The sequence below is a fragment of the Hermetia illucens genome, chromosome 3, assembly GCF_905115235.1.
Source record: "Hermetia illucens chromosome 3, iHerIll2.2.curated.20191125, whole genome shotgun sequence".
NCBI classification, from domain to species: domain Eukaryota; kingdom Metazoa; phylum Arthropoda; class Insecta; order Diptera; family Stratiomyidae; genus Hermetia; species Hermetia illucens.
The window spans coordinates 110,679,144-110,967,501 of record NC_051851.1 but is presented as its reverse complement, the minus strand read 5'-3'; the positions used below and the strand labels follow the sequence as shown (position 1 = coordinate 110,967,501).

The 288,358-nt window shown below is 43.4% G+C and overlaps 3 protein-coding genes across 3 annotated transcripts; 2 read left to right on the top strand and 1 right to left on the bottom strand.

Moving 5' to 3' along the window:
• Window positions 1-9,746: 9,746 nt before the first annotated feature.
• Window positions 9,747-21,983, bottom strand: LOC119652102 (voltage-dependent calcium channel subunit alpha-2/delta-3-like). Its single transcript, XM_038056039.1, has 4 exons — window positions 21,855-21,983; window positions 10,175-10,801; window positions 9,940-10,037; window positions 9,747-9,882 (listed from the first exon to the last, which is right to left on the bottom strand). Exons 1-4 carry the CDS (start codon window positions 21,981-21,983, stop codon window positions 9,747-9,749), a joined length of 990 nt encoding a protein of 329 aa, XP_037911967.1.
• A 25,473-nt stretch (window positions 21,984-47,456) lies between these two features.
• Window positions 47,457-232,236, top strand: LOC119652100 (voltage-dependent calcium channel subunit alpha-2/delta-3-like). Its single transcript, XM_038056038.1, has 13 exons — window positions 47,457-47,546; window positions 58,606-59,232; window positions 59,370-59,467; window positions 59,525-59,640; window positions 95,548-95,753; window positions 95,809-96,011; window positions 96,470-96,502; window positions 118,924-119,028; window positions 119,080-119,341; window positions 188,685-189,161; window positions 189,237-189,392; window positions 231,720-231,876; window positions 231,934-232,236. Exons 1-13 carry the CDS (start codon window positions 47,457-47,459, stop codon window positions 232,119-232,121), a joined length of 2,718 nt encoding a protein of 905 aa, XP_037911966.1. The 3' UTR covers window positions 232,122-232,236.
• A 52,316-nt stretch (window positions 232,237-284,552) lies between these two features.
• Window positions 284,553-285,925, top strand: LOC119652387 (protein ALP1-like). The gene is made up of 2 exons (XM_038056488.1): window positions 284,553-285,060; window positions 285,148-285,925. Exons 1-2 carry the CDS (start codon window positions 284,818-284,820, stop codon window positions 285,595-285,597), a joined length of 693 nt encoding a protein of 230 aa, XP_037912416.1. The 5' UTR covers window positions 284,553-284,817; the 3' UTR covers window positions 285,598-285,925.
• Window positions 285,926-288,358: the final 2,433 nt, after the last annotated feature.

The following is a 288,358-nucleotide window of genomic DNA, read 5'->3' as shown; positions in this document are numbered from 1 at the left end:
GACGCATAGGGTCAATTTCCAACATTAGGGTGTTGCTTGAGCGAAAACATGGGGAGATCAACTACCACATTACCCAGTTTCTCACGGGACACGGTGGTTGCTACAGGCAGTACTGCACCCGCTTTTGGCTGGATGATTCTCCAAATGGTGCCAGATGCGATGGCATACCGGAGGATCCAGAGCATGTGATGTTTGTCACTGCCCACGATTTGCAATGGGCAAAAGGAGCTTAAACCAAGTGCTGGGCAGGAACGTGATCCCGGAGAGCTTGGTTGCGGAGATGCCTAGAGTCCGAGGAGAAGTGGCTTACGGCTTGCTCCGCAATCATCCAACTGCAGGAGGATTGCTGAAGGAACAAAGAAGGAGGAAACCCGCAAATAGGAAATGGACGAGTGCCTAAGGGCAAACCTACCCCCCCGAAGTAATGCCCTCAATGGTGGTCCCGCGGGGCTGGGGCTGGAAAGACCGCTGTAGTTTCCGGCGATCGGGCGGCGGAACTGGGGCGGACGTGTCCTTTCTAAGATTTTCCACCTTCGTGTACGCACAAAAAAAGATATATATATGCGGACTTAGGACCCCATCATTCTCAAAACGAATATATTTAAAAAGCCCACGGACCCTCTTCCCGCCCAACCGGACCGAGGGGCGACCAACCTAAGGATGGGCTGAAAGCAACATCCAAAGGCCCGCATCACAGCGATGATGCGTTTTTAACGCAAAGTGCGAAAATGTATTACTACATCCCGATTGTCGCAAACACTTCTGCCAATGACGCGGAGGTTCTACACTACAGAGACATGGTTCTTATATCGAAGACAGTTGCGGATCAAGACTGAAACCCATTAGGTCAGATTGTTACTGGACAGGACTCTTCGGACTATAGCACAGATTGCAAGGATAACCGCTTTTTGCATCTCCATGTATAGTCCTAGCCCTAAGATCGAGTGTTTTCAGCGCTTTATGTAGTTCTGTGGGACTAATCCCGTCGCTGAAATTACTACTGGGACTTACCTTCGATCTTTTGTAGTCTCCAAGTCTGCTTCATATTGTCTGCCAAGGGACCGTTGTTTCCGGATTTTTTCGTGCTGTTTTTCAACAGTGTTCCGGTCCCAACGGTACGACTACATCGATTATAAAGCACGCTCGTTCTTCCTTCAGAACCAGAACTAGATCGGGTCTGTTATGATTAACACTGTGGTCAGTGGCAATAGTGTGATCCCACAGTAGTTTATGACCTCCATGAATGGGTTTCTCTTTCCACATGTCGATCTTTCTGTTGGACTGAAGTAACATTCGACATGGGATCCCATTCTCTGCTTCTCAAGTTCAAAGGAGATAATTTATTATCTGCCATGACGGTAGCCTGATGTATTCGGCTAGAGGATTGTTTCTCATAGAAGAACTCACGAAGAGGAATGCACTTGATTGTAGTGCAAACGTTTTTAAATCAAGTACCCCCCTTCTCCCTGATGACATGGGATAGTGATCCTCAATTTTTCGCAGCTCTATTGTGCATGTTGTTGTTTGCAAGAACTACCCTTACCCGTCTATTGACAGATTCTAAATCCGTATTACTCCACTGTATCACACCGAAAGTGCGTAGAAGGACGGGAATGGCGAAGGTGTTGATTGCCATGATTTTATTTTTCCCGTACAGCTCAGTTTTAAGGACAAGATCCAGACGCAGTTCAAATTTCCCCCAGCAACTTAGATTTCATATTGCCACAGCGGGTGTTGTTGCTTACAATATGCCGAGGTATTTATAGACGTCGTCCGAATCCATATCCTCAATTCGGATGTTATTTTTGGCTGTATCCTTCGTATGTCGGTGTGTTTTCCCCGAACAATTGTTTTTATGCGACATTTTTTCCAAACCCAACTGCATGCCGATATCCCTGCTGAACTGAATGGTGATGTCCAGCAAGGAACGAAGTTGGTTCTCGTCTTTGGCATACAATTTAATGTCGTCAATGTACATCAAATGATTTAATTTACATTTCGACAATATGCCATGCTTGACCCGGATTTGCTTTCATGCAAAAGATGGGATTAGCGGATTCAAAGCCAAACAAAACCACAGTGGGCTTAAAAAGTCGCCTTGGAAAATGTCACGCCTGATTGGTATCTCCCCTGATGTTTGTGAGCTTCGTGCTCCAATTCTTCATTACTGTTCTCAGAAGAAGAACGACATTCGGGTTGATTTTCTACAAGCGTAACACTTGTAGTAACCACGAATGTGATATGGAGTCAAAGGTTGATTTATAATCGATGTAGGCTGTCGAGATATTTCGTTTCTGATGGACAGCCTGCTTTACAGCTACCGTATCGATTATAAGCTGTTCTTTGCAGTCTCGGGAGTCTTTTGCGTATCCTTTTTGCTCCTCAGCTATCAATTTATGAACATCAACATCACGTTTTGAGATGTTCGCCCACAAAACTGAGGTGAAGACCTTGTAGATGGTAGGAAGACAAGTAATTGGTCGACATTTTTGAAGGGCAAGAGACACCCTGTTTCCTTGGGGATGAGGAAAGTTATCCCCTTGGTGAAAAATGATGGAACTAAATCAGGATCGGCAATCATCTGATTAAATTGATTTGCCAATATCCTGTGAGTGCTCTTGAACCGCTTCAGCCGGAAGTTGGGAATCTTGTCACTCCGGGCGCCTTCCAGTTACCTGCCTTGTCAAGGGCTGCTTCAACGTTGACTTCAGTTACGTCAGGCAATGGTCATTTCGGGCCTCGCATGAACGCATAAGGTGTGGGAACCACGCTGCTTCTAAAATGCAAACGGCTGATTCGCTCCAAACACTTCTCCAGAAGTCTACTGCCTGATCCAGATCGGGGTTACTTTCCCTATCTGAGTTGGTGAGATTTTTGTAGAATCCCCGTTGGTTCTGGAAGAACAAGGTGTTGTCTGTCCTTCGCTGAAAAGCTTTTCTGATACCTACGGATGCGATTGGAGCATACCGCAAGTTTCTGCTTCAGCATGTTTTTCGTTGCATGGTAAGTTACATTCGCCGTTCTGCTCCTTTCTACTAAATTTCGTATCAATAGCAGTAACCGTTAGTGAGGGAGCGGGTGGCGTAGACAGACAGGCAGACTGATGTACATACAGACAGGGAGGGGCTTTGAACCACACCTTAAAAAGAAATCAAAATATTCACCTTCATTTATTTTTCCCACTACCTAGGGTGGGATGTTAAAAATACAATTAGAACCGTGATTTGCCTATTAGTCTTTTCATTATGTCCAAAGTCGTATTCTGCGCTGGTCGATTTTTCAATATTGTTATGCTTTTTCTCGGGAAAGTCGAGAAGTTAAGCTTATAATAGTTATTTGCGAGGTTTGTAGTGTGCTGAACTATGTATGTGAGTAAAAACATTGATTTTCATTTTGCATACACATCTTCGTTTTTTAATAATGGCAAATAAACAGGAAATGGGCAAAAAGGAGATATTGAGGTAAAATAAAGGATGTGTGGCGCAGCGTGGTGTAAACAGCTTTTTTTTTTATAATTTGTTTCGAATGTTGTTTAATTCTACTGACGGATGCCACCACCGGTGTTCTCTGTAGCGGAATAGGAGTTGATTTTCAAAATGAAAAATAATTGAATTTATGAAATGAATAGTGACAATTGATTTCTCAATTAAGTAAAGAGAGAGTTAAAATTTGTGAAGTTTTCGTTAGCTTTATATTTTAAATTATGAAATTAAAATAAAGTTTTTAAGATCGACTTTTCGCCAAATGGTAAACATTGGATTTCATGCAGTGAAGACGACCAAATTGTTATTTACAATTGCGAGAAAGGGACTCAGTCGCGAACAGTGATTTCGAAGAATACAGGGTTGACTTCATTTCACGCACGGCAACAACACTAGTTGTTGACGGTCCGAGCTGTCAAAGTGCGACCGGCAGACATTTTCGTTGCCCCCTGCTGGTGCTGATGTGTCTGCAATTTTTGGAGAAGCCTACTACCTTCCCGGTGACATTTGGATTTTTGTTTTTCCGTCCAATTCGTGCGTCAATCTGGTGTGTCGACAGTGGCGACGAGAGCATGAACTAGGTGCGGCTGTCCGTTGTCGGCATCATATAATTTCATAGCAAATTGACTGCAGCCAGTTCGGCAAGACCAACTCAACAACCAACTGACTTCAACGACGTCGCCGCAGGGAGCCGGAGCCGCTGTCAAGGATCAATCACATGCTTATGAGCCCAACCTCAAGAAAGAAAAAGCTGCCACTGCAAGGCACCGAAGGAAAAATTAAAGTTTTCTGTATTTATTATTATTATCCTAGTTATTAGTATTACTTCATTTTTTTATAAAAATAATTGTAAACCGCCGCAAGAGACATCATCTACACGCTTCTAGAAATTCATCGGTTGAGTTCCGCTCTTGTGGCGAGTATCTTTTCATTTTGGTCTGCGCATCCGCTTCGGGGTGCATCGTTGGTGTCTTCATTTCGCTCGTGCGGACATTGGTGGGTACGGCTTGATGATGAAGTAACATCCAGCGAAGAAATCTTCACTACCTTGAAACAACAATTCAAGTGGGAGGAATTCGGGAAAGAATATATCCTAAGATATGAGTCCAAGAAAAGTTTACGGTGGTTCTCGAACGGCACAACGCGACTGACAGTGGAATCAACGCTGAAGTTGGCCGTAGGAAAAGTTCGGATTGCATGTGTTGTTTACCAGCTAAGAGAACAGATCTCTCCAAAGAGGAGTTTCAAATGCCTGGTGGTATGGACAAGCGACATCGACCGGTCCGATCGATGTCGAAGGTGTGGGGAGAAAGAACATATTGCGAAGAAGTGTAATAGGGAGCCCAAATACATTTCGTGCGAAGAAAACGAAGAATCGGATAACCGGCATATTGTCGGAAGTGGTAAATCCCCGGAATTTAGGAAGGCGTTAATTACAGTGAAAAAATGAGGATAATAGAAATAAACCTTAATCGTTGCAACGTCGGACAGGATTTGCATGTGCAGACCACTTACGAATCTGCGATGGAGATTGCCATCATAAGCGAACCGTACAGTTAAGTCCTTGAGGGTTTTACCTGAGCACCTGTCTCGAAGACTTAATCCCACGGTCTTCTTAGGACACGGATTGATTTTGTGACCACAATCAGAGCCCCGCTGTGACAAGCAACAACGGTACCAGTCTATACCAAGTGCATGGCTTAGCATTCACACTGGTGGATGCAAGACCTACCTAAATCTCTACCGAACTAAGGAGTACAGCACCTGTGGTGAAACGCAACACCACGACGAGGCCCGAAGGTCTCTTCTCGCTTGAGCATAGCCAACAACCTCCATGAAGCTCCCACTAGGGGGCCAACCGCAAATAACCGAGCTGTACTCACATACAACGGGAGTTCACCCGAAGTATGAGAGTCCAGGAGCTATTTCGGTTCCCATGGTACCAGTACACCCCTGGTGAGGTTTCGTGAACAATTTGCCACTTCAGATGAGTCCCCGTGCAGACTCGGGTCCGATCGCCCTGATTAGGCTTTTGGAGCATTCGCCTACTGCATCACGGCCGGCAAGCCAAAGTACGGCGTCTCCCGGTGCCATCACTATAGAGGTTCTCCTCGGCCACTTGGTTTTGGTTTGGCCGACAGGTTGTACAGCAGAGTGTTCAAATTATCATCCAATACGATCGCTGTTCCATTACATGAAGATTTTTGAATACATTCTCGACAACCGTATTCGCGAAATCGTTCAAATAACTGTGAATCAAGACGGGTTTTTTCAAGAACTGCTACCCATGGGAAAACACTGTAAGAAAAATTGTCCTTCTTATATTGCTTTTTCTGGAGCTTGAGAAAGCGTTTGACCGTGTGTCACATGAACTCATCTGGTATGATCAGCGGCAACAACTAGTACCGCTTCGTGTCTCAGTCGGAGTTCATCAAAGAAGTGCCCTTTGACCACTCTTCTTTGTTCCCGATATGAACATTGCCACACGGGACACCTAACGTCCAGCACCCTATTATGCAGATGTTCTCTTAACATCTAATAGTAGTAGGGTAACTTGTTCCAAAATGGAATGATCACCTTAAGCAATACGATATCATATTAACTGAATTTTTGACTACCGACCCGAGTAAAACAGGTAACCACTGTGAGTGGCGTCACCTGCCCCGAACTGAGCGATTTAAATATATCGAGTCAATACTATCAGCCAATGGAGAACTGTTTTATAAAATTGCTTCACGCTGTGGCGCAGCGGGGTTAACTACATTCGAAATTTATTTCGAATGTTGTTAATCCGAGCGGATAGATGACGCCGCCGGCGCTCTCCGTGGTATTTTAGAATCACGAGAGGGGAGAGCCAGCGGTGAAAAAGTTCCGTTGGTTAGAGACAAAGGGACCGCATGGAAAACCAACCGGTTTCTTCTGCTCCAGCCGTCGTGCAGAGTGCACGTGTCGTGATTCAACTGATTTCGACTAAGAAAAAAAAATAATAAAGTGAAGTTTATTCGAAGATGATACCGATAAGTATAAATTATTCTGAGCAAGCATTTACACGTATTTTCGGGTGCGATAGTGTCGTCCCAGTAAGATCTACAATTGTTCAAAACAAGGTCTCGTTAGAGCTAATTGCAACAATTGGTACTTCTGCGTTACTCGTCGCTGGACCCTTCGAATTCTTAGAGGGAAGACGCACGGCACAACATAACAAATCAGCGAGGAAAAGCTGCACCCACGGCCCGAGCTGTCAAAATGCCACCGGCCGACATTTTCATTGCCCCTTCCTCGAATTCGTGGCCCTACCTAACGGCCTTGCACGCTGGTGTGTGATATTTGCATATTCTTTCTCCACAAATCCGGAGTGTCGTTGGCGGCGACGAAAGAACGAGATAGGAGCATCATATAATTTCACAGCAAACTGACTTCAGCCGGTTCGGCCAGACAAACTCAACAACCAGCTGACATCGACGACGTCACCGCAGGGAGCCAGAGCCGCCGTCAAGGATCCATCGTATGTTTAAAAGAAAAATTCAAGTTTTAAGTATCTATTGTTATTATTTGAATTATTATTTTTCCGAGTTATTATTTTGTTTACATACAATAGAATAAAAGTTAAACCGCTGCAAGAGACGGCATCGACATTGTTTGTGGAATTTTTCATTGGTGGATTTCCGCTCTTGTGGCGAGTTATTTTGTTTTTGTTCTTTTCGGTCTGCGTATCAAGCGTCCGCTTGGGGGTGAGTCTTGGCTTGCGTAGGACGTTTTCATGGCAATCCATCCTGGCAGATGTCAGCTTCCCCATATTAGGCGCAGACTTCTTGTGTCAATAAGGGTTGCTGGTGGACTTGCAAAACAAGTCTCCTATAGATTTCACGGCCAACCTTAATTCGTCGAGCCAAATGGCATCTCACCCAAGTAACAATCTTTCCGTTCTTTTAGAAGATGTTATCGACTCTCGTGTTCGGGCACTTCTCCAAAAGTTCAGCCAGATTACTACCGAATGTAGTCTCTCCAAACCAGTGAAGCACAATGTGCAGCACCACATTATCACTACTGGTTCCCCGATCTTCTCGACGGTGCGTCCTCTACCACCCCTGAAACTGGCTATTGCACGGAAAGAATTTGAGCAATTTGTTCAACAGGGAATCTGTAGATTTTCAAACAGGTGGTCTTCCCCACTTTATATGGTCCCTAAGCCAAACGGTGATTGGCCCCCGGTGCGGATTACAGAAGGCTAAATGCACAGACTGTTCCTGACCGATATCCAATTCCGCTCATCCAAGACTTTGCGCATCATTTCGCAAACTGCCGCATCTTTTCGACCTTGGATGTAATCAAGGCCTGCAGAAGACATTGCAAAGACGGCAATATGCACACAAAGGTGAAATTTTGCGGCCACTTCATTTCCCCTGACGGAATACACCCCGACCCAGACAAGCTGCAAACGATTCAAGCTTCCCGCGTCCGAAAACCGTGAAGGATTTGCGGAGGTTATTGGGCATGCTACACTTCTATCGTCGTTTCCTCCCCAAGGCCGCCCAACACCAGTCCGTTTTGAACGCGTACTTGTCTGGACCCAAAACAAAGGACACACGAGAGATTGTGTGGTCTGAAGATAAATCCCGACAGCAACTGGCTGATGTTACACTCTTGGCATTTTCCCGACAAGATGCACCCCTAGCCGTTTTTCTTGAGGCCTCTGACATCGCAGGGGGGGCTCCCAACTGTTCCGGTCTTCGACAAGAGATCGGGTCTCACAGAGTGGGGATTGCTATGTCTGCTGAGGGACAATCTTCGACGCATCAAAGCCACACCTGCCACCCGACACTCGTCCGCACCAGCCTGTGCGCCCAGGGCACTGAACACGTGCACGCACGTCCTAGTCAGGACGGATGCCGTCCGCAAGCCGCTGCAGCCTCCATATGAAGGCCCGTACCGTGTTCTCGAGCGGGGAGAGCATTTCTTCCAGCTCGAGATCGGAGGGCACAAAAAGGCGGCCTTCTTATCTAGGCTGAAGCCCGTGTGCGCCTCAAAGCAACGTCGCGTTCGCTTCGCGGACTGATGGGGAACGTAGTTCCGGGTTCAGTCGCTGAAACCCCTAGGTTTCATCTGCGGGCGGGGTGATGTGGCGCAGCGGGGTTAACAACAATCGGAATTTATTTCGAATGTTGTTAATCCGAGCGAATAGATGACGCCGCCGGCGCTCTCCGCGGTTTTTTAGGACTCGCCACGAGAGGGGAGAGCCAGCGGTGAAAAATTCCGTTGATTGGAGACAAAGGGACCGCAACCGGTCTCTTCTACTTCTGCCGTCGTGGAGAGTGCACGTGTCGTGGTTTAACAGATTTCGACTAAGAAAAAAAATTATAAAGTGAATTTTATTCGAGGATAATCCCGATAAGTAGAAATCTTTCTGAGCAAGCATTTACACCTACTTTTGAGTGCGATAGTGTCGTCCCAGTAAGATCTACAATTGTTCAAAACAAGGTTTCATTAGAGTTGATTGCGACAATTGGTACTTCCGCGTTACTCATCGCTGAACCCTTCGAATTCTTAGAGGAAAGATGCACGACAACAACACAACAAATCACAGTTTGATTTAAACGTATTAGCATAACCTGGATGAAGTAGCGTTCCACAGCTAGTATTCTTTGTGATCGATGTATCAACGAATGCCTCATATCGAAAGTTTACCGCAGTGTCGTCCGTCCTGTCGCCCCTTATGGCTCTAAGTGTTGTTAGCCGACTACAAAAGACAATGAAAGGGGTCTCGCGGTAATGGAGTCGAAGTGCGTTGGACGAGTGTCGTAACATGACATGATCACATCAGAAATGAGAATATTCGAAATCGAGGGTTGCACCCATTGTGAAAAAATTGGGACAGAGGTGTCTTCGATGGTATGGTCATGTAACCCGTTGCAACAAGAATTCACTTATCAAGATTGGTCTGAACATCGAAGTCGATGGAAAACAACTAAAAGGCCAGCGAAACAACGGCGGCTTGATACGATGGATGGGAATTTGAAAGTCTCGCGACTGCATCCAGATCAGGCGTTTGACAGAGAAAATCGCGCAACCGATTAACGGTTGTTAACGGGACAAAGAAAAAGTCACGTGATATCTAGTCTCGTTGCCCTTGATTCTTTGGTACTTTGCATATATGTAGATACATATATTAGCATTACAGCTACAATTCTTCGATCATGTACATTTACGAAAAGGAGCACTGAGAATCAGGTATGATATTAGAAGCACTTAAGCTAAGTGCTTTGTTTATTGATTAAAGAGCTTACCATTACTTCTCGAGTGACGAATCTCTTGATGTGAGACTAATTCATGACTACCATATTTGTCAGGAAGCGCAAGAGCCAGAGCAAATGGAGTACCCTCTATAGGACCATAAAAGTATCTATAAACGAAAGAGATTAGATAAAATATAATATTAGAAGCATTTTTTCCAACTCACTTTAACGTTCTACTCGCTACTCTTTTCATGCTGTCGAAGTGAGTTAAAACCCTGAGTTCGGTTTCTCCCCTATGTTGTTGAATCATTTCATAACGCATCTGAAAAATATTTGGTAAGTTAGTAAATATTTCCATTAAATTTATGGATAACCTCTATCATAGATTAACATATTAAATTGAGAACTGTGAGTGTATGTTAGTAGAAAATCATATTTTGTCATAGTTGACGCACTTACGTCATGCAACAGGTTTTTGTTCTCTTCCAGTAAATCGGGATCATCCTGAAATTCAGTGTCTGGTAGTTCTATCTCGGTGATGTCTCCTGACGAATACTTTGGTTTCAATTGATCAATATACTGTCCATTATCACTTAATGGTCTTAAATCAGGATGATAAAGAACTCTTCCATTATTGTCTATTATGAAAGAATATCCATTTACTCCTAATTTGTATTGAGGTATCATTTTCTGAATTTCCTCAATCGGCACATCGGTTCCAACCACACCTAATATGTTTGCGACACGAATTGAATAATTCCTCCGATCAAAAACGGGCGTTGAAACTGTTGTAACAAGACGTCTCTTATTATTATTTTCTTGCCCTAATCCGCTAGACATCCCGGCCATAAAAACAGGGCTCCAGTGAATAGGATGGTCTTGTTGGTACATGACCATAGGACGAGCCATTACGAGCGCATACTCGATAACTTTCTCTCGAGCGTCTTCAAGGGAGTTGATTTGGACAAAGTAGCCTTTGTTTGTACAAGCCATATCATAAAGATTGCTTTTACTGCTGGAGTCTCGTCCAATAAGATATGTAAAAATTCGAACCGGTCTGTGAGGCCAGTTGTAGTGTTTAATGACCTGAAAGATGCAAGATTGTTCTATATGATATATGAATTTGCATTTAGGTGGGAATCGAGGAAATATTCACATGCGTCAATTACGTCTTTCTAACTATAAAAATTACAAGATGGCCTAAACTCTTAATGCGCCGTAAAACGACGGAAAAGCTGATCGAAATTGCATTAGCATAATAGATAGATGATAGATTTAATTTAATAAGGACCAAGTATCGGACCGAGAGAAGTATGGACATTTTCCGAACGCTACCGAAAGCACCAGAAGTTAATGAGGAAGAAGAAAACTATCTGTTATTAAAATATGTTGAAAGTTAATACTAACTGCCGTTAGCAATACGTACATAAACTTCCGGTTAATTATAAAAATAGGTGGCTAATAGAGATCTAGTTATACACGTGCAGGTTCATAAATATCGGAGACGTCTTCAATTAGTTGGTTTTCTCTTATGTTGAAAGGGAGGAAAACTCACATAGACGGAAGGTAGTCATTTGAAGTAAAATGGCTTCGGAGCTGTCTACAGGGATACTTTGAATACTTTACTATTGCTTCTAGACGACAGAGTCTTTGCGTAAGCATTTTTAGACAATTTGTTTATAGTAATTATTACCAACAGCATGAGCACACTACACAGCACGGCACCACTATGAAGATACCAAAGTGGACTTTATCGACACACCAACCACTGTTTAAGACTGCCCTGTAAGGCGAAGTCACTAAGATTTATGCCGTCGAATAGACAAGTTTCAACTCATACTGGCTTGCGCAAATTTTGTGAAAAAAAGACCTGACACGACTAAAGCGACATTTTTGCTGCTCTTTAAGAATGTTGACACAAAATCGTGGTATTTTCAACTATAGTAACGAATGTGAGGAAAAAGAAATAACTTTGCAGTTCAGGAAGTTGTCTGGCTATCGAATGAAGATATTTCAGATAAAATCTTATTCAACGAAGAATCGGTACACTCTCTGCTTGTGGGGTGATGTTCTTCTATTCGTAAAAAAAAAAGCAAAAATCTGTGGCGTGACAGACCTTGTCTAACGTTTGTTCAAGCCTTTTCAACTTTTGATTACTTTTATTATAGTTTGGTATAATTTTCTCGTCGATTATTTTATTTTGTTTGCCTTATTTTTTATTGACGATTGTAATCCGCCATTTGCTTTGAATGAAATCCTTTTTAAGGTTTTGTGTGAAACAGAACCTTATTAGAATCGATTCGGTATCTGTCTGTCTGACTGTAACACCCGATTTATTCAGAAACGACAGCACCGACTGTCACGAAAATTGGTAAGAGTGTATATTCCCCTTACATACAGCAAGTGGCGCCATTTTGTGTTAAGTTTAGGGGGAGGTTCCCCATAGATGTGAATGGAGGGTGCAACATTTTTTTTTCATATAATGTAGCCATGTGGGGTATCAAATGAAAGGGCTCAATTACTTTTCGAAACTGGTTCCACATTTCATATTGGGTGAAACATAGGGGAGTGAGCGCTCAAAATATGACCCTCAAAAAGTCGAACAGGTCTCGTTCTCAGAACCTATCCAACCGACACATTTAGAAATTTACCCGGCAACCCCCACAGAAGTGCAAGTGCAAGTCCCTCACAGAAGTACAAAATTTGGCGCGGCTGTAAGGGATAACATAATGCGTAATTTGGTCATTTGAAGGATTTGAAGAAAATCCAACTATTATTAACAAAGTTATAGGGGGTGAAACATTGTTTTGTGAATTTCGTGCATTCTACAACCTGTATGACGTCATCATCACATATCAATTCATCAACATCACAACGAAATGAGTTCTTATGAATGGGTTCGCAAAGAATTATTTTGTTTTTAGTTTTTTAGTCATTTGTATATGAATATCAATTATTCCAAACAGACATGTGTATATGTAGGTATATAGTATATGCGCGCTAATGAAGTTTGCGGGTAGTGTCTAATTCAGATAGATATATTTGTACATTAAACCGACCGCATTTTTTTTTTTTTTTTTGTGCGTACACGGAGGTGGAAAATCTTAGAAAGACACGTCCGCCGCAGCTCCGCCGACCGAACGGCGGAACAACAGCGGGCGCGTGTGGGATTCACACCCACTAAAAACCACCCCCGGTCTCTCCAGCCGCAGCCCGCGGGACCACCATTGAGGTATTACTTCGCGGGGTAGGTTTGCCCTTAGGCACTCATCCTTCTCCTATTTGCAGCTTTCCTCCTTCTTTTGTTCTTTCAGCGACTCCTCCTGCATTTGGATGATTGCAGAGCTAACCGCAAGCCACTTCTCCTCGGACTCCAGCATCTCAGTAACCAAGCTCTCCGGGGTCCCGCTCCTGCCCAGCACCTGGTTTTAAGCTCCTTCTCTCCATCGCAAATCGTGGGCAGTGAAACATCACATGCTCTGGATCCTCCGGTATGCCATCGCATCTGGGACAGTTCGGAAAATCATCCCAACCCAAAGCGTTGCAGATACTGCCTGTAGCAACCACCGTGTCCCGTGAGGAACTGGGTAATGTGGTAGTTGGTCTCCCATGTTTTCGCTCAAGCCACACCCTAATGTTGGGAATGAGCCTGTGCGTCCACCGACCTTTCGCAGACTCGTCCCATCTGCGTTGCCAGAGATCAAGCGGCTCTGACCTTGCCGCATTTCTACGCTGTGCATGCCTCTCCATATGTCTTGCATTGTCCAGGACACCCATTTCTTTGGCCAGAATGTCAACCGGGATCATGCCTGCCACCACCAATACTGCCTCATCTGATGTGGTTCTAAAAGCACTGCAAACCCTCAAAGCCATCCGCCGGTAAACCGAGTTCACCTGCTTCCGTCTCTGGGAGCCTGCAAGCGCCTCTGCTCACACAGGCGACGAGTAGAGCAGGATGGAGCGCACCACTTCGGCTAGCACCAACCTCCGGCAATGTTTCGGCCCACCAATATTTGGCAACATTTTTGCAAGTGCCGTGGTGGCACTGGCTGTCTTTTGGCATGCATACTCTAGGTGCTCCCTAAAACTCAATTTGGTGTAAATTATTACCCCCAGGTATTTGATAGCCCGCTTTGATACGACCGTATGTCCACCGACTTCCACTTTTACAGTATTATTTTTCCTGCGTTTCGTTATCAAGACCGCTTCCGTTTTCGCGTTCGCCAAGGTCAGCCCGGCCTTTTCTAGCCAGGACTTTACCGCTCTCGCTGCTTCCGTTGCGTAAACCTCGACATCTTCTGGGTGTTTTGCTGCAACAACCACAGCTAGGTCATCAGCAAAGCCGACAATCGTAGTCCCCTCTGGGACGGGAAGAGCAAGCACCCCATTATACATGATATTCCACAACAGGGGACCAAGTACCGATCCCTGTGGTACCCCGGCTGTGACAATGTACTCTTTGAGGCCCTCATCCGTCCCGTACCAGAGAGTCCTCTCTGAGAGGTAGTTTTCCACCAAATTCGCTAAGTATCCGGGGACACCTATGTCAGCCAACGCCCCTTTCTATTCCAGTTGGCCGAGTTGAATGCGTTTTTGACATCCAATGCCACCACGGCACAGCAGCCGCCAGAAATCAGTGCACCTTTTGCCAGGTTTACCACCATGCCAATTGCGTCCACCGTAGAGTGGGCGCGTCGGAAACCAAACTGGCGTTCCGACAAACCATTGCTGGCTTCGACGATGGGCAGGAGTCTGTTGTAGATGACTCTCTCCATCATCTTCCTCATTGTATCCAACAGGCAGATAGGACAATACGACGCTGGGTTTCCAGGTTGCTTGCCAGGCTTCGGAAGTAACACCAACTTTTGCTTTTTCCACTGGGCAGGGAATATTCCTTCTTTTAGGCACGCCTCGAAGGTGTTGGCGAAAAGGTCGGGCCTAGTCTTCACTGCCAGTTTCAAAGCTCGGTTGGGGATGCCATCCAAACCTGGGGCCTTGTTGTCACCGAACCTACCACATATTTCCCGCAGCTCCTCCACAGTTACAGGCGGTATTATGCCGTCATTTGGCTGGACAAAAACTTGCCTTCCCCTATTTTCATGGTGAGGGAACAGAGTGGTAACAATATGTTTCAGGAGGCGCGGACAGGTCACCTGGGGTGATTTCCGCAGCCTTTTCATCACCACTCTGTAAGCCTCGCCCCAAGGGTTTATGTCAGCATGGTCGCACAGCTGTTTGAAGCAGTTCTTTTTGCTCCTCCGAATGGCTTCCTTTAGGCGGCCACGCAATTGCTTGTGTGCCTCCTCTCGACCGTCGCCACCGGGTTTTCCCCTGAGCCTCTGGCAAAGCCTCCTTGCCCGAAAACATGCGGCTCGCAAACTTGCGATTTCATTGTTCCACCAGTAGTTGGATTGCCTACTGGGGAGCAATCGCCTTCTGGGCATAGTAGCATCGCATGCTTCCGTCACCCATCGAGTGATCTGGGTGGCTTTCTCTCCAGCCGTACCATTCAGGGATATGTCGGATTTGAGCACCGCGGAAAACGTGTCCTCCTCGAACGCTTTCACTGTCCAGCCAAGCATACCACCCGGCATTTTGCGAAAACTCTTTTTCGAGCTCGATCCGCCCTTGATCTCTATGCAGATTGCCTGGTGGTCGCTGTGAGTATAGTCCTCACTGACATGCCAAGCGATTCTACTGGCTAAAGTGGCACTCACGTATGTCAGGTCCACTATAGACCCCAGGCCCCTTCCCCGGAAACAGAAGACAGAAGACCCAAGATTCGCCAGTACCACGTCCAGCTCCGCGAATGCTTCGAGGAGAACACGTCCCCTCACAGTAGTTATCCGGCTGCCCCATTCAAGAGCCCACGCATTGAAATCGCCTCCTATTATGACCGGCCAACGTCCTCTTACATCCAAAACAAGAGCAGCAAGCATCCGCTCATACTCGACGAGTGTAGCGCTGGGTGGAGCATAGCAGCTGTAGATGTGGATGCTCTTCACCTTCGCTCTGATGAAGCCCTCCTCCGGGTGCTCCATTATTTCCTGGAAGGCTTGTTCTCCACAAGTCCACAGCGCTGCTTGGCCCGTTTGGTCCCTGACCCAAACGCTACCACCGTGGTTTCGGTATGGTTCACTTAGTATGGCCACATCGATGTTTTTCTCGCGGATGGTTTGCGCGAGTAGACCCTCTGCCGCCTCGCAGTGGTTGAGGTTGATTTGTATTAACCTCATCTGCGATTTGTGCTAAGAGCACTCCTGAATTCCGGGCACCTGCTGCTGCCTGCAATGTGCCGATGGTCCACACCCTCCCTTTCCTTTGCATAGTAGACAATTTGGGTCAGCTCCGCAGTCCTTGCTGATGTGGCCTTCCACTCCGCATCTCCTGCATTGCTTTGACCTGTCATTTGGGTTAGTGCATGACTTCGCAATGTGACCAAAGCCAAGGCATCTAAAGCACCGTTTTAACGCCACCTGTTCGTGCGTTCTCCACTGGTAGGCTGATGATGGCGGTTTGTGTTCCCCCATAGGCTTTCCTTAGCGTTTTCACCGCTGACTCTTGTAGTCCGGCAAGATCGAACTGTTTCTCCAACGCTTCGCGAACCTCCTCCTTCGTCGTAATTTCATCTATATCTTTGCAGATTATAGTGATCTCCGGCCTGCTAGCTCTTATGTCGGCTTCCTGCCTTAAAGTCTTCCCGATTTGGCTTAAGAATTTGTCCGCGGTTACACCCTTGGATTTCTTAAGTTCCAACATAAGATCTCCCTTCTGCGACCGTCTAATACGGCTGACGTTGTCTCCCAAATTGGTGAGTTCGGGGTCTGCCTTCACTTTCCTGAGAATGTCGGCGTATGACCCTTCGCCTCGTTTGGAAATGAAAAATCACCTCCGGTCTAATCTTCCTCCGATAATTTCTTTTCCGCGGTTCTACCTTCCTCCAAGCTTCCGCATCCGCCTTTGAAGGTTCGATCCCTTTTCTCGAGGTAGCCACTGCAGTATTTTCTCTGGTAGCTTCAGACGTACTTTTCATGAACTCCGCCTTTTTGGGAGTTGAGTCCTTTCTTCTTTTCGGGGTTTGCTGGACTATTGAGTCATTCAGCTTCTCGCGCAGCCTCTTCCCCGGTTTCTCCCCTTTTGTGCTTTGAACCGGCGTTACTTGAGTTGCCTGGTTCACTTTTCCAATCGGCGACTTCTCTACTCCGTACGTCAAACGGATGCCTCTTATCATGACCCTTATATTTTGGTGAATGTTCCTGCGCTCCTTTATAAACTCACACAGCTCCATGATCTTTTTACCGAGGGCAGTAAAGGCAGCTCCAGACTAATTATTGCCCAAAACATCGCTCGAGTGAATTGGCGTCAGCGATTCTTCCTCATCGAAGACTCCCGCTATACGCTTCCCACTGGGAGTAGCGTTCGTGGGGGCTTGTGTCCGTGTGGGAGGGGATCTGCGAAAAATCGAGCTCCTTCTGAACGGATCCATCACTGGAGCCAGTTCAAGTTCCTCCCGTACGCTTGTAACATTAGATGCCACAGTAGCCAAGGTTTCCACTACTGAGGCACTGCGATCGTTGGATATCGACGGCCGGGAGCCCGCTTGCTCACTCCCAAAAACCGCCGGCACTGGGTTTCCGAAGCCCTGCACCGTAACTTCATTCTTCTTCTGCTCCTCCATGTTTGGTTTTATTTCTGGGTATCCTTCCCATAGCCAATTTTTATCCACGGGTGGGCGTTTACTTCCCACCTACCCGGCCTGCGCATAAACATGCCCATACACGCACATCTCCGGATGCGTGCATGTGCATGGCCATGACACATTCGCCGAGCATTCCCTTATCCGCACGAAGGGACGCGCCTGATGGGAGATTTGGCAACTCCACACAGGCCAACTCCACACCGACCGTATTTAATATGCGTACTATATATGTACATATGTATGCTTTTGTGCACGAAGTAGATCGGAAATATGGGTATTGAATTTGTATACATACATATATGTATACAATATTCGGAAATAAGCAGTTTGTGTGTTTAGGGTGAGCATAATGCCTATATCTGTAATATGTACGTACATCTTGTAGTTTGGAAAAATATGAAGGAATATGTTAGATTTGTAGCCATATACGGATAGAAAAATGTGTGTTGATGTTTTTTACATAAGATGATCACAAAATCGTTATACTCGAAACACGAGCTTCGGTATTCTGACTTGTTTCTTTCTTTTCGTAGATAGGCGTGCATTTATTGTATTCTGATGAGTTTGCACATAATCCTTGTCTAATTTTCTGTATAACACCCGGCAGGACTTTTCAGTAACAGACATGTTATTCATGGTTAAGTAGATGCTGAGATAGGTGCGAGTCTAAAGCCCGCGCCGAATGAAACCTTATGTTTATGGGAGTATTGGGAAGAGGTACAATTCGTTACAATTTTCCCTTTTTAAACGCGCCAGCAAATTTTCCCCTCAACCCATGCGGTTGAAACATCTAATTTTTATTAAGGTAATATATAAAACAAAATTCTTTTAAAAGCAATTCAATGTTTGTCTGCTCGTCTTGCCGTCCGTTTGTTTGCTCGTCTGCCCCCCCCCCCCTGCCCCTCGTCTGTCTGTCCATCAGTCACTAGCAATTTACTTGGAAACGGCTGAAATTATAGTCATAAATTTGGTGAGAATGTTTGCTCTATGGTTCACAAAGAGTAACTTACTTTTGTATTAAGTTTAAGGGAGGAAAGCGAAAGGAGGTAAACATTTTTTTCAATTATTTCTATTAAAAATGTTAGACACCAACTTGACGTAAGAAAGTTCTCGTTCTCTGAATCTGCCCAAACGGATAATCGGAGAAAAGTCACAAAGATTCCGATTTGTTCCAATAAAATAAATAATGGTATATTACTATAGTTTAGAAATTTATCGAAAAGACTCCCTTAAATTTATTCCCAAGTATACGAACAGTATAAAAGTAATAGTGCTGGGAAATATCACTCTTTTTCGGAGAGTCAACTCATTTCGACTCACTCATGTTGTGAAGTCGACTCAAAAGGGTGCCACAAAAGAGTCAGCGTTATTTTTCATTTGCCCTGTAGCACTATGAGCAAAATCTCGCATTGAAAACTATAACAAGTCGGGAAACCGGAAGCTGGACGCTTAAGATATGAACGGTTTTCTGTATTTCTTTTATGAAGGTATTTGAGTGTGCATTTGTCCCATTAGAACCTAGTCCGTAATATACGCATTTATTATGTAGGCGACTTTCTATTGATATTGACATTCAAAGTCTTGAATTTGAACGACAACTTTGAACTATTATAACTTTGTTAGTAATAGTGTGATTTTCCATCAAACTCGATAGGATCATGCTCTATATTATTATAGAGCTCTACAGCTCTATATTATTATACTAATTATTAACTGTATTTTCAACTAGATATTGGTATGTAGGGTATTTCTTAGCCTAGGCTCTCAGCCTCTTGCTTTTTTTTTCAGACTTTTCGGTTGGGCTGCGTTAGAGAAATGATCACTTTTCAACCACCGTACTGCCCACCCATCCAACAAAGAAACTAAGACCGACTTCAAAAAGTATTAGCCGAGACCTTTCATTTTGATACCCCACATGACTATATTTGGTGAAAAAAATTACACCCCCTTTTGACATGTATGGGATGAGCGTTTTGTGAGTCTTCCCACCAAACTTGGTATCAATCGCTACAACAGTCTCCGAGAAAAAATGCGTGTAACGGACAGACAGATAGGTCGCGGAAAAATTGCAGCGGGCATGCGATGACTCTATGTTTCAGTGAAGCGCTTTTGTGAGACGAAATCCCAATTTCTGGTGGAATTCAGATATTAAGGAAATATCGGAAAACTGCCTCTGAGCAATAAGATGCTCTCAGCGCAGAAGAAATCAAACTGAATTCGTTGAGCTAGACATGCAATACAAAATCAGGAGGAAAAAATTGCAAGTAGCTATCAAGAAGAGCAAATCCGAACATTTCAAGCGGATGTGTACTGAAGTTGATGTTGATCAATGGGGTGGGCGCCTGCAGGTCGGTAATGTCATCACTGAAAGGGCAGATCAACCGTCGATACAATCAATATGGTAGCTAATCTGGCTCGCGCTACAATACAAGATGACAAATGCTGCGCAGTGGTGGCACTCGATGTAAAAATGCGTTCAACACGGCAAAGTGGACGAAAATCGTAGAGGTTCGAACCAAACTAAAGACTCCGAAGTACATTGTACGCATCGTTGTTGCATTTCTTCTAGGAAGAAGATTATACTGCGATCCGGACGAGGGACTAAAATTATTTCCCGATGACGTGCGGGGTACCACAGGGGTCTGTCTTAGTTCTGTTACTGTGGTTAATTATTGTAAGGTGTGACAACGGGCGCGCAAATGAAGCGATACTGGGAGATCAATTCCTGTTTGAAAAGGTCCGATCTATCACTTGTTGAAAATAAAACGAAACTAGTGCTATATCAGCAAAAGAAGGAAAGACACCAACCGTGAAAATTAAAGTTGGTGGACAAACAATTTACTTCCAAGACTCTAGCTTAAGTACTTGAGAGTAATGATTGACAAAAGACTCAACTTTAAAAACACATTGGATGCGCTGCAACTAAAGCATCTTCCATCGCTGTAACGATCTCGAGGATACTACCGAACATTGGTGTACCAAGACAAAGTCGACTATCATCTTATTTCAAGGGTATGTTAGTTTCGTGATACTCTACGCAGTTCCAGTGTGGGCAACTGTTCTGGAACACAAATCAAACTGCGGAAAACTAGGAATGGCCGTTACCGATTAAGTGCAGTCTTCGATATCCACTTGACCGCAGTGCATCGGTGGTGGACAACTTGGCCACCTTATTTAAGCGAAGTATCACCTTACCGGATCGACCGGAGCGATCCGGATAGCTCAGTGGTTAGAGCACTGGGTTGTCATACGGAAGGCCGCGGTTCAAATCTCGCTGGGGGCAGTGGGATTTGTATCGTGACTTGACGTCGGATACCAGTCGACTCAGCTGTGAATGAGTACCTGAGTCAAACCAGGGTAATAATCTCGGGCGAGCGCAATGTTGACCACATTGCCTCCTACAGTGTTCTGTAGTGTACCGTTACGGTCTTGAATGAAGTGCTCTAAGCACACTTCAAGGCCCTGATCCAATATGGATTGTTGCGCCAACGATTATTATTATTATTATTATCTCCTTACCGAGAACACCAGAAACCATCCAAAAATTAACTGAAGGCAGAACTTTGGACGACAAAACCCGTGATTACACCCACCGCATATGTTCAAGGTGCGTGACAGCAGGAGGTGCTCCAGCACCAAAAAAGGGACCCATTCAAAAGAAGCTCGTCAACTATTGTGATCTACACTAATGCCAAAAACGATAAAGATAAGGTACAGGCGTACAGGAGCGTATAAAAGGAGTAACCGTGTCGGGGGCTTATAGAGAGCAGAATCCCGATCCGGAGGAAATACCCTTCACCCAGCCTGAGGTAAAAATATTTGAGCTGTCCGAGTTTATCAAGGATAAGTACAACGCTGCACCAAGCTATAAAGAATATGGTGAGGGTTATTAGAGTCCTCTATAATAAATCGCAGATAGAGGAAAAGAATACTAAGGATACGTCGAACCCCTGCTGTGCGAACAGGTCACAAGTCGTACAACCGTACTACAATCGAATCACGGCGACATAAATGACTACGTGAAAAAGAGGGGGATTCTCTAAATAAGAAGAGTGCCTAAGAGAAAAAAAGGCGGACAGGAATAATCTGAAAACCAGCACCAATAGTTCAGAAGGATGAAAGCATACAGCGAATGTAGGAAAGTTGACCAGCGTTGCAAGCTGAAGAAGCGAGCGAAAACGAAGGATGGACTTACCAGGCAAAAATGCGAAAGGAAAAGCAAAAGTGCGGAACATCGTCCAGATGCGAATTGTTGTCTCCATTGAGGGCAATCTGTCCTACTCGGAGATACTCAGAAAAGTCAAAGCTAATTCCGACCTAAAAGATCTGAGTGAAAATGTGAACAGAATCCGAAGAACCAGAAAGGGGATCTCATGTTCGAGCTGAAAAGATCCAGCGCAGACAAAACTGAAAAATTTCGCACTCAGATGAAAAACTCACTTGGGGAGAATGCGTGCCACAAACATGAGAACTAATACAATGTAATGGATCTCGATGAAGTGACATCAAAAGGAGAAAGTATGCACCAGCAGCATTGATCGATGCAGAAGGTGTTAGGAAAATAGCCATATTGCCAGAAAGTGTAATGCAATGTCTATTGTGCGAGGTGAGAGCGGGTATTGCTGGAAATGGTAAATGTCCGGAATTTAGGAGGCGCTCACTGCAATGAGAAAATTGAGGTTTATTCAAAATAAACCTCAATCATTGCAGAGTCGCTCAGGATTTACTTGAGGCAGACCACGTTCGAATCTGAGGTGGAATTTCCATCATAAGTGAACCGTATAGACACCGTTCACGGTGGCATATGGGTCACAGATTCGACTGGTTGAGCTGTAGGCTTGCGGTCGACAGGCCATACAATGTAGTGCAAGTCAAGCAGCCAGTTGGTGGTGTGGTGGTAAGTGGCTATATATGTATACAGCTGCTATGCCCCACCAAGCCTGACACTGTCTGAATTCGAGGAACTGCCTGATTAATCTTGTTCTCGACACAGGAACGAAGTGCATAGACATAGTTTTGACTAAAGAAGGTGTTGTGAACACTTTTCAGAAAGGGGGTTCAGGTTCGGTTGTAGACCTGACCTTTGTCAGCCCTGCGCTGGCACGTGATATGTCCTGGTGCGTCAGCGAACGCTACACCCACAGCAATCAACAGGCGATCTTCTTTGAAACATGTGTCCAACCACTGGACAAAGACCCATCATGCTCGAAACGGAGAAAGATTTCAGACTGGTCTCAAAAACTTTGAATGAGCCGACCTTCATAGAGGTTGTGGTTATATCAACCTGATAACGCAGGCGCCTCTACGGAAAGAGCCGTCCCTGTAGCCCAATGCTTGTAACGCGTCCATGCCTAAGAGGTGCTCATTCCCCAGTAGAAAAACAAACTAATATATTAGTCTACATACGGAATATTAACTAGTCATTTTTTGAGTTTTTTCTTTTGTTTCTCGCCCTCAGCAAGGGTTTTTTTATTCTTTTTCGTTCATTCTTTTTGCACTATATCCAACAGACCGTACCTAACGTTCTTAAAAGGAACGAAACGCAACAACTCCTTTTACCCCCTTCCTATATTTACATTTTTATTTGAGATTTCGCAGAATTCTTCAGCATCTCAAGGAATCGACAATGATACAGAGATTGTATATATTGATTGAACGATAGCAATGACGGGAGATACCTGTATATAATGATAGTCTTAGTTAATTTGCACCTTAGCACTTTTTTTACATAAGAAATTAAAATTGGAGGATCACAAAAAAAAATAATCCTTGGAATTTAGAATTGGGCTCCCTAAGAAATTCAATGAGCTACACATATTATTATTCCAAAATAGGAAAAGTATAAATACAGACATTTATTTTTAAAAGTTATATGATGAGCTGGAATGCCGCTTCTTGTGGAAAACTATTAATTTGCACTGCAAGAGCCGGTAATTTGCATACATATATTTCTAAGTATCCAACTTTACCTTTAATTTATCTCTGCAGTGTATTACAATCTGCTCGTGAAACTAACTATTATATTATGCGTTTCCATATTTTTCTATTAATTCCATACTTCCTCATATGAAACAACACCACATAAATTTATTCTGCAAAATGAACCTTTACTATTTCACCGTGAATGTTCTCAACGAACTAGTTTATTGATATTTTCTCGGATGAAAGTGTTCACTCAGGAGGAATATCAACAAATATTCTGTACTCATGACAAGAATTCTTCTGACACACAGTTTTATAACTTTACTCCCTTTTAACATTCGACAGACGACTTTATTATGAAATATATTACGTATGTAGGTTGCTCTGGGATATATTATCTTTAATGTGGCGGCGGCTTCATTGACCCATTAGACGTCATGCAACTCTATATTTCGCATAAAATGATCGCTTCGATAAACAAACGTGCACGATATAAGGTTGCCCTGTAAATATACCTACCTAAACCCTACTTTATTACTAATAGTTTTTGTAGGTCAAATTTTTGTTTTTCCTGTGAATTTTACAGCATTCCAAGAAATCATACAGAAAAATATATTTTATATCTTAGATGATATGCCAATGACTGAGATGCGAAGAGCCCATATGTACACATGTTGGGGATAAAAGAAATGTCGTATTTGTGATCGAAATTTTGACGCTTTATTTAACATACTAGAATTATCCGATTTTAAATCAAATATGCGCCATTTTGTTCGCAAAACGTGTTGCCATTTAGAAGGCAACCTTCATTACTTCCTCCCTTATAACCCGCCCCCCTCCTTATTTTGCAAAAAACTCAGACAACCAGACTGAACAAATGGAGAAATACCATTTCTGGACATCAAAAATAATTAGAAACGGAGAAGTCTTTCGAGTTCGGTTTATTCAGAAAGCCCACAGCCATCTATCGGGCCATTCCTTGCAGCTATTTCCATTTATACTAGCATAAATTCGCGGTTTTCTATAGCATGATACATAGAATCGCTAACATCCCCCTAAACATATCAAGATATATTAAAAGAACTGGCTTTATATAACGGATACAGCACCGACAATATAGACGAAATAATAGGAAAGAAATAAGGTATCAATAAGGAAACAATTGAGGTTGTAGCTTAGCATCAACGACAAGACAACAACGAGATCGAGCATTACATGCACCTCGTTGTGGCCCACAGTCAGTAATACACTTAAAGAATTTAAAATAGAGGCTGTCCCAATAAGCAGACATACGCAACTTAAAACTCGGTTTAGAAGCGTAAAGGATCCGAAATCTAAGGAGGAAGAGAGCGGGATCTATAATATCAGCTGCCCGGAATGCATCAGTATATATAGGCCAGACGAAGCGGTTGGTAAAAATACAATTCCAAGAACATACCAAAGAAGCGGACCAACGGCAAAAAACCCATTACGGCATATCAAGTCTGCAGTCGCAAACCTACGCCAGGTTGTACACCGACATGGCCAAATGTTCATCTAGCTTATTCCAAAAACGGTGCTAATAGCATAGTTGCCTAAAACTGGGACATTGTTTGCACCATCAAAAGGTGCAAGGGAATCAATAGTGGTGCGCGCAGCATCACATTACCTGTTGAAAAAAGTGATATTACAAAGAATATAACCTTTCATTACCCTAACCGTATATATGATGTAATATCATCAACATTAAATACTAACACTAGGTAGCCGACTAGACGAGCTAGAGTGATTTACCCTGCATTTATAACATTTACAATGCACGGCAGCGCCAAATAGGTTTCAATGAACAACCTTTCATGCACCTTTACGAACGACCATTAGTAATAATAATAAGCGTTGACGCAACAATCCATATTGGATCAAGGGCTTGAAGTGTGTTAGAGCACTTCATTCAAGGTCGTACGGTACGTAACGGTACACAGTACAATGTAGGAGGCAATGTGGTGAGCATTGCGCTCGCCCGAGATTATTACGCTGAATTGAATTAGGTACTCATTCACAACTGAGTCGACTGGTATCCGCCGTCAAATCACGATACAAATCCCACCAACGGTGCCAGCGAGATTTGAACCGCACCCTTCCATACGATAGCCTTGTGCTCTAACCACTCAGCTATCCGGACAACGACCATAACTCCACTTAAAATTTATCTTTCCTTTGCATAATTAAAAGTTTGTCTACCACGCATAAAATCCACACAACCGATAGTCGACATCGGCAAACGATAGGCGTCTCGGCCACTTGTGCTAATGCGATGTTAGGTAATGCAATGATTCAGGTAAAGTGGTGATGATAATGCGATGTTGTTAGATGTAATGTTTGGATTGCGTTCAGTGATGGTAATGTTATATTACACTTTAATGTGACACCATTTTTGTTATATTACATACATCATCAACCCAATCATGCATACATTTAATTATATCAGTGGGATATTTCCTGAGAATAAGATCTGTTTTACTGTGAAGTTAATACATTCTGTACTGTTCTGTGCACACACCCATAAACAAGTCGGGAAACCGGAAGCTGGGCGCTTCAGGTATGAAAGTTTTTGTTTGTTTCTTGTGTAAGTATATTTGAGTGTAGAACTATCCCATTTGTACGTAGCCCGTTAAGAACATGCATTTAGCATATCAGATTTAGTACTTCGGGCTGAAAATTTACACGGTAAGGCAAATTTGAGCTACTGTAACTTTGTTACTAATAGTATGATTTTGATCAAACTTAGAGATGATATGCTTCATATTATATAATATGCTACATATTATATTACTACCAACTTTTATAACTCAGACATAAACTTAAGGGGGGTTTTACTCAATTTTCCCAACAATACGGTAATGTACTATTATTAACTTAATTTGAACAGATATCGATATGGGAAGTAGAGGGCTGGGTACTGTACAGAGGCAGCTTCATGATTTTTTTTCAGATTTTTCGATTGAGTAGTTTCTGAGAATGGCTCCGTTAAAGAAATCATCACTTTGAACCTCTCCCATTCCCCGCCTTTTTGACAAATATCAAAACTAAGACCGGCTTCGAAAAGTACTAATCGAGACTTTCATTTAATACCCCACATGACTATATTTGGTGAAAAAAAATTTCATACCCCCTTTTACATGTGTGGGGACCCCCCTAAATCTCAACCTAGGAGGATATTACTCACTGCATGTCTGGAGGTCCACAGTTCCCACCTTCTCACCAAATTTCGTCGGTATAGCCGTTTCTGAGAAAAGTGCCTGTGACAGACAGACAAACAGACAGACAGACAGACATTGAACCGATTTTAATAAGGTTTTGTTCTACAAACAAAATGTTAAAAATGGTTTTGCTCATGGCCGAATAGTGGAATATCACAAATTTGAATCTCAAATTCTTTAAGTAAGAAACAGAAATAACAATGAAACCTAATTACTTCCTATATGGGCCTGTAACAGTCTATGTCAGACTATTACTTTAAATATAATGTCAGTATCACATTTCTACGTCCTAGCATATAGCAAATTCAAATGACCTACTTTAAATTAGTTAATAATAGTGGGGCGCTAACTAAATTTTCTAGTATTATGTATTGCTATATTATTTCTTTTACTGCTGCAGTTTTTCTTTCTTCTGGAATGAACATGGGCGTCCCGGCCAGCTTAGAAAAATCTAGTGATATATATACACAATGGAATGTATTATAATTGTAATGTTGTGTAGTTGGTGAAAATGAGCCCTCTTTAGCTATAAGTTTAAGCAAGCTAGAAATCACTGATTTAAATATTGTTAAGTATTGTGATACTCAATTTGATTAGGCTCCAGTTTTAGACAAAATTAAGTCTGTTATAAGAGGTTTTGTGATTCTCTTAAATGAAGTAATACTGTTTCATTTTACTATATTATTACTGACAATTCATGATTTATTAAAATTACATGGAAAATTTATAAGTTTCTCAATTATAGTGCGATTTGCACCTCAACTCTCGTTTAAGGCCAACATTAAATGGAACCATTAACAATAGACTAGAACTCCCATAGTTTGTATGATCAAAATCACAACTTGGTACATAATATATCGATATTATTAATTATCGGGAATGTAAAATACAGAAAAGTAACTCTGGGGACCGGCAAATTTGTACGAATTAGCTGGAAATATGAATAATCGATATACGAATTTTCAGGATTCCATATGTAAGCGAGTAAAATTGAAATCCGGACACGTCGTATGAAATGCATAAGTGTTTAAAAAGGGACTAAAATGATTGCATTTTTACTTTCCAATGCAAAGAAATTTGAAGAGAAAGAATAAAATAAAACCTTTGTGAAGGAAGACGCCGCTGGGATTGACGGTCTCTTCGCAGACCTATTTATTGCTGCAACTGCAGTCACTGCAAATCTGGTACTACCACCCTTACGGAAATCTCGGGAATACAAGAATTTCCCAGCGAGTGGAAGAAGGAGATGATCGTCAAGATTCCAAAGAAGAGGACTCGCTTTGAGTGTGACAATTGGAGGCGTCTCTGCGTACTCCTTGCCGTTGCAAAGCTAATAGCTAAAATGATTCTGGAACGCATCAAAGAACATCTCGAAAACGTCATCGACAGAGAGCAGGCTGGTTTCCGCTCCAGATCTTCCTGCATTGACCATATCAGGAACCAACGGATAATTTTGGAACAGTGGGCGAAATTTGGATCTTCGCCGCGTTTGCTCTTCATCGATTTCAAGAAAGCTTTCAATTGCGTGAAGAGGGAGTATATCTGGAGTGTTCTACGCATGAGGGGCATTCCGTAGAAACTAATAACTATTATCAGAGCGACACATGATGGCGCAAAATATCACGTGTTGCATCGAGGCGAAATCTGGGAGGATTTTGAGATACTAAGCGGATTCCGCCAAGGTTGCATCCCGTCACCGATATTATTTCTTCTTGTTACCGGTGACATTCATCATGATGCCTTTTCCCCTCCGGAAAAATTCAATGAACGATGAAATCTTTCCTCAAACACCTAACGTGCCATGGACCTTGACCAAATGACTCTACATATGGAAAGAGAGGCAAGTAGAGATGGACTGAAAATAAACACCAATAAAACCAAGGTCCTCAGTATGACGGATCATCGCAGTCTTCCTATCTGCATTTATGGGCAATTTGTATATCTAGCGCGTGATTTCTGCCGACGCTGGCACCGAACTAGATGTTGCCCGACGCATTAACAGCACTAGATCCGCTTTGGCGGCCCTATGTAAAATCTGGAAATGCGGTTATCTAAACACTAAAGTCAAGTTGAGACTGTCCTGCGCTAGTGTATTTTCTGTGTTACATGGAAAGTGAACTCCACTGCTACTCAAAAACTCCAAAGTTTTCGTCAATACCTGTCGGACGATTGGTATACCCGGTACTGCTCAACATCCTGCACGCAGATAATATGCGCTGGATGGTCTCCTCTTTACAGTTGCATAACTTACGACTCGAGTCAAGGATGTACCGTTTGCAATTTTTTGCTGGGAGCGAAGCATTCTGAATTGAAGTTAGGAATGCTTCAGTCTCATAGAAAACTATACCATTAGTCAACCATTTGTTGGAAGTTCCGATGTCAATGCACGCCAGCAACACATTTTTTATATGGCCTCCGTGAGTGGGTTCTCTTTCCACATGTCGATCTTCTGTTGGACTGTAGTAACATTCGACATGGGAATCCATTCTCTGCTTCTCAAGTCCAAAGGAGATAATTTATTATCTGCCATGACGGTAGCCTGATGTATTTGGCAACAGGATTGTTTCTCATAGAAAAACTCATGGAGAGAATGCACTCGATTATAGTGCAATGTTTTTAAATCAAGTATCCCCTTCCTCCCTGGTGACGTGGGATGGTGATCTTCAATTTCTCGGCAGCTCTACTGTGCATATTGTTGTTTGCAAGAACTACCCTTACCGTCTATTGACAGATTCTAAATCCGTATTACTCCACTGTATCACACCAAAAGTATATAGAAGGAGGGGAATAGCGCAGGTGTTGATTACCATGATTTTATTTTTCCGAACAGCTCAGTTTTCAGGACAAGATCCAGACGCCGTTCAAATTCCCACAGCAACGTAGATTTCATTATTGCTACAGCAGGTGTAGTTGTTTGCAATATGCCAAGGTAATTTGTACACGCCATCGAATCCATACCCACAATTTGGATGTTATTTTGGTTGCATCCTTCGATGTCTCCAATCCCAACTGCATGCCAATATCCCTGCTGAACTGGGTGGTGATGTCCAGCACCCTCCTTCACCCACTCCTTTCTCTATTTTTCGACCCTTTTGTTGAGTCGAAATACCCAGAACGGTAAATTGTGTATGCTGTGCATACCTCTGTTATTCGTTCCAAGTTGTTGATTATGGAGACGAATAATAGTGGAGCGGCAACAGAGACCAGGCTATGAGCATCTGTCGCAATAATCTCGCTAGCCAAAGGATCAGCCAAAATTCTCCAGACGGTGGGCCAAAGATCCCAAAATTAAAGTTTACTTCGGCAACTACTAAAATCACTGCTGCCGTTGATAGACTTTAGGTTGATGGTTTGGCTAGCGAGATTACTACTACAGAAGTCCACAATCTGATCTACGTTGCAGCTACCACGGTTATTCGCCTCCACAGTCGACATCTTGGAGCGGATAAAGCTAAAATGATTCTGGGGGATGCGCAGGAGGACTTTACCGTTCTGGGTATTTTGGTTCAATAAAAGAATCCAAAAGTTGAGAAAGGAAATTTGTCCTGTCACGCAACCACTTCTAGGAAATCCATCACCTAGAGTGCACAGATTGCGAACAATCTCTCCGATAGTGTGTCAATCGAAGAAATCCTCGAGGTACTGAAGCAGAGACTTGCGGTATGCTCCAATCGCATCCGTAGACTTCAATGCCTGGGCCCGTGATTGGGGTAGTCAAAGGATAAACGAGAGAGGACGTATACTGCTCAGGCATTTGCCGAGTTGGATGTTGCAGTGTATCGAGCACCGCATTGGCAAGGGGAACTACTTGGTATGTCAGTGAGCATTACACCGACAGCGACCACCAGGCAATCTTTATTAAAGTCGCAGGTGGGCTAAGTGGCGGGTTGAATGCTCGCAGAAAGCGAATAGAGGTGCCGGGCTGGACGACGAGGGCATTCGAGCAAGGTACGTTATCTGAAGCTCTGGCGGATCATGACGACCTGAATGGCACGGCGACCGAAATCGCATCGAGAATCACGCGATGGGTGACCAATGCATGCGACGCTGCTATGCCCCGGAGGCGAGAGTTTGAAAGCAAACAGTCAAAGTATTGCTGGAATAGTGAAATCGTGGAGCTAAGATCAACATGCCATCCAGCAAGGAGACAGTTCCAGCGATCCAGGGGAAGACCCGATCACGAGAAGCACGAACGGGATTATAGGAAGTTGCGTAGCAGAATATCGAAGGCCATTCGTAGAAGCAAAAAAAATGCTTTAGGCGACTCTATGTGGATGCGAGCATAAACCTCTGTGTTATGGCCTACAGGCTAATTATGAAGAAGTTGCAGGGGCAAAGGTCGCCTCAGGTGACCTGTCCACGGCTTCTACGAAAAATTGTAACCACGCTCTTTCCTTACCATACGGGGAGCAAGTATCAAACGGAGACCCAATTCCAGGTGCAGGTAATACCTCGAGTTACCGAGGAGGAACTTCGGGAGGTCTGCGGGAGGATCAGCGATGGTAAAGCTCCAGGTTTAGATAGCATCCCTAATAAAGCACTGAAGCCGGCGGTCGGGACCAGACCTGAGAGGCATGCATGGCGGAAGGCGTATTTCCTCCACAATGGAAAGGCAAAAACTGGTATTGTTGCCCAAACCCGGCAAGCCACCGGTGGACCCAGCATCCTATCGGCCTATCTGTTTGTTGGACACTATGGGGAAAATCTATAATAGGTTGCTCTCTATCGTGGAAGACAGGAATGGTCTTGCGGATGAACAATATGGGTTCCGGAAAGCTCGCTCTACTGTTGGCGCGGTAGGAAGAGTGGTGGACTTGGCTCGAGAAGCAATGCTTTCTGGCAAGTGCTATGCCGTGGTGACGGTGTATATAAAAAATGCATTCAACTCCGCCAACCGGGTCACATTAAGGGGGTCATCCCGTGTGTCGGGTTGGAGAAATCGATTTTTTTTTGCATGAATTGTTTCTATATATAGTGGAGAATATGTGGGCAAGGGAATTTTCCGATATTCCGAGTCGTTCAGGAATTACAGTGTTAAACAAGTAAGGAGTTTGCAGCCGTGGCTAGAATACTCGATGAGAAAGAGCACCGAATTTTTTTTACCTGTTAGTTTTTTACCTGAGCCTTATAAATTCGAACATAGGTAAAATAAAAAGATGGAAAACCAATCAATCGTCTAAACTTATTTGCTGTTTGGAATAAAAAGGATAATCCAGTCTACAGTGAGCACTGAAAGGCTTTCAAGTTATACTCAATTTATTTTGTTGTAAGTATTGTGCTGTTTTTGTGTTCAGTGATTTTTTTAAATAGATCATACGAAGGGATATCGCTTTAACGTTCAACGTCATGCTCGCACTAAAAAAACGAGTATTTCATGGGAATCGATACTTATCAGAGGAGAAAAAGGACTTCGCATCAAAATCAGCAAAGAAGCTTTTAGCAAGCATGAACATGGATGTTCCAATTGCGACAAGTTTTGTATATCGTATATTGGATTTTGCTGGAGTTTTCTCCGGTATTTCTGCAAATTTCTGTGAATAATAAAATATACGTAGTAGCAGAAAAGGGGCTGGAAAACTTACTGATAAGGACCTCACTACATTTTCTGGGCTAGCTATTCGTTGACACGCAAATTCGATAGAAGGAATGAAGCAAGAAATTTGGGAAACTTTCTTCCATAAATGTTCTACAGACGAAAATCGTCAGCATCAAAATTGTCCAGCAGGCGAGGACAGTTGGTGCCAAATGGCGCAAAGCTAAAGGAGAACTGGATAGTTTCCATCACGAGAAGGCACCTTTGACTGAAGAAGTTCAAACAGTCATCAAACCAATCTACGAAGATTTGTCACGAGATGATTTCTTGAACAGATGTTTAGGAGCAGAGACCCAGAATAACAATGAGTCGTTAAATGCATTGATTTGGACTTTCGCTCCTAAGCACCCTCATTCTGGGGCCAAGGATGTAGGAATAGTCACTTTTCTGGCTGTAATTATTTTCAATGAAGGATTCAATGCCATTCTCAAAATCCTAGTGACAATGGGATGTCAATTTGGTCACATATGTTAGGTTTATGCCGACCGCCTAAATGAAGCGAGAATTTGGCGGTCCGAACGACGATCGACTGACCTCTCTAAAAAGCCAGAGAGCAATAATCGGCCTTAAGAGACTTTTTTGAAGAAACGGAGGGTGCTCTCTATGGACCAGGTATTGCAGATTAATGTGAGTTAAAATTTTACTGTTGATAATCACATTTAAATTTTCAAATGCGTTTTTCTCGAAACTGCATCTTGAAAATCGGCTGCCACTATAGCTCAAAATCTATCCAACCAAATTCTTTGAAATTTTCGCCACTTCTTTAATACATATTTCTACGGTCCGCAAACTAAGATAATTGCAATCGGACGGATAGTAGCACCAAAATCCAAAAAATTAAGTTTAAAAGCCCACCAAAAATTTACCTTTTAATATTTTCTAATTATCCTAGTTTGCGGACCGTGGAATATTGTCTACATTAAAATGCCGTTTAGTTTTTTTTCTTCAGATGAACACAGCGCCCTCTAGCGTGGCAGCAGAAAAACACCTTTTTTTGGAGATCAAGCTGAGATATCAATAAACATAGGGTGAAAAAATCACGTTTCTATCTTTATCCAGTCCTCCAAAATAATTTTTCAAAAAGGCAAAAAAACGGCCTTCACACGGGATGACCCCCTTAAGGAGTTATTGGCCAAAATTAATGCACCCGGTTACTTAGCTAAGCTAATCGAGAGTTACCTGTCGGACAGAGCTCTCTGGTACGGGACGGATGACGGGCCCAATGAATACATCATTACAGCGGGGGTACCACAAGTTAGGTATTAGGCCCTCTGTTCTGGAACATGATGTATAATGAGGTGCTCCTGCTTCCCATAGCAGAGGAGGCCACGTTGGTCGGTTTTGTAGATGACCTGGCCATAGTGATCGTTGCAAAACTCCCGGAGGATGTGGAAGTTTATCCCACTGAGTCGGTCACGGCTTGAGGGGGCCAAATTGAGCCTGGAGGAAAAGACGGTGGCAATCCTCATTACAAATTGCCGGAAAAGAAATACGATCAGTCTGCATGTTAGAAACCAGATGATCGCCTCAAAGCCTGTGTTCATCACAGAAGTACACAATGACATGCGTGCAATGAAGAACATAATACACAATTTTGCCAAGTTTGAAGAAAATCCAATTATTATTAACAAAGTTATAGGGGGTGAAACATTGTTTTGTGAATTTCGTGCATTCTACAACCTGTATGACGTCATCATCACATATCAATTCATCAATATCACAACGAAATGAGTTCTTATGAATTTCGCAAAGAATTATTTTGTTTTAGTTTTTTAGTCATTTGTATATGAATATCAATTATTCCAAACAGACATGTGTATATGTAGGTATATAGTATATGCGTGCTAATGAAATTTGCGGGTAGTGCCTAATTCAGATAGATATAAGAAGTAAATCGGAAAGATGGGTACGATCAATTTATATACGTGCATATATGTGTACAGTATTCGGAACTAGGTAGTTTGTTTGTTTAGGGTGAGCGTAATATCTATGGCTGTAATATGTACGTATGTCTCGTAGTTTGGAAAAATATGAAGGAATATGTTGGATTTGTAGCTATATACGGATAGAAAAATGTGCCTTGAAATTTCTTACATAAGATGAACACAAAACCTTTATACCCGAAGTACGAGCTTCCGGTATTCGACTTGTTAATATCTGATGTAGATTAACTTCTTCGCATTTGCTAATAATATTAAACTCAGAGGGTGAAGCGTATGAGGTTGACTATTATCAATACAGGGCTTTCAACAAAAATGATTTATTTAAATTGCTTTTTAAAAAATAAGTGGCATGGAATTTTTATTCGTTTTGAGAATGATGGGGTCCTAAGTCCGCATCAACTTAATGCTGAACCGGACCAAATGGGGAGCAACTTACTCCCTCTTTCCTGGTCCACGGACCCCTCGCTTAGGGCTTGCACCCAAACTTTTAAAAAAAGTCAAGCGACGACGGCTTTACGGTTTCTTACCAGGGCAGAGGCAAATCGTCAGACGCTGCCTCACCTCTGCCCTGGGAGAGCGTGCCGTAGCGCTCAATATAATTCGTAGGCATGTCATGTTCTGAATTATATAAAGGAGCATTCAACATCTGCGAGCGCTACGGTCACGCTACTCCAGACAGAGGTGAGGCAGCGTCTGACGATTTGCCTCTGCCCTGGTAAGAAACCGTAAAGCCGTCGTCGCTTGACTTTTTTTAAAAGTTTGGGTGCAAGCCCTAAGCGAGGGGTCCGTGGACCAGGAAAGAGGGAGTAAGTTGCTCCCCATTTGGTCCGGTTCAGCATTAAGTTGATGCGGACTTAGGACCCCATCATTCTCAAAACGAATAAAAATTCCATTGCCACTTATTTTTTAAAAAGCAATTTAAAATAATATCATTGTTGGAAAGCCCTGTATTGATAATAGTCAACCTCATACGCTTCACCCTCTGAGTTTAATATTATTAGCAAATGCGAAGAAGTTAATCTACATCAGATATTAACAAGTCGGAATACCGGAAGCTCGTACTTCGGGTATAAAGGTTTTGTGTTCATCTTATGTAAGAAATTTCAAGGCACATTTTTCTATCCGTATATAGCTACAAATCCAACATATTCCTTCATATTTTTCCAAACTACGAGACATACGTACATATTACAGCCATAGATATTACGCTCACCCTAAACAAACAAACTACCTAGTTCCGAATACTGTACACATATATGCACGTATATAAATTGATCGTACCCATCTTTCCGATTTACTTCTTATATCTATCTGAATTAGGCACTACCCGCAAATTTCATTAGCACGCATATACTATATACCTACATATACACATGTCTGTTTGGAATAATTGATATTCATATACAAATGACTAAAAAACTAAAACAAAATATTCTTTGCGAAATTCATAAGAACTCATTTCGTTGTGATATTGATGAATTGATATGTGATGATGACGTCATACAGGTTGTAGAATGCACGAAATTCACAAAACAATGTTTCACCCCTATAACTTTGTTAATAATAATTGGATTTTTCTTCAAACTTGGCAAAATTGTGTATTATGTTCTTCATTGCACGCATGTCATTGTGTACTTCTGTGATGAACACAGGCTTTGAGGCGATCATCTGGTTTCTAACATGCAGACTGATCGTATTTCTTTTCCGGCAATTTGTAATGAGGATTGCCACCGTCTTTTCCTCCAGGCTCAATTTGGCCCCTCAAGCCGTGACCGACTCAGTGGGATAAACTTCCACATCCTCTCGGGAGTTTTGCAACGATCACTATGGCCAGGTCATCTACAAAACCGACCAACGTGGCCTCCTCTGCTATGGGAAGCAGGAGCACCTCATTATACATCATGTTCCAGAACAGAGGGCCTAATACCTAACTTGTGGTACCCCCGCTGTAATGATGTATTCATTGGGCCCGTCATCCGTCCCGTACCAGAGAGCTCTGTCCGACAGGTAACTCTCGATTAGCTTAGCTAAGTAACCGGGTGCATTAATTTTGGCCAATAACTCCTTAAGGGGGTCATCCCGTGTGAAGGCCGTTTTTTTGCCTTTTTGAAAATTATTTTGGAGGACTGGATAAAGATAGAAACGTGATTTTTTCACCCTATGTTTATTGATATCTCAGCTTGATCTCCAAAAAAAGGTGTTTTTCTGCTGCCACGCTAGAGGGCGCTGTGTTCATCTGAAGAAAAAAAACTAAACGGCATTTTAATGTAGCAATATTCCACGGTCCGCAAACTAGGATAATTAGAAAATATTAAAAGGTAAATTTTTGGTGGGCTTTTAAACTTAATTTTTTGGATTTTGGTGCTACTATCCGTCCGATTGCAATTATCTTAGTTTGCGGACCGTTAGAAATATGTATTAAAGAAGTGGCGAAAATTTCAAAGAATTTGGTTGGATAGATTTTGAGCTATAGTGGCAGCCGATTTTCAAGATGCAGTTTCGAGAAAAAACGCATTTGAAAATTTAAATGTGATTATCAACAGTAAAATTTTAACTCAGCATTAATCTGCAATACCTGGTCCATAGAGAGCACCCTCCGTTTCTTCAAAAAAGTCTCTTAAGGCCGATTATTGCTCTCTGGCTTTTTTAGAGAGGTCAGTCGATCGTCGTTCGGACCGCCAAATTCTCGCTTCATTTAGGCGGTCGGCATAAACCTAACATATGTGACCAAATTGACATCCCATTGTCACTAGGATTTTGAGAATGGCATTGAATCCTTCATTGAAAATAATTACAGCCAGAAAAGTGACTATTCCTACATCCTTGGCCCCAGAATGAGGGTGCTTAGGAGCGAAAGTCCAAATAATGCATTTAACGACTCATTGTTATTCTGGGTCTCTGCTTCTAAACATCTGTTCAAGAAATCATCTCGTGACAAATCTTCGTAGATTGGTTTGATGACTGTTTGAACTTCTTCAGTCAAAGGTGCCTTCTCGTGATGGAAACTATCCAGTTCTCCTTTAGCTTTGCGCCATTTGCACCAACTGTCCTCGCCTGCTGGACAATTTTGATGCTGAGATTTTCGTCTGTAGAACATTTATGGAAGAAAGTTTCCCAAATTTCTTGCTTCATTCCTTCTATCGAATTTGCGTGTCAACGAATAGCTAGCCCAGAAAATGTAGTGAGGTCCTTATCAGTAAGTTTTCCAGCCCCTTTTCTGCTACTACGTATATTTTATTATTCACAGAAATTTGCAGAAATACCGGAGAAAACTCCAGCAAAATCCAATATACGATATACAAAACTTGTCGCAATTGGAACATCCATGTTCATGCTTGCTAAAAGCTTCTTTGCTGATTTTGATGCGAAGTCCTTTTTCTCCTCTGATAAGTATCGATTCCCATGAAATACTCGTTTTTTTAGTGCGAGCATGACGTTGAACGTTAAAGCGATATCCCTTCGTATGATCTATTTAAAAAAATCACTGAACACAAAAACAGCACAATACTTACAACAAATATAATTGAGTATAACTTGAAAGCCTTTCAGTGCTCACTGTAGACTGGATTATCCTTTTTATTCCAAACAGCAAATAAGTTTAGACGATTGATTGGTTTTCCATCTTTTTATATTTATACCTATGTTCGAATTTATAAGGCTCAGGTAAAAAACTAACAGGTAAAAAAAATTCGGTGCTCTTTCTCATCGAGTATTCTAGCCACGGCTGCAAACTCCTTACTTGTTTAACACTGTAATTCCTGAACGACTCGGAATATCGGAAAATTCCCTTGCCCACATATTCTCCACTATATATAGAAACAATTCATGCAAAAAAAAATCGATTTCTCCAACCCGACACACGGGATGACCCCCTTAATGTGACCCGGTTGGCGGAGTTGAATGCATTTTTTATATACACCGTCACCACGGCATAGCACTTGCCAGAAAGCATTGCTTCTCGAGCCAAGTCCACCACTCTTCCTACCGCGCCAACAGTAGAGCGAGCTTTCCGGAACCCATATTGTTCATCCGCAAGACCATTCCTGTCTTCCACGATAGAGAGCAACCTATTATAGATTTTCCCCATAGTGTCCAACAAACAGATAGGCCGATAGGATGCTGGGTCCACCGGTGGCTTGCCGGGTTTGGGCAACAATACCAGTTTTTGCCTTTCCATTGTGGAGGAAATACGCCTTCCGCCATGCATGCCTCTCAGGTCTGGTCCCGACCGCCGGCTTCAGTGCTTTATTAGGGATGCTATCTAAACCTGGAGCTTTACCATCGCTGATCCTCCCCAGACCTCCCGAAGTTCCTCCTCGGTAACTCGAGGTATTACCTGCACCTGGAATTGGGTCTCCGTTTGATACTTGCTCCCCGTATGGTAAGGAAAGAGCGTGGTTACAATTTTTCGTAGAAGCCGTGGACAGGTCACCTGAGGCGACCTTTGCCCCTGCAACTTCTTCATAATTAGCCTGTAGGCCATAACACAGAGGTTTATGCTCGCATCCACATAGAGTCGCCTAAAGCATTTTTTTTGCTTCTACGAATGGCCTTCGATATTCTGCTACGCAACTTCCTATAATCCCGTTCGTGCTTCTCGTGATCGGGTCTTCCCCTGGATCGCTGGAACTGTCTCCTTGCTGGATGGCATGTTGATCTTAGCTCCACGATTTCACTATTCCAGCAATACTTTGACTGTTTGCTTTCAAACTCTCGCCTCCGGGGCATAGCAGCGTCGCATGCATTGGTCACCCATCGCGTGATTCTCGATGCGATTTCGGTCGCCGTGCCATTCAGGTCGTCATGATCCGCCAGAGCTTCAGATAACGTACCTTGCTCGAATGCCCTCGTCGTCCAGCCCGGCACCTCTATTCGCTTTCTGCGAGCATTCAACCCGCCACTTAGCCCACCTGCGACTTTAATAAAGATTGCCTGGTGGTCGCTGTCGGTGTAATGCTCACTGACATACCAAGTAGTTCCCCTTGCCAATGCGGTGCTCGATACACTGCAACATCCAACTCGGCAAATGCCTGAGCAGTATACGTCCTCTCTCGTTTATCCTTTGACTACCCCAATCACGGGCCCAGGCATTGAAGTCTACGGATGCGATTGGAGCATACCGCAAGTCTCTGCTTCAGTACCTCGAGGATTTCTTCGATTGACACACTATCGGAGAGATTGTTCGCAATCTGTGCACTCTAGGTGATGGATTTCCTAGAAGTGGTTGCGTGACAGGACAAATTTCCTTTCTCAACTTTTGGATTCTTTTATTGAACCAAAATACCCAGAACGGTAAAGTCCTCCTGCGCATCCCCCAGAATCATTTTAGCTGTTATCCGCTCCAAGATGTCGACTGTGGAGGCGAATAACCGTGGTAGCTGCAACGTAGATCAGATTGTGGACTTCTGTAGTAGTAATCTCGCTAGCCAAACCATCAACCTAAAGTCTATCAACGGCAGCAGTGATTTTAGTAGTTGCCGAAGTAAACTTTAATTTTGGGATCTTTGGCCCACCGTCTGGGAATTTTGGCTGATCCTTTGGCTAGCGAGATTATTGCGACAGATGCTCATAGCCTGGTCTCTGTTGCCGCTCCACTATTATTCGTCTCCATAATCAACAACTTGGAACGAATAACAGAGGTATGCACAGCATACACAATTTACCGTTCTGGGTATTTCGACTCAACAAAAGGGTCGAAAAATAGAGAAAGGAGTGGGTGAAGGAGGGTGCTGGACATCACCACCCAGTTCAGCAGGGATATTGGCATGCAGTTGGGATTGGAGACATCGAAGGATGCAACCAAAATAACATCCAAATTGTGGGTATGGATTCGATGGCGTGTACAAATTACCTTGGCATATTGCAAACAACTACACCTGCTGTAGCAATAATGAAATCTACGTTGCTGTGGGAATTTGAACGGCGTCTGGATCTTGTCCTGAAAACTGAGCTGTTCGGAAAAATAAAATCATGGTAATCAACACCTGCGCTATTCCCCTCCTTCTATATACTTTTGGTGTGATACAGTGGAGTAATACGGATTTAGAATCTGTCAATAGACGGGTAAGGGTAGTTCTTGCAAACAACAATATGCACAGTAGAGCTGCCGAGAAATTGAAGATCACCATCCCACGTCACCAGGGAGGAAGGGGATACTTGATTTAAAAACATTGCACTATAATCGAGTGCATTCTCTCCATGAGTTTTTCTATGAGAAACAATCCTGTTGCCAAATACATCAGGCTACCGTCATGGCAGATAATAAATTATCTCCTTTGGACTTGAGAAGCAGAGAATGGATTCCCATGTCGAATGTTACTACAGTCCAACAGAAGATCGACATGTGGAAAGAGAACCCACTCACGGAGGCCATATAAAAAATGTGTTGCTGGCGTGCATTGACATCGGAACTTCCAACAAATGGTTGACTAATGGTATAGTTTCTATGAGACTGAAGCATTCCTAACTTCAATTCAGAATGCTTCGCTCCCAGCAAAAAATTGCAAACGGTACATCCTTGACTCGAGTCGTAAGTTATGCAACTGTAAAGAGGAGACCATCCAGCGCATATTATCTGCGTGCAGGATGTTGAGCAGTACCGGGTATACCAATCGTCCGACAGGTATTGACGAAAACTTTGGAGTTTTTGAGTAGCAGTGGAGTTCACTTTCCATGTAACACAGAAAATACACTAGCGCAGGACAGTCTCAACTTGACTTTAGTGTTTAGATAACCGCATTTCCAGATTTTACATAGGGCCGCCAAAGCGGATCTAGTGCTGTTAATGCGTCGGGCAACATCTAGTTCGGTGCCAGCGTCGGCAGAAATCACGCGCTAGATATACAAATTGCCCATAAATGCAGATAGGAAGACTGCGATGATCCGTCATACTGAGGACCTTGGTTTTATTGGTGTTTATTTTCAGTCCATCTCTACTTGCCTCTCTTTCCATATGTAGAGTCATTTGGTCAAGGTCCATGGCACGTTAGGTGTTTGAGGAAAGATTTCATCGTTCATTGAATTTTTCCGGAGGGGAAAAGGCATCATGATGAATGTCACCGGTAACAAGAAGAAATAATATCGGTGACGGGATGCAACCTTGGCGGAATCCGCTTAGTATCTCAAAATCCTCCCAGATTTCGCCTCGATGCAACACGTGATATTTTGCGCCATCATGTGTCGCTCTGATAATAGTTATTAGTTTCTACGGAATGCCCCTCATGCGTAGAACACTCCAGATATACTCCCTCTTCACGCAATTGAAAGCTTTCTTGAAATCGATGAAGAGCAAACGCGGCGAAGATCCAAATTTCGCCCACTGTTCCAAAATTATCCGTTGGTTCCTGATATGGTCAATGCAGGAAGATCTGGAGCGGAAACCAGCCTGCTCTCTGTCGATGACGTTTTCGAGATGTTCTTTGATGCGTTCCAGAATCATTTTAGCTATTAGCTTTGCAACGGCAAGGAGTACGCAGAGACGCCTCCAATTGTCACACTCAAAGCGAGTCCTCTTCTTTGGAATCTTGACGATCATCTCCTTCTTCCACTCGCTGGGAAATTCTTGTATTCCCGAGATTTCCGTAAGGGTGGTAGTACCAGATTTGCAGTGACTGCAGTTGCAGCAATAAATAGGTCTGCGAAGAGACCGTCAATCCCAGCGGCGTCTTCCTTCACAAAGGTTTTATTTTATTCTTTCTCTTCAAATTTCTTTGCATTGGAAAGTAAAAATGCAATCATTTTAGTCCCTTTTTAAACACTTATGCATTTCATACGACGTGTCCGGATTTCAATTTTACTCGCTTACATATGGAATCCTGAAAATTCGTATATCGATTATTCATATTTCCAGCTAATTCGTACAAATTTGCCGGTCCCCAGAGTTACTTTTCTGTATTTTACATTCCCGATAATTAATAATATCGATATATTATGTACCAAGTTGTGATTTTGATCATACAAACTATGGAGTTCTAGTCTATTGTTAATGGTTCCATTTAATGTTGGCCTTAAACGAGAGTTGAGGTGCAAATCGCACTATAATTGAGAAACTTATAAATTTTCCATGTAATTTTAATAAATCATGAATTGTCAGTAATAATATAGTAAAATGAAACAGTATTACTTCATTTAAGAGAATCACAAAACCTCTTATAACAGACTTAATTTTGTCTAAAACTGGAGCCTAATCAAATTGAGTATCACAATACTTAACAATATTTAAATCAGTGATTTCTAGCTTGCTTAAACTTATAGCTAAAGAGGGCTCATTTTCACCAACTACACAACATTACAATTATAATACATTCCATTGTGTATATATATCACTAGATTTTTCTAAGCTGGCCGGGACGCCCATGTTCATTCCAGAAGAAAGAAAAACTGCAGCAGTAAAAGAAATAATATAGCAATACATAATACTAGAAAATTTAGTTAGCGCCCCACTATTATTAACTAATTTAAAGTAGGTCATTTGAATTTGCTATATGCTAGGACGTAGAAATGTGATACTGACATTATATTTAAAGTAATAGTCTGACATAGACTGTTACAGGCCCATATAGGAAGTAATTAGGTTTCATTGTTATTTCTGTTTCTTACTTAAAGAATTTGAGATTCAAATTTGTGATATTCCACTATTCGGCCATGAGCAAAACCATTTTTAACATTTTGTTTGTAGAACAAAACCTTATTAAAATCGGTTCAATGTCTGTCTGTCTGTCTGTTTGTCTGTCTGTCACAGGCACTTTTCTCAGAAACGGCTATACCGACGAAATTTGGTGAGAAGGTGGGAACTGTGGACCTCCAGACATGCAGTGAGTAATATCCTCCTAGGTTGAGATTTAGGGGGGGTCCCCACACATGTAAAAGGGGGGTATGAAATTTTTTTTCACCAAATATAGTCATGTGGGGTATTAAATGAAAGTCTCGATTAGTACTTTTCGAAGCCGGTCTTAGTTTTGATATTTGTCAAAAAGGCGGGGAATGGGAGAGGTTCAAAGTGATGATTTCTTTAACGGAGCCATTCTCAGAAACTACTCAATCGAAAAATCTGAAAAAAAATCATGAAGCTGCCTCTGTACAGTACCCAGCCCTCTACTTCCCATATCGATATCTGTTCAAATTAAGTTAATAATAGTACATTACCGTATTGTTGGGAAAATTGAGTAAAACCCCCCTTAAGTTTATGTCTGAGTTATAAAAGTTGGTAGTAATATAATATGTAGCATATTATATAATATGAAGCATATCATCTCTAAGTTTGATCAAAATCATACTATTAGTAACAAAGTTACAGTAGCTCAAATTTGCCTTACCGTGTAAATTTTCAGCCCGAAGTACTAAATCTGATATGCTAAATGCATGTTCTTAACGGGCTACGTACAAATGGGATAGTTCTACACTCAAATATACTTACACAAGAAACAAACAAAAACTTTCATACCTGAAGCGCCCAGCTTCCGGTTTCCCGACTTGTTTATGGGTGTGTGCACAGAACAGTACAGAATGTATTAACTTCACAGTAAAACAGATCTTATTCTCAGGAAATATCCACTGATATAATTAAATGTATGCATGATTGGGTTGATGATGTATGTAATATAACAAAAATGTGTCACATTAAAGTGTAATATAACATTACCATCACTGAACGCAATCCAAACATTACATCTAACAACATCGCATTATCATCACCACTTTACCTGAATCATTGCATTACCTAACATCGCATTAGCACAAGTGGCCGAGACGCCTATCGTTTGCCGATGTCGACTATCGGTTGTGTGGATTTTATGCGTGGTAGACAAACTTTTAATTATGCAAAGGAAAGATAAATTTTAAGTGGAGTTATGGTCGTTGTCCGGATAGCTGAGTGGTTAGAGCACAAGGCTATCGTATGGAAGGGTGCGGTTCAAATCTCGCTGGCACCGTTGGTGGGATTTGTATCGTGATTTGACGGCGGATACCAGTCGACTCAGTTGTGAATGAGTACCTAATTCAATTCAGCGTAATAATCTCGGGCGAGCGCAATGCTCACCACATTGCCTCCTACATTGTACTGTAGTGTACCGTTACGACCTTGAATGAAGTGCTCTAACACACTTCAAGCCCTTGATCCAATATGGATTGTTGCGTCAACGCTTATTATTATTACTAATGGTCGTTCGTAAAGGTGCATGAAAGGTTGTTCATTGAAACCTATTTGGCGCTGCCGTGCATTGTAAATGTTATAAATGCAGGGTAAATCACTCTAGCTCGTCTAGTCGGCTACCTAGTGTTAGTATTTAATGTTGATGATATTACATCATATATACGGTTAGGGTAATGAAAGGTTATATTCTTTGTAATATCACTTTTTTCAACAGGTAATGTGATGCTGCGCGCACCTCTATTGATTCCCTTGCACCTTTTGATGGTGCAAACAATGTCCCAGTTTTAGGCAACTATGCTATTAGCACCGTTTTTGGAATAAGCTAGATGAACATTTGGCCATGTCGGTGTACAACCTGGCGTAGGTTTGCGACTGCAGACTTGATATGCCGTAATGGGTTTTTTGCCGTTGGTTCCGCTTCTTTGGTATGTTCTTGGAATTGTATTTTTACCAACCGCTTCGTCTGGCCTATATATACTGATGCATTCCGGGCAGCTGATATTATAGATCCCGCTCTCTTCCTCCTTAGATTTCGGATCCTTTACGCTTCTAAACCGAGTTTTAAGTTGCGTATGTCTGCTTATTGGGACAGCCTCTATTTTAAATTCTTTAAGTGTATTACTGACTGTGGGCCACAACGAGGTGCATGTAATGCTCGATCTCGTTGTTGTCTTGTCGTTGATGCTAAGCTACAACCTCAATTGTTTCTTTTGATACCTTATTTCTTTCTTATTATTTCGTCTATATTGTCGGTGCTGTATCCGTTATATAAGCCAGTTCTTTAATATATCTTGATATGTTTAGGGGGATGTTAGCATTCTATGTATCATGCTATAGAAAACCGCGAATTTATGCTAGTATAAATGGAAATAGCTGCAAGGAATGGCCCGATAGATGGCTGTGGGCTTTCTGAATAAACCGAACTCGAAGACTTCTCCGTTTCTAATTATTTTGATGTCCAGAAATGGTATTTCTCCCATTTGTTCAGTCTGGTTGTCTGAGTTTTTTGCAAATAAGGAGGGGGGCGGGGGTTATAAGGGAGGAATAATGAAGTTGCCTTCTAAATGGCAACACGTTTGCGAACAAAATGGCGCATATTTGATTTAAAATCGGATAATTCTAAGTATGTTAAATAAAGCGTCAAATTTCGATCACAAATACGACATTTCTTTTTCCCCAACATGTGTACATATGGGCTCTTCGCATCTCAGGCATTGGCATATCATTAAAGATATAAAAATATTTTCTGTATGATTTCTTGGAATGCTGTAAATTCACAGGAAAAACAAAAATTTGACCTACAAAAACTATTAGTAATAAAGTAGGGTTTAGGTAGGTATATTTACAGGGCAACCTTATATCGTGCACGTTTGTTTATCGAAGCGATCATTTTATGCGAAATATAGAGTTGCATGACGTCTAATGGGTCAATGAAGCCGCCGCCACATTAAAGATAATAATCCCAGAGCAACCTACATACGTAATATATTCATAATAAAGTCGTCTGTCGAATGTTAAAAGGGAGTAAAGTTATAAAACTGTGTGTCAGAAGAATTCTTGTCATGAGTACAGAATATTTGTTGATATTCCTCCCTGAGTGAACACTTTCATCCGAGAAAATATCCAATAAACTAGTTCGTTGAGAACATTCACGGTGAAATAGTAAAGGTTCATTTTGCAGAATAAATTTATGTGGTGTTGTTTCATATGAGGAAGTATGGAATTAATAGAAAAATATGGAAACGCATAATATAATAGTTTAGTTTCACGAGCAGATTGTAATACACTGCAGAGATAAATTAAAGGTAAAGTGGATACTTAGAAATATATGTATGCAAATTACCGGCTCTTGCAGTGCAAATTAATAGTTTTCCACAAGAAGCGGCATTCCAGCTCATCATATAACTTTTAAAAATAAATGTCTGTATTTATACTTTTCCTATTTTGGAATTAATAATATGTGTAGCTCATTGAATTTCTTAGGGACCCAATTCTAAATTCCAAGGATTATTTTTTTTTGTGATCCGCCAATTTTAATTTCTTATGTAAAAAAGTTCTAAGGTGCAAATAACTAAGACTATCATTATATACAGGTTTCTCCCGTCATTGCTATCGTTCAATCAATATATACAATCTCTGTATCATTGTCATTCCCTTGAGATGCTGAAGAATTCTGCGAAATCTCAAATAAAATGTAAATAGGAAGGGGTAAAAGGAGTTGTTGCGTTTCGTTCCTTTTAAGAACGTTAGGTACGGTCTGTTGGATATAGTGCAAAAAGAATGAACGAAAAAGAATAAAAAAACCCTTGCTGAGGGCGAGAAACAAAAGAAAAAACTCAAAAAATGACTAGTTAATATTCCGTATGTAGACTAATATATTAGTTTGTTTTTCTACTGGGGAATGAGCACCTCTTAGGCATGGACGCGTTACAAGCATTGGGCTACAGGGACGGCTCTTTCCGTAGAGGCGCCTGCGTTATCAGGTTGATATAACCACAACCTCTATGAAGGTCGGCTCATTCAAAGTTTTTGAGACCAGTCTGAAATCCTTTCTCCGTTTCGAGCATGATGGGTCTTTGTCCAGTGGTTGGACACATGTTTCAAAGAAGATCGCCTGTTGATTGCTGTGGGTGTAGCGTTCGCTGACGCACCAGGACATATCACGTGCCAGCGCAGGGCTGACAAAGGTCAGGTCTACAACCGAACCTGAACCCCCTTTCTGAAAAGTGTTCACAACACCTTCTTTAGTCAAAACTATGTCTATGCACTTCGTTTCCTTGTGTCGAGAACAAGATTATCAGGCAGTTCCTCGAATTCAGACAGTGTCAGGCTTGGTGGGGCATAGCAGCTGTATACATATATACCACTTACCACCACACCACCACTGGCTGCTTGACTTGCACTACATTGTATGGCCTGTCGACCGCAAGCCTACAGCTCAACCAGTCGAATCTGTGACCCATATGCCACCGTGACGGTTTCTATACGGTTCACTTATGATGGAAATTCCCACCTCAGATTCGAACGTGGTCTGCTCAAGTAAATCCTGAGCGACTCTGCAATGATTGAGGTTTATTTGAATAAACCTCATTTTCTCATTGCAGTGAGCGCCTCCTAAATTCCGGACATTTACCATTTCCAGCAATACCCGCTCTCACCTCGCACAATAGACATTGCATTACACTTTCTGGCAATATGGCTATTTTCCTAACACCTTCTGCATCGATCAATGCTGCTGGTGCATACTTTCTCCTTTTGATGTCACTTCATCGAGATCCTTACATTGTATGTAGTTCTCATGTTTGTGGGCACGCATTCTCCCCAAGTGAGTTTTTCATCTGAGTGCGAAATTTTTCAGTTTTGTCTGCGCTGGATCTTTTCAGCTCGAACATGAGATCCCCTTTCTGGGTTCTTCGGATTCTGTTCACATTTTCACTCAGATCTTTTAGGTCGGAATTAGCTTTGACTTTTCTGAGTATCTCCGAGTAGGACAGATTGCCCTCAATGGAGACAACAATCGCATCTGGACGAGTTCGCACTTTTGCTTTTCCTTTCGCATTTTTGCTGGTAAGTCCATCCTTCGTTTTCGCTCTTCTTCAGCTTTGCAACGCTGGTCAACTTTCCTACATTCGCTGTATGCTTTCATCCTTCTGAACTATTGGTGCTGGTTTTCAGATTATCCTGTCCGCCTTTTTTTCTCTTAGGCACTCTTCTTATTTAGAGAATCCCCCTCTTTTTCACGTAGTCATTTATGTCGCCGTGATTCGATTGTAGTACGGTTGTACGACTTGTGACCTGTTCGCACAGCAGGGGTTCGACGTATCCTTAGTATTCTTTTCCTCTATCTGCGATTTATTATAGAGGACTCTAATAACCCTCACCATATTCTTTATAGCTTGGTGCACGTTGTACTTATCCTTGATAAACTCGGACAGCTCAAATATTTTTACCTCAGGCTGGGTGAAGGGTAATTCCTCCGGATCGGGATTCTGCTCTCTATAAGCCCCGACACGGTTACTCCTTTTATACGCTCCTGTACGCCTGTACCTTATCTTTTATCGTTTTTGGCATTAGTGTAGATCACATAGTTGACGAGCTTCTTTTGAATGGATCCCTTTTTTGGTGCTGGAGCACCTCCTGCTGTCGCGCACCTTGAACATATGCGGTGGGTGTAATCACGGGTTTTGTCGTCCAAAGTTCTGCCTTCAGTTAATTTTTGGATGGTTTCTGGTGTTCTCGGTAAGGAGATAATAATAATAATAATAATCGTTGGCGCAACAATCCATATTGGATCAGGGCCTTGAAGTGTGTTAGAGCACTTCATTCAAGACCGTAACGGTACACTACAGAACACTGTAGGAGGCAATGTGGTCAACATTGCGCTCGCCCGAGATTATTACCCTGGTTTGACTCAGGTACTCATTCACAGCTGAGTCGACTGGTATCCGACGTCAAGTCACGATACAAATCCCACTGCCCCCAGCGAGATTTGAACCGCGGCCTTCCGTATGACAACCCAGTGCTCTAACCACTGAGCTATCCGGATCGCTCCGGTCGATCCGGTAAGGTGATACTTCGCTTAAATAAGGTGGCCAAGTTGTCCACCACCGATGCACTGCGGTCAAGGGATATCGAAGACTGCACTTAATCGGTACGCCATTCCTAGTTTTCCGCAGTTTGATTTGTGTTCCAGAACAGTTGCCCACACTGGAACTGCGTAGAGTATCACGAAACTAACTACCCTTGAAATAAGATGATGTCGACTTTGTCTTGGTACACCAATGTTCGGTAGTATCCTCGAGATCGTTACAGCGATGGAAGATGCTTTAGTTGCAGCGCATCCAATGTGTTTTTTAAAGTTGAGTCTTTTGTCAATCATTACTCTCAAGTATTTAAGCGAGTCTTGGAAGTAAATTGTTTGTCCACCAACTTTAATTTTCACGGTTGTGTCTTTCCTTCTTTTGCTGATTAGCACTAGTTTCGTTTTATTTTCAACAAGTGATAGATCGGACCTTTTCAAACAGGAATTGATCTCCCATATCGCTTCATTTGCGCGCCCGTTGTCACACCTTACATAATTAACCACAGTAACAGAACTAAGACAGACCCCTGTGGTACCCCGCACGTCATCGGGAATAATTTTAGTCCCTCGTCCGGATCGCAGTATAATCTTCTTCCTAGAAGAAATGCAACAACGATGCGTACAATGTACTTCGGAGTCTTTAGTTTGGTTCGAACCTCTACGATTTTCGTCCACTTTGCCGTGTTGAACGCATTTTTTACATCGAGTGCCACCACTGCGCAGCATTTGTCATCTTGTATTGTAGCGCGAGCCAGATTAGCTACCATATTGATTGTATCGACGGTTGATCTGCCTTTCAGTGATGACATTACCGACCTGCAGGCGCCACCCCATTGATCAACATCAACTTCAGTACACATCCGCTTGAAATGTTCGGATTTGCTCTTCTTGATAGCTACTTGCAATTTTTTCCTCCTGATTTTGTATTGCATGTCTAGCTCAACGAATTCAGTTTGATTTCTTCTGCGCTGAGAGCATCTTTTTGCTCAGAGGCAGTTTTCCGATATTTCTTAATATCTGAATTCCACCAGAAATTGGGATTTCGTCTCACAAAGCGCTTCACTGAAACATAGAGTCATCGCATGCCCGCTGCAATTTTTCCGCGACCTATCTGTCTGTCCGTTACACGCATTTTTCTCGGAGACTGTTGTAGCGATTGATACCAAGTTTGGTGGGAAGACTCACAAACGCTCATCCCATACATGTCAAAAGGGGGTGTAATTTTTTTTCACCAAATATAGTCATGTGGGGTATCAAATGAAAGGTCTCGGCTAATACTTTTTGAAGTCGGTCTTAGTTTCTTTGTTGGATGGGTGGGCAGTACGGGTGGTTGAAAGTGATCATTTCTCTAACGCACCCAACCGAAAAGTCTGAAAAAAAAGCAAGAGGCTGGATGCCTAGGCTAAGAAATACCCTACATACCAATATCTGTTGAAATACAGTTAATAATAGTATAATAATATAGAGCTGTAGAGCTCTATAATAATATAGAGCATGATCCTATCGAGTTTGATGGAAATCACACTATTACTAACAAAGTTATAATAGGTCAAAGTTGTCGTTCAAATTCAAGACTTTGAATGTCAATATCAATAGAAAGTCGCCTACATAATAAATGCGTATATTACGGACTAGGTTCTAATGGGACAAATGCACACTCAAATACCTTCATAAAAGAAATACAGAAAACCGTTCATATCTTAAGCGTCCAGCTTCCGGTTTCCCGACTTGTTATAGTTTTCAATGCGAGATTTTGCTCATAGTGCTACAGGGCAAATGAAAATAACGCTGACTCTTTTGTGGCACCCTTTTGAGTCGACTTCACAACATGAGTGAGTCGAAATGAGTTGACTCTCCGAAAAGAGTGATATTTCCCAGCACTATTACTTTTTATACTGTTCGTATACTTGGGAATAAATTTAAGGGAGTCTTTTCGATAAATTTCTAAACTATAGTAATATACCATTATTTATTTTATTGGAACAAATCGGAATCTTTGTGACTTTTCTCCGATTATCCGTTTGGGCAGATTCAGAGAACGAGAACTTTCTTACGTCAAGTTGGTGTCTAACATTTTTAATAGAAATAATTGAAAAAAATGTTTACCTCCTTTCGCTTTCCTCCCCTTAAACTTAATACAAAAGTAAGTTACTCTTTGTGAACCATAGAGCAAACATTCTCACCAAATTTTATGACTATAATTTCAGCCGTTTCCAAGTAAATTGCTAGTGACTGATGGACAGACAGACGAGGGGCAGGGGGGGGGGGCAGACGAGCAAACAAACGGACGGCAAGACGAGCAGACAAACATTGAATTGCTTTTAAAAGAATTTTGTTTTATATATTACCTTAATAAAAATTAGATGTTTCAACCGCATGGGTTGAGGGGAAAATTTGCTGGCGCGTTTAAAAAGGGAAAATTGTAACGAATTGTACCTCTTCCCAATACTCCCATAAACATAAGGTTTCATTCGGCGCGGGCTTTAGACTCGCACCTATCTCAGCATCTACTTAACCATGAATAACATGTCTGTTACTGAAAAGTCCTGCCGGGTGTTATACAGAAAATTAGACAAGGATTATGTGCAAACTCATCAGAATACAATAAATGCACGCCTATCTACGAAAAGAAAGAAACAAGTCAGAATACCGAAGCTCGTGTTTCGAGTATAACGATTTTGTGATCATCTTATGTAAAAAACATCAACACACATTTTTCTATCCGTATATGGCTACAAATCTAACATATTCCTTCATATTTTTCCAAACTACAAGATGTACGTACATATTACAGATATAGGCATTATGCTCACCCTAAACACACAAACTGCTTATTTCCGAATATTGTATACATATATGTATGTATACAAATTCATACCCATATTTCCGATCTACTTCGTGCACAAAAGCATACATATGTACATATATAGTACGCATATTAAATACGGTCGGTGTGGAGTTGGCCTGTGTGGAGTTGCCAAATCTCCCATCAGGCGCGTCCCTTCGTGCGGATAAGGGAATGCTCGGCGAATGTGTCATGGCCATGCACATGCACGCATCCGGAGATGTGCGTGTATGGGCATGTTTATGCGCAGGCCGGGTAGGTGGGAAGTAAACGCCCACCCGTGGATAAAAATTGGCTATGGGAAGGATACCCAGAAATAAAACCAAACATGGAGGAGCAGAAGAAGAATGAAGTTACGGTGCAGGGCTTCGGAAACCCAGTGCCGGCGGTTTTTGGGAGTGAGCAAGCGGGCTCCCGGCCGTCGATATCCAACGATCGCAGTGCCTCAGTGTGGAAACCTTGGCTACTGTGGCATCTAATGTTACAAGCGTACGGGAGGAACTTGAACTGGCTCCAGTGATGGATCCGTTCAGAAGGAGCTCGATTTTTCGCAGATCCCCTCCCACACGGACACAAGCCCCCACGAACGCTACTCCCAGTGGGAAGCGTATAGCGGGAGTCTTCGATGAGGAAGAATCGCTGACGCCAATTCACTCGAGCGATGTTTTGGGCAATAATTAGTCTGGAGCTGCCTTTACTGCCCTCGGTAAAAAGATCATGGAGCTGTGTGAGTTTATAAAGGAGCGCAGGAACATTCACCAAAATATAAGGGTCATGATAAGAGGCATTCGTTTGACGTACGGAGTAGAGAAGTCGCCGATTGGAAAAGTGAACCAGGCAACTCAAGTAACGCCGGTTCAAAGCACAAAAGGGGAGAAACCGGGGAAGAGGCTGCGCGAGAAGCTGAATGACTCAATAGTCCAGCAAACCCCGAAAAGAAGAAAGGACTCAACTCCCAAAAAGGCGGAGTTCATGAAAAGTACGTCTGAAGCTACCAGAGAAAATACTGCAGTGGCTACCTCGAGAAAAGGGATCGAACCTTCAAAGGCGGATGCGGAAGCTTGGAGGAAGGTAGAACCGCGGAAAAGAAATTATCGGAGGAAGATTAGACCGGAGGTGATTTTCATTTCCAAACGAGGCGAAGGGTCATACGCCGACATTCTCAGGAAAGTGAAGGCAGACCCCGAACTCACCAATTTGGGAGACAACGTCAGCCGTATTAGACGGTCGCAGAAGGGAGATCTTATGTTGGAACTTAAGAAATCCAAGGGTGTAACCGCGGACAAATTCTTAAGCCAAATCGGGAAGACTTTAAGGCAGGAAGCCGACATAAGAGCTAGCAGGCCGGAGATCACTATAATCTGCAAAGATATAGATGAAATTACGACGAAGGAGGAGGTTCGCGAAGCGTTGGAGAAACAGTTCGATCTTGCCGGACTACAAGAGTCAGCGGTGAAAACGCTAAGGAAAGCCTATGGGGGAACACAAACCGCCATCATCAGCCTACCAGTGGAGAACGCACGAACAGGTGGCGTTAAAACGGTGCTTTAGATGCCTTGGCTTTGGTCACATTGCGAAGTCATGCACTAACCCAAATGACAGGTCAAAGCAATGCAGGAGATGCGGAGTGGAAGGCCACATCAGCAAGGACTGCGGAGCTGACCCAAATTGTCTACTATGCAAAGGAAAGGAGGGTGTGGACCATCGGCACATTGCAGGCAGCAGCAGGTGCCCGGAATTCAGGAGTGCTCTTAGCACAAATCGCAGATGAGGTTAATACAAATCAACCTCAACCACTGCGAGGCGGCAGAGGGTCTACTCGCGCAAACCATCCGCGAGAAAAACATCGATGTGGCCATACTAAGTGAACCATACCGAAACCACGGTGGTAGCGTTTGGGTCAGGGACCAAACGGGCCAAGCAGCGCTGTGGACTTGTGGAGAACAAGCCTTCCAGGAAATAATGGAGCACCCGGAGGAGGGCTTCATCAGAGCGAAGGTGAAGAGCATCCACATCTACAGCTGCTATGCTCCACCCAGCGCTACATTCGTCGAGTATGAGCGGATGCTTGCTGCTCTTGTTTTGGATGTAAGAGGACGTTGGCCGGTCATAATAGGAGGCGATTTCAATGCGTGGGCTCTTGAATGGGGCAGCCGGATAACTAATGTGAGGGGACGTGTTCTCCTCGAAGCATTCGCGGAGCTGGACGTGGTACTGGCGAATCTTGGGTCTTCTGTCTTCTGTTTCCGGGGAAGGGGCCTGGGGTCTATAGTGGACCTGACATACGTGAGTGCCACTTTAGCCAGTAGAATCGCTTGGCATGTCAGTGAGGACTATACTCACAGCGACCACCAGGCAATCTGCATAGAGATCAAGGGCGGATCGAGCTCGAAAAAGAGTTTTCGCAAAATGCCGGGTGGTATGCTTGGCTGGACAGTGAAAGCGTTCGAGGGGACACGTTTTCCGCGGTGCTCAAATCCGACATATCCCTGAATGGTACGGCTGGAGAGAAAGCCACCCAGATCACTCGATGGGTGACGGAAGCATGCGATGCTACTATGCCCAGAAGGCGATTGCTCCCCAGTAGGCAATCCAACTACTGGTGGAACAATGAAATCGCAAGTTTGCGAGCCGCATGTTTTCGGGCAAGGAGGCTTTGCCAGAGGCTCAGGGGAAAACCCGGTGGCGACGGTCGAGAGGAGGCACACAAGCAATTGCGTGGCCGCCTAAAGGAAGCCATTCGGAGGAGCAAAAAGAACTGCTTCAAACAGCTGTGCGACCATGCTGACATAAAACCCTTGGGGCGAGGCTTACAGAGTGGTGATGAAAAGGCTGCGGAAATCACCCCAGGTGACCTGTCCGCGCCTCCTGAAACATATTGTTACCACGTCTGTTCCCCTCACCATGAAAATAGGGGAAGGCAAGTTTTTCGTCCCAGCCAAATGACGGCATAATACCGCCTGTAACTGTGGAGGAGCTGCGGGAAATATGTGGTAGGTTCGGTGACAACAAGGCCCCAGGTTTGGATGGCATCCCAACCGAGCTTTGAAACTGGCAGTGAAGACTAGGCCCGACCTTTTTCGCCAACACCTTCGAGGCGTGCCTAAAAGAATGAATATTCCCTGCCCAGTGGAAAAAGCAAAAGTTGGTGTTACTTCCGAAGCCTGGCAAGCAACCTGGAAACCCAGCGTCGTATTGTCCTATCTGCCTGTTGGATCAATGAGGAAGATGATGGAGAGAGTCATCTACAACAGACTCCTGCCCATCGTCGAAGCCAGCAATGGTTTGTCGGAACGCCAGTTTGGTTTCCCGACGCGCCCACTCTACGGTGGACGCAATTGGCCATGGTGGTAAACCTGGCAAAAGGTGCACTGATTTCTGGCGGGCTGCTGTGCCGTGGTGGCATTGGATGTCAAAAACGCATTCAACTCGGCCAACTGGAATAGAAGGGGCGTTGGCTGACATAGGTGTCCCCGGATACTTAGCGAATTTGGTGGAAAACTACCTCTCAGGAGGACTCTCTGGTACGGGACGGATGAGGGCCTCAAAGAGTACATGTCACAGCCGGGGTACCACAGGGATCGGTACTTGGTCCCCTGTTGTGGAATATCATGTATAATGGGGTGCTTGCTCTTCCCGTCCCAGAGGGACTCGATGTCGGCTTTGCTGATGACCTAGCTGTGTGTGTTGCAGCAAAAGCACACCCAGAAGATGTCGAGGTTTACGCAACGGAAGCAGCGAGAGCGGTAAAGTCCTGGCTAGAAAAGGCCGGGCTGACCTTGGCGAACGCGAAAACGGAAGCGGTCTTGATAACGAAACGCAGGAAAAATAATACTGTAAAAGTGGGAAGTCGGTGGACATACGGTCGTATCAAAGCGGGCTATCAAATACCTGGGGTAATAATTTACACCAAATTGAGTTTTAGGGAGCACCTAGAGTATGCATGCCAAAAGACAGCCAGTGCCACCACGGCACTTGCAAAAATGTTGCCAAATATTGGTGGGCCGAAAACATTGCCGGAGGTTGGTGCTAGCCGAAGTGGTGCGCTCCATCCTGCTCTACTCGTCGCCTGTGTGAGCAGAGGCGCTTGCAGGCTCCCAGAGACGGAAGCAGGTGAACTCGGTTTACCCGGCGGATGGCTTGAGGGTTTGCAGTGCTTTTAGAACCACTCAGATGAGGCAGTATTGGTGGTGGCAGGCATGATCCCGGTTGACATTCTGGCCAAAGAAATGGGTGTCCTGGACAATGCAAGACAATGGAGAGGCATGCACAGCGTAGAAATGCGGCAAGGTCAGAGCCGCTTGATCTCTTGGCAACGCAGATGGGACGAGTCTGCGAAAGGTCGGTGGACGCACAGGCTCATTCCCAACATTAGGGTGTGGCTTGAGCGAAAACAATGGGGAGACCAAACTACCACATTACCCAGTTCCTCACGGGACACGGTGGTTGCTACAGGCAGTATCTGCAACGCTTTGGGTTGGATGATTTTCCGAACTGTCCCAGATGCGATGGCATACCGGAGGATCCAGAGCATGTGATGTTTCAACTGCCCCACGATTTGCGATGGAGAGAAGGAGCTTAAACAGGTGCTGGGCAGGAGCGGGACCCCGGAGAGCTTGGTTACTGAGATGCTGGAGTCCGAGGAGAAGTGGCTTGCGGTTAGCTCCTGCAATCATCCAAATGCAGGAGGAGTCGCTGAAAGAACAAAGAAGGAGGAAAGCTGCAAATAGGAGAAGGATGAGTGCCTAAGGGCAAACCTACCCCGCGAAGTAATACCTCAATGGTGGTCCCGCGGGGCTGCGGCTGGATGAGACCGGGGGTGGTTTTTAGTGGGTGTGAATCCCACACGCGCCCGCTGTTGTTCCGCCGTTCGGTCGGCGGAGCTGCGGCGGACGTGTCTTTCTAAGATTTTCCACCTCCGTGTACGCACAAAAAAAAAAAAAAAATGCGGTCGGTTTAATGTACAAATATATCTATCTGAATTAGACACTACCCGCAAACTTCATTAGCGCGCATATACTATATACCTACATATACACATGTCTGTTTGGAATAATTGATATTCATATACAAATGACTAAAAAACTAAAACAAAATAATTCTTTGCGAACCCATTCATAAGAACTCATTTCGTTGTGATGTTGATGAATTGATATGTGATGATGACGTCATACAGGTTGTAGAATGCACGAAATTCACAAAACAATGTTTCACCCCCTATAACTTTGTTAATAATAGTTGGATTTTCTTCAAATCCTTCAAATGACCAAATTACGCATTATGTTATCCCTTACAGCCGCGCCAAATTTTGTACTTCTGTGAGGGACTTGCACTTGCACTTCTGTGGGGGTTGCCGGGTAAATTTCTAAATGTGTCGGTTGGATAGGTTCTGAGAACGAGACCTGTTCGACTTTTTGAGGGTCATATTTTGAGCGCTCACTCCCCTATGTTTCACCCAATATGAAATGTGGAACCAGTTTCGAAAAGTAATTGAGCCCTTTCATTTGATACCCCACATGGCTACATTATATGAAAAAAAATGTTGCACCCTCCATTCACATCTATGGGGAACCTCCCCCTAAACTTAACACAAAATGGCGCCACTTGCTGTATGTAAGGGGAATATACACTCTTACCAATTTTCGTGACAGTCGGTGCTGTCGTTTCTGAATAAATCGGGTGTTACAGTCAGACAGACAGATACCGAATCGATTCTAATAAGGTTCTGTTTCACACAAAACCTTAAAAAGGATTTCATTCAAAGCAAATGGCGGATTACAATCGTCAATAAAAAATAAGGCAAACAAAATAAAATAATCGACGAGAAAATTATACCAAACTATAATAAAAGTAATCAAAAGTTGAAAAGGCTTGAACAAACGTTAGACAAGGTCTGTCACGCCACAGATTTTTGCTTTTTTTTTACGAATAGAAGAACATCACCCACAAGCAGAGAGTGTACCGATTCTTCGTTGAATAAGATTTTTCTGAAATATCTTCATTCGAAGCCAGACAACTTCCTGAACTGCAAAGTTATTTCTTTTTCTCACATTCGTTACATATAGTTGAAAATACCACGATTTTGTGTCAACATTCTTAAAGAGCAGCAAAAATGTCGCTTTAGTCGTGTCAGGTCTTTTTTCACAAAAATTTGCGCAAGCCAGTATGAGTTGAAACTTGTCTATTCGACGGCATAAATCTTAGTGACTTCGCCTTTCAGGGCAGTCTTAACAGTGGTTGGTGTGTCGATAAAAGTCCACTTTGGTATCTTCATAGTGGTGCCGTGCTGTGTATGTGCTCATGCTGTTGGTAATAATTACTATAAACAAATTGTCTAAAAATGCTTACGCAAAGACTCTGTCGTCTAGAAGCAATAGTAAAGTATTCAAAGTATCCCTGTAGACAGCTCCGAAGCCATTTTACCTCAAATGACTACCTTCCGTCTATGTGAGTTTTCCTCCCTTTCAACATAAGAGAAAACCAACTAATTGAAGACGTCTCCGATATTTATGAACCTGCACGTGTATAACTAGATCTCTATTAGCCACCTATTTTTATAATTAACCGGAAGTTTATGTACGTATTGCTAACGGCAGTTAGTATTAACTTTCAACATATTTTAATAACAGATAGTTTTTCTTCTTCCTCATTAACTTCTGGTGCTTTCGGTAGCGTTCGGAAAATGTCCATACTTCTCTCGGTCCGATACTTGGTCCTTATTAAATTAAATCTATCATCTATCTATTATGCTAATGCAATTTCGATCAGCTTTTCCGTCGTTTTACGGCGCATTAAGAGTTTAGGCCATCTTGTAATTTTTATAGTTAGAAAGACGTAATTGACGCATGTGAATATTTCCTCGATTCCCACCTAAATGCAAATTCATATATCATATAGAACAATCTTGCATCTTTCAGGTCATTAAACACTACAACTGGCCTCACAGACCGGTTCGAATTTTTACATATCTTATTGGACGAGACTCCAGCAGTAAAAGCAATCTTTATGATATGGCTTGTACAAACAAAGGCTACTTTGTCCAAATCAACTCCCTTGAAGACGCTCGAGAGAAAGTTATCGAGTATGCGCTCGTAATGGCTCGTCCTATGGTCATGTACCAACAAGACCATCCTATTCACTGGAGCCCTGTTTTTATGGCCGGGATGTCTAGCGGATTAGGGCAAGAAAATAATAATAAGAGACGTCTTGTTACAACAGTTTCAACGCCCGTTTTTGATCGGAGGAATTATTCAATTCGTGTCGCAAACATATTAGGTGTGGTTGGAACCGATGTGCCGATTGAGGAAATTCAGAAAATGATACCTCAATACAAATTAGGAGTAAATGGATATTCTTTCATAATAGACAATAATGGAAGAGTTCTTTATCATCCTGATTTAAGACCATTAAGTGATAATGGACAGTATATTGATCAATTGAAACCAAAGTATTCGTCAGGAGACATCACCGAGATAGAACTACCAGACACTGAATTTCAGGATGATCCCGATTTACTGGAAGAGAACAAAAACCTGTTGCATGACGTAAGTGCGTCAACTATGACAAAATATGATTTTCTACTAACATACACTCACAGTTCTCAATTTAATATGTTAATCTATGATAGAGGTTATCCATAAATTTAATGGAAATATTTACTAACTTACCAAATATTTTTCAGATGCGTTATGAAATGATTCAACAACATAGGGGAGAAACCGAACTCAGGGTTTTAACTCACTTCGACAGCATGAAAAGAGTAGCGAGTAGAACGTTAAAGTGAGTTGGAAAAAATGCTTCTAATATTATATTTTATCTAATCTCTTTCGTTTATAGATACTTTTATGGTCCTATAGAGGGTACTCCATTTGCTCTGGCTCTTGCGCTTCCTGACAAATATGGTAGTCATGAATTAGTCTCACATCAAGAGATTCGTCACTCGAGAAGTAATGGTAAGCTCTTTAATCAATAAACAAAGCACTTAGCTTAAGTGCTTCTAATATCATACCTGATTCTCAGTGCTCCTTTTCGTAAATGTACATGATCGAAGAATTGTAGCTGTAATGCTAATATATGTATCTACATATATGCAAAGTACCAAAGAATCAAGGGCAACGAGACTAGATATCACGTGACTTTTTCTTTGTCCCGTTAACAACCGTTAATCGGTTGCGCGATTTTCTCTGTCAAACGCCTGATCTGGATGCAGTCGCGAGACTTTCAAATTCCCATCCATCGTATCAAGGCGCCGTTGTTTCGCTGGCCTTTTAGTTGTTTTCCATCGACTTCGATGTTCAGACCAATCTTGATAAGTGAATTCTTGTTGCAACGGGTTACATGACCATACCATCGAAGACACCTCTGTCCCAATTTTTTCACAATGGGTGCAACCCTCGATTTCGAATATTCTCATTTCTGATGTGATCATGTCATGTTACGACACTCGTCCAACGCACTTCGACTCCATTACCGCGAGACCCCTTTCATTGTCTTTTGTAGTCGGCTAACAACACTTAGAGCCATAAGGGGCGACAGGACGGACGACACTGCGGTAAACTTTCGATATGAGGCATTCGTTGATACATCGATCACAAAGAATACTAGCTGTGGAACGCTACTTCATCCAGGTTATGCTAATACGTTTAAATCAAACTGTGATTTGTTGTGTTGTTGTCGTGCATCTTTCCTCTAAGAATTCGAAGGGTTCAGCGATGAGTAACGCGGAAGTACCAATTGTCGCAATCAACTCTAATGAAACCTTGTTTTGAACAATTGTAGATCTTACTGGGACGACACTATCGCACTCAAAAGTAGGTGTAAATGCTTGCTCAGAAAGATTTCTACTTATCGGGATTATCCTCGAATAAAATTCACTTTATAATTTTTTTTCTTAGTCGAAATCTGTTAAACCACGACACGTGCACTCTCCACGACGGCAGAAGTAGAAGAGACCGGTTGCGGTCCCTTTGTCTCCAATCAACGGAATTTTTCACCGCTGGCTCTCCCCTCTCGTGGCGAGTCCTAAAAAACCGCGGAGAGCGCCGGCGGCGTCATCTATTCGCTCGGATTAACAACATTCGAAATAAATTCCGATTGTTGTTAACCCCGCTGCGCCACATCACCCCGCCCGCAGATGAAACCTAGGGGTTTCAGCGACTGAACCCGGAACTACGTTCCCCATCAGTCCGCGAAGCGAACGCGACGTTGCTTTGAGGCGCACACGGGCTTCAGCCTAGATAAGAAGGCCGCCTTTTTGTGCCCTCCGATCTCGAGCTGGAAGAAATGCTCTCCCCGCTCGAGAACACGGTACGGGCCTTCATATGGAGGCTGCAGCGGCTTGCGGACGGCATCCGTCCTGACTAGGACGTGCGTGCACGTGTTCAGTGCCCTGGGCGCACAGGCTGGTGCGGACGAGTGTCGGGTGGCAGGTGTCGCTTTGATGCGTCGAAGATTGTCCCTCAGCAGACATAGCAATCCCCACTCTGTGAGACCCGATCTCTTGTCGAAGACCGGAACAGTTGGGAGCCCCCCCTGCGATGTCAGAGGCCTCAAGAAAAACGGCTAGGGGTGCATCTTGTCGGGAAAATGCCAAGAGTGTAACATCAGCCAGTTGCTGTCGGGATTTATCTTCAGACCACACAATCTCTCGTGTGTCCTTTGTTTTGGGTCCAGACAAGTACGCGTTCAAAACGGACTGGTGTTGGGCGGCCTTGGGGAGGAAACGACGATAGAAGTGTAGCATGCCCAATAACCTCCGCAAATCCTTCACGGTTTTCGGACGCGGGAAGCTTGAATCGTTTGCAGCTTGTCTGGGTCGGGGTGTATTCCGTCAGGGGAAATGAAGTGGCCGCAAAATTTCACCTTTGTGTGCATATTGCCGTCTTTGCAATGTCTTCTGCAGGCCTTGATTACATCCAAGGTCGAAAAGATGCGGCAGTTTGCGAAATGATGCGCAAAGTCTTGGATGAGCGGAATTGGATATCGGTCAGGAACAGTCTGTGCATTTAGCCTTCTGTAATCCGCACCGGGGGCCAATCACCGTTTGGCTTAGGGACCATATAAAGTGGGGAAGACCACCTGTTTGAAAATCTACAGATTCCCTGTTGAACAAATTGCTCAAATTCTTTCCGTGCAATAGCCAGTTTCAGGGGTGGTAGAGGACGCACCGTCGAGAAGATCGGGGAACCAGTAGTGATAATGTGGTGCTGCACATTGTGCTTCACTGGTTTGGAGAGACTACATTCGGTAGTAATCTGGCTGAACTTTTGGAGAAGTGCCCGAACACGAGAGTCGATAACGTCTTCTAAAAGAACGGAAAGATTGTTACTTGGGTGAGATGCCATTTGGCTCGACGAATTAAGGTTGGCCGTGAAATCTATAGGAGACTTGTTTTGCAAGTCCACCAGCAACCCTTATTGACACAAGAAGTCTGCGCCTAATATGGGGAAGCTGACATCTGCCAGGATGGATTGCCATGAAAACGTCCTACGCAAGCCAAGACTCACCCCCAAGCGGACGCTTGATACGCAGACCGAAAAGAACAAAAACAAAATAACTCGCCACAAGAGCGGAAATCCACCAATGAAAAATTCCACAAACAATGTCGATGCCGTCTCTTGCAGCGGTTTAACTTTTATTCTATTGTATGTAAACAAAATAATAACTCGGAAAAATAATAATTCAAATAATAACAATAGATACTTAAAACTTGAATTTTTCTTTTAAACATACGATGGATCCTTGACGGCGGCTCTGGCTCCCTGCGGTGACGTCGTCGATGTCAGCTGGTTGTTGAGTTTGTCTGGCCGAACCGGCTGAAGTCAGTTTGCTGTGAAATTATATGATGCTCCTATCTCGTTCTTTCGTCGCCGCCAACGACACTCCGGATTTGTGGAGAAAGAATATGCAAATATCACACACCAGCGTGCAAGGCCGTTAGGTAGGGCCACGAATTCGAGGAAGGGGCAATGAAAATGTCGGCCGGTGGCATTTTGACAGCTCGGGCCGTGGGTGCAGCTTTTCCTCGCTGATTTGTTATGTTGTGCCGTGCGTCTTCCCTCTAAGAATTCGAAGGGTCCAGCGACGAGTAACGCAGAAGTACCAATTGTTGCAATTAGCTCTAACGAGACCTTGTTTTGAACAATTGTAGATCTTACTGGGACGACACTATCGCACCCGAAAATACGTGTAAATGCTTGCTCAGAATAATTTATACTTATCGGTATCATCTTCGAATAAACTTCACTTTATTATTTTTTTTTCTTAGTCGAAATCAGTTGAATCACGACACGTGCACTCTGCACGACGGCTGGAGCAGAAGAAACCGGTTGGTTTTCCATGCGGTCCCTTTGTCTCTAACCAACGGAACTTTTTCACCGCTGGCTCTCCCCTCTCGTGATTCTAAAATACCACGGAGAGCGCCGGCGGCGTCATCTATCCGCTCGGATTAACAACATTCGAAATAAATTTCGAATGTAGTTAACCCCGCTGCGCCACAGCGTGAAGCAATTTTATAAAACAGTTCTCCATTGGCTGATAGTATTGACTCGATATATTTAAATCGCTCAGTTCGGGGCAGGTGACGCCACTCACAGTGGTTACCTGTTTTACTCGGGTCGGTAGTCAAAAATTCAGTTAATATGATATCGTATTGCTTAAGGTGATCATTCCATTTTGGAACAAGTTACCCTACTACTATTAGATGTTAAGAGAACATCTGCATAATAGGGTGCTGGACGTTAGGTGTCCCGTGTGGCAATGTTCATATCGGGAACAAAGAAGAGTGGTCAAAGGGCACTTCTTTGATGAACTCCGACTGAGACACGAAGCGGTACTAGTTGTTGCCGCTGATCATACCAGATGAGTTCATGTGACACACGGTCAAACGCTTTCTCAAGCTCCAGAAAAAGCAATATAAGAAGGACAATGTTTCTTACAGTGTTTTCCCATGGGTAGCAGTTCTTGAAAAAACCCGTCTTGATTCACAGTTATTTGAACGATTTCGCGAATACGGTTGTCGAGAATGTATTCAAAAATCTTCATGTAATGGAACAGCGATCGTATTGGATGATAATTTGAACACTCTGCTGTACAACCTGTCGGCCAAACCAAAACCAAGTGGCCGAGGAGAACCTCTATAGTGATGGCACCGGGAGACGCCGTACTTTGGCTTGCCGGCCGTGATGCAGTAGGCGAATGCTCCAAAAGCCTAATCAGGGCGATCGGACCCGAGTCTGCACGGGGACTCATCTGAAGTGGCAAATTGTTCACGAAACCTCACCAGGGGTGTACTGGTACCATGGGAACCGAAATAGCTCCTGGACTCTCATACTTCGGGTGAACTCCCGTTGTATGTGAGTACAGCTCGGTTATTTGCGGTTGGCCCCCTAGTGGGAGCTTCATGGAGGTTGTTGGCTATGCTCAAGCGAGAAGAGACCTTCGGGCCTCGTCGTGGTGTTGCGTTTCACCACAGGTGCTGTACTCCTTAGTTCGGTAGAGATTTAGGTAGGTCTTGCATCCACCAGTGTGAATGCTAAGCCATGCACTTGGTATAGACTGGTACCGTTGTTGCTTGTCACAGCGGGGCTCTGATTGTGGTCACAAAATCAATCCGTGTCCTAAGAAGACCGTGGGATTAAGTCTTCGAGACAAGTGCTCAGGTAAAACCCTCAAGGACTTAACTGTACGGTTCGCTTATGATGGCAATCTCCATCGCAGATTCGTAAGTGGTCTGCACATGCAAATCCTGTCCGACGTTGCAACGATTAAGGTTTATTTCTATTATCCTCATTTTTTCACTGTAATTAACGCCTTCCTAAATTCCGGGGATTTACCACTTCCGACAATATGCCGGTTATCCGATTCTTCGTTTTCTTCGCACGAAATGTATTTGGGCTCCCTATTACACTTCTTCGCAATATGTTCTTTCTCCCCACACCTTCGACATCGATCGGACCGGTCGATGTCGCTTGTCCATACCACCAGGCATTTGAAACTCCTCTTTGGAGAGATCTGTTCTCTTAGCTGGTAAACAACACATGCAATCCGAACTTTTCCTACGGCCAACTTCAGCGTTGATTCCACTGTCAGTCGCGTTGTGCTGTTCGAGAACCACCGTAAACTTTTCTTGGACTCATATCTTAGGATATATTCTTTCCCGAATTCCTCCCACTTGAATTGTTGTTTCAAGGTAGTGAAGATTTCTTCGCTGGATGTTACTTCATCATCAAGCCGTACCCACCAATGTCCGCACGAGCGAAATGAAGACACCAACGATGCACCCCGAAGCGGATGCGCAGACCAAAATGAAAAGATACTCGCCACAAGAGCGGAACTCAACCGATGAATTTCTAGAAGCGTGTAGATGATGTCTCTTGCGGCGGTTTACAATTATTTTTATAAAAAAATGAAGTAATACTAATAACTAGGATAATAATAATAAATACAGAAAACTTTAATTTTTCCTTCGGTGCCTTGCAGTGGCAGCTTTTTCTTTCTTGAGGTTGGGGCTCATAAGCATGTGATTGATCCTTGACAGCGGCTCCGGCTCCCTGCGGCGACGTCGTTGAAGTCAGTTGGTTGTTGAGTTGGTCTTGCCGAACTGGCTGCAGTCAATTTGCTATGAAATTATATGATGCCGACAACCGGACAGCCGCACCTAGTTCATGCTCTCGTCGCCACTGTCGACACACCAGATTTGACGCACGAATTGGACGGAAAACAAAAATCCAAATGTCACCGGGAAGGTAGTAGGCTTCTCCAAAAATTGCAGACACATCAGCACCAGCAGGGGCAACGAAAATGTCTGCCGGTCGCACTTTGACAGCTCGGACCGTCAACAACTGTGTTGTTGCCGTGCGTGAAATGAAGTCAACCCTGTATTTCTTCGAAATCACTGTTCGCGACTGAGTCCCTTTCTCGCAATTGTAAATAACAATTTGGTCGTCTTCACTGCATGAAATCCAATGTTTACCATTTGGCGAAAAGTCGATCTTAAAAACTTTATTTTAATTTCATAATTTAAAATATAAAGCTAACGAAAACTTCACAAATTTTTAACTCTCTCTTTACTTAATTGAGAAATCAATTGTCACTATTCATTTCATAAATTCAATTATTTTTCATTTTGAAAATCAACTCCTATTCCGCTACAGAGAACACCGGTGGTGGCATCCGTCAGTAGAATTAACAACATTCGAAACAAATTTATAAAAAAAAAAGCTGTTTACCACGCTGCGCCACACATCCTTTATTTTACCTCAATATCTCCTTTTTGCCCATTTCCTGTTTATTTGCCATTATTAAGAAACGAAGATGTGTATGCAAAATGAAATCAATGTTTTTACTCACATACATAGTTCAGCACACTACAAACCTCGCAAATAACTATTATAAGCTTAACTTCTCGACTTTCCCGAGAAAAAGCATAACAATATTGAAAAATCGACCAGCGCAGAATACGACTTTGGACATAATGAAAAGACTAATAGGCAAATCACGGTTCTAATTGTATTTTAACATCCCACCCTAGGTAGTGGAAAAATAAATGAAGGTGAATATTTTGATTTCTTTTTAAGGTGTGGTTCAAAACCCCTCCCTGTCTGTATGTACATCAGTCTGCCTGTCTGTCTACGCCACCCGCTCCCTCACTAACGGTTACTGCTATTGATACGAAATTTAGTAGAAAGGAGCAAACTGCGAATGTACTACCATGCAACGAAAAACATGCTGAAGCAGAAACTTGCGGTATGCTCCAATCGCATCCGTAGGTATCAGAAAAGCTTTCAGCGAAGGACAGACAACACCTTGTTCTTCCAGAACCAACGGGGATTCTACAAAAATCTCACCAACTCAGATAGGGAAAGTAACCCCGATCTGGATCAGGCAGTAGACTTCTGGAGAAGTGTTTGGAGCGAATCCAGCCGTTGCATTTTAGAAGCAGCGTGGTTCCCACACCTTATGCGTTCATGCGAGGCCCTCCCCGAAATGACCATGCCTGACGTAACTGAAGTCAACGTTGAAGCAGCCCTTGACAAGGCAGGTAACTGGAAGGCGCCCGGAGTTGACAAGATTCCCAACTTCTGGCTGAAGCGGTTCAAGAGCACTCACAGGATATTGGCAAATCAATTTAATCAGATGATTGCCGATCCTGATTTAGTTCCATCATTTTTCACCAAGGGGATAACTTTCCTCATCCCCAAGGAACAGGGTGTCTCTTGCCCTTCAAAATGTCGACCAATTACTTGTCTTCCTACCATCTACAAGGTCTTCACCTCAGTTTTGTGGGCGAACATCTCAAAACGTGATGTTGATGTTCATAAATTGATAGCTGAGGAGCAAAAAGGATACGCAAAAGACTCCCGAGACTGCAAAGAACAGCTTATAATCGATACGGTAGCTGTAAAGCAGGCTGTCCATCAGAAACGAAATATCTCGACAGCCTACATCGATTATAAATCAACCTTTGACTCCATATCACATTCGTGGTTACTACAAGTGTTACGCTTGTATAAAATCAACCCGAATGTCGTTCTCCTCCTCAGAACAGTGATGAAGAATTGGAGCACGAAGCTCACAAACATCAGGGGAGATACCAATCAGGCGTGACATTTTCCAAGGCGACTTTTTAAGCCCACTGTGGTTTTGTTTGGCTTTGAATCCGCTATCCCATCTTTTGCATGAAAGCAAATCCGGGTCAAGCATGGCATATTGTCGAAATGTAAATTAAATCATTTGATGTACATTGACGACATTAAATTGTATGCCAAAGACGAGAACCAACTTCGTTCCTTGCTGGACATCACCATTCAGTTCAGCAGGGATATCGGCATGCAGTTGGGTTTGGAAAAAATGTCGCATAAAAACAATTGTTCGGGGAAAACACACCGACAACGAAGGATACAGCCAAAATAACATCCGAATTGAGGGTATGGATTCGGACGACGTCTATAAATACCTCGGCATATTGTAAGCAACAACACCCGCTGTGGCAATTATGAAATCTAAGTTGCTGGGGGAATTTGAACTGCGTCTGGATCTTGTCCTTAAAACTGAGCTGTACGGGAAAAATAAAATCATGGCAATCAACACCTTCGCCATTCCCGTCCTTCTACGCACTTTCGGTGTGATACAGTGGAGTAATACGGATTTAGAATCTGTCAATAGACGGGTAAGGGTAGTTCTTGCAAACAACAACATGCACAATAGAGCTGCCGAAAAATTGAGGATCACTATCCCATGTCATCAGGGAGGAAGGGGGGTACTTGATTTAAAAACGTTGCACTACAATCAAGTGCATTCTCTTCGTGAGTTCTTCTATGAGAAACAATCCTCTAGCCGAATACATCAGGCTACCGTCATGGCAGATAATAAATTATCTCCTTTGAACTTGAGAAGCAGAGAATGGGATCCCATGTCGAATGTTACTTCAGTCCAACAGAAGATCGACATGTGGAAAGAGAAACCCATTCATGGAGGTCATAAACTACTGTGGGATCACACTATTGCCACTGACCACAGTGTTAATCATAACAGACCCGATCTAGTTCTGGTTCTGAAGGAAGAACGAGCGTGCTTTATAATCGATGTAGTCGTACCGTTGGACCGGAACACTGTTGAAAAACAGCACGAAAAAATCCGGAACAACGGTCCCTTGGCAGACAATATGAAGCAGACTTGGAGACTACAAAAGATCGAAGTAGTCCCAGTAGTAATTTCAGCGACGGGATTAGTCCCACAGAACTTACATAAAGCGCTGAAAACACTCGATCTTAGGGCTGGACTATACATGGAGATGCAAAAAGCGGTTATCCTTGCAATCTGTGCTATAGTCCGAAGAGTCCTGTCCAGTAACAATCTGACCTAATGGGTTTCAGTCTTGATCCGCACTGTCTTCGATATAAGATCCATGTCTCTGTAGTGTAGAACCTCCGCGTCATTGGCAGAAGTGTTTGCGACAATCGGGATGTAGTAATACATTTTCGCACTTTGCGTTAAAACGCATCATCGCTGTGATGCGGGCCTTTGGATGTTGCTTTCAGCCCATCCTTAGGTTGGTCGCCCCTCGGTCCGGTTGGGCGGGAAGAGGGTCCGTGGGCTTTTTAAATATATTCGTTTTGAGAATGATGGGGTCCTAAGTCCGCATATATATATCTTTTTTTTGTGCGTACACGAAGGTGGAAAATCTTAGAAAGACACGTCCGCCCCAGTTCCGCCGCCCGATCGCCGGAACTACAGCGGTCTTTCCAGCCCCAGCCCCGCGGGACCACCATTGAGGCATTACTTCGGGGGGTAGGTTTGCCCTTAGGCACTCGTCCATTTCCTATTTGCGGGTTTCCTCCTTCTTTGTTCCTTCAGCAATCCTCCTGCAGTTGGATGATTGCGGAGCAAGCCGTAAGCCACTTCTCCTCGGACTCTAGCATCTCCGCAACCAAGCTCTCCGGGATCACGTTCCTGCCCAGCACTTGGTTTAAGCTCCTTTTGCCCATTGCAAATCGTGGGCAGTGAAACATCACATGCTCTGGATCCTCCGGTATGCCATCGCATCTGGCACCATTTGGAGAATCATCCAGCCAAAAGCGGTGCAGATACTGCCTGTAGCAACCACCGTGTCCCGTGAGAAACTGGGTAATGTGGTAGTTGATCTCCCCATGTTTTCGCTCAAGCAACACCCTAATGTTGGAATTGACCCTATGCGTCCCCCGACCTTTCGTAGACTCGTCCCATCTACGTTGCCAGAGATCATGCGAATCTGACCTTGCCGCATTTCTACGCTTTGCATGCCCTTCCATACGTTTCGCATGGTACAGGACACTCATTTCTTTAGCGAGAATGTCAACAGGGATCATGCCTACCACCACCAATACTGCCTCATCTGATGTGGTCCTAAAAGCACTGCAAACCCTCAAAGCCATCAGCGGATAAACCGAGTTCATCTGCTTTCGTCTCTGAGAGTTTGCAAGTGCCTCCACAATGTTTCGGCTCACCATTATTTGGCAACATTTTTGCAAGTGCCGTGGTGGCACTGGCTGCATTTTGGTATGCATACTCTAGGTATTCCCTAAAACTCAATTTGGTGTAAATTATTACCCCCAGGTATTTGATAGCCGGCTTTGATACGACCGTATGTCCACCGACCTCCACTTTCACAGTGTTACTTACTTTTCCTGCGGTTCGTTATTAAAAATATTTCCGTTTTCGCGTCCGCCAAGATCAGCCCGGCCTTTTCTAGCCAGGACTTTACCGCTCTCACTGCTTCCGTTGCGTAAACCTCGACATCTTCTGGGTGTTTTGCTGCAACAACCACAATTAGGTCATCAGCAAAGCCGACAATCGTAGTCCCCTCTGGGACGGGAAGAGCAAGCACCCCATTATACATGATATTCCACAACAGGGGACCAAGTACCGATCCCTGTGGTACCCTGGCTGTGACAATGTACTCTTTGGGGCCCTCATCCGTCCCATACCAGAGAGTCCTCTCGGAGAGGTAGTTTTCTTGCAAATTCGCTAAATATCCGAGGACACCTATGTCAGCCAACGCCTCTTTAATTTTGTTCTAGTTGACCGAGTTGAATGCATTTTTGACATCCAGCGCCACCACGGCACAGTAGTCGCCAGAAATCAGTGCACCTTTTGCCAGGTTTACCACCATGTTAATTGGGTTCCCCGTAGAGTGGGCGCGTCGGAAACCAAACTGGCTTTCGGGCCTAGTCTTCACTGCCAGTTTCAAAGCTCGGTTGGGGATGCCATCCAAACCTGGGGCCTTGTTGTCACCGAACCTACCACATATTTCCCGCAGCTCCTCCACAGTTACAGGAGGTACTATGCCGTCATTTAGCTGGACAACCATTTGCCTCCTCCTACCTTCGGGATAAGGGAACCGAGTGGCAACAATCTGTTTCAGAAGGCGTGGACAGGTCACCTGGGGTGATTTCTGCAGCCTTTCCATTGCCACTCTGTACGCCTCGCCCCAAGGGTTTATGTCGGCATGATCACACAGTTGTTTGAAGCAGCTCTTCTTGCTCCTCCGAATAGCTTCCTTTAGGCGGCCATGCAATAGTCTGTGTGCCCCCTCTCGACCGTCGCCATCGGGTTTTCCCCTTATCCTCTGGCAAAGCCTCCTTGCCCGGCAACACGCAGCTCGCAAACTTGCGATTTCGTTGTTCCACCAGTACTTGGGTTGCCTACTGGGGAGCAATCGCCTTCTGGGTATAGTAGCCTCGCATGCTTCCGTCACCCGTCGGGTGATTTGGGTGTCAGGGATTTGTCGGATTTGAGCACCACGGAAAACGTGTCCCCCTCGAAAGCTTTCGCTGTCCGAGTGGCACTCACGTATGTCAGGTCCACTGTAGACCACAGGCCCCTTCCCCGGAAGGTGCACGAAGACCCAACATTCGCCAGTACCACGTGGAGCTCCGCGAATGCTTCGAGGAGAACGCGTCCCCTAACATTAGTTACCCGGCTGCCCCATTCAAGAGCCCACGCATTGAAATCGCCTGCTATTATGATCGGCCAACGTCCTCTTACATCCAAAAAAAAAGCGGCAGTATCTGCTCATACTCGACGATTGTAGCGCTGGGTGGAGAATTGCAGCTATAGATGTGGACGCCCTTCACCCTTTGCTCTGATGCAGCCCTCCTCCGGGTGCTCCATTATTACATATATTATTACATATACACTCGCTAGAAAAAATGTGCGTACACTAAGCAGTTCCTGGTTATTCGTTAGTAAAACACACGAATAAATTAGTTTTTTAAAAACATTTTATTGTTTGCATATTGCTTGTGGTCTTGTTGCTTTGATAAGGCCACTTTTACGAAATTAGAATTCAAGGAAACTGAAATAAAAAAAGGGAAATAAGAAAAGTCACAAATGTTCAGTAGAAAAAGTCTGCGTACAGCCACATAATTATGTAGGTGATTCCCCGAAATATAAATCCTTGCCATTTGGAGTAAATTGATTGTGAGTTATTGGTTTATGGCTGTGTTTGAAGTGTGAAAAATAAGGACGTTTTTTCGTTATTTTGTGTGTATAATTGTTATTATGGAATTGAAGCGAAAAGAGATTTGTGTAAGTGAAAGAAAAGTTATAATAAAATTATGGGAAGAAGGAAAAAGTTTCCGCGAAATAGCCAGGATAGTAGGAAGGCGACATTCATCTGTTCAAAGGGTAGTTAACAACTTTAAATCGACGGGAATAATAACATCGAAGCCACGATCTGGTCGCCCATCGAAGTTGTCGATTAGGGAAAGACGAAGTATTATAGGTTCGGTGAAAAAGAATCCACGAATAACTGCACCACAAATCGCGAAAGATATTGAACTTAAGTTCAACAAAAAAATTTGTGCTGATACTGCACGGAAAATACTCAAGAGAGCTGGTTACCATGGGCGAGTTGCACGTAAGAAACCATTTATTTCATTAACTAATAGGCGAAAACGAATAAAATTTGCGAATAAGTACGTAAACCAATCAAATGAATTCTGGGAAAATGTGCTTTTCTCAGATGAAAGTAAATACTGCATTTTTGGAATTAAAGGAAGAAAAATAGTATGGAGAAAAGCATGTACAGCATTGAATAAAGAAAATTTGATGCCAACGGTAAAGCATGGTGGTGGCGGAATAATGATTTGGGGGTGTATGGCAAGTGGTGGCGTAGGAAATCTGCAATTTATAGAGTCTACCATGGACAAATATGACTACCTAAATATTTTAAAACGTAATTTAAAACAAAGTGCTGAAAATTTACGCCTGGGTGACGAATTTTATTTTATGAATGACAACGACCCTAAGCATACGGCTGAGGTTAATAAGCTATGGCTATTATATAATGTTCCCAAACAGTTACATACACCCCCACAATCGCCAGATTTAAATCCCATAGAACATCTGTGGGATTTATTAGAACGCAGAATTCGCCAATACGATATAACTTCAAAGGATATGCTGAAAAATGTATTATGATACAAGAAGAATGGAATAAAATAAGTGTTGAAGAAACATCTAAACTTGTATCTTCTATGCCGAAAAGATTAAAAGAGGTCATAAAAAGAAAAGGGTATCCTACAAGCTACTGATTTGCTTTTCATATTTACTCAAATATAATTTTTTTTAAATATTTGTTTACTGTACGCAGACTTTTTCTACTGAATTATTGCGATTCTTTTAATTTTTGGCTTTATAACCTGGTTTTTGTAAGACTTATAACATAGTGAATTAAATACACTAAAACTACGGAACTATTTGTAATGTTTGGATAATAAATTCGCCACAAAAATTAGCTTAATTTTTTTGTTTTACTATGGAAAAGTATCATACTACTGAGTGTACGCACACTTTTTCTGCCTAGTGTATATGGCGTACCAGGTTTATCCTCATCTGAGTTGCAAACGCGGAGCTGCATGCGACCAGGCACGTGTCATGGGTTGCGGATAATGACGTGACCCACCGGGTCATCTACGAATATCGCAAGTTAATTTTGTAAATAAGTAGCCGCGGACAAGCAGAATGTTTCCCTTTGTGTTCGTCCTCCCTTACCGATTCTTCCCGTTCAGGGGGAGTAAACCTCCTTAACAAATCCGTAATCCGGGGTGAAGGAATCGACGCGCCTATCGAATGAATTGCAGTGACGTTACACTGCATTTCAGCGGCTCCCCTCCAAATACCCTCCCTACCTTTGGAGGTAACCATGGGGCATTGCAACATTGGGGCTCTGTTGCAGGGTTGACTGCCTCCCCAACACTCGTGGGAACAAAATTGCGGAAAATAATTCAAATTCTTTTGATGGGACCCGAGGGACACGAAGACAGTATCCAACATGGTTAAGAGTCGCTCAACAACATCAGAGCGGCTCTTCGCCCTTGGATGTTTTGGTGGTTATGCCGTCAACGACCAGGGAGGGGAGACCTAGGCGTTGTATGGTTTGGACAAACCAACTCAACGAATTTATCGTCCGCGCCTATTACCGTGTCACGGATTTGGAACGGAATCCATCTGGATACAGACATCGACTACATGACGCGTTCATAACCCGATTTCCGGAGCTAAGTCATGTTCCGGCACAGAACGTCGTCAACCAGTACCGGGTGATAGTGAATAACAACCGAGTTACCTTACCAACTAGGCAACAAATTTTCCAAGAGGTTTCACTTAAGCTCGGGCTGGAGTCATAAAAGTAACCGGACTAGTCAAAGGAGTAACACAACTACTCCACCTGTAAGGCACTCCATGAATCCAGTAGTCAGGAGAAGCTTAGTAACTGGGGATGTCGACCCGATTTATAATAAGGCTTTGACCGCATTCCAGGTCGCATTCACAGAGTATGCTGAGATTCTCCCAGACGCTAGGCCAAAGATCCCAAAACTGAAGTTTACTTCGGCAACTACTAACATCATTGCTGCCATTGACAGAATTTTGGCTGATCGTTTGGCTAGCGAGATTACTGCTACAGAGGTTCACAGCCTGATCTACGTTGCAGCTGCCACGGTTATTCGTCTCCATAATCAACATCTTAGAACGAATAACAGAGGTATGCGCAGAGGGAATTTACCGTTCTGGGTGTTTCAACTCAACTAAAGAGTCGAAAAGTTGAGAAAGGAAATTGGTTGTGTCACGCAAGCACTCCTTGGAAATCCATCACCAAGAGTGCACAGATGCGTTGCAAACATCATTGGAAACTACCATCTGTCCAATGATATGTGAATCGAAGAAATCTTCAACTTTACCGTTCTGGGTGTTTCAACTCAACAAAAGAGTCGAAAAGTTGAGAAAGGAGATTGGTCGTGTGACGCAAGCACTCCTTGGAAATCCATCACCAAGAGTGCACAGATGTGTTGCGAACATCATTGGAAACTACCATCTGTCCAATGATATGCGAATCGAAGAAATCCTCGAGGTGCTGAAGCAGAAACTTGCGGTATGCTCCAATCGCATCCGTAGGTATCAAAAAAGCTTTCAGCGAAGGACGGACGACACCTTGTTCTGCTAGAACCAACGGGGATTCTACAAAAATCTCGGCAACTCAGATAGGGGAAGTAACCTCGATCTGCTACAGCAGGTGTTGTTGCTTGCAATATGCCGAAGTATTTGTAGACGTCGTCCGAATCCATACCCTTAATTCGGATGTTATTTTGGCTGTATCCTTCGCTGTCGGTGTGTTTTCCCCGAATAATTGTTTTTATGCGACATTTTTCCAAACCCAACTGCATCCCGATGTGCCTGCTGAACTGGATGGTGATGTCCAGCAAGGAACGAAGTTGGTTCTCGTCTTTGGCATACAATTTGACGTCGTCAATGTACATTAAATGGCTTAATGTACATTTCGAAAATATGCAATGCTTGAATAGGGACCCATAATTGCTTTCATGCAAAAGACGGGATAGTGGATTCAAAGCCAAACAAAACCACAGGGACTTAGAGAGTCGCCTTGGAAAATGCCACTCCTGATTGGTATCTCTCCTAATGTTTGTGAGGATACCGATAGCTTCGTGCTCCAATTCTTCATCACTGTTCTGAGGAGGAGAACGACATTCGGGTTGATTTTATACAAGCCTACGTTGCAGCTGCTACGGTTGTTCGTCCCCATAATCAACATCTTAGAGCGAATAACAGAGGTATGCGCAGAAAAACTTTACCGTTCTGGGTGTTTCGACTCAACAAAAGAATCGAAAAGTTGAGAAAGGAAATTGGTCGTGTGACGTAAGCACTCCTTGGAAATCCATCACCAAGAGTGCGTTGGGGATGCGTTGCGAACATCATTGGTAACTACCATCTGTCCAATGATATGCGAATCGAAGAAATCCTCGAGGTGCTGAAACAGAAACTTGCGGTGTGCTCCAATCGCATCCGTAGGTATCAAAAAAGCTTTTAGCGAACCAGGACAACAGTTTGTTCTTCCAGAACCAACGGGGATTCTACAAAAATCTCACCAACTCAGATAGGGAAACTAACCTCGATCTGGATCAGACAGTAGAAATTTGTTGTTGTCAGGCATTGACATCGAAGCCTCCAACAAATGGTTGACAAATGGTGTACTTTTCTATGAAACCAAAGCATTCCTAACTTCAATTCAGGATGCTTCGCTCCCAACAAAAAATTATAAACGGTACATTCTTCACGACTCCTCAATCACCAACTTCAGTTGTAGGCTATGCAACTGTGAAGGAGAGACCATCCAGCACATAACATCTGCGTGCAGGATGTTGAGCAGTACACCAATCGTCATAACTCCGTCTGCAAGATTCTCCATGAAAACCTTGCGTTGAATTATAACTTAGTGGCAACCTAGCATCCTTACTATAAGTATACTCCACAGAGAATCTTGGAAAGTGATCGGGTCAAACTACTGTGGGATCACACTATTGCCACTGACCACAGTGTTAATCATAACAGACCCGATCTAGTTCTGGTTCTGAAGGAAGAACGAGCGTGCTTTATAATCGATGTAGCCGTACCGTTGGACCGGAACACTGTTGAAAAACAGCACGAAAAATTCCGGTACTACGGCCCCTTTTTTTTTTTTTTTTTTTTTTTTTTTTTTTTTGGGAGTAGGGTAGGTGAATGCGTTTACGCACAGAGTGTTGGACTCCCGCAACAGCACGCTGGCGGACTACCAACTAAACACCTCCCCGTCATCAGAGAACTAGCCTGGAACCGTTTGACACATTACTTCGGGCTAGCCCTCCCGCTCTCCCGGCTTTGGGAGCCTTCAAGTCAGGGAATTCCTTTCACCAACGGGAGGGGAGGGGAGGAAGGGAGTTGTTAGTTCAGGGAACCCCTTACCGTCCGATCCCTCTGCCGGTCGAGTTCAATCTTCTTCGTAGTAAGAAGAGCCCGAACATAATGCGCAATACGATTCCAGCTGCCAGCGCTCTTCAGCATCTCTCTGACAATGTTGTCTGGAGAGAGCTCCCCTGTGTCTGCATAAAGCTGCTGGCGGAGGCCGTCCCACCTCTCGCAAGAGAAAAAGGTGTGTTCAGCGTCATCCGCCACTCTATTGCAGAACACACAGTCAGGAGATCGCGCCTTCCCAACCCTGTGCAGGTAAGACTGAAAACCTCCATGCCCACTTAGAAGTTGGGTAAGGAAGTAATCAATCTCACCGTGCTTTCTGTTCAACCACGGGTCTAATTTGTCGATGAGCCGCGCAGTCCACTTGCCCCTTGGCTCATTTTGCCAAGAAAGTTGCCACTCGTTAAGGGTGCGTTGACGTTCTTCACGGGCAACCACTTCTCTTAAGTTTTCGCCCTTACGGCGATAGATAGCTTTGCGCTCCTTGGCAAGGAGGGCAACGGGGATCACTCCCGCAATCACCATCACAGCCGGTTCGGAGACAGTGCGATAAGCAGACGCCACTCGCAAAGCTCCCCGCCTCTGCACTTGAGCGAGGCGTTTACGATGCACCTCCTTGTCAAGGGCATCAGCCCATACCTCCGCACCATAGAGAAGGACGGACTGCGTTGCTCCCATGAGGAGACGTCTCCTAGTTGATATAGGGCCGCCGACATTCGCCATTAGCCGACTCAAGGCCGCGACTCCTGCTGCAGCCCTGTCCGCGGCTGCTTTGATTTGCTCGAAGAAGCTCATCTTCGAGTCGAGCATTAAACCAAGGTATTTAACCGTTGGTTTTGACTCTATAGTCAACTCGCCGATCGATATGGGACGCAAGGTCGGGATTCTTCTTCTGGTCAGGATGACTACTTCGGTTTTTTCCAGCGCAAGGTTGAAACCGTGAGCAGTCATCCATCCGCTTACCCGTCGCATCAATATGCCAAGTCTGCTTTGCGCCTGTTCAACAGTGCGTCCGGCAACAAGTGCCGCAACGTCGTCTGCATAACCGACCAGGCGCGACTCTTCAGGCATATCGAGTCTCAGCAGACTATCGTAGGAAGCGTTCCAGAGGTCCGGCCCTAGGATGGATCCCTGCGCTACTCCCGACGTGATTTCCATCCTCCTCTGGCCCTCTAGCGTCTCATAGAACAGGGAGCGGTCTTTCAGATAATCCCTCAATATCCGCAAGAGATAGCTTGGCACGTGAAAGGAGTTCTCTAGTGTGCCCAGCATATCTGTCCATCTCACGGAGTTGAAGGCATTTCTGACATCAAGCGTTATGAGGAGCACTATCCGTCGAGATCGGCGGCTGTGTGCCCCGGCTCGATTAAACGAATCTACGACCTCCATAACAGCATCCACTGTAGATTTCCCTGTTCTAAACCCGAACTGCCTTGCGGATAAGTCCCCGGCAGCACGGATCGCTTCAGCGAGTCTACCCCTGATGAGCTTCTCGAGCACTTTTCCGGCCGTGTCAAGCATACACAGCGGTCGGTATGCAGACGGGAGCTCCGGATCTCCTTTACCCTTACGGATCAACGCGAGTCTGGCCACTTTCCAGCGAGAAGGAAAAATGCCCTCCTTCAAGCACGCGTTGAACGCTTCGAGCAGCAATTCTGGCCGTTGGCGGAACACCAGTTTGTAAACTTCCGCCGGGATGCCATCAGGACCTGGCGCCTTCCTGTTTTTCATAGTGAGAACCGCTTCTTCGAGTTCTCCCATTGTGAAAAGGGGGCAATCCACGACGCTTTCCGCGCTGTTTACATCAAGCCGTACAGGGTGTCTGGGGAACAATGCCCGCACAATGCGGTCCATCTGGTCGGTGCCCAGTATGCAGGGCTTCCGCAGAGCCCCGATTTTCCGAGTGACAAGCTTATAGCCAAGTCCCCACGGGTCATCATTCACCTCATTAATAAGATTTTGCCAGCCGCGAGCTTTGCTTTTATTTATAGCGCTGCGGAGTCTCCTTTTTGCTGATCTATATTGTGCCTTTATGGCACATGCCTCCTCGTTGGCGTACAGACGTTGTGCCAAACGGCGGAGCTTATGACACTCCTTCCGTAGGTCGGCAATTTCCGCCGTCCACCAGTACATAGAAGGCTTGTCGCGCCTGGGGCCTCTCCGGGGCATGGAAGCCTCACACGCCGTCGTTATCAGATTCATCACTGAATTTACGACGGTGTCAGCTGCGACACCACCACCCCCCGGAGTGCCCCCCAGCGCGGCCCTACCTGCTCCAAGAGCTTCGACGAACCTTCCGATGTTCACCTTCGCGACATTCCACACGCAGGGGGAACGTCGTGTTGGTGCTCGCCGGCAAGTAGCGTCAAACACTTCGAACGCAATGTACTGATGATCACTTGCCGAGAAGTCTTCTAGGACTCGCCACCCGTCCACCGATGATGCCAGAGATTCCGACGCAAAAGTTATGTCGGGAATGCTTCCTTCACAACCTGAGCGCCGAAACGTTGGCGTGGATCCGGTGTTTAAAATTACGAGCCCGGTTCTCGCCGCCATTTCCAGAATCCGTTTCCCTCTGGAGTCTGATTCAGGCATGCCCCATTCAAGAGCCCTGGCATTAAAATCACCGCCAACCAGGATTCGTCCTTCCGTGTTCGAAACGGCGTCCTCCAGAGCATCAAGCCGGCGTTGAAAGTCCGGAATCGACTCATTCGGCGTCAGGTAAACGCTAAAAAACGTTATCCCTAAACACCGGATCCAGGCAAATCCGTCCCCCCGGCCTTCGGCAAGAACACGAAGTCGAACGTCGTCCCGAACCCAGATGGCAGCGGTGCCCGATAAGTCGAGATACCATGAGGACGGGTCCTTGTTTCGGTATTGCTCGCTAATCAGCACTAGATCAGCATTTACTTCCGCAGCGAACTGCGCTAGCAACTGGTGAGCGGTTGCACTCCGGTGCATGTTAATTTGCAAAATGCGGATCATGGCGTTCGCACCCTAGCCCTCTCCAATTCCGCCCTGAAGATCGGACACCGTCCCGAGCCCGCAGTGTGTGCGACGCTTTCGCCAGATGCGCCACGATCCCTGCAGAGAACACAACTCTCGCTTTCCTTGCAAGTCTTCGCTTGATGACCCGCTTGGCCGCATCTCCGGCATGCTGTCCTCCTGTCCGGACCCTTGCAAGCTGCTGATGTGTGTCCATAGTCCAGACACCTGTAGCACTTGGTGGGGACTATCCGCATTCGTACCCTGCATACTACCCATCCGATTTTGATTCTCCCGCTGTTAAGGAGTTTCCTCGCATATTGCTCGGGGACATCCACCACGGCCCCTTGGCAAACGATATGAAGCAGACTTGGAGACTACAAAAGATCGAAGTAGTCCCAGTAGTAATTTCAGCGACGGGATTAGTCCCACAGAACTTACATAAAGCGCTGAAAACACTCGATCTTAGGGCTGGGGGGTTTCAGTCTTGATCCGCACTGTCTTCGATATAAGATCCATGTCTCTGTAGTGTAGAACCTCCGCGTCCTTAGCTGAAGTGGTTGCGACAATCGGGATGTAGTAATACATTTCATGGTCGCACACACTTTACGTTAAAACGCATCATCGCTGTGATGCGGGCCTTTGGATGTTGCCTTCAGCCCATCCTTTGGTTGGTCGCCCCTCGGTCCGGTTGGGCGGGAAGAGGGTCCGTGGACTTTTTTAACTATATAAATATATGTGGTTAAAAATATATAAAGGTAAAAAAGCCCCCGTGATGAGTAGCCTGCGACTGTACTTTGGCCCTCCCTCGTTAGCCAGCATCCTTTCAAGGGCTGAAGGCAACCCAACGATGATGCGTTTTAACGCAAGCTGTGTGTGATCATGCGAAAATGTATTGCTGCATCCTGATTGCCGCAAACACTTCCAGCCTGTCCCAGATATGATATCAAAGTCATGCTTGGGAATTTTAAGAGCCAAGTAGGGAAGGAGCCCGTATTCAGGCGATACGCTGGCTCCCATAGCTTACACCAAAATACAAATGATAACGGACTGCGGATAATTCAATTAGCAGAGTCACACGAAATGGTTGTTGGCAGTATCTGGTTTGCGCGGAAAGCGGTCCACCAACATACATGGACATCTCCAGACGGGACCACTTTCAACCAAATTGACCACGTGTTCATTGAACGCCGCAACCTTTCAGCCTTGATGAATGTCAGAACATATAGGGGGGCCAATATAGACTCGTATCGCTATCTCGTTGGCATGGTGATCCGAGCTCGACTAATAACACCACCCAGAATCCCCTCTGACAATCAGGTGAGAATTAACACTCAAGTCATTTACAACACAACCCCCCGCAACACCTATAAGAGGGAAATGTATACCGCCATAATTGCAGTCAATAGAGGACCTGGAGATAAAGCATCAACAAATGATCTTCACTACCACCTGAAGAACGTTATCATAAATACGGCCACAAACATACTTGTCCCCAGCTGCCAAAGAAGTCCGAACGACTGGTTTGACGATGAATTTAAGCTAGCAGCCGAACGGAAGAATGCCGCATACCGAGTAATGTTGTATTCTCAAAGAACGCGGGCACGCGCAGAGATTTATCACGAACTGCGTCGAGCGGAGAAGCGACTTCACAGACGGAAAAAGGAATCCTGGGAGAACTATCAAGTCTGTAAACTAGAAAAATACAGGGAGCAACCGCACCAGGTGCGGAAATTTTAAAAACAAATCAGCAGGATGAAACCTTATACACCTCGATGCTCATCCTGCCGAGACAAAGAGGGAAATCTGATTTCCGACAGAATAAGCATATTGGAGCGATAATTTGAGTACTTTCTTAAACTACTGAACAACCAGAACATCGGCGAGTTGGAGGTCCCGCCAACTGAAGACGACGGACAAACACTGCCCCCACCAAGTTTAGGAGAAACAATCCGTGCAATTCATCGGCTAAAAAATCATAAGTCGCCAGGATCCGATGGAATTGCAGCCGAATTAGTTAAATATGTAGGCGACCAGTTACACCAAGTGGTTCATCAGCTTGTGCTCAAGGTATGGGACAGCGAATCAATGCCTGACGATTGGCAACGAGGCATTATCTGTCTCATACATTGTTTTTTTGTGTTTTTTTTTTGTGCGTACACGGAGGTGGAAAATGTTAGAAAGTCACGGCCGCCGCAGCTCCGCCGCCTGAACGCCGGAACTACAGCGGGCGCGTGTGGGATCCACACCCATTAAAAACCACCCCCAGTCCCGCGGGACCAACATTGAGGTATTACTTCGCGGGGTAGGTTTGTTCTTAGACACACATTCTTCTCCTATTTACGGCTTTCCTCCTTCTTTGTTCCTTCAGCAACTCCTCCTGCATTTGGATGATTGCGGAGCCAACCGCAAGCCACTTCTCCTCGGACTCCAGCATCTCAGTAACCAACCTCTCCGGGGTCCCGCTCCTGCCCAGTACCTGGTTTAAGCTCCTTCTTTCCATCGCAAATCGTGGGCAGTGGAACATCACATGCTCTGGATCTTCCGGTATGCCATCGCATCTGGGACAGTTCGGAGAATCATCCAACCCAAAGCGGTGCAGATACTGCCTGTAGCAACCACCGTGTCCTGTGAGAAACTGGGTAATGTGGTAGTTGTTTTCGCTCAAGCCACACCCTAATGTTGGGAATGAACCTATGCGTCCACCGACCTTTCGTAGACTCGTCCTATCTGCGTCGCCAGAGATCATGCGACTCTAAACTTGCCGCATTTCTACGCTGTGCATGCCCCTCCATACGTCTTATCTGTCTCATACATAAAAAGAGAGATATCACACAATGCTGCAATTATAGAGGTATCACGTTACTCAGTACCATCTATAAGATATTCTGCGCTATCTTGCTAGGCCGGATAGCCCCATACGCCCAGAACATTATTGGCCCATACCAAAGAGGCTTCACTTTAGGCAAATCAGCAACAGATCAGATTTTCTCTGTAGGGCAAACGATGGAAAAACTGTTGGAATATGGATGGACCACAGTTGCACCACCTATTCATCGCCTTTAAAGCCGCCTATGATAGCATAGCTAAGGTAAAACTGTACACGGCCATGAGAAAATTCGGTATTCCGACGAAATTAATAAGACTGATTAAGCTGGCCCTGACCAATGTGCGATGATAAATAAAAGCAGCAGGATCACTCTCAAAACCATTCGACATCAACAACGGTCTACGACAAGGGGATGCCCTATCATGCGTCCTCTTTAACCTGGCCCTCGAGAAAGGGATCCGTGATACTGAGGTAAATGCAAGAGGTACGATCCTCTTTAAGTCGACCCAACTACTGGCCTATGCTGACGATATTGACATCATGAGAAGAACCATCCGAGACCTACAAACTGCCTTCATCCAGAGGCGACGCGAGATCTTGGGCTGCATATCAATGAAGGCGAGACAAAATATATGGTGGCAACGTCAGCAACCTCAACAACATCAAACCGCAATGATCAAACGGGAAGAATAAAGATAGGAGAATACAGTTTTGATACCGTTGACAATTTCTCCTATCTAGGGTTGAAAATCACAACCGATAGCAGCTACAATAATGAAATCCGCGCACCGTTATTGTCAGCCAACAGAATCTATTTCAGCTTACAAAAACTGCTCCGCTCGAAACGTCTCACCATAGGGTCAAAGCTGTTATTGTACAAGACTATGATCTTGCCAGTCCTCATGTATTCCTGGGAAACTTGGGTTCTTAGCAAGAGAAACTGCGAACTCTTGGCAAGAATTTTTGGCCCCCTACATGAGGATGGACGATTCCGTAGGCTACATAACGACGAAATCTATGACCGGTACCATGACCGTCAGATTGTGGATAAAATCCGGCTCAATAGGTTGCGGTAGGCGGGTCAATTAATCCGTATGGAAGAGGATTATCCAGCCGAAGCCTGTAAAGGTAATATCTATGGTAGAAAAAGAAGACGAGGTAAACCCTGCCTAAGATGGAGCGATGGCGTAGGCCAGGACGCCAGACAGCTTTTAGGCATATCGAATTGGTGGACGTCGGCACAAAACCGGGATGTCTGGTGTTCCTTATTAAGGCAGGCCTAGACCCGATACCGGTTGTTGCGTCGTTGATGATGATGATGTATTGTCCAGCCCTAAGATCGAGCGTTTTCCGAGATTCTGTGCGGAGTTGTTGTTGTTTGCAAGAACTACCGTTGCCCGTCTATTGACAGACTCTAAATCCCTATTACCCAAAACTATATAGAAGGACGGGGAAGAACAAAGTGTTGATCACCATGACTTTATTTTTTCCAAACGGCTCAGTTTTCAGGACGAGATCCAGACGCCGTTCAAACTCCCGCAGCAACTTATATTCAATTATTGCCACAGTAGGTGTTGTTGCTTGCAATATGCCGAGGTATTTGTAGACGTCCAAATCCATACTCTCAATTTCGATGTTATTTTGGCTGTATCCTTCGCTGTCGGTAAGTTTTCCCCGAACAATTGTTTTTATGCGACATTTCTCCAATCTCAACTGCATGCCAATATCCCTGCTGAACTGGATGGTGATGTTCAGGACGAAGCGAAGTTGGATCTCATCTTTGGCATACAATTTGATGTCGTCAATATACATTAAATGACTGTCCATTTCAATAATATGCCATTTTAGGAGCTTGTATTCTTTTCCAAGTTGAACCGATGTTTATCCCTTCACTTTAATGAAAACTTATTAATGTCTAGAAAATTCGTCCGGAATTCCAGGTAAAATTAATAAACCAGGTACGTTTGAAATAGTTTTCTGGCATGTTTTTTGTATTTTACAAAGTTCTCTATTTAACAAAGTTCAATACACAATTTCAAAAAAGTACTCCTATTATAAATCCGGGATATTAGAAATTATACTGATTTCCGTCCGTAACTATTTTCTTTCCCTACAAAACTTGTTCTTTTCACAATGACTGCCAACTGTCTTTTTTTACTTATTATTAATATTTTTTTCATCTGACGTTTCTCGTCACCTACTCTGTTCTTCACTCTTGTAGCGAGGTCTGAACTGAGTGGAGCGCCGATGACGTCATCTGTCCGCTGGTATTCGCGACATTCGAAATTTATTTGCCGCGTCACACCATGTTTGACTTGGAACCCGTATTTGCTTTCATGCAGAAGATGGGATAGTGGATTCAAAGCCAAATCATAGATGATAGTTTCCAATGATGTTCGCAACGCATCTGTGCACTGATGGTGGTAGATTTGCAAAAAGTGCCAGCGTAGCACGACCAACCTCCTTTTCAACTTTTCGACTCTTTTGTTGAGTCGAAACACCGAGAATGGTAAAATCCTCCTGCGCATACCTCTATTATTCGCTCTAAGATGTTCAAACCATACGACGCCTAGGTCTCCCGTCCCTGGTCGTTGACGGCATAACCACCAAAACATCCAAGGCCGAAGAGCCGCTCTGATGTTGTTGAGCGACTCTTAACCATGTTGGGCACTGTCTTCGTGTCCCTGGGGTCCCATCAAAAGAATTTGAATTACTTTCCCCAATTTTGTTCCCACGAGTGTTGGGGAGGCAGTCAACCCTGCAAGAGAGCCCCAATGTTGCAATGCCCCATGGTTACCTCCAAAGGTACGGAAGGTATTTGGAGCCCCTATTTGAGTTGGTGGGATTTTTGTAGAATTCCCGTTGGTTCTGGAAGAACAAGGTGTTGTCTTTCCTTCGCTGAAAGCTTTTTTGATACCTACGATGCGATTGGAGCATACCGCAAGTTTCTGCTTCAGCACATCGAGGATTTCTTCGATTGGCATATCATTGGACAGATGGTAGTTTCCAATGATGTTCGCAACGCATCTGTGCACTCTTGGTGATGGATTTCCAAGGAGTACTTGCGTGACACAACCAATTTCCTTTCTCAACTTTTCGACTCTTTTGTTGAGTCGAAACACCCAGAACGGTAAAGTCCCTCTGCGCATACCTCTGTTATTCGTTCTAAGATGTTGAATATAAAGACGAATAACCGTGGCAGCTGCAACATATTATAGATCAGGTTGTGAACCTCTGTAGCAGTAATCTCGCTAGCCAAACAATCAACCAAAATTCTGTCAACAGCAGCAATGATGTTAGTAGTTGCCGAAGTAAACTTCAGTTTTGGGGTCTCTGACGTAGTGTCTGGGAGAATCTTAGCATACTCTGTGAATGTGACCTGGAATGTGGTCAAAGCCTCATTATAAATTTGGTCGACATCCCCAGTTACTAAGCTTCTCCTGACTACTGGATTCATGGATTGCCTTACAGGTGGAGTAGTTGTGTCACTCCTTTGACTAGTCCGGTAATTTTTATGACTCCAGACCGAGTCCAAGTGAAACCTCTTGGAAGATTTGTTGCTTAGGTGGTAAGACAACTCGGTTGTTATTCACCATCACCCGGTACTTGTTGACGACGTTCTTTTCCAGAACATGACTTAGCTCCGGAAATCGGGTTATGAACGCGTCATGTAGTCGATGTCTGTACCCAGATGGATTCTGTTCCAAATCCGTGACACGGTAATAGGCGCGGACGATAAATTCGTTGAGTTGGTTTGTCCAAACCATACGACGCCCTGTCGTAGACTGTTGTTGATGTTGAATGGTCTTTAGAGTGGTCCTGCTGCTTTTATCTGGCCTTGCTCAATGGTCAGGGTCAGCTTAGTCAGCTTATGAATCTCGTCGGGGTACCGAATTCTCTCTTGGCCGTGTACAGTTTTACCCTGGCTAAGCTACCATAGGCGGCTTTAAAGTCGACGAAAAGATGGTGCAACTGATGTGTATTTTCCAACAGTTTTTCCATTGCTTGCCGCAGGAAGAAAATCTAGTCTGTTGCTGATTTGCCTAAAGTGAAGCCTCTTTGGTATGGGCAAATGATGTTCTGAGCGTATGGGGCTATCCGGCCTAGCAAGATAGCAGATAATATCTTATAGATGGTACTGAGTAACGTGATACCTCTATAATTGCAGCATTGTGTGATATCTCCCTTTTTATGTATGAGACAGATAATGCCTCGTTGCCAATCGTCAGGCATTGATTCGCTGTCCTATACCTTGAGTACAAGTTGATGAACCACTTGGTGTAATTGGTCGCCTCCATAACTAATTTGGCTGTAATTCCATCGGCTCCTGCCGACTTCTATACTTGATTGTGGCAGTATTAGTCCATCGTCTTCCGTCGGCGGGTCCTCCAACTCGCCGATGTTCTGGTTGTTCAGTAGCTCATCAAAGTACTCAACCCATCGCTCCAATATGCCCATTCTGTCGGAAATCAGATTTCCCTCTTTGTCTCGGCAGGATGAACATCGAGGTGTGTAACGCTTCATCCTGCTGATTTGTTGGTAAAGCTTCCGCATCTGGTGCGGTTGCTCCCTGTACTATTCGACTTCACAGATCTGTTGGTTTTCTCAGGCTTCCTTTTTCCGTCAGCGAAGTCGCTTGACTGCGGTTATTGCGGCATCCAGTTCCCTCTTATAGGTGTTGCAGAAGGCTGTGCTGCGTGGATGGCTTCAGTGTTAACTCTCACCTGATTGTCAGAGGGGATTCTGGGTGGTGTTGTTATTCGAGCTCGGAACACCATGCCAACGAGGTAGTGATCCGAGTCTATATTGGCCCCCCTATATGTTCTGACATTCATCAAGGCTGAGAGGTGGCGGCGTTCGTTCAGTACGTGTTCAATTTGGTTGAAAGTAGTCTCGTCTGGAGATGCCCACGTATGTTTGTGGACCGCTTTCCGCGCAAACCAGTACTTCCAACAACAATTTCGTGTGGAACTGCAAATTGACTAATCCGCAGTCCGTTATCATTTGTATTTTGATGTAAGCTATGAGAGCCAACGTATCGCCTGAATACGGGCTCGGTCCTTACTTGGCAGTTAAAATCCCCAAATTTGAATTTGATATCATATCTGGGGTAGACTACGAGGGTTCATTCTACTGACTCGTAGAAGGTATCCTTCTCCGACACTGCAGTCTCCTCTGTAGGGGCATGAACGTTAATGCGGTTTATATTTCTAAATTTGCCTCGCAAGCGCCAGAGTGCATAGCCGTTCGCTCAAATGATTGTTGATCCTAAATTAATTCCAGAGTTTTTCACAAAAGGTGTAACTTCCATCATCTCCAAGGAACAGGGTGCCTCTTGTCCTTCAAAATGTCGACCAATTACTTGTGTTTCTACCATCGGCAAGGCCTTTACTGTAGTTCTTGGCGAACATCTCAAAACGTCTGGATGTTCATAAATTGATAACTGAGGAGAAAAAGGGATCCGCAAAAGGCTCCCGAGGCTGTAAGGAACAGCTTATAATCGATACGGTTGCTGTAAAGCAGTTTGTCCATCAAAAACGAAATATTTCGACAGCCTACATCGATTATAAATCAACCTTTGGCTCCATATCACATTCGTGGTTACTACAAGTGTTACGCTTGTATAAAATCAACCCGAATGTCGTTCTCCTCCTCAGAACAGTGATGAAGAATTGGAGCACGAAGCTATCGATATCCTCACAAACATCAGGAGAGATACCAATCAGGCGTGGCATTTTCCAAGGCGACTCTCTAAGCCCCTGTGGTTTTGTTTGGCTTTGAATCCTTGATCCCATATTCTGCATGAAAATGAATACGGGTTCCAAGTCAAACATGGCATATTCTCGAAAAGTCCATGAAGTTATTTAATGTATATTGACGACATCAAATTGTATGCCAAAGACGAGAACCAACTTCGCTCCTTGCTAGACATCACCATGCAGTTCAACAGGGATATCGGCATGCAGTTGGGTTTGGAGAAATGTCGCATAAAAACAATTGCTCGGGGGAAACATACCGACAACGAAGGATACAGCCATAACAATATCCGAATTGAGGGTATGGATTCGGGAGACGTCTACAAATAACTCGGATATTGCAAGCAACAACACCTGCTGTGGCAATAATTAAATTTTAGTTGCTGGAGGAATTATGATAGAACGGACGATATGAATCAGTCTTGGAAACTACATAAGATCGAAGTAGTCCCAGTGGTAATTTCAGAGACGGGATTAGTCCCGGAAAATTTACATAAAACGCTGGAAACGCTCGATCTAAGGGCTAGACTATACTTGGAGATGCTAGAAGCGGTTATCCTTGCAACCTGTGCTATAGTCTGAAGAGTCCTGTCCAGTAACAATCTGACCTAGTGGGCTTCAGTGTTGATTCGTACTGTCTTCCATTTAAGATCTATGTCTCTGTAGTGAAGAACCACCGCGTCATTGCTTGAAGTTTTTGCGACAATCGGGATGTAGCAATACATTTGTTGATTTATTTACGGCTCTTGTATTCATCATAAATACAAATTAGCATTAAATGTGGTCAGAATCTCAGCGGTAGGTCACATGACGTGTATATGACTCGATTTGCGCATTTTCCCTGTTTCTGTCAAAATCTTATCGATAATTGTCAATAGGAAAAATCTGCTATAATGTTTGGCCAATGTATAATATAATAATGGCCCAATGTCTTTCGTCCAATTCAGCAGACCTAATCAATATATATCTATCGAGACAGTAAAAAAACTAAAGAATGAAAATCAATGCGGTAGTTCTTTCGCAGCCATAGGAAAAGCAAATAGGTAAGGAACATAGTTCCCATTTCATGGAAAAAAAGGCCTATGTTCTAAGATATACAAGAATAATTTATTATAGTAAACTAAAAAATTTCTCACTCAAAATAATCAAGTCTTTACATTTATCGTTCGTGGGATTTTATTATTCACGTGGTCGACATTGTCGCCGACATAGTGCTGTCCGGATAGCTGAGGGTTAGAGCACAAGGCTTTCATACGGAAGGTCGCGGTTCAAATCTCACTGGTGGTGTGGCATTTATACCGTGATTTGATGTCGGATACCAGTCGAGTCAGCTGTGAATGAGTACCTGATTCAAATCAGGGTAATAATCTCGGGCGAGCGCAATACTGAACACATTGCCTCCTACAGTGTACTGTAGTGCCGTTACGGTCTTGAATAAAGTACTCTAACACACTTCAAAATCTTTTTCCAATATGGACTGTTGCGCCGATTATTATTATAGTGCTTTCACTCTTGAAAGTGATTGAAGTAGCGATGGATTCGCTGCACGATATCCTCATCCTGCACAACTACTGCCTCTTTAATGCTCATCACAAGCGAACAAGATGCTACTGTGGTACACATCGAACTCTGCGGCACAACTCTGGGGTTCTAAGTCCGCATCCACTTGGATGACGGACCGGATCAAATGGCGGGCAACTTACTCCCTCTTTTTATAGTTCACGGACCTCTCGTTTAGAGCTTAGCACCCTAACTTTCAAAATGTTATGCGAGGACGACTTTACGGTTTCTTACCAGGGCAGAGGCGAATCGTCAGACGCTGCCTCACCTCATCTGGTAAGAAAATGTGATCTGTGGGGTATCAAATGAAAGGACTCAATTAGTACTTTTCAAAAATGATGTTATTTCTGATATTGGGTGAAAGATAGAGGAGAGAGAGAGTTCAAAATGTGTGCCCCAATAAGTGAAATAGGTCCCATTCTCAGAATCTATCCAACCAAAAAATGCGAAAAAAATCACAGTAATGTATCTCTACGAAATCTAGGCCGGAAAATACATCCGGTTCTGATATCTGCATAAATAATGTTATTAATAGTATATTTCCATACTTTAACATAGTATGATATTAACATAGTATGCTGGTCCCAAGCCCAGGTAAAGGAGGAGGGTTTGAGGCAACGTACTTTGTGTACTATCTTGAGTAAAACAAAAATAAAAAACTGAGATCAGGGAAATAGATAAACGAAGTATGGTTGGAGTTATTCCACTATGCTGAATCCTACTGATCTCTCTTGGTGACAGGTCCCGCGACAGGTCGCTCAATGTCGTTAGAAACAATATGATCGGATTGAGTCACAAGCCTCGGAAAAATACTAGGGCGTCCACCTCAATCGACGCGGCAGGATGGGCCCCAGTGCTGTCGAGAAATGGGCAAGGGTTCTTGACGCATGGACGGTGTCAGGACGCAAGCAAGTTAGTCCGAATAAAACGAGGAAAACCAATACGTGTCTGCACGCTCAATGTTGGCACCCTAACTGGAGAGACCATTTTGCTTTAGTTTCTAAGGCTTTGTGTAAAACAAAACCTTATTGAAGTCGGTTTACTGTCTGCCTGTCCATCCGTCACACGCATTTTCTCGGAAATGCTTGTAGCAATTCACACCAAATTTGGTAGAAAGATGAGAACTGTGAATGTTCACGCATATAGAGAGTTACATAATTCTACACCGAAATGAAGGGAGGGGGGCCCCTTACATGCAAAGATGGGGTTTAATTTTTTTTCATCAAATATGGTCATGTGGGATATCAATTGAAAGGTCTTAGTTAGTACTTTCTAAAGCTGGTCTTGGTTTTGACATTTGTTAGAAAGGTGGGGAAGTGTGGCGGGTCGCAAATGATCATTTTGTTAACGGACCGGACAATTTTAAAGAAATCAGGGGGCTGCCACTATATGGTGCCTAAGCTCCGAAATACCCTCCATGTCGATATCTGTTCAAATAAAATTAATAATAGTATATTACTATAATTTTTAGTAATTGACTGCAGAGCCCCACTTAAGATCATCCTAGCACCAGGAAGTTTTGCAGCAATGTACGCCATAACATAGAGCATGATCCAAGTCTGGTGCAAATCGCGCTATTGGTAACAAAGTTATAATAGATCAAAATTACCGCTTCTTTGCGAATTTAACATTGAATGGAGATATTCTCATATAATGTATTCATATATTATTGGTACGTACTAATGGGCAAATATAAACTCAAATGATATATTTTTATAAAAGAAATACACAAAACCTTTCATACCTGAAACGTCCAGCTTCCGGTTCCCCGACTAGTTTAGCCATTTTTATAGCAATATCAATTACCCCAGATACACATATGTATGTATGTAGGTATACACGGCTGCGCTTTTATGAGGACTACCCCTTAAGTCCGCACGAAATCATGTGTTTCGCCGTATGCGTGAGATTTCATAGTCCACATGTGCTCACCAAATTCCACTTTATTAGTTGTCATTTTTTTACAAAACCTTAATAAAATGAAGTATAGAATTTCCACCGAAACTTAGCGATGTTTCAGGTGAAATTAATAATTTTTCAAATCAAAGCAACTACTTTCTAAATAAAATTAATTAATTATTGGATAAAATCAAAATTTTTGAAGATGAAATTTACATTCTTCGGAAACAAACTAATGATTTTCCAAAGCTGTCTGGCGTCCTGACCTACGCCATCGCTCCATCTCAGGCGGGGTCTGCCTCGTCTTCTTTTTCTACCATAGATATTGCCCTTATAGACTTTCCAGACTGGATCATCCTCATCCATTGGGATTAAGTGGCCCGCCCACCGTAACCTATTGAGCCGGATTTTATTCACAATCGGATGGTCATGGTATCGGAATCGCCTATCCTCCCTATCCCCCTCGCCTATGTAGGAGACCAAAAATTCTTCGAAGGATTCTTCTCTCGAAGGCCGCCAAGAGTTCGCAATTCTTCTTGCTAAGAACCCAAGTTACCGAGGAATACATGAGGACTGGCAAGATCATAGTCTTGTACAGTAAGAGCTTTAACTCTATGGTGAGACGTTTCGAGCGGAATAGTTGCTGCTCTGTTGGCTGACAACAAGGGTGCGCGGATTTCCTCATCGTAGCTGTTATCGGTTGTGATTTTCGATCCTAGATAGGAGAAATTATCAACGGTATCAAAGTTGTATTCTCCTATCCTTATTCTTCCTGTTTGACCAGTGCGGTTTGAAGTTGTTGGTTGGTTGGTTTTTGGTGCTGACGTTGCCACCATATACTTTGTCTTGCCTTCATTGATATGTAGCCCAAGATCTCGCGCCGCCTGCTCGATCTGGATGAAGGCAGTTTGTACGTCTCGGATGGTTCTTCTCATGATGTCGATATCGTCAGCATAGGCCAGTAGTTGGGTGGACTTGAAGAGGATCGTACCTCTTGCATTCACCTCAGCATCACGGATCACTTTCTCTAGGGACAGGGTAAAGAGGACACATGATAGGGTATCCCCTTGTCGTAGACCGTTGTTGATGTCGAATGGTCTTGAGAGTGATCCTGCTGCTTTTATCTGGCCTCGCACATTGGTCAGGGTCAGCTAAGTCAGTCTCATTAATTTCGTCGGGATTCCGAATTCTCCCAGGCCGTGTACATCTCCCAGGCTATGCTATCATAGGCGGCTTTAAAGTCGATGAATAGATGGTGCAACTGATGTCCATATTCCAACAGTTTTTCCATCGCTTGCTGCACAGAGAAAATCTAATTTGCTGCTGATTTGCCTGGAGTGAGCCTCTTTGGTATGGGCCAATGATGTTCTGGGCGTATGGAGCTATCCGGCCTAGCAAGATAGTGGAGAATATCTTATAGATGGTACTCAGCAACGTGATACCTCTATAATTGCAGCACTGTGTGATATCCTCCCCCAGATAATGCCTCGTTGCCAATCGTCAGGCATTGATTCGCTGTCCCATACCTTGAGCACAAATTGATGAACCACTCGGTGTAACTGGTCGCCTCTATATTTAACCAATTCGGCTGTAATTCCATCGGCTCCTGGCGACTTATGATTTTTAAGTCGATGAATTGCACGGACTGTTTCTCCTAAACTTGGTGGTGGCAGTGTTTGTCCGTCGTCTTCAGTTGGCGGGACCTCCAACTCGCCGATGTTCTGGTTGTTCAGTAGTTCAACAAAGTACTCAAACTATCGCTCCAATATGCCCATTGTGTCGGAAATCAGATTTCTCTCTTTGTCTCGGCAGAATGAGCATCGAGGTGTATAAGGCTTCATCCTGCTGACTTGTTGGTAAAACTTCCGCACCTGGTGCGGTTGCTCCCTGTATTTTTCTAGTTCACAGACTTGATGCTTCTCCCAGGCTTCCTTTTCCCGTCTGTGAAGTCGCTTCTCCGCTCGACGCAGTTCGTGTCTCTGCGCGTGCCCGCGTTCTTTGAGAATACAACATTACTCGGTATGCGGCATTCTTCCGTTTCGTTGGTAGCTTAAATTCATCGTCAAACCCGTCGTTCGGACTTCTTTTACTGCTGTGTGTGGCCGTATCAATGATAACGTTCTTCAGGTGGTTGTGAAGATTATTTGTTGATGCTTTATCTCCAGGTCCTCTATTGACTACAATTATTGCGGCATCCATTTCCCTCTTATAGGTGCCGCGGGGGGTTGTGTTGTGGATGACTTCAGTGTCAATTCTCACCTGATTGTCAGAGGGGTGCTCCCAGGGCAGAGGTGAGGCAGCGTCTGACGATTTGCCTCTGCCCTGGTAAGAAACCGTAAAGCGGCCATCGCTTCACTTTTTTGAAAAGTTTGAGTGCAAGCCCTAAGCGAGGGGTCCGTGGACCAGGAAAGAGGGAGTAAGTTGCTTTCCATTTTTTTGTTGATGCGTTATCATTTGTATTTTGGTGTAAGCTATGGGAGCCAGCGTATCGCCTGAATACGGGCTCCTTCCCTACTTCGCTCTTAAAATTCCCAAGTATGATTTTGATATCATATCTGGGACAGGCTTCGAGGGTTCGTTCTACTGCTTCGTAGAAGGTATCCTTCTCCGACCCTGCAGTTTCCTCTGGTGGGGCGTGAACGTTAATGAAGTTTATATTTCTAAATTTGCCTCGCAAGCGCAGAGTGCATAGCCGTTCGCTTATGTTTTCAAAGCCGTTAACAGCAGGTTTCATTTTTTGGCTGACTAAGAAACCTACTCCGAGCACATGGTTTACTATGGCCACTATAATATATGGTGTAGCAGTTCTTCTCCAGAAAACCGGTCCCTGTCCAACGCATCTCCTGTAACGCTATTACATCAGCCCTATATTGGGACAGGGTATCGGCTAGCTGCTCATCAGCTTCATCTCTATACAGGGAGCGCACGTTCCATGAGAAAATGCGCAAATCATTATTCTTTTGTCGTTGCCGGGTTCGTCGTTGTGTAATCCGTCCAGTTCGATTTTCCTGTTGTGGCTTCGTAACAAGTTGTTTTCCGTGCAGGGTTGTCAACCCTACCCAACCCCCAACCTGGAGGACCAGTTTCCTTTCACCTTTCACCACTAAACTGAATTACGAGATCGAATTATAATCCAAAAGGAAACTGGAAGCTTGGTGCTTCAGGTATGAAAGTTTTCGTAGAATTTGTGTAAGAATATTTGATTATTGGGCTATTCACTCCAATGGGATATTGAGATTTTATACTAAGAGTGTGGTAATTTCGCACGTAAAACGCAAAATTTAACTTTTTATAATATCATAGACGGAGAGTTCAGCGTTAACATCCTTAACCGGAAATGGAACCACATGCAAGTCTTTCGTGATGCGACATGCGGTAGCGAAATCATTATTATTTGTGTCAGTTTCTGCGTCCCTGATCAGCACAATAATAAATTCTCCTTTGTTACAGCGCACAAAACGCAGCATTTGCCGAGATTGGCCGCGGTATGGGAGCTCAAGTGCATTACCTTCACTCTCACTCTTGGTGCCAGTAACCTTCAGTTCATTACATTCGTTGATAAATTCCTGAAGAGCAAAAGGTTGCAACAGAAATATTGTAAATACAATTCGAGATTGCAAGTGAGTCTTTTAGTCGTCTTTTACGACGGGCAAACCCCGAACCAGACAGTGAAGTCACTACCCAGCGCTGCAGCGGGGCTAGGCTTTCTTTACTTATTCAGTCTGTCAAACAAAGTTTTTGTTTTGATATAAATCGAATCGTTGCTTATTCTGATGAATAAAAATCATAGTTAAAACAATAAAGGAAAACGTCTACTATGGCCACGCCTCGGAACGAACGAATATAATCATGTCAGGTTATAAGCCCTCTGGAGTACAATAGTTGACTCTAATTAATTAAGTTGCGAAGCACGCATAAAAAAAGGTGAAAAAGTTCTCACGTAACAAAGAACTTTCATTCAGCAGTTAAGAGCACTGTTCAAATAAATAAGCTTGACTTTATTTCAAAACCATGTTAATGTTGTTATTTTATTTCTATTTCAGTGACCGAGTACTTTAAGGGAGATAATTGGAGAGTCCATCCTGACTGGGTATACTGTGAATACAACAGCATTAGCGATTTAGAAAAGGAACGTGAAAGTTCCGGTGAGATACTCTCCCGCGATCAAGAGCCAAGCTTTTCAACTCCTGAAGAACAGGTGTTGCACTTCTTAGCTCGCGCTGGTAGGCCAGGGTGGAAATGGATGTCGGTAAGTGTCTGAATAATTTCATATGATTTGTGAAGAAAGTCATTTAATTTTATAGGTTCGTCCTCGATCACCTCAACCACATCACGGCCACGGAGCTAGTCCACTAGGACACTTCGCCCAGCATGTGAGCGGGCAAGGTTCGCGGAAGGCTGAACCTTACTTTTGTGATCGAACACTAATTCAATCACTAGTTAGAGATGCCATGATAACTGATGGATTGGATAAACCCTCTACTCAAAATACTCATAAGGAAGTTCAGTAAGTAATACTACCTAACGAACGCTACAGATTTCACGGTTGACTTGGGATAAGATAAAACTCGCGGAGAGGTTTGCGAATCAACAAAACATTTAAAAAAAGATTTCGACACTTAACCGCATCCACAGTCAGACATAAATACTTGCAGCTGTGAAATATGTAAGCTAAACTAAAGTATTACCTACATAATGTGAGGCCTCAGGTCGTTGAATAAGAATGTATGCACATTGATAAAAACACAAGTTTGTGCTTCATAAAGCTAGTTCATAAGCCCACGTCAACCATGGAATTGATCTCAAAACGAACTTTCAGCACGAATTACTGCCTACGCTAGAAACCCATTTTTCTGTTACTCCTGAATAAGACAAAAATATTTAATTTCATTATTTTGCCTTTTTCACTAATTTAGAACATCGCACTTTTCTCTTTCTCTTTTTTATCACATTTTCTTTATTTAGCCCAATCGCCACATTGATGGCTCTACTAGCAAGGTAAAATAAACAAATAATTACTATATCTTTTTTTCATAGGAATTATGCTGAGCATAGTAGTTAAACTATAGCCATAAAATAACACTCCGCAAGCACAGTGTTTATAATATGTATAAAAACACAAGTAAATTGTATAAAGTTATTGTCTACTATTTTATATATGAGCCCACCACTTATATGGTTGGCACTAACCCCTACGTGGGGCATGGCGGGTGAACCGCAATTGCCGGCTTCTATTCTGTTGAGGACTTCCGAAGAAACCTACATTGTTCATCTGCTTGTATTTTAACGCAATGAAAGGAATTGAAAAGATTCCCATCCATATGCAAACACATACATATGTGTTATATACATATATGGAAAATGAAGATGGAAATGTGAAGTAATACGATAAAAGTCAATGGTCCCCAGAAATAGTCTTCTTTTTTTACCTTTGTCTCCCTCACAAATGGGGTTGGCTCGTCTTGATCGCTTGCAGTATTTTGTTCTATCAAAGGCCTGGTCACGATAAGGTATCAAGCGAGCGTTGTTTCGGTTTGCCTTTTGGTCGCTTACCATCTATTTCGCTGTTCAGATCAATCTAGCTGAGTGAATTTTTGTTAGCGCGAATTAAATGACCATACTATCCAAGAAGTTTCTCTCGCAATTTTTCCACGATCGCCGCAACTCCATATCGTTCGTCGATATTTTCATTTCGGAAGTTATCACCACAATACCACCGTAACATCTTCGTCTCTATTACCGCAAGACGTCATTCATTGCCTCTTATAGTCGGCTAACACTCAGAAACATAGAGGGCAACAGGGCGGACGACATTACAGTATATTTTAGATTTGCGACGCTCATTCGTTTACACGTTGATGACAAAAAACACCAGATGTGGAATACCACTTCATCCAGGTTGCGTTAATGTGTGAAGCAATTTCATAGCGCAGTTCTTCATGGGCTAATAGCATTGACTCGAGATATTTAGATCTCGCAGTTCTGATTAGGTAACTGCTACTGACAGTGATTGTGCCTCTTTCATGGGGATCGGCCGACAAAAATTAAGCTTTATTGAGATTCAATTTGAAACCGTGTTGGATGAGGCGATCATTCCATTTCTGGACAAGTTGCTCGAGATGTTTTTGCTATTAAACGCTAGGAAAACATTATTTGCATAAAACAGTGTATAGGGTGCTGAACATTGGATGTCCCGTGTGACGGTGTCCATAACAAGAACAAAGGGAAGTAGTGAGAGGGCGCTTGAAGAACACCGACAAAGACACGAAGCGGTTTTGATACACCCGCCACACTTCGAACTTTACTTTTCGGATCGTAGTAGAGCAATTGAACCCAGCGCACGAGTTCTTCTGGTACTAAGTGTTGCAAACGATTTCGCGAATGGGGTTGTCTTCATGGTATGGGAAAGTAACCGGATAGAACGGTAATTTGAACATTCTGCTGGATACCGGAAACGGCTGAACAGATTACCACGAAATTTGGTGAGAAGATGTGGTCTGTGTACCTTTACATACAGCGAGTGGCAACATTTTGTGTTGAGTTTGAAGCGGGGCTCCCTATATATGCGAAAGATGGGGGTAACATTTTTTTACAGAATATGATCATGTCGGGGATTAAATGACTCGAACTGGTCGCATTTCTGATATTGGGTGAAACATTGGGAAGATAGGGCTCGAAATGTGTGCTCCAAAAAGTGAAACACTTCTCGTTCTCAGAACGTATCCATCTGGAAAAAATCGCAACTGTATGAAATCTGGGCCTCAAAATACATTCCACTCCAATATCTGCACAAATAAAGTTAATAATGGTATAGTACCATGTATTTGAAATTTACCGGAAAACCTCCCTTAAGTTCATTTCAGAAGTACGGGATCAGCATAGGCGATAATATAGGACGTAATTCTGATAAGTTTGAAAGCAATCCGACTATTATTAAAAATAAACGGAGGTTTTCCATTTCAGATAGATTTGTGGCACCGTAAGATGTGTATGGCGTTATCATCATATAAAGTGAACTTATATGAACAGCGGTGCCCATGGGGAGACTTTGGTTTCCCTTTTTGGACTTTTTTTTTAGTTGTTTACATATCAGTGTCAATTATTTTAGACAGACATGTGTATGTATATGTAAGTACTAATAAAGCTGGCGGGTAGTAATTAATATAATAGACGTGTGTGCACCTGGTTACCAGCGGTTTTTAATTTATGTGCATACCATATATATGTATCTTTCTGTGCACGTCATCAGCAGGCATGTTGCGGGTCTTTGTATCGGGAAATTGCTAGAAAGCATCCTTCTCGAAATCAGATCTACATGTCTGTGGTGTGTATGCGGTGAATGGTGCGATCAGCTGAGATAATGGTGAACTTCATAAACTGGCCATCAAATTGTTCTACTTCTTTAATGGCATCACGAAAATCTTCAGCGGTGGTGAGTGTGTGGACTACAGGAATAGAGAAGTTCATAGCCATTTTTACCGCGTTCGCGTGCAAAGTCGGTGCGACTTTGCACCAGACCATCGGGTTTCCTGCAAAGCGCGGATATCAATGCATCTATTTCGAAGGACTCTTGCGAGTTCCTCGGTCTTTCCAGTTGAAGTGTCAATATTTAGCGTGCAGACGTCTGTCTGCCTGTTATCTGATACAAACTGTTAGATATCTGAGACATGCTCAGATATTTGTTTGATACAGAAACAAGCATTTGTTGAGTAGGCGCAGCCATTTATCTGATACAGAAGCAGACTTTGTCTGAAACAGACATTTATCTGATGCATATATTTATCTGGCTGTTCTCCTGGCAAAACCTGACAAAAGCGCACGAGAGGAAGAATATGTTTTTGCTTTCACGTGCTTTCTCTTCACAAAATAATTCTTCAGGATTGACAATATCTTACCGGTTTATATGTGCATAGCTTTTTAGTCTACACTTGCAACGCCTTTTAATTTTCTTATTACATATTAAGTCCGACGTCACAATATATAAGCATACCACGATCAGATCATTAAAGCACTAATATTCCCTAACCAGGCGATTACTAACATTTCAATACAAAAACAAGTCGGGAAACCGGAAGCTTGACGATTCAGGTATAAAAGGTTTTGTGTTTCCCTATGTGAGAAGCATCACGCAGTTCTCCATTGGCTGACAGCATTAACACAATATATTTAAATTGTTCAGTGCTGTCAGCTGCAGTAACCTGCTCAGAACTGAGCGAATTAAATACTTCGGGTCAATGCTATCAGCCAAGGGAGAACTGCGTAATGTCGTCCGTCTGCCGCTCTCTATAATTCTGAGTGTCGGTCGACTATAAAAGACAATGAACGGCGTCTTGCGGGAATGGAGACGACGGTGTTACATTGGACTGGTGGCGTGGCATGTTTTGATTACATCCGAAATGAGGATATCCGCGATCGATATGGGGTTGCACCGATCGTGGAAAAGCTGCGAGAGAGGCGTTTTCGATGGCATTCGCGCTAGCGAGAATTAACTTGCTAATATTGGTCTGAACATCGAAGTCAACGGTAAGCCACCAAAAGTCCGGCGGAAACGATGGCGGCTTGATACGCTGGATAGAGATTTAAAAGCCCTATGATTACATCCAGATCAGGCGTTTGACGAAATAGAATGGCGAAGCCGATCACGATGAGCGACCCTATTTGTGAACGCGACATAGGCTGAAGAAAAAGAAGAAGATGTGGGGAGCGACGTGTGCACGGCAGCCCTGTATTGATAACAATCAACCTCATACGCTTCACACTCTGAGTTTAATATTATTAACAAATGCGGAGAATTTAACCTACATCAAATATAAACAAGTCGAGAAACCGGAAGCTGGACGCTTCCGGTACGAAAGGTTTTGTGTATTTCTTAGTACGTAGCACGTAATATATCCATATATTATGAAAGTATCCACTTTCGGGTGACATTGACGTTGATATTCTTCAATTTTCAAAGAAGCGACAACTTTGACGTATTATAACTTTGTTAGTAATAGTGCGATTTCCACCAAACCTGGCTAGTTCATGCTCCATAATATAGCCTACATCACAGCAAAATGTGGTGCTAGAATGAATTTAAAGGGGGCTTCCTGCCAATTACAAACAATTATAATAATATTAACTTTATTTGAATAGATATCGGTATGGCAGGTATTTCGGAGCCCAGGTACCATATAGCGGCAGCCTCCTGATTTTTTTCGCATTTTTCAGTTTGGTAGTGGCCCCCTTAAAGAAATGATCACTTTCAACCCCCGCACTCCCAACCTTTAATTTGATACCCCACATGACTATATTCGGTGAAAAAAATGTTAACCCCCTTTTGCATGTATGGGGTCCCCCCCCCTTAAATTTGACTTAAAGGGATGTAACTCCCTGTATTTGTGAGCGTTCACAGTTCCGTCTCCAAGAAAAATGCGTGTGACCGACAGACAGACAGACGGTAAACAAATTTTAATAAGGTTCTGTGTTGACACAAAGCCTTAAAAAGGGCTGGGGAGAAGTAGATTCTTCATGACTGCAATTTTAATATTTCACTCGAATGTCAATTATGATGTCAGTATCTTATTTATATGGTTTAGGATGCTCTTAATTCGTAGGAATTTGATAAGTTTGAACTGCTATAACGTTGACACTAATAGTTGGATTTTCATGAAACTTGACACGAGACATGCACGATACTGCTCCCTATGCCGGTGCAAAATTTAGTACTTCGAGGATGAACTGAAGGGGAGCTTTTCAGTAAATTTTTAAAAGTTGCTTATATACTATTAGTAAGTTTATTTGAGCAGATATCGGAGTGGGACATATCTCGAGGCTTAGAGTTCACATAAGTGTTTTACACAAAACCTTAGAAAGGGCTGGGGAGAAGTAGATTCTTTATAAATGCGACTTTAATATTTCAGGCGAATGTCAATTATTCTCGATCATTATGGCGTCAGCATCTTATTTGCATGGATTTGGAAGCAATAAATGCGCGCCACATTGAACTGCTGTAACTTTGGCGTTAATAGCCAGATTGCCATTAATGTGGTGCATGAATACAAAATGTTGTTCTCTATTCTGGTGGCCCTAGAAGGAATTAAAGAGGGGTTTTTTAGTCAATTTCTAAAAGTTGGTAATATACTATTAATAAGTTTATTTAAGCAGATTTCGGAATGGGACATATTTTGAGGCCTAGATTTCATCTAAGCGCACTTTCCTGATTTTTCTCGGATTTCTGGGTTGGGTAGTTTCCGAAAATGGGTCCTGTCTCACTTTAAGTGCATACAGTTTGACTCCTTACCCACGCACTTTGCAATTCACGGCAAAACTAATCCCAGTTTCGGAGAGTATTGATCGAGACCTTTTATTTGATACACGACTATACCCGGTGAGCATTTTTTTGAATCCCCTCTTCGCATGTATGGGGAGCCCCCCTTTAAGCTCCACCTAAATGTATACCACTCACTGTATGCGTGGGATTTCATAGTTCCCATCTGTCCACCAAATTTCATTCGGATCGGTTTAGCTGTTTTGGAGAAAAGTGCGTGTGACAGACAGACAGACAGTGAGTCAATTTTAATAAAGTTTTGTTTTACACAAAACCTTAAAAATAGTATTGGCAGTTGGAAATAATAACACAACAGAATTTGTGTTCATACTCAGAAATACGAATACGATTGTACGCATTTTTCTCTGAAACGGCTATACCGATCGACACGAAATTTGGTGAGAAGGTGGGAACTGTGAACATCCAGTCATGCAGTAGGTGATATCCTTCTACGTTGAGATTAAGGGGGGGGGGGCGCCGCCATACATGCAAAAAGGGAGTGCAATTTTTTTTTCAACTGAATATAGTCATGTTGGGTATCAAATGAAAAGTCTCGATTACTTTTCTAAGCCGGCTTTAATTTTGATCTTTGTTAAAAATGCGGGGAATGAGAGGGGTGGAAAGTAATGAAAGTAACGAAAAATTAAAAAAAAAGTGTCCAGGCCTCTCCATACTCTCCATATCGATATCTGCTCACATTAAGTTAATATACTACCATATTTTTGGAAGAATTGAATAAAAACCCCCATAACGTTTATCCCAGAGTTATAAGGGTTTGTAGTAGTGTAGAATATAATATGAAGCAAGTTATCCCCAAGTTTGATCAAAATCATACTATTACTAACAAAGTTACAGTAGCTTAAATTTGACTTTACCGTGTAAATTTACTGCAACTAAATATCAATATCACACTAAAGTGAGTAGTCTGACATTCTCAATGCATATACATACCGGCTACGTACAAATGGGATAGTTCTGCACTCAAATTTACTCAAAAAAGAAGCAAACAAAACCTTTCATACCTAAAGCACCGTGCTTCCGGTATCCCGACTTGTTTTTAATTGGTTCAAATGGTCATTTTGGATCCCCGATACCAGGAAAATAATGTCGATACCAGTTAAGGGTTGGCGGGGGTGAAAGAGCCATTTACAAACCACAGAATGAACATTGATTGCGAATAAAACAAGCAGCAATAAAAACTCCTTGCGTCAAAGCGTCGAAATATTTGGCATCGAGGGGTGCTTTGTCCAAACAAAAGTTATTCAAACGTTCGAGTTGAAACGATATGCTTTGACTGCCAAGATCCAGTTTTCGACTTGTGGCCTCACCTGTCCAAATTATCGTTAAATTTAATTTAATTCTGTATATTTGCTTACAATTTTGTTTTATTTTCTGAGTTGCCACAGTCTCGCCACATGCCGGATGTTACCTACCACTGGCGGTAAGTGTCATGCAATTAGGCTCAGCATTATCCGTCTCACACATAAAAAGGGAGATATCACACAGTGCAACAATTATAGAGGTATCACGTTGCTGAGTACCATCTATAAGATATTCTCCGCTATCTTGCTAGGCCGGATAGCTCCATACTCCCAGAACATCATTGGCCCATACCAAAGAGGCTCACTCCAGGCAAATCAGCAGCAGATTAAATTTTCTCTGTGCGGCAAGCGCTGGAAAAACTGTTGGAATATGGACATCAGTTGCACCATCTATTCATCGGCTTTAAAGACGCCTATGACAGCATAGGCTGGGAGATGTACACGGCCTGTGAGAATTCGGTATCCCAAAGAAATTGATAAGACTGACTAAGCTGACCCTGACCAATGTGCAAGGCCAGATAAAAACAGCAGGATCACTCTCAAGACCATTCGATATAAACAACGATCTACGACAAAGGGATGCCCTATCATGCGTCTTCTTTAACCTGGACCTCGAGAAAGTGAACCGTGATGCTGAGGTAAATGCAAGGGTCCGATCTTCTTTAAGTCCACCCAATTACTGGCCTATGCTGACGATATCGACATCATGAGAAGAACCATCCGAGACGTACAAACTGCCTTCATCCAGATCGAGCAGGCGACGCGAGATCTTGGGCTGCACATCAATGAAGGCAAGACAAAATATATGGTGGCAACGTCAGCACCAAAAACCAACCAACCAACAATAACACACTGGTCAAACAGGAAGCATGAAGATAGGAAAACACAACTTTGATACCGTTGACAATTTCTCCTATCTAGGGTCGAAAATCACAACCGATAACAGCTACGATGATGAAATCTGCGCACGGTTGTTGGTGGCCAACAGAGCCTATTTCAGCTTACAAGAGCTGTTCCAGTCGAAACGTCTCATTGATATGCAGCCCAAGATCGCCGAGCTTCTGGCTTTCGACGCTCAAAAGCATCCTCACTTCTGATGTGATCAAAGCGTGTCATGCAATTAGTCAATCGCAAGATGCAAGACGCTGTTCATTGTCTTTTATTGTCGACCAACACTCAGAACCATAGAGGGCAGACTACATTGCGGTAAATGTTAGATTTGAGACCTTCGTTGCTACGTCGATCTCAAAGAACACCAGTTGTGGAATGCCACTTTAGCCACGTTGCGTTATTGCGTGAAGCAATTTCATAACGCAGTTCTCCATTGACTGATAGCATTGTCCCGAGATATATAAATTGATCTGTTCTGGGCAGGTCACTGCTGCTGGCAGTGATTGCGCCTATTTCATGGGGATCGAACGTCAGAAATTCAGTTTTATTCAGATTCAGTCTGAGACCGTATTGCATGAGGAGATCATTCCATTTTTGTTGCTCAAGATAATTTTTGTTATTAGACGATAGGAAAACATCATCTGCATAAAACAGTGTATAGGGTACTGGACGTTGGATGTCTTGTGTGACAGTGTCCATAACAAGAACAAAGAGGTGAGAGGGATCTTCCTTAATGAACATCAACAGAGACACGAAGCGTTTTTGATACATCCGCTACACTTCGAACTTTACTTTTCGGATCGTGGGAGAGCAATTGAACCCAGCTCTTTTTAGGAGTAGGATAGGTGAATGCATTTACGCATAGAGTGTTGCACTCCCGCAACAGTACGCTGTGGGACTACCCACTAAATACCTCCCTGTCATCAGAGAACTAGCCTGGAACCGTTTAACACATTACTTCTGGTTAGTCCTCCCGCTCTCTCGGCTTGGGATCCTTCACGTCAAGGAATTTCTTTCACCAACGGGAGGGGAAGGGAGGAAGGGAGTTGTCGGTTCAGGGAACCCCTTACCGTCCGATCCCTCCGCCGTCGAGTTCAATCTTCTTCGCAATAAGAAGAGCCCGAACATAATGCGCAATACGATTCCAGCAGTCAGCTCTCTTCAGCATCTCTCTGACAATGTTGTCTGGAGAGAGCTCCACTGTGTCTGCATAAAGCTGCTGATGAAAGCCGTCCCACCTCTCGCAAGAGGAAAAGGTGTGTTCCGCGTCGTCCGGCACTCCATTTCAACGGGGATCACTCCCGCGATCACCATCACAGCCGGTTCGGAGACGGTGCGATAAGCAAACACTACTCGCAAAGCTCCCCGCCTCTGCACTTGAGCAAGGCGCTTATAGGGCCCCAACATTCGCCATTAGCCGACTCAAGGCCGCGACTCCAGCTGTAGCCCTGTCCGCTGCTGCTTTGATTTGCTCGAAGAAGCTCATCCTCGAGTGGAGCATTAAACCAAGCTATGTGCGCGGAATTGAAGGCATTTCTGACATCAAGCGTCATGAGGAGCACTATCCGTTGAGATCGGCGGCTGTGTGATTCGGCTCGATCAGCCGCATCTACTGTGGATCTCCCTGTTCTGAATCCGAACTGCCTGGATAAATCCCCGGCAGCGGGGATCGCTTCAGCGAGTCTCCTCCTTCTCGAGTACTTTCCCGGCCGTGTCAACCATACACAGCGGTCAGTATGCAGATGGGCGCTCTGGGTCTTCTATACTTTTGGTGATCAGCGCGAGTATGGTCACTTTCCAGCGACAAGGAAAAGTGTCCTCCTTCAAGGAAGCGTTGAACGCCTCAAGCAGCAATTCTGGCCGTTGGCGGAATACCAGTTTGTAAACTTCCGCCGAGATGCCATCATGGAAGCCTCACACGCCATCGTTATCAGGTTCATCACTGAATTTACGACAGCTGTGACACTACCACCTCCCGGAGCGCCCATCAACGCGGCCCTGCCTGCTCCGAGAGCTTCGACAAACTTCCCGATGTTCAGCCGCGCGACTTTCCACAAGCAGGGGGAGCGTCGCGTTGGTGCTTGCTGGCAAGAAGCGTCAACCACTTCGAACGCGATGTACTGGTGATCACTTGCCGAGAAGTCTTCTAGGACTCGCCATCCGTCCACCGATGATGCCAGAGATTCCGAGGCAAAAGTTATGACAGGAATGCTTCCTTCATAGTCTGGGCGCCGAAACGATGGCGTGGATCTGGTGACCGGTTCTCGTCGCCATTTCCAGAATCCGTTTCCCTCTGGAGTCTGACCGAGGCATGCTCCATTCAAGGGCCCTGGCATTTACATTACCGCCTATCAGGATTCGTCCCTCCGTGCTCGAAACGGCGTCCTCCAGAGCATTAGGTCGGCGCCGAAACTCCGGCATCGTCTCGTTCGGCGTCAGGTAAACGCTAAAAAAAAGTTATCCATAAACACCGGATCCAGACAAACCCGTTCCCCCGGTCTGCGGCAAGAACACGAAGTTGAACATCGCCCCGAACCCAGACGCAGATCAGCGGTGCCCGATAAGTCTAGATGCCATGGGGACGAGTCCTTTTTTCGGTATTGCTCGCTAATTAGCACCAGATCAGCATTTACTTCCGCAGCGAACTGCAACTGGTGAGCGGTGGTGGTGGTGCATGTTAATTTGTAAAATGCAGATCATGCCATTCGCACCGTAGCCCTCTCCAATTCCGCCCTAAAGATTGGACACCGTCCCGAGCCCGCAGTGTGTGCGACGCTCTCAACAGAGGCACCACGATCTCTGCAGAAAACGTAACTCTCGCTTTCATTGCAGGTCTTCGCTTGATGACCCACTTGGCTGCGTTTCCGGCATACTGTCCTCCTGTCCGGGCTCTTGCAAGCTGCCTGCATACTACCCATCCAATTTTGATTCCCGCTGCTAAGGAGTTTCCTCGCATATTGCTCGGGGACTTCCACCACGGCGAGTTTTTGGCCTCGAGCATTTAAAGAGGTGATACCTACCCGGGAATTGGTTAACTCTGGATGTTCACGCTTTATCGCCTATTGTGGTCCTGGCTTTTGGTTGACAGCCTCCTTGTCTTCGGACAGATGTGTCTCTGGCGGCGTAGTCAGTTATTTCCTTTTTTCCTTTTTCGCCTTCTTTTTTGGGCCCTGGAAACTACCTCTTTCTCTTTCCGCTTTTTTCCCAGTTCGCTTTGCAGTGGGCTATTTGCGGTCCGTTTGCCGCAAGCAGCGTTCTTAGCGGGAAGCGCGGCTCTTTCTGCTCTCCAATCATTTTCCGCTGTTCTCCAAGTTCGCCTATAGAAGGAGATGCGGTACTATAGTTCCTCCAGTTCCATTAGTCCGTTTTCGATGCCTTTGCTGACGTTCCTCTGATGGAACGTTGTCGACCGCATACGCTTCACCACTGCTGCGAATTTTCCAATGAGCCGTTCCTCTTCGGATCTAGCTAGGTTTATGTCCGAATCCATCTGCTCAGGACTAGCGATTCTGACTGAGTTTTCTTTCGAAACAGGGGCAGTACAAAGTATTGGAATTGCCATCTCCGCACGGTCAGTCGCACCACTTGATAAGGCTTCCTCTTTATTTAGGCGCCCCGGTGTCACATTGGATATGTCAGTCCTCGCTGCATCTTTCGCTGATCGCTGCGGTGAACGACGCATTTTTGTGCTCCGCCCAAACTCAGCTCTTCCTCCTTCCCTGTTGTTTCGTCGATTTTTTTTTAAATTTATGTGTATTCTCCATGAAAAACTAACCAGCGCATCGTGTGCAAGGGAGCGCGCCGCAATAGTCAGGAACATTTGTACCCTCGGGGACACAGCTCCTACCCCAGTTCTCTGAGACCTGACCCACGGTTAGCTGATCCCGGAATTCACGTACGAATCAGCGCCCGCTCGGGGCAACGCGGTCTACTAACACCGGTTCAATGCACACTATCCGACCAGGGGGCTGACTCCTGATGCACGTCACAACTACCACCTTGGCAGAGCTAGGCTCACATCACCCCGTCGACGTCAACAGAGAGTTGTCGACGACTACGGATACTCCCAGTGTATTTGTTTTTTGGACCAACTTATTTACGTCCCGACGCCGTCCATGCGTCTAGAACCCTTGCCTATTAGTCGATAGGACCGGGGTGCGTCCGGCCGCGTCGTCTGAGGTGGACATCATAGCATTTCTTCTAGGCTTGTAACTTAATATGATCATTTTGTTTTTAACAACATTGGATGCCGGTACCAAAAGAGATCAGGTAGGGTTTAGCATAGTTGAATAGCTCCAACTGAACTTTACTTATCTCTTAGTACTACTACAAAGTACATTTCCTCAAACGCTCCTCCTTTACGTCGGCATGGGACCAGCATACTATGTAAATAACATGGCAGATTCCCATTTTGCCTTAGGAGCATGTGCTTTGATACGCCGGATTTAGAAAAAATCTTGGCTTGAACCGAGCCGACCCTTTTATCGAATGGCTAAAGAGGAAGGAGTGTCCGGATAGCTCAGTGGTTAGAGCACAAGTCTGTTGTACAAAAGATCGCGGTTAAAATCTTACAGGTGGCAGTAGAATTTGTATCGTGATTTGATGTCGATTACCAGTCGACTTAACTGTGAATGAGTACCTGAGTCAAATCAGGGTAATAATCTCGGGCGAGGGCAACGCTGACTATATTGTCTCCTACAGGGTACTGTAACCCTGTAGTGTAACGTTACGGTCTTGAATGAAGTGCTCTAACGCACTTCAAGGCCCTGATCTAATTGGATTGTTGCGCCAACGATTATTATTATTAAAGCAAAAGGAGCATATGTGGCTTGATAGGTTGTAGTGTACTGTACTACAAGCTATCGCAATGATATTACCGTGCCCTGTAAGCTATCAAATCATAAACATTCATTCCAACCCGCGTCATCATCAAAACAATAAATTATGTAATCGAGTAAACAAAACTTTACAAGATATCATTCCAAGGTACTTGAACTCGATACGACCTAGAAATATATATTCTAAAAAACGCCAGTGTGAATAAATCATATGCATTGCATTTCTTGCATGCATTTCTAGCTCGAACAAAATGTGTGCATATGGATATGAGTAATGCATATGCACACGGAATGAAATGTGAGATTTGGGAGCACGCGCCTCATGAGAATTAATAGTAAGTGCAGTGTTCGAAGTAATTTGGTGTTGAATTACTTTCGAACCAATTAGGTCAAATATTGTTGTTGGTAGATTTAGAGTTATTTTAGGTTTAAGAAATTGTATAAAAGAAAATGGAAAGAAGAAATAAATGTTCTTATTGATTCTGACTTTATGCGGTTTATTTCTGCATGCCGTATCCTCGCGGCATAAGTAAAAGATCATAAGTTCCAAAAGTAGCAACCACGGCAAGTGTTCAGGGATGAACATATTGCCATCTTATCTGCGGTCCCACCGCTTCGCTAGGTAAGGAATTTTGATTCTTTGTGTTCCCTTCTGACTGTTTGAATTTTTTCGCTAGCTCCTTGCCGTCATCTGAGAATAACTCAGACGGCTCCATCAACAGCTTTACTACCCTGCCAGCTTCAAAATTACATGGCGATCCAGCCATCCAACCTTTAATATTACATGACGAGCCTTTAACTTTACATGGCGATCCTGCAACTGTCGAACCTCGGAGCTGCGTTCTTCCAACTATCGCCCCTGCGACTCATGATTCTGTAACTGTCGAACCTCGGAACTGCGTTCTTCCAACTATCGGCCCTGCGACTCATGTTCCTGCAACTGTCGAACCTCGGAACTGCGTTCTTCCAACTATCGGCCCTACGACTCATGTTCCTGCAACGGTGAACTGCGATCCCGCAACTTGCGATCCGGAACTCACCCCAACCGACACCAAAACGGACGAACTGAGGATTTTTAGTCCAGAGGACATCGAAAGGATCGATGCACTTTTCCATAGGTTCGAGGAATACATACCCCAGGCAGCAACCGCGAAAAAACCACCCGTATACATACCCATGAAAATCCGCACTCACGGCCCTAGAGGACCAAAGCCGAGGGATATTGGAAAATATATAGCCAAGTACAACCAAACAAAAGAAGACGTATTGGCAGTCAATACTTCCATAACGAAGAAGAGAAAGTCCAGAGGCGGTAGAAAGACTCGTCTCAAAAGGGAACGAGCAGAATTACATCGACTACTGAGAATCTCAGTCGGTGAACAAATTCAAATCTAATTTACTAGCATTCAAATTTTTTGGTTCCACTTGTTTTCCCATCTTCTCGTCAAAAAGGGTTATAAGGTTAACACTTTCACTGTATGGATCTTTTGGAGGAATTAATAAGTTAAAATAGCAAAGTCCTAAGTAATTTACAAAAAAAAAGTTCAAGAGCTCTATATACTTTTGAGACATTGCTCATTAAATTGAATGAACTGAAATTAAGAAAACAAAAATTCAACCAAATTTTGAAAGGTATAACTGTAGAGGATTCGAAGTTACTAGACTTAAAACTCAAATTTAAAACTGAAACTGCAATTCTTGAAGGACACATTTGGCTACAGCTAGGTAAACAAGGATATTCAGTGGAATATATCCAACAAGACGGTATAACCGAAGAGTTAAAAACCAGTTTGCCAAGTTTACAAGAAAATTTCATCATGGCTGATTTCAACTTAGAAACAGCAATAAAGATAATTCCAATCTTTGATGGAAAGTATAAGGAACTAGAACCATTCCTTACAATTGTCGAACTACTATATACGACACTAGCAACAACAGGGAAAACTACACTGATAAACTTCGTCACTAATGTGAAACTCAGTGCCACTGTTAGATTATCGTTATGTAACGCCTCCATAACTGATTTCAACTCCTTCAACCTTTTCTGATGCTGCATCTTTAGCGCAAGAATTGGAGAATGTAGAGCTACAGGCCACATCCATCATGTTGCACATTAAAGGCAACTGGAGAGGTAAAAGAAAAAATCAAAAACCAAACGATAATTATAAAAATGATTATAATAAAAATAATAAACAACAAAATAACCGTAGCAATGGTAGAAACAATAACTACAGCTACAATAACAATAACCGTAATAATAATGGGAATAATAACCATAGAAACAGTAATAGAAGCCATAGGAACAGAAACAACTATAATGATAGACGGAACGTACACATTACCACGAACCAGGGAAACGTAATAGGTTCCGGAGAGGATACACAGAACATCCCGGAAATAAATATGTAAATAATATTTTCAATATTAGTGGTAACTGTACTAATTTCATTAAAATATACAGTTACGATGCAAAGAGGCATCTATCGTTCCTAATAGACACAGGTGCAGACGTGTCTACATGTAAAAATAATGTTAGTAGGAACTTAGAATATAGAATAGATAGTGAGAATAGCATTAAACTCACTTGTATAACACAAGAAGTCACTACATCGTTAGGAACTTCTTGTCTAGATCTATTAATTGGGAATCAACAAATCAGGGAATCATTCCACATTGTGGACAGTAACTTCCCGATAAATACAGATGGTATTATCGGTAGAGATTTGATGGTCAGTTTTATGTGCAAAATTGATTATGAAACATTTACAATTACCTTCAATGTAAACAATGTGTTACCTATGGACACAAAAAAGTACGATCATTCAGAGGTCAACATATCTGCTAGAACCGAAATGATAGTTCCAGTCAATATAAATGTGAATGAAGACAGTATAGTGTTGAACACAGAAATACAAAAAGGTGTTTTTATTGCAAATACAATCATACCTGTAAAAGGTATCCAACACATAAAATTTCTCAACACCACCGACGAAGATGTTGTTATCAAACACTTTAATGTTAAAACCGAACCATTAGAAAACTATAACATCTTCAGAGGAGAGAAACAAACATACAATGAAACTAGATACAAAAAAATTTTAGAACTAATAAATAAAGACAGTTTAGATCAACCCGCAATGATTAGCTTGCTAGAGATAATTAGAGAATATCAAGATGTATTTCACATGGAAGGAGAGAAACTTTCCACAAATAATTTTTATAAACAAAGCCTAAGGACTATAGACAACAACCCAGTCTACATAAAAAATTATAGACTACCTCAAGCCCAAAACACCGAAATCTTACAAGTAAAAGACTTGGAAACAAGTGACATTATTGAACCATCTATAAGTCCATATAATTCACCACTGTTAGTTGTACCAAAAGAAAGTACAGATGGCAAGTCAAAATGGCGACTTGTAGTAGATTTTCGGAGACTGAACGACAAAATTGTCAATGACAAATTTCCCTTGACAAGACTAGAAGACGTTCTAGATAAGCTTGGTAGAGTAAAGTATTTCTCAACTTTGGACATGACCAGCTCTTTCCACCAAATTGAACTTCAGAAAGAGTCTAGGCCATTAACAGCATTTTCACGGATCGACAAACCGACGGATATCATCCAATAGCTTTCAGCGTATGCTTCTATAGCTTTAAGTGGCTTAAGTCATGAAGCATTTCTATATGTAGATGACATTATTGTCTTTGGATGCAGTACCAACCTCTACAAAGTATTACAAAGACTACGACGGCACAATTTGAAATTAAACCCGAGTAAATGTCAATTTTTGAAATCGGAAGTTGTAGATCTCGGTCATCTAATAACCGATGAGGGAATCAAGACCGACCCATCAAAGTACAAAACAATTAAAAACTATCCAATTCCAAAAAATGCCGATGAAGTACGTAGATTTGTAGCATTCTGCAACTACTATAGGCGTTTTATTCCGAATTTTGCCGAAATCGCTAAAAGCTTAAATTCATTATTAAAAAAAAAAATGTTACTTTTAATTGGAGAGACCAATGTCAAAAGGCATACGAAACATTAAAAAACAAATTGATAGAACCACCAATTCTCCAATACCCAGACTTTGATAAACCATTTATCTTAACTACGGATGCATTAAACTACGCTCTAGGCGCAGTACTATCTCAAGGCGAAATTGGCAACGATTTACCCATTTCATACGCAAGCAAATTACTAGCTAAACACGATATCAACAAACCTGTTATCGAAAAAGAACTTTTAGCTATACACTGGGGAATAAATTTTTTTAGACCGTTTCTATATGAACGAAAATTCATAGTCGTGACAGATCACAGACCATTAGTTTCTTTATTCACCCATAAAAATCCTTCATCCAAACTTACTCGAATTAGAGTCGACCTATCCGATTATGATTTCACGATCGTATACAAAAAAGGCAGCATGAATACGAATGCTGATGCCTTGTCAAGAATCGAACTAGATTCTGACTCCTTAAAAGCAATGATACCTCCAGAACGAGACATTAATGCGAAACGCAAGTTATTAGCAATTACGAGGGGAATGGCAAAAAATCAAAAGGATAACAAACCAGAAGTCTGTAATAAGGACACCCACACAAAAATAGAATCTGATCAACTCTATTGTTGGGATTGCACCAGCTTATCCGACATCACCGGCGTAACAAAATTAAAATTTATCCTGCGCAGTGAAAACAATAAAAATCATGAAAATGATAAAATTAATATCGTACGTATAAATAAAATGGTAGTAGTACATTATAGCGATAAATCTGATGAGAAATCCGTTTCCATCAATGATAAGCGACCAATGGAAAATAATACCAGATATGGCACAAATAATGAGAAGAATAGTGATAATTCACATTCAAAGTACGTTTTGATTATGGAGAAACTATTAAAATTCGAGAAACATAATATAACAAATAACATATCTGAACTCTCATTATCTGATAAAGATGTCATATTTAAGTCTATAGACAAACAAATATTTAAAAGAATATTTAATAAGTTGCAACAAAAAGAAAGTACGCGTACAAAATGGAAGATAATAATATACAAGCCATCCACAATAATAACTAATGCAAATGAACAAACAAAGCTAATAGAGGAATATCATAACTCACCCCACGGAGGACATTTAGGGATTCGGAAAACTTTATTGAAGTTAAAACAACGATATTGTTGGAAAACAATGATTAAATCCCACATAAGAAATTGCCAGATAAACAAACAAGTTAGGCATACTAAAGAAAAAATGATTAAAACTGACACTCCATCAACAAGTTTCGAAACTGTACAAATCGATGCAGTAGGTCCATTAAAAATCTCGAATGGATACAGATACATATTAACCCTGCAATGTGAATTAACAAAATTTGTTGTAGCATTCCCAATAGAGAATAAAGAAGCAAATACTATAGCTTTAGGCATAATTAATGAATTTATATTAAAGTATGGACATTTTAAAACACTTAAATCGGATCTAGAGACTGAATTTACCAATAAGCTAATGAGCGACATATGTGCATTGCTCAGAATAAAACAAATATTTTCTACCCCGTATCATCACCAAACTTTGGGAACAGTTGAAAGAAACCACCGAGTACTAAATGAATACATGTGTTCTTTCGCAGATGATCACCAATGGGATAAATGGGTACCATATTATACATAACATAACACCACCCCAAATATAGATACTAACTACACTCCATATGAATTGATTTTCGGAAAACTACCATACCTTCCAAATGACATATTGGAAGATAACAGTCCAATATATAATTTAGACAATTATGCCAACGACCTAAAAGTTAGGTTGAAAATGTCAATAACTAAAGCGCGTAAAATTATTAAAAATGTCAAAATAATAAGGACAAGCAAACAAAATTATATAAATCCCTTGAACATAAAAATCGGAGATCAAGTATTAGTCAAAAATGGAAGTAGGAAAAAACATCAACCCCTTACAAAGGTCCATACACTGTAGTAGAAGTTGACAAATGCAACACTTTAATTGATATATCAGGAAATTTGAAATCCATACATAAGGATAGACTCAAATTATATAATAAAAAATAAAGTATAAATTTGGAACATAACATATACCTACATAAGGATAGATTAAAATTATACAGGGTGCGACAGCATTACTTCCTTTTTTCAAAACTCAATAAAAACTATTGTATGCATCGGAAAATATTTATTTATTTTTTATAATGTAGGTACATGTCTAAAGTTTTTATTTATATTGTTTTAAAGATCAAATCTGTTAGGTGATGTCCCCCATTCTCCATACATTGCGTAAACCGATTTCTGGCGTTTGTCATGACTCTTGCTAGCATAACAGGTGTTATGTTGGCAATTTCTTCTTGGATGTTGGTCTTCAAATCTTGTAGGGTTCTTGGACGGTTCACATAAACACGGGATTTCAAAAAACCCCACAGAAAAAAATCACAAGGGGACTGATCGGGAGAACGTGCCGGCCATTTCCAAATCGCCTCTAATTGAGATAAGGCGCTCTGGAAAGTGTTTCCTCAAAACAGCCATCGATGCTCTTGAAGTGTGTGCTGTTGCACCGTCTTGTTGGAACCAAGTGTCCCCCAAATCCAAATTTTCTAGCCGTGGGAAAAAAAATTCTGTAGCATGTTTACATACCGTTCCGAATTCACTGTCACTGTAACCTCATTTTCCTCAAAAAACCAGGGACCAATAATTCCAGCTGAGGAAATTGCACACCACACTGTGACTTTGGGTGAATGCAAAGGCTTTTGATGCAATTCTCGAGGGTTGGTGTCAGCCCAGTAGCGCATGTTTTGTTTGTTAACCGACCCACACAAATGAAAATGGGCTTCATCGCTAAAAAAAACAATAGCACCCTCGGGAACGACATCAAGAAGAAAGTCACACGCGTTCATCCGAGAATTGAAGTCACATTCTGAAAGTTCCTGCACTATCACCATCTTATAGGGATGAAAATGAAGATCATCACGAAGAATTCTTCTCACAGAATGATCGGATAGTCCAAGGGCAGATGCGTGTTTGCGCGCAGAACGCCGTGGCGATCGCAACACTTGCCGCTCTCACTGCTTCAATGTTCTCAGGTGATCTAACGGGCCGAGAGACTCCAGTTCTTCCTTTTGTCGCACTTGCAGTTTGTCTGAATGTAGTGACCCATCTAACAATTGATTTGCGGTCTGGGACGGGAGCCAGCGGGGCTAAATTAAAGCGACTCCAAAATGCACGCTGTGTTGCAATAACCGAACATCCGCTTGAAAAGTAAACCTGAACGGCAAAGGCACGCTCCTCACTATTCCAACGCATGATGGCGACTGAACCGTGTCGGGACAAAACTTTACAGTATCCCCTCTTTAACGAGACCACTAGCGCTCCGCTATGACATCAACTAACTGAGTGGCGCGCATTTTAAAAAAGGAAGTTATGCTGCCGCACCCTGTATGTATATAACATAAATTTTACACATAAGATATTCATATATGAAATGTATTTCATGATTCGTTTTAAATGCAACACATATAAACCGAATCAAAAAAGGCTAGAGGTGTAGTGTACTGTACTACAAGCTATCGCAATAATATTACCGTGGACTGTAAGCTATCAAATCATAAACATTCATTCCAACCCGCGTCATCATCAAAACAATAAATTATGAAATCGAGTAAACAAAACTTTACAAGATATCATTCCAAGGTACTTGAACTCGATACGACCTAGAAATATATATTCTAAAAAACGCCAGTGTGAATAAATCATATGCATTGCATTTCTTGCATGCATTTCTAGCTCGAACAAAATGTGTGCATATGGATATGAGTAATGCATATGCACACGGAATGAAATGTGAGATTTGGGAGCACGCGCCTCATGAGAATTAATAGTAAGTGCAGTGTTCGAAGTAATTTGGTGTTGAATTACTTTCGAACCAATTAGGTCAAATATTGTTGTTGGTAGATTTAGAATTATTTTAGGTTTAAGAAATTGTATAAAAGAAAATGAAAAGAAGAAATAAAGTGATTCTGACTTTATGCGGTTTATTTCTGCATGCCGTATCCTCGCGGCATAAGTAAAAGATCATAAGTTCCAAAAGTAGCAACCACGGCAAGTGTTCAGGGATGAACATATTGCCATCTTATCTGCGGTCCCACCGCTTCGCTAGGTAAGGAATTTTGATTCTTTGTGTTCCCTTCTGACTGTTTGAATTTTTTCGCTAGCTCCTTGCCGTCATCTGAGGATAACTCAGACGGCTCCATTAACAGCTTTACTACCCTGCCAGCTTTAACATTACATGGCGATCCGGCCATCCAACCTTTAATATTACATGGCGATCCTGGAACTTTACAAGGTTAATCCAATTTAAAAGTAAAGTGGCTCACTGTTCCTCATAATTCCCTTGCTTGAATTCCGATGATACCCATTTTGAATTGTATGACTAGATCAGAGAGTCCTCACTGCTCGCGTTTTACATACATTTTGTTTTTGTTACTTCAGATGATACTATTGCTAGATGTTATGTCCGCCGCAATACAGCTATTACTGAATCTTCGGAGGCACCACGCCTCCGAAGATTCACTGCAACTCGTTCAATTTACAATATTTTGCAATAGCAATTTCGGAAAATATTCTTCAAATCTTTCATGATTGTATGGAAATCGGCTAAATAAATTGACATTACTTTTACCCGTAAAGATTTTTAAAGCATGCCATTTTTTCAACGAGTTAACCACATACCTCAGAAAAAAAATTCGACCCACAAAAAGCGGAAACGCAAAAGTGAGAGTGTAAGTTGTTTGAATTTTTATTATCGTCGAAAAACTGGGTAATTAAGATAATATAGTTACATTAAAATTGTCTGTATACCCCAAGAAGTCATGCCAATGTCCCGTCACACCAATGTTTGGCCAAGCTCGACACTTTCCGGAGGATTTTTAGAGATGTTTAAACTTTCCAATTTTGTAATCGATTTTCGCGGATAAAAAGTGATTTGAAATAATTAAGACTTGCCTTTTCTTTTCGCTAATAAGGTAATAAATAACCTTGCAAATGCCGATATTTCGAGAATCACTTGTTCCTTTCATCAATGCTACAAGTCCTTCTAATTATTTCAAACAATTTAATCACTGCAAACACCACGAGAAAAAGTGATTGTAAAAAAATAGCGTAATCACTAGGAACTTATAATCGATTGATTCAATAGAAAAAAATATAAGTTCCCAAATGAAGCTTTCTTTATTTGGAGAAATCTACTACTTAGTGAATTTTTGTCCTTAAATACCTAAATCTAGGCCTGAATTGCTAGTTAATTTAATTATTTACCTAATTAACCCAAACAGTCAACTGGTAATGTTTCCTAAATTATCGTTAATCCTTTTATCGTCCCGTATCGTGTGGATAATGAAACTTTCTATTGCGTCCAATTTACAGAAGTCATTACCAGTCGACTCAGCTGTGAATGAGTACCTGAGTGAAATCAGAGTAATAATCTCGGGCGAGCGCAATGCTGACCACATTGCCTCCTACAGTGTACTGTAGTGTACCGTTACGATCTTGAATGAAGTGCTCTAACACATTTCAAGGCCCTGATCCAATATGGATTGTTGCGCCAACAATTATTATTATTATTGTATGTTATTCCTTAATGATGTGTCTGGCTACCAGCAATTTGACGGCATATGTTGTTGTGGTCTGGTCTGGCAATAGGGTTTTTTGAGGCCCCGTGTTTATAGAAAAGGCACGGCTTTTGGAGTTGGAAGTGGAAAAATTAGAGATTGGCTTTTTCATCTACTAATACGGACTAGTCGCCAAGAACAATCAAATTAGTAAATAAAACTGGCAATCTTTAAATTTATTATGTTGATTAACGTCTAAAGAATATTTAGAATTTTCAATTAATTTTCTGTGTGTTGCATTCGTGGAATAAGGTAAAACGAACTTAACTTTAAGTTTGTATTATTAATTAAAGGATTATGTTAAAATTTCAATTAAGCATACTATGTTTTTATTGTTACTACAAAAAGTCGATTTATTTTTCAGGCAGGGCATATCAATGTTTAATGTTACAACAACATTTGTTGCCACACGATCAGGACTTTTACGATGGGTGGATCATATGGAACATCCTTCCGATTCGAGCGAACCGTAATACTGACCTCATTTGATTTTTACAAAATTTGACAATTTGTTTTTTAGACATTTCAGCGAAATCAATGCACGTGCGATGGATATGAGTTGGTATAGAAGAGCAGTCGACCAATATGCAGTAGAACCTGACAGCTTTGTATATAGCGTTCCTTTTGATTCAGGATACACGGACAATAGCAACGCAACTTTGGTCACTGCGACACATGCGATATTCATTGACCATCGAGGGCACAAAGCACCCGCTGCAGTTGTTGGTCTATTATTTCGTCATGACTCACTAGCGAGACATTTCGTTAACATTACATCAGCAGTAAGATTACATGCATACATACGTTTAATTCTTCAATTTTTGATTCAATTAAATTTATTTATATTTGGCCATATTCCTACTTTTATACGCCGGTAAAAATTAGGAGGTGAAGGGGTCAAATGTGGGTCTCTTCAAATACCAAACCATTTGCAAGGTACAAAGCAAAAGTTATGCATATATGATATATTCCAACAATCCTGAAGCAAATTGCAAACCTAATACGAGTTTGTTTTCCTTTCAAGAGAAGGACGGAAATGTTGAATTTCGACCAAATAATCCCTGGACGTTGATCTTATGAGGTTTCATCATTTCGCGTTTCAATGAACCACAACACAATTACGTCAGTGCTTGAAATGATTTTAGGATTAACGAGTACATCTGCCCCACTACTCAAGCCTGCATTTGTTGATAAAAGTTTTGAGGTATTGAAAGTAATCAAAAGACTATCATTTTCATATTCCGAATTTTCCGAATATTCCGAAAAAAGTTGTTGAGGATTACTTTCAGTAATCAAAAGACTATCACTTTCATATTCCGAATTTTAGTTCTGCTTTCACAATTGACAAACTTTTCCACGTTTCGCAATGGTTGGTAATCGCGTAAGTGAGATCATTTCGTCTTTCTGCTCACGAAATGGCCACTATTTAATGCGCGGCGGGCCAGTGCGTTCCTCACGCTGTGGCTTCCCAAGACGCCAATGAACGGCCGATGTTAAGGTCCAATGGTCTCATAAGGAACGGCTTTGCAATCAGTGACAGTGGTAAAATATCGGCATTTTATGAGAATATAGTCGATTGGCGTTTTACTATTTCCACTATAAAATGTCGGAAGATGAGACAATCGTTTGATGAACCATGTATTCATAAGTACAAGGTCATACAAGGTCCCATGACACCTGTTATCGTCTGCCTTTTCACCCACGTGATCATTAAGATCGCCGGCAATGATGATATAATCGTCAGCAAGCACGTGACAAGCCTTTTCATCCAGAAGTTGCCAGAAGGCATCTTTCTCAGCATCAGGTCGACCTGTCTGTAGTGCATACGCGGTGAAAAAGTGAATAGTGTGATCAGCTGATATAATAGTGAGCCGATCATCAAATCGTTCGATTTCTTTAATGGCATCACGGAAATCCTCTGAGAAGGCAATGTCAACGCCATATTGAATGTGCGGGTTACCAAAATAGAGAGGTTTGTAGCCATTTTTAGCGCGTTAGCTTTCAATGTCGCAGCTTTTGGGACCAGACCATCGGGTTTCTTGCAGAGCGCAGATATCAATGCGCCTTTTCCAAAGAGCTAGCGGGTTCACGTATATCAGGTCTACTAACGGCTCCAGGTCCCTTCCTCTAAATCCCTTGATTTGTATCAACTTCGTCTATGATTTGCGTTGAGAGTTCTTCTGCATTGCGGGCACTTGCTGCTACCTGCAATGTATTGATGGTCCCTTTGCACAGTGTACAAATTGGGCAAACTTCACAGTCCACGGTGGGTTTTAACAAAATTGATATCAAAAAAAGTGTAAACCCCACAACTAACAACGGGATATTGTTTCTGATGAATTCAGAATAAAAGTTGAGAAAAAATCGTAATATTAGCCGTTTTTTAAGGGTTTGTTAAAAGAAAACCTTATTAAAATTGGTTTATTGTTTGTCTGTCTGTCACACGCACTTTTCAAGAAATGATTACACTGACACCAGCTGTCATGAAATTGGAAGGGTGATAGCCGTGCAGGGCTACGCATGCAATGAGCGACATATTTTATGTTGAATTAAAGGGGGAGTGCAAAAGAGGGATGTACATTTTTCCCACCGTTTATAATCGCGTGGGGTATCAAACGAAAGATCTCGGTTAAGACTTTCCGAATCAGATATTAGTTTTGAAGCGGTTGCGAAACGAGGGAGTGTGTGGCCATAAAGGAGTAACTTAAATAAAGGGGCCATTCTCAGAACCCTAGTCCCGAAAATACCTTCCATACCGACATCAATTAAATTAAAGTTAATAATAATATATCAACCTATTTTCAAAATTTATTGCGAACAAAAATTACATAAAAGATCAACAAAACCTACCTCATACCTGAAGGTCCGAGCTTCCGCTTTCTGACTTGTAAAGGAAACTATTTTTCTTCTTAAATTTTCGTAAAAAATGCTACTATGGAGTAAAGTAATGTTTTAGTGTTTTTTGGCTGTCCGAATACACAGGACAGGTGTTGTTTAGACACAGATGCCGTTTTCAATTGTTTGGGGTTAGGTTATGTTGTATGTTATTATTAACCCCGACACTTGGTTATATTAAGTAAATATTTAAACAGAATCGTTAATGACTACTACTAAAGTACCGCGAGCAATAATTTGAGCCATATTACTTAAGAAAGGTCAGTAGTGTGTTGTATTAATTTCCCACTGTTTGGTGTGTCCGAAATGTTACTGCAAACTGGTCTATTCACAGCGAGGCTTACAATACAACTCTACATCCATTATGAAAATGGGTATAAGGTTCATTAAGAGTTGTAATTATTGACCTTTAAATATTCTTACCAGCCTTATAAATGCGCTTCTCTACATATCTATCGTTCATATCGACTATAAAATGACATACTGATGCGACTTTTTTTAAATCTAATTAAATATAATAGTAGTAGCAGTAGGCGGAAAAAAATGTAGATATTATACCCAAAGATATACTTTTTATAAATCTAGGGATTTTTTTTTGAATATGATGATTGCATACTTATCCAATCATACAAGTTATTTATATAATAAGAATAAAATTTGGAGGTATAAAACAGTGTAATGACATATTACATTTAAGGGGGAAACCACATTACGGTTGTTTTCACGTATATTTTTGGGAGTTTATTTATTGGGAAAAATTGATTGCAATTCAATCAAATTTGTACATTATATTATTCATATTTAGAACAACTTTTGATTCTTTTGAAAATTTTAAGCCAAAAATAACATAGTTTCTGATGGATATTGTAACTAGAGTTCTTTAACTGCGGGACGTGTAGCAACTCTAATTTTTATCTGAGGCCAAAAAGCTCTTAATTTTACTTTATTAACTTATTTTCTAGGAATATTGCTGGTGAAAACAATCATAGCCAAAAATTTTGCAATTGAGGAAAAAAAGTTTTTAATTTTCATCACTTTCAGCCTTAAGAATACGATATTATCCCAAATATTGATTCACACTCTTAGCAATTGTATAAAGAATCATACCTCAAAATTTCATAACGATCATTTCATCACTTTTCGAATTAGAATTTCCCCAAATGCGAAAATAGCAATAGAAAAATGTGTGAAGTCACCTTTCGGATATGAAGAGGTTTCTCGGTCTTAATTACAAACAAAATACAGTTACAACAAATGCACTTGTACAAGGAACTAATACCAAGTGTTTATAAATACACGATTTACATACCATCCCCTCCCCCCCTCCGTCGACGTGCCCATACCATAACATGTTTAACTTAAATCATATTCTTTGGGTCTAGTTCTGCATTCGGTTTTTCTCTAATTATAGCCTGCCATTATGACCAAAGATGTTGAATATGCTTTCATTCGAAAACAATACTTTATCTCAAAACCGTTTTCCTCACCAATATGCATTTTGGCAAACTCTAATCGCTGTTTTCTGTATTCGGTATTCGGTGGTATTGGGTTTTTACACCCGGTTTTAATATAACTCTACCAACAGTCGTGCCATCCGTGACTTTCCTCTCGAGGCTTGAAAACCTCTGGTTGACCAATACGATGCAAAGAACTGATGGAATTGTCCCGAGCAAAATTTCTAAGAATCGTTTGAATTGTATGATAGATCGGTTGTTTTAAACGGTAATTTTGCTCGACAGTTCCGCGTGTACATAACTAAAAGTTCTATTGCCCTCTATTTTTTAGAAAGCGATTTAAATAAATGGAAATCATGGAAACCACTAAACCGCTATATTGATAATAATCAATCTCATACGCTTCACAATCGGAGTCACAGTTAGATACTAGACAGCTACCACACTCCCCCTTGCCCCTCAAGGGGGAAATCAGTGCGAGAACACACGATTTCAAATTGTTTTGCCCTTGAGAATGAGCGAGATGTAACGAAAATCCGGTCAGCTGTGTTTGACATACCGCCCGGACTTGCCAATGGATTGGTGAGATTGGCAAGTTTTTGCTAATGGATAAGTGAATACGTGAAACAACTTTTTGCTATATGGGTGAGCATGCCGTAGTACCAGAATAGCAAAAGCTCACCGATCTCTCTCTTACCAATACGATTTGACGAAGATTATGCCTTTTCCTTGTTTAGCCTCTGATGTGTATAGATAAGCTTCTGCAAGCACATTCGCAAGTGAGGTCATATTAGTAAGGGTACTGCCTATAGTAGATCTACTGTGCTCGGAGTTCAATATTATTAGCAAATATGAAGAATATGTAGGTTATTACTACAGATACAAACAAGTCGGGAAACCGGAAGCCGAACGCTTCAGGTATGAAAGGTTTTGTGTATTTCTTTTATAAAGACTGTGACTGTGCATTAGTCCTATTACTACGTAACACATAATATATGCATATATTATGTGAGAATATCCATTTTCAAGTAATATTGATACTCAAAGTGTTGAATTTGCAAAGAAGTGACAATTTTGACCTGTAATAACCTAAGAGTGCGATTTCCAAGCTTGGTAGAATCATGCTCTATATCATAGTCTAAATTGCAAGTTGCTGGTGCTAGGATGAACTGAAGGGGGTCTTCTCGCCACTTACTGAAAATTATAGTAATATACAGCCCCTAGCCAATTAAATGATTGATAATTGCATATGTTGCACTGGATTATATGCGATATGATTTGCATTTAACCTTACATATAATTATTTTTGTTTGAGAAATATATAATAGACTGTTATTTAATATTTTTTTAGGTGTCGCATTACAGTGTTACCATTTTGGCTCAAGAGCCCAAATAAGTATATATTTGTTTTAGTTGCATTCTGGACTGCTATAGGCACAGACGGTGTTTTTTGTGGTTTTATACGGTGTGTTAATTTATTTCGCAGTTTTATACTACGCAACTATTTGTTTATTGTGTGTGCTAGATTTCTTCTAAGTACATCACTTTGATTTTTTTCGAATTTTTGGGTTTGGTAGTTTCCTAAAATGAGTCCTGTCTCGCTTTGAGTGTGTACATTTTGACTTCTTGCTCGAGGACTTTACAGTTCACGTCAAAATTAGTATCAGATTCGGAAAGTACTAATTGAGACCTTTCATTTAATACCCCACACGGGTTACGGTTAAAAAAAATTTTAAATCGTCCCTTTGAGTGCATGGGCAGCTTAAAGTGAGCTGCCCCTGCTCCACCTAAATTTATGTCACTCACTGCATGCGGGATTTCATAGTTCCCATCTGCCCACCAAATTTCGTTCGGATCGGATTAGCCGTTTTGGAGAAAAGTGCGTCTGACAAACAGACAGACAGTGAAACGATTTTAATTAGGTTTTGTTTTACACAAAACCTTAAAAACACGAAAATCACACGATTGGTATTGTTCAGCTAAACTGTGCACCCGGTTGATTACAATCAACGAATAGATAGGACTTAAAATTATACGTGGAAATGACGAAGTTGATAGTGTATGTAGATTTTTGTTCTCTGAATTTTTCGTACATAGCAATATTACCGTTAACTTTATCCCTTTGTTGGAAACATTTGACAGAAAAATGTACGACTTGGAAACGCTGTTCAAATTGCTGACGTAAAGAAGTTGAAGTTCATTCATAACTTCCGTTGAAAATCATTTTGCTATAAAGTTTTTTCCTGGTTGTATGTAGACTTTTGCCCACAGCCGTAGATACAACAATTCGGGAAAACGAAAGCTGGACGCCTGAGGTATGAAACGTTTTGTGTATTTTTTTTATAAAGACGTTTGAGTGTGAATGTGCGCATTAGTACGTATCCACTTTCGGGTGATATTGACATTCAAAATCCTGAATTTCCAAAGAAGTGACAACTTCGATCTATTATAACTTTTAGTAATAACGCGATTTCCACCAAACTTGGTAGAATCAGGCTCAATATTATAGTCTACATTGCTGCATTTCGTGGTGCTAGGATGAACTTAAGGAGGGTTCTGCTGCCAATTACTGGAATTATAGTAATATATTATTATTAATTTTATTTGAAGGAACATCGGCATGGAAGGTATTTTGGAGCTTAGCCACCATATTGTGGCAGCCTCTTGATTTTTTCAGATTATAAGTTGCGCAGTTTCTTAGAATGGCCCGTTAAATAAATGATCACTTTCGACCCCTCGAACTCCCCGCTTTTCCAACGAATGTCAGAACTAAGACCAGCCACTGTACTGACCGAGTCCTTTCATTTGATACCCCACATGACTATATTTAACGAAAAGAAAATGTACACCCCCCTTAAATTCTAAATAAAGCGTTCACAGTTTCCACCTCTCCACTAAATTTGGTGTCAAACGCTGCTATAGTCTCCGAGAAAAATAAGTGTGGCGGACAGACAGACAGTAAACCGATTTTAATAAGGTTTTGTTTTACACAAAACCTTAAAAAATGAAAGGAAGGAAAGTGTTCATTTATTTATTTCCCCCTTCGGATTAACACGTCCACTGGTATATCACTGGTATGCCTATGAAGTTCCTCATTTGTTATTTTGATATGAATTGATAAAAGTTTGGAACTTTTGAATAACATTCGCGTACTTTTCCTACATGCCACTCCCATGGACAATAGTAACAATGGCCTGGAACAATGATGTTGATGTTGCTAATGCATTGGGTAATAAGGAGTTTTGTGCTATCCTCAGTAGAAACAACACTAAGAGATAAACAAATCAATTGACACCCCCGATGTTCTGCCCTTGAGAGCAAATAGAAAGAGTACTATGACTCACCAGACTGAGAACTTTGGCTTTGCTAGTGCTTATCCCCAGTTCGGGTTCGATTGTCTCTTTCTTCAAATTCGGAGCAACTTCTCCAAAGTCGATGATCCGGTGAGCGACTAAGGAGATTCATCAGCGCAGTTAGAACACAATACACTCAAGATTGCATAGTCCATTGAAACCCTCCATGTTCTCTGGACAAGAATATATGAAGAACACCACCGACGACAAGAAGACCTCATTTATTTGTACGACATTCTTAACGTTTTCTATAACTCAGATGCTGTTGCTTTCCCCCATTTCATTCGTTTTATTGCTCCCTGGACTTCAGCTGCGCTGACACGTGGAATTGTTCCAAATGTCGGCTATGCTTGTAGAAATGGAGGATGAACAAATTCTTCTGTTGAAAACTGTTCGAAATATTCTCGTTGCCTCTGCGTCGCGGCTCGACGGCCTATAAGCCAAATACTGTTCTTGTCAAGTCCACACAGATGTCTCTCGCCATCCCGAGTGGCCAGTTTATCGTAAACATATTTGTAATTGACCCCTCGGGTAACAGCAATCGCTTCTTTGCTTCCCAGTTCCTTATAAATTTGCCATATAGCCAGCGTTCATTGCCGACAAACTTATGGTACAGGCATTTTTTTGCGAACATTTATTTTAACATCGTCATGTCAACACCAACTATCTCGGTTGATGAACCGCTTATCTGGCTTGGTAACTCCGAGGGTTGCATAGGCCGCTTTGTGGATCGTATTTTTAACTTGATGTGATGGTCATACAGGCACTGGTTTTGCAGTCAGTGACGGTGCTAAAATGTCGGTGCCTCAACAGGAGTGGGCAGTGATTGCAGGACTCTTCGGACTATAGCACAGGTTGCAAGGATAAGCGCTTTTTGCATCCCCATGTATTATTATTATTCTGTTAAGGGAAACTCGCACCGCGTCCTTAAAGAACTATTGCGCCCCTTTTACTGGTTATAGTGTACCTATTGATGAAGCAGGTCTATAACCGTCAGGAACTTTAGTATGTTCCCTACTTCCAGATCTTTCAGCTTTGCATGTGGTATTAAGTGTTCTCCCAGATGCCTGGACCTACTTTACACAAGTGGCGGACACTGTCCCAGGACGTGTATAAAGGTTTCATCTTACTCCTCACAAATCCTGTAGGCAGTGTCTGTAGATATCCCTAGCTTCCCTAGGTGATAGTTCAGCCGACAGTGACCAGTGAGAATTCCCACTATGATTCGGAGGTTCTTTTTGATGAGGTTTAAGCAATCCTTTGGGCGCGTGGGTTCATATCCCCCAATAAGCACCCTGGACTGCTCCATCCCTGGTAGGCCCGGACAGTATAGTTCCCTCAACCGTTCGTCATCATTTCTTAGAGTCATAGCCATGAAACCGCTTCCGAGTCCATAGAAGGGTTCTGGCCCGTGTAAAGGCGTCCCTGCTCCCTTCTTAGCTAGTTCGTCCCCTGCCTCTTTGCCTTCCAACCCAGCATGGCCTGGAACCCAAAGTACCTAGACCTTGTAGGACGAGCCGGGTGTATTCAGTCTCTCAAGGCATTCCCACACGAGTTTAGAGTTCACCTGGTTGGACCTAAGTGCCTTGGTCGCTACTTAGCTATCGGTGAGAAAAGCTATGTTCTGCCCCCTGTAGTTCCTTCGCAGATTGAAGGAGGCGCATCTGTCTATGGCGTATATTTCCGCCTGGAATATGCTACTGTACCTGCCCATTGGCTCAAAGTACATTTTCCTTGGACCATTGACATCGGCACTCGCTCCCTCTGCTGTGAGGGATCCGTCAGTGTACCAAGTAATCAATTGCTGCTTTAAGCCGCATGTCGCAGCAACGCTCTCCCAGTTTGCCTTGTAACTCCAACGTGTTTCAAACTTCTTATCGAAGTGAAATCTGTTGTCCTGTTATCCTTGGTATCAGTAATTCTGGATACCGCCTCACTGATACTCCCGACCATATTGATTATTGCCCTTCTTGCCTGCATCTGTATGTGCAAATGGAGAGGGGTCAGTCCCAGAAGGACTTCCAGGGATGCGGTTGGGCATGTCCCCATTGCCCCACTGATACACAAGCAAGCCAGTCTTTGGAGCTTATGTAATTCCCTGGCCTGTGTGCTGAGTTCGGTTCTTTCTGTCCAGATTACCGTTCCATAAGTATTCATTAGTCTTACTATTGCAATATATATCCAAAGTAGTATCTTCGGGCTGCAACCCTATTTTTTTCTGCTATGGATCTACCAGTTATCAGAGCCCTAGTGCCTTTCCGACAAGTGTTTCCGACATGTGTCTTCCAGAGTAATTTTTGGTCTAGCATAACTCCCAAATATTTGACCTCTGTTTCACCTCCATATCATGTAATCTTATGGCTCTCAGGTGATCAAGCTTACGCCTCCTAGTGAACGGTACTATGGTGGTTTTGGCTGGGTTGATCCGCAGTCGCACCTTCCTGCACCAGGCACTAGTAACCCTTAGTCCAGTTTGGATTCCATCACATAGGGTATCTTCATATTTGCCCCTACAATGTCGTTCGCGTAACCCTGGACTTGTATTCCAGTATTTGTTAACACGTCCAGGAGTTCATCCACTACCATACTCCACATCAGCGGCGATAGTACCCCACCCTGTGGACAGCCTTGAGTAATGTTCATGACAATAGAATTTATACCTGTCGGAACTTCTATTTGCCTGCTTTCTAGCATTTTACCCATCCAGAATGCCAGGGTATTTCCCACTCCCTTGCGGCTCAGCGCATCTTGTATTTCTATGTGCGATGTGTTGTTGAATGCTCCTTCGATATTCAAAAACGCACACAGTGCAATTTCTTTTGTTTCTATGGCATCCCGTAGTACCTCTGTCAGCTGATACAGAGCAGTTTCTTTTGACCGTCCTGCCCGGTAAGTGTATTGACAGTGATGTAGGAGATTACGCTTTAAAACGTTAGTTCTAAAATAGTTGTCTGTGACCTTCTCCACCGTTTTGAGTACGAACGATGTTAGGCAAATTGGTCTGAAAGACTTCGTGGCGGGGGTTGGTATCGCAACCGAGGAGAAGTGCCCTCTTCTTACAATACTGCACCAGTTTTGCGATTTGTTCCTGTGGAGCCCGGGTTTCGTCTCCGGGGAAGTATCCCGATGTCACGACTGCTTCTCGAGTGCTCCTCCCGGCTTCCAATGAGGCTTGGATAGCCCCAGTTAAGAACTCTGAAAGACAGTATTTTAAATTACGTTTAAGAATTATCCAATCGGCCCCCGGTACACCCAGGGCTCCTGAGCCAACACTATTCCAATGTTCTCCTTGGAACTTGCCCTTGCAATTACCGCAGATGCAGCTTTTGCATGGTGGAGGTTTATCTGGACTATCTTAGTGCTGGCCGTTGGCTTTGTTATTGTTTGGAGCTCTTCCCCACTGTCGGAGTATCGCCCTCCTCCTCCGACATGGCGCTTTTCCGCGCATCGCTGTCTACCCTGAGCCCTAGCAGTCCTAGGTCTAGGTCGTCTAGCTTCTGCTCTTCACTAGGCAACAGATCTACTTCGTTGGTTGATCCAGTCCTTTCCGTCTTTATGGCTTCCGAGACTTTATCGGGGACCTCGGTATGCTTTTCACCCGGTGTCTCCTCCGTGGTGTTTTTCCTCGGCTTTTCCCTGTGCACATGCACGGGTATGTTGCCAAGTGGATAGTTGATATAGCAACCCCGACGTTTGATTGCCTCCGGGGATCGGTGATCTATCCCCGATCATGAGGAGTAGCTGACCCGGTGGGTCATGTCATCATACGTAACCCAAGCCAACCGCCTGTTCGCATGCAGCCCTGCATTTGCAACTCGAGTCAGGATTAACCTGGTACGCCAGGTATATATATATATATACTACTATATGATCCGCACTGTCTTCAATATAAGATCCATGTCTCTGTAGTGTAGGACCTCCGCGTCATTGGCTGAAGTGTTTGCGACAATCGGGATGTAGCAATACATTTTCGCATGGTCGCACACACTTTGCGTTAAAACGCATCATCGCTGCGATGCGGGCCTTTGGATGTTGCCTTCAGCCCATCTTTAGGTTGGTCGCCCCTCGGTCCGGTTGGGCGGGAAGAGGGTCCGTGGGCTTTTTGAACTATACTACCTGGCGCACCAGGTTAATCCCGACCTGATAGGGTACAGATATCGACTATATGACGCGTTCATAACCCGATTTCCGGAGCTAAGTCATGTTCCGGAACAGAACGTCGTCAACCAGTACCGGGTGATAGTGAATAACAACCGAGTCGCTCTACCAACTAGGCAACAAATCTTCCAAGAGGTTTCACTTGAGCTCGGGCTGGAGTCATCAAATTACCGGACTAGTCAAAGGAGTAAGACAAGTACTCCACCTGTAAGGCACTCCATGAATCCAGTAGTCAGGAGAAGCTTAGTAACTGGAGATGTCTAACCAATTTATAATGAGGCTTTGACCGCATTCCAGGTCGCATTCACAGAGTATGCTGAGATTCTCCCAGACGCTAGGCCAAAGATCCAAAAACTGAAGTTTACTTCGGCAACTACTAAAATTATTGCTGCCGTTGATAGAATCTTGGCTGATCGTTTGGCTAGTGAGATTACTGCTACATAGGTTCACAGCCTGATCTACGTTGCAGCTGCCACGGTTATTCGCTTCCATAATCAACATTTTGGAACGAATAACAGAGGTATGCGTAGGAGGACTTTACCGTTCTGGATATTTCGGCTCAATAAAAGAGTCGAAAAGTTGAGAAAGGAGATTAGCCGTGTCACGCAAGCACTTCTGGGAAATCTATCACCAAGAGCGCACAGATGCGTTGCGAACATCATTGGAAACTACCATCTGTCCAATGATATGCGAATCGAAGAAATCCTCGAGGTGCTGAAACAGAAACTTGCGGTATGCTCCAATCGCATCCGTAGGTATCAAAAAAGCTTTCAGTGAAGAACAGACAACACCTTGTTCTTCCAGAACCAACGGGGATTTTATAAAAATCTCACCAACTCAAGTCGGGAAAGTAACCTCGATCTGGATCAGGCAGAAGACTTCTGGAGAAGTGTTTGGAGCGAATCTAGACGTAGCAATTTAGAAGCAGCGTGGCTTCCACACCTTATGCGTTCATGCGAAGCCCTCCCCGAAATGACCATGCCTGACATTACTGAAGCTGATGTAGAAGCAGCCCTTGAAAAAATAGGTAATTGGAAAGCGCCAGGAGTATATATACTATATACTATCATCTCAAAACATCTTGATATTCATAAATTGATAGCTGAGGAGCAAAAAGGATGCGCAAAAGGCTCCCGAGGCTGCAAGGAACAGCTTGTAATCGATACGGTCGCTGTAAAGCAGGCTGTCCACCAGAAACGAAATATCTCGACAGCCTACATCGATTATAAATCAGCCTTTGACTCCATATAACATTCGTTATCAGACATTGGCATCGAAGTCTCCAACAAATGGTTGACTAATGGTGTACTTTTCTATGAGACCGAAGCATTCCTGACTCCAATTCAGGATGCTTTGCTCCCAACAAAAAATTATTAACGGTACATTCTTAACGAATCCTCAATCACTAACTCCAGTTGTAGGTTATGCAACTGTGAAGAGGAGACCATCCAGCACATAACATCTGCGTGCAGGATGTTAAGCAGTACCGTCTCCGTATATGTATATATCAATTTTATGGTGATCCGTTGAAAGATTTCGAAGTCTATCAAACAAAAAATCTGACTGAAAACCTCCATGCCCACTTAAAACTTGGGTAATGAATAGCCAGTCTCACTATGCTTCCGGTTCAGTCACGGACCTAAGTTGCTAATGAGCCGCGCAGTCCATATGCCTCTAATTTCATTTTCCCAAGAGGGCTGCTATTCGTCTAGAGTGCGTTGCCGTTTTTCACGTGCAACAACCTTCCTTGAGTAATCTCCATTGCGTTTGTATATGGTTTTGACGCTCCTTAGCAAGAAGGGCAAGGGGGATCACTCCCGCGATCACCATCACGGCCGGTTCAGAAACAGTGCGGTACGCAGACGCCACCCACAAAGCTCTCCGTCTCTGTAGTTGCGCGAGACGTTTACGATATACCTCCTAGCCAAGAGCGTCAGCTCATACCTCTGCGCCGTAGAGCAGGACATCGATCACCATCACGGCCGGTTCAGAAACAGTGCGGTACGTAGACGCCACCCGCAAAGCTCCCCGTCTCTGTATTTGCGCGCGAGCTTTACGATCTCTTTGTCAAGACCGTCAGCAGGACGCCTGCTAGACGTAGGACTTCCAATGTTTGATATTAGCCTACTTAATGCCGAAACTCCAGCTGCAGCCCTGTTCGTTGCTGCTTTGATTTGCTCAAAAAAGCTCAGCTTTGGGTCAAGAGTCAGTCCGAGGTACATTACGTTACTCGATTATCGACTCACCGAACGATATGGGATATTCTTTTTAATCAGGATGACTACTTCGGTTTTTTCCGGTGCAAGGTTGAAACCATGAGTAGTTATCCATCCACTTACCCGTCGCATCAATACGCCGAGTCTACTTTGTGACAGTGCATCCAGCAGCAAGCCTGCGACATTATCTCCATAGCCGACCAGTTTAAATAGACTATCATAGGTAGGATGGATAGGAAGACCCCCCTTAAGTTCATCCTAGAATCATGAAATTTTGCAGTAAGGCGGGCTACAGCATAGACCACGATCGTATCAAATCCTATCTAGACTTTGAATGTCAATATCAGTTGAAAGTGGATATTTTCACATAATATATGCATATATTATGTGCTGCGTACTAATGAGGCAAATGCTCACTCAAATCCCTTTATAAAAGAAATACACAAATCTTTTCATAACTGAAGCGTCTAGCTTCCGGTTTCCCGACTTGTTATATAGTAGACTAGCTGAACTCGGCAGACATTGTTCTGTCTATGTACATTTGCAAAAGATGCGGATTTTCTTCGTGTACTGCAAGAAGTAAACAAATCAGATGATATATTAGCCCGAGAAGGGCGATCAGACTCATCTGAAATGGCTCATACAACGAAGCTTACCGAGGGCCATCACAACCGAGATGGCAACCTGTAGCATATGCTTCAACAAATTCTTGGAGAATGTGCTACCGGCACGATTATTTACGTTTGGCTCCCTTGTTGGAGTTTGAAAGTGGTTGTGTCCATATCGCGAGCAGAGCTTTTTCTTAGCTCTAGTGTGGAGTTGCGCTTTACAACTCGGGCGCCGTCGTCCTTGATTGCGGCAGAGATATTAGATAGGCCTTTCACGCACTCAGTGTAAATCAGTACCGTTGTGCCAATCTCGCAGGACTCCAATTATGTTCTCCTAATCAATCTGCGAAGGATCGTCGGGTTATGCTTACCCGGCAGGCATTTACGCTATACCTCCTATACCTTCATGTCCTTGCAACTCGAATATGGATGTGAAATTACCATATTTTGTAATATTCCAAAAGATACTATAAGAAAGCATGCCTCGTATTTCCGAATATGCTGTAGTCTTTGGATTTCTGGGTAGCTCCAGGAATATTAGTAAAAAGTAGATCTGGCGGGCCAGTCATTGGTGGCATATTGACCTTACCAGTGGAACAAGAGATGCTAGGCATTTTTTTTGCTGAAACTTCAAAGCGCGACGATGTAAGCACAATATAGCCATTAGATCAACGAGGACATTTTGTAGTTTTCATTGTAATTAAATACTACTTTATTGGGATCGATTCTCAATTTTGTTCAAGTCTGTCGTGCCGATCAGCTTCATCTCGTGTGTCTTGCTCTTCGGAGACTGCAGGAGCAAGTAGATGCTTTTGCTCGAAGATTTGTTATTCGTACATAATGTTGCTGTGATTTGAAGTAGTAGTTCAAACTCGCATGTTGTCAAATCACATTTTTCTGATATTTCAGCAGCTTTTGAAATAGAAGCTCTGATCCGGTCATCTTTTCGGTGCGGGTGTTATTGTTCTGATATTTCAGTGCCTCTCAAAGTAGAAGCTCTAATTTGTTCCTTTTCAAGTAATGAATCTCGTTCTTGAAATTTTTCAGCATCTTTGTTGTTGTTTAACGCCTCACCAATCAATAGTCATTGTTTGTCATGACGACTGGTTGAAACTCGTATAAGTTGATCTATTCTAGCGCCATGCAGGGCCAAGTTCCAACAATTTTGATGGCAATGGAGTGAACGATATAGAAGTTGGTTCGCCACAGCACCATCTAGTGGCGCGTTAGAGAAATCCTTCTCCATTACCAAATACATATGCATACCAATTTTCATGGCGATCAGTTGAACGGCTCCGGAGTTTCCCACTCAGAACCGTATTTATATGACAACATCCACTTTTAAGGTTTTGTATTAAACTTTATGAAAATAGATTCAATGTTTGCTGTCAGCTGTTCGTTTGTCTGCCTTACAAAATGTCTGTTATACCTCGTTTTCTTTTTCTTCAGCCTTTGTCCCTTTCACAAGCGGGGTCGGCTTGTCGTGATCGATTTAAAAATTTGGTTCTATCAATTGCCTGATCTGGATGCAATGGCGAGGCTCTCAAATCCCGATCCATCGTATCAAGCCGTCCTTGTTTCGGCCAGCTTTTTGGTCGCTTACCATCAACTTCGATGTTCAGAACGATCTTGACAAGTGAATTCTCGTTAGCACTTATTACGTGATCATACCATCGAAGAGGCGTCTCTCGCGGATGTGCTCAAAGCGGATCACGTCACTAATCCAAAGCAACATCTTCGTCTCCAATACCGCAAGAACTTCGAATCAATAAGAACATTTATTTCTTCGTTTCGTTTCTTTTTATACAAAATTCTGAAACTTAAAATTGCTATTAATCTATCAACCAGAGTTCGTGAGCCACGTGTTCTCAAATATCAAATTTCATCCGTTCTGTGTGCATATAGATTACTCATATCCATATGCACACAGAAATGCATGCAAGAAATGCAATGCATGTGATTTCTTTGTCCTGGCGTTCTTTAAGGTTTTGTGTGAAATAAAACCCTGAAAAGTGTCTGTCTTTTTTTCCCCCCCGATGGAATGTGGAAAGCTTCAAAAGCTACCGCAGGCTCCTGCCACACGGTTATGTGGGACTCTTACCCACTAAAACCACCTCCTTCTTCTTCCACTCTCCCCGCGGGACTCCCATTTGGTATTACGACGTGGGGCTGCATCAGAATTTATTCTGCGCTCATGTCAACATTCGTGTTCCTCTCGCGTTCATTCTTTCGGATGACTTCCTCCTACCTAAGCTTCTTTCCGATGGCTGTAATCACTTTTTCAACTTCAGTCCATATCCCCTTGGCTTTCACCATAAGTTCTATTATATTTTCGGGTGTAAAGTGCTCCCCGGTTGTAGCTTTTAATGTAGCCCTTTGGGCTTTGAATCTGGGGCAATGAAAAAAGACGTGTTCTGCAATTTGGGCAATATGGTGAATCATCACGCCCAAATCGATACAGATATGCTCGGTAACCTCCGTGCCCGCTCAAGAATTGAGTTAGGTCAAAACCCACTTCGCCATGGGGTCGCTCGATCCATTTTCGGATATCCCATATGACTTTGTGAGTCCAGCGACCTTTTCCTGACTCGTCCCATTTCTCTTGCCATTCCGCGATAGTTTCAGTTCGTGCGAACTGTCGTCGACGGGCAGGAGATTCTCCGGTGAGATACGTTCGATCGTAAAGTCGTTATATTTCTTTCGCCAGAATCTCAATCGGCACCATTCCTGCTATCACGCAAGCTGCTTCATTGGATATTGTTCTGTAAGCGCAACATGTTCGGCGTACACTTATGCGATATGCAGCTCCAATCTTTCTCTTATTTGTTATATTTTCCAGGGCATTTGCCCATCCAGGGGCTGCATACAGTAGGATCGAACTGACCACCCTTGAAATAAGGAGTCGACGGGTCGGCCTTGGGCCACTTATATTTGGTAGCATTCTCGCAACCAGCGCTCCGATGTTATATGCCTTGGTTGCTGCACCGTCCACATGCAATCTGAAATTCAACCTCTGGTCTATCATTACACCTAAGTACTTAAGTGCACGCTTGGAATAAATGGTTTACGTTCCAACTTTGATCTTCATGGAAGTGCACTTTCTCCGCTTGGTAATAAGTACTACTTCCGTCTTATGCTCTGTGAGCTGTAGACCAGCATTCTCTAACCAGGATTTAATTTCATAGACTGCCTCATTTGCATAGAGCTCGGCTTCCTCGAGAAGGCGTGCAACAACCGTCACACCAATATCGTCCGCAAAACCAATGGAGGCCACACCAGTAGGAAGGGCTAGGGTCAGTACCCCGTTATACATAATAATCCACAAGAGTGGCCTTAGGACAGACTCTTGTGGAACTTCGCATGTCGTTTGGTAGGATTTCATTCCTTTATCTGATTCGCAGCACAGAATCCTATCGATACGCACCAGGTACTTCGCCACGCCTAAATTAATTAGGGACTCATGTATCTTGCTCCATCTAGCGGAATTGAAGGCATTCTTCACATCAAGTGTAATCACTGCACAACATTTGCCCTCGTCAAGTACGTTCTTAGCTGTGTTAGCTACTAGGACAAGTCCATCCGTTGTAGACCTCCTCTTTCGAAAACCGAACTGATTTTCGAAGAGACCACCATCCTTTTCGGCAATTCGAATTAATCTGTTATAGATTACTCGTTCGAATAGTTTGCCAGTATTATTTAGAAGGCATGTCGGCCTGTAGGATGAAGCTTCACCCAAAGGTTTGTTTGGCTTGGGGACTAGAATTAATTTCTGCTTCTTCCATTGTATAGGAAATACTCCTTCTTTAAGGCACGTGGTGAACGCCTCGGCAAACATATTTGGAGCTATTTTGACTGCTGCCTTCAGAGCTTTATTAGGGATGCTATCCAAGCCAGGTGCTTTATTTCCAACAATTTTATCCGCAGCTTCGAGGACCTCCTTTTCGCTTACCATGGGAATTTCGGCGGTGTCTACCTCGACAGTGGGAAGGTTAGCAGTACTCATATTCTGTGGGGAAAGATCCGTTACTATTTCATCAAGCAGAGTAGGGGAAGAAATCGGTGGGGAGCGTTTGCCTTTAACTTTCGATATTATGGTTTTATAACCCCCAGGGGTTCGTGTCAGCTTCATTACACAGTCGCTTAAAGTGTTCGCTTTTACTTTTCATGATGGCCACATTGTTTCTTCCGAGCGTTTTTATATTCTTCATGTAATTGTTCGTATCCAGATCGGTTTCTATTTCGCTGACGCTGCCTTGCGGCATTCTCTAATTTCAGAATTCCACCAAAAGTTCGGAACTCGCTTTTGTGATACAACCTACCTTGGCATGGATGCGTCACATGCTCGTCACAACTTCTCGCCAATCTGCAAAGCTTTATTTTCTGCGCTTCCTTCAAGCGCTGTACTTTGCTGCAGAACCTCTCCGAAAATCTCCTCGTCAAACCTATTAGCTTCCCACCTTTCAGCTCTCGTCCAAGACTGTTTCATTCGTTTACCATGTCTGATTTCAAAAATGATGGCCTGGTGGTCGCTATGTGCATATTCGTCATTCACATACCACTGCAGGATCCTTAGCTAAAACATCGCTAACAAAAGTGACGTCTATCACGGACCCCATTTCTCTTTTAAGGAAAGTGTTCATGCATCCAGTGTTAGCCACTACAAGATTCAGACGAGAAAGAGCTTCGAGACAGTGTCTGTCTGTCCGTCTGTCTGTTTGTCTATCTGTCACACCCGATTTATTCGGAAATGGCCAGACCGATTGTCATGAAAATTGGTGGGAGTATATAATCCGGTGTTCCCTTTACATGCAGTAAGTGCCGCCATTTTGTGTTAAGTTTAAGGGGGCTCCCCATACATGTAAATGAATGTAACCATGTGGGGTATCAAATGAAAGGTCTGAATTAGTACTTTTTAAAACTGGTTCCGTATTTGATAATGGGTGTAACATAGGGGAGTGAGGGCTCAAAATATGACCCCCAAAAAGTGTAACAGGTCTCGTTCTCAGAACCCTTGCAGCCGAAAAATCTGAAAAAATCACAGTGGTGCATCTCTATGAAATATAGGCCTCAAAATGTATCCGGTTCCCATATCTGCACAAATGAAGTTAATAATAGTATATTTTCACATTTTAGAAATTTACCCGGCACCCCCCTCATGTTCAACACAGAAGTACAAAATTGGCAATGGCATGCGTGTAACGAAGAACATAGTGCACAATTTGGTCAAGTTTCAAGAAAATCGAACTATTATTAACAAAGTTATAGGGGGTAAAACTTTAGCATTTTTTGTGAATTTCGTGCACTCTACAACCTGCATGACGTCATCATCATATATCAATTCGTCAATACCACAACGAAATGAGTTCTTATGCATGGGTTCACAAGGAATTATTTTGTTTTAGCTTTTTAGTCATTTGTATATGAATATCAATTACTCCAACCAGATGTGTGTATAGTATAAGCGTGCTAATGACCTTTGCGGGTAGTGCCTAATTCAGATAGATATAAGAAGTAAATCGGAAATATGGGTACGATCAATTTAATATACATGCATATATGTGTACAGTATTCGGAAATAGGCAGTTTGTTCGTTTAGGGTGAGCGTAATATCTGTGGCTGTAATATGTAAGTGTCTCGTAGTTTTGGAAAATATAAAGGAATATGTTGGATTTGTAGCTATATACAGATAGAAAAATGTGCCTTGAAATTTTTACATAAGATGAACACAAAACCTTTATACCCGAAGCGCGAGCTTCCGGTATTCCGACTTTTTTTGAATAGGTTTTAGATTATGGGAATTTACTCTATTTCGAGTTAAAATACCTTAGAATTATGTAATTTATTGATGACGTGGGTTGCAATGAATATTTTGATTCATTGACAGATTACAGTGCAGGGGATTATTATTGTGATAGGTTGTAGTACACTACACTACATCGTCTTTTATAGTTGGCCAACATTCAGAATCATAGAGAGCGGCAGGACGGACGACATTGCGGTATATTTTAGATGTTCGTTGAAACGTCGATCACAAAAAACACCAGTTGTGGAACGCCACTTCATCCAGATTGCGTTAATACGTGAAGCAATTTCATAACGGAGTTCTCCATTCGCTAATATCGTTCACCCGAGGTATTTAAATCGCTTAATTCTGGGCAGGCCACTGCCGCTGACAGTGATTATACCTGTTTCATGGGGATCGATCGTCAAAAATTCAGTTTTATTTAGATTTAATCTAACACCGCGTTGCATGAGGCTATCATTCCATTTTTGGGGAAGTTATTCGAGATCATTTTCGCTATTAGACGCTAGGAAAACATCTTCTGGATAAAGCAGTGTATATATTATGGGACGTTGAATGTCCCGTGTGATAGTGTCCATCATCATTATCAACGGCGCAACAACCGGTATCCAGTCTCGGCCTGCCTTAGTAAAGAACTCCAGACACCCCGTTTGTGCACTGAGGTCCAACAATTCAATATCTCTAAAAGCTATCTGGCGGCCTGACCTATGCCATCGCTCCATCTTAGGCAGGGTCTGCCTCGTCTTCTCTTTCGACCATAGGTATTGTCCTTATAGACTTTCCTGGCTAGATAAGCCTCATTCATACGGATTAAGTGACCCGCCCACCGCAACCTGTTGAGCCACAAACAGACGGTCATGATATCGTTATATAAGCTACGGAATCATCCATCCTCAAGTAGGGGACCCTTGTCTTAGACCGTTGTTGATAACGAAAGGACTTGAGAGTGATCCTGCTGCTTTTCTCTGGCCGTTATCGTCGGGATACCGAATTCTCACATGGCCGTGTTATAGTTTTACCCTATGCTATCATAGGTGGCCTTAAACTCGATGAAAATATGGTGCAACTGATGGTCATATTCCAGCAGTTTTTGCCACGCTTGCCGCAAAGAGAAAATCTGATTTGCCTGGGGTCAAGTCTCTCTGGTATGGACAAATGATGTTCTGGGCGTATGGGGTTATCGGACCTAGCAAGATAGCGGAGAATATCGTATAGATGGTACTGAGCAACGTGATACCTCTATAATTCCTACACTGCACAGTACTTCCCTATTTATGTGTGAGGCAGACGATGCCTCGTTGACAGTCGTCAGGCATTGATTCGATGTCCCACACCTTGAGCATCAGCTGATGAACTGCTTAGTGTAATTGGTCGTCTCCATATTTGGTTGTAATTACATCGGTTACTGGCGACTTATGATTTTTAAGTCGATGAATTGCATGGACTCTTTCTTCTTGGTGGTGGCAGTATTTGTCCGTCGTCTTCAGTTGGCGGGACCTCCTACTCGCCGATATTTTGGTTATTGAGCAGTTCATCAAAATACTCAACCCATCGCTCCAATATGGCCATTGTGTTGGAAATCAGATTTCCCTCTTTGTCTCGGCAGAATGACCCTCTAGGTGTTTAAGGCTTCATCCTGCTGACTTTTTGTACTGTACTTACTGTACTTTTCGAGTTCAAATATCTGTTGGTTCTGCCAGGCTTCCTTTTTTCGTCTGTGAAGTCGCTTCTCCGCTCGACGGAGTTCATGATAAGTTTCTCTGCGTGCCTGGGTTTTTTGAGAATGCAACTTTACTCGGTATGCATCCTTCCGTTCCGTTGTTAGCTTACATTATCGTTGAACCAGCCGTTCCGACTTTTCTTGCGGCTTGGACCAAGCATGTGTGTCGCCGTATCAATGATAACGTTATTCAGGTGATTGTGAAGATCATTTGTTGATGTTTCATCTCCATGACATGTGTCAGCTGCAATTAGTGCGGCATCCATGCCCTCCTTATGGGTGTTACGGAGGGCTGTGTAGTGGATGGCATCAGTATTCACTTTCACTTGATTGTCAGAGCGCTGTGCCAATGAGATAGTGATCCGAGTCTATATTGGTCCCCCTATATTTTCTGACATTCATCAAGGCTGACAGGTGGCGGCATTGGATCAGCACGTGGTCAATTTGGTTGAAAGTCCCGTGTGGTAGGTCCATTTCCAACAACTGTTTCCTGTGACACTGCTAATTGAATAACCCGCAGTCCGTTATATTGGTATTGGTATTCTTATGTAAGCTATTGGAGTCGACATCTCGCCTGAATACGGGCCCCGTCCCTACTTGGCTGTTAAAATACCCAAGTCTCATTTTGATGTCATACTTGGACAGGCTTCCAGGATTTGTTCTACTGCCTCGTAGAAGGTTTCCTTCTCCAGCTTTGCTGTCTCCTCTATAGGGGTGTGAACGTTAAAGAGGCTTATATTTCGATATTTTCCTCGCAAACGCAGACCGCATAATCTTTCGCTTATATTTTTAACCAACAAATAACAGCAGGTTTCACTTTTTGGCTGACTAAGAAACCTACTCGGAGTACATGGTGTACTGGATTGCCACTATAATTGATGATATAATAGCTAGTGACTCTTCTCCAAGAAACTGGTCCCTGTTCAGCGCATCTCTTGCAACAGTGTTACATCAGCCCTATATTGGGACAGAATATCGCTAGCTGCTGGCCTGTACAGGGAGCGCACATTCCATGAGAAAATGCGCAAATCGTTATTCCGTTGTCGTTGCCGGATTCGTCGTTGTAAACTTCATCCTGTCTGAGGCTCCTTCTGTGGGGTTGTCAGCCCTACACAATCCCCAATATGGAGGAGAAGCTGGTACAATTTGTCCCGTTTTTAGGCGCGGGAGATTCGTCTTCATCCTTCTCCAACTGCAGTTTTTCATTAAGAAAGAACTTCCAGCGATCACTACTTGCAGGTGGAGATAGGGTTTGGTAGTAGAGCCGTTGGTGCTGGTTCACTAGCTGTTTCCCAGGTCTTATGCTCCATCGTGGACACCAATCCGCGTTTCGCTCTGGGACCTATACAACCATTTGACCGCCTGCCAGTGTCCATGACAAGAACAAAGAGAAGTGGTGAGAGGCGTTTCCTTGATGAACTCCAATAGAGACACGAAGTTGTTTTTATACACCGGCCACACTTCACACTTTATTTTTCGGTTCGTGGTATGGCAACCCACCACACGAGTTCTTCTCGCACTAAGTGTTCTCCTAGAGCACACCAGACGAGTTCGTGTGGCATACGGTCAAACGCTTTCTCCTGATCCAGAATTGCAATATGAAAAGGGCGATGTTTCTCATGGGTAACTGCGCAGTGGATTGTTGCGCCAACGATTTTTATTATCATTATTATTTTTATTTACGAGTTGTCACAATCGCGGCAGATGCCGGATTTTACCTAATACTAGCATTAGGTGCCAATTCACTCCCTGCAACATCGACCATGCATGCAGAATGGTGTGGTTCTGCATGGTTGGAGCCCAACTGTGTGAGAGTCGCAGGATATCAAGGGAAGCAGTGGGGGATTTAGGTACAATACCTGTAGCTGACAATATTATGGGAACTACAACTACTCGCTCGAGACGCCAAATTTCTTTGATTTCCCGCACTAGTGGCTCATAGTTCTTCTTCTGCACGTATTTCCGTTCAATGTTGCTATTATGGGGAATAGCAACATCAATAATATACGCGGAGCAACCCGTCTTGCCAACTAACAAAACGATCAGTTAGAACTTTCCGGTCCCAGTACATGTTGTAAACACAACTATCATGGACCGCTTGCGGCTCATATCGGTAAACTGGACATGTTCCCATGATCAGGCCATGAACGTATGCAAGGTTTATATACAGCATTATACCGGTTCGTGTATTGTACTGATGCCATAACAGTGCAGCCAGAAATAAGATGATCCAACTTCTCTAACGCCGAACCGCACATTCTGCACTGGTCGTTCTCCACCCGCTCTCTCGTGGCGAGCTTCTTATAAGCTCGGGTGGCGACCACGCTGTCCTGAATGGCACACTTGGGTCCCTCAGTCTCCACAAAGAGCTCCCCAGTACAGCCATCTGTTCGACAAATGCAAATCGACGAATGGCTGCCAAAGACAATTCACGTGTTAACCGTGCATTGCCTTTGAATTCCATTCATCGATCTGCTTCAACTTGACTCCACTGCGAGAATTGAAAGATCGATCCTTCAAGTTAAGTGGAGTCAGCCTTACAGACAGCCGCATGCAAGGAACTCGCCTGCTCTTTGCTGTAAAAATAAGCGCGGAGCGAGTCGACTTGGTGATGACGTTTTACCACCAAGTCAACCACGCTCCTACCTCCGATGTCACGAGCCAGGTTCGTCGGCTCCACAACAGAATTTGGAGTTTTCCAGTTCGGTCTTCTTCCACGGTAATATTCCGGAAGCATAGCGAATGCATTCAATGCGCTTATCTTATTCTTTCCCAAGAGATGCGATTTCAGCACTAGCTTTGCACGTGGCAGGAATTCGAACTCGAGCATGGGTTGCTTGCAGAATTCCTGGGTACATGTACATGATGTGGAGCTCACCAACGCTATATCCAGCATGTGACTCGTAGTGAACTTTGTCTAATCCAAATTCCATCCATATCACTGCTGACCATGTCTATTATTCGCAACAGACTTAAGGTGGTCATCAGCACCAACATATAGCCTAATGTCATCTAAGTACATCAAGTGTGTCAGCTCACACTTAGCACGTAGACCATATTTCTTCGGGGAACCATGCCCCCTAGCATCATTCAGTAGCCATGAAAGGGCCGTGCACATCAAAGGGGACTCAACGAATCCTCCTGGAAGATGCCTGTATACGGATGGGCTCTGAGGTATTATTACCGAGTCGATAATGAGTTGCTCTTTGCACCCGCTTGATCTAATTCGGCAGCCCTTCTGCTCTTCGGACAGAATGTTGTTGGTCTCGAGGTGCGCATTGACCCTTCTACTAATAATGTACGTTATGAATTTGTAGAGAGTTGGTAAGCAAGTAATTGGTCTTGTGTGCGCTGGATCCTGCACGGTATCCATTTTGGGACAAGGTAGGTAATTCTCGCAGTGACGAAGGGTGGAAATTCCTCCGGCCAACTAATCACCTGATTTGTGCTATGTGCCAATCGACTGTGTACACTGGTAAATATTTTATACCAGAAATTCTGAATCCGATCCAGACCGAGACCCCTCGATTTCTTCGAGCTGTTTATGACTCGTCGAACTTCCTCTTCGGTAACATCCGCAAAATTCATGCCAGACGTATTGGCATGGCAGCGATGATCCACTCAGAATGCTCAGTAAGCTGGATGGGTGACCTCCAAAGCCCACTCTAAGATTCTGACATAGTTCCTGTAAACCCTCTGCACTTTATTTCTCATCTGTCTGCTGGCATTGCGAGTGCCGATTTGACTCTTGCGACGACGAATTTTCCACCACTTCTCTTCAGTCACTCAAATCAATGACGCGAAAGCGAATCTTCTGACCGTGCAATCTGACCAGCGTAACTGCACCACAATACACAAGCGATTGTAGCTGCAGGAGTGACATATCAGCACACAGTCGAGACGCAATCTCATCATTGATTTGAAATGGAACTCTCGGTCTATGCAAAGGGTCTATTTCCGAGAATTCTATACACGCTCATTGGAATTCGGCCAGAACCTCAGCGGAAACTTCAACTGGACGATGGAGAAGAGTGCTTCGGAGAGTTCTAAAACTGTTGCCTGCAGTGCGGCGTGGTGTTGTTGATGCCGTCGCGTCTGCCCCCATCGGCTCTTGGTCACCAGTTTCCGCGATAACCTCAAGCTGAACACGTTCCCTGATGATGGCCGGGATTGTGTGGCTGAGAGTAATAAAGCGGTGCTGTTCTGCGACTCGCGGCACAGTCACGTCCGCGAATTACGGGAAAGGCTCGACGAATCTCAGGTGCAACAAGGGCCGGTAAGATGTAATATCTGCCCCCGCCGTTATTTCGTAGTAGGAGCGGATGATGAAGAGGTTGATTTCCTCAGTTCACTTCATCCGTTGCCTAAGCGTACCAGCTGAAGTGGTCGCCACACATTGTGGCGAAACAGCTGCAGCAGGTGGACCAATGCTCCTGGTCGTCGTGGGGTTTAGACGTCGAACCGCCCCACGACTACCGGTTTCGATGCCGTGCTGTCCATTACGGGAGCCTGACCCAGTCAGAAAGTCAGACGACTCCCGCCGATTATCCATCCCGGACCTTAAAGTTCTCCTTCTTCTCATTTTTGGTGGTGCATTTTATCCCTAGCTGCCAGGTGTAGTGATAGCGTCCTCAGTGAATAATCTGCAAGATTGCAAAGTTCCTCAACCTTCCTCACCTGCCCCCTGAGAGGGCAGAGGTGAGGCAGCGTCTGATGATTTGCCTCTGCCCTGGTAAGAAACCGTAAAGCCGCCATCGCTTCACTTTTTTGAGAAGTTTGGGTGCAAGCCCTAAGCGAGGGGTTCGTGGACCAGGAAAGAGGGAGTAAGTTGCTTCCCATTTGGTCCGGTCCTGCATTAAGTTGATGCGGACTTAGGACCCCATCATTCTTAAAACGAACAAAACCCTATTTAAAATCGGTATACTGTCCGTCTGTCCTTTTTTTCCGGAGGTAGAAAGCTTCCAAAGACACAGGTACAAATGCTCCTCCAACGTGTGGGATTTTTGCCTACTAAAATCACCCCCTAACTCCTGTCCTCTTCTCCGCGGAATCACCACAAAGTATTTCTTCGCGGCGTAGACATGGCAATCGCCTCTCTCTATGCCCATCGATTGAACGCATCCGCATCGCAATCGAGCCTTTCTCGCCTCCTCTGCCTCTCTTAATCGGCACTGAAGCTGCTCTACCATGCCGTTCACTGCATTCCATCTCTCCTGGCATGCAAGCATTTTTCCAATTATATTTTCCGGTGCTAGTGTTTCTCCCAATGTCTCCTCTAAACTCTTGTTTTCCTCAGTGAATTAAGAGCACTGGAAGAAAACATGCTCCGGGTTCTCCGGAATACCGTCGCAGCTGGTACAGTTGACTGAGCTGTCCAGTTTAAACCTATAGAGGTATTTGCGGTAAAAGCCATGTCCCGTGAGAAAATGCGTGAGATCATAGTTTATCTCACCATGCGTTCTCTGCGTCCACATCTTCATGTTGGCAATTAATCTGTGGGTCCATCCACCCTTTTTCGTCTGTTCCCACCATTGCTGCCACCTGCTTAACGATTCCTGCTTTTCGGCATTTTTCCGATCAGAGGAAGAACCGGGTCCATCATAGATACGTGCCATCTCATCGGCCAAAAAGTCGATCGACATTGCTCCGGCTACTGCATAGGCCGCTTCGACCGAGATGGTTCTATAACTACAGCATACTCGGCGGTCTTTGTATACACCGGGCTTATCTTTTGAGCACTGCATACGGTATGCAATGCACTTGACCAAATTCGCACTGCGTAAAGCAATATAGAGCCATTCTAACTTGGGGCATGCAAATATTTTGTAAGGGCTACTTGAAATTCAGCCTCGCATCTATCATCACTCCAATATATTTAATTGCTGGCTTTGAAGTGATGATATGCTTCCCCATTCTCATACGGGCAGTGAATTCCTTACGCCGCTTCGTGACAAGCACCGCCTCTGTTTTGAAAATGACAAATTAGAGCGAAGCGCTAAAAAAAACTCAAGTCAAACTCAAGAGCTGGCAGAATTAGTCGTAGATTCTAGATCAGAGAGATGTGGAAGGACGATTTTGCATGCGTGAACACCTGCTCGCCCGGCAACAATGAAAAGGGTTCCTGGATCGCACCGTGACTGGTGACAAAAAATCGATCTTGTACGATAAGTAAACAAGTCGGAATACCGGAAGCTTGCGCTTCGGGTATAAAGGTTTTGTGTTCATCTTATGTAAGAAACTTCAACGCACATTTTTCTATCCGTATATAGCTACGAATCCAACATCATTCATCATTCATTCATTCATGCATTCATTCATTCATTCTTTTCCAAACTACAAAATATACGTACATATTACAGCCATAGACATTATCCTCACTCTAAACAAACAAATTGTCTATTTCTAAATACTGTACATATATATGCACATATATAAATTGATGGTACCCATATTTTGAGATTTACTTGGTGCATAAAAGCATACATATGTACATATATAGTATGTATATTAAATACGGTTGGTTTAATGTATAAATATATCTATCTGAATTAGACACTACCCGCAAATTTCATTAGCACGCATATACTATTATATATACCTCCGCACACACATGTCTGTTTGGGGTAATTGATGTTCACATACAAATGACTAAAAACCTTAAACAAAATAATTATTTTCGACCCCATTCATATGAACTTACTTCGTTGTGGTATTGACGAATTGATATGGGATGATGACGTCATGCATGTTGTAAAATGCGCGAAATTCAGAAAAAATGGCTATAATTTGTTAATAATGATTGAATTTTCTTCAAACTTAACCAAATTTTGCAGTATGTTATACTCATGCAAAATTTTGTGCTTCTAGAATGGACATTAGGCTGGTTGTCGGGTATATTTTTAAAATGTGGGAATATACTGTTATTAACTTTATTTGGGCAGATATCGGAACCGGATGTATTTTGAGGCCTAGATTTCGTAGAGATACTGTGATTTTTTTCAGATTTTTCGGTTGGATAGGTTCTGAGAACGAGACCTGTTACACTTTTTGACGGTCATATTTTGAGCCCTCACTCCCCTATCTTTCATCTGATATCAAATATGGAACCAGTACTAATTGAGCCCTTTAAATTGATACCCCACATGACCACATTTTGTGAAAACATTTTGCACCCTGCATTTACATGTATGGGGAACCCCCCTTAGACTTAACACAAAATGGCGCCACTTGCTGCATGTAAAGGGAACAACAGATCACATACTCCTACCAATTTTAGTGACAATCGGTCTAGCCATTTCTAAATAAATCGAGTGTGACAGACAGACACACAGAAAGGCGGACAGACAGACAGACGGCCGGACAGACAGACAGATAGACGGAGTGGCCAGATCTCCCATCAGGCGCGACCTCAGCTGACGGATTGGGGCATACCTATTGATGGGTAAATATGTGTTCATGCGCTTTCTTTTTTGGTGCGTGGATCAAAATGGCTATTGGAAGGACACCCAGAAAATAAAACCAACATGGACGAATTGAGAAGGAGTAAAGTTATGGTGCAGGGGCTCGGAACCCCAGTACCGGCGGCTTTTGGGAGTGAGCAAGCGGGCTCCCGGCCGTCGATATCCCTCGACCGCAGTGCCTCGGTGATGGACAACTTGGCCACCGTTGCATCTAATACTACAAGTGTTTTAGATTTGGAGAAGGAGGTGTTCAAGCGAGGCACAACTCTGCCAAGAGCACCAATTACAAGGGCAAAGAATGATGGGCTAAAAGAAGATAGCTGGCCAAAAAAGGCGATTTCGACACCCAACGGATTTGATCAAGAGGTACTCCAGCAGCAGCAAATAGATCCATCCAGGAGAAGCTCATCAATTTTAAGATCGCCTCCAATACCAAAGTCGGCAAAAGAAAAAGATAAAGTACAAGGGAGCTCAGTAATTGAAAAACGCGAAGGAGTCAGTAAAAGGAGTAATCTGGCCAAGACTCACCGAGAACAGAGCCCTGACCTAGAAAAACTACCTTTTATGCAGCTTGGGACTAAAATAGTTGAGCAGTCCGAATTCATCAAGGACAAGCACAACGTGCACCAAGCCATTAAGAACATGGTGAGAGCCATCAGGGTGCTTTGCAATAGGTCCCAGGAAGAAGTAAGAAATCCTAAGGAAAAGCCGGACATCCCAGCCCCAACAGTGTCACAGGCGACCCAAGTGACACCAAAGCACAAGATCATCGATCTTCAAGCAGGTAATCGAGCGCGAGACAAGGAGGGCGAAGCTTTGGGGAATCAACAGGCCCCAAAAAAGAAAAAAGGGGTCTCAACCAGTCCAACAAATGGGACTAAAAGTTCAGGAGGGCCCAAAGTGCCCAAAGTAGCAACGTCGGCTAGCGAAGCGAAACCGAAAGAAAGTAAGAGCGGTGGTTGGACTAAGGTCATGAACAAGAAAAGAGACAACAAGCTAAAGATGCGAATTCGTCCGGAGGCAATCGTAATATCCAGCAGAGGACATCTAACGTATGCGGAGATACCGAAGAAGGTGAAATCTGACCCTGACCTAAAAGACCTAGACGGAAATGTCAGCAAAATCCGGAGGACCCAGAAAGGGGATCTCATGTTTGAGCTGAAAAAATCCAGGGAAAACTGACGGCTTTCGTAACCAAGTTTTAAACTATCTTGGGGACAATGTCGCGGTTCGTTCCCACAAATATGAGATCTATATCCAGTGCAAGGATCTCGATGAGGTAACATCCAGAGAAGAGATCTGCACTGCCTTGAAGCAGCAATTCAAGTTGGAGGAATTCAGCGAAGGATCTATAGTGAGCCTAAGAAAAGCGTATGGTGGTACTCAAACGGCCACAATGCGATTGCCAGTGGAGTCAGCGCAGAAGTTGTTGGCCGTGGGGAAGGTTCGAATTGGATGGGTTGTTTGCCACTAGCGGCATCGATCGGTCCGATCGATGTCGGAGGTGTGGGGACAAAGGACATATTGCAAAGGAGTGCAATAGAGACCCCAAATGCATTTTATGCGAAGGAAAGGAGGGACGGGATAACCGGCATATTGCCGGAAGTGGTAGATGCCCGGAATTTAGCAAGGTGTTAACTGCAGTGAAAAAATGAGGTTAATACAAATAAACCTTAATCATTGCAGGGTCGCCCAAGATTTGCTTGCGCAGACCACTTACAAATCCGCGATGGAGGTTGCTATCATTAGTGAACAGAAATCTTGACGGTGGTGTGTGGGTCACAGATTCGACTGGTGGAGCGGCGATATGGGCGTGCGGTCGTCAAGCCATACAATATAGCATGCGTCATGCGGCTAGTGGCTTTGTGTGGGCGAAAATAAGCGGTATATTCATATACAGCTGCTACGCTCCACCGAGCCTCACACTTCCTGAGTTTGAAGAACTGTTAGACGATCTTGTTCACAATGCAAGGAGACGAGGTCCAAAGGTGATAGCCGGTGACTTTAATGCGTGGGCTATCGAGTGGGACAGGAAAGAGACTAATGCAAGGTGGCGGTGCTTATTAGAAGCATTGCCCAGTTAGATGTAGTTCTGGCCAACGGAGGCGATATAAACACTTATCGGAAAGCGGGAACTGGTTCAATTGTAGATCTGACTTTTGTCAACCCTGCGCTGGCACGTGACATGTCCTGACAAGTTAGCGAGGACTTCATGTACAGTGACCACCAGGCTATCACCTTTAAACTAAAGACGGAGCCACAAGGCAGGATACCCGCACCCAGGAAGCCGAAATCCAAAAGAACACCACCACGGATAGAGCTCTCGATGTTACACAAAGCATCTCTAAGGCAAGTGACGCGTCGATGGCTAGGATATGTTCATTCTCCACTAGAAGACCCAATTATTGGTGGAATAATGAACTTGCCAGCCTTCCATCGATTTGCCACAGAGCCAGACGAACGGCTCGGAGGGCAATAGGTAGGATCGATCAAGGGCAAAAGCTGCATGCACATAGGGAAGTTCGCAAGAACCTCAAGCTCGCATCCAGCGGAGTAAGAGGGAATGTTTTAAGAAGCTCTGTTTGGAAGCGGACATAAATCCGTGGGGTAGCGCCTATGAAATCGTGACAGGACGATCCAGAGGCCGATCTTCTCCGCAGATCACGTACTTTACACTCTAGTTGAAAATAATCCAGGGGTTATTTCCCCAGCAAGAGGGGGGTATTGACACTTTCCGGCGTGCCCTGAATGTGACGCCGATTCCACCAGTCACCAGGGACGAACTGCTGGAGATCTGCAGTCGAATAGGTGACAGCAAAGCCCCGGGTCTGGATGTAGGCCGGATATGTTCGCGGAGCTGTTCGAAACGTGCATGTCCGAGGGTATCTTTCCAGCACCGTGGAAGCGGCAGAAGCTGGTGCTGCTGCCTAAGGCTGGCAAACCTCCGGGAGAACCGTCCTCCTGTAGACCCATATGTCTTCTAGACACTATGGGGAAAATATTGGAGCGGGTTATTTATAAGACTACTCCTAGTTGTCGAGAGCCAAGGGGGCCTTTCAGATAGGCAGTATGAGTTCCGTAAAGCCAGATCAACCATTGATGCCATCAAAATGGTTACTTGCTTGGCCAAAAATGCAATTCACGGAAGGGTTGTACCAGCAAATATTGTGTGGTGGTCACCCTGGATGTGAGGAATGCTTTCAACCCGGCCAATTGGAACCTTATACGAAAGTCTCTGGCGACGATTGGTGTTCCCACCTACCTCGCCGCTATTATAGATAGCTCTTTGCATGAGTGAACACTCTGGTATAATACCGATGATGGACCCAAGGAGTACGTTGTCTCCGCGGGTATCCCGCAGGGCTCTGTACTGGGCCCACTACTGTGGAACATCATGTATAATGATGTGTTCAAGCTTCCGGTTCCGAAGGAGGTCACGGTGGTGGGTTACGCCGATGACATAGCACTGGTTGTGGTCGCAAAGCATCTCGAGGATGTTGAGTTGTACTCAAGTGAAGCACTCGGTGTTGTTAAAGCTTGGCTAGATAGTGCTGGGCTGGCACTCGCAGATGAAAAGACGGAAGCGGTCCTCATCACTAAGCGCCGCAAAAAAAAATACGCCTGCATTAGAATCGGGAATCGTATCATCACTTCCAAGCCGGCCATTAAATCAGAAGATAAGAGGATCGTACCTTTTGCATTTACCTCGGCATCGCGGATCACTTTCTCGAGGGCCAGGTTAAACAGGACGCATGATAGGGCTTCCCCTTGTCGTAGATCGTTGTTGATGTCGAATGGTCTTGAGAGTGATCCTGCTGCTTTTATCTGGCCTCGGACATTGGTCAGGGTGAGCCTAGTCAGTCTTATCAATTTCGTCAGGATACCAAATTCTCTCATGGCCGTGTACAGTTTTACCCTGGCTATAGGCCACTTTAAAGTCGATGAATAGATGGTGCAATTGATATCCATATTCCAACAGTTTTTCCATCACTTGCCGCACAGAGAAAATCTGATCTGTTGCTGATTTACCTGGAGTGTAGCCTCTTTGGTATGGGCCAATGATGTTCTGGGCGTATGAGGCTATCCGGCCTAGCAAGATAGCGGAGAATATCTTATGGATGATACTGAGTAATGTGATACTTCTATAATTGCTGCACTGTGTGATATATCCCTTTTTATGTATGAGAGAGATAATTCCTCTTTGCCAGTTGTCAGACATTGATTCGCTGTCCCATACCTTGAGCACAAGTTGATGAACCACTTGGTGTAATTGGTCGCCTCCATATTTAACTAATTTGGCTGTAATTCCTTCGGCTCCTGGCGACTTATGATTTTTTAACCGATGAATTGCACGGACTGTTTCTCCTAAACTTGGTGGTGGCAGTATTTGTCCGCCGTCTTCAGTTGGCGGGACTTCCGGCTCGCCGATGTTGTGTTTGTTCATTAGCTCATCAAAGTACTCAAACCATCACCCTAATATGCCTACTGTCTCGGCAGGATAAACTTGATGGTAAAAATTCCGCGCCTGGTGCGTTTGCTCCCTGTACTTTTCTAGTTCGCCGGCTTGTTGGTTCCCCAGGCTTCCTTTTTCCGTCTGTGAAGTCGTGCCGGCGTTCTTTGAAAATGCAACATTACTCGGTATGCAGCATTCTTGCGTTCCTAGCTAGCTTACATTTATCGTCAAACCAGCCATTCCGACTGTTCTTGCGGCTGGGACCAAGTATCTTTGTGGCCGCATCAATTATGGCGTTATTCAGGTAGTTGGGAAGATCATTTTTTGATGCTTCATCTCCAGGATCTCTGTTGACTGCGGTTATTGCGGCACTCATTCCCTTCTTATAGGTGTTACAGAGGGCTGTGTTCTGAATGGCTTCAGTATTCACTCTCACCTGATTGCCGGAGGGGATTGTAGGTGGTGTCCTAAATCAAGCTCAGAACACTATGCCAACGAGATAGTGATCCGAGCCTATAGTGGCCCCCTATATGTTCTGACATTCATCAAAGCTGAGAGGTGGCGGCGTTCAATGAGCACGTGATCAATTTGGTTAAAAGTGCTCCCTTCTGGAGAGGCCCACATATGTTTGTGGACCGCTTTCCGCCCAAGCCGCAGTCCGTTATCATTGGTATCCCTATGTAAGCTATGGGAGCCGACGTATCGCCTGAATAAGGGCCCCGTCTCTACTTGACTGTTGAAATCTCCAAGTATGACCTACTCGGAGCACATGGTTTACTTGGTAGCCGCTATAATCTATGGTGTAGTGGCTCTTCTCCAGGAAACCGTTCCTGTCCATCGCATCTCTAGCAAGGTTGTTACATCAGCCTTTTATTGGGCCAGGGTATCGGTAAGCTGCTCAGCAGCATTCGTTCTATACAGGGAGCGAACCTTTCATGAGAAAATGCACAAATCGTTAATCCATTGTCGTTTCCGGGTTTGTCGTTTTGAAATCCATCTTATCCAAGGCTCCTTCCGTGGTTTCGTAACATCGGTTTTCCGGCTAGGGTTGTCAACCCTACCCAACCCTCAACCTGGAGGATCAGCTGGTACATTTTGTCCCGTTTTTAGGCGCGGGAGACTCGAATTCATCCTTCTCCGCCTGCAGTTTTTCATGAAGAAAGAACTTCCAGCGATCACCACGTGGAGGTGGAGATAGGGTTTGGTAGTAGAGCTGTTGGTTCAACATGTGTTTCCCAGGCTTTATGCTTCATCGTGGGTACCAATCCACGTTTCGCCCTAGGACTTATACTACCCTTTGACCGCTACATAAGATGAATACAAAACCTTTATAACCGAAGCGCCCAGCTTTCGGTATTCCCACTAAAAAGCTCCAAAAATGAACACGGAAGAAAATGTAGGAGAAATAGGTTTATTATGCTATGTTGATTTGTATGTCACAATGGGAATGGAGAGAGAGACAGAATTAAATTAACACTACCAGGGCTGTTAAGAGAAAATCCAGGACTGGAGTGAAAATAATACGGTTCTGTGCTGAAGCCCCTAGTATTCTCTTTTTCATTGAAATTTCTAGTGTGGGCCCCCAGAAAACACACCCTCCGAAAAAATGAGAAGAGTTAGAATCCTGTCGATCATGTGGTTGAAAGAGGCGACTTTGCACGAATCATCTGTACCATAGTGCATTGTTTCAAAAGCTAGCATCCATCATCCTCTTGCACGACGTGATTTTCAATTTTTCGGCACCGCTATTGTGCATATTATTGTTTGCAAGAATCCGCACTCGTCTGTTAGTATACTCTAAATCCCTGTTATTTGTCTTAATCACAGTGAAAGTGTAAAAAAGTACTATGGAGAATATATAGTAAAAATCAAATTCTCTCTTGTCAAGGCGTACACTACGCTGAACTTCTCGGTTATCTGGTACCATGGGAACCGGGATGGCCCTCTAAGAGCATATACTCCAAGAGAATTCCTGGAGGATGTGTTCTCGGCCCGGTTATTTGCGATTGGCCCTCTAGTGGGAGTTTCATGTGGTTGTGGTTATGCCTACGTCGCGGGCAGAGCTCCTCGGAGCTCAAGCGTGGAGTTGCGCTGTACCACTCGGGTGCCGTACTCCTTAGTTGCGGCAGAGATGTTAGGTAGGTCTCGAATCCACTGGTATGAATGCTGAGCCTGCACTGATTATGCCTACACGGCAGGTACTCACGTTAAACCCCCAGGACTTTCATGTCCGACGATCTATGTAGCACATTTTTAATGTCCACTCAATCATCAACATTCTCAGGCAAGTTACTCAGTATATCTGCCGTTTGATCAGCAAGACAGCTCTCCCATTGTCGAGCGACAGCCGGGTCATATAGCGGTCGATGGTGAACTTAGGGGGTCGCAGCTCTTCGCCTCTGCGAGAAGTGGCGGAAGTAACACGCAGACAAACTTGGGCGACCATCAGATGGCGATTTCTTTCTGTCAGCGTCTCTCTTGTTATGCACATCCAGGAGACAACTCCTAAATATACTGCTGATCCCGAAGTGGTCGATCTGATTGCTCGTACGACGTCGGTCAGTTGAAACTTAACTGACCTTATGGCAGGCTCTGTGCTCAAAAAATGTGCCACAAATGACAAGGCGGTTGAAGGTGCAGAAAAACATAAACCTGCGGTCGCCAAAAACTGTGTTTCCCAATCACATGTCCCAACAAGCTGTTGCCAGATCCCACCCACCCATTACAATTACAACGCGGTAGAAGAGAGGAGCGTTTTTCTTAGAAATAATTATTCCTGTTGCTGCGGGGTTTGGTGTGGATGTTAGAGCTGTAGACCCGAACGCATGCAGTGAGTAACATCGGTCTATATTGAGCTTAAATGGGGCCGCCATATATGCTAAAAGAGGACATAAAATATTTTCCATCAAATATAGGAATATTTAATCATGAAACCGCCCCTAGAACAGTTAGGCCTAAAATATACATCGTCTGTTCAAATAAAGCTAATAATAGGATATTATTATATATTGGGTTATTGGGTAAAAACAATCCTTAATTTGAGCCTAGACAAAAAAAACTTTAAAAGAGAACGGTTAAAAGTAGCTATTTTATGTACGGGTTTTTAAGGTTTTGTGTGAAATAAAACCTTATTAGAATCGAGACGGTGTCTGTCTGTCCGTCTGTCTGTCTGTCTGTCACACCCGATTTATTCAGAAACGGCTTGACCGATTGTCATGAAAATTGGTGAGAATATGTAATCTGGTGTTCCCTTTACATGCAGTAAGTGGCGCCATTTTGTGTTTAGTTTAAGGGGGCTCCCCATACATGTGAATGGAGGGTGCAAATTTTTTTTTCACAGAATGTAGCCATGCAGGGTATCAAATGAAAGGTCTGAATTAGTACTTTTTGAAACTGGTTCCGTATTTGATATTGGGTGTAACATAGGGGAGTGAGGGTTCAAAATATGACCCACAAAAAGTGTAACAGGTCTCGTTCTCAGAACCTATCCAACCGAAAAATCTGAAAAAAATTACGGTGGTGCATTTCTATAAAATCTAGGCACAAATAAGGTTAATAATGGTAGATTTCCACATTTTAGAAATTTAACCGGCACCCCCCTTATGTTCATCCTACAAGTACAAAATTTGGCACGCGTATAATGAAGAATATAATGAACAATTTGGTCAAGTTTGAAGAAGAAATCCAACCATTATTAACAAAGTTATAGGGGATAAAACTTTACCATTTTTTGTGAATTTCGTGCACTCTACAACCTGCATGACGTCATCATCACATGTCAATTCGTTAATACCACAACGAAATGAGTTTTTATGAATGGGGTCGGAAAGAATTATTTTGTTTTAGTTTTTTAGTCCATTGTATATGAATATCAATTACTGCAACCAGACATGTGTGTATGTAGGTATATAATATATGCGTGCTAATGAACTTTGCGGGTAGTGCCTAATTCAAATAGATATAAGAAGAAAATCGGCAATATGGGTACAATCAATTGATATACGTGCATATATGTATACAGTATTCGGAAATAGGCAGTTTATTTGTTTAGGGTGAGCGTAATATCTATGGCTGTAATATATACGTATATCGTAGTATGGAAAAATATGAAGGAATATGTTTGATTTGTAGCTAAGTATATACGGATAGAAAAATGTGCGTTGAAATTTCTAACATAAGATGAACACAAAACCTTTACACTCTTAGCGCGAGCTTCCGGTATTCCGACTTGTTTTACTATATGTCAACTATTCGCTATAATTATGACGTCTGCATCACATTTCTATAGCCTAAGATGTAGTGAACGCGGACGAAATTGACAAATTTATTGTTAATAATTGTATATTTGTAGTAAATGCCATACTATCCTTTATGCTTCTGTAAAATTGAGTACAACTACGATGAACTAAAGTAGGGTTTTCCGGTCATTTTAAAAAACAAATTGCTGATTTGCCTAAATATAGGAATTAGGTATATAAACCGAATTAAATTAAATTACCACAAATTTTTTCATATTTTTGGGATGCGTGGTTTTCAAAAATGAGTCTTGCTTCACTTGATGATTGTACTTTTCGACCTTGTCACAATTAGGACTTGCTTTTCAAAGTGCTAATTGAAGTTCAAAAAAGTGTGCCCCTCTAAAAAGGAAAACCACATTAGGGGGCTTCCTAATATTTTTTATTGTATTTATTTTTAACTATCCCAGGATGTGATTTGAGTTTCTATAAATTTTATGAATGTACAACCGTGCGCTCACAGGGTACAGACTCAGACTCGCACAGGGATAGTCGCTTTATGTGCTTACGTAATCTTGTAGTTATTTAAATTAAATAAATATTTGGTGTCCGGATGGCTGAGGTTGGAGCATAAGGCTATCGTATAGAAGGTTCAAATCTCACTGGTGGCAGTGGGATTTATATCGTGATTTGACGTTGGATACCGGTCGACTCAGCTGTGAATGATTACCTGAGTCAAATCAGGATAATAATCTCGGGCGAGCGCAGTGCTGACATTTTAAAGAACTTCAGTATTGTCACTGACAACTAACTTCAGGATAGAGTACATATCTGGCTAGTGTGAAGGGTGCATTGGCATGCGAAAATGTCCCGTTCCCTTCAGATGTCGCCCCGTAATATTCTCAATCGCCCCTTTCCTCCACCAATCATCCACTTTCATCAAGTTTCTAGACTCCGAGAATTGCCGTCCTATTGGCTCCTCTCGCTCTGTTCCAAAATCTTTAAGAGATATGCGGTTGACTGTTAACTTTGCTAAAAAGCAACACGGCTTTGTGAAACGTCGGTTCACTGCTACCATCTTAGTAGATTTCACTCACTGCACTTAAGGAGGAAAACTACTCCAAGACTCTCAGGAAATCGATTTTTTTTTTTCGTTTACACTATAATATCCTAAGTCGAAAAACCACATTAGAAGGCTCATTGTCGCGTACTTTTTTTTGAGATATTAGTTGGAAAAAGTTACGCGTCATTATTCCGCTGAAGGTTTTAACTAGATTTCTCCAACTGCAATAGGTGTAGCGACTCCAATTTTAATCCGAAATTTTAAGGGTTTTTACTTATTAGCTTATTTTTTAAGAATATGAAACTCAATGAAGTTGAAAATAGTCAAAATTTACGACTTTGCAGGCGTTGAAAAAAGTATTTTAATTTTCGCCATTTTTAAGGGTTTGTGTGCGCATTAAAATCGGTTTACTGCCTGTCTGTCTGTCCGTAACACGCATTTTCCTCGAAGGCGATTACAGCGCTAAATATAGTCATGTGGGATATCAAATGAAAGGTCCTGAGTAGTACTTTTCGAAGCCGGTCTTGGTTTTCACATTTGTTCGAAAGGTAGGGAGTGCGGGGGTTGAAAGTAATTATTTCTTTAACATACCCATTCTCAGAAACTAACATACATAAAAATAAAACTAGGTAGCTTGCTCCTACTACAATATATTTTAATAGTTAGTAAATACGTATTTCGAAAGCTACTTACTTTCTTCTTCAGTACTTAAGCTACTCTAGGTATTAAACTATTAAAATATATTGTAGTAGGAGGAAGCTACCTAGTTTTATTTTTATTTAGAAGAACTACAAGCATCGGAACGATAACTATTTTAACATACATAATTCTGAAAAAAATCAGGCTCCGAAATACCTTCCATACCGATACTTGTTCAAATAAAGTTAATAATAGTACATTACTATAATTTTTAGTAATTGGCAGGAAAGCCCCCTTAGGTTCATCCTAGAATAACGAAATGTTGAAATACATAAAACTTTTCATACCTAAAGCGTCCAGCTTCCAGTTTCCCGACTTGTTTTTACTAGTTATGTGAGATAAGAGAGTAAAACAAAATAATTATTTGCAACCCCATTCAATGAACTTACTTCGTTGTAATATTGACGAATTGATATGTGATGATGACGTCATGCATGTTGTAGAATCCGCGAAATTCACAAAAAATGGCAAGTTTCCCCCCCTATAAGTTTGTTCATAATGATTGAATTTTCTTCAAACTTGACCAAATTTTCATCATCATCAACGGCGCAACAACCGGTATCCGGTCTAGGCCTGCCTTAATAAGGAACTCCAGACATCCCGGTTTTGCCCCGAGGTCCACCAATTCGATATCCCTAAAAGCTGTCTGGCGTTCTGACCTACGCCATCGCTCCATCTTAGGCAGAGTCTGCCTCGTCTTCTTTTTCTACCATAGCTATTGCCCTTATAGACTTTCCGGTTGGGATCATCCTCATCCATACGGATTAAGTGACCCGTCCACCGTAACCTATTGAGCCGGATTTTATCCACAACTGGACGGTCATGGTAGATAGATAGATTTCGTCATTGTGTAGGCTACGGAATCGTCCATCCTCATGTAGCGGGCTAAAAATTCTTCGGAAGATTCTTCTCTCGAACGCGGCCAAGAGTTTGTATTTTTTCTTGCTAAGAACCCAAGTTTCCGAGGAATACATGAGGACTGGCAAGATCATAGTCTTGTACAGTAAGAGCTTTGACCCTATGGTGAGACGTTTCGAGCGGAACAGTTTTTGTAAGCTGAAATAGGCTCTGTTAGCTGACAACAACCGTGCGCGGATTTCATCATCGTAGCTGTTATCGGTTGTGATTTTCGACCCTAGATAGGAGAAATTATCAACGGTCTCAAAGTTGTATTCTCCTATTCTTATTCTTCTTCGTGTTTGACCAGTGCGGTCTGATGTTGTTGGTTGATTCGTTTTCGGTGCTGACGTTGCCACCATATATTTTGTCTTGCCTTCATTGATGTGCAGCCCAAGATCTCGCACCAATGGCCGCCTGCTCGATCTGGATGAAGGCAGTTTGAACGCCTCGTCAGGTAATTGACCAAATTTTGCAACCGGATGTATTTTGAGGCCTAGATTTCGTAGAGATAAAGCAATGTGATTTTTTTCAGATTTTTCGGTTGGATAGGTTCTGAGAACGAGACCTGTTACACTTTTTGATGGTCATATTTTGAGCCCTCATTCCGCTGTGTTTCACCCAAAATCAAATATGGAACCAGTTTTGAAAAGTACTAATTGAGACCTTTCATTTGAAACCGCACACGGGATAAAAGCTTTGTGTAACTCTTATATAAAAATTGCGGATTTGATCCATTTGTACCTTGCACGTAATGTACGTGCATGTATTATGTCAGAATACTCACTTTAGCGTATTACTGACACTCAAAGTCTTGGAATTTACAGTGCCGCGACCATTTTGACTTGTTGCAACTTTGCAAAGTTGCAACGTTCGTTGATACGTCGATCACAAAGAACACCAGTTGTGGAATGCCACTTCATCCAGGTTACGTTTATTCGTGAAGCAATTTCACAACGCAGTTCTCCATTGGCTGATAGCATTGAGGTATTTAAATCGCTCAGTTATGGGCAGGTCACTGCCGTTGACAGTGATTGTGCCTGTTTCATGGGGATCGATCGTAAAAGCTTCAGTTGTATTCAAATTCAATCTGAGACCGTGTTGCATGAGGCGAGCGTTCCATTTTTGGACAAGTTGCTCGAGAACAGTTTTGGTATTAGATGCTAGGAAAACATTATCTGCATAAAGCAGTATATAGGGCGCTGAACGTTGGATCTCCCGTGTGACAGAGTCCATAACAAGAACAAAGAGGGTTGGCGAAAGGGCGCTCTCTTGCTCTCTTGATGAACGCCTACAGAGACACGAAATGGTTTTTATACACCCGCCACATTTCCAACTTTACTTTTCGAATCGTGGTAGAGCAATTGAGCCCAGGGCACGAGTTCTTCTGGCACTAAGTTTTGTCGTAGAGCATACCAGATGAGTTCGTGTGGCACACAGTCAAACGCTTTTTCTGGATCCAGAAATACAATGTAATTTTTTTGCGTCAGTTGTTCCGCAGTTATTGACAAGCCCGGCTTGATTCACGGTTATTTCAACAATTTCGCGAATACGTTCAAAACTCTTCATGATATGGGAAAGTCACCGGATCGGACGGTAATTTGAACATTCTGCTGGATTACTCTTCTTTTTCCATATTGGAACAGTGGTACTTTCTTGCCAGTCAGATGGTCTTCTACCTTCCTGAATAAACCGGATTATAGAATTCACTGAGCCACAGTGTTGAGTCTCAGCTCTTCGTTTTCCACAGCTCAGATGCGATGTCGTCAAGTCCTGTCTCTTTCCCCGATTTCATTCGTTTTATTGCTTCCTCGACTTCAGTTGCGCTGACAGTTAAGTCCTTGAGGGTTTAACGTGAGCACCTGTCTGTACGACTTAATCCCACGGACTTCTTAAGACACAGATTGAATTTGTGACCACAATCAAAACCCAACTGAGACAAGCAATAACGGTACCAGTCTATACCAAGTGCATGGCTTATCATTCATACTGGTGGATGTAGGACCTACCTAAATCTCTACCGAACTAAGGAGTACGGCACCCGTGTTGAAACGCAACACCACGCCGAGGCCCCAAAGGTCTCTTCTTGCTTGAGCACAACCACAACCCTCATGAAGCTCCCACTAGGGGGCCAACCGTAAATAACTGAGCTGTACTCACATACAACGGGAGTTCACCCGAAGTATGAGAGTCCAGGGGCTGTCTCGGTACCCCTGGTGAGGTTTCGTGACCAATTTGCCACTTCAGATGAGTCCCCGTGTAGACTCGGGTCTGATCACCCTGATTAAGCCTTTGGAGCATTCGCCTATTGCATCATGGCCGGCAAGCCAAAGTGAGTACAGCGTCTCCCGGTGCCACCACTATGGAGATACTCCTCGACCACTTGGTTTTAGTTTCCTCACCGCCAGCTCCGAGGACCAGTTGTGCTGACAGGTAGAACTGGTCCAAATGTCGGCAATGATTGTGGCAGTGAAGGAGGAGCAAATTCCTCAGTTGAAATCTGCTTGAAGTATTCCCGCCATCTATCCGTTGCGACTCAACGGTCGGTACGCAAAGTACCGTTCTTGTCATTAACGCAACAGAATTGTTCGATATCCTGTGTACGCTCGTTTCGGATTTGACAAGTCGATACAGATCTCTCTCGCCATCCCAACTGCCCAATTTATCGTAAAGATTTCTGTAATGGGACACTCGGGTGGCAGCGATCGCTTTTTTTTTGTTTCCCGGTTGGCATTCTTATAAATTTGCCAATTGTCCAGATGATTCAAGTGGTTGGGGCGACGTAATGTCGCAGCGGAAGGTCGCAGTTCAAATCTCACTGGTGGCAGAGGGATTTGCTATCGTGACTAGATGTCGGATGCCAGTCGACTCAAATGAGGGTAATAATCTTGGGCGAGCGCAATTCTGACCACATTGCCTTCTACTGGGTACTGTAATCCTATAGTGTATCGTCACGATCTTGAATGAAGCGCTCTAATCCAATATAGATTGTTGCTCTGATCCAATATAGATTTTTGCTCCAACGATTAATATTATTATAATTGGCGAACGTTTTGTCTCACGAAATCGCCACCATTTAATGCACGGCGGGTCAGCCACAGGACGGCAGACAACGGCTGATGTTGAGGTACGATGGTCTCATAGAGAACGGCTTTGCAATCAGTGGCGGTGGTAAAATGTCGGTATCTTACGAGAATATAGCTGATTTGCCTTTTACTGTTCACACTAGAAAATGTAGGAAGACGAGACAATCGTTTGATGAACCATATATTCATAAGTACAAAGTCATGGGTGTCCGCAAAATCGATTATACGTTTGCCAACTTACACCTGTTACCATCTGCCTTTTCACCCACATGACCATTAAGGTCATCGGCAGTGATGGCTTAGCCGTCAGCGTTGCAGGTTTTTGCAAAGGACAAAATCCGGAGATCGTGCCTTTTCAGTCTTGTGCATGTAAGACTGAAAACCTCAATGCCCACTTAAGAAGTGGGTATGGAAATAGTCAGTCTCACCATACTTCCGATTCAGCCACGCATCTAAGTTACCAATGAGTTGCACAGTCCATCCGCCTCTCACCTAGAGTGCGTTGTCGTTCTTCACGAGCAAAAACTTACCTTGCGCTTGCATATAGCTTTTCGCTCCTTATCAAGATAGGCAAGGCGGTCACTATCACGCTAGTTCAGGGACAGTGCGGTACGCAGATGCCATCCGTAAAACTCCCGGTCTCTGCACTTGCGCGCGAGACGCTTTCGATATACCTCCTTGCCAAAAGCGTCAGCCCATACCTCTGTACCGTAGAATAGAACAGACTGCATTGAACTCAACAGGAGACGTCGCCTGCCAGACGTAGCACCCCCGATATTTCCCATTAACCTACTTAATGCCGAAAATTCAGCTGCAGCCTTGTTCACTGCTGCTTTGAGTCAAGATCAATTCAAGGTACTTCACCGTTGGTTTTATCTCGATTAGCGACTCGCTGAACAATATGGGACGCAGCGTCGGAATTCTTTTTAAGGTTTTGTGTGAAACAAAACCTTATTAGAATCGAGACGGTGTCTGTCTGTCCGTCTGTCTGTCTGTCTGTCTGTCACACCCGATTTATTCGGAAACGGCTGAACCAACTGTCACGAAAATTGGTGAGAGTATGTAATCTGGTGATCCCTTTACATGCAGTAAGTGGCGCCATCTTATGTTAAGTTTAAGGGGGGGGCTCCCCGTACATGTGAATGGAGGGTGCAAATTTTTTTTTCACAGAATGTAGCCATGTGGGGTATCAAATGAAAGGTCTCAATTAGTACTTTTCGAATCTGGTTCAATATTTGATATTGGGTGAAACATAGGGGAGTGAGGGCTCAAAATATGACCCACAAAAAGTGTAACAGGTCTCGTTCTCAGAACCTATCCAACCGAAAAATCTGAAAAAAATCACAGTGGTGCATCTCTACGAAATCTAGGCCTCATAATATATCCGGTTCCGATATCTGCACAAATAAAGTTAATAATAGTATATTTCCACATTTTAGAAATTTACCCGGCACCCCCCTTATGTTCATCCCAGAAGTACAAAATTTGGCTTGCGTGTAATGAAGAATATAACGCACAGTTTGGTCAAGTTTGAAGAAAATCCAACTATTATTAACAAAGTTATAGGGGATGAAACTTTACAATTTTTTGTGAATTTCGTTCTCTCTACAACCCGCATGACGTCATCATCACATATCAATTCGTCAATATCACAACGAAATGAGTTCTTACGAATTGGGTCGCAGACAATTATTTTGTTTTAGTTTTTTAGTTATTTGTCAACCAGACATGTGTGTATGTAGGTATATAATATATGCGTGCTAATGAACTTTGCGGGTAGTGCCTAATTCAGTTAGATATAAGACGTAAATCGGAAATATGGGTACGATAAATTTAGATACGTGCATATATGTGTACAATAGGTAATAGGCAGTTTGTTTGTTTAGGGTGAGCGTGATATCTATGGCTCTAATATGTACGTATGTCTCGTAGTTTGGAAAAATATGAAGGATTATGTTGGATTTGTAGCTATATACGGACAGAGAAATGTGCGTCTCTTACATAAGATGAACACAAAACCTTTATACCCGAAGCGCGAGCTTCCGGTATTCCGACTTGTTTTAGTTAGAATGATTACTTCGGTTTTTTTTCAATGCAAGGTTGAAACCATGAGCAGTCATCCATCCGCTTATCCTTTGCGTTTATATGACAAATCTATTTTGCGCCGCGACATCATCTGCATAGATAGTTTGGTAAGTGGAAAGTATTGTCTAGTGTGCCTCGAATGTTTTTCCATCTTACAGAATTAAAGGCGTTTCTGACGTCAAGTGTTACGAGGAGCTCCACCCATCGAGTTCGGCCGCTTTGTGCCTCCGCAAGCGAATGGTATCCACGACTGGCATGTTAGCATCAACTGTGGTTCTCCCTGCTCTAAAACCGAGGGAATAAGCCTCCAGCAGCGTGTATCGCTTCAGCGAGTTTACTTTTGATGAACTTTTCGAGCACTTTCCCAGCAGTGTCAAGGATACCAATTGGGCGGTATTAAGCCTCACCATCTTCTAACGAATAGGAAAAATGCCCCTTTTAGGCTCACTGATAAGCACTAAATCAGCTTTGGTCTCCGCAGCGAACTTCGCTGGCAACTCGTGAGTGGTTGCACTCCAGTGTATATTCACTTGTAGTATGCAAATCATGTTGATCGCTTCGTAGCTGTTTCCAGTTCTGCTCTGAAGATTGGACACCGCCCCGAGCCCGTAGTGTGCGCAACGTTCTCATCAGACACGCCACGGTCCCTAGTACACTATTATCCTTCCTTTTTCGCATAGAACACACTTCTACTCCGTCATCTTCGGGCCTGACCTTGAGACGGATTTCACTGGGGAATTCCGCAAAGGTCTTGCCTTCCGTAGACCCAATTAGCAGAGCTGGCGGTCTAATTTTCCTTCGTCTCACCACCTTTTCTTTTGGTGCTCCATCCTTCGGGTCCGCCTTAAATTAAAGTCGTGTTTTTTCTGATGACGTAGGGTGTTGCAGCCTCTTGTTCCTCTTCGCTTTCTTCTTTTGAGCGCTGGAGAGTACCTGACTGAAGCCTCCTTCAGACGCTCCTTCCTCCTTTCGTTTTTTCCCCAGTTCGCTCTGCAATGGGCTGTTTGCAATCTGTTTAGTTCTCACGGTGTTCTCATCGGGAAGCGCGGTTGTTTCTGCTTTCTACGCACCTTCTCTTACTATCCATGTCCGCCTGTAGTGCGAAATTCTTTCCAGGAGCTCCTCCAGCTCCATCAGGCAGTTTTTCACCCCTTTATTATTATTATTATTCTGTTAAAGGAAAGTCACACCGCGTCCTTAAGGAATTATTGTGCCCCTTTTACTGGTTATGGTGTACCTATTGATCACAGTATCTCAAGCAGGCCTATAACCGTTAAGAACTTTAGTATGTTCCCTACTTCCAGATCTTTCAGCTTTGCATCTGGTATTAAGTGTTCTCCCAGATGCCTCGACCTACTTTGCACAAGTGCCGGACACTGCCCCAGGACGTGTATAGAGGTTTCGTCCCCCTCCTCACAAAACCTGCAGGCAGTGTCCGTAGATATCCCTAGCTTCCCTAGGTGATAGCTCAGCCGACAATGACCAGTGAGAATTCCCATTATGATTCGGAGATTCTTTTTGGTGAGGTTTAAGCAATCCTTTGTGCGCATGGGTTCGTATGGTAGGCCCGCGCAGTATAGTTCCCTCAACTGTTCCTCTTCATTTCTTAGATTCTTGGTTGGAGGTAAGTGCCTTGATCGTTGCTTGGCTATCGGTGAGAATAGCTATGTTCTGCCCCCTGTAGTTCCTTCGCAGATTAAAGGAGGCACATTTGTCTATGGCGTGTATTTCCGCCTGGAATATGCTAGTGTACCTGCCCATTGACTCAAAGTACATTTTCGTTGGACCAATGACACCGGCACCCGCTCCCTCTGCTGTAAAGGATCCGTCAGTGTACCAAGTAATCAGTTGCTGGTTTAAGCCGTATGCCGCAACCACGCTCTCCCAGTTTGCCTTGTTACTCCAACGTCTTTCAAATTTCTTATCGAAGTGAAACCTCTTTGTCATGTTTTCCCTTGGTATCAGTAATTCGGCATACCGCCTAGAAAGAATATCAATCTTCCTTCGATTTAGGCAGCTCCCCGCCTCACTCTTACTACCACCCATCCTGAATATTGATCTCCTTGCCTGCAGCTGTATGTGCAGATGGAGAGGGGTTAATCCCAGAAGGACCTCCAGGGATGCCGTTGGGTATGTCCTCATTGCCCCACTGATACACACGCAAGCCAGCATTTGGAGCTTATGTATTTCCCTGGCTTGTGTGCTGAGTTGGGTTCTTTCTGCCCAGATTACCGTTCCATAGGTAATCATTAGCCTTACTATTGCAATATATATCCAAAGTAGTAGCTTCGGGCTGCAACCCCATTTTTTCCTGCTATGGATCTCCAAGTCATCAGAGCCCTCGTGGCTTTCCGACAAGTGTTTCCGACATGTATCTTCCAGAGTAATTTTTGGTCTAGCGTTATTCCCACCTCTGACCTCTGTTTCTGGTTTCACCTCCGTATTATGTAATGTCATGGCTCTCAGGTGATCAAGCTTACGCCTCCTAGTGAATGGTACTATCGTGGTTTCGGCTGGGTTGATCCGCAGTCGCACCTTCCTGCACCAGGCACTAGTAACCCTTAGTCCAGTTTGGATTCTATCACATAGGGTATTTTCATATTTGTCCCTATAGATTAAAACAATGTCGTCCGCGTAACCCTGGACCTATATTCCAGTACTTGTTAACACTTCCAGGAATTCATCCACTACCATACTCCACATCAGCGGCGATAGTACCCCACCCTGTGGACAGCCTTGAGTGGTGTTCATGATAATAGAATTTGTACCTGTCGGTACCTCTATTTGCCTGCTTTCTAGCAATGTTTCCCAATCCTTTGCGGCTCAGAGCATCCTGTATCTCTGTGTGCGATGTATTGTTGAATGCTCCTTCGATATTCAAAAACGCGCACAGTGCAATTTCTTTTGTTTCTATGGCATCCCGTAGTACCTCTGTCAGCTGATACAGAGCAGTTTCAGTTGACCGTCCTGCCCGGTAAGCGTGCGAACAGTGATGTAGGGGATTACGCTTTAGAACGTTAGTTTTGAAATAGTTGTCTATGACCTTCTCCACCGTTTTGAGTACGAACGATGTTAGGCAGGTTGGTCTGAAAGATTTAAGGTGAAAAGGATCCTTTTTACCCGCTTTCGGAATAAAGACCACTTTTGTCCGTCTCCATGCCCTTGGTATGTATCCCAGTGCTATGCTCCCTCTTACCACCCTCAGAAGAGACTCTAAGATAATTCTCAGGCCTCTCTGGATAAGTGCTGAGAAAATGCCATCTACTCCGGGAGATTTCAGTGGTTTAAAAGTTCCCACTGCCCATCTTAGCCTAGCTTCTGAGCATACCTCTTTTGCTAGTTTCCCGCTCTCCTTCCTTCCCCTTTTATTCGTTGTTGGGGTATCAGGCAGATTGTCGTCGCCTGCCACCGTGGAGTAGGACCCCGGGAAATGAGTTCTGAGGAGCAGTTGTACCCTGTCCTTCTCATTCTCGGTAAATGTCCCATCTTCCTTCTTGAAACAGACAGAGGATATTCCCCCGTCTTTGGCTACAGCCTTGTACAGCCCCGTTGCTTCTGTGATCTGATTAACCCCTTCACAGAATTCCCTGAAGCTGTTCCGTTTCGCTTCCCTGATCGCGTTGCTATACGCAGTCAGTGCATTTTTGTATCTCTGCCAGTCCCCTGTTTGTTTTGCCCGGTTAAAGAGTTTTCGTGCCTCTGTTCTCGTTCTGGCTAGGTTCTTGTTCCACCAAGGTATTATATATACCTTGATGACTTGACTGTCTTAGCCGGACAGCTGGCCTCATATGCGTTAATGACGATTGTCTTGAGGTTTTCCACCACCGTTTCTAATTCCAGTTCGCGCCTGATGTCATCGCCCCCTTGAAGGTGGGCAATGTTATTGCTCAAGTGCGTTGCGTAGGATTCCCAATCCGTTCTCCTGGGATTCCTTATTATTCTTACTATTTCGGAGTTACCCTCAATGTCGAATCTGATTATCCTGTGATCAGACATTGAGGGTTCATTCGACACCCTCCAATTCCTGACCATTCCGTTCATTAGGGTATTTCCTAGAGTTATATCTAGTACCTCCTGTCTGGTGCTGGTCACAAATGTTGGAGTGTACCCTATGTTGTATATTTCTAACTTGTTGCTAAGAATAAATTCAAGAAGATACTCACCTCTACAATTGGTGTCGCTGCTTCCCCAGACTTCGTGGTGGGCGTTGACATCGCAGCCGAGAAGAAGTGGTAACGCCCTCTCCTCGCAATACTTCGTCAGTTTTGCGACTTGTTCCGGTGGAGCCCGGATTTCGTCTCCTAGGAAATATCCCGATGCCACAACTGTCTCTCGAGTGCTCCTCCCGGCTTCCAATAAGACTTGGATAGCCACAAGGCCCCCGGCTAAGAACTCTGAAAGACTTATGTATTTTAAATTACGTTTAAGAACTATGCAAGCTCTTGGTTTTTCACAAGAGGAGTCCCAAGTTACCTGCATGCTTCCTCCTTGCAGACCGCGAATCTGCCCCCGGTACACCCAGGGCTCCTGAGTCAGCACTATTCCAATGTTCTCCTCGGAACTTGCCCTTGCAATCACTGCAGATGCAGCTCTCGCATGGTTGGAGGTTTATCTGGGCTATCTTAGTGCTGGCCATTTTCTCCGTTATGGTTTGGAGCTCTTCTTCACTGTCGGAGTGTCACCCTCCTCCTCCGACATGGCGCTTTCCTGCGCATCGCTGTCCACCCTGAGCCCTAGGAGTCCTAGATCTAGATCGTCCAGCTTCTGCTCTTCACTGGGCTTCAGGCCTATTTCCCTGGTTGATCCAGTCCTTTTCGCCTCTATGGCTTTCGAGTTTTCTTCAGGGATGTTTTCCACCCGATACCTCCTCCGAGGTCTCTTTCCTCGGGTTTTCCCTGTGCACATGCACGGGGATGTTGCAAAATCGGTAGTTGATATGACAACTCCGACGTTTATTTGCCTCCAGGGATCGGTCATCTACCCCGATCGTGAGGAGTTTACCCCTGCCCTCCACCTTGCTTCTGAAGACTCTCCATAGTCGGGTATGGATATCTCCATTCTGAGCAATTAGGAGGCTCATAAACTCTTCCGTTTCTATTGTCGCGGCTTTCGGCAGGAAAACTGTCACCATGTGGGCTCCTGGTATATCATCCCCAACACATGTTGACAGTTCCACGCCTTCCCAGCCTGGCAATCTAGAAACTATGGTTCTTACCCCTTCTGCGGTGTCTTCCGTCGCATCCATCCTCCGCTGATCTCTGCTGCTCCCCGCTTTCTCGGCTCCGGTAGAGATGGCTTAGGTCTGTCCTGAGCCTTCTTAAAGGCCTCTTCTGGCTTCAGGCCTTCCTTTAGATAGCGCAGGTACCATTTAACACCGGCGCCACTGAGACCTGTCTCCTTCCTGGCGTCTGTTGTATTTATCTCATCAATCGGTTCAATGTCTCTCTGTCCGTTTGTCTGCCTGTCTGCCCGTCTTTCACACAAGATTTACTCTGAAACGGCTGGAGCTATCGTCACGAAATTTGGTGAGACTATATGATCTGTGAACCGCGACACGTGCAAGAGTGGCATCATTTTGTGTTGGCTTTGAGGGCGCAATCAGCACTTATCGAAACTGGTGATGGTGATTTTAAATACTATATGTAACATAGGGGAGTGAGGGTTTAGAATGTGTACCTCAAAAAGTGTAACAGGTCTCATTCCTATCCAACCCAAAAATCTGAAAGACGATAGCGATATATTACCATATTTTAAAAATTTCGTTTTATTAGCATCGAAAATAATGATCTGGGACGAATGCACAATGAAAGATCTACGCAATGACTCGAGATGTTTTTGAGGCGCAATGAGACCTACAAACGGCCTTCAACCAGGTCGAGCAGACGGCGACAGTGACAAAGTATATGGTGACAACGTCAGCACCAAAAACCAACCAACCAACAACATCAAAGAAGACGAGGCAGACCCTGCCTGAGATGGAGCGATGGCGTAGGTCAGGAGGCCAGACAACTTTTAGGGATACGGAATTGGTGGACCTCGGTGCAAAACCGGGATGTCTGGAGTTTCTTATTAAGGCAGACTTAGACCGGTTTTGCGCCGTTGATGATGATGGATTATTTTACTGTCTGGCGATTTCCGCCAAACACTGCCAGTAATTCTAAGATCAACGATCATCGATCTATGGCGCTATGTGAAAAAATTGCAACTGACCTTGCCTGGCTTACCACCACACAATTTACGCCTAAAGGTTGGTTCCGAAGCAATCATATACTCGAAGGAAAATTCGAAGATGAGGAAGTTCTCATTTCGAGGATCCCGATGGTCCCAACCGATATGCCGTTTGAGTTTAAATGAATTCAATTTCCGATCCGTCTTCCATTCGCCATAACCATTAACAAATCACAAGGCCAATCCTTGAAAGTTTGTCGTCTGAATCTAAAAAATCAATGTTCAATTATATGTGGCATGTTCCCGGGTCGGAAGACCATCTGCGTTGTTTGTTCTTGCGCCTCATAATAAAATGAAAAATGTCGTGTATCACAAGGTGCTTAACTGAAGAGTAAATAATAATAATTATAATCGTTGGCACAACAATCCATATTGGATCAAGCCCTTGAAGTGTGTTAGAGCACTTCATTCAAGACCGTAACGCTACACTACAGAACACTGTAGGAGGCAATGTGGTCAGCGTTACGCTCGCCCGAGATTATTACCCCAATTTGACTTAGGTACACATTTACAGCTGAGTCGACTGGTATCCGACGTCAAATCACGATGCAAATCCCACCAGCGAGATTTGAACCGCGCGATCCTGTTGTACGACAGTCTTGTGCTCTAACAACTCAGCTATCCGGACACTGAAGAGTGCAGCCTATTAAAGAATCATTGATATACTTGATTGATATACTAGTTTTTAAATAAAAAAATACACATATAACTTAGGATGTGATAAATATAAAGTAAAAGCTCTTGGAAACTCTGCCCGTCTCCATTTCGCCACAAAATAATTGCAAAACAACCTTAAAGAAGTCGGGAAACCACAACCTGGACGCTTCAGATATAAAAAGTTTTGTGTTTCCCTATGTGAGGAATTTTCAGCAGTTGCACTTGCATAATAATATAAAATTCAACTGCGTAAGTAGCGGTTTACGGAAAAAATAGTTTGTTCTGCAAAGTACTCTATCGATGATAGATAACTCCATACGCTTTACACTACGAGTTCAACATTATTAGCAAATATGAAGAAGTTCGCCAAAAACAGATACAAACAACTCAGGCAACGCTTAAGAATGCGTCCGTGAAAAAAATGATCAATTTCGATCCCCGCACTAGCCACGTTTGCAACAAATGTCACAACAAAGGCTTCGGAAAGTACTAACCGAGACCTTTCATTTGATATCCCACATGCCTATATTCGGTGCAAAAAAAAATTGAACGTAGTATAATGTAATTCATTGTATGGGTGAGGGTTCATAGTTTCCACCATGCCATCAAATTTCGTGCCAATCGCTGTAAGCGTTTCCGAGAAAAATCCGTGTGGCAGACAGGTAGACAGTAAACCGATTTTAATAAGGTTTTGTTTTACACCCTCCGGTCGGGGAAAGCTCCTTCTACCAAGCAACAGCATCTAGACCGGGAGCTTTGTTATCGGCATTTCTCCGACAAATTTTCGTAAGTTCCTATTCACATATCGCAGGTATAGTGTAGACGTGCAATTCTTGTTTGTGTCTTACGCTCCCCTTTATTCGGGGGAAGAGCGACATCACGATATCAAGCAAAATATCTGGGCGGGTCAGTTGTGGTGTTCGCCCTCTCATCTTCTTCATAACCACCCTGTACGCCGTTCCCCAGAGGTTTTGGTCTTTCTCGCAAAGTTCCTTCAAGCATTCTTGCTTGCTGGCCCATATAGCCTGCTTAGGCCTACCTCGAAGGTTCACATATGCTTACCGTTTCTCGTTGAAGTCTGGTCTTCCTCTAGATCGTTGGCAGATCCTTCTAGCTCGAAAACATGCAGCCCGCAACTCCACGATCTCTTCATTCCACGAATAGTTTCACCGCCTTTTCGGGAGGACTCGCCACTTCGACACAGCAGCGTTACATGCTCTCGTTATGCGCCCCATCATTGGCTCTACCTTTTCTGAAGCCGCACCCCCGGGATTGTGGCCTTCCAATAGCATCTCTATGAATGCATCCTCTTCATTTCCCTTTCACGGACCAGCCACGAGAATGCACATCGCCGCATGGCTCATATTCGATCTGGAGGAAAAGTAAGTTGAATGCTCACTGACAAACCATGCCATTCTCCTCGTCAATGTGGTACTCACATATGTCAGATCGGTGATTGAGCCCGACCTTGTTCCACGAAAAGTCGAAACATTTTCCGTATTTACAAGCACCAAGTCTAGCTCTGCGAAAGCCTCGAGCAGGGTACAGCCCCTGGTGTTCGTAGTGCGACTACCCGCTATTATGATGGGATTTCGACTTTTTGCATCCGAGAGTAACTATATACATAGATGCCAGCTATTTTTGCCCTGACAAATCCAACTTCTGGAAACTCCATCACTTCTTGGATGGCTTGATTTCTACACGCCCATATGGCCGCCTTGCCAGTTACATCTGTAGTCCGGGCACCGTTATTATTATTGTGGTAAGGTTCGTTGATTATGGCAGTTTGGATTCCCTTCTCATAGATGGCCTGCGAGAGAAGGTCTTGAGCAGCCTCGAAGTAGTTCATTTCTTTACTATATCCAAGGCTCTCCTACACTGGGCATATGTTTCTGCCTGCAACGTGCCGACAGTCGACACCCTTTCCCCCCCATCAACCTTGCACTCACTGAACATATGACCGTCTCCCCCACATTTGTTGCATCCTTTTTACCTGTTACAGTCACCGGTGCATTTTACCGCTATGTAGCGAAATTTCAGGCATCTAAAGCGGCGCTTAAGGGACACCTGCACTTAGGTCGGCAAACGGCCTATTTTTGCTTTACCAGCCGCCAGCAGTTTGAACGATGCTTCAGGTGGTAATTCTAGAGTTGCCGTTTTCATACCTCCATATGCTTTCCTCAGTCCTCTGATTGCGGAATCTTTCAAACCAAATGGTCCGAACTGCTTTTCTAAGGCATCGCGAATATCCTCCTTTATCCTGATTCCATCAATGTTCTTATATTTTATAACAATCTCCTGCTTTTTGGCCCGTACTTGTGCCTCTTCCCCTAAGGACTTCTCCACCTTGCCGAGGAAATTTTCACCCGGTTTGCCCGAAGATTTATTCAACTCCAGTATCAAATCTCTTTTTTGGAAGCGTCTGATTCGGCTGACGTTTTCTTTAAGGTCCATCAGCTCAGGATCGGATTTGATCTTCCTGAGGATATCGGCATAAATCATATAATCCTTTTTCGAGATGATAATCAATTCGGGCCGTAATCTTCTTTTATGTGTCGCATGTTTCCTTCCGCCAACCTTGGTCCATGTTTCCGTGATTCCTTTTTGGGGCTTTATCCCCTTGGGTCGATTGGAGCCGACGCCGCTGTTTTCACGATTTTGGTCATTTTGTTTACCTTCTTTTTGCCGGTGAGAAGACTTTTTCTATTTTCGCGTGCTGGGAGGATCCGAAAGAATTGCCGTCTCTACTGCACTTTTCAAACTTACCGCCCTTTGGATTTTGAGGGGATGGGTAACGCTTGATTTCTTCGTGGCCCTTTTTTTGTCCTTGGTATTATTGTACAGTACACGAATGGCTCGGACCATGTTTTTGATGGTCTGGTGCACATTGTGTTTGTCCTTCATGAATTCGGGCAACTCTATTATCTTTACTCCGAGTAGGGAACGGAACGATAATTCGTCTGTATTCTGACACTACTCCTCTGCTTCGTTTCCCCACTGGGCATTTCCATATTTATTAGCCTTCCGGGAGCTTCCCTGATTTCCTTCCTTCAGCAACGTTGGTTTCGGAAGAGATTACAGGATCGTCAAGCTTCTCCTAAATGGATCAAGTCCTGCGACATGTCCCGGCCAGTTGTAGTCACCCCACTTTGGGCTAATGAATGACCAGTTTGTGAGCATCATTTCATGTTTTTTGAATACGTAGACGTTGTCGGGAGTGATGTACTCTTTTTAAATGCCTTTTTCTCCAGGCTGCTTGTAGTGAGTCCTTGAGGGTTTTACGTGAGCACCTGTCTGGACGACTTAATCCCACGTCTTCTTAAGACGCGGATTGATTTGGTGACCACAATCAGAGCCCCACTGAGATAAGCAACACCGATACCAGTCTACACCAAGTGCATGGCTTAGCATTCATACTGGTGGATGCAAGACCTACCTAAATCTCTATCGATCTAAGGAGTACGGCATACCAGATGCAAAGCTGAAACATCTGGAAGTGGGGAACATACTAAAGTTCCTAACGGTTACATGGCTGCTTGAGATACTATGATCAATAAGTACACTATAACCAGTAAAAGGGGCACAATACTTCTTCAAGGACGCAGTACGACTTTCCTTAACAGAATAATAATAATAAGGAGTACGGTACCCGTGTTGAAAAGCAACACCACGCCGAGGCCCGAAGGTCTCTTCTCGCTTGAGCATAACGAACAACCCCCATGAAGCTCTCGCTAGGGGGCCAACCGCAAACAACCGAGCTGTACTCACATACAACGGGAGTTCACCCGAAGTATGAGAGTCCAGGGGGGACGCCATTCGCCGTTTGGCTTAGGGACTATATGGAGTGGGTAAGACCAACAGTTGTCCGAAGGTCTACAGATACCATGTTGCATAAGTTGTTCGAACTCTTTCCGTGCAATAGCCCGCTTCTGGAGTGGTCCCTTACACCTTCGAGAAGATAGGGGAACCAGTGGTGTTAATGTGGTGCTGCACAATGTGCTTCACTGGTTTAGATAGAGTACATTCGGTAGTAATCTGGCTGAACTTTTGGAGGAGTGCCCGAACACGAGAGTCAGTAATGTCCTGCAAAAGTACGGAAAGGTTACTTTTGGGGTGTGATGAGATCCTGCCTGACGAGTTAAGATTGGTTGTGGAGTCTATAAGGGACCTGTTCTGCAAGTCCACTAGCAACCCATAGTGGTACAAGATGTCTGCGCCTAAAATGGGGAAGCTGACATCCGCCAGGATGAGTCGCCAGGCGAACGTCCTACGCAAGGCAAGACTAACGTCCACTTTCCTCTAACCTCTAATGCACGAGGAATTTGCCGCCGCAACTTTCAAAGGTTGAGGAAATCGCCGATGATGCCGGGCTACGGGAAGAACCGAAACCTCCGCACCAATATCTACAAGATAATTGCGCTTGCTGAAAGGGTCATAAATTGTTAGGCTCTGAGTGGCCGTCGTCAGGACCCCCCGCAGACCTAGTTTTTTGAGGTAGGCGCGAATTTACACGGGATCGTACATCTGATGGCTTTTTCGCCGAATCATCGAAGATACCAACAAATGCTTCGGCCCGTAGGTTGTCCTGACGACCTGCTACCCGATCGCCCATTTCGAGCAGAAGACCTCGAGCGAACTCGCGACTTGCCGCCCGAACGCTGATCGTCCAGCGTTGCCCTTATCTCAGCCGTACTGGCCACAAGCACGGCCATCTCGCGCTTCAGTTCGCCAACTTCGTCAGAAGGCTGCTGAACGGCAGCTATAGTCGGGCGCGGGTGCACCTCGTGCGCTTTATGGGCCGCAGCTGCCAGCGCCTCCAAAGAACCGGAGAAGCACGCGAGGACCGCCTGGGTGCTCTCCGGAAGTCGTCGCAACCGGAGCCTCTTCAATAGATCATCGTCTATGTTTGACGAAGCAATTGGCTTGGAGTTCGATCGCCCAAGGTCAAACCTGCCAGCAAGTGATCCAACTTAGCTGACTCACTTGGGGACAGGCGCTTGATCGACTCTGTTTTCAATACGGTGCAGGAGACCGATTTTACTATGTCGACTACCAGAAGGATGGACTCCTCATGCAGGCCCACAATCGCGTAGTTAAAATTTGTCGCGTCGGCCGCGGCAGACCGAAATGAAAACTCGCCAAAAGAGCGGAAATCCAAAGAGTATCAATGCCGTTTCTTGCGGCGGTCTTATGATGATTATTAATTTTAACACTTATTGCATGAAAAATTAAGTAATAAATAATAATAATAAGTACTCAAAACTCCTCTTGAATTCTTTCTGCGGCAGCTTGCAGTAACAGCGTTTTTCTTTTTTGAGGTTGGGACTCCTGAGCGTGCGATCCATTCTTGGCGGTGGCTCCGGCTCCCTGCGGCGACGTGGTCGAAGTCAGCTTCCGCTTCTTAGAGGCTGGCGGCTCAACGGTCTGATCTACTATAGGCAGTACCCTTACTAAAATGACCCCACTTGCGAATGTGCTTGCAGAAGCTTATCTGCACACATCAGAGACGCTAAACAAGGAAAAGGCATAATCTTCGTCAAATCGTATTGGTAAGAGAGAGATCGGTGAGCTTTTGCTATTCTGGTACTACGGCATGCTCACCCATATAGCAAAAAGTTGTTTCACGTATTCACTTATACATAAGCAAAAACTTGCCAATCTCACCAATCCATTGGCAGGTCCGGGCAGTATGTCAAACACAGCTGACCGGATTTTCGTTACATCTCGCCCATACTCAAGGGCAAAACAATTTGAAATCGTGTGTACTCGCACTGATTTCCCCCTTGAGGGGCAAGGGGGAGTGTGGTAGCTGTCTAGTATCTAACTGTGGGTCTGATGAATGATTTCAGCACTAGACATCAGGGGCACACAAAAACCAACCGAATTTTTCGCGTCTCCCCCAGCGAAATAAACTGCACGAACCTTCCAGTCGGCGCTGATACGGGGCGTCATCGACAGAATTCCTTGCGATCGCTCATTCGAAGCCACGGTGCTGCGTCTGGCTCCTTCAGGCGCACGGTTTAGCCACCATACGCCGTATTCGCAACGAGCGGTACACAATAAACAGCCCGAAACTGGCCCTACGACGATGTCGGCTGTCGCTCAAGCCCCTATCTGGGCGCTATGGCGAAGGTGTCGTTGTACGTGCACTCAACGCTCCGATGATAACTGTTGTTGCTGTTGCTGGTGTCAAGTTTGCCGTCACTTTTGTAAATTTCCGCACCTTTTGACCCGCTTTTCAGCCAGTACTCTTTGTGGCCAGTGGAATTTTTCTTCTTGGTTGGGAAAATTTTGCCGTCGCCGTGTTCGAACGCCTCAAACCGATTTCCAATTGAAATTTCATTTTGTGCGGTGCGCGTGAGGTCTTGTTTATTTGATATTATATTTAAGTTCACACTTGGGGTCACCATTTTAGTTTAAATTAAAAACATTTTACTTTCCTTTATAATACATCAATATTTACAACTCTTTCTTGGAAACCCAAAGTGTCATTATTAATTTTCTAACTTCAATTATTTTTTTTTCCGGCCAATCAAGGCCTACTCCGCCACGGGGAACACCGCTGGTGGCAACTGTCAATCGAATTAACAACATTCGAAATTTATTTCGAATGTTGTTAACCCTGCTGCGCCACAATGGCAGTACCAACCATAACGAGTATGCGGTCACCAATGACGCGTCAAGCATCGATGAATATTTGTTTCTTATGGCTATGATTCCAATGAAATTGGTGGAAAAGAAAATAGCAAAATTCACAATTGAATTCGGTTTTTTGAATGTATTTTACAAATGAGTTACCTACTGCCTGTAAAATAAGTCGGGATATCGGAAGCTGGGCAATTCGGGTATAAAGGTTTTGTGTTCATCTTATATCAGGAACTCTCTATGCATGATTTTCTAATCGTAGATAGCAAAAAGTGCAAAATATTCCAGCATTAATTGCAAAACTCCAAGATATACATATGTACATACATATATATCAAAGAAATAAATATTATGCTCATCCTAAATGAACAAACGTTGGCCATGACGGCATCCTGATGCATACATATGGATATACACATCTGAATTGATCTAAAGCATTTTCACGCATTTCTACTTTACTCCGTGCACAAAACCATACATATATGTATTTACTTAAAGTAAACACCACTGGCATTAATGTACACACATGTTCATCCTATCGGATGCTGTCTCCAAACTTTCTTTTTATCTGTCTCGAATAATTAATGCTAATATATAAATCACCAAAATAAAAACTAAACAAGTCGGAATACCGGAAGCTCGCACTTCGGGTATAAAGGTTTTGTGTTCATATTATCTAAGAAATTTCAACGCACATTTTCCTATCCGTATATAGCTACAAATCCAACATACCCCTTGATATTTTTCCAAACTATGAGACATACGTACATATTACAGCCGTAGATATTACGCACACCCTAAACAAACAAACTGCCTATTTCCAAATACTGTACACATATATGCACGTATATGAATTGATCGTACCCATATTTCCGATTTACTTCTTATATCTAGCTGAATTAGGCACTACCCGCAAAGTCCATTAGCACGCATATACTATATACCTACATACACACATGTCTCGTTGGAATAATTGATATTCACATACAAATGAATAAAAAACTAAAACAAAATAATCCTTTTCCACCCAATTCATGCGAACTTACTTCGTTGTGGTATTGACGAATTGATATCTGATGATGACGTCATGCAGGTTGTAGAGTGCACGAAATTCACAAAAAATTGTAAAGTTTTACCCCCTATAACTTTGTTAATAATAGCTGGATTTTCTTCAAACCTGACCGAATTGTGCAGCATGCTCTTCATTACACTTATGCTAATTTTTGTACTTCTGGGATGAACATAAGGGGGGTGCCGAGTAAATTTCTAAAATGTAGAAATATACTATTATTAACTTTATTTGTGCAGATATCGGAACCGGATATATTTTGAGGCCTAGATTTCGTAGAGATGCACTACTGTGATTTTTTTCAGATTTTTCGGTTGGATAGTTTCTGAGAACGAGACCTGTTACACTTTTTGATGGTCATATTTTGAGCCCTCACTCCCCTATGTTTCACCCAATTTCAAATATTGAACCAGTTTCAAAAAGTACTAGTTGAGACCTTTAATTTGATACCCCACGTGGCTACATTCTGTAAAAAAAAAATTTTGCAGCCTCCTTTCACATGTATGGGGGTTAAACTTAACACAAAATGGCGCCAGTTGCTGCATGTAAAGGGAACGGCAGATCACATACTCTTACCAATTTTCGTGACAATCGGTCCAGCCGTTTCCGAATAAATCGGCTGTGACAGACAGACAGACAGACAGACAGATGGACAGACAGACATCGAATCGATTCTAATAAGGTTTTGTTTCACACAAAACCTTAAAAAAGGAAAATCAAAATGTCCCTATGGAAACCCCGCTCATATAAATCCAATTGGTATTATGTTGACGTCATCATATCTATGAGTGCAATAAGTTCACGTGAAATGCGAAATTTTGACCCTCTATAATATCAATTTGTATCCGGATAGCTGAGTGGATAGAACACAAGGCTGTCGTACGGGTTAAATCTGACTGGTTGCAGTGGTTTTTGTATCGGAATTTGATGTCGGACACCAGTCGACTCAGCTGTAAAGGAGTATTTGAATAAAAACAGGCTAATAATCTCGGGCGAGCGCAACGCTGACCACATTGCCTCCTACAGTGTACTGTTACGGTCTTGGATGAAGTGCCCTAACACACTTCAAGGCCCTGATCCAATATGAATTGTTGCGCCAACGATTATTATTATTATAACTTTGTTAATAATAGTTGTATTTCATTCAAACTTCACAAGATTTGCCTTATATTATCCTTTATACCAACGCGAAATTTTGTATTTATGGGATGATGGATGGTGAAGGATGAAAAGGGAGTTTCGGGTAAATTTATAAAACGAGCGGGAGGGATTTTGAGCGCTAGATTCTATATAAATGCACCATTATGAATTATTTCAGATTTTCGATTGAATAGGTTCTGAGAACGAGACCTGTTTCACTTTTTGAGGCACACATTTTGAGTCTTCATATCCCTGGGTTGCACCCAATGCTAAAAATAAGATCAGTACTAGTTGAGCCCTTCCATTTGATAACCCACATTGCTATATTTCGTGGAAAAACATTTGCACTCCCTTTCGCATGTATGGGGAGTATTCCCTTAATCTTAACACAAAGCGCTGCTGTATATAAAAGTATTTACAGGTCAACTCGTTTCCGTAAATTGGGTGTGACAGATAGACAGACAGACAGCAATTAAACCCATTTTAATAAAGTTTTATTTCACACCAAACCTTAACAAAAGGGCAGGGAAGAAGTAGATTTTTCATAAATGGAATTTCAATATTTCTCTCGAATGTAAGTCATTCTCGTTAATTATGACGACTGCATCTTATTTGTATGGGTTAAGATGCAGTAAATTCACACGAAATTGATAAGTTTGAACTGCTACAACTTTAACACTAATAGCCGGATTTCCATGAAACTTGGTATGTGTTTGCGCGATAGTACTCTGATGGTCGACAGATTTAACACTCTTACGATGAACTTGAAGGGCGTTTTTCAGTCAATTTCTAAAAGAAGGTAATACTATTAGTAAGTTTATTTGAGTAGATATCGAAATGTAACATGTTTTGAGTCCTAAGTGTAATATAAGCGTATCACCCTGATTTTTCAAATTTCTAGATTAAGTTCTTTCCGAAAATAAATACTGTCTCACTTTAAGTGTGCGCATTTTGACTCTTCATACGCGCACTTTACAATTTACATCAAAACTAATTTTCGGAAAGTACTAACCGGGACCTTGCATTTGGAACCCCACATGACTATATTCGGCCTCCCTTTAAACTCCACAGAAATTTATGCCACCAACTTAATATATGGGATCTCATTGTTCCCATATGTCCAACTACTTTCTTCTGGATCGGTTTAGACGTTTTGAAGAAAAGTGCGTTTGACAGACAGACGGACAGACATTGAACCGATTTCAATAAGGTTTTGTTTCACATAACCACCACATAACCTTAAAAAGAAAATTAAAATGCCCCCATGGACCGTTTATATGAGTTCAATTTATATGATGATGACGTCGTGTGATGACAGTTGCAACTGGACCACAATATACAATACAAGTGATTGTAGTTGCAGAGCGGCATCAGCACACAGTCGAGATACAATCTCATCATTGATTTGAGGTAGAATTCTCGGGGATGCATAGAGCCTGGGAATACTTGGTCTATGCAAAGGCTCCATTTCTGAGAATTCTATACATGCTCTTGGTCACCAGTTTCCACCATGACCTCCACCCAAACACGCTCCTTGATGATGGCCGGGATTGTGTCGCTGCGAGTTATAAAACGGTACTGGTCTGCGACCCGTTGCGCAGTCACGTCCAAGAATTGCGGGAAACGCCCAACGAATCTCTGGTGCAACAAGGGGCGGTAAGATGTTATACCTGCCCCCGCCGTTATTTCGTAGTAGGAGCGGATGATGAAGAGGTTCATTTCCTCAGTCCATTTCATCCGCTTCCTACGCGAACCTGCTGAAGTGGTCGCCACAGATTGTGGCGAAACAGCTGCCGTAGGTGGAGCAATGCTCCTGGTCGTCGTGGTGTTTAGACGTCGAACTATGCCACGACTAGCGGTTACGACGCCATTACGGGAGCCCTACCCAGTCACCATGTCAGACGACTCCCGCCGGTTATCCGCACCGGATCTCAAATTTCTCCTTCTTCTCATTAGATGGATTTGCATTTTATTCCTAACTGCCAGGTTTGTGATAACTGTATCAGTGAGTAATCTGCAAGACTGCAAAGTTCCTGCACTTTCCTCACCTACCCCCTAAGACGCTGCGGTGGCGTACAGCCATTCAGATTGGAGCTATGTATCCCACCTCCTTTCACAACCCGGCTTGGGACTGGCTACGGCTATTATTAAAGTTTACTTGAGCGTATACACTATTATTAAGTTTATTTGAGGAGAATGGAACACATTTCGATCATATAAGCGCATTGCCCTAATTTTCTTCAGATTTTAGATTGGGTAGTTTCCGATTTTGATTTGAAAAAACGCGAATTTGTGGAGGAAATGCTGTAGTATAGTTTTTGAGAATGGATTATGTCTCTAATGTCTCTAATAAAGTATTTGGTCCCAATCTTAATAATAATAATGATCGTTGGCGCAAAAATCCATATTGGATCAGGGGCTAGAAGTGTATAAAAGCAATTCATTGTAGTGGTATACTACAATATACTGTAGGAGGAAATATGGTCAGCGTTGTACTCGCTCGAGATTATTACCCTGATTTAATTCAGAAACTCCATTCACAGCTGAGTCAACAGGTATCCGACATCCAGCTTTGATAAGTAATCCCACTGCCACCAGTGAGATTTGAACCGCGGCTTTCCGTTACGACAGCCCACCGCTCTAAACACTTGAACCATCTGGACACAATCCCAATCTTCTTGCTCTTTTAATACGTGGAAAAATCCCTGTTGTTTTTTGAAGTCCTTTATAGTTACAGATATTTATCGAAATTGATTTACTGCCCGTCTTACTATGATTGGGCATTTGATAGAAATGTGGAATTTGCGAAACACGGATGCCAAATCTAATACCTGTTATTTTTCTCTCGATAAGTACCTGTACTAATATTACACACCCTCTTCATTTGTGTGGGAATCCGCCTTGAAAATTCACAAAATGATGACGTTCATTGTCTGTATAGAATTCCAGTCCGCAAATGTCTACACACTTTCATTTCAGCCGCTTACGAGAAAAACCAACTTTTACACAAAACCTTAAAAAATTAAATATTACATTTACACTTCAAATTAAGGATATTCCAAATAAAATATATAATTTCCCCAATCAATAACGAGTCAAATGAAATTCACGACTTTCCAAACGAAATTAACATTTTTCCGGATAGAATTAACATTTTTTCCCAATCAAATTGATTACTTTCCAAATAACATTAATATTTTTCTAAACCACATTAATAGAATGAAATTATTAAGTAAGACAAAAAAAACTTAGAGTTTCCGTTACCATACTTAATATGAAAAGTGTGGGACCCATTAATATAACTGCTGTCCAGTCGCGGCAAAATGAAGATGGATCATCGAATTAACTCGTTCACCTTGCGGAACAGATCCTTACACTTTTCAATATTCCTCGTTGGTCATGGCTGCAACGAGAGTTTTCCGGAATGGAAGTAATATGAGCTACAGACAGTACTTGATAGCTCTGCTTACGACATGTATTGGGATCAGCAAGTTCTAGCTGATCACTACATACTGTACAACAAACTTGACGTGCTACTTGTTGAGAAGACACCTCACGTATATTATTGACGTTGCTGTCCTCCATAATAGCAATATCGGGTGGAAATGCGGGGAGAAGAAGATAAACGATGAGCCACTGGCTCGGACATAAAAGAAATTTGGCGCCACAAGCGGATGGTTTAGCTCCCATTATATTGTTTCCCTTGATGTCCTGGGACCCTCACATAATTTGGTTCAAACAATGCAGAAATATATACTCCTGCATATGTGTTCCCCTTTTATTTTTTAAGTAGATAAGGTCATGACACTTAGTGCTATTATTAGATAAAACCCGGCAAAACTTTTACCGAAGCCCTTTTAGGTTATAAAAGAAATAGTGGCAAAAAATGTTTGCCTCGAATTGAGCAATGTCCAACAGCATTGAAGCGAGTGGCATCGAAAGGTTCGCATTTTCTTCGGTGAAGCGCACCATACCATCTATTTGAAAGAAACGCTGGTACCACTTTTCTTCTTTTCTGGTCTCCTGTTGCTTCGCTACCCCAAAAGGTTCTCACTGAACTGAGTGGAAATTACTCATGGAGCTCCACTTCCTGGAGGAAGTGGCAGAAAAATGGTGATCGGAAAAGAGTGCAGAGGAAGCATTACAAAAAGGTTGATTGAGTCGAAAATACTTGAAAATGTAGCAAAGATTTATAAATAAATAAATAATAATAAATAAATAAATAAAGCACACGCGATATATTGCTTACTTGCTTTAAAAATGAAACTTATGTTTTTCTATAGTACACTTGTAAAATATAATATAGAACCAAATAGCGGAACCGATCACGATGAACGGGACAAAGGCTGAAGAAAAAAACAAGTCGGAATACCGGAAGCTCGTGCTTCAGGTATAAAGGTTTTGTGTTCATCTAGTGTAAGAAATTTCAACGCACATTTTTCTATCCGTATATAGCTACAAATGCTACAAATCCAACATAATGCTTCATATTTTTCCAAACTACGAGACATACGTACATATTACAGCCATAGATATTACGCTCACCCTAAACAAACAAACTGTCTATTTTCGAACGCTGTGCACATACAGTATGCAAAATTCGTATTCGTACACCCATTTTTTTACCTATTATTTGTTATTTTTAAGTCAAATATAACATTAAGAGATAAATAAATTGTATATTATTATAGCAAATGAAGAGGTTAATTCATGTACATAATAACAAGTATAAAATATATTTTAAACTTAATAATAAAAACAGCAATTCATATAAAACTCAAAACAAAATTCGAATTCGTACACCTACAGACTTCAAAAAATGTGCTGGAAATATAGTGTTAGTACTTCGTGGGAAATCCTTTTTGTTTTATTATTGCTCTAAGCCTATTTGGCATTGATTGAACTAATTTTTGGGTTAAGTTCGGTGAAATATTTTGCCATTCGGTCTGCAAGGCAGTTTTCAGGTCTTCTTTATTCCTAATACTGTAATTTTTTAGATTCTTCTTGAAAATAGACCATAAATTTTCTATTGGGTTAACGTCAGGACTCTGTGGAGGCGTGTTTAAACACTTTCGACAATTGTAGAGTAGCCAAAGCCGCGTGTGAAGTGCCGTATGCTTCGGATCATTGTCCTGTTGAAATATATACTTCCTACGAATTCCTAAATTTTGTGCACTCTGATGTAAATTAGTTTTAAGAATTTGCACATATTGCTTCGCGTTCATTATTCCATCAATAAAATGCAAGTTTCCAACACAAGAAGCTGCAAAACATCCCCAAATCATCAACGATCCACCTCCATGCTTAAATGTAGGAAGCATGTTTTTTGGATATAGCCTCGTATTTTTTTCTTGCCATATACGAACCCGTCCGTCCGACAACTTTTGATTAATTTTGCACTTGTCTGAAAAAATTACTCGTTTCCAATAACGAAAATCCTTGTTTAGATATCTTTTTGCAAAGTTTAACCGTTTTCTTCTATTGACATTATTGATAAATGGCTTAGAAGCGGGAGTCCGGCTCTGTATACCGAATCTACGCAAATAATTCCGAACACTTTGGGGTGTAATTTTAATTTGGAACTGGTTTTGTAAAAGTCCTGCTAATTTCACTGCACTTATCGTGTTATCCTGTCGAACAACACGCCGAACAAAGGATTGGTGTCTCCTTGACAAAATTACTCTGTTTCCATTTCTTTTTTCTTCTCGATTCTACCAGACGAATTGTAAATCTTTACTACAGATTGAATTGTCGAGTGACTCCTATGCATAATTTTTGCAATTTGTCTCAAGGATTTACCATCCTTGTATAGCTGTATCACTATCTTACGATCACTGTTCGAAAATTCACTACCTTTTCGACTCATTTGGAAAATTTGTTAAAGAATTAACTCTTTATTTGTAATTCCCAACACTTTAGCTCGAACTGTCAACCACACTTTTTCAAGAATTTACCGTTAGAATTTTACAGTGCAAAATGATTAATATCGTACAGGGATTGAGTTGAAGCCGCTAGTCGGGGTGTACGAATACGAATTTTGCTTCGATTGAATTTGGAAATTGTTCTCTTGAACAAACGGATGTAAATAAAATTTAAGATTAATGTTCTATAACAACTACATACATATTTATGTAAAAAATTGTTATATAAGATTGAACGAATTTTCTATCATTTCTCAGAAATAACCCAAAAACCCGCAAAATATAGGGTGTACGAATACGAATTTTGCATACTGTATATGCACGTATATAAATTGATCGTACCCATATTTCCAATTTACTTCTTATATCTATCTGAATTAGACACTACCCGCAAAGTTCATTAACACGCAAATACTATATACCTATATACACACATGTCTGGTTGGAGTAATTGATATTCATATACAAATGACTAAAAAATTCAAACAAAATAATTCTTTCCGACCCAATTCATAAGAACTCATTTCGTTGTGGTATTGACGAATTGATATGTGATGATGACGTCATGCAGGTTGTAGAGTGCACACAATTCACAAAAAAATGTGAAGTTTCACCCCCTATAACTTTGTTAATAATAGTTGGATTTTTTTCAAACTTGACTGACTTGTGCCTTATGTTCTTCCTTATACGTATGCCAAATTTTGTAATTCTGGGATGAATATAAGGGGGGTACTGGGTAAATTTCTAAAATGTGGAAATATACTATTATTAACTTTATTTGTGCAGATATCGGATCCGGATATATTTTGAGGCCTAGATTTCGTAGGGATGCATCACTGTGATTTTTTTCAGATTTTTCGGTTGGATAGGTTCTGAAAACGAGACCTGTTACACTTTTTGATGGTCATATTTTGAGCCCTCACTCCCCTATGTTTCACCCAATATCAAATATTGAACCAGTTTCGGAAAGTACTGATTAAGACCTTTCATTTGATACCCCACATGGCTACATTCTGTGAAAAAAAATTTGCACCTTCCATTCACATGTATGGGGAGCCCCCCCTTAAACTTAACATAAGATGGCGCCACTTGCTGCATGTAAAGGGAACACCAAATTACATACTTCCACCGATTTTCGTGACAAACGGTCCAGCCGTTTCCGAATAAATCGGGTGTGACAGACAGACAGACAGACAGACAGACAGACGGACAGACGGACAGACAGACACCGTCTCGATTCTAATAAGGTTTTGTTTCACACAAAACCTTAAAAAGACTTGTAAAATACAATATTTCCACTAACCCAATGAAGTTATAATGTAATTAATATCATAAATTACAATTACATATATGCACTTATAATAATTTGTTAATAAATTTGATAAATTGTAATTGTAATTACATTAAATATTTTTATTTTTTTAATTATTAACTGATTTGGTTCCTATGCCGGGTTGTGCTGCGTTACTTTGGTGTGCAGTTCGGGTGAATCTATGCTAAGCGGCTCCACACTGCAGCGTCTCCACAAACTTTTATTCGTTTTACTGCCCTTGAGTAAATGGCTTAGATAAATCAAAAATTTCCCAAACAGCTCATGACCGAAAACAGAGACAAAAAAATAAAAATGTATATGTGCGTGTGCATCATTGGCTCACTCCGGTTGCCATTAATCCTAAATGAATCTTGAAGGAAGCTCGGTGTTTGGTTCACACTGAGTTGCGGCAAGCGGCAAACGTGTTGAGCCAGCTTAACACTAGTCACATAAGTGCAAGTAAGTTGTCCAGTAAGTTGTTGGTAATAGGGGGATTGCACATTTGCCGGCCGGCTGTGGTTGCACGTCTGTGGACAAGTTGCAGTTGGTCGATGAGGTTACCCACACACGTGCAATCTCGCGCCAACTAACAATTTGTTGCACGTCTTTCGCTAGTGTAACGCACTTGCACGATGACGATGTTGATACGCACAATCAAGGTAAATATTTGTTGAATTTTTGGAATTTGTGGCAAGTAGCAAGTGGGTGGACCCGTCAGTAGACGGTTCAAATAACCCTTCGGGCTTCCCTATTCTTAAGCAATCGCAAATAATGTGCGATGTACTTTAAATAAAATGATAAGGGCCTGGCAATTTGTTTGCTTTCTCATTGTTTTCCAAAATGCTTGAGTAAGTTTACCAGCAATTTAAGTAAAAGAGCAAATGGTCAAAAATGTTATATAGTTTTTCATGTTTGTTCTCTATAGGTTAACAATATTTTAATATACTTCTGTAAATTCCTCATTGTAGTGTTCTGGGTGTCATAAAACTTGTGCCTCTGACGAACTTGATTGTTATTTACTGGACAACAATGGATTCATCATTTTATCTGAAAATAGTGAGCACACCGGAAAATTTTTCGGCCAGATTGATGGTACCATTATGGATTCTCTGGTTCAAGATAGAATTTATAAAAGAATCACAATAATGGATTACCAGGGTGTATGCTCAGATAAAGATAACCCATACACGGCATCCGCGCATGTTATTCAACCGTCAAAGCCAATGCAGTGGTTCTTCAAATATATTATTTCATTCACAACAACGTGGCTTTCTTTCTTGCCAAAGCCTGTTATTCCTTGGCCGGCCCAACAATATATAGACGGTGAGGAATATGAACTGGAAGGCGTGGGTGATATAGACGATGGGGAATATGATGGCGAATATGAAACTGATCAATATTCAGACCTACCTTATAATATTGATGAAGCAACAACAAAAGATTATGTAAGTTACTTTTTTGGAAATTATTTTGATCTGATTTGAATTTGATCCTATCCAATTAATTTCTTATTTTCTCAGGAAAGAACGACATTGCCACCGAAAATTCAAATACATTCAAGTGGACCTAGAAAAGCCCCTGATCCGAAACACGCCAGATCCTGTGATTTGAAAACCGATTTATATGTTTTGCAGCCAGAAAGGCTTAACCAAAGCGGACAAAACAACCCTCTCAAAGTAAGTATTGCTAGAATACCTTGTAATTTTAAACAGCTAACTACATTTTTAAAATTAATGCCATTGCTCGGATGACAAATTGAATGGAAATTCGTCCCAATCTTAATAATAATAATGATCGTTTGCGCAAAAATCCATATTGGATCAGAGCCTTGAAGTGTATTGAAGCACTTCATTGTAGTGGTATACTACAGTATACTGTAGGAGGAAATATGGTCAGCGTTGTACTTGCTCGAGATTATTACCCTGATTTAACTCAGAAACTCCATTCACAGCTGAGTCAACTGGTATTCGACATCCAGCCACGATAAGTAATCCCTCTGCCACCAGTGAAATTTGAACCGCGACTTTCCGTTACGACAGTCCACCGCTCTAAACACTTGAACCATCCGGGCACAATTCCAATCTTCTTGCTCTTTTAATACGTGGAAAAATCCCTGTTGTTTTTTGAAGTCCTTTATAGTTACAGATATTTATCGAAATTGATTTACTGCCCGTCTTACTATGATTGGGTATTTGATAGAAATGTGAAATTTGCGCAACATATACGCAATGCCTGCAAGGTGTATTTTTGTTTGACACCAGGGCAACTCAGGCCCTAAAGAGTGCATTAAAATCAACAGTCTTAAGTGTTTCGATGTAAAAACAAGTCGGAAGTTGGATGCTTCAGGTGTGAAGGTTTTGTGTTCAGCTTGTGTGAGAAATTTTCTATGCACGTTTTTCCACTCGTACACAGTTAAATATTCAAAATATTCCTTGATATGTCTCCAAACTCCAACTCCGCGTTCATATGAGTTCACTTTATATGATGATGACAGCATATACGTCTTAGACTGCAATAAATTCATGTGAAATACAAAATTTTGACCATCTGTAACTTTATTAATAACAGTTGGATGGTCTTCAAGCTTCTCTGAAATATGTCTAATATTGTTACTAATACAGAAACCAAATTTTCTACTTCTACAATGAATTTACGGCGAGTTTTTGGGTAAATTTCTAAAATATCATAATTAGATGTATTTTGAGGCCTAGATTTTGTATAGATGCATCACTGTGGTGTTTTTCAGATTTTTAGTTTAACAGATTCTATGAACGAGATCTTATTCCCTTTTTGGGGTATTTGGAGTGTGTTTCATCTAATATCAGACATCCCACACGACCATATTTTGTGAAAGAATATTTCTCACCCTTTTTGGCATATATTGGGAGTCCCACATTAAACTCAACAAGAAATGATGCTATTCATTGCTTGTGTAGCGATTGGTCTGTGAATATTCTCACAAAATTTCGTGACGATAGTTCCAGCCGTTTCGGAGTAAATCTTGTGTAACAGATGAGCAGACGGACAGGCAGGAATTGAGCCGATTTTGATGAGGTTTTGTTTCACACAAAACAAGTGGAAAACCGGGAGCTCGAAGCTGTATGCATGAAAGGTTTTGTTTATTTCTTTATTTATTTGAATGCAAAACTGTATATTTAGCATGTCCGACTACTCATCTTAGTGGAATTTTAATATTTAATATTTTAGGTTGCAGGCAATTTACGTGGAACAAACAACTTTTAGTTACTTTATCAGTAGTAGTACGATTTTGCCTCTATATGGTGCCCAGGCTTCAAAATACTCTCCATATCGATATCTGCTCAAATTAAGTTAGTAATAGTATATTACCATATTTTTGGGGAAATTGAGTGGAACCCTCCTTAAGTTTATCCCAGAGTTATAAAAGTTGGTAGTAGTATAAAATATAATATGAAGCATATTATCCCCAAGTTTGATCAAATCATACTATTACTAACAAAGTTACAGTAGCTCAAATTTGACTCTCTCCTGTAAATTTACTGCAACTAAATATCAATATCACATTGAAGTGGGTAGTCAGACATGCTATATGCAAATACATAACGGGCTACGTACAAATGGAATAGTTCTACACTTATACTCACAATATACTCACAGAAGAAGCAAACAAAACCTTTCATACCTGAAGCGCCCAGCTTCCGGTTTCCCGACTTGTTAACTTTTATTTATGCTAACGTGCTGAAAAAGCCCGATAATTTAGTTAACCTACTTCTCTACTATTTATCTACTACTTACTCTGTTACTCCAACTACTACCTCACTCCACTAACTCAATCGATTTACTCCGCTAACTCTATTAATTTACTCCGCTAACTCCATTGCTTTACTCCGCTAACTCCATTGATTTATTCCGCTAACAACATTGATTTACTCCGCTAACTCCATTGATTTACTTTCAAATACTCCATTGATTTACTCCGCTAACTCCATTGATTTACTCTCAAATACTCCATTGATTTACTCCGCTAACTCCAACAATACTCATTCATCTTCAAACTCTCAATTACTCCAACACTACTGCGACTCTACTCCCCTAACTGACTCCGCAAAAACTCCTCTGCTCACTCTATTGATTTACTCCGTTGATTTCCGCCTCGCTGCCACTTAAGTAGCTTCACTCGCCACTTGCAGCAATCCGGAACTTAAACAATTGTCCACGTCAAATTTTGTTTGTTGCTTCTTAATACAGCAAGAGTCAGTCGATAGAAGATGTCGTCAGAATATGCTCATGTGTATATATCACTGGAACTATGGTGCTGGTGCCGACATAGCTCGATAGCAAGCCGGAACACGTCAATAGAGTTAGCAGAGGAGTTTTTGCGGAATGAGTAAGCGGAGTAGCATTGGAGTAATTGACAGTTTGCAGAGGAGTGAGTAGTGTTGGAGTTAGCGGAGTAAATCAATGGAGTATTTGAAAGTAAATCAATGGAGTTAGCGGAGTAAATCAATGGAGTTAGCGGAGTAAATCAATGGAGTATTTGAAAGTAAATCAATGGAGTTAGCGGAGTAAATCAATGGAGTTAGCGGAGTAAATCAATGGAGTATTTGAAAGTAAATCAATGGAATTAGCGGAATAAATCAATGGAGTTAGCGGAGTAAAGCAATGGAATTAGCGGAGCAGATCAATGGGGTTAGCGGAGTAAATCGATTGAGTTAGTGGAGTGAGTTAGTAGTTGGAGTAGAGAGAGGAGTCGCAGAGTAAGTTAGCTGAGGAGTTGCAGAGTGAGTAGCAGAGGAGTTGCAGAGTAAGTTAGTAGAGGACTTGCAGAGTGAGTAGCAGAGAAGTTGCAGAGTAAGTAGTAGAGGAGTAGTAGAGAAGTAGGTTAATTAAATTATCGTGCTTCTTCAGCACATTAGCATAAATAAAAGTTAATAAAAAGTGTTGTACAAAAGTGTGGTTTCCTTCATTGAGGACGAAGCACTCCCCGGAGTTAGAGTCAAGAATTATTTCCACAGCTATCATCTATACTCAGTAGCGAGGGACAAAGGGACAGGTGATCGTCACTCCCAAGAAATAAGCGCGCCTAGTAAAATACTAGGCTGGACTTGGGATGACCTGTGCCATATTTTAAGACTCCCAAACAGCCACTATTGCCCTTATTTTCGTGGCGAGGGAGCAGAGTGGTAACAATCCTTTTGAGGAGGCGCACGCTGGTCAACTGGGGTGATCTCTGCAGCCTTTTCATTACCACTCTGTAGGCCTTGCCCCAAGGGTTTATGTCGGCATGCTCACACAGCTGTTTGAAGCAGCTCGTTTTGCTTCTCCGAATGGCTTCTTTTAGGCGCCCACGCAGTTGCCTGTGCGACCTTCGCCACCGGACTTTCCCCTAAGTATCTAGCAAAGCCTCCTTGCCCGGACACATGCGTTACGTCCCTCACATTAGATGTCCGGCTGCCCCATTCAGGAGCCCTCGCATTGAAGTCGCCTGCAATTATGGTTGGCCAACGTCCTCTTTATCCGAATAGCTCAGTGGTTAGAGCATTCAAATCTCGTTGGTGACAGTGGGATTTGTATCGTGATTTGACGTCGGATACCAGTCGACTCAGCTGTGAATGAGCACCTGAGTCAAATCAGGGTAATAATCTCGGGCGAGCGCAATGCTGGCCACATTGTCTCCTACAATATACTGTAGTGTAGCGTTACGGTCTTGAATGAAGTGCTCTAACACACTTCAAGGCCCTGATCCAATATGGATTGTTGCGCCAACGATTATTATTATAACGTCCTCTGGTCCTCTGGTCATACTCGGCGAGTGTAGCGCTGGGTGGAACATTGCAGCTGTAGATGTGAACGCCTTGCACCTTTGCTCTGATGAAGCCGTCCTCCGGGTACTCTATTATTTCCTCGAAGCCTTGCTCTCCACAAGCCCATAGTACTGCTTCGCCCATATGGTCTTTGACCAAAATACTACCACCGTGGTTTCGATATGGCTCGCTAATTATGGCCACAACGATGTTTTTATTGCAAATGATATGCGAGAGTAGATCCTGCGCCCTTTTGCAGTGGTTGAGGCTGATTTGTATCAACCTCGTCTGCGGCTTGCGTTAAGGGCTCTTCTGTTTTTCGGGTATCTGTTCCTGCCTGCAAAATGCCAATGATCCACCCTCTCCTTCCCTTTGCACAGTAGGCAATTTAGGTCTGCTCCACAGTCCTTGCTGATGTGGCCCTCCGTTCCGCATCTTCTGTATAGCCCTGTATATACCTATCATCGACACTGGAATATGCCTTCGTAATATGACTGAAGCCAAGGCATCTAAAGTACCGCTTCAGCGATATCTGCTCTCTTAGGTGACACATAACCCAGCCTATTTTAAATCTCCCTGCTACCAACAGTTTAAGTGCTGCCTCCACTGGTAGAGTGATGATGGCAGTTTGTATCCCACCGTAAGCTTTTCCTAGCGTCTTTACCGCTGACTCTTCAAGTCCAATAAGGTCGAATTCTTTTTCGAAAGTCTCAGGAACCTCCTCCTTCGTGGTGATCTCATCTATATCCTTGCAGTCTATAGAGACATCCGGTCTGCTAGCCCTGATTTCTGCTTCCTGTGCGAAGGAATTTCCAATTTGACTCAAGAATTTATCCGCCATTATATCATTGGACTTTTTGAGTTCCAGCATAATGTCCACTTTCTGAAACCGCCTAATGCGGCTAACATTATTATGCCTCTTCCCTGGTTTCTCCACTCCCAAGTTTTTTGAGGGCGTCACAGGCTTGCTGTTTCAGTCGATGCTTTCGCTCTTCTTTCATTCTAGACCTTGCCGTACGCCAACCTAATGCCTCGAAACTTGGCCCTTATATTTTAATGGATATTCCGGCGTTCCTTGATAAATTCTCAAAGCTCTAGGATTTTTTTACCCAGTGCAATGAAGGCAGCTCCCGATTTGTCACTGCACTTTATGTCGGTCAAGTAGTTATCCCGCATTGTTTCCTCCTTTCCGTACCCCGCTATATTCTCCCAGGGGCGTGTGTGGCATGTGCATGCCCATGGCACATCCGCCGAGGTAAGAAAGCGTAAAGCCGTCTTCGCCTAATATTTAAAAAAAAAAAAAATTCTTTTAACTTAATTCGTTTTTTTCTGCCAAACAATGTCCAAGCACTATTGGGAAAACTGTTCAAGTAACGATACTTTTGGATTTTGTTTGTTTCTCCACGGTTTCACTTTTAAATTTAGCCCGAAGGCAATTTTTTGTCGCACTGTGTGTTTCCTAATTGTCAATCACACAACTGCCCAGCTCGAGTGCTCGGAGCCAACTGATGCATTGGACACGTATCAAGAAAACTACATACAGGAGTAGATTCTTTGAAATCTTATGGAGACAGAAAATTCTTACACATCTTCAACCGCGCTGGAATTTGCGGAACCAAAATTTTGCCCATATGGGCTGGTGTTAGTACCGTGTATGTGTGTATAACAGCAGACAGTGCGCAATTGTTTATGGCTTTCCACAGGCCAACGGGAATCAAAAAAAAAGCTTCATTAAAGATTCAATTCGGATTAATGGTTATCAATCACTGAGGAATGATGGAATCACTGCGTGCATGATGCTTCAAAATTTCTCCATTGGAAGCTTGGTAGAAGCAATTACGCGCAACATTCTCTACAATAGATCCATGTTGGCTCTCTTAGGAAGTGAGGAGGAAATGTTTAAGTAGATGTGTTCAAATTCAATCTTTCGGATGCATTCATTTTCTGCTAAGGTAAGATGAGGGAATAGACATAAGAAAAGCATCTACACGACAACGACAAACCGGCACATCAATACATTGACCACATGGGTCTTTGGCCACTTACTTACTTCGTCCCTACCTGAAAGCTGCACAATGAAATCCCATGCCCCTTTACCGCTGGAGTTGCCTTTAAATGTCAATATCACCCGAAAGTGGATATTCTCAAATAATGTATGCCTATATTACATATTACCTGGTAATGGCCCAAATACACACCGAAATGTCTATAAAAGAAATACATAAAACCTTTCACACCTGAAGCGTCCAGCTTCCGGTTTGCCGACTTGTTCCTTATTTATTGTTTGCTTGCCAGTTTTGAAATTTTGTTGCAAAATTTCGCAAACACTTCATAACCTGAAAATGTGCAGCAGATTGTGAGTTTAATATGGCAAAAGGACGAAGCAAATAAATGGAATGGCACGCTACACTATTTTTTGGGAAAGATGTTTTCTGAAACGAATTTATTTTAGTTGGGTTTTTCTAACTTTTCATTATTATAATGTTTTAAAAGGAACTAGCAGAACACAATAAGTAATTAAATGGCCGTTCATGTGCATTAGTGCTTTGCATCGTGTTTGCATGAATGGTCTTCAGCTGCATCCCGCGTACGTAGTACTTCAAATTGAAGTCAGGACTTTATACAGCCTAATCCAAAATAGCCTGGTTGATACCTAAGAGCTCTTAATTTTCAATATTCTTTATGGACTGGATAAAAGGAACTGATTTCCTTAAATCTAATAATTGGTGGTAATAATTAGCAGTATTGCAGCACTGAGGTTTTATTGTGTTGGAAAGTGAACGAATAATTTTCAGCAAACGTATCAATAATTGTAAAGAAAAAGATTTTTTTCTAGAATCGGTTGGTAGCTAAGCTCCCTATACCACGCCTATTAAAGCAACACCACACCATTACTACAGTTTGCAGGGGGCTTCAGTGCCGCTTCAGTGCAAATTGTGGCGCTTTGAATGTTAGTAGCACATGAAAATGAATATTTTTATATAATATATGCGTATAAATTGCGTGCTAGGTACTATTGGGACAAATGTCCACTCAAACATTTTTATATAAGAAACACACAAAACCTTTCCCACCTGAAGCGTTCAGCTCCTGGTTTCCCGGTTGGTTATTAATTGAAAAAATAATATCTACGAGCAAGTCAATTTGCTCCACATCAAGATCAAGTTTTCTCCCATTTAATGCGTAATATTTGCTAATTTTCCATATTTAAGCTCATCGCTTTTACATGTCATTCCAAGGCTATTTTTTTTTAGGTTTAAAGTACCCCACAATACCGGAGTTTGAAATTTAAATGAAAAATCGATTTTGAAGTTTCTTTAAAATTTGAACAGTTATATCATCATTCATATGAAATTTTATATAGTTTCCGAAAATTACGTCCAATTTGGGATTAAATAATTGGGAAAATTGAGATTTCGTTGGGAAAGTCAATTTGACACTATACACGAAAAGAACTATAACTCTGTAACAGTTTCTGTTACATGTTCATGGAACAGCTTTCCGCAAACGAGTGGAGCTCCCTACCATTAAAATTTCTACCATCGTCAACGGAACACCTCCTTTGTATCATCATCATCATTAACGGCGCAACAACCGGTATCCGGTCTAGGCCTGCCTTAATAAGGAACTCCAGACATCCCGGTTTTGCGCCGAGGTCCAATAATTCGATATCCCTAAAAGCTGTCTGGCGTCCTGGCCTACGCCATCGCCTCCTTTGTATACATGTATTTATCTCGAGTAACTGAAACCGATTCACCTATAAATAACGAAATCTTAAAAAGCGAAAATTATTCAAGACAGTCCCATATATCTTGCTTTTTAGCTCCTCAGACCCTTTACTTTCATGTGGTGTCGATATGTACTATACTAGTTGAACCGGGCAGACCTTTTTCTGCCTGTGTATACTTCCAAAAACTGTGGATTTTCTTCAGGTACTGGAAGAAATGAGCCAACCTGATGATACACTTGTCTTTTTGCGTACATTATATTTCCGAATATATACAGTATGTACAGTAAAAATTGTTTGGATTCTTGAGAAGCTCCAGCAAGGTAAGTTATAACTAGCTTGGGTGGCTCAGTCACTGGTCACAAATTGACTTTACTACTGAAACAACACATACCAGTCATTTCTTATTGTAAGCGCGACTCTGAAACCACAATATAGCCATTAGGTTAATTAGGACTTTTGTATGCATTTCGTAATCTGCTTTGTTGGGATCGATTCCCAATTTTCATCCTATTTGTTAATAATAAGGGGGAGCAGCTGTGAAACTAGACGCTTTTACTCAAAGATTTGTAATTTGTATAATATCAAGCTCGTAGGATATCAAATAGTATACCTCGCTTCTCTGATGTTTCAGCAGCTCTTGAAGTAGAGGCTCTGATTCGATCATATTTTCGGTGTGGATCTTATTTTTTCACGTTTCAGGGTAGTAGAGATATCGGAGTCTTTACGTTCTGATTCGTCCTGTTTCCAATCGTTAGTTTCGTTTTTCAGATATCTCAGCAGCGGTACTGAGTGGAACTTGCCGTGCATGTCTGATCGATCTTCCAATGTTCGACTTTGTGGGTAGCATTTTCAATAATTTTCAGAATTTAATGTCTCACTAATGTGTCCGGGTGGCTGAGTGATTAGAACACTAGGCTGTTGTAGGAGAATATCACAGTTCAAATCTCACTAGCGACAAAGGGATTTGTAGCATGACCGAATATCGGATACGAGTCAACTCAGCTGTAAATGAATCTTCTTCTCTTTCTTTAGCCTTTGTCCCGTTCACAAGCGTTGGTGGCGTCGTGATCGGTTGGGCCATTTTACTATATCAAAGGCCCCATCTGGATGCAGACGCGAGGCTGCTATCAATCCAGTGTATCAAGCTGGACGCTTACCATCGAGTTCGATGTTCTGAACAATCTTGGCAAGTTGATTCTCATTACCGCGAATTGTATGACCATACCATCGACAACGCCTCTCTCGCAATTTTTCCACGATCGGTGTAACGCCATATCGGTCGCGAACATCTTCAATTCGGACGTGATAATAGCGTGTGACGCCCTAGTCCAACGTAACATTTTCGTCTTCATTACCGCGAGACGTCGCTCAATGTGAAGGAAATCCAACTATTATTAAAAAGTTATGAAAGGTCGGAGTTTTGTATTCCTGTACCTGAATTTATCGCACTCTAAGAGGTGAATGACGTCATCATCGTATAAACAGTGAGACTTCTGGGAACATTCCAATTTTTCTTTTTAAAGTTTTGTGTAAAACAAAACCTTATTAGAATCGATTCACTGTCTGTTTGTCTGTCACACGCACTTTCCCCTCAAAACGGCTAAACCGATCCAAACGAAATTTGGTGGACAGATGGGAACTATGAAATCCCAAGCATACAGCGAGTGGTATAAGTTTAGATGGAGAGGGGGATTCAAAAAAAATTTTCACCGGATATAGTCGTGTGAGGTACCAAATGAAAGGTGTCGATTAGTACTTTCTGAAACTGGGATTAGTTTTGTCGTGAATTGCAAAGTCCGTGAGTAAGGAGTCAAAATGTACAGTTAAAGTGAGACAGGACTCATTTTCGGAAACTATCCAACCCAAAAATCTGAAAAAAACAGGAAAGTGCGCTTAGATGAAATCTAGGCCTCAAAATATGTACCATTCCGATATCTGCTCAAATAAACTTACTAATAGTATATTACCAACTTTTAGAAATTGACTAAAAAACCTCCCTTAAATTCCTCCTAGGACTTCCAAAGTTACAGCAGTTCAAACTTAACAATTTCGCTCGAATTTACTGCTTCCAAAGCCATGCAAATAAGATGCTGACGTCATAATGAGCGAGAATAATTGACAGCGCGTTTCCCCAAGCTGGGACCGCATATAGCATGATAAAACTCACCACCCTGGTTATGAGCAGCCTGCAAGTATGCCGCAGTCCTCCTACGTTCGGCATCATCCTCGCGAGAGCCATACTCGTGGTAGATCCTTTTTTGCAAGTATGCGCTATGTGCTGCTAAAAATTGAGTTTTCCGTCTATCATCACCCCCAAGTATTTGATGGCCGGCTTGGAAGTGATGATACTATTCCCGATTCTAATGCAGGCGTAATTTTTTTTGCGGTGATGAGGACCGCTTCCGTCTTTTTCTCAACGAGTGCCAGTCCAGCACTCTCTAACCAAGCCTTAACAACACTGAGTGCTTCGCTTGAGTACAACTCAGCAACCTCGAGATGCGACCACAACCAGTGCTATATCATCGGCGTAACCCACCACCGTGGCCTCCTCCGGAACCGGAAGGTTAAGTACATCATTATACACGATGTTCCACAGTAGTTCCACAGTAGTGGGATACCCGCGGAGACAACGTACTTGGGTCCATCATCGTTATTATACCAGAGTGTTCGCTTATGCAAATAGCTATCAATAATAGCGGCGAGATAGATGGGAACACAAATCGTCGCCAGAGACTTTCGTATAAGGTTCCAATTGGCTGAGTTGAATGCATTCTTCACATCCAGGGTCACAACCACACAATATTTGCTGGTACAATCTCTTCCGTGAATTGCATTTTTGGCCAAACCAGTAACCATTTTGATGGCATCAATGGTTGATCTGGCTTTACGGAACTCATACTGCCTATCTGAAAAGCCCCCTTGGCTCTCGACGACTGGCAGTAGTCTTTTATAAATAACCCGCTCCAACATTTTCACCATAGTGTCCAGAAGATATATGGGTCTATAGGAGGACGGTTCCCCTGGCGGTTTGCCAGCCTTAGGTAGCAGCACCAGCTTCTGCCGTTTGCACGGTGCTGGAAAGGTACCCTCGCGCATGCACGTTTCGCATAGCTCCGCGAACATATCCGGTCTACATTTGACGGCAAGTTTGAGGGGCCTTATTCGGTATGCCGTCCAGACCCGGGACTTTGTTGTCGCCTATTCGACTGCAGATCTCCAGCAGCTCGTCCCTGGTAACTGGTGGAATCACATTCAGGGCACGCTGGAAAGTGTCAGTACCCCCCTCTTATTTGGAAAATAACACCTGGATTATTTTCAACAGGAGCATAGGGCATGTGATCTGCGGAGATGATCGGCCACTAAATCGTCCTGTTGGATTTATGTCCGCCTCCAAACAGAGCTTCTTAAAACATTCCCTCTTACTCTGCTGGATGGCAAGCTTGAGTTTCCTGCGAGCTTCTCTATAGGGATGCTCATTTTGCCCCTGATTTATTCTACTTATTGCCCTTTGAGCCGTTCGTCTGGCTCTGTGGCAAATCGATGGAAGGCTGGCAAGTTCACTATTCCACCAATAATTGGGTCTTCTAGTGGAGAATGCGCATTTTCTGGGCATCGACGCGTAACATGCCTTAGAGATGCTTTGTGTAACATGGTTAGCTCTATCCGTGGAGGTGGCTGCTTTGCTAGGCAGGTCTAGCCACACTTCCATGAATGTTTGCTCATCCATCGCTTTTGCAGACCAGCCGATTTCGGCTTCCGGGGTGCTGGTATCCTACCTTGTGGCTCCGTCCTTAGTTCAAAGGTGGTCACTGTACGTGAAGTCCTCGCTAACTTGCCAGGATATTTCACGTGCCAGCGCAGGGTTGACAAAAGTCAGATCTATAATTGAACCAGTTCCCCCTTTCCAATAAGGGTTTATATCGCCTTCATTGGCCAGAACTGCATCTTACTAGGCAAATGCTTCTAATAAGCACCGCCCTCTTGCGTTAGTCTCTTTCCTGCCCCACTCGGTAGCCTACGCATTAAAGTCGCCGGCTATCACCCTTGAACCTCGTCCCCTTGCGTCGTGAACAAGATCGTCTAACAGTTCTTCAAACTCAGGAAGTGTGAGGCTCGGTGAAGTGTAGCAACTGTATACGAATATACCGCTTATTTTTGCCCACACAAAGCCACTAGCCGCCTGACCCATGCTATATTATATGGCTTGACGACCGCACGCCCATATCGCCGCTATACCAGTCGAATCTGTGACCCATACACCACCGTAGAGATTTCTGTACGGTTCACTAATGAAAGCAACCACCATCGCGGATTCGTAAGTGATTTGCGCAAGCAAATCTTATGCGAGCCTGCAATGATTGAGGTTTATTTATCTTAAACTCATTTTTTCACTGCACGCTTTAACGCTTTCCTAAATTTCCGGTATTTACCATTTCCGGCCCTCCTTTCCTTCGCACAAAATGAATTTGGGGTCTCTATTGCACTCCTTGGCAATATGACCTTTCTCCACACACCTCCGACATCGATCGGACCGCTAGTGCCTGCCTTCGCGAAGTGTCCGAACATTAGGCATTGGAAGTACCTCTTTAAAGAGATCCTGTTCCCTTAGCCGGCAAACAATCCATCCAATTCGAACCTTCCCCACGGCCTGTCCGTCTATTTGTCACAGCCGATTTATTTGGAAACGGCTGAACAGATTATCACGAAAATCGGTGAGAGTATGTGATCTGCTGTTCCCTTTACATGCAGCAAGTGGTGCCATTTTGTGTTAAGTTTAAGGGGGGCTCCCCATACATGTAAATGGAGGGTGCAACATTTTTTTCACAGAATGTGGCCTTGTGGGGTATCAAACGAAAGGGCTCAACTAGTACTTTCCGAAACTGGCTCCATATTTGATACCAGGTGAAACATAGGGGAGTGAGGGATCAAAATATGACCATCAAAAAGTGTAACAGGCCTTTTTCTCAGAACCTATCCAACCGGAAAGTTTGAAAAAATCACAGTGGTGTATCTCTATGAAATCTAGGCCTCAAATTACATTCGGTTCCGATATCTACACAAATGAGGTTAATAATAGTATATTTTCATATTTTAGAAATTTACCTGGCAACCCCCCGTAAGTTCATCCTAGAAGTACAAAATGGCATGGGCATGGGTGTAAGGGAAAACACAATGCATAATTTGAACAAAATCCAGCTTAACAAGTTATAGGGGGTGAAATTTTGCCATTTTTTGAGAATTTCGTTCACTCTACAACTTGGATGACCTCATCACATATCACTTCATCAATACCGCAACGAAATGAATTCTTATGAATGGGTCGCAACGAATTATTTTGTTTTAGTTTTTTAATCATTTGTATATAAATTCAATTACTCTAAGCAGACATGTGTGTATGTAGGTATATACTATATGCGCGCTAATGAAGTTTGCGGGTAGTGTCTAATTCAGATAGATATACAATATGTGTATATTAAACAAGCCGTATTTAATAAACGTACTATATATGTACATACGTATGCTTTTGTGCACGAAATAAATCGGAAATATGGGTAGGATCAATTTATATATGTGTGTATATATGTACAGTATTCGGAAATAGACAGTTTGTCTGTTTAGGGTGAGGATAATATCTATCGGTCAAAGGGTAGTATAGGTCCCAGGGCGAAACGTGGATTGGTACCCACGATGCCTGCTGAACCAACGCCAACAGCTTTACTACCAAAGCCTATCTCCACCTCCACGTGGTGACCGCTGGGAGCTCTTTCGTAACGAGAAGCTGCAGACGGAGAAGGATGAAGACGAGTCTCCCGCGCCTAAAAGCGGGACAAATTGTACCAAGTGGTCCTCCAGGTTGGGGGTTGGGTAGGGCTGATAACCCTACACGGAAAACAGTTTGTTACGAAGCCACACAGGAGCCTCGGACTGGACGGATAACACAACGACGAACCCGGCAACGACAACGGAATAACGATTTGCGCATTTTCTCGTGGAACGTGCGCTCCCTGTATAGAGATGAAGGTGATGAGAAGCTAGCCGATACCGTGTCCCAACATAGGGTGGATGTAGCAGCGTTGCAGGAGATCCGTTGGACAGGGACCGGTTTCCTGGAACCGCTACAACATATATTATAGTGGCCATCCAGTAAACCATGTGCTCGGAGTAGGTTTCTTAGTCAGCCAAAAAATTAAACCGGCGAGGCAAGTTTAGAAATATAAGCCTCATTAACGTTCACGCCCCTACAGAGGAGACTGCAGAGTCAGAGAAGGATACCTTCTACGAGGCAGTACAACGAACCCTCGAAGCCTGTCCCAGATATGATATCAAAATCATACTTGGGGATTTTAACAACCAAGTAGGGAAGGAGCCCGTATTCAGGCGATACGTTGGCTCCCATAGCTTACACGAAAATACAAATGATAGAGGATATTGTCTCGCATGCGCATACTAAGTTTCACGCAAAGTTATAGCAGTTCAAACTGATAAATATTCCACGAATTTACTGCGTCTGCAGCCATTCAAATGAATTGCTGATGTCATAATTAACGAGAATAATTCACATTTGCATAAAATATTAAAGTCTCATTTATGAACAATGAGTGTCTGGATAGCTGAGTCGTTAGAGTACAAGGCTATCGTACGGAAGGTCGCGGTTCAAGTCTCACTAGTGACAGTGGAATTTGTATCGTGATTTGACGTCGGATACCAGTCGACTCAGCTGTGAATGAGCACCTGAGTCAAATCAGGGTAATAATCTCGGGCGAGCGCAATGCTGACCACATTGCCTCCTACGTATACTGTAGTGTACCGTTTCGGTCTTGAATGAAGTGCTCTAACACTCTTCAAGGCCCTGATCCAATATGGATTGTTGCGCCAACGATTATTTCCGAGTTATCACAATCTCGGCAGATGCCGGATTTTACCTAATACTAGCACTAAGTGCCAAGCATTTAGGCTCGGACGATCCTACCTACTTACTTAAAAACTAAAGGGGCACTGGTGGTGGTGGCCGGTGGTAGGTCAGTGGGAGAATCCGTCGAGTACTCCCCGCAACATCGAGCACGTATGCAGAATGGTGTACTTCTGCATGGTTTGAACCAGACTGTGCGAAAGTCTCAGGACATCAAGGAAAGCCGTCAGGGATTTAGGTACAATACCTGTAGCTGACAATATTATGGGAACTACAACCACCCGCTCGAGACGCCAAATTTCTTTGATTTCCCCAGCCACAATGGCTCATAGTTTACCTTCTTCTCCACGTATTTCCGTTCAATGTTGCTATTATGGGGGATAGCAACATCAATAATATACGCGGAGCGACCCGTCTTGTCAACTAGCAGTACGTCAGGCGTGTTGTGTGCGGTATGGCGATCAGTCAGAACTTGCCGGTCCCAATACATGCTGTAGGCAGAACTATCAAGTACTGCTTGCGGCTCATATCGGTAAACCGGACATGTTCCCGTGATCAGCCCATGCTTATATGCAAGGTTTTGATGCATAACCTTACATAGAGCATTATGCCTGGTGATGTATTGCACCGGTGCCATAACAGTACAGCCAGAAATGAGATGGTCCAACGTCTCTAACGCCGAACCACACATTCTGCACTGGTCGTTCTCCACCCGTTCTTTCATGATGAGCTTTTTATAAGCTCGGGTGGCGACCACGCCATCCTGAATGGCACACATGAACCCCTCCGTCTCAGCAAAGAGCTCCCCAGCACACAGCCATCTGTTCGACAGATGCAAATCGACAAATGGCTGCCAAAGACAATTCACGTGTTTACCGTGCATTGCCTTCGACTTCCATTCATCGATCCGCTCTTGGTCCGACTTCACCCCACTCAGAGGATTGAAAGATCGATCCTTCAAGTTAAGTGGAGTCAGTCCACAGTCTGCCTTACAGACAGCCGCATGCAAGGGACTCGCCTGCTCTTTGCTGTAAAAATAAGCGCGCAGCGAGTTCACTTGGCAATGATGTTGTGCCGCCACGTCAACCACGCCCCTACCTCCGATGTCACGAGGCAGGTTCATCCGCTCCACGGCAGACTTTGGGTGATGCATTCGGAATTTGGACATAGTTGTCCGTATCCGCCGCTGGACGTTTTCCAGGTCGGTCTTCGTCCACGGCAATATTCCGAATGCATAAGCCAGTGAAGAGATAGCGAATACATTCAACGCGTTTATTTTATTCTTCCCCGAGAGATGCGATTTCAGCACCAGCTTTACACGTCGCAGGAATTCGGACAGCAGAGTTTCCTTCAGAGTACCAACTCGAGCATGGGTTCCTTGCAGAATTCCTAGGTACTAGGTACCTTTGCGGATGGCTTCGATTCGACACTTGTCTAATCCAAACTCCATCCGAATATCACGGCTGAACATGTCTATTATTCGCAACAGACTTCTAAGATGGTTGTCAGTGCCAGCATACAGCTTGATGTCATCTAGGTACATCAAGTGTGTCAGTTCGCACTTAGCACGTAGGCCATATTTTATTGCAAAACCATGCCCTCTAGCATCATTCAGTAGCTATGAAAGGGGGTTCAGTGCCATACAAAACCAAAGAGGACTCAACGAATCCCCCTGGAAGATGCCCCTCCGTATACGGATGGGCTCTGAGGTATTAGCACCCTCATATGTACGCACCGATAAGGTGGTATGCGACCCTTCCATGACTGTCGCCAAAAACTTTATTAGTTTTGGATCAATGCGATACAGATGTAGGATGTCGATTAGCCAGGTATGCGGAACACTATCAAAAGCCTTGACATAATCGATATAGCAACTGAAGAGGTTTCTTTGGCCTCTAGTTGCTTGTCCTACAACTACCGAGTCGATGATGAGTTGCTCTTTGCAACCCCTTGACCCAACTCGGCAGCCCTTCAGCTCCTCGGACAGAATGTTGTTGGTCTCGAGGTGCGCATTGATCCTTCCACTAATAACGGACGTGATGAATTTAAGCAAGTGATCGGTCTTGTGTGTGCGGGGTCCTGCACCGTGTCCTTCTTAGGGATAAGGTAGGTAATCCCCGCAGTGAGGAAAGGTGGAAATTCCTCCAGCCGACTCATGACCTCATTTATACTGCGTGCCAACCGACTGTGTACGCTGGTAAATTTCTTATACCAGAAATTCTGCACCCGATCCAGACCTGGGCCCCTCCAGTTCTTCGAGATGTTTACGGCTCGTCGAACTTCCTCTTCGGTAACATCCGCAAAATTCATGCCAGGCGTATTGGCATGGCGGGTGCCTTCGGCGGTGATCCACTCAGCATGCTCATGCTGGGCGGGTAACCCCCAAAGTCCACCCCAATACTCTTTCGCTTCCGTCACCGAGAACTGTATTGTCTGGGCGCTCTGTTGGGATTCGTTGAGAGATCTGAAAAAGCTCCGCTGTTTCCTCGCGTATGTTGCATTCTGGACACGTCTGGAATAACTTTCGCCATACCATCTTAACCGGCTGCATATGACAGAAAGTTTCTGTGTGTCCAGAATTTCAACTACGGGTGTCTCACAGGGGATGGCATAGTTTCGGTAAAACCTCTGCACTTTATTTCTCACCCGTCGACTGGCATTGGCAGTGCTGATTTGAATCAGTCTAGCAATGTCCTGCCTTAGTGAGTTCCGCCGACGTTCCAGATGAATTTTCCATGGTGCATCCCTTTTGTCGCTCAAACCAATAACACGAAAGCGAATCTTCTGACCGTGCAATCTGATAGCCGCAACTGCATCACAATACACAAGTGATTGTAGTTGCAGCAGCGACATATCAGCACACAGTCGAGATGCAATCTCATTATTGATGTGAGATAGAATTCCCGGAGTTGCTGGAGATGCATAGAGCCTGGGAATACCTGGTCTATGCAAAGGATCCATATCCGAGAATTCTATACATGCTCTTTGGAATTCGTCCCGAACCTCAGTTGGACGGTGGAGAAGAGTGCTTCGGCGAGTACTGAAACTGTTACCTGCAGTGCGGCGTGATGTTGTTGATGCTGCCGCCTCTGCCCCCATCGACTCTCGGTCACCAGTTTCCCCGGTGACTTCAAGTCGAACACGCTCCCTGATGGTGGCCGGGATTGTGTCGCTGCGAGTAATAAAGCGACAGTCACGTGCGCGAATTGCGGGAACGCTCGACGAATCTCTGGTGCAACAAGGGGCGGTAAGATGTTGTATCCGCCCCCGCCGTTATTTCGTAGGAGTTATTAGTAGGAGCGGATGATGAAGAGGTTCATTTCTTCAGTCCATTTCATCCGCTTCCTACGCGAACCTGCTGAAGTGGTCGCCACAGATTGTGGCGAAACAGCTGCCGTAGGTGGAGCAATGCTCCTGGTCGTCGTGGTGTTTAGACGTCGAACTATGCCACGACTAACGGTTTCGACGCCGTGCTCTCCATTACGAGAGCCCGACCCAGTCACCAAGTCAGACGACTCCCGCCGGTTATCCGTACCGGACCTTAAATTTCTCCTTCTTCTCTTTTTTGGTAGTGCATTTTATCCCTACCTGCCAGGTGTTGAGATAGCTTCCTTAGTGAGTAATCTGCAAGACTGCAACGTTTCTGCACTTTCCTTACCTACCCCCTGAGACGCTGCGGTGGCGTGCAGCCATTCAGACTGAAGCTATCCATCCCTCCTCCTTTCACAACCGGGCTTGGGACCGGTTTCGGCGGAGTTATTATTATTATTATTATGAAGAATCTATTTGTCCCCAACCCTTTCTCATATCTTGTGTAAAACACATATAGAATCTAAGCCTCAAAATATGTCCCATTCCGATATCTGCTCAAATAAACTTACTAACAGTATATTACCAACTCTTAGACATAAACTAAAAAAAATCCCTTAAACTAGGAGTACTAAATCGCATAGAGGATAGTATCACGCATAAGCACGCAGTTTCATGAAAATCGGGCTATTAGGGTAAAAGATAAAACAGTTGAAACTTATCAATTCTGTGCGAATTAACTGCATCTAAAGCCATGCAAATAAGATGCTGACGTCATAATTATCTGGAATGATTGACATTCGAGTGAAATATTAAAATTCCATTTATCAAGAATCCTCTTCTCCTTTCCTTCTAAGATTCTTTCTAAGATTTTGTGTGAAACAATACCTTATTAGAATCGAATCGATGTCTATTTGTCCGTCTATCTGTCTGCCTTTTTAAGGTTTTGTGTAAACACAAAACCTTATTAAAATCGGTTTACCGTCTGTCTGTCAGTCTGTCTGTCCGTCTGTATGTCTGTCTGTCTGTCTGTCTGTCCGTCATACGCATGTTTCTCGGAGATGGTTCTAGCGATTGACACCAAATTTGGTAAAAAGGTGGGAACTGTGAACGCTCACGCATACAGTGAATTACATCCTTTTACGTCGAATTTAAGGGGGGGGGGGTCCCCATACATGCAGAAGGGGGGTGTAAATTTTTTTTCATCAAATATAGTCATGTGGGGTATCAAATTAAAGGTCTCAATTAGTACTTTTCAAAGCCGATCTTGGTTTTGACATTTGTTGAAAGGGTGGGGAGCGCGGGGGGTTAAAAGTGATCACTTCTTTAAGGGGGCCATTCTCAGAAACTACCAAACCGAAAAATCTGAAAAAAATAAGGAGTCTGCCACTATATGGTGCCTGGGCTCCGAAATACCTTCCATACCGATATCTGTTTAAACAAAGTTAATAATAGTATATTACTACAATTTTTTGTAATTGGTTAGAAACCCCCCTTTAGTTCATCCTAGTACCATGAAATTTTGCAGTGATATAGGCTATAATATAGAGCATGATATTACCAAGTTTGGTGGAAATCGCACTATTACTGACAAAGTTATAATGCCTCAAATTTGTTGCTTCTTTGAAAATTGAAGACTATGAATGTCAATATCACCCAAAAGTGGATGCTCTCACATAATATATGGATATATTACGTGCTACTTACTAAGAAATACACAAAACCTTTCGTACCTGAAGCGTCCAGCTTCCAGTTTCCCGACTTGTTTTTTGAGGAGGTGGAAATCCTCAAAAGTCACTGGTTTGGACACACCAGTGTGTGGTATTTTTACCCACTAAAACCACCCTCGACTCTGTCCATGCCGTGCGGAAACACCATAAGGTATTACATCATGGGGCGGAGTCAGCTCACTTTAGCTTGTTCACCTTTCGTCTATACGCGGCGTGAGTGATCGCGCTTTTCTCCTCTCCTCTGCTTTTCGCAGTTTATTTTGGTTAGAAGCGATCATGGAGTTGACCACATCCCAATCCTCTTGACGTGCTACCATTTTCGGCATCAAATTTTCTGGTATCAGCACCTCTCCTCCGGAAGGGGAAAATTAAGTACATTGTTGTACATGATGTTCCACAGTAGTGGACCCAGTACGGAGGACTGCGGGACACCCGCGGAAACAACGTACTCCTGGGGTAGGCCATCAGTGTTATACCAGAGCCTCCTTTCAGTTAAATAACTATCGACGATAGCAGCGAGATAGGCGGCAATACCAACCTTTGCTAGGGATTTCCGTATTAGATTCCAATTGGCCGAATTGAATGCATTTTTCACATCCAAGGTTACTACCACGCAATATTTGGTGGTACTACCCTTTCCGTTGGTTGCATCTTCGGCCAAGCCAGTAACCAATTTGATGGCATCAATGATCAATCTGGCTCTACAGAACCCATACTGCCGATCTGAAAGGCCACCTTGGCTCTGAACAACCGGGAGTAATCTATTATAGATTACCCGCTCTAACATGCTTCCCACAGTGTCCAAAAGACATGTGGGTCTCTATAAGGATAGTTCATCTCGCTTAGTGAGAAGTACCAACTTCTGCCGCTTCCACCCCTCGGACAGCATGCTTCGAACAACTCACTGAACATGTCCGCTCTAGATTTGACGGCAAGCTTAAAGACCTTATTCGGTACTCCATCCAGGCCCGGCGCTTTATTGTCTCCTATTCCACCGCAAGTCTATAGCAGCTCGTCTATGGTGATTGGCGGAATTGCCATCACATTCCGAGGTGGCTGGAATGTGTCGGTGCCCTCCTCTTGCTGGGAGTATTTTCAGCAAGAGGGTGGGACATGTGATCTGCGGAGATGAACGGCCTATGAACCGTCCCATCATGATTCTATAAACACCGCCCCACTGGTTTACGTCTTCTCCTGAGCAAAGCTCCTTAAAGTATTTCCTCTTGCTTCGCTGGATGACGAGCCTGAAGGTTTTGCGGGCTGATTTACGGACACACTTTTTTTGCCCTTGATCCGCTCTACCTACCGCCTTCTGAACCGCTCTTCTGGCTAGGTGGCAGTCTAATCGGAGGTTGGCCAGTTCACCATTCCACCAGTAGTTAAGTCTTCTACTGGGCAATGAGCACTTCCTTTGCATGGACGCGTCACATGCTTTGAAGGTACATTAGACGTAGAGGCGCCTGCTCTATCATGTTGATCTAACCACACCTCTATGAACATCTACTCATCCAAAGTTTTTGCAGACCAAGCTGAAATCTTTTTCGGTTTTGGACATCATGTGTGTTTGCCCTGTGGCTCGACACATACCTCAAAGAAGATTGTTTGGTGATCGCTGTAGGTGTAACGTTTGCTAACACACCAGGACATATCACGCGCCAGTTTAGGGCTGACAAAGGTTTGGTCTACAAACGAACGTGACTTCCCGTTCTGAAAAGTGTCTACAGCACCTTCGTTAGCCAAAACTATGTCTATCTGCGCAAATGTTTCTCATATACCGCGCCCCTTGGCATTTGATTCTCTGTTATCCTATTAAAAAACCCAAGTAAGCCATCATCTTTGGATTTTGTCCCCTTGCGTCGATAACAGGATTATCAAGCATTTCCTCGAATTCAGACAGTGTCAAACTTAGTACAGCGTAGCAGCTGTATAAATATACCCCACTTATTTTCGCCACTGGTAAATTCGGGGCATTTACCACTTCCAGCAACATGCCGGTTATCCTGTCCCTCTTTTACTTCGCACAGTAGGCGTTCGGGGTCCCTATTGCATTCCCTGGCAATATGGCTTTTCTCCCACACCTTAGATGAATGCCGCTGGTGCATGCCTACACGAAGTGTCGAAACATGAGGTTGTCTGTCTGTCTGAGTGTCTGCCACAGCCGATTTATTCGGAAACGGTTAGACATGGACCCGTATTCGATATTGGGTGGAACGTAAGGGAGTGAGGGCTCAAAATATGACCCTCGAAAAGTGTAACAGCTCTCGTTCTCAGCATCTATTCAGCCGAAAAATCTGAAAAAATCACAATGATGTATCTAAACGAAATCTAGGCCTCAAAATACATCCGATTCTGATATCTGCACAAATAAAATTAATAATAGTGTATTAGCATATTTTAGAAATTTACCCGGAACCCCCCTTAAGTTCATCCTAGAAATACAAAGTTTGGCAGTGGCATAAGGGATAATATAAAGCATAACATTAGGAAGTTTTAATGAAATCCAACTATTTTTAACAGTTATAGAATGTGAATCTTTTATATTTTGTGTGAATTTCCTGCATACTAAAATGTATATGAAGACATGATAACATATCTATTCGTCAATACCACAACAAAGTGAGCTCATATAAATGGGGGGTCGCAATCATTTAATCATTTATATTTCAATATCATTATCAATTAGTCGAGACAGCTTTATATATATATTTATATGTCTTTATCCTTTTTGGTAGTGCCTAATTCAGATAGATATATTTTCATATTAAAGCAGCGGTATTCAACGTACGTACTTTATATGTACATATGTATACTTTTATCCGCGAAGTAAATCGGAAATAGGTATACGATCAATTTATAGTATTCAGTAATAGGCAATGTTTGTTTGTTTAGGGTGAGCAGATTATCTACGTCTGTAATATGTACGTATATCTTGTAGTTTGTTAAAAATATCAAGAAATATTTTGGGTTTTTAGCCACAGACGAACGGAAGCATGTGCATAGAAAATTTCTCGCATAAGAATAACACAAAACTTTTATACCCGAAGTGCCAGCTTTCGGTATTCCGACTTGTTTGTGTCTGTTGTTGGTTAACGTCGTCACATTTGTTAATAATATTTAACTACAGCTACACGTAACAAACGAGGACCTTGACCAATATGCGTGTACCGATGACGGTGTTGCCATATACGAAGAAAATGATATTGTGCAAAATATCATCACCAGAAAATAAGATGGTGACGTTGATGATGAAAGTGGTTGGACTCCCACTGCGGCTGAAGCTCTGATGGTTACTGAAGCGCCCAACATCTTTGTTCAAGCTAACTTTGATGATGATCTTATGAAAAGTACGACGTTTTATATTAACAATACTGGGTTTTTAAATCAATCAATAAATAGACACCTAATGAATTTACAAAAAAATACACTATCGTTTCTTTAAATAAATCATCATCATCATCAACGGTGCGAAAACCGGTATCCATCAATTCGATATCTCTAAAAGCTGTGTGGCGTCCTGACCTACGCCATCGCTCCATCTCAGGCAGGGTCTGCCTCGTCTTCTTCTTTTCCTTTTTCCACCATAGATATTTCCCTTATAGACTTTCCGGGCTGGATCATCCTCATCCATACGGATTAACTGACCCGCCGAGCGTAACCTATTGAGCTGGATTTTATCCACAACTTGACGGTCATAGATTTCGTCGTTATGTAGGCTACGGAATCGTCCATCCTCATGTAGGGGGCCAAAAATTCTTCGGAGGATTTTTCTCTCCAACGCGACCAAGAGTTCGCAATTTTTCTTGCTAAGAACCCAAGTTTCCGAGGAATACATGAGGACTGGTAAGATCATTGTCTTGTACAGTAAGAGCCTTGACCTTATGGTGAGACGTTTCGAGCGGAACAGTTTTTGTAAACTGAAATAGGCTCTGTTGGCAGCCAACAACCGTGCGCGAATTTCATCATCGTAGCTGTTATCGGTTGTGATTTTCGACCCTAGATAGGAGAAATTATCAACGGTCTCAAAATTGTAGTCTCCTATCTTTCTTTTTCCCGATTGACCAGTGCGATTTGATGTTCTTGGTTGGTTGGTTTTTGCTGCTGATGTTGCCACCATATATTTCGTCTTGCCTTCATTGATGTGCAGCCCAAAATCTCACGCTGCTTGCTCGATCTGGATGGTGGCAGTTTGTACGTCTCGGGTGGTTCTTCCCATGATGTCGATATCGTCAGCATAGGCCAGTAGTTCGGTGGACTTAAAGAGGATCGTACCTCTTGCATTTACCTCATTATCACGGATCACTTTCTCAAGGGCCAGGTTAAAGAGAACGCATGATTGGGAATCCCCTTGTCCTAGACCGTTGTCGAATGGTCTTGGGAGTGATCCTGCTGCTTTTATCTGGCCTCGCACATTGGTCAGGGTCAGCCTAGTCAGTCTTATCAATTTCGTCGGGATACCGAATTCTTTCATGTACAGTTTTACGCTGGCTATGCTATCATAATAATAATAATAATCGTTGGCGCAATAATCCATGGCCTTGAAGTGTGTTAGAGCACTTCATTCAAAACCGTAACGGTACACTACAGTACTCTGTAAGAGGCAAGCCAGTATTGCGCTCGCCCGAGATTATTATCCTGATTTGACTCAGGTACTTATTCACAGCTAAGTTGACTGGTATCCGACGTCAAGTCACGATACAAATCCCACTGCCACTGACATTTGAACCGCCATCTTTCGTACGCTAGATTTGCGCTCTAACCACTCAGCTATCTGGACACTTCTATGCTATCATAGACGGCTTCAAAGGCGATGAAGAGATGGTGCAACTGATGTCCACATTCCAACAGTTTTTCCATCGCTTACAGAACAGAAAAAATCTGATCTGTTGCTGATTTGCCTGGAGTGAAGCCTCTTTGGTATGGGCCAATGATGTTCTGGGCGTATGGGGCTATCCGGCCTAGCATATATCTTATAGATTGTACTGAGCAACGTGATACCTCCATAACTGCTGCACTGTGTGATATCTCCCTTTTTGTTTAGACAGATAATGCCTCTTTCCTGTGCGAAGTTGCCAAATCTCCCATCAGGCGCGTCCCTTCGTGCGGATAAGGGAATGCTCGGCGAATGTGTCATGGGCATGCACATGCACGCATCCGGAGATGTGCGTGTATGGGCATGCTTATGCGCAAGCCGGGTAGGTGGGAAGTAAACGCCCACCCGTGGATCACAATTGGCTATGGGAAGGACACCCAGAAATTAAACCAAATATGGAAGAGGAGAAAAGCAATTTTTTTACGGTGCAGGGTTTCGGAAACCCAGTGCCGGCGGTTTTTGGGAGTGAGCAAGCGGGCTCCCGGCCGTCGATATCCAACGACCGCAGTGCCTCAGTAGTGGGAAACTTGGCTACTGTGGCATCTAATGCTACAAGAGATAATGGTGGAGTGGAAATTCGGTCCACACCGGATCCTTTTAGGAGGAGTTCGAAGCTTGGGAGATCACCACCGAGAACAATGGTTCTTTTTGGTAGTCGAGATTCGTCGCGGGACTCTGAAAGAAACACGAATAGTCCCTTAATCGACATCATTCCTTGTGGCGCAAGGCGCGAAAGCAAACGGGAACATATCGGAATGGCGTTCGTTACAGTCGGGGAACGAATAAATGAACTGTGCGAGTTCATCAAGGAGAGGCGGAATATCCACCAAAATATTCGAGCCTTAATAAGAGGCATTAAATTGTCTTATATCAAGGCACTCGAAGAAAAGAATTCCCAAGTGCCAGTTGGCAAGGTCACAAGGGAAACGCAGGTGACGTCTCCCCATGATAAGGCAGGCGGGAAGACAGGAAAACGGGCTAGAGACGGTACCAGCGAGCCTCTTGGACCACAGCAAGTCCCGAAGAGGAAAAAAGCCTCTTCACCAAAGAAGGCGGAGCCAACGAGAGTACCCGCGAAAGTCGGTAATCTCACGATTGCAGCCACAACACCTACAAAACTGGAAGAAACCAACGCCCGGAGGCCTGAACAATGGACTAAGGTGAGCACCAAGAGGAAAATGGACAAAAAGAAGCTCCGCCCGGAAATAATAATTATTTCCAAGAAGGGAAATATGTCATATGCCGACATCCTCCGAAAGGTGAAGTCAGACCCGGAATTGAATGATTTGTTGGATAGTGTGAGCCGTATCAGGCGAACACAGAGACGGGATCTGATGCTAGAGTTAAGTAGATCCGCCGACAAGTCGGCCGATAACTTCCGCGGGAAGGTGGAAAGTGTACTAGGAGAGGAAGCTGAGGTAAGAGCTCGGAAACAGGAGATAGTGGTTGAATGCAAGGACCTAGATGAGGTCACCTCATGGGAGGATATCGTGCTGCGCTAAAGCAACAGTTCAACCTTAGCGATATAGACCAGAGTGCCATAAAAAGGATAAAGAAGGCATATGGTGGCACACAGACCGCTATTATTAGTTTGCCGAATCAGCTATTAAGTTAATTACTGTGGGCAAGGTAAGAGTAGGTTGGGTCGTGTGCAGGCTAAGGGAGCAAATATCTCTAAAGAGATGCTTCAGATGCCTCGATTTCGGCCATTTTGCGGCGGCATGCACTAGCCAGCATGATAGGTCGAGGAGTTGCAGGAAGTGTGGGGAAGAGGGCCACCTCATCAAAGATTGCACCGGAGAACCACGGTGTATGCTGTGTAGTGGGAAAGAGGGCCTGGACGACCGGAATGTTGCGGGAAGCAGCAGATGTCCGGTAGATGTCCGGTATATAGGAGCGAGCTGAACCGCACAGGCAAATGAGATTGATACAAATCAATCTCAATCACTGTGAGGCAGCTCAGGACCGGCTCTCGCAAACCATTCGAGAGTCGAATGTCGATGTCGCGGTTTTTTGCGAGCCGTACAGAAACCACGGCGGTGCGTTTTGGGCGGTGTATGCGTTTGGCAACGCCGCAATCTGGGCGTGCGGAAGACAGGCCATTCAGGAAGTCATGGCCCGCCCGGCAGCCAGTTTTATAAGGGCGAAGGTCAACGGTGTACATATTTACAGCTGCTACGCTCCTCCTAGTGCAACCTTAGCACAATATGAGGAGATGTTAGACAGTCTGGTGTTGGACGCTAGAGACCGCAGCCCTAAAATCATTGCGGGCGATTTCAACGCGTGGGCCCTGGAATGGGGAAGCCGATAGACGAACATCAGAGGTCAAATTCTGTTGGAGTCATTTGTGGAGCTGGACATCGTGCTGGCCAACGTTGGATGCGTGCCCACCTTTCGAAGAAGAGGGTCGGGTTCGATTGTTGATCTGACATTTGATAGCACTTCACTGGTGAGGGAGATGGCTTGGCAAGTGAGTGAGCACTACACCCACAGCGACCACCAGGCCATCTTCCTCCGCATTGGGAATCGGGGAACCAGCCAACGATGCTCTGGAGGTGGAAAGGCTAAGGCGGTTGGCTGGTCTATCGGAGCTTTCGACGAGGAAACATTCCTGGCCGCATTGGAGGGAGCCCATGATCCGGATGGAACAGCGGTGGAAAGGGTCACACAGCTGCCTCAGCGTGTAACCGAAGCATGCGACGCTACGATGCCACGACGACGTTTGCACCACGGCAAGAGGCCAAACTACTGGTGGAACACGGAGATCGCTGCCTTGAGATCCTCTTGTCTCCGAGCGAGGAGACTTTCCAACAGGACAAGGGGAAGGCCGGAACACCAGGAGCGTGAGGAGGAATACAGGAATCTGCGAAGCAACCTTAAGAAGGCCATTCGGAAAAGTAAGCGGGAATGCTACCTGAAGCTCTGCATGGAGGCTAATACGAATCCGTGGGGTACAGCCTACCAAGTTGTAATGAAGAAGATCCGCGGGCAAAAATCACCTCAAGTGACGTGCCCACGGCTCTTGTTGCAAATAATTACAACTCTTTTCCCGCAGCAGGAGCAGGATGAAAAAGAACCCCAACTGGCAGCTCAGCAGGACGTCTTCTCGATCCCTGATGTCACCGGAAAGGAACTTTGGGAAATCTGCAGACGTATTGGGGATAGCAAGGCTCCGGGATTGGACGGAATTACGAACAGGGCTCTGAAGGTGGCGGACAAGGCCAAACGAAGGTGGCTCGCAAGCACATTCGAATCGGGCATGGCGGAAGGAGTGTTTCCCGCCCAGTGGAAGAGGCAGAAGCTAGTGTTGCTACCGAAACCCCGAAAATCACCCGACGTGCCCTCTTCATATCGCCCTATTTGTCTCTTAGACACCATGGGGAAGATGTTGGAGAGGGTGATATACAATAGGCTGCTCCCGTTCATCGAGCTTGCGGGTGGTCTTTCAGAGCGGCAATATGGGTTTCGGCGGGGTAGGGGCTGTGTCCCCGAGGGTATACCCGTTCTTGACTATTGCGGCCCGCTCCCTTGCACACGATGCGCTGGTACCTTTTTCATGGAGAATATTCAGAAAATTATAAAAAAAAACGACGAAACAACAGACAAGGAGGAAGAGCTGGGTGCGTTTGGGCGGAGCACAAAAATGCGTCGTTCACCGCAGCGATCAGTGAAAGAGGCAACGAGGGCTGATATACCCGATGAGACACCGGGGCGCCCAAATAAAGAGGAAGCCTCATCAAGTGGCGCGACTGACCGTGATGGCAACTCCATTGCCTTGCAGTGCCCCTGTTTTGGAAGTAAGCTCAGTGAGAAACGCTAGTCCTGAGCAGATGGATTTGGACACAAATCGAGTGGAAGTGCATTCGACCGTCCTCGCTAGAGCCGAAGAGGAAAGGCTCATCAGAAAGTGCGCAGCAGTGGTGAAACGTATGCGGTCGGCAACGTTCCTTCAGAGGAACGTCAGCAAAGGCGTCAAAAACGGGCTGATGGAACTGGAGGAACTACTGGACCGCATTTCCTTTTATAGACGAACGTGGAGAGCAGCGGAAGACGATTGTAGAGCAGTAGCAGTCGCACTCCCCGCTGAGAGTGCTGCTTGCGTCAAACGGACCGTAGATAGCCCTTTGCAAAGTGAACTGGGGAAAAAGTGGAAAGAGGACGACGTGCCTGAAGGAGACTTTATCGAAGTAGTCTCCAAGGCCCAAAAAAAGAAGGCGAAAAAGGATAAAAAGAAACAACGGACTCCGTCGCCAGAAACACGTCTGTCCAAAAACAAGGAGGCTGCCAACCCAGAGCCAGTAGCGGGAAAAACGAGGAAACGAAGAAGTACTAGACCGTCGGCTCTGCTCATTAAGCCGACGGAAGGCAAGACATTTGCGGAAGTCCTTAGTGAAATCCGCTACAGGATGAAACCCGAGGAGAACGGAGCAGAGGTGTCTTCAATACGGAAAACGAGGAGTGGTGGAGTTCTCGTCGAACTGGGCCCAAAGACGACCAACAAGAGCACGTTCTGCGAAGCGGTCAAGGGGCTATTGGGGGAGAAGGCTCTTGTTTCCAGCCTAGAACCCATGTGCTCTCTAGAAAGATCTTGACTGCCTCACAGAAAAGGCCGAAGTAGAGGAGGCGCTAAAGCGTGAATGTCTAGAGGTGACCAATGCCCGGGTAGGTATTACCTCTGTAAATGCTCGAGGCCAAAAGCTCGCCGTGGTGGAAGTTCCCGAGCAATATGCGAGGAAACTCCTTAACAGCGGGAGAATCAAAATCGGATGGGTAGTATGCAGGGTACGAATGCGGATAGTCCCCACCAATTGCTACAGGTGTTTGGACTATGGACACACGTCAGCAGCTTGCAAGGGTCCGGACAGGAGGACAGCATGCCGGAGATGCGGCCAAGTGGGTCATCAAGCGAAGACTTGCAAGGAAAGCGAGAGTTGTGTTCTCTGCAGGGATCGTGGCGCGTCTGGCGAAAGCGTCGCACACACTGCGGGGGACGATGTCCGATCTTCAGGGCGGAATTGGAGAGGGCTAGGGTGCGAACGCCATGATCCGCACTTTGCAAATTAACATGCACCGGAGTGCAACCGCTCACCAGTTGCTAGCACAGTTCGCTGCGGAAGTAAATGCTGATCTAGTGCTGATTAGCGAGCAATACCGAAACAAGGACCCGTCCTCATGGTATCTCGACTTATCGGGCACCGCTGCCATCTGGGTTCGGGACGACGTTCGACTTCGTGTTCTTGCCGAAGGCCGGGGGGACGGATTTGTCTGGATCCGGTGTTTAGGGATAACGTTTTTTAGCATTTACCTGATGCCGAATGAGTCAATTCCGGACTTTCAGCGCCGGCTTGATGCTCTGGAGGACGCCGTTTCGAGCACGGAGGGACGAATCCTGGTTGGCGGTGATTTTAATGCCAGGGTTCTTGAATGGGGCATGCCTCAATCAGACTCCAGAGGGAAACGGATTTTGGAAATGGCGGCGAGAACCGGGCTCGTAATTTTAAACACCGCATCCACGCCAACGTTTCGGCGCCCAGGTTGTGAAGAAAGCATTCCTGACATCACTTTTGCGTCAGAATCTCTGGCATCATCGGTGGACGGGTGGCGAGTGCTAGAAGACTTCTCGGCAAGTGATCATCAGTACATTGCGTTCGAAGTGTTTGACGCCACTTGTCGGCGAGCACCAACACGACGTTCCCCCTGCGTGTGGAATGTCGCGAGGGTGAACATCGGAATATTCGTCGAAGCTCTTGGAACAGGTAGGGCGGCGCTGGGGGCACTCCGGGAGGTGGTGGTGTCGCAGCTGACATCGTCGTAAATTCAGTGATGAATCTGATAACGACGGCGTGTGAGGCTTCCATGCCCCGGAGAGGCCCCAGGCACGACAAGCCTTCAATGTACTGGTGGAAGCAGAAATTACCGACCTACGGAAGGAGTGTCATAGCTCCGCCGTTTGGCACAACGTTTGTACGCCAACGAGGAGGCATGTGCCATAAAGGCACAATATAGATCAGCAAAAAGGAGACTCCGGAGTGCTATAAATAAAAGCAAAGCTCGCGGGTGGCAAAATCTTGTTAATGAGGTGAATGATGACCCGTGGGGACTTGGCTATAAGCTTTTCACTCGGAAAATCGAGGCTCTGCGGAAGCCCTGCATATTGAGCACCGACCAAATGGACCGCATTGTGCGGGCATTGTTCCCCAGAAACCCTGTACGGGTTAATGTAAATAGCGCGGAAAGCGTCGTGGATTGCCCCCTTGTCACAATGGGAGAACTCGAAGAAGCGGTTCTCACTATGAAAAAAACAGGAAGGCGCCAGGTCCTGATGGCATCCCGGCGGAAGTTTACAAACTGGTGTTCCGCCAACGGCCAGAATTGCTGCTCGAAGTGTTCAATGCGTACTTGAAGGAGGGCATTTTTCCTTATCGCTGGAAAGTGGCCAGACTCGCGTTGATCAGTAAGGGTAAAGGAGACCCGGAGCTCCCGTCTGCATACCGACCGCTGTGTATGCTTGACACGGCCGGAAAAGTGCTCGAGAAGCTCGTCAGGGGTAGACTCGCTGAAGCGATTCGTGCTGCCGGGGACTTATCCGCAAGGCAGTTCGGGTTTAGAACAGGGAAATCTACAGTCGATGCTGTTATGGAGGTCGTAGATGCGTTTAATCGAGCCGGGGCACACAGCCGCCGATCTCGACGGATAGTGCTCCTCATAACGCTTGATGTCAGAAATGCCTTCAATTCCGTAAGATGGACAGATATGCTAGACACACTAGAGAACTCCTTTCACGTGCCAAGCTATCTCTTGCGGATATTGAGGGATTATCTGAAAGACCGGTCCCTGCTCTATGAGACGCTAGAGGGCCAGAGGAGGATGGAAATCACGTCGGGAGTAGCGCAGGGAACCATCTTAGGGCTGGACCTCTGGAACGCTTCCTACGATAGTCTGCTGAGACTCGATATGCCCGATGAGTCGCGTCTGATCGGTTATGCAGACGACGTTGCGACACTTGTTGCCGGATGCACTGTTGAACAGGCGCAAAGCAGACTTGGCATATTGATGCGACGGGTAAGCGGATGGATGACTGCTCACGGTTTCAACCTTGCGCTGGAAAAAACCGAAGTAGTCATCGTGACCAGAAGGAGAATCCCGACCTTGCGTCCTATATCGATCGGCGAGTTGACTATAGAGTCAAAACCAGCGATTAAATACCTTGGTTTAATGCTCGACTCGAAGATGAGCTTCTTCGAGCAAATCAAAGCAGCCGCGGACAGGGCTGCAGCAGGAGTCGCGGCCTTGAGTTGGCTAATGGCGAATGTCGGGGGCGCTATATCAACTAGGAGACGTCTCCTCATGAGAGGAACGCAGTCCGTTCATCTCTATGGTGCGGAGGTATGGGCTGATGCCCTTGACAAGGAAGGGCATCGTAAACGCCTCGCTCAAGTGCAGAGGCGGGGAGCTTTGCGAGTGGCGTCTGCTTATCGCACCGTCTCCGAACCGGCCATGATGGTGATTGCGGGAGTGATCCCCGTTGCCCTCCTTGCTAAGGAGCGCAAAGCTATCTATCGCCGTAAGGGCGAAAACTTAAGAGAAGTGGTTGCATATGAAGAACGTCAACGCACCCTTAGCGAGTGGCAACTTTCTTGGCAAAATGAGCCAAGGGGCAAGTGGACTGCGCGGCTCGTCGACAAATTAGACCCATGGTTGAACAGAAAGCACGGTGAGATTGATTACTTCCTTACCCAACTTCTAAGTGGGCATGAAGGTTTTCAGTCTTACCTGCACAGGGTTGGGAAGGCGCGATCTCCTGATTGTGTGTTCTGCAATAGAGTGGCGGATGACGCTGAACACACCTTTTTCTTTTGCGAAAGGTGGGACGGCCTCCGCCAGCAGCTTTATGCAGACACAGGGGAGCTCTCTCCAGACAACATTGTCGGAGAGATGCTGAAGAGCGCTGGCAGCTGGAATCGTAATGCGCATTATGTTCGGGCTCTTCTTACTACGAAGAAGATTGAACTCGACCGGCGGAGGTATCGGACGGTAAGGGGTTCCCTGAACTAACAACTCCCTTCCTCCCCTCCCCTCCCGTTGGTGAAAGGAATTCCCTGACTTGAAGGCTTCCAAAGCCGGGAGAACGGGAGGGCTAGCCCGAAGTAATGTGTCAAACGGTTCCAGGCTAGTTCTCTGATGACAGGGAGGTGTTTAGTTGGTAGTCCGTCAGCGTGCTGTTGCGGGAGTCCAACACTCTGTGCGTAAACGCATTCACCTACCTTACCCCCAAAAAAAGAAGAAAAAAAAATGGGTTTCGGCGAGCCCGTTCTACGATCGATGCAATAGCAAAGGTCGTGGAATTGGCTTGAAATGCAATGGCCATGGGCAAATGCTGTGCTTTGGTGACGCTGGACGTCAAAACTGCTTTTAACTCAGCCAACTGGGGCTGGATTAAGGGCGCTTTAGCCAAACTGGGTGTTCCTAGCTACTTGGCTCAGCTCATCGAGATTTACTTTTCGGACAGACTTCTCTGGTACGAGACGGACGACACGGGCCGAAAGTGTACATTGTGACAGTAGGGGTGCCTCAAGGTTATGTATTGGGACCACTGCTGTGGAACATAATGTCCGACGGAGTGCTTGGCCTTCGCGTGCCGGAGGAGACAACGCTGATTGGTTTTGCAGACGACCTGGCGGTAGTTGCAATTGCAAAGCATCCCGAGGACGTGGAGCTTTATGCAAATGAAGCCATTCATACCATCAAGTCATGGTTACGAATGGCCAAGCTGGACCTGGCGGACGAAAAAACGGAGGCGGTCGTCATTACCAAGCGTAGGAAGAACAACACGGTTACCATCCGGGTTGGTAATCGTGAGGTCGTCTCAAAATCGGTTGTCAAATACCTGGGGGTGATGATCGATGCCAAGCTGAGTTTCAAGGGACACTTGGATTATGCGCGAGAGAAGGCAACAAATGCCAGCTCATCCCTTGCAAGGATGATGCCTAACGTGGGAGGGCCGAAGTATAGTCGCAGGCTACTCATCGCGGGAGTGGTTAGGTCGATCCTGCTATACGCGGCCCCTGTCTGGGCGGGAGCGTTGAACCACGCTGTCAACCGGAGGAAGGTAAGTTCGGCATACCGGCCAATTGCGCTAAGGGTGTGCAGCGCATTTAGGACGGCGTCGACGGAGGCAGTGTGTGTCATCGCAGGAATGATCCCTATAGATCTTCTAGCGGGAGAGGCACACTGGCTCTACGAAAAACGGAAGGCAAATCCAGCCGAGGTGAATGCTGATTTCCGAAAAGCCATCAGGAGAGAGTTGTGTAGCAAGTCGCAACAACGATGGGATAACTCCGACAAGGGCAGGTGGACCCATACACTGATCCCGTGTATCGAGAAATGGGTCTACCGAAAGCACGGAGAATTTAATTGGCTATAGGAAGTACTTGCATCGCTTCGAGTTGGACGAGTCTCTCAACTGTCCTGAATGCGGTGCTACACCCGAGGACCCGGAGCACGTTATGTTCCATTGTCCTAGATTTCTGCAGCAGAAAAGGAGGTTGAACAGCATCGTAGGGGCGGACATCGAGCCCTCCAACCTGGTGGAAGAGATGGAAGAGAAGTCGGAGGAAAACTGGATGGCGATAAATGAGGCAGTAGCCGTGGTGCAGATAAAACTCCTGGAGTTGGATCGAGGTCGGAAGGCGGCGCGACGGAGACGTGACATGAACGAGCTGATATAGCGAACCAGAGCCTCCCCCGCGAAGTAATACTTCACGGTGGTCCCGCGGGGAGGGGCGGAAGAGCGGAGGTGGTTTTAGTGGGTGCGAATCTGACACGCTGCTGCAACCTGGCGCAGCAGCGTCTTTCTAAGATTTCCACCTCCATCCATAAAAAAAATAAGATAATGCCTCTTTGCCAGTCGTTAGGCATTGATTTGCTGTCCCACACCTTGAGCACAAGTTGATGATCCACTTGGTGGAACTGGTCGCCTCCATATTTAGCTAATGCGGCTGTAATTCCATCGGCTACTGGCGACTTATGATTTTTAAGCCGATAAACTGCACGGACTGTTTCTTCTATACTTGGCGGTCGTCTTCAGTTGGCGGGACCTCCAACTTGCCGATGTTCTGCTTGTTCAGTTGTTCATCAAAGTACTCATTCCATCGCTAGAAAATCCCTATTCTGTTGGAAATCAGATTTCCCTGTTTGTCTCGGCAGGATGAACATCGATGTGTGTAAGGCTTCATCCTGCTGACTTGTTGGTAAAACTTCCGCACCTGGTGCGGTTGCTCCCTGTACTTATCGAGTTCACAGACCTGTTGGTCTCCCAGACTTCCTTTTTCCGTCTGTGAAGTCACTTCTCCACTCGACGGAGTTCATGATACGTCTCTGCGCGTGCCCGCGTTCTTTAAGAATGCAACATTACTCGGTATGCGGCATTCTTCCGTTCCGTTGCTAGCTTATATTCATCGTCAATCCAGCCATTCCGACTCCTTTTGCGGCTAGGGCCAAGTATGTTTGTGGCCGTATTTATGATAACGTTCTTCAGGTGGTTGTGAAGATCATTTGTTGATGCTTTATCTCCAGGTCATCTGTTGACTGCGGTTATTGCGGCATCCATTTCATTCTTATAGGTGTCGCGGAGGGCCGTGTTGTGGATGGCTTCAGTGTTAACTCTCACCTGATGGTCAGAGGGGATTCTGGGTGGTGTTGTTATTCGATCTCGGAGCACCATGCCAACGAGATAGTGATCCGAGTCTATATTGGCCCCTATATGTTCTGACATTCATCAAAGCTGAGAGGTGGCGGCGTCCGATCAACACGTGGTCAATTTGGTGGAGAGGTCCATGTTATTTGTGGACCACTTTTCGCACAAACCGGGTACTTCCAACAACCATTTCGTGTGACCCTGCTAATTGAATAACCCGCAGTCTGTTATCATTTGTATTTTCGTGTAAGCTATGGAAGCCAACGTATCGCCTGAATCCGGCCCTTCCCTACTTGGCTGTTAAAATCCCCAAGTATGACTTTGATATCATATCTGGGACAGGCTTCGAGGGTTTGTTCTACTGCTTCGTAGAAGGTATCCTTCTCTGGCTCTGCAGTCTCCTTTGTAGGGGCGTGAACGTTAATGAAACTTATATTTCTAAACTTGCCTCGCAAGCGCAGAGTGCATAGCCGTTCGCTTATGTTTTCAAAGCCGATAACAGCAGGTTTCATTTGTTGGCTGACTAAGAAACCTATTCTGAGCACATGGTTTACTGGATGGCCACTATAATATATGGTGCAGTGGCACTTCTCCAGGAAACCGGCCCCTGTCCAACTCATCTCCTACAACGCTGTTACATCAGCCCTATATTGGGACAGGGTATTGGCTAGCATCTCTGTACAGGGAGCGCACGTTCCATGAGAAAATGCGCAAATCATTATTCCTTTGTCGTTGCCGGGTTCGTCGTTGTGTATTCCGTCCAGTTCGATTCTCCTGTTGTAGCTTTGTAACAAGTTGCCAGCACTAATCAACCCCCAACCTGGAGGACCACTTGGTACAATTTGTCCCGTTTTTAGGGGCGGGAGACTCGCCTTCATCCTTCTCCGTCTGCAGCTTTTTGTTAAAAAAGAGCACCCAGCGGTCACCACGTGCAGATGGAGATAGGCTTTGGCAGTAGAGCTGTTGGTGTTAGTTCAACGGGCGTTTCCCACGTTATGGCAACAACGATGGGATAACTCCGACAAGGGCAGGTGGACCCATACATTGATCCCGTGCATCGAGAAATGGGTCAACCGAAAGCACGGAGAATTGAATTACCACCTGACACAGTTCCTTACGGGACACGGTGGCTATAGGAAGTACTTGCATCGCTTCGAGTTGGACGAGTCTCCCAACTGTCTTGAATGCGGTGCTACACTCGAGGACCCGGAGCACGTTATGTTGTGAATCCCACACACTGCTGCAACCTGGCGCAGCAGCGTCTTTCTAAGATTTCCACCTCCATCCATAAAAAAAAAAAAAAAAAAACTCAGCTGTGAATGGAGTACCTGAGTCAAATCAGGGTAATAATCTCGGGCGAGCGCAATATTGACCACATTGTCTCCTACAGTATGCTGTAATGCACCGCTACGGTCTAGAATGAAGTGCCCTAACACACTTCAAAATCCTGCTCCGATATGGATTCTTGCACCGACGATTATTATTATTATTAATTTATCCGGGCACTTTGTGCGTCGCTCGGTTAGTGCGACCAAATTTCGCTGGTCCCTTGAAAGTGGTGCTATTCGGATTGTACTGTATATAGTAATTTTGGGAAATTTTGAAAATATATAACTATTATTAACAAAGTTACAGAAAATCAAAGTTTGATATTTCACATGAATTTATCGCATGAACGTCATGATTATATAAAGTGAACTCATATGAACGGCGAAGTTGGATATATTAAGGAATATTTTGAAATTTTAGCTGTATACAAATGGAAAAACATGCATACCAAATTTCTCGCACAAGATGAAGCCAAAACCTTTCTACCCGAAGCGTCCAGCTTCCGGTATTCCGACTTGTTATATAATAGATTAATAATAACAATAATAATAATCGTTGGCGCAACAATCCATGTTGGATTAGGGCCTTGAAGTGTGTTAGAGCACTTCATTCAAGACCGTAAGGGTACACTAGGAGGCAATGTGGGCAGCATTGCGCTCGCCCGAGATTATTACCCTGATTTGACTCAGGTACTCATTCATAGCTGAGTCGACTGGGATCTGACGTCAAATCACGATACAAATTCCACTGCAATCAGTGAGACTTGAACCGCGACCTTCCATACGACAGCCTTGCTCTCTAACCACTCAACTATCCGGACACGAATAATAGATTAGGTTCAGTAAATTTATACCACAAGTCGAAAAACCTATGTTTGGAACCATGGTTTATGACAGTTCAACGTGTACATAATTAAAAACTTAATTGTGCACTATTTTTAAGCAGATATTTAAATAAACGATTTGATCTGGAAAGCACTGTATTGATACTACATAGTCTGTATGGTCATCTAATCAACTTCATACGTTGCAAATTAGGAGTACAGCATTACTGGTAAGTGTGAAGACGCTCAGCGCTCCAGGTATGTAAGGTATCTGCATTGAATATACCCGATATTCAATTCGATGTGATACTAACATTCTACTTCAAATATGACGCAAAAGAGGCAACTTTGGCCTACAACAACTATTAGTAGGACTTCTACAAAGCTTTCCAGTATGTTGCTTTATATTAAAACCTATATTATTACAAAATATTACGGACTTGGGATGAACTTAAGGGGGGTTTGAAAATAACATAATGTTCTATTATTAACTTTATCTGAGCAGATATCATAACGGCGAGTATTCCGGAGCCTACCATACTTTTTTTCAGAATTTTCCGGTAGATAGTTTCCGAGAACGAATTCTTGACGTAATTGACCACTTTCGAACCTCCTCACTCCTCTCTTTTGCAACCCATATCAAAACTAAAACCTGCCTCGTAGCTGCAACACATTTCATTTTATACCCCACATAGCTATATTCGGTGTAAAAAGAATATGTTGCACCCTTTTTGAACAACGAGATCATCAACGGCGCAACAACCGGTATCCGGGCTAGGTCTACCTTAATAAGGACCTCCAGACATCCCGGCTATCCGCCGAGGTCCATCAATTCGATTTCCCTAAAAGCTGTCTGGCGTCCTGACATAAATCATCGCTCCATCTCAGGCAGGGTCTGCCTCGTCTTCTTTTTCTCATTATTCTACCACAGATATTGCCCTTATAGATGTATTTTAAGGCCTAGACTTCAATGAGGTTTTTGGGTTGGGTAAATGTGTCATTTTAAGTGTGCACACTTTGACCCCTAAATCATCGATTTGGCAATCTACGTCGAAACTAAAATCTGTTTTTGAAAGTAATAATTGGGACCTTTCATTTGATATCCCAGACTGGTACATTAGGTGAAAAAATTAAACTTCCCGTGAAGTTGTCACTCACTGTATTCAAGGGATTTCATAGTCCGTAAGATATATGTCCACCAGAGTTCGTTTGATTAGGTGTAGTTATTTTTTAACAAATTGGGTGTGGCATATAGTAAATAGATTCTAATACTTCTTTCACCTACTACAACTTCGTTAATAATGAGAATTTGCATTAAAACGAGTATTGCTTCCAGAAAACAGTAATATACCATTATTAACTTTATTTTAGTCGATATTTGAAAGGGATGTGTTTTGAAGCCTAGATTTTATATAGGCGCGTCATAGTATTTTTTTTTCAGATTTTTCGGATAGATGGTTCTCAGAACAAGACCAGCTTCACTTTTCACATTTTGAACCCTAACTCCGCTATATTATAAGTAATATCAAACATTAGAAAGGTCCTAATTGAACCTTTCATTTAATATGTCACCTCTGAGCCGACCCCGCTTGTGAATGGGACAAAGGATGAAGAAAAAGAAGAAGATTTGATATCTCACCTCTCTTTCCCATGTCTGGGGGAAAGATTCGTAAGCCACACCTTTTCACCTAAATTTCATGACAATAGATTTAATCGTTTCCTACTAAATTGTATGTGACAGAGAAACAAATATGGAAGTAGCTTTAGTGAGGTTTCGTTTCGCACAAGAATAAATGCAATGTAAGAAAGGCAATGCTTCTCGCGATGCATCTCCATAGGTAATCGAAAAGCTTTACAGTAGTTTTTTTGCAGACCCGGCTTGATTCACGGTTATTCGAATGATGACGGTAGTCAAGAATGCATTCATGGTCTTCAATAACCCGATTGAACAATCCACTGAGTCACAATGTTGGGTTGCAACTGTTCGCTTTTCAGAGCTTAGATGCGATCCTGTTGCTTTCCCCGATTTTATTCGTTTTATTGCTTCCTTGACTTCAGTGGCTCTCCAAATGTCGGCGTGCTTTTGGAAGTGGCAAATGAATAAATTGAAATCTGTTCGAAATATTTCCACCGCCTATCCTTCACTGCTCGTCGATCGGTAAGCAAGGTATCGTGCTTGTCATTAACGCAAACTTTTGACAAGTCGATATAGATCTCTCTCGTCGTCCCCGCACGGGTAACTGCGAGTATTTTCTTTGCTTTCCGGTTGGCAGTCTTGTGAATTTTTATCTTCGAAAAATTTATGGTAGAGGCGTTTCTTGCCACCAACCTTCATTTTGACATCCTCATTCCAAAGCAAAGTATCTCGGCTGATAAACCACACGTCAGGCTTGGTGATCCTCAGGGGTGGATGTTCCGCTTTGTAGATCGTGGCTCCACAATTGGTAACAACGTAAGTGAGATCATTGCTTCTTTTTAAGGTTTTGTGTAAAGCAAAACCTTATTAAAATCGGTTTACCGTCTGTCTATCCGCCACACGCATTTTTCTCGAAGATTGTAGCAACGATTGGTACCAAATTTGGTGGAAAGGTAGGAACTGCGAACGCTCACGCATACAGTGATCCTTTTACGTCGAATTTAAGGGGAGGTCCTCATACATGCAAAAGGGTGGTGTACATTTTTTTTCACCAAATATAGTCATGTGGGGTATCAAATGAAAGGTGTCGGTTAGTACTTTTCGAAGCTGGTGTTAGTTTTGACATTTGTTGGAAAGGCGGCGAGTTAGGGGGGTCAAAATTGATCATTTATTTAGCGAGGCCATTCTCAGAAACTGCTCAACCGAAAAATCTGAAAGAGGCATACCAATATCCCTTCAAATAAAGTTAATAATAGTATAGTGTCCGGATAGCTGAGTGGTTAGAGCACAAGGCTGTCGTGCGAAAGGTCGTGGTTCAAATCTCACTGGTGGCAGTGAGATTTGTATCGTGATTTGACGCCGGATACCAGTCGACTCAGCTGAGTACCTGAGTCAAATCAGGGTAATAATCTCGGGCGAGCGCAATGCTGACCACATTGCCTCCTACAGTCTATTGTGGTGTACCGTTTCGGTCTTGAATGAAGTCCTCTACCACACTTCAACGCTCTGATCCAATATGGATTGTTGCGCCAACGATTATTATTATTATTATAGTATATTACTGTAATTTTCGGTAATTGGCTGCAGAATCCCCTTTAAGTTCATCCTAGCACCACCAAATCTGCAGCAATGTAGGCTATAATATAGAGCTTGATGTTACCAAGTTTGGTGGAAATCGCGTTATAACTAACAAATTTATAATAGGTAAAAGTTGTCACTTCTGCAGAAATTCAAGATTTTGAATGTCAATATCACCCGAAAGTGGATATCCTCACATAATATATGCATATATTACGTGTTACGTACTAATGGGACAAATTCAAACTAAAAAGCAATACACAAAACCTTTCATACCTGATCCGGCTTCCGGTTTCCCGACTTGTTTCTCATGAAATCGTCACCATTTAATGTGCGCGGGGCCCATACTTTCTCACGGCTTGATTCCCAAGACAGCATAGAATGGCTGATGTTGAGATGCGATGGTCTCATAGGGAACGGGCTTGCAGTCAGTGATGGTGATAAAATGCCGGCGTTTTATGAGGATAGAATCAATTTGCGTTTTACTGTTCCAACTATAAAATGTAGGAAAATGAAACAACTATGTATTGACAAGTATAAGGTCGTTCGTGTCCGTAAAATGAGCTGGGCACCTTCGTTGCGTGCCCCAAACGCTTATCCCCCTTGACACCTGTGCATCTATAGTAGATTAAGATCCGTAGATTAAGACCGCTCTCAATGACGATATAGTCATCTGCCGGAACGGTACGGGTTTTCATGTCGAGGAGGCATCTTTCTCGTTATCAGGTCGACCTGTTTATGATAAGTATGAAGTGAGGAAATGAATCGCGCGATCTGCTGAGCATCGAGGAAACCCTTGAAGAGGGCAATAACAACACCGTATTGTGTGTCTGGGCTACCAAAATAGAGAAGCTTATGGCCATTTTTATCGTATTCTATGTCGCATCTTTTAACACCACACCAACGAGTAGGCGAGAGGAAGAGGGAAAATATAAGCGTATCTTCCGAATGACTCTTGCGAGTTCCTCTGTCTTTCCAGTAAAGGTATTAATATTTTACTCTGAATAATTTACTTTCGTCCTAACGCCGTCCATGCGTCAAGAATCAATCAAGGTAAACGGATTAGAACAACTACTTTGGAACCCACTATGGTGTAGTGAGCTACCCATATCCAAAATTTCAGGATATTCAAATGGTTAGATGGAAAAATCTAGGTGATATACACACATTCAAAAGTTTGATCAACATTTTTGTGGGTTCTAACTGTATATCAAATATGATAATTATGTATTTTAGCTTATTTCTGATACAAGATCACTAAAAAAGTGTAAGATTTCCAAACTAACACGAAGTTTGATATTTTTATGGATTTTGATAACTAGCGGTGAAAGAATAAATGCAGTATCAATCATATTTCATTTTCCGAAGCAATGAGGTTTTTTTTAATACATAAAATACATGAATGCCTGCACGTTGAGAGAATACGTAACATACGAATAGACATATTTATATGCACTGTGTGTCAAAGGCATTGAAAATGTTCTTTTAGCAAGTCAAGCAATGATTGACAGGGAGATTGACAGAAAGTCTTCTCCAAATTATTAAATATTTGTCATTTGAAATCTGTTTACAATTGCACTTGACTATATATAATCTTCTATAATTACAGGGAAAACTAACAAATTGTCATTCGTCCGGTTGTGAACGACCGTTCAGCGTACAGAAAATTCCACATAGTAATTTGATTCTCTTAGTCGTTGATACTTTGTGTCCTTGCGGATCGAAACAACTTGATATTGAACCTGTAGAAATTCCAGGTGGGATAGGTAACTTTCTTATTTTAATTCCGTCGTACTGTTTAAAATTGAATATATTCTTCTTAGGTGCATGTGGGACGCGGCGGCAAGCACGTGAATCTTTATCCAGGAAACGTCCTGCCAAATGTATAAGCTATCATCCGGAAGAAGTAGAGATTCAACAGTGCGGGCGAGGGTCGCATTTGTTCGCAAAGTCAATAGTTTTATCACATCTAATTGTATTGTTAATAACATTTGCCCTGACATATGTGTGATATAAAAAATAGAACAATTTTTGTTAAATTCAATAAGTACATTCGAATTGAAGATAAGAAACTGATATTAATTTAAAAACAGAAGATGGCTGAAGTAAGAATTAGCTGTAATTTAGTATTAAAGAAGTTTAATTTAAGATGCCTGGTACTCCATTTCATCTGTCAAGTCGTATCCCATCCTAAATCAATTAAGTTGCGTATAATTATATTAGGTTGTTGCAAATGAAATGTCGGATATTTGAGTAAAATTTCAAAAAACTATAACTTTTATGAAAATTAATTTTATTAGTCAAAATAAGAACCAGCAGCTTCAATGCACTTCTCCCAACGAGATACAAGGGCAATTATTCCAGTTTCGTAAAAGTCTGGGTTTCTAGAGCTAAGAAATTCTTCAAAGGCACTTTTGACAGCTACTTCATTGCTGAATTGTTTCCCCGCCAAAAAGTGATCCAAATGCTTAAAAAAGTGGTAGTCGGTTGGCGAGAGGTCGGGTGAATATGGTGGATGAGGAAGAGTCTCATATCGTAATTCATTTAATTTTTGGACCGTCATTCTGGAAACATGAGGTCGGGCGTTATCATGGAGCAGTATCACTCCATCTCTGTTGACCAATCTAGGCCGCTGAACACGTAATTTCTCGTGCATTTCATCAAGTTGGGCACAATATTTCTCTGCATTAATTGTTTCACCACGCTCCAAAAACGAATAATGAATAATTCCAGATGCAGACCACCAAACAGTTACCATTACCTTCTTCGGGTGAAGGCTCGGTTTTGGCATGTGTTGTGGAGGCTGATCGGCATCTAGCCATTGCGCTGATCTGCGACGGTTGTCGTACAATATCCACTTTTCATCGCATGTCACTATTCTGCGCAAAAAGGGATTGTTCCTGTTGCGGTTGAGTAGAGAACTGGATATTTCCATTCGCAGCGCCATGTTTTGCTCGTTGAGTTCATGCGGAACCCACTTATCAAGCCTCTTCACCTTTCCAAGCTGTTGTAAGTGCCGAGATACTGTCGAATAGTGTACGCCTATTTTCTCTGCAATGTCACGAATCGATGATCGGGGATCAGATTCCACTATCAAACGCAACTCGTCGTTGTCGATCGATGGTCCTGGGTGTCCACGAGGTTCACTTTGGAGGGTCATGTCGCCTGATCGGAATTTTTCGAACCACCGCTGTGTCGTTCGTTCGTTTGCTGCGTCAGCTCCAAATGCTCTGCAAATGTTTCTGGTTGCCTCCGCTGCGTTGTGACCAAGTTTAAATTCATATAGAAAAAGTAGACGTTTTTGATTCCCTTCCATGCTTTTTTCTTTGAGTTTTACTTGGAACTTCAATGACGATTGAAACTGAAATGACTCCTTGATCGAACGAACGACTATTTATACTCAATTATCCCATACCACCAGAGTCACCTTGCGGCAGTTTTAAACATTAAAATCATAACTAACTTCACTTCATTGAAAAATCCGACATTTCATTTGCAACAACCTAATAGTACAAATAGAAACACCTAAAGCTGGTACTCGTTGCAGCATACCATAATAAAATCTTTTATGCACGAATTTTTCAACATAGAAAAAACCTTAATTTGAAATATATTAAAATATTAATAGAAAAAGAGGAAAGATGTATAGAAGCAAATTGGATGTAGTTTGATTTGAGCAGAGAGTAAAATTTCAAATAATTTATTCACTATCTTTGGAAAGGTAGCGCCTTAAATCCGTTAATTTTTATTTTTATAACATCCTAGATTACATAATTTGATTTCAGGATGATTCTCCATAAAGGGCTAGTTAGTTGTTACTAACTGAAAGTTTTTTCTATTTAATTTAATCATTAAGTTGTTTCTCTCCTTGATTAGAGTTATAAATGAAGGAAAATGAAATAATTTTTACTTCAACCATCTTTTGATTGATATGTACATCAGCTTTCGACTTACTTGTAAATTCTTCTTTCATAAGAAAATGTTCTGATCAATTTCTTAAGTTTTCGAATACTTTTCAGTTTGAACAATTTAGTTAGTAGACAATAATAGGACAAATTGAAACGAAACAATGTAAAACTAGTTATTTGTTAGAGAAATGGAATACAAATTTAAAATTAAAGTTAAATAAATAAATAAGCAAACTTGTAAATACATAAATACGGAAGTATGGATATAAGTTAAATTGATCAACAAATTCAAAATTAATTTCAATTTAGATTTTTTCTCTTCTCTACTCTAGAAATAGTCGCCGGTGGATGATGATTTATTTGAAAATATTATTTCCATATCTTCTTGTTAAAAGAAGTATGAATCAAAATTAACTTATGGTTAAAGGGTTTATAACGAGACAACTCATAAAAAGAGTGTAATTATACTAGAAAAGTAATAATGAAACTTGAGTTCATCTTATAAAAATAACTTTATCTTGGCAACAAAGACAAGATAAAAACAACAAAAATGAATAGATCAAATACAAAACGCTGGTATGTTGGAAGAAGAAAAAATTTACAGGGCGTAAAAATATTTAAGAAATTAAAGCAACATTTTTAATAGTAGGTAAGACAATTGAAATATTACTGAAATTGAAGCAAGAAATTGGCACATTCATGAAAAAAGTTTATAAATGATCATAGGTAATCGGGTCATTACATAACATTCTCTGTATACTTTATGTCATATGAACCACTCAGAACGTTCTCTTTTGCTTTTATACATTTAACAATTACCTAAAGTCCGTTCGAAGAAATTACAGGCATGCTCAAGATGGTCGCTTGATAATTTATTTGAATAATAAACAACCAACTTGTTCAAAAAGAGTAGTAAATTCGCCGGTAGAGCATTTTGAGAATATACATATGTATATACATACTTTAAATTGAACCAATCAAGACCTACTGTATCAAACGTTCTTGTTTGTAATAATAATCTAGAGTTCAAGGTGGTGAATTATACTGCTAAGTTTTTCGTTGGGATTACGCAGCTATTTATTACAAAAATAATAAAATGATATACTATACATACATGTAATAGGGGCAACTAAATAATTTCTTATTGAATTTGGAATTTCTGCAGGCAGGGATGCTTTTATTATTATCGCTTTGTCCATTTTGAATAATACTGCATATTCTCTTCTATGGTTGATATTTGAATTAAAACCACAATCAAAACAGAATAGACTCGAGCTCAGGGCTGCTGCCCCTAGAAGATGTAATTTACATACTTCTCTCCTTTCCTACCATTTCATTTCAACATATCACAATGTCATAATAATAACATTTCAAGCTTTCGTCATAAATTCATATACACAAAAATAAAAAAGGAACAAATCCAGCGGAACATTTGCAATATAAGGAATATACAGAGGAAACATTTTTAAAATTAAACCTGTTCTTATACTTCGCAATTTATTGTGCAAAGAAATAAATCTTTATCACTACATAATATTTAGAACACAAAAAACCGAAAGAGCAGATACTTAAAAAAAATCAAATATCAAACGAAACATTTTAATACTTATGTGACAAACTAAACTACTCAATAATATGACGTCACCATTTCACAGTACTATTTGCATGCGTTGTTCTTAAACAAAAACAGTAAGAAAGAAAGATCATCGGAATACACCAATTACTAAACAATTTTTTAATTTCACATTTTTAGCGTAATTTATATATTCTCCGATATTCCGTTTGAGACACATAAATGAAATTAATATACTATCTACTTGTAAATCCACCGCAAGCTTCATACATTGTAAAATAAACTTTTTCCGTTGTATAAACTCCTTGAAATGTATTTTCACGATGCATGAAAATACAAGAAACTAAGCAAATCGTTTGTGAAGACTCATTTGAAGCATTTCCTTCTGGAACAATTGCTCTAAAATTTCTGTGTCTTAAACTTGTAAAAAGTCTTCCATAAAAATTTAAACTAATAAATATTGTAATATTAAAAATTTAATAATAAAAGAAAAAGTAAATTAGAAGTTCAAGGAATACTAAAATCATTGTATGAACTATAAAAGAAGGACTACTACTATAGAATCATTTATGAACAAAAACCTATATAAGTTAGTTGAGTTTGTACCATAAATGAATAATTACACTATAAGTAAGACATACGAAGAAGGGATGTTGTAACAAAATCCGCGTAATTTAGAAATTCTAATAAATATGTTACGTAATATTGAATTCATTGGAACTTTCTTTGTTTTACACAAAATTATTGTACTTTAACGTGGTCAAATCAACAAGGAAATGGAGTTAAAAAAAATCTATGAAAGTTTCATACAGAAAAGTGATAGAAGCAGATATAATCTGGCAGCTTATTCAATCAATCAGTACAAAAGCTACCATTATTAACTAAAATTTTTTATTCTCTTCTCTTGCTAGAAAATAAGTCGCCAATAATGAAAGCCTATCACAATTCACGTTGAATTGAAAAAACTTCCTTTGACTCATACCACAGCACCGTCGTTACCCCCCCTTACTATATGCCAAAATCTCGTAGTCAGAATATTTTCAACGAATGTGCCAAAATATTGAATTTGTCACGGAGAATATACCGAAATTAGAGAATGGCGACACCATTACATTGCAACAATCTAAAAACTAGCCTTCATCCTTATACAAGTCACAAGCTGATCTGCGTGTTACTGTTGCTGCTAAAAAATATAGAAAGATGAAGAATCGACAAGTAAACAGGCACTGGTTTTGCGTTTAACGATAAAAATATTCATTTTTAAGGTTTTGTATGAAACAAAACTTTATTAGAATCGATTCAATATCGGTCCCGTTTTTTTGCCGATGGAAGGTGGTAAGCTTCAAAAGCTACCGCAGACTCCTGCCACACGGTTATGAGGGACTCTTACCCACTCAAACCACCTCCTTCTCCTTCCACTCTCACCACTGGACTCCCATTTGGTATTACGTCGCGGGGCTGGATCAGAATTTATTCTGCCCTCATGTTAATATTCTTGTTTCTCTTGCGTTCATTCTTTTGGATGACTTCTTCCTGCCTAAGCTTCTTTCCGATGGCTGCAAATACTTTTTCGCCTTCGGTCCATATCCCCTTTGCTTTCGCCATAAGCTCTATTATATTTTCAGGTGTAAAGTGCTCCCCGGTTGTAGCTTTGGGCTTTGAATCTGGGGCAATGAAAAAAGACGTGTTCTGCAATTTGGGCACTTTGCGCAATATGGCGAATCATCACGCCCAAATCGATACAGATATGCTCGGTAACCTCCGTGCCCGCTCAAGAATTGAGTTAGGTCGAAACGTACTTCGCCATGGGGTCGCTTGATCCATTTCCGGATATCCCATATGATTTTGTGAGTCCAGCGACCTTTTCCTGATTCGTCCCACTTCTCTTGCCATTCCGCGATAGTTTCATTGGATATTGTTCTGTAAGCGCAACATGTTCGGCGTACACTTATGCGATATGCAGCTCCAATCTTTCTCTTATTTGTTATATTTTCCAGTGCATCTGCCCATCCAGGGGCTGCATGCAGTAGGATCGAACTGACCACCCTTGAAATAAGGAGCCGGGTCGGCCTTGGGCCACCTATATTTGGTAGCATTCTCGCAACCAGCGCTCCGATGTTATATGCCTTGGTTGCTGCACCGTCCACATGCAATCTGAAATTCAACCTCTGGTCAATCATTACACCTAAGTACTTAAGTGCACGCTGCACGGAATAAATGGTTTACGTTCCAACTTTGATCTTCATGGAAGTGCACTTTCTCCGCTTGGTAATAAGTACTACTTCCGTCTTATGCTCTGTGAGCTGTAGACCAGCATTCTCTAACCAGGATTTAATTTCATAGACTGCTTCATTTGCATAGAGCTCGGCTTCCTCGAGAAGGCGTGCAACAACCGTCACACCAATATCGTCCGCAAAACCAATGGAGGCCACACCAGTAGGAAGGGCTAGGGTCAGTACCCCGTTATACATAATAATCCACAAGAGTGGCCTTAGGACAGACTCTTGTGGAACTTCGCATGTCGTTTGGTAGGATTTATACTTCGCCACGCCTAAATTAATTAGGGACTCATGTATCTTGCTCCACCTAGCGGAATTGAAGGCATTCTTCACATCAAGTGTAATCACTGCACAACATTTGCTCTCGTCAAGTGCGGTCTTAGCTGTGTTAGCTACTAGCACAAGTCCATCCGTTGTAGACCTCCTCTTTCGAAAACCGAACTGATTTTCGGAGAGACCGCCATCCTTTTCGGCAATTCAAATTAATCTGTTATAGATTACTCGTTCGAATAGTTTGCCAGTATTATTTAGAAGGCATATCGGCCTGTAGGACGAAGCTTCACCCAAAGGTTTGTTTGGCTTGGGGGCTAGTATTAAGGAAATGATCCTTCTTTAAGGCATGTGGTGAACTCCTCGGTAAACATATTTGGAGCTATTTTGACTGCTGCTTTGAGAGCTTTATTGGGGACTTTATCCAAGCCAGGTGCTTTATTTCCAACAATTTTACCCGCAGCTTCGAGAACCTTCTTTTCACTTACCGTGTGAACTTGGGCGGTGTTTATCTCGACAGTGAGAAGGTTAGCGGTACTCACATTCTGTGGGAAAGATCCGTTACTACTTCATTAAGCAAAGTAGTGCAAGAAATCGGTGGGGAGCGTTTGCCTTTAATTTTTGATATTATTGTTTTATAGGCGCCACCCCAGGGGTTCGTGTCAGCTTCATTACACAGTCGCTTAAAGTGTTCGCTTTTACTTTTTATTATGGGAACATGTAATTTGTTTCGAGCGTTTTTGTATTCTTCATGTAATTGCTCGTATCCAGATCGGTTTCTATTTCGCTGACTGCGCTTTCTAGGCTTGAGGCATTCTCCGATTTCAGAATTCCAGCATTCTAGATTTTTGTACTGCTCGCAGATAATAGCAGCGACGATTTTGCTTTGAAATATCCTTTGGGAGAGCAGGTCCTGAGCCGCGTGGCAATGGTTCAGGTTTAGATGTAGGAACTTCATTTGCGCATAGTGACGATCGCCTCCCTCTAGCTCTAATAGCACGCACTTGGTCTTTAATCGCGTGATGGACATTATGTCGAGCATTGACATACTCCATAAGGTTTTTTATCATCATCCCTAGCTTAGTTATCCCCTTAGGCTCACTACTCGCATCCTTCATCGAGGCGCGTTTGCTAATTTTGTGACCATTATCAGACTTGCTACTCCTCTTAAATTGGTCGCTTCCAATATTTACCAGTGGCGTGTTCTCGGCGACACTCTTGCTAGTGGGAACCAGGCTGGATGTTGTGTTACCATCCAACGTCCGGGCGGATGCCTGTTCTCCGGGTTGATTATAATCACTTTCCATTTTTATATTCAAATAATCTACTACTAATCAAATCAAGCTAGTTACCTACCGTAGCACTGCATTCCATGGTGTTTGTGAAGATAACAAGCTATAATTTTTGACGAATAGAAAATTTAATTTATATTTGGCTTTCAGTGGGATGCAAACCCGGTTTGGAAATCTATTCGCGAAAATGAGTGTCAGCGTAAATTATACGCAGCAGCATACGAATAAAAACCAAGATTTAAAATGCTGATAAAAAACTTTCCGACCTGACTCGGGTTCGAACCAGAGTCCTCACAATTGGCGGTCAGACATACTTGCACCACACCAAGATTTTGTTTGAAACAAAATCTTATTAGAATCTGATTCTGATTCTAGATTCTGTCTGTCTATCACACCCGATTTATTCGAAAAGGGATAGTAGGCTGACATTTGTAGAGAACGGACGTGTCTACAAATTGATATTATGAATAAAAATAATTTAAAATTGAACTTAAATTAACTTTTATCAAGAATATAAAAAGATACTTATATTACTTAATTAATAATATATAATTTAAAACTTAATTGAAACTAATTTACTTTTGATTTGTTATCTAAGTTACTTTTCCTTAAAAAGTTTTGAGAAAAAATTCGTTTTTTTGGCTTGGCGGGAATGAGCGGCGAGCTGCCTAAAGGCACTCGGATCAGTCGTGGAGTCCGCAACGAGGAGGATCCAGAATTGAATATAGCCACAATCTTGAAAGAAGAAATTTCGAGCTGGTGAAGACACTCGAAGATTTGAAAATCAAATGACAATATTGATAAAAAAAAATGGAAAGCTAATGGCTGGGGAGGCGGGCCCGCCGTCTCCAAAGGTAGCCAGAAAAAAGGTTAAGCTTTCTTCGACTACTTTTGCAGTCATGGAGGACCCGGGCTGCCTTGAGGGCGAACAAGTTTTCGACAGCGAATCTGTCCGTATGGAGGACATAGAGAGCAGTAAAGCAGACGATACGAGAGTCAGCGACAACGGTGGCGATGGAAATGTCCCAGAAGAGGGTGCTAACCAGGCAAGTTGCAGTAGTGAAGATGGAAAATTGGGTGAGTTTTTGGTCTGTTTCCAAAAAATTAAAGAAAAAAAAACAAAACTCAAGAAAAAATGTTGAATAATGTAAAAAACAATGCAAGTACGAGTGAAAATTTAAAAAATAATGCAAGTACGAGTGAAAATTTTAAAAATGGTCCGACTGGGGATACAATTAGCACCCGAAATAAAGAAAAGGGGGAAAGGGTGCGCTCCATTAATGTTTATAAATTAGGTGGTAGAGATTTAGCCACTCTACTTAATAGGAGCGCGGGGCTCTCAAATTTTGTTATTAAAAAGACGGGGGCCGAGAGAGCCCAAGTCAAATGTAATAAAATTGCAGATTACAAAAAAGCACGGAAGGTCCTCGAGCGAGTGAATGGTCACTCGGCAGTGAACTGTCAAATGACTTTACGATGTGTAAATTGCCGGAAAGACCATACCGTAGCCGAATGTTCGCTGACTGAAGCAGATGGATGCGGAAGCGGAGGGCATCCGGCTTCGTACGCCATTATCGTTTCAGGCATATTAATAGGCCTGAATTTGAAACCTTTGAGTGTATCGCAGTCTCTTGTATTCTGTTTTCACTGCCTAGAGGAGGGAATTTATACATTTTGTCAGTCTATGCAGTGGGAAACAGTCGAGCCAAGTTCAAAGAGGAATTTCATTCTCTGTTTACGATACTCGCACTGAATAGACTGCATAATTATTATATTATAGCTGGCGACTTCAATGCTAAGCATACCTCGTGGCTAAACGCCACAAACAATCCAAGAGGGGTATTCCTCAAATCTTGGATAGAGCAATACCAGATAGAGTATAAATGCGAATTATATGGGTCAGAGAGTCCAACCTGCCCCAGGGCAAATTCCTATCTGGATTCTGGATTTGCGCATTGCTGACGCGTGCTTGAACTTTAATTTTAGGAATCCTCAATGGAAACTACAGACTCTTCCTTACGATAGCGACCATAACGCTATTCTTATTGAAGTTCTGTTTGATGGACGAAGAGTTCGCCTTCTGCCGATGGACAGTGGCGTCCACAGGCTGAACTTTAAACAAACAAATTGGAAGAAATTCCAAGAGAGGTTTATTCGGGGACATCGAGAGGAATGCCCACCTCTTGATGGGGAAAACGATAGTACAATTGCACTAGGTGACAGGAACTTGAGCAACGAGGAAATACTTCAGTATCTTCTCAAGCTGGAGAACTTGACGCTGGAAACAATTGAACAAGTCGTCCCTAAGATTAAACCTCGCAATAATATGGAAGGATATGAAACTGCAGCCATAAAACGGTTGAAAAAAGTGAAAAGCCTTCTGCTCACTCGCGTCAACAAAATCTATCGGAGATATGGGGACTATCATCATCCCATATTGGTTGAGTTCAAATCACTTCTAAAGATCGCGTGGAATCTTATCCGTCAACATTACGTAAATGAAGTGAACTTCCAATGGCGGGAGAAGTTAAAGGGTATTTCACCAAGCGATCCAGATTCCATGTTTACTAAGATAAATACGTTATTCCGGAAGAAGTCACGAATAACTGTACCTAGAATTAAAGTCGGTAGCAGCGAGATACAACACCTTATTGACTCAGGTATAGACACGAATAGTGTAACTGCTGATGCGCAAGGCAATTACATCATGATGGATGATGCTCTGAAACTCGAACTTATAGGGGAGCACTTTGAATCGGTGCATCGGCCCAGAACGGACTTAGAGCCAACGCGACTTTCGGAAATTGTAGAACGAGATGTCCACAATTTCAAATATAGCCTGAACGGCACCACAGTTCTCCAATTTAGCTCTGCGTTGCAGGCTGATCTCATACCGAGTGATAATCTGCTTGATTATTTTGTCTCATGTGTAGAGTTAACTTCCATATTTAGAAGAGTAAACAATAAGAGATCATCCGGTATGGATGGCATTCCCAACGTGGTCCTCAGGCATTTACCAGACATTGCCATTCGTAATTATTGCATTTTGTTCAATAATTTATTGAACAATTCCTTCTTTCCAGGACAATGGAAGAAAGCCCGAGTATTCCCGATTTTAAAGAGAGGGAAGGATTCATCCAGCCCTCAAAGCTACCGCCCAATCAGTTTGCTGCCTAACATCAGCAAGGTGTTTGAGGTTTTGGTATTGAAAGCCTTGAACGGGCATATCAAGAAGAAGGAATTATTGCCGAACGCGCAATTCGGATTTCGATCTGGACATTCGACAATACATGCAATAACGAAGGTAACGTCTGATATTTGCTGGCGGATTAACAATGGTGAGTGCGTAGGCGCTTGCCTTATAGACATGGAGAAAGCCTTTGATACCGTCTGGTTGGATGGACTAATTTTCAGGCTCCTGAAGAATGAGTTTCCCAGCCACCTCGTAGCGATGATGTGTAGTATGCTGTATGGCAAGTGCTTTGTCATTACGGACGGAAATCTCACTACCAGCAGAGAATTTCATGTTCTGAATGGATTACAGCAAGGGACAGTGACTGCGCCTACACTTTTTGCGGTATTTACCGGCGAATTACTCAATTCTTTCGATTTTAATAAATCTCCTAAAAGGTCGTTGGTTGCCTTTGCTGACGATCTGATAGCCTACACGGCGCACAAGAAAGTAACTGAGGTGCAAGTTGAATTTCAGAAGATGTTCAATGATATTAAGTTCTTCACGAACAGTTGGCGGATTCCTTGGCGTATGCCAGTAGGAACTTGAAAAGGAATTGGGGAAATTTCCACATTGTCGTGAACGAGGATAGTTCTGAGCGCATTTCTCATAAGAAGTGCGTTAGATACCTGGGTGTGCGTCTTGACGAGCGTCTCCAATTTAACGAGCACGTTAAAGTCGCGCTAGAGAGCGCTCGCAAGGCATTCATGTCTCTTCGAAGACTCTTTTATGCTCCACATCTTAGCCGGAAGGTTAAGATTATTTGTTATCTTACTTTGGTTAGACCGGTGCTCACCTACGGGTGTGCTATCTGGTTTAATTTGAGTGCTAGCCAAATGGAGAAACTAAGGATCTTTGAAAGGAAATGTCTGCGTGCTTGCACGGGGCTTAATAGGACTACTTCGTCAAACTATGATCATTATGTAACTAATGAAGTGATGTATGCAGCTGCTGCTGTGCCAAGAATCGACACAGTTATCGTCAGATTGATTCGGAATCATATAGTGCGATCTGCTTCGCATGGTGAGAACCCTTGGGTTTCGCAGCCGATCTACCCAAATGATGGGTATTTCGAGAAAACTCTCACGACAGGCTTCATTCCTCCCGAAGCGTTCGTGTATCTTGACAGGAATGGTCTAATTCTTGATTCTGCCGGTGATCCGGTTATGTATCATATACATAGATGGGCCACGGACAAAAGGATAGAATACCCCCAGAATTTGACAGTGGGGGGCTCCGGGATTCGACTGGAGATACTCCAGAGTGAGAGCAATTGATATTAGGCGGGATGAAAAAGAGAAATCCTGGTACTGGTGGCTGCGGGATGCCGGTTAGCGGTGGCCGTGCTCAGTTCTGCCATTTGTTTCTTGGTGGGGCTTTGTAAATATGTACATATTGAACGGGTGCTGATTTTGCCTCTAGTTGTATAATAACTTATACATACATACGTTATTATTCTTTGTTTCTTTGTAAATATTACAACTGTTATTATTACCTTTTCTATTGTATTGTTATTGTAAAAAAATTAAAAAAAAAAATATATAGCAGAAAATATATAATTATGATAGTTTTAAGCACAATAATTTAAGTTAAAAGTATCTTTTGAAGCGATAAAACATTTATTACTATTATTACTTTTATATTTCTTTATTTGCCACTAAGGCCAAGTGAATTCTGTCGAGTTTTTGACCATTTCCCGACAACTTATTGTAAATTTAGATTTTTATTTCTTACTGTTTCTCTTCTCTGCCTGTAAATTGTTATTCGAAAACTTTGAGAGCCCACAGTGTCCATTAGATTTAAGTTATTTTTGTTATTTTAAAAGATTGTCTTTTTATTGCTCATTTTTCCAATCTATATACTATTGTTACCTATTTCTTAAAAATAAAAATGATTTTAAAAACAAAACAAAATTTATTCGAAAATGGCTTGACCGATTGTCACGAAAATTGGTAGAAGCATGTAATCTGTTGTTCCCTTTACATGCAGGAAGTAGCCCCATTTTGTGTTAAGCTTAAGGGGGGGGGCTCCCCATACATGTGATTGGCGGGTGCACATTTTTTTTCATGAAATGTGGTCATGTGGGGTATTAAATTAAAGTGCTCGATTAGTGCTTTTGGAAACTGGTCCCATATTTGATATCGGGTGAAACATAGGAGAATGAGGGCTCAAAATATGACCATCAAAAAGTGTAACAGGCCTCGTTCTCAGAACCTATCCAACTGAAAAAATCTGAAAAAAATCACAGTACATCTCTACGAAATCTAGGCCTCAAAATACATCCGGTTCCGATATCTACCCAAATGAAGTTAATAATAGTATATTTCCACATTTTAGAAATTTATCCGGAACCCCTCTTATGTCCATCATAGAAGTATATATAACATAATGCACAATTTGACCAAGTTTGAAGAAAATCCAACTATTATTAACAAAGTTATAGGGATGAAACTTTGCCATTTTTTGTGAATTTCGTGCATTCTACAATTTGTATGACGTCATCATCCCATATCAATTCGTCAATACCACAACGCACAACGGATTTTTACCCACTAACACCACCCCTACCCCGTGGAACCACCTTTAGGTATTACATCACGGGGCGAAGTTAACTTACTTTAGCTAGGTCTCCTCCCGTCTTTCCGCGGGGTTCGTAACCGCGCGTTCCTCACTTCTTCTGCTTTTCGCAGTTTTTCCTGGATTACAGCGATCATGGAATTGATCGCAACCCAGTCTTCCTGACAGGCTACCATTCTCCGGACTAAATTTTCCGGTGATAGCACTTCACCTAGAGTTTCCTCTAGGTTCCTCGTTTCTTCCACGAATCGAGGACCCTGGTAGTATACGTGCGCTGGGTTCTCTGGGACCCCGTCGCAGTTTGGACAATTAGATGAGGTGGCCAATTTAAACCTGTACAGGTATTGACGGTATTCTCTATGGCCGGTGAGAAACTGGGTGAGATTATAATTGACCTCCCCATGCTTTCTCCCCAGCCACTCCCTGATGAAAGGGATCACCCTGTAAGTCCGACGACCCTTTTCTGACTGATCCCATCGCTGTTGCCATCTGCTTATGGATCTCTCCCGTTCGGCTTTTTTCATCTGAGATAAGGGAGAGATGGACCTGGTGTTATAAATGTTCATCATTTCGATTGCCAGAATGTCAATCGGCATCATTTCCGAGATGACGAACTGCATCGTCTGAGACGGTTCTGAAGGCAGAACACACTCTTAGGGATGTTCTTCTGTAAACCGTACTCAGTTTATGTGTATTGTCTAAAACCTGCAGCGCGTTTCCCCAAACTGGGACTGCATATAGCATGATGAAACTCACCACCCTGGCTATGAGCAGCTTGCAAGTATGCGGCGGGCCTCCTACGTTCGACATCATCCTTGCCAGAGCAATACCTGGATACCGCTGGAAGGTGTCAGTACCCCCCTCTTGCTGGGGAAATAACCCCTGGATTATTTTCCCTCCGTCTGTCTGTCTGGTGCTCAGAGGTGGCGGTGAGGAAGATGGGGCAGCAACCCTGTCGATCAAAACAAAACCAAGTGGCCCTGGACCCCTGCATAATTTTCCCTCCGTCCGTCTGTCTGGTGCTCAGAGGTGGCGGTGAGGAAGATGGGGCGGCAACCCTGCCGGCCAAACCAAAACCAAGTGGCCGAGGAGAACCTCCATAGTGGTGGCACTGGGAGACGCTGTACTCACTTTGGCTTGCCGGCCGTGCAGTAGGCGAATGGTCTAGAGGCCTAATCAGGGCGATCAGACCCGAATCTGCACGGGGACTCATCTGAAGTGGAATATTGGTCACGAAACGTCACCAGGGGTATACTGGTACCATGGGAACCGAGATAGCCCCTGGACTCTTATACTTCGGGTGAACTCGCGTTGTATGTGAGTATAGCTCGGTTATTTGCGGTTGGCCCCCTAGTGGGAGCTTCATGGAGGTTGTTGGTTATGCTCAAGCGCGAAGAGACCTTCGGGCCTCGGCATGTTGTTGCGTTTCAACACGGGTGCCGTACTCCTTAGTTCGGTAGATATTTAGGTAGGTCTTGCATCCACCAGTATGAATGCTAAGCCATGCACTTGGTATATACTGGTACCGTTGTTACTTATCTCAGCGGGGCTCTAATTGTGGTCACAAAATCAATCGGTGTCTTAAGAAGACCTTGGGATTAAGTCGTCCAAACAGGTGCTCACGTTAAACCCTCAAGGACTCACTGTCCGTCTGTCTGTCTTTTTTTTTTTTTTTTTTTTGAGGAGGTGGAAATCTTCAAAAGACACTGGTCTGGACACACCAGCGTGTGGGATTTTTACCCACTTAAACCACTCCCGACTCCCTCCCTGCCTCGCAGAACCACCATAAGGTATTACATCACGGAGCGGAGTCAGCTCACTCTAGCTTAATCCCATTTCTTCTATACGCGGCGCACGTGACCGCGTTTTTCTCCTTTCCTCTGCCTTTCGCAATTTATCTTGAATAGATGCGATCATGGAGTTGACCGCATCCCAATTCTTTTGATGTGCTAGCATTTTCGGCACCAGATTTTCTGGTACCTCTCCTAGAATCTCCTCTAGATTCCTCCTTTCTTCCACAAATCTCGGACAGTGGAAGAATACATGCTCTGGGTCCTCTGGGACTCCCTCACAATTCGGACAGTCTCTGAGGTCTCCAATTTAAACCTGTGAAGGTATTGGAAATATCCTCCATGTTCCGTGAGAAGCTGAGTGAGATTATAATTAATCTCACCGTGTCGTCTCTCCAACCACTCCTTGATGGCAGGAACGAGCCTGTGAGTCCACCGAGCCTTTCCCGCTCTTGCCATCTTCTTATGGATCTCTCCCTCTCAGCGTTCTTCGTCTGCGATGAGGGAGAGATTGGCTTCGCATGGTATATATTCGCCATCTCATCTGCCAAGATGTCAATCGGCATCATTCCAGAGATGACGAATGCTGCGTCATCTGAAACAGTCCTGAAGGCAGAGCATACCCTCAGAGCTGTCCTCCTGTAGACTGCATTCAGTTTTATAGTGTTAACTGACATCCGCAACGCCTCCCTCCAAACTGGGGTCGCATAAAGCATCATTGCGGTCACCACTCTGGCTATAAGTAACCTAGAGGTATGCCGTGGCCCTCCCACGTTCGGCATCATCCTCGCCAGGGCCATACTGGCAGTGGATGATTTATCACAAACATACCGCACGTGTTGCTTATAGCTGGGCTTCCTGTCTATCACCACCCCCAAGTATTTGATGGTCGGTTTGGAAGTGATGATACGATTCCCGATTCTAATGCAGGCGTAATTTCTCTTCCGACGCTTCGTGATGAGGACCGCTTCTGTTTTTTCCTCCACAAGCGTCAAACCAGAGCTCTCCAACCAGCATTTGACAGCACCGATTGCCTCGCTTGAGTATAACTCAGCATCTTCGAGATGCTTTGCGGCAACAACCAGTACTATGTCGTCAGCGTAACCCACCACTGTGGCTTCCTCCGGAAGGGAAAGATTAAGTACATCGTTATACATGATGTTCCACAGTAGTGGGCCCAATACGGAACCCTGCGAGACACCCGCGGAAACAACGTACTCCTGCGGTCCTTCATCAGTGTCATACCAGAGCCTCCTTTCAGTTAAGTAACTATCGACGATAGCAGCGAGATAGGCGGGAATACCAACCTTCGCCAGCGATTTGCGTGTTAGATTCCAATTGGCCGAATTGAATGCATTTTTCACGTCCAGGGTTACTACCACGCAATATTTGCTGGTACTACCCTTTCCGTGAATTGCATCTTCGGCCAAGCCAGTAACCAATTTGATTGCATCAATGGTTGATCTGGCTTTTCGGAACCCATACTGCCGATCTGAAAGGCCGCCTTGGATCTGAACAACCGGGAGTAATCTATTATAGATTACCCACTCTAACATTTTCCCCACCGTGTCCAAAAGACATATGGGTCGGTATGAGGATGGTTCACCTGGAGGTTTACCAGGCTTAGACAGAAGTACCAACTTCTGTCGCTTTCAAGCCACCGGAAACACTCCTTCGGACACGCATGCTTTGAACAACTCAGCGAACATGTCCGGGCTGGATTTCACGGCAAGCTTAAGGGCCTTATTCGGTACTCCGTCCAGGCCCGGCGCTTCATTGTCCCCTATTCTGCCGCAGATCTCCAGCAGTTCGTCTCTGGTGACTGGAGGAATTGCCGTCTCATTCAGAGGTGTTTGGAATACGTCGGTGCTCTCCTCTTGCTGGGGGAATAACCCCTCAGCAAGAGGGTGGGACACGTGATCTGCAGAGAGGAGCGGCCTCTGAATCGTCCCATCACTATTCTATAAGCACTTCCCCACGAGTTTATGTCCGCTTCTGAGCAGAGCTCCTTAAAGCATTTCGTCTTGCTTCGCTGAATGGCAAGCTTGAGGGTTTCGCGGGCTGCCTTTTAGTCGCACTCCTTCTGCCCCTGATCGACTCTACCTACCGCCCTATGAGCCGCTCTTCTGGCTCGGTGGCAGGCTGATCAAAGAACGGTCAGTTCATCATTCCACCAGTAGTTTGGTCTTCTACTGGGGAATGAGCACCTCCTAGGCATAGACGCGTCACATGCTGTGGCGATGCATTGAGCCGGATGGACGGCTCTTTCCGTAGAGGCGCCTGCTTTATCAGGTTGATCTAACCACACCTGTATGAAGGTCTGCTCGTCGAAAGATTTTGCAGACCAGCCTGAAACCTTTTTCGGTTTCGGACATGATAGCTCTTTGCCCTGTGGCTCGACACATGTCTCAAAGAAGATTGCCTGGTGATCGCTATGAGTGTAGCGTTTGCTGACGCACCAGGACATACCGCGCGCCAGCGCAGGGCTGATAAAGGTCAGGTCTACAACCGAGCCTGACCCCCCTTTCTGAAAGGTGTTTACAGCACCTTCGTTAGCCAAAACCATGTCCATCTGCGCAAAAGCTTCTAATAGACTGCGACCCTTAGCATTTGATCCTCTGCTACCCCACTCTAGGGCCCAAGCATTGAAATCACCAGCAATCACTTTTGGACTTCGTCTCCTTGCGTCGAGAACAAGATTATGAAGCATTTGCTCGAATTCAGACAGTGTCAAACTTGGTGGGTCGTAGCAGCTGTATATGTACATATACACCACTTATTTTCGCCCACAAAAAGCCACTGGCTACCTGACTTGCAATACATTGTCTGACCTGTCGACCGCAAGCCCATATCGCCGCCCCACCAGTCGAATCTGTGACCTATATGCCACTGCGACGGTTTCTATACGGTTCACTTATGATGGAAATTTCCATCTCAGATTCGAACGTGGTCTGCTCAGTAAATCCTGAGCGACCCTGCAATGATTCAGGTTTATTTGAATAAACCTCATTTTCTCATTGCAGTGATCGCCTTCCTAAATTCCGGACATTTACCACTTCCGGCAATATGCCGGCTATTCTGTCCCTCTTTTACTTCGCACAATAGGCATTGGGGGTCCCTATTGCACTCTCTGGCAATATGGCCCTTTTTCCCACACCTCCTGCATCAAGCGGATCGATCAATGCTGCTGGTGCATGCCTTCGCGTAGTGTCCAAACATGACACATTTAAAGCACCTCTTCAGTGAAGTTTGTTTTGTTAAACGGCATCAAATCAAATCCAAACCCTTCCGGCAGCCAACAACATCTGTGCTCCCTTCGTTGGTAGTCGTATTGTGGCCGTTTGAGTACCACCAACAACAGACTCCTCGATAAGTTCTTCTAACTTGAATTGCTCCTTCAGAGCAATACAAATTTTTTCTTTCGATGTCACTTCATCGAGATATTTACATTGTATATAGATCTCATGTTTTTGGGCTCGCATTGCGGCTTTCTCCCCAAGTGAGTTTTTCACTTGAGTGCGAAAGTCATCAGTTTTGCCAACGCTGGATCTTTTCAGCTCTAATATGAGATCCCCTTTCTAGGTCCTTCGGATTCTGTTCACCCTTCCGCGCAGATCTTTTAGGTCGGAATCAGCTTTGACCTTTTTGAGTATCTCCGCGTAGGACAGATTGCCCTTACTGGAGATAACAATTGCTTCTGGACGAGTTCGCACTTTTGCTTTTCGTTCATCTTGGGCTTCGCAACGCTGGTCGAGTTTTCAAGATTCGCTGTACACTTTCCTCCATCTGAGCTGTTGGTGTTGGTTTTCAAAATGTCCTGTCCGCGTTTTTTTCTCTTAGGCGCCTGCTGATTACTAAGAGGATCCCCCTCTTTTTCACGTACTCGTTTATTTCGCCGTGATTCGGTGGTAGTACGGTTAGGCATCACTTGGGTCGCTTGTGACACTGTTGGCACAGCGGGGTTCGGCGTATCCTTATTATTCGTCTCCATCTGCGATCTATTATATAGGACTCTAATAGCGCTCACCATATTCTTTATGGCTTGGTGCACGTTGCGCTTGTTCTTAATAAACTCGGACAGCTAAACTATTTTTGCCCTAAGCTGAGTGAAGGGTAATTCCTCCGGATCGGGACTCTGCTCCCTATAAGCCCCGGCAGGGTTACTTCTTTTATACGTTCTTTACTTTTGGCGTTTATTAACCTTGCCTGTACTTTATTCTTCATCGTCTTTGCCATTGGTGGAGATCTCAAAGTTGACGACCTTCTTTTGAATGGATCCCTTCCTTGTTCCTGGAGCACCTCCTGCTGTCGAGCATCTTGAACATATGCGGGGGGTGTTATCACGGTTTTTGTTACCGAGCGATCTGCCTTCAGTTCATCTTTGTTTGGTCTTGTTTGAACACTTCCTTCTCCAGATTCAACTCACTTGTAACATTACATGCCAAGGGGGGAAGTTGTCTACCACCGAGGCACTGCACAGTAAGTTTACTCCTCCTCTCGTCTTCCATGGTGGTTTTATGTTCTGGGTATCCTTCGCATAGCCATTTTGGTCCACGCATCAGAGATGAGCAAACACTAGCCCATGCACAGTCAGAAAAGAAAAGTGCATGAACACATATTTACACATTAAAAGGTATGCCCCAATCCGCCATCGGGGGTGGTGCCTGATGGGAGATCTGGCACTCCTCACAGGCCGTCTGTCCGTCTGTCCGTCTTTTTTGTTTTTTTTTGTTTTTTTTTTGCTTGAGAAAGTGGAAATCTTTAAAAGACACTAGCCTGGACACGCCAGCGTGTGGGATTCTTACCCACTAAAACCACCCCCGGCTCTCTCCAAGGCCGTACGTTATTACATCATGGGCGGAGTCAGCTTATTTTAGCTTGGTTCCCTTTCGTCTCTACGTGGCGTACGTAACCGCGCTTTGCTGATCTCCTCTGCCTTTCGCAGTTTGCTCTGGATAGATACGACCATGGAGTTGATCGCATCCCAGTCTCCCTGACATGTTAGCATTCTTCGCACCAGATTCTCTGGTACAAGCACCCCTCCTGCAGTCTCCTCTAGGTTCTCCCTTTCCTCCACAAACCTTGGACAGTGGAAGAATACATGCTCTGGGTCCTCTGAGACTCCATCGCAGTTTGGACAGTCGGGTTGAGGTATCCAGTTTAAACCTGAGCAGGTGCTGGCGATATCCTCCATGCCCCGTGAGAAACTGACTAACATTATTATTAATCTCACCGTGGCGTCTATCCAACCACTCCTTGATGGCAAGGATGAGCCTGTGTGTCCACCGACCCTTTCCCGAGCGTTCCTAACGCTCTTGCCATCTATTTAGCGATCTTTCGCTTTCGGCGTTCTTCGTATGCGATAAAGGAGTGATAGACTTCGCATTATATATATTCATCATCTCATCTGCCAAAATGTCATCATTCCAGAAGTGACGAATGCTGCATCATCTGAGACAGTCCTGAATGCCGAGCACACTCTTAGGGCTGTTCTTCTGTAGACTGAACTCAGTTTGTTACCGTTAAATGTAACCTGCAATGCCTTTCCCCAAACTGGAGCTGCATAGAGCAGGATCGAACTTAATACCCTAGCTATAAGCAACCTGGAAGCATGCCGTGGCCCTCCCACGTTCGGAATCATTCTTGCCAGGGCCACACTCGCAGTGGATGCTTTGTCATAGACATACTGAACGTGTGCCTTATAGCTAAGCTTCCCATCTCTCATCACTCCCAAGTATTTGATCGCAGGCTTAGAAGTGATGATATGATTCCCAATTTGAATATGGGCAAAATTTCTTTTACGGCGCTTGGTGATAAGGACCGCTTCCGTTTTTTCCTCCGCAAGTGTCAGACCAGAACTCTCAAGCCAACCTTAACAGCACTGATTGCTTCGCATGAGTATAACTCAGCATCTTCAAGATGCTTTGCGACAACAACCAGCGCTATATCATCGACGTAGCCCACCACCATGGCTTCCTCCAAAAGGGGAAGATTAAGAACATCGTTATACATGATGTTCCACAGCAGTGGGCCCAGTACGGAGCCCTGTGGGACACTCTGGGAGCCAACGTACTCTTGGGGTCGGTCATCCGTGTCATACCAAAGCCTCCGTTCTTGTAAATAACTGTTGACAATAGCTGCGAGATAAGCGGGAACACCAGTCCAGAGATTCCCGTATTAGGTTCCAATTGGCCGAATTGAATGCGTTTCTCACATCCAGGGTCACCACTATGCATTATTTACAAGTACTGCCCTTTCCGTGGATTACATCTTCGGCCAAGCCAGTAAGCAATTTGATGGCATCAATAGTTGATCTGCCTTTACGAAACCCATACTGCCGATCTGAGAGACCTCCCTGGCTCTCAACAACCGGGAGTAATCTATTATAGATTACTCGCTTTAGCATTTTGCCCACAGTGTCCAAAAGACAAATAGGTCTGTAGGAGGTTGGCTCACCTGGAGGTTTGCCAGCCTTAGGCAGTAGCACCAACTTCTGTCGTTTCCATGATGCAAGAAATATCCCCTCGGACATACACGCTTCGAACAACTCAGCGAACATGTCCGGTCTGGATTTCACGGCAAGCTTAAGGGCCTTATTCGGCACGCCATCCAGACCCGGAGCTTTATTATCTCCTATCCTAGTGCAGATCTCCAGCAGCTCGCCACTGATGACTGGCGATATTGCCGTGTCATTCAGAGGTCGCTGGAAGCTGTCTATGCCCCCTCTTGCTGAGCGAATAACCCCTGGATAACTTTTAACAAGAGTGTAGGACACGTGATCTGCGGAGATGATCGGCCTCTCAATCGCCCCATCACGATTCTATAGGCGCTCCCCCACGGGTCTACGTCCGCTTCTAAACAGAGCTCCTGAAAGCATTCCCTCTTGCTCCGTTGGATGGCGAGCTTGAGGGTTTTGCGGGCTCCGTTATAGGCGCGCTCTTTTTGCCGTTGGTTGATTCTGCCTACCGCTCTTTGAGCCGTTCTTCTGGTTCGGTGACAGGCTGATCGAAGGCTGGTCAGTTCAGCATTCCACCAGTAGTTTGGTCTTCTACTGGGATGCGGCGATGCATTGGACCACATGGGCAGCTCTTTCCGTAGAGGCGCCTGCTTTATTAGGTTGGTCTAACCACACCTCCATGAAGGTCTGCTCATCCAGAGCTTTAGCGGACCAGCCTGACATCTTTCTCGGTTTCGGGCATGATGATCTTATGCCCGATGACTCCACCCATAGCCCAAAGAAGATTGCCTACTGATCGCTGTGGGTGTAGTGGTTGCTGACACACGAAGCCATACTACATGCCAGTGCAGGGCTGACAACAGTTAGGTCTACGATTGAGGTAGACCCCCTTTCTGAAAGGTGTTTACACATCCTGCGTTGGCCAGAACGACATCCAACTGTGCGAAAGCGTCTAATAGATTGCGACCCTTTGCATTTGTCTCTCTGCTACCCCACTCACGGGCCCAAGCATTGAAGTCACCAGCAATCACCCTTGGACTACGACCCCTTGCGTCGAGAACAAGGCTGTCAAGCATTTCCTCGAATTCGGGCAGTGCCAGGCTTGGTTGGGCGTAACAGCTATACACATATACCCCGTTTATTTTTACCCACACAAAGCCGCTGTATGTCCGATTCCCAGTACATTGTATAGCTTGTCGACCGGATGCCCATATCGCCGCTCCACCAGACGAATCTATAACCCACACGCCACCGTGACGGTTTCTATAGGGTTCGCTAATGATGACAATTTCCACCTCGGATTCGTAGATGGTCTGCTCGAGTAAATCTTGAGCGACCCTACAATGATTGAGGTTTATTTGAATAAACCTCATCTCGTCTGTCCGTCTGCCAGTCTGTCCGTCTATCTGTCTGGCTAGCTGTCCGGGTGTTCCATTCCAATACCTGTTCAAATAAAGTTAATGATAGCATATTACATTCCACAACTTTCTAAACAATAGTTGAACTTCCTCCAGATTTGCCAACATTGTATGTCATGATTTGCTTTATTCTGGTGCGAAATTATTTCATTTGGAAAGGTTCTGAGAATGAAACCGGTTACACTTTCTGGGACACACATTTTGAGCCCCTACTTTCCTACGTTTTACCCAGTGTCAGAAATATGAAAAGCTTCGAAAAGAACAAATTGAAATACCATTTTCTCTGAAAAAATACATCCCCCTTTCAAAGGTATGGGAGTCGCTACATGCAAAAGGACTCACAGACCACAGGTTTGCATCAAATTCCGTGACAATAGTTTCAGCTATTTCCAAGTACCTGTGAAGAGTTGCCAGATCTCCCATTGAGCGTCAGCGGCTGGCGAAAACATCACTATTGACGTGTAAAAATGTCTTCATCTACTTTCTTTCCTGATTGTTGCGTGAATCGAACTGTCGATATCATCGTGGCCGATAACTTGGCCACCGTGACATCTAATGTTACAAGTGATTTAGAGTCGAATAAGCAGGGGTTCATCCGAAGCAAGACCGAAGGTTGAAATAAATTTGCTGACCGAATAAGGCAGTTTCGACACCAACCACATTTGTTCAACGTAGGTACTGCAAGACCAATAACTTGACCTCTTTCATGGAAGTAAAGAAAGCCTGTGTTCCGAGTGTAAGCGTCGGAAATTGAATCGACGAAATCTAAGAAGAACGGAAAAGTTGGAGTCGCTAGTGAAAAGGTGAGAAAGAAACGAATTCGCCCACAGACTATTGCAATTCCCAGCAAGAGAAATCTGTCCTATACGGAGATACTAAAAATGGTAAAAACCGACGGCGACCTTAAAGATGTAGGCAGCAATGTCAGCAAGATACGAAGAACTGCTGTAAAAGCCAATTTGGGCAAAACTAACTAATGTCATTGCCACGTTAAAAACTCACTTGCGGAAAATGCTACAGTACGGGCGCAAAGGCGATTGATTCGATCGTGTCGATGCAGAAGGGGCCCCAAACGCTTACTTTGTGAAGAAAAGAGGGACGGGATAACCGGCACATCGCTGGAATTCGTAAATGTCCGGAATTTATAAATATGCTGATTGCATTGAAAAAATGAACTTTATTTAAATAAACCTAAACCAGGGTCGCTCAGGATTTACTTCAACGGAGTGTGGCGGACATATCAAAACTGCTTCGTGCCTCTGCCGGAGTTCATCAAGGAAGCGCCTTGTCACCACTCCTCTTTGTTCTTGTTATGAACACTGTCACATAGGACATCCAACGTCTAGCTCCCTATACATTCTTTATGCAGATGATGTTTTCCTGGCGTCTAATAACAAAACTGGTCTCGAGTAACTTGTTCAAAAATGGAATGATCGCCTCATGCAATACGGTCTCAGATTGAATCTGAATAAAAGAATAATGAATAACGAAACAAGCACTATCACGGTTAGTGGCTGTGACCGGCCAAAAACTGAATCATTGAAATATCTCGAGCCAATGCTATCAGCCAATGGTGAACTGCGTTATGAAATAGCTTCACACATTAGCGCAACCTAGATGAAGTGGCGCTCCACAACTAGTGTTCTTTGTGATCAACGTATCAACGAACGTCTGAAATCTAAAATTTACCGCAGTGTTGTCCGCTCTCTCCCCCTCTACGGTCCTGAGTGTCGGCCGACTGTCAAAAACAATGAACGTTAGACCAGTGGCGCAACCCGCCTTGATTCCGTCTGAAATGAAAATATTCGCGATCGATATTGGGTTTCAGTGATCGTGGGGAGATTTCGACCAGAATTTAATTAAAAACAGGCCTGCCGAACAACGGTGGCTTGATACGCTAGATGGGGATTTGAAGGCCCCGTGACTGCATCCAGATCAGACCTTTGATAAAACAAAATACGCCAACCGATCACAACGAGATGGCTGCCTTATGAATCTAACATGGAAATTGCCATCATAAGTGAACCACGGGGGTGTATAAGGTACCGATTCGATTGGTGGAGCGGTGATATGGGCCTACGGTCGCCAAACATTACAATCCACCATGAGGCTGTCTGTCAGCGGTGGGCACATGTACCGCTGCTACGCCCTACCCATTCTCATAAATAGTACGCTAGTATTTGTAGAGAGAGGACGTTTCTTTAAATTAATCCTTTTGAATGTATGAGGACCACCTCCCCTCCCTTTAAACTCAACGTAGAAAGATGTAACTTACTGTACATATGGACATTCATAGTTCTACCTGCTCACGAAATTACGTATGAATTGGTATAGCGGTTTCTGAGAAAAGAGTGTGTGACAGAGAGACACATTTATTTAAAGAAATCCACCGAATAGTTGTCGATGCCAAAACATGAAGATCCGTTAAAAAAGAAGTAGTAGGATAATAAAATCGCCCCCAAAAATATGCAACAGTGAATCGCATCAAAGGAGGGCCTCAACTTCTAGCAAAGATAACGTGACCAACGAAGCAGGAGGAGAAATCGAACCGGGAAAAACGAATTAACCCTGTTCATATGCGGCGACGTAACGAAAACCGCCGCAAATTCATCTAAATTAGAGAAGATTGATAGATTGAGTTCGCTGATTATACAGCTGATGGATTACGTCAGCCCCAGAAATAATGTTCATCACGCCATCAAAAACCAGGTCCGGATCATCAGAGCTTCCTGTAAAGAAGGGCAAGGATTGCCCAAGACTGTCCAAAGAAATTATGACGAAAATCGCCACCCAAACATTCAAGATCCGACTTCAAAATGAAACGTTGCAGCCAAGAAAAGAATCACAAAAGGCTTAAAAGATAAGTCGGAGTGCAGGAACCTGGCGCTTCGGGTGTACAGGTTTTGTGTTCATCTTATGTGAGAATCTTTCCACGCACATTTTTCCATTCGTATATGGCTAAAAATCCAAAATATTTCTTCATATTTTTTTCAAACCATAAGAAATACGTACATATTACAGACGTAGATATTATGCTCATACTAAACACACATTGCCTATTACCGAATATTGCATTCTATATGCATGTATATAAATTAATCGTACACCTATTTTCGATTTATAATATTTCGAGCATAAAAGTATACAAATTTACTTATAAAGTACGTTTATTGAACACTGCTTGCTCAATGTGCAAAAATATCCATCTGAATTCGGCACTACCCCAAAGTTTCATTTACATATACATATAAATACATACATACATATGTCTGCCTGGAGTAATTGATATGGATATATAAACAATTAAAAAAATAAAACGAAATTTTCACTTGAGCTCACTTTGTTATGGCAACAAAAACCCGTTCTATAACTTTAATATAAGCGTTTATTTAATTATAGAATTATTTAATTATTTAATTAATTATAGAATAATTCTTTAACTGGTACAATTCGAGGCATATTCATAACCGACGCGATCTGTTCTAACTCTAGAACTGGACTGACTTTCCCAAAAACAACAATTTTTATTTAACCTATAATATTGTATGTCTAAATTAACCTAACTTATGTACTACCTTAACAGCCTAGCTAACTTATCACTAAAGAAGAAATTGAAAAAATGACATGTGATCTGGAGGAAAAAGTCGAAAAAAAACCTCCACTCGTTAATTTTTTTATAAAAGCGGGCGGGCGGGGGAAGGAACTAGGATGTGGGTTGGAATGGGTGGATGCTGGAGGGGTTTGGGAAAGGAAGCTAGGAGTGTCGCTGAGGATGGGTGGGTTTTGAAAACTGGAATGCCGTTGTGGAAGATTACTCTACCGCCGGGGTCAAAAAGGAGGTTACGGGACTGTAGAGATAGCAGGATTTGAGGGAACAGATGAGTTCGTAGAAGATTCTCTTCGACGATTTCGATCTGCATGGCCTGGGAGATAAGTGGATTTTGATGGGATATGGATTTGTCTAGGAATTTGAGGGTTTGACGGGCTAGGACGGCGTCGATGCGGGGCGTTTGACAGGAGTCATAGAGGATCTGGTTGGAAATGTATTTGGAGCGGTCTTCGTTCTTGTAGATATTGGCATAGTGGCGGAGGATTCTGCGCTCTTTGCAACGGAGTCGTTCGATTTGGCGGGGGGAAGCGTCTGACCAGAAGATGAAGCCGAAAACGAGGAGGAGACGGATAAGCTGTTTGTAGCAAAACAGCTTGACCTTCTGAGGTGTTGGGCTACTGTATTTTAGGATTGAGTAGAGGGATTTGAAGGCACCTGTTGCACGGTTCAGTGCCTTCGTGATATGTGGGACGTGGGTTAGGCGGGAATTCATTGTCACCCCAAGGTAGGAGATTTCTTTAACGGTTGGGATGGTGTCGTTGTGGATCTTTAGGGATAGGGTCGATATGTCGTTCCTCATTTTCGGCGTCATCTTGGCGGTACCACGGAATACGATGGTTTCGCATTTTTGTGGGTTTAGGGATAGTTTCCAGCGGGTGAAATACCGGTAGAGCTCGTCCAAATAGGAATTCAGGCGGGCAGTGCTTAAGGTGTAGAGGATGAGATCATCCGCGTATTGGAGGATGCGGATTGGATTTGGGTGTGGAGTTGGTTTGGGATGGTCTGCGGTGAACAGGGAGAAGAGGGTAGCGTAGAGGACTGACCCCTGAGGGATGCTAGCCGGGCTAGAATATGGGGAAGAGAGGTGTTCACGGATTTGGACTTGGGATTTCCGCCCATCGAGAAAACTAAGAATTAGCTTGCAGAGGTGCGAATGGAACTGGAGGACTTCGGAAAGCTTGTATGCGAGTCCGTGTTGCCACACGGAGTCGAAAGCTTTCTTTATTTCAAAGAGACCGGCTATAGTCGGTGCGTTCCGGTTGAGGCCGAGGAAGACGTCCGATTTGAGCACGAGTAGTGCATGCTAAACTGAGTGTTTGGGTCGGTTGGCGAATCGGAATTGTGGGATTGAATGGTTTGAGTCACAGTGCTCGTCGATAATAAGTTTGATGGTCTGCTCGAAAATCTTGGGGGAGGATGAGAGGATTGAAATAGGCCTATAGCTATCGGGATTTAGTGGATTTTGTTTTTTTTTTTGGGAATAGGAACAATTCGAGCACTCTCCCAATCTGTTGGGAAGTGGGCGTTGATAAGGCAATGGTTGATGATGGAGGACATAATGGGGGCAATGCTTGGGGCGCATTTCTTGTGGACGATGGAGGGGATTTTGTCAAGCCCAACTGATTTCTTGTTTTTGGAGGGGGCGATGGCCGCCCTGACGGAGTCTGGACTGACAAAGTGAATGGGGAGGATATTCTCTCGCTGACTTGGGTCGGCGAGGGCATGGGTGAAGGGATTTTGTGCCGATTGGGGAATGAGGTAGGAAGGGTGGACTAGGAGTTGGGAGATCTTTCCGTTTACCTTGTGGCTCAGCAGGAATGCGAACAAATAGATGGCGCGGAACTTTCCACTTTCTAGAGCTTGCTACGGGCGTGGAGGACTAGCGTAGAAAGTGTGCCATGAGTTGGGGGCAGAAAGAACCACATGGAGACAGATCGTTCTCTTCTGCCTCTAATCTGGCGATAGATGGTTGTCTTCCGGTGTAGCATTTATAAATTTCCTTAAACGCTTTCGTGCCAATTAGTGGATTTTGATTTATAAATTTCTTTAAACTCTTTCGTTCTACAAGTGATTTCCAAGTTGTTAATTATATACAAAAATATGAAATTACTGAGTTTGATCTCAAAGGTGTGAATTGCCAGACGATACTGAAATTTTCTTAAAGTTGTTGAAACGGAATTACACTCGGAAATCGTTAAGCAGACTAGTGCAATTGCACAACCTCGTTATCGAAACTTGGTTCATGGAAGTGAAGGGTGCAGTGGTGTGCTTGTAGGAAGTGGTGAGCAAGGAGACGGCGCGGAGGTCTTTAATGTACTCGTCATCGTTGGTTGTCCGCTCTCTGGGCGAAGTTCTGGGAGGTGATTTCTTTGTGCGTGCGTGCATTTGTGGGTTTGGCCTCCCGTGTCAGCTAGAACAGTTTCACCGCGTCTTCGCTTTAAGACTCGCGTCGAAAAGAAGTTTTCTTTTTGTTAGTCAAAATGTCGATTGACAACAAAGACGCGGCAGGCCCATCGGACCCGCAAGTGACCGCCCTCGCCGTGCGCGTTCCTCCGTTTTGGCGACGGAATCCGGAGCTATAGTTCATACATTTGGAAGCGCAGTTCCAAATGTCCGGAATCACATCGGACGCGACCCGCTTCAACTATGCGGTGGTCGGCCTGGATGAAGAGTCGATTCTTCTGGTGTCCGACGTAGTGAAGTCGACATCATACACGCAGCTCAAGAGCGAGTTGATCAGGCGCCTATCGGCAAGCGAGTCGGCAAAATTAGACCACTTGCTGGCGGGTTTAACGTTGAGTGATCGAACTCCCAGCCAATTGCTTCGCGAAAAGAGGCAATTGGGTGGGACAAGATCGGCGATGACCTGGTCAAGTCGCTCTGGCTGCGACGGCTCCCGGAGGGTACCCAGGCGATCCTTGCTTGCGTCTCCGGTTCCTTGGAGGAACTGGCAGCGACGGCCGACCAGGAGCAGAAGGTGTACGTACGCCCAACCATAGCGGCCGTTCAACCACCGTCGGATGAGGTGAGCAACTTAAGGCGCGAGATAGCCGCTTTAACAGCCAGTGTGGCCGAGATGCGGGCGACGTTGGACGCTCAGCGTTCGGGCGCCAGATCGCGAGCTCGCTCACGGTCTGCCACACGAAAATGGCGTTCGGGTAGCAGGTCGTCAAAACAGCCTGCGGACAAAGGTATTTGCTGGTACCATCTTAGATTCGGCGATAAAGTGACAAGATGTACGCTAACGTGTAAATTCGGGCCTACCGCAAAAAACTAGGTACGCGGGGGGTCTTGGCGACGGCCACCCAGAGCGCAGCGCCACGTCGCCTAACTATTTTCGACCCCCTCAGCAGGCGCAACTACCTCATCGATACTGGTGCGGAGGTTTCGGTTCTTCCCGTACCTCGGCAACATTAACTTTTTCCACAACCGCTCAAACTGGCTGCAGGAAATTCCTCCCGCATAAACACATACGGGTATAGGCAAGTGGACGTGAGTTTTGGCTTGCGTAGGACGTTTTCGTGGCGTTTCATCCTGGCGGATGTCAGCTTCCCCATATTAGGCGCTGACTTCTTGTGTCACTATGGATTGCTGGTGGACTTGCAAAATAAATCCCTTATAGACCCCACGACCAACCTTAATTCGTCGGGCCAAATGATATCTGACACTCACACACAATAACCTTTCCGTTCCTTTGGAAGACATCACCGACTCTCGTGTTCGGACACTCCTCCAAAAGTTCAGCCAGATTACTACCGAGTATAGTCTCTCAAAACCAGTGAAGCACAATGTGCAGCACCACATTAATACTACTGGTTCCCCGGTTTTCTCGAAGGTGCCTCCTCTACTATCCCAGAAACTGGCTATTGCACAGAAAGAGTTTGAACAACTACTCGTTCAACTGGGTATCTGCAGGCCCTCAAACAGCTGTTGGTCTTCTTTTCGACCTTGGACTTAGCCAAGGCTTATCACCAAATCCCAGTAGCTCCTGAAGACATTCCAAAGACGGCAATATGCACATCCTTTGGACTCTTCGAGTTCACACGGATGACTTTCGGATTATGCAATGCGGCGCAAACCTTTCAAAGGTTCATTCACTCGGTCCTGCGAAACCTCGACTTCTGCTTCGTATATTTGGATGATGTTTTGGTCGCTTCTTCCACTGAGTGCATTTTTCAACGTCTCCTTGAGGCCGGTTAGTCCTAAACGTTGAGAAACGCAAATTTCTTCAAAAACAGGTGAGATTCCTCGGCCATTTCATTTCCCCTGAAGGAATACAGCCCGACCCAGACAAGGTGCAAGCGGTAACAAGCTTCCAGCGTCCGAAGACAGGGAAGGAGTTGAGGAGGTTCTTGGGCATGCTAAACTTCTACCGTCGTTTCCTTCCCAAGGCCGCCCATCACCAGTCCATTTTGAATGCGTACTTGTCTGACTCCAAAACTAAGGACACACGAGAGATCGTGTGGTCTGAAGAAGCTATCCGCGCGTTTGACAAATCCCGTCAACAACTGGTCGACGCTACACTCTTGACATTCCCTCTGCAAAATGCACCCCTAGCCGTTTTTGTTGATGCCTCTGGCAGTAGGTGCTGCCCTTCATCAAAAGGTGGATCAAGTTTGGCAGCCGTCGAGCTTCTTCTCGAAGCAGTTGAATTCCGCTCAACGGAACTACAGTACCTACGATCGCGAACTGCTCGCCGCGTACTTGAGCATTAAATACTTCAGAGCCTCAAATCCAACCCCAAATACAAATTTCAGGGGTTGCCCATCTTCGGCTCGAACCACTCTCTCTGCTGCGAAGACTCGGAAAAGGGACCTCGGCCATACATTCCGGCCACCTTTCGCAAGGAAGTGTTCCACGCAGTTCACGACTTAGTCTCCGTTAAATACTTCTGGCCCTCCATGAACAAGGATGTCAATTCCTGGGCCAGAGAGTGCATCGCATACACTCCAAGGGTAAAGTCACCAACCATTTAAGGAAAGAAGTGGGTTCATTCCCCCGCACTACCAAGCGCTTCCGCACGGCTACAGGTATTGTCTCACAATCATCAACAGGTTTACGCGGTGGCCTGAGGCAATACCTCTGAAAGACATTAGGGCGCAATCTTGTGCCGAAGCCCTCTGTCGAGAGTGGATACCTCGCTTTGGCGTCCTTGCAGTGGTCATCACTGACCAGGGAATGCAATTTGACTCCACCCTTTTCTCCGAGTTAGGCAAACTCCTTGGTTTTAAACGCCAGCGGACTACTGCATACCACCCGCAATCCAATGGGTTGCTAGAACGTTGGCACCGGACGCTGAAAGCCGCCATTATGGCACGCGACGATCCGTCCTGGTCCCAAGTCTTGCCTCTCGTCCTACTCGGCCTACGTACAACCCGCCGAGAGGAATTTGCTGCCAACCCCGCGGAGCTAGTATACGGGGAGAACCCAAGACTCCCAAGCGATCCAGTCTTCGACAAGAGGTCGGGTCTCACAGAGTCGAGGTTAGTGCGTCTGCTGAGGGACAATCTCCGACGCATAAAAGTCACACCACCCACCCGACACTCATCCACACCTGCCTGTTCGCCCAAGGAACTGGACACGTGCATGCACGTTCTGGTCAGGACGGATGCCGTCCGGAAGCCGCTGCAACCTCCATATGAGGGCCCGTACCGCGTTCTCGAGCGGGGAGAACATTTCTTGCAGCTCGAGATCGGTGGACACAAAAAGGCGGTCTCTCTGTCTAGGCTGAAACCCGTGAAATTACTGAGTTTGGTCTCGAGGGTGTAAAGAATCGTAAGAACTGTGAATTGCTAGACGATACTGATATTTTCTTAAAGTTGTTGAAACGGAATTACACTCGGAAATCGTTAAGCAGACTAGTGCAATTGCACAACCTCGTTATCGAAACTTGGTTCACGGAAGTGAAGGGTGCAGTGGTGTGCTTGTAGGAAGTGGTGAGCGAGGACGTTCACTTTTTCTGTGGGTGGGATGTTTTGGGGTAGTATCGCGTTTTGTTGGACTGATTTGCCCAAACGAGGGCAGGTTTTCCTGAGTTCCCTGTATGTACCAAGGTTCAGTTCAGTGTTGGAGAGGCGGTTGTGGAGATATTGGGTGTATAGGGTGAGGATTCTTTCGCGGATGGACTTGTCCAGTTCGCGGAGAGTATCTATTCCTAAATAATCTTCACGTGAGGGTCTTTTTGTATTCATGTCGGATAGGATATCGTCGGGAAGGGTGATTAGGTTGCGGTAATTTAAAGGACGGGAAGGGATCAATTCGTCGCATACTTGCCGAACTGCTTCGGTGTATTGACGAACTGTCAGGTCGATGGACTCGTTACGAACTGTACGGATGGATGGGAGTAAGAGAGGTAGAGCTTGGTTTTGAGGGCCAGGTTGATATGTTTCCAGTTTGCACGCTGGCAGTCGGGAACTGAGTTGGGGAATTTTATGTTGAGGATTATGGCGTCGTGATCACTGATGCCGGGTACCCTTTCGAGAAAGGGGAAGGTGTTAGGGTTGGGAATAACAGTCAGATTACTGCTAATCAGGAAGTGGTCTAGGTAGGAATGGTAGTGGAGTCTGTTGAAGGTCGGAAGTGCCGGACTGAAATGGGCTGGGTTGATGGTGGAATTTGAGGTTGTGAGGAACAGGTGGAGCTGATCCCCGTTCTGGTTCGACCGTGCATCGGACCAGGACGGGTGTCTGGCGTTGAGATCTCCACCTATAATCAGGGACAATTGTTTACCAGGAGAACGGTGTAGGGACGCGCAGAGAGACTTGATACGGAGAAAGTCGAGGGTGTCGAAGGATTGGTTGGGACAGTATACAGAGGCGACGAAGGCCGAGGTTGATTGGAATTCGAAGGAGATTAGTGGGATTCCGATGGATTTGAAGGTGTTGTTGGGAGGTGGGTGGATTTGGGTGACTAGGAATTTGTGGGAGATATGGACGGCCGTTCCACCACAAGTGTCCCGGCCTTGAGGATTGGACTGTGGTCGGTCAGTCCGGAAGAGGTTGAAGTTGGGAAAGGAAGGATTGTATCTATAGTTCAACCTAGTTTCACATAGGAGAACTATATCGGGTTTGTGCTCGCCAAGGAAAAACTCGAACTCATGTCTGCGGGCTCGGCGGATGATTGAGTTAATGTTCAACTCAATTATCTTAACGTCCATTAATGGATGCCAAGATACCGACCACTGAGTTGAACATCTGGAAGAATTCTTGCGATTTCCTGGCAAACTCAAGGAAGTCTGGATTGAAGATTTGTGTGTGTATGTGTGTATGGTGGGGGAAAAGCTACAGCTTCTGAGCACTCAGGCCGTGTTGGCCCATTGTACTCGCCTCCCACGTCTAACGGAATATTCCGGATTAGTTAACGTATCGCAGGATTTCCGTTAGTGGATGTGATGCTACCCGTTGCAATTGGAGAACATCGGCACCAAAGATCTGATGCGTCCATAGGCGGGGCGGCATTCACATAAGAAATGCTCCACGGATTCCACTTCCTCATTACAGGAGGGACACGTATCATCTTCGGTAATTCCTATTCTGAACATATGCCCAGCTAGTGAATTATGGCCTGTCAAAATGCCCACAATACACCTGCAAGTCCTGCTTTTCGACGGTACGTATGTTCGGTTATGGCAGGAAAAGTTTGGTGTCTCGAGCAGCATTTAGGCTCTGCCATCTGTCATTATGGGAAACTTGTTCCCAGTTTTTGAAAACAGATTTAGCCAATGCCACTGATACTCCAATCGCTGGCTCCGGTCCCGGCATAGGGGAGATTGACCCCTCTTTCACTAAAGCGTCCGAGATTTCATTTCCCTCTATGCCACAGTGACCAGGTATCCAGTGCAGTTCCACCGTATTGAATCTAGACATAGAGTTCAAACGGTTTCTGCATTCCTGAACGATTTTCGAGGTGATCAAAGAACTGCTCAATGCCCTCAATGCAGCTTGACTGTCCCTGCAGATTGCGATGCGCCTGCCCTTCAACCGCTCGTCAATTACCCAGTTTGTCACTCTTAGGATCGCATAAACTTTCGCTTGAAAAACCATTGCATATTGTCCCAAAGGAAAAGCCCACTTCTCGTTTTTATTCGAGATTTAGACTCCGGCTCCAGAACCCTCTTCTGTTTTTGAGCCATCCGTGTACAAGACTTCCGTATATCCCTCCACGCATTCCTCTGGGTCTTCCCAGTCTTCTCTACGCTTCAGGGTAACTTCATATCTTCTACCAAACAGATGTATGGGGACACGAGAATCGGAAGACATTGTAAGAACTGGATTCAGTTCTCCCAGTAACTCTTCCAATGCTCTGTGCCCCCCCACATCCGTTGTGTTCCCATAGATCTAATCGAATTAGTCTATGAGCTGCTCTCATTGCAGTGCTTTGAATAAATATATCCAGGGGCTGCAAATTGAGTAGCGCATTCAGAGCTGCGCCGGATGTCGTGCTCATGGCACCAGTGATACCAAGACACACAGTTCTTTGCAGTGCGGCTAGTTTACGGTGAAAACCTTTTTGTCTCACCTTAACCCACCACACTACGGATGCATGTACGAACATCGGCCTACTTATGGCAACGTATATCCACATTACCACATGAGGCCTGAGTCCGCATGTCAAGGCAAACGTCCATCTGCACAGCCCATAAGCTGTGAGAGCTCGTTGCATCTTTACCTCTACATGTTTGTTCCAAAGAAGTTTTTTATCTAGAGTGACTCCCAAATATTTCACCTCTTCGGAGAGTTGAAGAGTAGTACCCCTCATCTCAGAGAGGCAAAGTCCATCCAGTTTTCTCCTTTTTGTGAATAAAACCATTGTGGTTTTATTTGGATTAACTGACAAACCATGTCTAAGGCACCAGCTGTCTATCAAATCAACGGCACGTTGTATATTCCTACACACCGTTCCAAGATTCCGATCACAGCAAGCACATTTATCTAGAGTGACTCCCAAATATTTCACCTCTTCGGAGAGTTGAAGAGTAGTACCCCTCATCTCAGAGAGGCAAAGTCCATCCAGTTTTCTCCTTTTTGTGAATAAAACCATTGTGGTTTTATTTGGATTAACTGACAAACCATGTCTAAGGCACCAGCTGTCTATCAAATCAACGGCACGTTGTATATTCCTACACACCGTTCCAAGATTCCGATCAACAGCAAGCACAGGCACGTCATCAGCAGAAGCTTGAGCGTGTATTGGCAAATTTTGCAGTTCGCAATGCAGTGAGTCGATCAGCATACTCCACAGAAGCGGCGAAAGCACACCTCCTTGGGGGCAGCCCTTCGTTGCTTCTGTAGTCAGGTAGCGATCGACCCCTACCTCAGCGCACAGCAATCTTTGCGTTAGCATAGCATGGATCCACTTAATTAAGGCATCATCAACATCATGCGCTCTGGCGGCATCACAAAGTTTTTGAAAAGGCGCACAGTCAAAAGCCCCTTCAATGTCCACAAACACCCCCATCGCGTACTCACCATTCAAAGTTGCATCCTCTATCTTTGTGACCAAAGAATGAAGAGCAGACTCACAGGACTTTCCACGTTGGTAAGCATGTTGGTTTTCACTAAATGGGTGTGACCTAAGTGCGTTTCCACGAACGTGACGCTCCACCAGTATCTCTAAACCTTTCAGCAAGAATGAAGTCAAGCTGATCTGCCTGAAGTTCTTTGGATTAGAATAGTCATCTTTCCAGGTTTCGGTATGAAAACTACTTTAACCTGTTGCCAAGAAGAAGGCACGTAGCCTAGAGCAAGAGAGGTCGCTCTAAATGCTCCATACCCTCCTTTAGCATTGCCAGATAGATGCCATCCATGCCAGGTGCTTTGAAATGTTCAAAGGACAGTATGGCAGCTCTCACCTTTTCATGGATAACAACCGCTTTCGCAGTGTTCCAGTTCCCCTTGCAACACTTGCGTGTTGAAGGGGTTGCAAGAACCGTCAACTCTCCCCCTACCACTTCTCTCGACCGTTCTCCAGGGTGGTGTACTTCCAGGAGGGTCTGTACTGAGTCAAGTCTGGAGCTCGTGAAAGTACCGTCGGGTTTTCTAAGAGAATTCAACTTGGCAGACTCATCCCTTTTGAGGACTCTGCACAGCCTTGAAGTCTCTCTTTCGCCTTCCAGTTCCTCATAGTACGCTCTAAAGGAGTCTCGTTTCGAACACCTAGTAGCATTTGCTACTGCCCCAACAAATATGTTGAGCATTCGCATCGCAACCTATTAAGAGTTCGAGACCACTTGATTCTGCATACGCCACCAGATCCCTAAGCTCTTGCGTCGGTGGAGGATACAAAGAATCATGGGGTAAATAAGTGGAGGCAACTATGATGTTTTTCCTCTCGCCATTTATCTGGTATTGTATGATGACCGTAGCTAAGTCCTCGGAACAATATTGTCTGAGCATAGTTGCCTCTAACCGTCTTGACATCAGGACGCAAACTCTCGGTCTTATTTATCTTTCGTCGTAGAAGATCCTAGCCCCCTTTACTGATCCAATGTCACAGATTCTGTTAAATCGAACCCACGGTTCTTGCACCAGAAAGATATAGAGGAAATCCTGTAGTTTTGTCATTCTCGCTGCCAACAGGTAGGAGGGAGCTTTGGTATGCTGCAGGTCGATTTGACCAATCTTTATGTTTTTCGACATAAACTTAGTCTATTGTCTTATGGAAAACAGTTAGAAGCGTATGCGGCAGTCCTCGTACGAAGGTGTTTCCCCCACACCGCACCGCCAGAGACTCGATCCCCTAGTGATTGATTTCTCTGAGAAAAGCCGTATTTGGAAGTACCGCAATTCCCATGTTCTCATCCACGAAAGATCTCATCTCATCCCGCAGAGCATTCGTCTGTTTTCTACTTACCACCTTACTTGGTTTGCGGTGTCCGGGTTGCATAGATTCGATCACTCGAACTGGCATCAAGTCAGTTTCGTTCACGTCTCTGGCTTCCCTTCCTTCCGCCTGTTCCTTGGAAGGTGTAGGAGAAGTTACTAGCAGGTAGAATTCACTCTGTAGTCCCTTCCCCAGTGCGAGCCCCCATACGGGGGTTCCGCCCCTGTATGCACTATCCTCCGCGCACGTCTCTATTGTGGGAGAGCGCACCGAAGATGCTGCAATTTGCTCTATGTTGCGTGAGTCGAAGACCATCATTGATCTTCGCTCTCAAAATGGAGATGATGCCCTACAGTTTCCTGATATGACTGAATTTCAGTCTATATAGGGAAAAGTGGAGCACCATATGGTGACTTCCCCTGAGCACATTCAAACTCTGTTGGTCCACTTCGAATACCAAGTTGAAGCCCTCCACGTTTGTAGATTGGTCCTTCCTGACATTCATGAACTTTACCCTCCAGTGTCCAAAGTCCATGCCCGGGTTCTGTTCACCCAGCATGCGGATGATGTCCTCTGCCTTCCTTCGAAGGCCCAGTAGCCAACATCCGACATGTTTTGTCCTGCGTGGAGAGGGTGGGTGGGAGGGGCTCGTTTTTGTGCGTTCCTCCTTGCCACCACCTGAATGAACCGTGGGCACTTTCTGTAGTTGGCGGGGTGATCGTTGCCCCTGCAGTTGACGCATTTCGGTGCCTCCTCGACTGTTTTGGCGCATTCGCCAGGACCGTGCAGTTGGTCACACTTGACACACCTGTAGGTGAGGTGGCAGTTGGTTGCCGCGTGTCCGATGCGCTGCCAGGTTTTGCACTGTAGCACTTGCTTGTTTTTAATTTGTTAGAAGCGAGCAATCATGTGCTGGATGGCTTTCACCTAGTGCAGCTGCTCCTCGCTAAAGGTGGCATCAAAAGTGACCAACCACAAGTCGAGGTTAATATTGTTGGTCTTTGCCCAAGTCGTGGCAAAGGGTTTGGCCCTCAGGGTACTTGAGACTCCCTGAGCCTTCAATTCGTCAACGATCTCCTGAGGGGATAACGTTGAATCAAGGGCTCGAAAGATGAGGTTGGTCGTCTTTTCCAAGGGAAGGGTGTACGTGAAGAACTTGTTATTGTTCTCCATGAGGACTTTCTTGGCGGTAGAGTAACCTTCCGGCGTTTTGGTGATTATCTGGTGAGAACTACCTGATTTCTTGATCAGGTAGTTGTAAGGAAGAGCACGGGAAATGTTCACCTTAATATTTTTGAAGGTAACCGAGTTTTCGACTACCACGAGTGGAGGAATTTCAAGACTTACTTCCTTCTTGGCTGGAGCTGCAGCGGCTGGCCTCGATTGCTGTTGTTGTTGTTTAGGTGGCGGCTGCTTGATTGCCTTGGCGGGCTGTCGCTTCTTCGCCTCGCCGAGGGTCGGGAATGCTTCCGGGTGTGACCCGGATGGTAGGGCTAGTGCCGCCGGTGATGCTTCCTCGGTGTGGTGTTCATCACCTCGGCAGGTGCCTTTGGTGCAGTAGGCGTCGGAGGGGGCTGGGTGTCCCGAAGGTACGAGCGATGGTCGCTTCGAGCGACTTGATGACGGGCGTGAGCTGCCTGTTATTTTCCAGAGCTTCCCCAAGTTGCTTCAAGACCCGCTTATTCTGTTTGCGCAGAGCAACAGAATTCCGGATTTTTCCTACTGATACCGAGCTCTTGTCTGCGAGTCGGACTCGCAATCGCTGGAGAGCGTTACCTCAGACGCAGTCTCCATTCCGTCGTCAGAGTTGCCAAGCTGCATTTCGCCTGACGGTCCGCAGCCTTCTTCCGGGTCACCTTCGTGAACCCATCTGGTTCCGGCATACTCATTGTCTTTCCACTTATATTGTTTTTTTCACTAATTTGCTTGTTTTTCACTAATTTGCTTGTTTTTTCACAATTGATATCTCGATTTGTTTTGAACAGAATGTCACACACTCACACACTCACTACTACCGCGATAGACACTGATTGTTCAGTACACTCGACCGTCTCGGCCGAGAGTTAGCAGTGAACTGACTGACTTTGTGGGCCTTGGAACCTTGGAACTGTGGTGAATCTAGAGCTGGTGTTCGACACCTTTGCTCCCCTATTCTCTGTGGACATTGTTGTCCTTCTTTACTCGGGTTTGTTATCGTTCTTCTGTTTTTTTTTTGTTCAAACGTTATAATACTTATGGTCTTATAAATTACTTACAATACTTATAATAACAGTAATTTTATCTTATCCTACACTACCATCTTAACTAACAATATTACATTATCCTATAATACTAATTACCTTATACTTATATTACCTATTATTCTTATTCCCTTAAGCTAGGATAGGTTTCATTTTTTTGATTTTCTGTTTTTAAAATATTTAGGGTTTTATTCTTGTGGGAATCAATTTTTTTGAACAATTTCAGGGCTTTATCTTTAATATACTTATCTATAGGTTCTAATTTGAGATCGCTATGTATGTCTAGATTTCTTATATAATGCGGGACATTAAAAATTTTTCTTCCAGCTATATTCTGACATAGTCAGTGCATAGTGCAGTTGTTTTTTATATGTCTTACACGTTTGGTAAAAGATACTGCTCCCGTATAGCAGAGATGGGCGAATTAATTGCTTATAAATTAAAAGTCTATTCTTAATGTTTAGTTTCTTAGATCTAATTAAAGGGTAAAGGGAATTCGACGTACCTGTGCATGCTTCGTGTTTCGACTTGATGTGTTTTTTCCAATTTAGTCCGCTGTCGAAAGTTATTCCTAAATATTTCGCTGTTCCAATCGATGGGCTGATTGTCTGGGTCTTCTCCGGGTTATTTTTATCTTCCACTTTTTGAAGTATTCCAACGTTGTGTTGGTTGCCTTCTGAAGATTGCTTGTGATGAGGCGTGCCTGTTTCGAAGTGTGAAAGAGGCATGTGTCGTTCGCGAATAAGGAGATCTCTGTGAAGCGGTTGAATTATCTTGGAATGTCCGCCGTGAATACTGTGTATAACAGCGGTGAAAGCGGCGATGCTTGGGGTACTCCTGCCTCTATTCTTCTTTCTGTTGATTGGTGCCCCTCCAGTGCCACCCTAAAACTTCGATTTGTAATAAAGGATTGGATTAGTCCTATCAGTGAATCAGATATTTTAAATTTCTTCATTTTGGCTACGAGCCCTGCGTGCCAGACTTTATCGAAAGCTTTCGATATATCGAGCATTATTAGTCCGGTTGATTTCCGCTTGTTTAATCCACTGCGAATGTGCTAGACTACTCTGGCCAGCTGAAGCTCGCATGAATGCTCTCGTTGGAATCCGTATTGTTCCTCTGGGATGATGTTGAGCTCGTTGAGTTGATCCTGCAGTCTGCTCCGTATTATCCTTTCTGCAATTTTTCCAATTGTTGGAAGTAGGCTGATGGGTCTCCAGCTATGTGGGAAGGTTGGGTTCTTTCCCGGTTTCGGCAGAAGGATGATGATGGATTTGTTCCATGCTTTTGGATATGTTCTGAGACGGAGTACTGCATTTATTACTGCGGTGGTTGATTCGGCGATGTTATTCGGTGCGTTCTTGATGCACTTGTTTGTAAGCATATCCCATCCTGGGGCTTTTTTGCTGCTTAGTCCATGGATGATGATTTGGACTTCCAGTTGGTCTGTTTGCAGTTCCCAGTCTTCTCTTTGTGTTGAGTCATCTTGTGTCTCTGTTTCTGACTCGTAAACTTCTTCAGATTCATCGCCCGATGCGGTGTTCTCCCTGAACTGGAGTTCGGGTGAGTCCGCGAACGCTTTGGCCTTTCCCTCCTTATAGAATTCAAGGCCATTGGGACCATGAATTGTAGGCATTTGCCTTCTCGAGCCTGTTTTAAAATATTTGCTGAGCCACCAGAAGTTGTTGTTTCCTGGCTCTAAGTTTTGGAGAAAGTATTCCCACTGTTCGTTCCTGAATCGGTCAATGTCATCTCTGATGACGTTAGTGAGCCGATTCGCTTCTCTTTTCAGATTGGGATCTCCTGTCATTCTTCCTCTTTTTCTGATGCGATTTCTCTCCCTTATTCTTTCTTTAATATTTCTTGGGAGCCGGTAGTATTGTTGGTCGTTTGCTTCTGTCTCCGTTGAGCTCTCCTGCTTGGCTGAAGTTAGTTGGGCGGTTAGGTTTTGAATCTCTGTCTCTACCTGTTCCGATGTTTCCAGTTTTGACGTTGTCTTAGAATGTGGCGGTAGGTGTCCCAGTTGGTGGCTTTTATCATTTTCGGCGGATTTTCAATATATATGTTGTATATTGAAAATAGCACCGGTTTGTGGTCCGACGAGAGGTCGTCCAACACGTTGATTGTGATGTGGTTGTTGTAATTCTTTGTTAGAGCCACATCGATTATGGTGCCGGTCGTGCTGCGTCCATAATGTGTTGGTTCCTCTGGTGCGTGAATAGTTGCTCCGTTTCCGTTTAGGAAAGTGAGCAGTTCTCTCCCCGCTTTGGTATTTCGGGTTGCCCCCCAGTCTCGATGACGCGCGTTCAGATTCCCGGCGAGAAAAGTCGGTTTGTACTCGTTGAGTAGTAGTTGAAGGTCCTCTGAAAAATTATCTGCTGATGGTGGACGGTAGACTGATATAATTTTTACATCAGCTGGTCCTGTCCTTGCCTCGATGACTGTAGCTTCCATTCCAGTGATGAGTGGTGTTTCCAGGCGGTGATGCTCGATGTTTCTCTTAATGAGGACTGCGGTTCCTCCTCCACGGCCAGTAAGTCGGTCGTTTCTATATATTTCATAGTTGGGTACTTTAAGTGGGTCTGTTAGTTTGAGGAATGTTTCCTGGATGAGTAATATGTCTACTTCTGCCTCGTTAAGGAATTCTTTCAATTCTTCCATTTTTCCTTTTACGGAATTTGCGTTCCACGAGATAATGTTAAGCTTAATGCTTACCATGCTGGTTCTTAGTTGGGTTGCCTAGAGGGATCTGCGAGCTAAACAGGTTTTGAATCATTTTGGTCATCATTGACTCCATTATGTTTTGGATCTGTGCTTGCATGCTGCTCAGCACTTGATCCATTTATACGGGCTTCGGGTTCGCTGTGGAAGAGGGAGTTTTTGGTGCTGTTTGTAGTTTTTCCTGTCGGTTTTTTGATTGGTTGTGTTACCTGTGATACCTGTGGAGAAGGGTTAGATTTCGCCATCTGGACGAAGGTTTTCTTAATATTTTTAGGATTTTTTGGACATCCGCCGTAGCTGGCTGGATGATCCCCTTTGCAGTTGGTGCAGGTTGCCTTCTGCTCCTGGTTCCTCTCGCATTTTGAAAAGTGATGCGATCGCTCGCATTTAACGCAACGTGCGTCGGCGAAACAGTTGTTCGCAGAGTGTCCAAACTGCTGACAGTTATGGCACTGCGATTGCGAAGTCCTCGGTTTTTGGGACTCGATTTTCCCAATCGAGTGGCAGATCGATTTGACATTGTATATGCCGGTTTCGTTTTTCGGCATTAACACTTTTAATAGTCTGGAGGGTCCGTTCTTCATTTTTATGAAGAAATACTCTATAGGATGGAAGCCCTGATCCTTAAGTTCTTCTTTCACATCTTCGGGCGCTATTCCCTCGAGCGCCCGGATTATAATGTTAATGTTCTTCTCTTTTGGGAGAAGATATGTGTGGAATTGAATTCCACTTTCTCTAAAAAATTTGGTGATCTTCCGGTGGTCGCTTGGCTGCTCTGGAGTTATTCTCACTCCCAGGTGTATCCTCCTCGCGTGAAGATATTAATTTTCCTTTTTCTCAATTCTTTCTCAATGGCTGGCCATTTTGATGGCTGCCTTAAAATCACGGGTACCGTACCCTTTTCGGCTTCTTTAGCCTTAGAACTTTCCTGTCCTGAAGGCTTTGACTTTTCCGGTGACTTCACTACTGCTTTTTTAAAAATGGGCGGAAGAGTTGGCACTGGTTTCGGTGGCGGCAGAGGTGGAAAGTCCACATCTTCCTCTTCCTCGGTGGCGGTGTTGTCCGTGTTGCCGGTGGACATCTCCTCTTCCAATGAGGAGTTACTTTCAGAGTCCGACATTTGTGGACTCTCGATACGTAAACGCTTGCCGTTTTCTTTCTTCTCCCGGTTTTGCAGGTCTATTGACTCCTGCAAGCTCTTGATGCTTGCTGCTTCCGCTGCTCCTCTATCTCAATTTTTGCAGCGGTTAGCTGCTTGTTAATTTCTTCCAGACTGCGTTGTAGACTGGCGATTAGACTCTTTTCTTGGGTTTGGTCCGATAGTAATCGGACCTCTGGGGCTTTCTGGGCCCTCGTCTCCATTGCGATTTCTGCTGAAAAACTCTTCAAAAACAAAACTATTTTCTATTCACAAAAACTTAACACTATCCACGCTTATCACTAAAAGGAGTAAATAATAATAAATAATAAAGAAATAAAAAATGGTTATTAGAAATTCTCAAAAACTTTTACCACTCTGCTGCTGTCCAAAGACGTCTGCTGCGTTCGGCTGAACTCTCAAGAATTCTTTGTGGGCAATTCAATTCAATTCAATTCATTTATTCAAATAGTGACTTACAACTAGACAATGGTTACTTAATGCTAGCTTAAATAATGGCTAATTCTTCTTAACTCTATCAAAGGGGTGACTATTACATTAAAGAAGTGAAGGAAAGAGGGGGTAAGTTGCTTCCCATTTGGTCCGGTCCAGCATTAAGTTGATGCGGACTTAGGACCCCATCATTCCTAAAACGACTATTACATTGTTTGGCCAACCCGACCTTCTCTGTAATTTACTTTACTTAGTATATAATTTTTTACATACATGGATCTTGACAATTGTTATATAATCTTGACTTTTCAATACTGCGCCTGCACTAAAGGCGCGAGAAGGTTGAAATTTACTACTTTGTGGGCGAATTTCTGGCCCTTTTATGCCTCGCGGAACAAACACTTTACTAGAAAACTAATTTGCGCCTTTGAAAACATCTTGTCGCCGACATTAGAGACATCTGTTAACAATTATCGTAACTAAATATTCGGCCTACTCTTATACAATTTTGGCGTTTTGGCTAATTATCATAACTGCGATTTACATTGATGTCACACATTTTCCAAAGCGATTTTCGTCACACTGTCCACCGCCTAAACTTGTTCGTCCTGAACAAGAATCATTGCTATCTGCCTGGTGTTCCGAATCGTGGTCATTTCTCCAAGTAATCCAATTCCATCTTCGTCCGACATTAATCCACTTCGCCTAATTTAGTTAACAGCGTCATTAAATTCCTTAATTTCCCCACTTTCCGATTTCGATTGTGACTTTCGTTTATCTTGCTTATTGGGGTGTAGACTCTGGACAAATATCAATTGATCCTTGAAGGAGCTGCCCCCTGATAACGGCTTCGCTTCAATTATAAAATCCCGTTCGAATGTAGTTCCAAGCTCCCATATCAGCATCTCCCTTCGTCTTCGTATCTTGGACTTTTTTTTTGCGAACTCATGTTGATCACATAATTTTACGCAATCTGATCCTAGACATGTATCCTAATAGAATTCCCGCTCGTTCTTCGCTATAGTTCCGGTGACATCCAAATGCTCACTGGTTACTACTTCATGATGCTCCAAACGTGTCATTACTCGTAACACAACCATCAACCTTCATTTTCCGAAACGTTGTACACGTATCTTCCCACTTGCAGAAGATTTTGCCGTTCTGCCGCAAAAATCTTAGCTATGCAAATTTTGACGGTTAAATCATCCCAGCTTCCTCTTTGGTTCTGCTCCTCCAGATTATTTGTTTCTTTTACTTTTACCACTTTTCCAGAGCCTTGCCATACTTGCTCGAAAGTCAGCCCTTTCTCTGCCATAGCACTCAAACGATAAACACTATTGGATCGCTCCCCGATACCCACTCGTGTACTCGTACACTCCTTGCTTTCCAATTTTCTTCTATTTATCATCTCGCATTGCACTCATCAGTTTTACAACTTGGCAAATCATTGCCTTCACTTCACTAAGCGAGTTGTACACTGTTGTTAGATTCCATGCCGTCCAGCATATGCCTGTTGCCACCTCTATCCTTCCCTATCCTTCACGAATAGTCATCTCCTCCGGTTTTGCACTGTCCTGCCTGGTATGCTCACCCTGCTTGTAAATTTCTTCTCCCTGTTTCGTACTTTCTCGGATGCCTCCTCCTTCTATTTTACACCTTTATTTATGACCTCTCCATGGTCTACTGCTTCTCACCAGTTTCGTTCCTCCTCTTTAGTCACCTCCCGACTGATCACGTCTTGTGATTTTCGAATATCCTAACTGGACTGCAAATTGTCAACTTCCTTCTGCTGTTTTTCAACTTCTTGCACCATTTCTTCCATCGGCTTTAAAATCTCATTGACGTTCTCATGCTCTTTCACTTCCTGATTACTTACTTTTTCAAGCACTAGCTTCACGTTCTGACACACTGCAGATCCCTCTTTTCTTTCCTGAGATTCTTCAGGGCAATCTCGCAATTGCTTTGTAGTTTCTGCTATTTTCTCTACTACTTCTGAAGTACCTTCATACTGCAATTTTTCATTCTCTCGACATGCTACTCCCTGAGTGCTTTCCTTTTGTTCTTCCATTAATTCTTTCCATTAATTGTTTCTTCCAACCGTTAATTGAATTCTTCCCTAAATTTTGCCTGCTTTCTGTCTTGTCGTGCTTCCTTCTCCCCTTGTCGTCTTGTAAATTATTCTTGATTCTTCTTTTTGCCTTGCCATCTCTTCCATAAACTTAGTTTGTTTTTCATCTTGTCGTCTTACCAACTCTTCCAATTTTTTTTTGTTTTGTTTTGCCGTCTTGTAAATTCTTCCCGTTGCTTTCTAGATTCTTCTATAAATTGTCCTTGCCTTTCGTTTTGTTGTCATTGTTGTTTAACGGTGACATTCCAGCTGCTTCCTCGCGACCTTCGATTGCAACTGGAACTCACGTTCGTCGACATTTACACCTCGCGACTCCAAAGCTTCGCGAAGTCTCTTCTGTAATTCCGCTTTAGTTCCCGTCGTAGGGAGATCTAAGACTAACAGCTCCCCTTTCAGCTGCTCCACTTTCAAGCCCTCGAATTTAACCATTCTAGCTTACGCAATCCCACCGCTGTCACCAATTGTTACGTATTTCCTATACGTACTTTCACCGTAATCCCATCGCTGTCACCAATTTTTACGTTCTTAGTTTTACGTACTCATCACTAGTTACGTTACTTGCTTTACGTAGGCTCGTATCACTAGATTGCATAGCACTAAACAAAAACCCGTTCTATAACTTTAATATACGGGTTTATTGAACACTAAATTATACAACCGTATTGTATAATTAATTATAGAATAATTCTTTCATCATCATCAACGGCGCAACAACTGGTATCTGGTCTAGGCCTGCCTTAATGAGGAACTCCAGACATCCCAGACTCCAGGCATTGGTGGTTGCGCTTTTCGACCCTAGATAGGAGAAATTATCAACGGTCTTAAAGTTGTAGTCTCCCATCTTTATTCTTCCCGTTTGACCAGTGCGGTTTGATGTTCTTGGTTGGTTGGGTTTGGGTGCTGACGTTGCCACCATGTATTTTGTCTTGCCTTCATTGATGTGCAGCCCAAGATCTCGCCCCAATGGCCGCCTGGTCGATCTGGATGAAGGCAGTTTGTACGTTTCGCGTTGTTCTTCCCATGATGTCGATATCGTCATCATAGGCCAGTAGTTGGGTGGACTTAAAGAGGATCGTACCTCTTACATTTACCTCAGCATCACGGATCACTTTCTCAAGGGCCAGGTTTAAGAGAACGCATGATAGGGCATCCCCTTGTCGCAGACCGTTGTTGATGTCGAATGGTCTTGAGAGTGATCTTGCTGCTTTTATCTGGCCTCGCACATTGGTCAGGGTTTACTTAGTCAGTCTTATCAATTTTGTCGGGATACCGAATTCTCTCATGGCCGTGTACAGTTTTACCCTGGCTATAGGCCACTTTAAAGTCGATGAATAGATGATGCAATTGATATCCATATTCCAACAGTTTTTCCATCACTTGCCGCACAGAGAAAATCTGTTGCTGATTTGCCTGGAGTGAAGCCTCTTTGGTATGGGCCAATGATGTTCTGGGCGTATGAGGCTATCCGGCCTAGCAAGATAGCGGTAAATATCTTATAGATGGTACTGAGCAACGTGATACCTCTATAATTGCTGCACTGTGTGATATCTCCCATTTTGGTGGAACTGGTCGGCTCCATATTTAATTAATTCGGCTGTAATTCCATCGGCTACTGGCGACTTATGACTTTTAAGCCGATGAATTGCACGGACTGTTTCTCCTATACTTGGCGGTGGCAGTATTTGTCCTGCGCCAACCAGGCGAGACCTCCAACTCGCCGATGTTCTGGTTGTTCAGTAGCTCATCAAAGTACTCAACCCATCGCTCCAATATGCCCATTCTGTCGGAAATCAGATTTCCCTCTTTGTCTCGGCAGGATGAACATCGATGTGTGTAAGACTTCATCCTGCTGACTTGTTTTTAAAACTTCCGCACTTGGTGCGGCTGCTTCCTGTACTTTTCTAGTTCACAGACTTGTTTGTTCTTCCAGGCTTCCTTTTTCCGTCTGTGAAGTCCCTTCTCCGCTCGACGGAGTTCGTGATAAGTCTCTGCGAGTGCCCGCGTTCTTTGAGAATGCAACATTACTCGGTATGCGGCATTCTTCCGTTCCGTTGTTAGCTTACAATCATCGTCAAACCAGCCATTCCGACTTTTTTTGCAGCTGGGGCCAAGTTTCTTTGTGGCCGTATCACTGATAACGTTCTTCAGGTGGTTTTGAAGATCATTTGTTGATGCTTCATCTCCAGGACCTCTCAGGAATAATTCTTTAACTGGTACAATTCGAGGCATATTCATAACCGACGCGAGCTGTTCTAACTCTAAAACTAGACTGAGTTTGTGGGCGGATTTCTGGCCCTTTTATACCTGGCGGAACAAACACTTTACTAGAAAACAATTTTGCGCCTTTGAAAACATCTTCTTGCAGACATTAGAGCCATCTGTTAACAATTATCGTAACTAAATATTCACCCTGCTGTTATACAATTGTGGCGTCTTGGCTAATTGTCATAACTAAGATTTACATTGACTTCGCACATTTTCCAAAGTGATTTTCGTCACACTGTTATTAACTTTATTTGTGCAGATATCAAAACGGGATATATTTTAAGGCCTAGATTTCACGCACCACTGTGATTTTTTTCAGATATTTCGATTGGATAGGTTCTGAGAACGAGACCTGTTACACTTTTTGAAGGCCATATAATAAGGTTTTGTTTCACACAAAACCTTAAGAAGGAGGATCTCCACGAAAACACTGCCCAATGTTGGAGTAAAAGGGACTGGCAGGCGAAGGTATTCGAGTCCAAACGGGACACTAGTCAAATCCAGAAAGGAGCGAAGCGAAGCCGAGAGAATAATTAGGAGACGAAACCTCCAAGAAACTTTGGTAATAACAGCAAAAGAGGGCATAGCTTACGCTGACATTCTATATAGGGTAAAGGCAGATCCTGGCGAACAAAAAAAGGAGGACTGCTATTGGAATTATCGAAGAAGAAGAAGGATCACGACGACCTACAAAAAAACATTGAGACTTCACTCGGCGAGCAAGCCACCGTCCGCATTTGTCAGCCAATAGTTGCAATAGAGTGCAAAGATCTTCATGAGGTTTCCACCAAGAAGGAAATGTGCGAAGTACTCAGAGACCAATTGAAGCTGGTAGACGTACTGGAAACGGATGTGAAGAGTCTAAGATGAGAATATTGCGGAACGCAGATAGTGAGTCTTACTTTGTCTGTTGCGTCAGCTACGAAACCATTGTCTGCGGGGCAAGTTTGCGTAGGATGTGTCGTGTATAGGCTACGTGAGCAAATTCCCTTAAAAAAGTACTTTAAATGACTCGGATTCGGACACATGAGGAAGGATTGCACTAGCACCATCGACAGATCGAAACTGTGTCGAAGATGTGGAGGAGACGATTGGCGGACCAAGGACCCTCACTGTCTTCTGTGCAGGGAAAGTAGAGATCGCGATTAGAATCATAAACCAGGTAGTATCAGGTGTCCAGCCGACAGGATTGCCTTAACTAGCTTATATAAATAAGAGTCATTCAGCTGAATTTAAATACCTGCCAAACTGCTTAAGATCTGCTGTCACAAAAAGTATTTGAAAAGGAAATTGATGTTGCTCTGGGCAATACAAAAAACTCCACCTAGGCGTTTGGTAAACGGATGCAAGGGGAAAGGCTGCGATTTGGGCTTGCGGAAACGGAGCTTTGCAACGAGCAACGGAGCACCGTGACCACAGCTTTGTGAGGGTTAAGATCGACGACCTTTAGCTGCTATGAAGCACCAAGTATGGCAACATCAGAATATTGCAATATGCCAGAGGAAAAATCCTACTCGTGGTGTTCTCCTGTCTAAATATAACCCTGTATAATGTCGGAAACGTAAGCACGTTTAGGCGCGGAGACCAGGCTCCATCGTGGATCTTACTTTCATGAGTAACTCGCTGATCATGCATATACATTGGCATTTTAGCGAAGAGTGTGCGCACAGTAACCCCAAAACGATATGTATCACTATTTATAAACGACCTAGAACAATAAATATTAACCTGAAGACGCGAGAACCAAGTTGCTCGTCAATTGGCCATCACGAAGAGTAAAAATGTATGAGTAAAAATGATCGTTTCGATGCTTGTAGTTCTTCTAAATAAAAATAAAACTAGGTAGCTTTCTCCTACTACAATATATTTTAATCGTTAGTAAATACCTATTTCGAGAGCTACTTACTCTCTTCCTCAGTAGCTTAAGTACTCTGTAATGAGGCAAATTCTGGCCCTAGGGGAGGTGCGTACAAATCAGTTATGTCGGCAGTAAAAGGCAAAAGGTCTCCTTCAATTATGTGTATCAGATTGCTGCCGAAGATCGTTTCGAAACTCTTTACCCAACATCCGGAAACCACATTTCCTACGATCTCAGTAAGTGCCAAAAATAGCCCTCCAGTAACCGCAGACGAAATTCTGCACGCACTAAAACGAGTCCGGGATAACACCGCCCGTGATATGGATCGAATCCCCAACAAGGCGCTGAAACTGGTAATGAGAATGACACCAAGAATTTTCGCACAAGTATTTACAGATTGTCTAAAAGAAGGATCTTTTCCCGCTGACTGGAAATTACAAAACCTTGTATTGATCCTGAAGCCAAAGACTTGTCTGCCTTCTGAATACAACAGGTAAGATTCTCGAGCGTATAATATATAACTGGTTATATTGAATAATTGATAGTGGCGGTTATTTATCAAATAAGCGATTTGGTTTCCAGAAGGCTCGGTGGTGGTGGTGGTGGAAAGTGGTTTTCAAATTAGCCAGAGAAGCCTTATAGCGTCCACACACGGTAAACCAAGTTGGTGACCAAGTTTGCGGGTCGTTTGCCACAGACGCAGCAACCGACCGGCAACTTCATTTCGTTGCGAGATCTCGACGAGTGCACATCGTCCCGCCGTAATGGTCATTACGATGCGAAATATCGAACAGTGCACGTCGTTGCGTCGTGAGCTTCGCTATGTTGCGCGCTCTCTTTTAGTGTGGCGAGATATATGTTTTCTTGAAAGTGAAAACGCACGATTTATTTATTAAGATGATTTTATTTCCAATCGTCGAACCCAACTCTAACAACTCAACTGCTCGTTACATGTCTTTTTCGTGTCGCTCTCTGGATTTTTACCAACATTTGATCCAGCGGGGCTCCAATTGATGTTGCTTCTCTGGCTAATTTTAAATGGGTGCTATATGCCTTTAAGTTTTGATTTGCTTATTGCGCGTAGAGACCCGAGATTGTAATATTCAGGGCCTGTAATTCCATGCGTTTCTTGACCTCCCCGGTTATACTACAATTAGATTTAATATGGATTTGATGGGATTTTGGTATTATATTATTATAAAATCGAATCGTAGTATAACCTGGATACATACCCCCTAAACAAGGATGGATTCAATAAAGAAAGAATGTTCATTCTTGATACAGCCATCAAGAATGGTTACACGGTCGAAATAATCAAAAAACTGATTAAGAGAAAGCAAGACCAGATATGGAAGAACCAACATTCAACATTCTTCGAGCAAGAAACCACTCTAGCTGATACAAAATGGGTGAGCATACCATTATCCAAAGACTTTTATAGAATAAAATCCTTCCTAGGAAAATACAATATAAAAGTGGTCGGATCAAGCAAAGACGCAACCCTCAAAAGACAATTAGGGAGCGAAAAGGACCAATTAACGGAAGAGGAAAAAAGTGGGATTTACAAGATCAGCTGCAATGATTGCGATATGGTCTACATTGGCCAAACAAAACGCCTCATCACGACTAGGTTCCAAGAACACCTAAAGGAAGTAGAGAAGGGAGAAAGACAAGGAGCCAACACGGTGTGTTCTTCGGTTGCCGTGCACGTCATCGAGGAGGGTCATTCTGTGACGAGGCAAAATTTGGAGCTGGTACGACAAGGGAATAAGCCACACACCTTGGACGCATGGGAGAGCTTGGAAATATTGCGGAAGGATGCGGCCAAATTGATGAACACCGATGCAGGGAATTGTGCATCGAGGCTAATTAAAAAACTCGCTGACAAACATAGGGACCGCACCACCCACATAATTGATGGCCATTAACCCAAAAGTTATAAGATTATCCCTACCTGCATGTGGACCTTTTTACGTTTTTCTCTTTACCTTTTAGAATGTGTACCCACATACGGTTCTTTAACTTTTAAACAACTTTTTATCATCTGTCCCTACAGACCTTTAATTTCTTTTATTTAAAAATCAGGGAAAACTTCCTAATGATTTAGTAGCTTAAGTACTGAGGAAGAGAGTAAGTAGCTCTCGAAATACGTATTTACTAACTATTAAAATATATTGTAGTAGGAGAAAGCTACCTAGTTTTATTTTTATTTAGAAGAACTACAAGCATCGGAAGGATAACTATTGGTAACGAGGTTTCGGTTTGTTCGCCACACAGGTGCTGCAACTTCATTTCCTTGCGATATCTCGAGGAGTGTACATTCGCGCATCGTGAAAGTAATTTTGGTTACATTATCGTGAACTGGAAGTGGGTGGTAGAATTGGATTGCGTGGGAAAAGTGTATATATAGAGATTTACGGGTGAATTGAACGTATTTGCAGTGGATTTTATAAATTGTGCAGTTAATAAAATAAACATGAGTGTGAATTTGAAAAGGGCCTTGTTATGTGTCATAATAGACGAACTATGTAATGATGATATACAAGAACCAACCCAAATAAAGAGGAGAAAGGTTTGATCTAAAAGTTGGTATTTAAATAGGCCTGAATTATCACATTCGAACTTGTTGAAAGAGTTGGAAATTAGTGCACCCAGTGACTTCAAGAACTTTTTAAGAATGGACAGTGAAACGTATAATGAATTATTGCGAAAAGTAAGTCCATTCATTAAGAAACAGGACACAATAATGCGTGATGCGATATCTCCTAACGAACGTCTGTCCGCAACTCTTCGGTTTTTAACTAGTGGGCAGACTTTTGAAGATTTGAAATTCCTTACTGCAATTTCACCACAATCTTTAGGAGTGTTGATAATGGAGACGTGTTCGGCAATAATTAAAGTATTAAAGCCATATATTAAGGTAAGTCCTCTTCTAATTTACAAAATTGAACACCTTCATTGGCTGTGCTAAGTTGCAAAAGTAAATACACCATTTATTTATTTACAGCTGCCGGCAACCGAAGACGAATGGAAAGCCGTTGCCACCGAATTTGGGGATAGGTGGAACTTCCCAAATTGCATTGGCGCTTTGGACGGGAAACATGTGCAAATAAAAAAACCTAATTGCTCAGGGTCGTATTATTTCAATTATAAAAAAACTTTTAGCATTGTATTACTAGCGTTAGTTAGCGCGAACTATGAGTTTTTAATGGTTGAAGCCGGCGCAAATGGGCGTGTTTCTGATGCTGGTGTGTTTCAGAATAGCAAATTTTTTGAGAAATTGAATGATGGATTACTTAACATTCCACACTCACAAGCTATACCTGAATTTTCTGAAGTAGATATGCCCTTTGTTTTTGTGGGGGATGACGCCTTTCCATTATTGAGGAATTTGATGAAACCGTACAGCCGCAATAATCTATCAATAGAAGAAAGGGTATACAATTACAAGGGCTAGAAGGATTGTGGAAAATGCTTTTGGAATTGTGGCAACGCGATTCCGCATACTTATAAACCCCATGAATTTGAACCCTAAAAAAGCTAGCATAATAGTTCTAGCATGTTGTTATCTCCACAATTTTTTAAGGACAACCAACCCCTCGGTCTACTTAAGAGGAAGTGTTGATATTGAACATATAAATAATGGTGATATTCAATTGGGTGCTTGGAGACAAGACAGCCAGCAGCTTTCTGAACTTCAACCAACTGCATCGAGAAATGCAGCTTCAATAGCAAAAGAAACAAGAATGAAATACACAAGGTATTTTAATGGAGTTGGAGCAGTGCCTTGGCAAAGTTTGTTTAGAAATGAAAACAACAATTAGGATTTTTCATCTTATAAGTATGTATTTATATGTAACTATATGATTAAATAATAACAGGAAGAAAGGAAGGAAGAAATTTGAAATAATAAAACTTGTTGTTTCTTTTTCGTTGGTGTGGATATTTATTCTTGCAAATACCGATATTTCGGGAATCACTTGTTCCCTTCATCAGTGTACAATTTCACTCAGAAGAACGGAAGGTTATTCACCGCTATGCTCACTTGAAGTTGCTAAGGCTTCAGTAATATTGACTGTAGTCAAACGTAGGGCTCCCAATTGCCCCAGCGTGAAAACATCTTCTATCGTATTCGGTATGGCGAAGTCACCATCTATTAAAGGGCCATTTTTTAATCATTACCGAGCGCGAAGTATATATTAAAAATATGTTCCACCTTTGAACATGTATTAAGAGTTTTCCTTTCATTTTTAAACTAGACTTACTTTTTATTGCCTATCATAATCCTCATATTTGGGATTAGCCAGCTCACCCCGCCGGAAAATACTTACGCCATAAATATTCTATAATATAATAATATAATATACTGATCCTGCAGAAGGCAAATGCTTGCAAAACAATAAAAACAATGGAAACTTCGTACAGCTACCTATTCCTCAATTGAAGCTGTCCTTCCTGAAATGCAAGCCATAATTCTCAAAGGCGCCGTGCATATTTAAAAAAGGTTCCCAACAAAATATATGCGTCCCATCCCAACATTTATTAGACTTCAATTTTTATTGGCCATCATTTTCCACCTCACTCAACCAACAATCTTTTATAAAACATGATAAAGAGGTAAACCTGACAATGGATATATGGTACTTGTGAACATTCACTAATTGCGTTCCTCTCCTTTTTTACACATATTTGAAATTTTGTCTCCAACCTAATTACCATGATTGCCATTGTCGGTCTTACTTTCCATTTTGCAGGCAAACTAATTAAGTTAGCCGACGATCCGTTGCAAGGGAAATGATTGCTAAACAGCAAAACTGGGAAAACTATGGTAAATAATGTGCTTATTTACAAAAGCAAAATGAGGAAATGTATGTGCCACCTTTGAACATTGCATTTAATGCTTTGTTTTTCTTGTGATATACATTTATATTTATTCTGAAAAATTAATAAATGCTTCCAAACAATTAAATTATATGTATAGAAGTAGCTATTCCGCTTATAGAAGGTCATTTTACCTATAGATTAAGTACAAATATAAACATACGAAAATGTATATCTGCGTCATCTTTCACCAATTAATTAGAATTTGATGGATCAACTTTTTATTTTTCAGTGCCCATAATTTAATTTAATTTCATGTTTATAAATACAAAGCAATTAACGGTATATTAAGCGAATTGCTGATTATTGTATCTTAAATGATTTTCCTGTGATTACCTGTTGCATCTTAATTAACGAGTTAATTTCAAGATAAAGCAAAGGACAAGCGTCACTATAATTTCTCGTTTTCAGAAAATGGTAAGCAAAGTTACAGAGTACAGGTACATCGCAAACCCATTTTTTTTTACGAACGAAATTCCTATTTGAACAATACCCAAACGCGGTATTTAGCTTTCGTTAATACAGAACATAATTATTAATTACGAGGCATGTGCCTCACGGGAATTCAACCTACACAGCCATTCGTCGCCTACTTGCAATTAAACAGCCTAATAAAAGGATTAAGGTAGACCAGAGGGATCATTCCTTCGTAATTTCTTTCTTTAAGAGTTGATGTAAACATATACAAATAATTAACGGTGAGAATCAGCCGTACGAAACAACAACTCCGTCTTTTTTATAAGAAAGTACATCCAGTATAAATCGGCTTCTGTTCCTCAACTCATAGAATCTAATTCACTACCCTAAACACCTGTTCAAACGAGAATTATGAACCATTCAATTGAACGATAAGAAATAAGTGCATCCGAAGCGTCATAAACCAATAATGAAATGTATGAAGTATCAAATGTTCATCTGTTTGAATATTCAAGGATAAGGAACATCATAAGATACCACAGAACATGTCTTTACATTCCAAATAAGCTAAATGCATTTTACGAAAAGCATATGAGCGAACAAAAAAGAAGAAAACTAAGACATTATCGTAATTAACTTATAGCGACCGGGTAATTAAAAGTCTTGCACTTTAATTTTACATAGTGGCAATCTAATCTCCATTTCCCATCCTATCCAGAAAACACGTCTCAAGCGTTCGCATCACATTAAAATCGCTCGAAAGCTTTTCAAATGATCAAGCACACACCGAACCGATTCGTAACCGATTCACATTTAGAGGCCACGCCCACAAAATATCAAAGCATTTTGATGTTCGCGCAACCGTTGCTGCAACCGTTGCTCCAACCTGAGTTTGTATGGAGAATTTCTCCACAGACGTC

What these genes read in the sequence shown, in the direction of transcription:
- LOC119652102 (XM_038056039.1), bottom strand. Translation starts at nt 21,983, where the DNA reads ATGGCTATTTTCCTAACACCTTCTGCATCGATCAATGCTGCTGGTGCA. An exon ending in GTGGCACGCATTCTCCCCAA is followed by an intron (nt 10,802 to 21,854) that starts GTGAGTTTTTCA and finishes TGCATCTTTCAG; the next exon opens with GTCATTAAACACTACAACTG. An exon ending in ACAAAAACCTGTTGCATGAC is followed by an intron (nt 10,038 to 10,174) that starts GTAAGTGCGTCA and finishes AATATTTTTCAG; the next exon opens with ATGCGTTATGAAATGATTCA.
- LOC119652100 (XM_038056038.1), top strand. Translation starts at nt 47,457, where the DNA reads ATGGCTATTTTCCTAACACCTTCTGCATCGATCAATGCTGCTGGTGCA. An exon ending in TTGATGGCTCTACTAGCAAG is followed by an intron (nt 96,503 to 118,923) that starts GTAAAATAAACA and finishes TTTATTTTTCAG; the next exon opens with GCAGGGCATATCAATGTTTA. An exon ending in TCGTTAACATTACATCAGCA is followed by an intron (nt 119,342 to 188,684) that starts GTAAGATTACAT and finishes TCCTCATTGTAG; the next exon opens with TGTTCTGGGTGTCATAAAAC.
- LOC119652387 (XM_038056488.1), top strand. Translation starts at nt 284,818, where the DNA reads ATGGACAGTGAAACGTATAATGAATTATTGCGAAAAGTAAGTCCATTC. An exon ending in TATTAAAGCCATATATTAAG is followed by an intron (nt 285,061 to 285,147) that starts GTAAGTCCTCTT and finishes ATTTATTTACAG; the next exon opens with CTGCCGGCAACCGAAGACGA.